The following is a 222,312-nucleotide window of genomic DNA, read 5'->3' as shown; positions in this document are numbered from 1 at the left end:
TCAAGTAGGAGTTGGTAGAAAATTCAGCTCCGAATCTTGCGGAAAAACTTTAGGTTCCTGGAATCCATGCTGTAGAATAAATGAATTATGTATTGTACCCCTCACATCCACTTTTGGGGGCTAATTTAGTCTTCAATTAATTTAACTGTAGCACCACAATTTAATGATAGTTAGAATCTTGTATACCTTAGTATGAAACTTATCAGTGTGCTAACTCACTAGACACAAAGTAATTTAAAAAAATTTCAGTGGAAAAATTCTTTGGTGCTGGTTCTGATCCTTTGCCATTACATATATTTTAATATTTGCTCTGAGGGCAGCTCAAATTTATGTTAATACTCTATTCACCATTACAATCACATTCATTTAAACCAGTAGATGAATAGAAACTAGTTGCAGCCAAATTTAGTTAATAAGTAAATATGAATATGACACTGTTTAAAAAACTTTGCTCAGTTTTTCCTTTGTGCATATACAAACATGATCATTATGGATGTGAAAATACCCTGGACTGTCTTTTAAATTAAAAAAAAATTCAATGTCATTAAACATTTTACTTTTTGGAAAATTATCTTTCTTGCTGCAGTGTTCCATTTGTGGTGGTTCAATAGTGGCACTTTAAGTGGACATTGAGATACAAGTTTAGTTGTCACAAACATAGCCAACAGCCAAAAGTGCAACACTGCTCTCTCAACATTCAGTTGTATATAAACCTTCCAGCTGCGATTGTTTTCTTTTCCAGTTGACTACCAGAATACCTTTTTGCGGTGTTATGAGACAAATTTAAATATAAAATTTATAGTAAATACAATTTGTACATATTTAAATTAACATGAATGATTTGCTGACCTGTGAACAGAAATCAAATTGGTTGCCCTCCCTACAAATTACAAACATTTCAGGCATATTTATATTGTGATAATTGAACTATAACTGTGCTAGCATTTAATAACTTCTTACACCATTCAGTAAGACCTCTTAGAGACAGACTCATTCCTTGAAGGATGTTGCTGGTAAAGAATGGTGGTGATGTGTTGAAACCTCACCAGCAGGGAGCAGCACATGACCATTTTTGACTCCAAGTTGGAGGCACTGTTGTGCACCCATCTCAAAGTTGTCTCCCACAGAAATGCCTTCTTGACATCATGTATACCATGGGATCTATCTGAAATGCAGTCTTTCTTAATGAAGGCTGATGTTCAATAAGGTTTTATCATTGCCTCAATAGATTTCCTAACCTTTCTTGCCACAATGTTCAAACTCCTCTGTGGACGTGGAGAAAGTTTTCAGAACTAATAAGCTGCTGAACCAACAGCAACTATATTCCAAAGCCAAGGCTGCTAAACTTTAGTGGTTGAACTGTAGTATGGGTATAATCTGGCATTTATGCATGCTCCAAGGCATTATTGATAAATTTCACTGAAGCATACAAGACCAGGGTTTTTCATTATCCTACCCTTCTGTATCCTGTTGTCCAGTGATAATGAGGTTCACAATAAGACTTTGAAAACAACGACATATCTTTGGGGCAACCCCTCAGGAAACTTAGACATCAATGACAAAATTTATCAATTTACCTCCAATTTGCCAACACAGCCTTTGGTCAATTGAGGGGAAAAAAAGGAATTGAAGAAAGATGTCAGACCTAGCACAAAACTTTATGTCCACCTGCCCCCTAATATATTTCTGGAGACCTCAAGGCATCAGAAAAAATACAACCAAAACCAATAATGCAAAATCCTCTAAATTTACTGGAAGGATAAGTGAACCAATGACTGTTCACTTAAGAACAATATTGAGACTGTGAACCTATTGCGTTAAAATTAGAAAGACATGTCATATTACATGGATCTAGTGTTATCTATTATATTCGCTTTGCAGGCTCAAAACAAATTATACAGGAATTTTTGTTATCAAATCATTGGGTCGACTCCACCAAAATAATAGAGGGGAGTTTGACACACATGAAAGCAGCAATCTACAATAACATTGCAATTTTAAACTATAATGCTCATTTTGGCTTTTAAAAACTCATTTTACCTCCTAGTGACTGTTCTCACAAGAATAAATGATGCCATCTCTCAGAAGTGCAATGTTTTTCAATTACACTGTCATTAATGCAAGGTTGGTTATGGCACATTATATCCACAGTTCAATAGATTGAAATGTAACAAATATAACTTTTGCCATTTTTCTCTTCTTGGTCTGGGGGGGGGGGGGTCTAGATCCACAGATACAGTTAACTCTAGTGCCTTACCCAAATGGTGTAGCTTTATGTATGAACCTACATTGAAAATTTGAGTGGGAAAAATAATAATTAGAAACTCAACCAAGTATTTTCTAATCCAGTTCTACATACTTTCTGTAATTAATGCACTTCAATGAATTTCGCATTTTCCCCATCGAGACAAAACATATTCTAGTTCAAAACAAAAACAGAAAGTACTGCAAGTCCTGAAGCAGGTCAGGGGTAAGTTGCAGTGCGAGAAACAGGGTCAATGAACTACTCACCTTGTCAAAGCTGAGATCAACTCTCCCACTATAAATCTCACATTATAACTATGGGCTAATGTGCAGCCATAATCAAAGCAAAGAATTCCTGCACCAAAGAAATAAACAATTAAAGACGAACAGTCAAACCTTCATGAGGCTGGCAGTTGAGTTCATGGATCATTGATCACCTGTAACATGAAATAAATACTAAAATAGAATTGTTGTCAAAAGTAGATATACGTGGTAAGCTTTTGCCAATTAAAAAGCTTTTTTTTCTCCTTTCTTCACCAATGTGCATCATATTCCATGAACTTCATTATCGACGTGAGACTTTTGTCAATCAGATGATCTGATAATTCTGCCCTGAAATTTTCCATTCTCCACCCTTTAGTGCACATTGGTCTCTGCTCAGTACTTTTTTGCATTTTAAGCTGGGTGCAGAATCTTGGGTAGAGTTATATACTTTGTGCCTGAGGTATCAGAGTTGGGCAAGTGGAAAGGATGCTGGATTTAAACTGAAGATAAAAACATGGACATAGACCTTTCATATCCTTGATTTATGAAATAATACAACTTAATAAAATAGCATCCAAGTTTGAAGAATCTCTTCAAAACTATATTTTTGTTTTCAGCTGAATTACACATTTTACTCACATGCTCAAATTGCGATTCAAATAAACTTTCTGCTCTCTGAAACAGACTCCACTAGGCCACAGTTTTCAAACATTTATTCTAAGTATATACAATATAGAAAATAGTAAATTCATATGGAAAATAATCTATGTCAGTCAAGCAACAATAAAAATGTTTTCTTACATAATAAGGGCCCTAGTACAGAAGAACTGAGGTATGTGTCACAACTGTAACCAAAGTGACTTGACATTGCATTTCATTAAAACATTTCAACATATACAAAATATAAAGTACAAATAAATAGGTTACATGTTCCCAGCATCTAGTGCCTCGGACAAGAGTAAAATACTGGCTGTAGCTAGTGCAGGCTTGGTGGAAGACTGCAGGACTGACAGTCTGAGGTATGTCTTTGTCTCTTGTACATTTTGTTAAAAAAAATTGTTTGATCAAAGATCAACAATTGTTGGAACATTTTAATTGGGTGTGATCATAGCTGCCTCCAGATTTTTTAAAAATAACATTTATAAAGGTTAGTTAAAAGAAATAAACGTGGCAATTGCTGCATAGATTTTCCATGGTTTCTGGAAGCAACTTGACAAGCCACAAACAAAAAGAGACAAATCTAGAAACAGGGTCCAAAGCACGTTAATTGTTCATAATTTCTATGCTGGTCTCCAGAAGGTGCCTATATTAGTGTCAACTTGGCTCAGTGGATGCTTTCTAACAAAGTTAGACGGTTGTGGGTTCAAGCCATGAGACCAGAGGAAATAACTTAAGATTGATGCCACTCCAAAGGAGTACTGCTCTATGAGAAGTTCTAGCTTTTCAATGTGATATTAAACATAGACACCAAATGCCTGGATTGGATGAATGTAAATGATCCTATGTCCTTGCATGAAGAGAAGCAAGTGCCCTGATCAACATTTCTCCCTCAACCATCTTCACTACCACAAGTCATTTACCTTGTGCTGGGTGTAGGCCTTGCTGTGTGCAAATTCACTGCCATGTTTGCCTACAGAACAACAGTGACATTAAAAACAAATCATTGGGCTGCAAAGCACTTTGGGACATCACCAAAAAAAAACTCAATGCTAAAACTAAATGCAAATTCCTTCATTTGTTCCGATCCACTGGCAGCGATTCTTGGTACCTCAAATTTTCAAGAAAGAACGCCAACGCCATGGGTGCTGAGGGCAGGCTCGTAACCTGCCCTTAAGGAATTCCATAGATTGGCTTTCCTGGTTCTCACCAAGAGATTCAAGTCCTCCCCCTCTGCACTGACATATATGATGCAACTCATAATGGTGGTTGCATAATCAACAAGACTATGCTTCAGTTCCTCTCTCCAGTTTGTTCAGGCCAAAATAGTTTTGCTTTTTTTTGTATGCAAATCACACCCCACTTTGTGAAACCCCGCTCACAATCAGTTGCCTTGCAGGTAACCTCAAAGGACTAAATGCAAATAACTTTTACCAAGGTTTAGTGGGTCACTAGTCGCACTGATTAAGGAGTACACAGGAGGGCAGTTGAGAGGCCAGTGGCAATAAATAATGTAACCAATCACTGTGATGACAAATCTGTCAGTTTGGAGATAAATGAATGGAATTTTGGGGAAAACACCCAAATCAATTGACTAATGCCAGTACCCATATCAAGGAGGTTTATTAAAAAATTATACACACAAAATTTGTGATAGTGTTTTCAATGGCCTTCGAGCTGCTTGATTGCATCCAACAGTATTAAATGACCTATCGTCTAAAACCCTATCTTTTATCTCAGTTGATTTATACATACAGGAACTAAAATGTTTTGCTGGTGAACCTGTATCAAATATTTTAAATAAAATAAACTTTATTTTTGTGTTGCCTCGGGTTTTCACTAAGATTTAGCACATCTGGTAATAGTCACTGCAAATAAACCTGAGACTGGTGATTAAATATTAACAACTTCAGCAGCAAAAAAAAGCAACAATTTTAAACAAAGAAATGCAGAACAAACATTCTGTGCATCAGTGCAGAATGGTTTTCATGACCACAATTTAGTGTATTAACTGTAACATTATAGAACAAAGCAGGGAAAATATATAAAACTGAAAGGAAAGCTTGCATCCTTACAACTAACCTACTGCATCACAAAATACTGTGGCTGAATGTACAATAACAGGATTAACTGCCACAGAAACCTCCAAAATGATTCTCCATTTGTTCAAAGGATGCTCGGGTATCTCAATGCAGTGCGACACCCATAAGATATTGCTGACTTGGCTACTACCTGTTTATGGATACATTCAACAGACTAGAGAAAAAGGCATCATTATTTATTCCTGTAAACCAGTTTTAACCAAATCGCTACACAGAAAATGCTACAATTTAAAGTACAATTTTTTTTACACCTGAGTTTCTCATAATACCTATAAAAATGAAAAATTGCATCTACCCATCGAACTAGAACACTGAAATGCTGTCACAACAATGTCCTTTTAGATCTTGGCTCCATTTGTGATCACGCGTCTTGCTCATTTCTGTGGGATTGGAAAGGACAACAGTGTTCATTCTAGCAATGAGAAAGTGCCAAGAATCTTCCACAAAGATCGCAATAAAAATAAATATAAGCACAAATGGATAACAACAATTGAGCGGCAAATGAAGAAAGTTTCTGCTATGTGATGATTTTGACAAATAATTGTACTAAGTACATAAAGGACATAAAACTATCTTGTTAATATTATTATAAAACCCAGGTACAACAGCAAACAAAGTTATTTATTACTAACTTTGAAATACCATCTTAATTTGAGACTTGAACATGTTTACAGACTCCTCCAATTGTGTCACTGTGTCAACTCTTATACCATGACAGCATGAAACCATAGTTGGTAAAATGGAATCCTGTATTTTCACTTTCTGAGTGAGGATTTCATCAGCTTTAGTTATTTAATACATGGCGTTACAATTGAGATAATAGATGAAGTTCAAAATTTAAAAATAAAAGATGCAATCCTCAAACAGTCTGAAGCAGATTAATTTAGTTTTTTTTTAAAACATTTATCGGTGAAGAAGCCAGGTAGGTAATCCAGATCAAGTGGCATAAAAACCTGTTTGTTTCTCTAATAATCATTTGCCTGTGAACAGAAAGGCCATATAACAGTCCTAACAGAACAGTCTCATTTCTTTAGCTAGAAAATCCTTCAACTTCTTGAGGATTCAGAAATCACGATAGGTGCAAGTTTTCTTATTTCCCAATATTACAAAAGGTAGTTCCATGATAAACTATTATTTTAAAAAATCAGGCACAGGGATCAACTGTGTCATTCTTCTCAATGGAGACATGCCATTACATCATAAAATTTGAAACTCCCTTCCTGAAACCCTTTATTTGAACCTGTCCCTTTTAATTCAAGACCTTTTGTAATAAAAGTTTTAACATAATGAGAGGCCCAAAATGGCCAGTTACCGTGCTGTATGTCTAAAAAAAAGGCTTTTAACTGAAATTTATCAAGGAATGTAAATTTATTTTTAAAAATTGAGACATTAACCCCTTTCAAAATGCAGCACCTGGGTAGCCTTCCTGGGAGCTGGGTGGATTACTGGGGCAAAAGTGCTGGAATCGCAGGGGGATCTATCCATTGAATCACCAACCTGGTGTTTTAAGGGGGATCCCACCCTCGCAATGATGCGTCATGCACTCACCAGAAGTACTTCCAGATGTTCAGATGATGGCTGCCCAGTGGTGCACACATGCAAGCATTGACGTCACCAGAATAAGTGAGTCGGCCATTTTGATTTTCAAATCGGCTGTGGACGAGACCTAGGTAAGCTTAACTGGGTTCCCTGACTACCTCTGAGGTAGGTCTGGGACCCGGTTGGGTTCCAATGGTTGGGTTCCCAGTTGGATCCTTTCAAACTGCTGCATAACTGGGGTGCTAACTGTGCAAATTGCCCAGTTAACTCCATTTTACACTGCAGTTTGAAAGGGCCTAATATTAAAACAGGAGCTGGGATTGTCACCAAACATCATTGTAATGGAAAGCAAGTGGAGATTTGGACTGCAACAAATGGATAAGCACAGGTAAGGCCACATTGAAGAAAGTTGAGAAAATCTACAGTATTTTAGCAGCAGGAATCTGGATAGGTGCACAACCAAACACCATTACTGAAATGGAAGGCATCAGTTTCGGAGTGCAATGGCAGACACAACATGATCTGTGTCAACTGCAACTCCTTGACTGCAGACTAACTGGCTCAACTTCAGACAATTTCCTGGACTGAAAGCAGTATTTGGGGAGCTGACTTTGTGGCATGGACTGAAGGAAATGGCTTCAGACTTCCAATGTTAATTTGAAGAGTTTTTGTGGTTATTCAATAATGGATTACAATGCGATCAATTTGAGAGTGGAAAATGCAAAGAGCTGGAATGAAAGGGATAATTGCCACCAACGTTCATGCGGAATTTGCTGATGTTTTTGAATGAGAAATAGAGTCTAAAGACAGTACTGCCATCGGAGGGCAGCAGCAATTATCAAAGACCCTCACCACTCTCTGTTCTTGCTGCTGCCATCAGAAAGAGGTAAAGGTGCCACAGGATTTGCACCACCAGGTTCAGAAACAGCTGCTACCCTCCAGCATCAGACTCCTCAACAACAAACTCAATCAGAGACTCATTTAAGGACTCTTACTTGAGCACTTTATTGATTTTCTTTTGATCTCTCTGTATTGCAGTTTGTTTAATTAGTTATCTGTTTACAGTTCTTTTATTTGTTTATATGTTTACGCTGTGTAGTTTATTTTTTGCACTACCAAAAAATGGTTCAGTACAACTCCAATTATCTGAAATCAGATTCTCCGAAATCTTCATTTTTAAAAATAATTTGGATAAATTAGAATATCTGAAACAAACCAGAAATCCTCATTTATCCAAAACTGTTTCGAGCCGAACTGACCAGGGACATTAGGCTCCTACTAGCAGCAGCAGAAGACTTCAGGCTGCTGGCAGCAACGGGGAGGGACCTCAAGCTCCAGGACAGGAGTGGGAGCCTCAGGTTCCCCGGTCAGAGGGAATTGTCGGTGTTCGGTAGTGGCCAGCATTTTTTTTGTGAGAATTAAACATTATTTTAATGCTTAAAAGGCTTTCACTTGTTGTTTGTTGCATTTTAAACACTGTTACAAGTGATTTGCTGTTGCTACTGGGCTGTTTTTAAAAAATGACCAGTTCTCCGAGAAACCGTTTATCCGAAATAGGCCTGATCCCAACCATTTCAGATAATCAGAATTGTACTGTAATTCTGCCATGTCCGCAGGAGAAAGGAACATCGGGGTTGCATGTGATGTCAGGTATGTACTCTGACAATAAATCTGAGCCTAAGTTGATTTGCTGTCCACCAAATGATCCATTAAAAAACAGAATTTTAGTCAAATGTAAGTGAGATGTAGGTTGAAGTCACCAAGGCTGAAGTTCTTCAGTGTGGAGGAAGGTAAAGAACCTTACTAAGTAAGAAAGCTTGGCATAATGTTCCAATGAATGGCAAAAATCAAAGATTTTTTTCAAATGAAAGGCAAGGTGCCAACACAAAATTTGTCAGAGGTGTAAGAAAACAAAAATCACAATTTAGAACACTGGCTGGATTAAATAATGTAAAGTGTAACAAGTAGGGGAATGCTGTTCAGGTTAAAGAGATCGCTATCCAGTATCCATTTTACCTCCAAGGCGTGGATGCAAACCTAATTATTTGCATTTCATTTGTGTACAGTAAAGACTCAGTTAACAAGAAAACAGACATTCAGGAGTTAAATTCTGCAGTGTACAATTACACAAGAGATAAAAATGCACAGATCTTTTTAAATTCTTTTTTAAAATGTTGACATTCAGCATGACCTTCTGGCCACTGAACCCGGGCTGCCCAAATACCCCAATTAACCTACAACACCTGTATGTTTTTGAAGGGTGGCCGGAGAAAAGCCATGCAGACACAGGAATGTACAAATTCCTTACAGACAGTGCCGGATTCGAACCAGCATTCCTGGCGCTGTAACTGCACTGCATTAACTGTTCCACCCTGTTGCGCTAACTGGGCATCCCTACTACACTAACCATTTCGCCCTTGAATTGCACAAGGAGCAGCAGGTTCAGCACCCACTGAAATTGAAGGTCAAAATTAAGACCGGTTGCTACTGTATTGGGAGTCACAGAGTTGAAACATGTCCATCTCTGGGAATCAAGGACTCAAATGTAGCTTTGAAGCACCTTTTTAAAAAAAAAACAAATTATTCATTGCTGATAAATATTATAAATTAAGCCTAGCAATTTAGGCAATAGAAGAAATTGATCAGTATCCAAAAAAAAAATCACAATTTAACTGCTGTTAAGAAATAGGCTTCACCACTGGTCAGAAAGAAGGTCTGTGATTGCAGATTAAGTTCAGCAGACATGAAAGACTGAACTAATGAGTGCTGCAAGGGATCCAAGATCCCCTGACCAGTGTAATGAAGGAAGAAACCACTAACAGCTGACAACCAGTGACTGAACAAAAAGGTAAAACAGTAGAAAGCCCATAGCCTTCTTTGTTCAAATGCTTTAATCACCTTTAATGAGACTTCCTCTTTTGACAAAATTGTCTTGTCATGTCAAAATGCTGCATAAATGCAATTTAATAAATAAGGGATGGAGAGCAAAATCAGTAACAATTACAAACATTGTACAAGAATGATTACTGACCTGATCAGCAAATGAAGTAGGCATTTTCTGTTCAATTTCCTTTCCCCTTTCTGTTCCTGAAACCGAGTTCTGAAATGCGTGATCCTGCCCAGGCATTCTTTTAAAAACAAGCAAAATAAACTCATTGACATTCAATACACCACTTTGTAAATGCACCTCTAAACAGCAATGCAGTTATTGAGCTTTGTGGGGTTTTTTTTTTACACAATGTAACAATTTAGAAGTTCACAATCACAAACCTCTCATATTAAAGATATTAACATTGTGGATGTATTACATGAGGGAAGTGCATGTGAATACTTATGTACTGAATTGGAGGGGACAACCTGCTCCCTCTAGCCTGCTGTTATTCCATATGATTGCATCACCTTTTCTGTGCCTGCTCTGCATCCTTTTTTTAAAAAGGTATCAACCTCTTTCAATACTCCAACAATCTGACCTCCACAACTCTGTAGAGAGAACAAATTTCCAGAGATTTATCACCCTCTGCATGATGCAATTTCTGTGTAACTCATTTTTAAACGATTGCTGGTCTCTTGAAACTAATTTCCACCAATGTTCCTAATGAGGGTACATATCAATCTTTCCATGGCCCCCTCAGGTCTTACTCACCAAGATCAACTGTAAATTGGAGGAACAACGCTTGATTTTTTTTTGTCGGTTTTTTCCAAATGGATGGCATTAATATCAATTTCTCTGGTTTCTGCTAACCTACTCTCCGTTCTCCCTCCCTTCCCCTTTTTCTTCTTTCCACTAGCTCTCCACTTACTTCCCTTTCATTAAGCTTTCCCTCCTCCCCTTCCTTGCTGGTGTGCCCTCCCTCATTCATTTATTACCTCCTGACTTTGGGACCATGCTTCTCCCCCTTCCCACCATTCTGTTCTGGTGCCTGCCTACATTTTTTCATACCTTGATGAAGGGCTCAAGCCTGAAACATTGGTTATGTATTTTTATCTTTGCTACATAAAGTACTGGTAGTCATGGTGGGGAGCTGGCTGATGCAGGACCTCAGTTTTCTTCAGGTTGACACTCAGGCCAAACATTTTGGCAGTTTCCGCAAAACAGGACATCAAGCGCTGAAGAGCTGGCTCTGAATGGGCAACTAAAGCGGCATCGTCTGCAAAGAGTAGTTCACAGACAAGTTGCTCTTGTGTCTTGGTGTGAGCTTGCAGGCGCCTCGGATTGAAGAGACTGCCATCCGTGCGGTACCGGATGTAAACAGCGTCTTCAATGTTGAGGTCTTTCATGGCTTGGTTCAGCATCATGCTGAAGAAGATTGAAAAGAGGGTTGGTGCGATAACACAGCCTTGCTTCACGCCATTGTTAATGGAGAAGGGTTCAGAGAGCTCATTGCTGTATCTGACCCGACCTTGTTGGTTTTCGTGCAGTTGGATAACCATGTTGAGGAACTTTGGGGGGCATCCGATGCGCTCTAGTATTTGCCAAAGCCCTTTCCTGATCACGGCGTCGAAGGCTTTGGTGAGGTCAACAAAGGTGATGTAGAGTCCTTTGTTTTGTTCTCTGCACTTTTCTTGAGCTGTCTGAGGGTAAAGACCATGTCAGTAGTTCCTCTGTTTGCGCGAAAGCCGCACTGTGATTCTGGGAGAATATTCTCGGCGACACTAGGTATTATTCTATTTAGGAGAATCCTAGCGAAGATTTTGCCTGCAATGGAGAGCATCGGGCACACAAAACTGTCAACCAGTTTACCTATCTCGGCTGTACCATTTCATCAGATGCAAGGATCGACAACGAGATAGACAACAGACTCGCCAAGGCAAATAGTGCCTTTGGAAGACTACACAAAAGAGTCTGGAAAAACAACCAACTGAAAAACCTCACAAAGATAAGCGTATACAGAGCCGTTGTCATACCCACACTCCTGTTCGGCTCCGAATCATGGGTCCTCTACCGGCATCACCTACGGCTCCTAGAACGCTTCCACCAGCGTTGTCTCCGCTCCATCCTCAACATTCATTGGAGCGCATTCATCCCTAACGTCGAAGTACTCGAGATGGCAGAGGTCGACAGCATCGAGTCCACGCTGCTGAAGATCCAGCTGCGCTGGGTGGGTCACGTCTCCAGAATGGAGGACCATCGCCTTCCCAAGATCGTGTTATATGGCGAGCTCTCCACTGGCCACCGTGACAGAGGTGCACCAAAGAAAAGGTACAAGGACTGCCTAAAAAAATCTCTTGGTGCCTGCCACATTGACCACCGCCAGTGGGCTGTTATCGCCTCAAACCGTGCATCTTGGCGCCTCACAGTTCGGCGGGCAGCAACCTCCTTTGAAGAAGACCGCAGAGCCCACCGCACTGACAAAAGGCAAAGGAGGAAAAACCCAACACCCAACCCCAACCAACCAATTTTCCCCTGCAACCGCTGCAACCGTGTCTGCCTGTCCCGCATCGGACTTGTCAGCCACAAACGAGCCTGCAGCTGACGTGGACATTTACCCCCTCCATAAATCTTTGTCCGCGAAGCCAAGCCAAAGAAGAAGACATAAAGTACACCATTTGACCTGCTGAGATTCTCCAGCATTGTATTCTACTTCTCACTCCATTTTCTCAACTCTAAAGTATATTAACTTTTTTTTAGGTGTTGAAGATAGGACAACACTCTCATCATTGGAATTAGTTAATGAATAGCTTGTGGACTGACCCAATGCTAACATATCCTTCCTTAAAAAAAATGAACAAAAAATGTACCTAGAGCTCCCGGCGAGTTCTCACCAACAATCTTTCTTATTCCAAGAATTCCTCTTTATTTTAAACCTTCAATTTCTTAACATGGCCAAATAAAAGCAGGAAATACTGGAAAAGCTCAACACTTCAGGAAAGAATTGTGAAAATAGAAACAGTTAATGTTATTCATTGAAGACCTGCATCAGAAGTGAGGAAGAACAAAGGAAATTTTTCTTGCATAGTGAAATAAAGGGGCAGGAAAGAATAAGCTCCTTTATCTGTGCAATGTGTTGGTATGTAGACTAATTACAAAAAAAGTGTGAAAAAGAATGACAGACAACAATGGTTAGTTCTCATACAAAAAGGGTGAATTATCTATGGATGGTGAATTTGATATTGAGTCCCATAGGCTGCAACATGGTCAGGTGGATGACAAGATGTTTTCCTCAAGATTGCATTGGTTCTCGTAACCACACAGGAGGGTTCAGACGGAGATCAGAATAGCATCTTAAAGTGGCATTGAATAATAGAGAGCCTACATTACATTTGTCTTAATTACTTGAAACACAAACTTAGCAGGATTGTGTACCATGCACAAAATTATCTACATCTCTCTACTCCATTTGATAAGTCTGCCTTCAAGTTTCTCTTTCCAAAGTGTATAACCTTTCACTTTCCTCTATTAAACTTCATTTGCTAAGTTTTAACCACTTAACTCAAATTTTCTATTTCCTATTGCAGAAACCAAATGTTCTCATCTGTCCCCTCCTCCTCTAAGACATTAACATAGATAGCGAATCATTGAATATCCTTGGGGCATTCCTCTGATAAGCTATTTTGTCTAAAAAAAGACCCATTTATCATGAATGCAGGTTGGTATAACACTGTTACTGAGTTACTAAAACATTCATAGTACTATTGGGGGTCAGTGTGACTCCCATTCAGGCCAACACAATCTTCCTTTCTTTTTCTATCTTTTCATTGAAGTTTCAGATTAATAAACATAAGAATGATACAGAGAGATCAGGATTGCAAATATACAAACAAAGGCATCAAGTAACATAGGTAAACTCAGTCCCTAATCTCTTAAAAGGCCAAACATGAAAAGGAATAAAATTTGCAAAAATATCCTCCTAACTAATAAACAAAACAAAAAAGGAAAGAAAAGACTGGGCTAACATGTTTCTTCAAATTTAACCGAAGGGACAACAGTACCACTTCTAATTTTTTCTAAATTTAAACATGTGGAAACCATGTTTAGGGTCTTTCCATTTGAGTAAAATGGATTTGCCAAAGTCCAAAACTGGACCAAAAAGATGAGGTTGTAGGTCAATGAACAAAACTGCTGAAACAACATCAAAAATATCTTTCCAATATTATTTTAGGGAAGGGCAGGACCAAAACATATGTGTCAGGGAAGCCACCTCAGAATTGCATCTGTCACAGAGAGAGTTCATATGGGAGTAAAATGAGCTGGCTTGTCCTTGGACATTAGGGGCCCTATGAACCGTATCAAAGAGTGTCAAACACACATTGAAGAAGTGTTAACTAATTTGAGAATTTTCTCCCATGTTTCTATGGGTAAAGGTATCCGAACTTCTCTTTCCCATTCACTCTTAATTTTGTCAGAAATCACTGGATATATTTTCAGGATCAAATTATAAATTGTTATTAAACTCTTCTGAAAAGTGTTTAAACATAAAATTTTAATTGGTAACCAGCCTTTTTTTAATTTTTTTTTCACACTATGAACCATATTAACCAAAATACACACAAACATTTCCCTCTTGAATATAGTGTCATTTTCTCCTTTTTCCCCCCTCCCTCCTTCCCAACCCCCTCCCTACCCACTAAACGTTCAACATATACAATACAATAAACCCATTAACGTCATCACACACTGAAAATAAACAAGAAAATTGTGTCATCTACTTTTACACACTGGGTCAGTTCATTTAGTCTTCTTCTCATTCTATCATTTTAGGGAGTGGAGGTCCGCGGTTGGCCCGCTCTGTTGTGTTCCATGTACGGTTCCCAAATTTGTTTGAATACTGTGACTTTATTTTTCAAATTATATGTTATTTTTTTCCAATGGAATACATTTATTCATTTCGATGTACCATTGCTGTACTCTCAGGCTCTCTTCTGATTTCCAGGTTGACATAATACATTTTTTTGCTACAGCTAAGGTTATCATAATAAATCTTTTTTATGCTTCATCCAATTTGAGGCCTAGTTCTTTACTTCTTATATTACTTAGAAGAAAGATCTCTGGATTTTTTGGTGTGTTGCTTTTTGTGATTTTATTTAATACCTGATTTAGAACTTCCCAAAACTTTTCCACTTTCTCACATGCCCAAATTGCATGTACTGTTGTTCCCATTTCCTTCTTACAGCGAAAACATCTATCTGATACTGTTGGGTCCCATTTATTTAACTTTTGGGGCGTGATATATAGCCTATGTAACCAATTATATTGTATCATGCGTAACCTCGTGTTTATTGTATTTCTCATAGTTCCGGAGCATAGCTTTTCCCATTTTTCATTTTTTATCTTTATGTTTAGATCTTGTTCCCACTTTTGTTTGGGTTTACAGCTTATTTCATCGTTCTCTTTCTCTTGAATTTTGATATACATGTTTGTTATAAATCTTTTAATTATCATTGTGTCTGTAATCACATACTCAAAGCTGCTTCCTTCTGGTAACCTCAGCCTGCTTCCCAATTTGTCCTTTAAGTATGTTTTCAGTTGGTGGTATGCAAACATTGTACCGTGAGTTATACCATATTTGTACTTCATTTGTTCAAAAGATAATAAATTATTTCCCAAAAAACAATTTTCTATTCTTTTGATCCCTTTTCTGTCCCATTCTCTAAAGGAAAGGTTATCTACTGTGAAAGGGATTAGTTGATTTTGCGTCAATAATAATTTTGGTAGTTGGTAATTTGTTTTTTTCCTTTCTACGTGAATCTTCTTCCAAATGTTGAGCAGATGGTGCAGTACTGGTGAACTTCGATGTTGCACCAGTTTTTCATCCCACTTATAAAGTATATGTTCTGGTACCTTCTCCCCTATTCTATCTAGCTCTAACCTGGTTTTTCCCTTGTTTGATAAAAATCTGATAGATATCTTAATTGTGCTGCTCTATAATAATTCTTAAAGTTTGGTAGCTGTAAGCCCCCTTGTTTGTACCATTCTGTTAATTTATCTAGTGCTATCCTCGGTTTCCCCCCTTTCCATAAAAATTTCCTTATTATTTTCTTCAGCTCATTGAAGAATTTCTCTCTTAAGGGAATTGGTAATGATTGAAATAGGTATTGTATCCTTGGGAAGATATTCATTTTAATGCAATTTACCCTTCCTATCAGTGTTGGTGGTAAATCTTTCCAATATTCTAAGTCATCTTGTAATTTCTTCATTAATAGCTGATAATTTAATTTGTATAGATGGCCTAGATTATTATCTCGTCTAATACCTAGGTATCGGATTGCTTGTGTTTGCCTTTTAAATGGTGATTCTTTCTTAAACTTTATGAAATCCGCATTATTCATCGACATCGTTTCACTTTTATTTGCATTGATCTTGTACCCCGATACTTCTCCATATTCCTTCAATTTCTTATGTAATTCTTTTATTGATATTTCTGGTTCTATTAAGTATACTATGACATCATCTGCAAATAGACTGATTTTATATTCCTTCTCTTTTATTTTTATCCCTTTTATTTTATTTTCTGTTCTTATCAGTTCTGCCAAGGGTTCTATAGCTAAAGAGAACAGTGAGGGAGATAATGGATAGCCCTGCTTAATTTAAATTGGTTCGATATATATCCATTTATTGTCACTTTCGCCAATGGTCCCTTATATAATGCTTTAATCCAATTAATATATTTCTCTGGTAGGTTGAACCTCTGTAAAACTTTGAATAAATAATTCCATTCTACCCTGTCAAAGGCTTTCTCTGCATCTAAAGCAACTGCCACTGTTGGCATCTTATTTCCTTGTACTGTATGGATTAAGTTAATGAACTTAGATATTGTCCATTGTTCGTCTTTTCTTAATAAATCGTTTGATCTAGTTTTAGTATTTTTGGTACACAGTCAGCCAATCTGTTTGCTAATAGTTTTGCTATTATCTTATAATCTGAGTTAAGTAGAGATATTGGTCTATATGTTGCTGGTGTTAGTGGATCTTTCCCCGTCTTTAGTATTACTTTAATTATTGCTGTTTTACATGAATCATGCATGTTTTGTGTTTCTTCAATCTGGTTCATTACTTCCAGGAAAGGAGGAATTAATAAGTCTTTAAATGTTTTATAGAATTCTATTTGGAGTCCGTCCTCTCCAGGCGTTTTATTGTTCGGTAACTTTTTTAATATGTCCTGTATTTCCTCTATTTCAAATGGTTTTATCAATTTGTTTTGCTCCTCTTCTTGTAATTTTGGTAGTCCAATTTTAGATAGAAATTCATCTATTTTCTCTTTTTTCCCTTCGTTCCCAGTTTGGTACAATTGCTCATAGAATTCCTTGAAGTTTTCATTGATCTCTGTTGGGTTATATGTAATATGTTTGTCCTTTTTCCTTTAGCTTGTTCTGTTTTAAGCTGCCAAGCTAGTATTTTGTGCGTTTTTCCTGCTTTGTCTTTATTATGTTCTTCTCCACGTTTATACGTTTGTAGTGTTACGTATTTTATTTTTTTGTCCACCAATTCTCTTTTTGTTGTATCTTCCCTTGTTGCTAGTTTTTTTCTGTACTTACTATTTCCCTTTCCAGTTGTTCTATTTCCTGATTGTAGTCCTTCTTCATCTTAGTTACATAACTTATTATCTGCCCTCTGATGAAGGCTTTCATTGCATCCCACAATATAAATTTATCTTTCACTGATTCCGTATTTATTTCAAAGTACATTTTAATTTGGCGCTCAATGAATTCTCTAAAATCCTGTCTTTTAAGTAGCATGGAGTTTAATCTCCATCTACACGTTCTTGGTGGGATGTCCTCCAGCTCTATTGCTAATAACAGGGGTGAGTGATCCGATAACAATCTAGCTTAATATTCCATTTTCCTAACTCTCCCTTGGATATGGGCTGACAACATGAACACATCAATCCTTGAGTATGTTTTATATCTACTCGAATAATACGAGTATTCCTTCTCCTTTGGGTGTTGTCTCCTCCATATATCCAAAAGTTGCATTTCCTGTATTGATTTAACCATAAATTTAGCTACTTTGTTCTTTCTGCTAGTCTTTTGTCCAGTTTAATCCATCTTTGAATCCAAATTAAGGTTAAAGTCCCCTCCTATCAATATATTCCCCTGTGTATCTACAATCTTCAAAAAGATATCTTGCATAAACTTTTGATCCTCTTCATTACGTGCATATATATTGAGCAAATTCCAAAATTCTGAATATATCTGACACTTTATAATTACATACCTCCCTGCTGGATCTATCATTTCCTCCTCTATTTTGATTGGTTACCAAACAATAAAAACATACAAGTCTGATGCGATATTGGAAAAGTAGATAAAGTAACATTTAAAAAGTTTCTTATTTGTAGTTATTTGAAAAAATGTGATCTCGGCAAATTATATTTATTAGACAACAGCTCAAAAGCCACGAGTAATCAACATTCTATCATAAAATTCCACACTCCTTAAAACCATTGCTAAGTAGTGTCATGAATTTCCAAAAACATTTTTTTTTGGTGTTTAACTAAGTACACAAGGCACTGAAAGGATTTAAAGGAGTAAATACAGGCAACAGACCAGAAGTGCAAATACAACATCTTTCCATCTCTTTTTTCTGCTTTGGATTCACATACCATTAGGAATTGATTTGAGTGAATAGAAAGTGTTTTGCTATCATATATGAAAATTAGAAATTGGTGCTTATTCTTTATTCAGTCATGACTTGAGATGTCATTGGCAAGGCCATCATTTATAACCATCTCTTACTGTCCTCGAACTGAAGTGTCTAGTTAGAGCATAGGAACAAGAAATGTGAACAGGCTATTTTTCCTATGAGCTACCTTTGGCATTCAATGAGATCTTACAGGCCTTTTGCTCTAACATTTCCTTAAACATCTAATTTTCCTCCTTTGGATGGATGCCAAATTGTTCTCATCATTTCAGAATTTTTGAGTTAGGTACAGGTATTATCAGTAACACAGATATTTTTTGTTCAAATTCCCATGGTCTTACAATTACAAACTTTCCCCACATTACAATAGCTTGAATTATGGAAATTTTCCCTTGAAGAATTCACAAATCTCTACCCAAAAATTTGACACTCGAGATTTGTTTCCACAGAAACTAGTTTCTCGATGCATGCAGAGAACTTGGCTTCACATCATGGAAAATAGTGACATGAACCATTGTCATGGAAAGCAATCCCCTGTAACATGCGTATGCCCTATAAGCACTTTTGTTTCTCCCCCTCTCCTCCTCCACCCCCACCCCGATCTAGGATAACCTTTACCCGTCACAAATCTACATACTGCATCCTGTTAACATTTATTAATTTTCCCTGTTGACTCTCGTACCTCTGATCTCCTCTACTATCATCTGATTTCTTTGACCTTTCCATACCTGACATTAGTAGGAAGTTAAACAGGATACTCTCCAGACGCTGTCATTTGGATGTAGGGAGAAATATATTTTCAGAGAAAACATGCTGTTCAATTCTCTCAAAGAATATCAGACTGTTTCCATCAGGTTCTGTAGTTATCACGAAACATTTAAAAAAGGCCTTAAAATCTTGCAAATTTAGCAAGTCCATAAATGGCTTTGAATTCAATTACCAACAGAAGTTTCTCACTTCAACAAGCTCCCAAATTGGCACGTTGCAGAGTAACTAGCAATGTGCTAAGAATTTTCAGCCTATGTGTACTGTGTAAAGAGTGAATGTAGACAAAACAGCTGGCTCTCTATTCAAAGGAAGAAAAACAGATATTTAGGGAAATATTTGAATATCTTCCATTGCAAGAAATGCAATGTCTGTGCTTTTGCCATTCATTTTTTCACCGTCAGGATCTCAGTCATGGAGATAAAATAACAATTTTATTATGGCAAGCAGAAGAAAATTTTGTGATATTAACTTTATGTATTATTACCCAACAATCAAATAAATCTTGAATTATCATATTTGATGGCATATAGGACCCCCCCCCCCCCACCCCTATTTTTAGCATGAGATTTCAAGAAAAATTTGCTTCAGTGTATTTATTTCATTTAGTTTGCTCGGGGGTCCTTTGCTCACTCCCACAGTGTTTTGAGGGGAGCACTGGGCTTCGACGATCAGGCTTTGTTTGATGAGTGATCATCGAGGCCCAGCACTCTGCTCAAAGAACTGTGGGAAAGCGAGCGATGGGACCCCACAACAAATTGAATGAGGCGTGGAGGGAGGTGGCAGCAAGCAGCCTGAAACGCTCGCTCCCTGCCACCCGCCCCTCATTCAATCTGTTCAGGGATCTGTGCTCATCAAACAAAACTTGATCATTGAGGCCCAGCACTCACCTCAAAGCACTGTGGGAGAGAGCGAACGACAGGAGGGAGTTAGAGAGAAAGTGTGAGTGCTCTGGCGGGTGGGAAGAAGGGAGAGAAGAGCAAGCCTTCTTACCTGGGGAAGTGAGCGACGGCAACTTTGCACAGGAGAGTGCTTTGAGCGCTTTCCTCCTGTAGCCATCTTGCAAAATGCTGGCACCAAAATGTCACTTTTGCATAGGACCCAGGATGGTTTTTGAGGTGATATTTTTGGGGGGGAAAAGGGGATCCTATATGCCATCAAATACTATACTTTTTTCAATTAGTAAGCTATATCCTAACTCACAGTATCATCCTCTCAATGTCGGACAGTGCAGATCAGTTGACAACTTGGTGCAACATGCATATGTGAAACAGGGTTTCATCTTTCATCTGGGTACAATAGTCTTCTGGACTCCATTATTGTACAAAGATTCCAGTGTTGACACCGATATCTCCTCAATATCCATCTCTTGTTTCTTTAACAGTCCCCTCACAGCACTATGATTCTATTCCTTAATTAGTCATTCAGTCTTGTCTGCCCTCCATCCTGTAATAGCATTTTTCTCCCATCCATAACACTTAAAATGTATGCATTTCCTTTTCCAGTTCTAAAAGTCACTGATTGAAAATAATAAATTTTCTCTCAACAGATACTGGCCACTAAACTTTCATCAATTAAAGATTTCAGTATACAAATTAGTTGAAACAATAATTTATTTAAATATGGCAATTTAAAAATGTTTTGATACTCCCTCAATAGCAAAATAAATTTGTAATAAAGTTTTCCCTAAGCCTAATGCATGAAATATACAGGGAATAGAGGGATATGTATCATGTGCAAACAGCAGAGATTCAGTTTAATTTGGTGTCATGGTCAGCGCAGACAGTGTGGGCCAAAGGGCTGGACTATTCTACTCGATGTTCTGTCAGCACATAGCAGCTGCTGCTCATCCCCAGCAATGACCCACAATCACCACAAAGGCCAAGGTACACCAATGAGCTTTACATTTGTGCACTTTCTTTTGAAAATCTTCTAGATTAATAAATCTCTGCAAAAGACATTTCAAATCCTGTGTGCTATGGACCCAGGACAATTCTATTATCAGACCAGGAATAGAACTGAACCTACAGCAGGAGAGAGGATCGTGCGCTGCTGTGAAGCACTGAAACAGCGCTGGGAAAACTGACAGCTGCGAGGGAAGTGCTGAAACAGCACTAGGAAATGACAGCTGTCAGAAGCACGAGAGCCTCACACTAGAAACCGGTGCACCACAGGCAGTGTGCCCTCTGTCTTCAACCTCTCTTCACCATTAGGAGAACTGAAGGCATGTGCTGGGCAGTTGAAGAGCCCAATGCGCTGAGTTTTGAATAGATTGGTCAGTTGGTAATCAGTCAGGAGGTCGGTCTGTGTAATATGTACTTACCCGGCACCTTCAGCAAACAAGAGGCGAAATCTGTACCTGTCAGTGTACTCACCCAGTAGCTTCAGTGGGAGAAAGGAGATTGAACTACTTTGTCTGTGGGTGTCAGCACTGTTCTCCTGACAGCAGTTTATGCCACTCTGATACCCAGAGAGTGTGTATGTGTGTCCATCCTGGGCTTCCCCAGACCTCTTCCAAGGGAGGATTTCATGTGACAGGAGTCACTTGACGACCCAAGAAAGGATGTTTAGAGAGGAAGATTTTGTGACAGAAGGTCACTTGTTAACCCTAAAGTGGGCTTCGGCAGTGTGAACCCCGGGCAGTGACTAAGAGGTCACTGAGTGGAAGTTCCTGTGTGTGAAGAAATCAAAGGTGGTTGTTGCCACATTTGAAACTCAGGAAAGTCACAAGTCTACAGTGATCACGGCCATCTGCATCCAGGTCCAACTAAAAGACCAGCGTGCAACCAAATTAAGAATCCTAAGCCTGGAGGCCAGACTCTGAGCTGTTCCTTTTTGACTCACAGATTTGACGTGACTGACTTGAAGTTTTGATTTGGGAGTTTTATTTTGAACTTCGAGTCTAATGGTCTGGGGGTCCCTCTCCCACATACACCTTATAAATATCTGTTAATGTAGAGTTGCTATAAAGGCTTATGTTTGGGTGTTTTTTATTGAGATAATTCTATTATTGTTAATTTGTTCATAAATTTTGTGTTAAACTTAACTCATCAGTTTACGCGTCTCTCAATTACTGTTGGTGAGACGTAACATATGCATCAAGCAGCATCGGTAAAGGCAGACACCAGGTTGAGACCCCAAATCAGGGTTCCAGATTACTGCATCTGTAGTACCTTGTATTTCTCAAAATCTACCTTTACAAAATTCAAACACTAGACAAAGGACCAACAGTAATGGAATTGCATTTTATGTTTGGTTAAAATAGTTCTCAGTAAATTTAAAAAGTAAATCATCATATCTGAATTGACTGATCTTATTCCTTTTAAATGAGTGCTATCAAAGGAATCCCATATTTAGAAAAAACAAAGAACATTCAAGTTGCTGGACTTACCCTCTTATATTAAAAGGATCTTCTTGTGGTTTAATTCCTTGTTGCTGAATCATAATATTGTGAAACTGACCCATTCTTTCATCAGGTCTACCATATAAAGGCATTCGGGTCTGTGGTTGGCCATTTATTTGATGAGGGGGGATCCGATGACGTGTAGGCCCCAACATGGAGTGAGGAGGTCGCTGAGTTGCATGAGGGTTTGTGTTAAAAAGACCTGAAGATTGAGCTGAAAAGACAGATGAATGTGAAAGAATATCATGGGGACCCTGGATCCCTGGATGCAGTCCAGGTCTTCTGTATATCAGTCCACTTACAGGATGGGTACTCTGGCTTTTAGCAGCAGCATTATGACTGTCTAAATCCAGGATTTCCTTTGGACTTTCAGGCCTTTCCTGGTCTTTATCTGTCATTTCATTTTTTATTGTTTGAGATAAATTGATGGTCCCTTGGATTGAATTTTTATTTTCCTTTGAGTTTCCATTCATTTCTTCCTGCATTGCATGAGTGTCAGATGAACCCTCAGAACCCTGCATATGGATGCCTGGTCCTGCTGTTTTCCCATTGTTGACTGACAAGTGGCTAGATTGCAGAAGATGACCTGTGGGTGACACGGTCTGGGGCCATTCCTCTGTTGGATAACCTTGGCCTTGAGGGCAAGGATAATAATGAGGATGTTGATACTGGTGGTATGGAGATTGGATTTGCTGCTGGGAAGCATGATATGGATAACACTGAACTTGGTGCTGATATGCAGGGTAAATTCCTGGTGGCAACTGCTGTGAAAAATTTGGATTAGGGAATGTTTGCCGGTTTGAGAATGGCTGGGGTGCACCCATGCCTCTTCCAAAAGGCCTACAGCCATGACCCATACCATATTGACCTGCAACTGTGTAGGGTGGGCTCTGTCCATACTGTGCATGTGTCATCATTCCCATCATCCCAGGATTAGTTCCATTATTTTTCCCTGGCTTGGCTTGTAAACTGTTTGAATTTTTCACAGAATCCTCATTTGACTTCACTCTTATGGCAGACACTCGATCCGAAGAATCATAGTGTCCGGAGCTGGAGACACTTTGACTGACGAGGTTATCATTCTGGCCCCGATCCTCAGTTCCACTTGGATTTTTAACCTTTTTCCCTCTGCCTGCTCTGCTGCCAATTTTCTTACTATTCCTTGCCCTGCTCTTTACAATCCCCTTTTTTGAATCTGGAATTGATTTCCTCTGCTCTTTCCCCAACTTTACAATGGAACTGCTCACATCTTTTAATTTAATGCTTTGTGTTTCTTCTTCTTCCACTTTCACAGATCCCAATCCATTTTGTGGGCTCTCACTTGTGCCTGGCTCAGTAAAATTGGCTGAATTTGGTCTGGCGATACCCTCGGTGAGTTGTGATGTGGTTTGATCGATGACTGGAGGCGAGATTCCTGCCTCTGAGTATTGCTGCTTCTGCTTTGCTGTAGTTGATGTGTTTTTGATTGGCCCAGTTTCTGTTAAAGATAAAAGAAATTCTATTGGTTACTGTGCATCACTACTCATGTACTGCAGGAATGAGCTTGAGAATGGAGAGTACGAGAAATGGAGACAAACAGCAATCATATTTACATCAAAGACATGTTTCTTTGGTGGAGGGAGGGAATATTGTCCAAAAAAATAAGCAACTATAACTTATTTTTGCAGGCAAGAGATAGAACGGAAGGAAATTATATTCAAACGTCGAGACAGTACAATTTGTTTTTAAGGATGGCACCATTGATCCAGGTTCGAATCTGGCACTGTCTGTGAGGAGTTTGGACGTTCTCCCAGTGTCTGAGTAGGTTTCCTCCAGGTGCTCCCATTTCCTCCCACCATTCGAAACCTACCAGGGTTGTAATTGGGTGGCACAGGTTCAGGGGCAGGAAGGGCCTGTTACCATGTTGCATGTCTGAATTAAAATCAAATCAAATATCTAAGATTGGTCAATTGAATCGACTTTGGATATACAAAAACAGTTACCTTGAGTTTCGGCAATGTTTTTGGGCGTCTCAGCACCTGGCAGTGTTCCTAATGATTCAGCACTGTTCTCCACCACTTGTTTGTGAGACTGCATGCTAGAAATGTGTTGCTGGGGTCCAACAGGCTGCTGCAGGGATGGAGTACAAGGGCTAGGAAGGTATGGTGAAGAATGTTCAGGTGGACAGACAGGTGCAGATAGTTGCTGCATTGCAATCATCTCTGGACTAGACAGCATTGAATCAACATGGAGCCCTTGGTGTGGAGATCTCAGGAAAGGAGGAGGCATTCTCTGTGCATTAGGTGTCTGAGGTGAATTAGAAAGTCTAGGATAGCCTGGAGGTCCATTATGAGGTAGACGACCTGGCTGATCGGGCCAGTGATTGAGTGGCACTGATGGTCTCATTAGATTGGGGTCCACCATTTGGGAAAATGGATGATGCGGAGTCTGAGAAGATTGGCTTGGACCGGCCAGTTGATTTTTGCATGTTGGTCCTGAAGGTCTTTCAACAGAACAACCATTATTGTTATTCCAGACTGGGCGAGGTCCACGATGTAATCCATTCAGATGGCCGTAAGGGTTGTAGACATGTCTTGATGCAAAATCAGAAGTTGGACAGTGAATGGGTCCATCAAGACGGTGTGCTGTATATCCTGGCTGAAATGGTTGACTTGGGTACATACTACCTTCCTGAGGTGGAGCACTCACTGTTCCAGATGGCACTGATGGGGGTCTGGAACCAAGAGAAGGTCCATGTACTGGCCCTACATAGCATGGTTTATTTTTGGGTCCCATCATCTGGGGTCCTTGGTGTTCATTCATATTCACTTGATGCTGCAATTAGAAAATATTATTTCTGTATAGACAAATTAGACTTTTGTTTTCCCTATTTTAAGCAAGCTAACCGGTTAATTAATTATGGATCATCATTGATTTTTTTTCCTCTTTCTAGCTTTTTCCCCCTTCATTCCCTTCTTAACGACTTCTTCATCTACCAGTCTCTACACCTCTTACATCGTCTATCCCATGTCCCATCACTACTGGGGCCCCTCCTTCAGATTTTTGCCACTTTTAAACAGTAAAATCCTCATTATCTGGCATTCAATCAACTGGAAACTCAAACACCCCCAAGCCCCCGCCAAAAAAAAAACTGAGGAAATAAATGTTTGCCCTGCTGAAGGGGCAATGCCAATGTGCGTGCATTTATTTTGCTGCCGCCACTTGTGTGGAAGTAAGTCGGATTGTCAACACGGAGGGAGCAAGTCTTAGTCAACTGGAAAATTTGCATATCTAATAATGGGGATTTTACTGTATATGAAATTTCAATTTTTAAAAAATTCTTAGCCTTGATAAAGGGTTCAAACCTGAAACGTTGACTGACCATTTCTATCCATGGATGTTGTTTGACCTGCCGTGTTCCTCCAGAAATTCTTAGTCTCTACATTTTCAACCTAACCGCAATGAGTGTTTCCAGCATTTTTTATATTTCAGAGTACCTGTACCCTTAGTAACTTACAATACTCCTCACACAAGATTATGCACTCCATTGAGCTAGTGTTTAAGTCTATAAACTATTCAATTTTGCATTTTTAATTTGCTTGGATTACTTTTCCACAATTATCACCTTTGGAAGTTACTCGATGGCTACTCTGGACGCAGAAATGCCTGTTTAATTTTGTGCCATGCTTTGCAACCGCCAACAAACACCCACAAACGCAGAATTAAGGACGAGACCGTAAATTTGTACAACTTCAATGCTCTTTACAAATTACCTGCATTATAAATTGATGATGTAATTGCTGTCGTACTTGACCCGTCAGCCTTGGTTCCCGTGGGGAACAATACCGATACTGAGGTTCTACAGTCGGGCGAGATCCGAACATACATGGCACTGGTGGTCTCTAGAAGAAAACATTTTAGTTGGTTACTTTCTGATATAGAAGAGAGCAACAAGACAGGAAGGAGGGAATGGAAGAAACTTGTGTTTGGAATCCATCATGAATTGAAGATTACTTCCAATATTTGAAACTAATGAAATATTTCAAACCATTGTCACTGCAACCATAAAGGAAACAGCAATAGCCTACATCCACAAAGTATGTACCAAATGCAAGAATGAGCTCAATTACAGGAGAACTTGATTTATTTTGGTTGACCTTAATTGTCAAGACAAGAGTGTTGCTTTTGATCAAAAATTGCCACAATGCTAACTTCCATTTACAAAGCTAATGTAAAATACACCATGATTCCAATGGGTGTCAAAAATGACATTGTGGACAGCTGATTACCAAAAAAAAAAATTAATCAAAGTAATGGAGAGTGCACAGAAACAAACTGCATGCTAAAGAAAAAGTATAACATCTTACTGGTTGGCCTTGAAAGTGATACATTTGGCTTGGTGATTCAACACACGACATTCCCTTATAAGAAGGTGTAACTGGGAAACTCTCTCCATTTCCCACTTCTAATGTCCGTAAAGGAGGAGCACGTTGCCTATGGTCGCTGCTTACTTCTGTGACAGCCCTGTGCACGTCACCATTTCTCTGTTGCTCCTGTCTTTTTGCAGATTCCTCACTAGTTTTACTTGAAGTTTCAGCAGCCTCTTTTCCGAAGCGGCTGGACTTGCTTCGCCTACGGTCTTTTTTCTCCCTATCGTCCCAACGCAGATTAAACTCTTCACCACTATCAGCATCTTCTGCAGGGAAGTGTTTCAGCATTGATTTGTTGAAACACCTGTCCAAAGCCTCAGCCATTTTGGTGTATTCTATTAGAATAAAGAAAATGGAGTCATGAGAGGCAATACTTCCAATCAATGCTGGAGAAACTCAGGTCATCAAACAGAACAAAGATAAAGATACACAATCGATGTTTCGTGCTTGATCAAGAGATGGAAAAATGTCACCAGGCATTCGAACAAAAAAAAAAGGGAAGGTGTGAGGGGAGAAGCATGGTCTCCAAAGCTGGAGGTAATAAGTTGAGAAGGGAGGGAGGGCACAGCAGCAAGCAGGGGGAGGAGGGATGGCTAGGCAAAATGAGAGGGAAGGGTTGGAGAGTTGAGGGAAAGAAGACAGTGAGAACGCAAGAAGGGAGAAAGGAGAGTAGGTTAGCAGAACCCAGAGAAGTCTATGTTAATGCCATCCGGCTGCAGAGTGCCCAGATGGAAAATCAGGTGGTATTCCTCTAATTCATGGGTGATCTTGGGGCCATGGACAGACAGGTGAGTAAGGGAGTAAGATGCAGAAATGAAATGATTGGCTGCTGGAAGGTACTTGTCACTAGTGAGGACAGAGTGAAGATGCTCAGTGAAGCAATCTCCCAGCCTTTCCCATGTTGAGAAGGCCACAAAGGGAGCACTGCATGCAGTAAATCAATCAGTTTTGCTTCACTTGAAGGGGCCGTTTGGGACCCTGGATCGTGGTGAGGGAGGAGGCGTGGGTGCAAGTGTGGCACCTCCTGCGGCCAGAGGGGAAGGTGCCGGAGGGCTGTGAGGGCAATTGTTAGGGAGGGAGAAGTGCATGAGGAAGTCATGGAGGGAGTGATTTGATTAAGAATATGGCAGTTTCTTCAGCCAATTATCAATAGCAAGTTGTGCTGTACCAAATTTTGGATTTTTACTGTGTTTAAAAGCATTGCAAAGTTATTCAGTTATGACAAATTCTATTTATACCATAGTATTTTTTTTAATGATGCAGTTTGATATTTTTCTTAAAAGATGCTGACAACATGATGAAAGAACGCACCCCCAGGTTATTCATTGTTTTTAACTTGCATGGAGTGACAACCAGCTCCTATTTCAGTTTACCTTTTGAATTTCATCAGATAAGACCTTTGGACTTTAATTCATGTCCAAATGGGCCAAATAACTCAAGAATATTTATGGGATGTCAATGTGCACAAATTGACAACAATAGTTTGCCTGTGTTAACAGCTATAGTTCAATGTACTGGCTTTGAGGCAATGTAGGTAGTACATTAAAGATGACGCATAAATGTGACGTTTTTTTCCTTTAACAGGTAATAAATTGTCTCATTACTTCAACTCTTTCCTTGATCTTGTGCTTGTCAGCAGTTCATTGCAATAATTTAATCTGAAATTCTTCCATCTTTTATTCCATTCTCATGCTACATTTTGAGCAAAATCTTTCTAAGGTTACCAATCTTTTCTACAAGTTACTTGCTCCAGCTATCCCTGACCAGTTCTTTTTATAGCTTAAATGACTCTGACTCTGGAATAGCCAGTCTTGCAGATTGTAGGAAGAAACTGATTGAAGCAAGAGCGGTTAGGTGCCCTGAGGAGTGGCAGCAGATAGAATTTAAAATGGGGCAAGGCAGCAGCTGGAGGATTGGAGGAAGGAACTGAGTATCACTAAAAAAGTGAGGGACTGTGGAGTGGAGTGATCATCGTTGCAGTGGACTGAGTCAGAGTGGTAAGGCTTTGGCTCAACAGGCTTCAGCGAGAACAGGTAAGAGGCAAAGAAAAGTAGGGAGTTGAAGTAAGAAAGGGCCACCCTTTTCAAGGAACAAAGAGGATTCAGCAGGTAGGCACAGGTAAGGGCAAATTTTACCCTAGCATATATTTTGTTCCTCCCATTATAAACAGTAGGAATGACAGTCAAAGCAGGGGAATGCTCCTCTTGCAGAATGTGGGTCGTCAAGAAAGCCACAGTATCCCTGACTACTTCATCTGTGAGAAATGCATCCAGCTGCAGTTCCTGTAAGGAATTGGAGCTGGCGTTGGATGATAGAGGCAGAGGGGCGTTAAACAGGAGTTACAGGGACACTCCCACACTCAGAAGGCAGGAGGAGGGTAGATGGGTGACAGTCACAGGAGGGAAAGGAAACAGGCAGGTACTGCAGGGCACCCCTGTGGCCGTGCCCCTCAAGAACAAGAATATTATTTTGGATACTGTTGGGGGATGACCGACTAGGCACAAGCCATGGCGATCAAGTCTCTGGCATGGAGTCTGGTCCTGTGGCTAAGAAGGGAAGGTGGGGGAAAGAAGAGATGAGCTGTAGTGAAAGGGGATTCCATAGAGTGGGGGACAGATTCCTGTGGAAGAAATAGAGTATCCCAGATGGTATATTGCCTTTTTGGTGCCAGGGTCCAGGATATCTTAGATCGAGTTCATGACACTCTCAGGAGGGAGGTTGAGCAGCCAGATATCACTGTCCATATAGGGACCCATGACATGGGTAGGAAAGGTGAGGAAGTCCTGCAAGGAGAGTTCAAGGAGATTGGTGCTAGGTCGAAGGTCAGGACTTCCAGGGTTGTGATCTCAGGATTGCTACTCATGCTACATGCTAGTGAGGTTAGAAATAGGAGGATGATGCAGCTTGACATGTGGCCAAAGACATGGTGCAGGAAGGAGAGCTTCAAGTTTCTGGATCATTAGGCTCTCTTACAGGGAAGGTAATGAATGCCCCACCATTCTTCACCTCCTCCAGTTGTGACCATCACAAGTTACTTAGAAATGGGTGGAATTGTTCTTCACTAATTGGATTTTATTGTTAATTTACACTAGCCCCAAAAAGGTTTGATAATTCAAATGAAAATATATTCCAGACTTACCATTTCCTTCACCATTATACTCCAGGCAATCTTCAAACATTACTTTCATATCAGCAACAAACTCTTCTTTTACATTATACTGCTTTTCATTCAGCTTTCTTTCAATGGTAGATAGGTCCATTGGTGTCTAAAACAGGTAGTGGAGACGTCATGTAAAAAAAATTGTGTAACACTGATCATGGCAAAGAGAAATTATTTAAAAAAATACTCCAAAGGTTAAGCACACAACATTAAATCACCTCGGTTTTATTCATGACAAAGTGATCCAGTGTACAAGTAGATTTTCTCTGAAGGCTTCAATAATTAAAAAAAAATGGGTGCGAGTGGGGAAAGAAACACCAGCGTTTAGATATCAAAAAGACTTCTCAAAGTCTAGGCTGTAAGATTAGTTGGGATCAGCCTGCCACAATGTTGGAGTCAAATACCTGCTCACTGCATCAGGCTGACTGCTCACCAAATGACAGGCAAGGTATTTGCTTCTCTATTGCTCTCAACTTGGGAAGAACATTTAAGAGTTTGGTGATGGGGATGTCAAATATGGAAGAGCAGAGTGGGGTGCAGAGTGCAATTTTTCTGTACCCTTTAAAGAGATATGCAAAATAATGAGAAGCTTATTACTTTTCTTTCACTAGGGTAACTCCTTACCATTTATACTTAGAAATAGGTGGCCCAAAGAGACCAAATTTTCCACATCATAAATCAATGTGTATATTTTATCATTCAATCCTAACATGGGTGAGCAGCATGAATTTGAATTGAGTGAATCTATTCTTTCCCCTGGAACTTCATTTGAAATTTTATTGTGCATCAATATCCTTACGAGTTAGAAAATGACCTCCTTTAATCTCCAAGTCAATGCAGAGAGAGCCTAGGAGCTTAAAATTGGAATAACTGAATACAGGCCTGGTCAATTCATTTTACCTAAATTTTACAAAGAACATAAGCTAACAGTTAATATTCTAGAGTAATAATCTAAATAGAATATGACAGCATAATTCTTACTTCAATTATGTCATAGTAGTTTGGGGCATATGATTCATCTACAGGTTCAAGGAAGGGCCAAGAATCCTTGTGTGCTTTAACAGCATCCAGGACTGAAAAACAATAATCAAATGCAACATATTAAACAATTTTAAGTCTTAGTTTTGGAACAACATTTATTTAATATCCAAAAAGAGTAAACACACCTTTGTACATGGCAATGTAATCTTCATCCAGTTCAAACCTACAATAAAAAAAAATCAATGTTGTACATTAGCACTTTCTTACCTCCAAAGTTACTCCAACACATCACATTAATTGCACTTGAAATGGTGGTACTGTTGCAATAATTCTGGTAAAAGTTCTGAAAATGCTTTGTTTCTTGGAGGGGAACGTACAAGTCATTTGGATTCCTGCTATTGGCTACCCCCTTTTTAACCAAGCAGCCATTAGTTAAAATTAAAATGTGGTTAGAACACAAAACTTGCTACTACAAAGAATAATTCAAACAAATGCCATTGATGCTTTTAAGGAGAACATTTTAAGGAAAAGCATCTGGAAAAGAAGTTCATATTGATAGAATGAGATGAAATAGGGCAAGAAGGAAAGTATAAAACATAAATGGTAGTGTGGATCAAAGGAACTTTATTCATGCTACAAAGCTGAAGTTGAAATCATGTGCTCTCCTCAGAATTTTCCACAGTATGTACCCAGTGCACAAATATACCCTGATTTTCTTTTGAAAAAATTGCAAGCTTCCATAATAATGCAAAATGGGGGAACACATTTTTCAATGTTAATAATATAAACATCTTGTTATTTTTTGAAGTACAACCATAAACGTAACTGCGGTGTCTGAGACTGAATCATCACTGTTATCATGTGGCTTCTACCCTCAGGTGCAAAACAAATATCTTTAATTCAATTTGAAATACAATGCAATTTTCTCTCTTATTTAATCACCAAACTCAAATATAATCCAGATGGGATTTTTCAGCTTTTTTTCTATTAAACCTCAGGCAACTTTCAATTTGATGCACAGTTTATATTTTCTTGCCTGTAGTTTTCAGGGGAATATATGACAGCGCAGAAGAATTAATGCAGGTCTTATTTTACTTGCAGGCCTCCCATTCCCAAAAAGAATACGTACAAGTCCTTTGCCTTCTTGTCTTTCTTTACAGGCAAGAATGGCTCTAGGTTCATAAGTTCAGGAGGCAGCTCTTTTCCCTGAGAAAGTAACCAGGCTCGCTCTTCCCTCATCTTCCTTCTTTTGGCACGACCTAGAAGTGAGACAGAAATATTTTTAAAGAAGATCTAAAAAAAAATCGATATGCCCATGATTTTCTGAAGTAATTGACATACCTACTGCTTCTGAGCAAAAGCAAATAGCATGTTAAAATGAATTTGGGAATTGACTTAAGTATCAATGAGAAATATCAAAATTCAAGTACAGAAAATGCCTCGAAATTTTCATGAGAGCTGTAACACATTTTTTACTAGAAGCTGCATAGCAAAGTGTTTCTCCCCATGCTGTGCCATAAAATGCATTACTCCTTGTTCTGCAAGTACTTTGTTCCAGGTCACTTATCTTTGCAAAAAAAAAAGGGCATGCATTTTTTCAACCGAGTTAAAATGTTCTTGTCCTCTACCCCACTTCATTTACCATTCTCTGAAATGAGGCTGTGGTATAGTGCTAGCATGTCTGCTTCTGGACAAGGTCCACATTTACAGACTAGAAACTTGGACCTTATTCAGAAACAGGTCTGCTTGCAACTAGAAACCATGCCCAGCTGCAAATTCATTGAGCAGATACAATCTCACAAACCATTCTGTAACATCTCAATCTTACCAATCAACGTAAATATTATTGTGGCTTTATTAAAGTCTAACTAACTTGTAAACTCCCAAGTTACTTCTAATTGGGTCTCAGGAGTAGAAGTATACGAGAACAACTCACACTTGTCAGCTTCGACATCAGTTTTGCAAATACAGGTACACAATCCTTTATCCGGAACCCTTGGGGGACTATGTGTTCCAAATTTCAGATTTTTCCAGATTTCAAAAAGCCAGATTTAAGCCCACCCAAATTGTGCTGCCATATCCACCCCACACCCTTCCGTCTCTCCCCCCCACCATCGCCCGACTTGCGCTGCTGGTCAACCCCCCTCGCTCGCTCTCCCGACTCGCGCTGCCAGTCTCCCCTCTTGTCCAACTCACACTACTGACCTCTCGCCGGATTTTGGAGCTTTCTGGATTTTAGATGTCCGGATAAAGGATTGTGAGCCTGTAAATGTGTCAACCCCTCTTTTGTAGATTGACAATTGGTTGCATGTCAAAATAGTGCATTCTCTGAATGGAATTAGACAACTGCAATTTGTACCTTCCACAGCTTTGACCCTTTCTTCAAACTCCCTCTTCCTTTCTTCTTCCACTAGTTGCTCTTGTTCTTTCTTCTGCACGGCCAACAGTAGCTGACGTTCTGCTTCCTCCTCTTTTCGCTTCTGTTCCTCTACCTTTGCAATAGCAGATATTTTTTCCTGCAACATATATCATCATCTTATTCCTATTTTTAATGATAGCAGCAGAGCATCCAATTAAAACTTTTTACAAGTATACTTTTTCCAAAATAAATTTTAAGCAGACCAAGATATTAGAGGTTTATTTTTGCTTTGGGCACAAACAGGTAACAATGTTCAAAATTTCATTTGTTCCATTATAGTCCCAAATTTCCAATATTCACCTTATCTAATTTCAAATCAATAACAACTGATTGCTCGATTTTAGTGAAATACGAGATTGACAAATTTTCTTTACGGTCATTTTAAAAATATGCAGCCCATTGTTTGATTAATGCACATATTTAAAATGAGTTATCATCAAAAATAAGGATTTTGTTAATGGTGCCCAGCCCATAACCTAGATGAAAGTGATTTTTATAAAAACTTGATTATTTAATAAGCTCAGAAACGTACACTGGGATTTAAGGACAATATGGTTGTAAATTAAGTTAAAAACTAAAACACAAATGAAAACTATTGCCATAATGCCACGGCAGCTGTAAAATTTAAATGCAATTAGTCATTTGGAATCTGGAACAAAAAATAGTTTTAGTAACAATTTGTTAAACACTCAGAGTTTCAAGCTGTGATCACATCCAGTGGTGATAAATAGAAACAAGAACAACCGAATTACCATATAAATCAATGCACAAGCAATTTGGGCAAACTGGGCTATTTTTGAAATTCCCTGATATTCTGGGTTATTTTGTCTAATTCCACTCTTCAATTTATGACTGAGAGGATGCTCTACTACAGACATTCAGAAGGTCGAAGCAGAATTCCTATATTCTTTTTCTGCACAGAAGACTATTCATACACTATCAAGGGAAATCTGTATTTCTCTGGAAGGCTATCGGGTGGAGATTGTTTCCTGGGCTCACAACAGTTAATTGCATCAGAAATTCCCTCAGGTCTTTGAACTAAGAGAAAGTGACACCCATTAGAAATGCAGTGCTTGTTGCTGAAACCAGTTGAGTAACCGTACAAGTGATGAGTCTAAGGTGAAAACCACCAAAAGAGACAGAAATATGCTGCTCACGTAACACAAAATTATGAAAGGAATAGATAAGGTAAGTTGTTTCCATTGGTAGGGGAGACCAGAACGAGGGGACATGACTTCAAGATTCAGGGTAGTAAACTTAGGACAGAGATGAGGAGGAACTGCTTTTCCCAAAGGGTGGTGAATCTGTAGAATTTGCTGCCCACTGAACCAGTGGAGGCGACCTCAGTACGACAAGGTTGGATAGATTGCTACCTAGTAAGAGAATTAAGGGATATGGGAAAAAGGCAGGTAAGTGGAGATGAGCCCATCATCGGATCAGCCATGATCACATTGAAAGGTGAAGCAGGCTTGACTAGCCGGATGGCCAACTCCTGCTCCTATTTCTTGTGTTCTTATTGGAAGACTGTGCCAATGATCAGAAACCCGGCCAGACTTTAGAGAGTTCGACAACGGAAGTATTACTCAATACAAAATGGATATTGTGGTGCAAAATGCTTTTTAGAATGGGCAGAAGGAAATATTTGATAACCAAGGTAATGCTCCAGTGCCCAATTGTATAGTGAAAGTTTTGGCACCAGACAAAATCTATAACGTTGTAGGTTTCAGCACCTGGACAATGCAAGTATGTTCATGAAAATATGGAATCTAGACGTTTTGAAGAAGGATGATCACTCTAAACATTGTATATAAAAAGCTTAAGAATATGCCTTTGCATCGCGACTTTACATGCTTTTTAGAGTAGCCCTGTTCTAGTTTGCACAGATCCATCTCATTGTACCAGATATAATGTGACAAATAAATGGGGGAAAAAATTAAAATTAAAAAAAAAATTCAACTCTATTCTTCAAGGCAACCCACCATTCAATGTGATCATGCTTGCTCTACCCCAGGTCTCAATTCCTTCTCTATGCCAGTTCTCAATAGTTCTTAACCTCCCCCGCCTTTCTTCAAATTTGTCAATTAATTTTCAGATGCAAGGTTTAAAACAAACACATTTTCTAGTCTATCTACAAAAATTTATTGATATTACTGGCTGATGGCTTTTCACTACAAATGAAATTTTTTTTTCCTGCCTTTCTTGAAATATTAACAGAGAATTTAAACTGAGGAAGAAGAAATGCCTTTGCATGCATCCTCCAGTGTAGTTGTCAATATTTGCTTGGATGTACCTTATGCTCCAGAGAGTTTAGTTATATGGGCTTTGGTAGACATGTGAAGCTTTTTTGATTGCAGAATGTGACATGGCTAAGGCGTGTCTCTCTTACTTCCATCCACATGGCCCATTAATATGGTTCACTATTCAGTTTCAGAGTAGAAGCCCTCAAATTTTTTTGACTATGAGTGCACAAACCAATATTTGAATTGATATTTTAAGGGAAAATTTCATGAGAAAGATCACTGCCAAGTAAAAATGATACCAGTCTAGCAATCCATTGAATTCCAAGAGAGTATAATTGCTGAATTCCCAATCGCAGAAAGTCCAGCTGCTATTCCCTATAGGGATAATCGGGTTCTGTGGGGGGGGGGGGGGGGGGTGGAAGAGCAATAAAGAATGCAAACGCTGAGATAGACCCCTATATAGAGCCTATTAGTTGGCAGCAACATTGCTGAATGTTTGTCAATTTGCTGCACAATTAATAAGACGAAGAAAAACAATTTTGATTCTGAGATCTGTCAACATACTGTAATTAGACAGTTATTTTACATTTGAAATATTATACCATTTGGCTCACTGAACCTAGTGTAATGTAGTAAAGATAACATTATTATTTCTGATTGCAAAGATATTTCCAAAATAATGCATTTCCTTTAAGAAGGAATCCAGTACTTCTCAAAAATCACTGCTCATAATCAACACCACCACCACCAAGCGTTATAGTTTTTGAATAAGGAAGCTGCTCTATTCAGTGACGGGCAATCCATCTGTGCCTGCAACCAACTACTGAAGAGGAATTTCAACCCAGACAGGTTTATGAGGGAATGACCAAGTTTAGCCCCAAACTGGTATTTTGAAACTTGATCCGATCTTACCTCCTCTTCGTGCTGCAACCGTTTTAGGGTCAGGCGGTCAGAAATTCTCCTGGGAGCCATTTCAGACAGCTTCTTGTGCAGCTGTTTCTCCTGCAAATGAAAGCACGAGAGGTCAGAGGTCTAACACACAGCTATTATAGGCGGCCTGTTAATGACTGTACTTGGCACTGCACTATAACCCCCTTCAGGATGCAGGCCAGGGAGATTCATCACAGACCATATTCCAATACTTGCCAGTCACTGTAAACTGACCATTACAACTTGTGATTTCCGTTTGTCCCGCTGTCTCACTGCTTCTTCACCGTTCTGTTTTTATATGGAACCACCTTCCCGATGTTGACCCCCCCCTCCCCCAACCTTCAAAGGGGAACAGTTACCCTCTCAGTTCTAAAGAAATAAATCAACATCCCGTGAAAGCTCAAAGCAGATTAGAAAGACAGGAGTGCGACAAGACAATGACTTAATCTATTTAAACAATAATGAATGGCACGGTGGTGATATATTAATGTTTTTACTGGGCCACGTGTTTGGCACGAAGTGAAACGGAGAACCAACGCTGTTGTTGATAAGATTAGCATTTCTTCTAATAAGATACCCTTTTATTTACCGTTGATAAGAACTTTAATTTAAATAATAAGAACTTTAATTTAAATAATAAGAACTTTAATTTAAATAATAAGAACTTTAATTTAAATAATAAGAACTTTAATTTAAATAAGAACTTTAATTTAAATAATAAGAATTTTAATTTAAATAATAAGAATTGGATCGTTTAATGCATTACTAAATTTATCCATTGAGTGGCAGAGCTATGCAAGTCAAAAATGTACCAGATTCAATCTTCAGACCCTACTACAGTGGGAAGTTGGATTCTAATGCAGAAAGCATTAGTATTGATCTAATCTCTACTGGGTTAGGAAAGTGAACTCTAACCTGCTGCTCATTGCAGTCTCATATCCCCTGATAGAATTCCTCAATGGATGTCAAGGCAGGGCAGAATTGGGTATGTCTGAGATGCCCTGTCAACCATCACAGTCAATAAATAGCCTTTGACAGAGTTGCATTTCAAATGTGAATACCAAAATGGGTCAGTCAATGTATAACCAAGTCCCAGAAAACAATTGTTACCTTCAGCAGAAGGAATTAAATTGAAATAAATAAAGAGCATTTTGATTTTCTTTTTAAAAAAACATGTATTTAAGCACCATTTCAGAGGTTCAGACTTTAGTCCATCTTCAAGCTGGCGTTCACAACTTGGATAATGTTTCTGGTGACAGAAACCACCTCAACCTTCCTATGTTAGGGAAGGGAATCACAAGCCAAAGTTCTTGCCTTTAACCATGGGATTCTGTTGGAAACTGCACATTCATAGAAGGTGAGCAAAAAGAGAAAATAAAACTCTTAAATGACGCTGTTTACAGCAGTCTGTCAACACGCATTGCCTAGGGACACAGAAAAAAAACCTGGCATTTTGACAGAGTATGTTCCATAAAATAAAGAATGCCTTAGATCAATTTAAAAGATGACTGTCCTAACATTAATACATTTTTCAGAATCTCTCTCCTGATCCTTATAGAATTCATAACTGCTTTAATGACTGTGTGGATGCTGTAGTAAAATGTCTCAATCTAATTGAGCAATAATGAGTGGCAAGATAACAATATGTTGAGTATTTTCTGATTTACTGGGCAATAGTTTAGGCAATGGAGTGACCAGTTGTTGATGTTTAGCAATTCTGCAATGTTATTCTCTTTCCCTTAATTGGATATTATACAAAACTGATTTTAATTCAATTCAATGGTCATTTCTTTCTTTTGATTAAAACCATTCAAGGACCGAGTGACATGGAGATTTTTTTTCCTGATAGACACAATATTTTTCATTGAATATTAAAAATAAATTACTAATTGCCTATAAAGATGATTCATGATGTGTAGTCATGCTATTTTCAGATTTGGAACTCCAGAATATTAATTCAGTTAACATGGTGATATATTTTTATGTTAGGGTGGTTTGTGATTTGGAAGGAAGCGAGTTGGTGATGACACTCCTTTGCACCAGCCCTTCTTGTCCTCAGTGAAAGGCTGCTGGTTCTCAAGATATCAAAACTTTCAATGGATCATCTAGATCAGGGGTGTCAAACTCAAATTCACAGAGGGCCAAAATTAAAAACTTGAACTAAGTTGTGGGCCAAACTAAATATTTATTGAAAATTTTCACAACATCTGCACGTTTTCTCTTCTTTCAACATATGTAATGTTAAACTTTTTCTTATTAAAATAAATGTTTAATAATAGTTTTGGTTAAACTCTTTCCAGAAGAAGCATTAACAAATGAGAAATAAAATATTCAATAAATAATATTTCTCTATAGCCTTTAAGCTCCTTTTAAATGTTTTTTTTTTACACAAGCCAACAAGTCAAAAAAATAACAACTTGCTTCAATGAAAATCCAATCTTTCAACTATGAAGAGTCCAAAGTTAACCAAAGAAAATATTAATCCAAGCTTCGCTTGCTACACTGTGCATCTAAACCAGATACTTGGCATCTCTTCTTAGATGCAAGTTCATCAAACTCTGGGGTCAGAGTTTGCCTCCCACCTGTCTTGAAAGGTCCTGTTTTCTGTCTTTCGTTTGGCCATTTTTCGTAAGGGGTTTATTACATGTGAGTTGGGCGACAGGTCGCAGATGCCGATGAAAGTAAAGAGAGGAGGTGGGGGCGATTAGCGGGCCGGGGCCAACGCATTTGCAAAGCATTATGGGATTTGTAGTATTAGCTGTGCATGCGCTATACTGGCGCGGCGGCCAGCTCTAATACATATTTGATATAATCTTGCGGACCAAATATAATTATATCACAGGCCAAATTTGGCCCGCGGGCCTAAGTTTGACGTGCGATCTAGATGGAATATGTTGACCGCCACTGTGGACAAGTGATGTGGTGAATAAATGAGAAGTGAACTGGAAGGTTTTCAGCTTCTGGTATTTGATTAAAATGGTGCTTGAGAATTCAGGTAAAAGTGACATGGCTTTGAGCCCTTCTCCAGAATATTTACCTTGTGCCAACAGTATTTGAATGACTGGTTCAATTCAACCTCTAATCAATATGGTAGTTGACAAGTATTTAGTAAAAGTGGGGTTGACAAATTGGGTTTGAGTCAAGTTTATAAATATTATACCTAAGCAACACTTACATGCTCTGAATGTCACTTGCCACTTAACGGTCCAATTCTCCCCAGAACTTGCTTCACGATTAGTTCTGGAGCCAAATGCTCCTGAAGTTAAAATTCAGCATTAGGTGCCTTAGCTCAAAGGGATTAGTGATTGATAAGAGTTCTCATATCACTGAATTGTTTTGGGTCAGGGACACCCTTTTTTTTTAATGTCATGTGAGGCAAATAAATTTAACTAGTCTTCCATAATTCATGGCCTTATTTAAATAAGGTGCATGGTTTATTGATAAATGCAAAGTTTTTTTTAAATCCATGTTAGATTTCTATTTTTCTATGATGAAACCATTTGGCCCATTGCCTGTTCTCCATGAGTCCCACCAATAACCTGTGATAGGGGAATAAACTGAAGCATCCAGGAGAATGCTTGAATGCATTATGAAACACTTGTACACATAGAACATTACAGCAAAGAAACAGGAACCTTCAACCTTTCTAGTCTGTGCCATCCTCAAAGATGGCAGTGGAAGTCAGGATGTAACCTAGGTTCTTGGATTTCAAGGCAGCAACACTAAATATGCTGCTCGGCAATGCTTCCCAAACGTTCTCTACAAGAACTGAACAAAATGTGACACAAATCTTACCATTGCTTTGTTCTGACTTTTAGGACCACAATTTAAAATTGCTTTGTAGTTATTTCCTGATATATTCTATTTTTTTTTAATTTTCAAAAATTGTAGTCCACTCTAACTTTACAATAAATGCATAACAAGTATGGAAGCAAAAGATTTTCAACCTCATCAATGCTCCTCTCATCCAAAAAAAATGAGACACAGTGCAAACAACAACTGGAAGCACAAGGGCAAGGTCAAGCAAAAGGTGAAAGTCAAATAATGGTAAAACCAACCAAAACAAATCTGTACCAACTATATAATTTGAGCTGATCTAGTTGGAAGCTAAGTTCAAATATGTTAATATGTGTATTTTCTACATCGAGCTCTCCACTGGCCACCGTGACAGAGGTGCATCAAAGAAGAGGTACAAGGACTGCCTAAAGAAATCTCTTGGTGCCTGCCACATTGACCACCGCCAGTGTGCTGATATCGCCTCAAACCGTGCATCTTGGCGCCTCACAGTTCAGCGGGCAGCAACCTCCTTTGAAGAAGACCGCAGAGCCCACCTCATTGACAAAAGACAAAGGAGGAAAAACCCAACACCCAACCCCAACCCACCAATTTTCCCCTGCAACCGTGTCTGCCTGTCCCGCATCGGACTTGTCAGCCACAATCGAGCCTGCAGCTGACGAGGACTTTTACCCCCTCCATAAATCTTCGTCCGTGAAGCCAAGCCAAAGAAAAGAAGATAAGTTTGGCTTCTATTAAAAATGTTTTACCTAAATAACTATTTTTTTCATGACAGTAAATGGTTACAGTCCAAGGTTGAAAATAAAAATGAAATGCAAAGACAAAGACAGGATCTGCAACTAGCTGGTATCCGTATCAGTATGAATCAGGCAAATCTGGAAAAAAAAATGTCTGAGACAAAGGTACTTCAACCTCTGGCCTTTAAATTTGTCCATCTTTAATTTCTAACTGCTTTGGATCTCATTGTACTGCAAAGTTCTCAGTATTATTTTTATCCTGGTTGGCAAAATGATTGTAAAGGCCATCTTTTTTGGTTGCTTGATGACCAATTTGATCATGGAAACACAATGTTGCCTCACAATCGATATTCATTTTGGTTAAGACACAGCCATTTTTATTAACCAAGAAACTGGCCTTAACAATCATAATACTATTTTTTTTCCCCCAACAACAAGGCATTATGTTGAACTTGATTTTCTTTCAAAATGACTGAATTGGAACATCAAGTTAGAAATTAATGTAGATAAGGCATTGTTAAATTTGGCAAGAAATAGTGTGCTTTGGGTATCATTTTACTTAATGGAAAAAAATGACAGCACAATTCATTCAGTTTTGCTGGAACATAATATAATTTTTACATAATTTTGTGCAGGCGGCACATTAGCGTAGTATAGCGGTGTTGTGCTAATCGCTATCAGCGATCAGGACTGAAATTCAAATCCTGCGCTGTCAGTGAGGAGTTTGTAGGTTTTCCTGGTGTTTGCATTGGGATTTCCCTGGGGGCCCCCAGTTTCCTCCCACCCTTCAAAACTTACCGGGAGCTGTAGGTTGGCACAGGCGTGTGGGCCAAAATGGCATGTTATTGTGCTGTATGTCTAAATTTAAAAAAAAAAAAATAAATAAATAAATAGATAGATAAATAAGTAGATATATATTTAAATACTGTGCTACCATCTAAAAATGAAACAATGCCTAAAACCTCAGAAATCTAAAGTAGGCCAAGTGAACTTTTGTTTATTAAGTTTCACTGCATAACTGTGCCTTACATTAGATTTAGATTCAGTGAAACATTAACCCACATCTGCTTATTTTCCTTAGATCTGCCCTTCACTTTCTGCCTCAAACCACTGACCTTCTATCCCAGCTGCTGACAAGACTGAAAATCTACCCACAGCAAACTTGGAAACAGAAGACTAGGACAGCAAACTACATTGAATGGGACTCCACAAACCAAAGATGCCAAGTGACCCAGACCGAATTGAATAAAACTCAAACAAGATCAACTAAATGAAGTTAGACCCAAATTGTAAGCAGAAGCGTTAATTTCTCAACTGACCTGTTGCTAGTCATCTCGAGTTTATGTAACGGGTGCAGTAATTGTTTACTTCTGGAAGTTTGCTTTATTTTACATTTGTTTAACTACCTTGTGTGTAATCTTGAGAGCTGACCTATTGTCACAAAGCAGGATATAGCTAATCATCAAAGAGTAATAGGTCACCCTTTAATAGTCTATTTAAGCACCAATGTTTCACCACAGGAAGCAGGCAATGAAGCCACGACAGAAAAAAGTGTTAGAAACATTCTAGGGATAAGTGTTTAAAAGTTGTGTTTCCACAACTGTATTTATAGACCTCTTACCACAAACACTGGTTACAATCTATCAAATGAGAACTTTTAATGCAAATTAATTGTCTAAATAATATGAGCTGCAAATTACCGGAAGTTATTTTAATTTTCCACTTTTAAGATTCAATTAGATAACTTTTATGAATAAGTAGACATGGTGTCATGTGGGTGTAATTTCTGAGGAAATGTACTACAGGTACTCCTCTACTTACGAATTTTCAAAGTTATTACAGTTCAAATCCATACTTTCAATTTTGAATTCCAGTCTGTTCCCGCACTTGCAATATGCAGATAAGAGAATGAAAATGATGACCCTATCACTTTAGTATCCCCACTATCCAGCAATTAATTTTAGTTCAATGCTTCAAACATTGTTCATTCCCAGTGTGCTTTCAGCTGTGCACATTAATGGTTTTTTCAGTGTGGAATAAAGGTATGTATTTAAAATTTAATTATAAAAATGGTAGATGCAGTATTCTTTCTTGACTTATGATGGGTTTGCCGGAACGCAACCCCAACGAAAATTGAGGAGCACCTGTATTGTATTATGTTAACTAACCTTATGAGAAATCATGTTGCAAATTTCAGGGAGGAAGTCTTCAGTGAGGGTTGCATGTAGCTGCCTTTCCTTAACAGAAGCATTTGTCTGGAGGTCATCAGTTAATTTCCTCCATTCTTCCTCAGTTTGACACACCAGTTCCCAGTTGCCACATCTACCAGGGGGTTTCAATGGTTCTGAAAGGTGAAGCTCAAAATGAAAACTTCTTCAAATGACATTGAATGAGTAAATGCAATGATTATTTTGAAAAGGTGAGCTGGCAACACAATCATCATATTGTAGTCATTAAAAGTCATGCCCAAGCTATAGCAAAATGCACAATTTCTAGATGATTAACCCACCGTTCCCCAAATTATCCAAAAAATGTCACGCCAGGTTCAAAAATACAACTCTGCTGGAGAATATTTTCTTTTAAATGACAAGCAGTTTAACTGTAATTTTTTTTAACATTGCCTCATCTAATATCTTATTAAACTCCATGAATCATTTACCAATCCCAGAAGCAAAATGACATATATAGTCTTGAATAACCCAACCAGCTTGTCACTTATTCATCAGCCATCTGATGCTCTTCTTTGCATTCCTTAATACACCAGAAACACTTACATCAACCACTCCTTACGGAAACAAATTTCACATAGTTGTTTTTAAAATCCTGATTTTTATTTTACATTGATGGCCTTTATTTTTGCCTTTCCCCAAAAGTGTAAGCCATTTTTCCATGTTGATTTTGTCAAAATATTTCATAATTTTCAACAGCCTTCTCTTTTTAATCTGTTCCTACTTGCATTCTAAACTCACAATTCTTCTTACCATCCTTGTGAATACTTCTGGCACCCACACCAGACCACCAGTGTCCTTTTTAATAATATGGTGACCTGAACTGCATCCAACACTTGTGCACTTTCAAAGTTCTAAACAAGCTTAACATAAATTCACTGTTTCAATTAAATCTTTCTAAAAATTAATCTTAGCACTAGTTTTGCTTTTATTTCATTTTGTAAAATGGCTTGATCTCCAACATTATTTACAATGAGTTTTGTATTTTTACTGAGATCACTTTATTCCTTTACCCAACCTATATTCTTATTCTCCAAATAATATGGCCTTCCTGTTTCTCTTAATAAACTGCAATATTTCACATACATCTACTAAAAAAAATAATTTTCCAATCTCTAAATTGTAATACCTTGCATTCACATGGGGAAATAATTTGCAACTGTAATCTCTCACGCATGTGGAAATTAATTTGTCAATTATAACCGCATTCTGTAACACATTTTTAATAATTTGTTACCATCTTTCAGCACTAATCAAGTTCTCTGTACATGCTTAATCTTTTATTAAACACTAGTATTTAAATACAAGCAGTCCCCATATTAAAATCGTCCAATTTATGAACAACCCATAGTTATAAACAGGCAAGCTGACCAGAAGAAGAATGGTGTCAACTTCCTGTTTGAGCGTGGTTGAGTCATAATTCCAATACAAATGACCAAAAATTGTTAAATTTTATTAGTATTGTGTCACCAACAGTCCCCGCACTGGTTCTGCTGCCCCGCACCTCCTCCCCTCGACAGCCCACCACCAGCCCCCACAACAGTCTCAAGGAGGGAGGGAGAAGCAGCAGTGGCATGCACCATCACAACAACACTATCAGGCTATGCCAGACATGGCCTGGACAAAGCAACAGGTGGGCAATGCACCTCTTTTTTTTGGGGGGGGGGGAGAGCGAGGAGCGTTCGAAGGAGCTGGGCATGGAACAGAAGGAGCGAAGATACAGGAGGGCCGTGGAGTACCTGCACTGTAGCCATCTCTCTATTGTCTCCTGTAAGTGTAAACTTTTATTTAGTTTCTTTTATTATTGCATAAAGCACTGTATTATTACCTGCTTTATTATATTTAAGATGTTTTAGAGTATTGACCTGTTCCAACTTGCATACAAATTCGAATTAAAGTCAGACCAAGGTAATGTAACTCATTTTTAACCCGGGGACTGCCTATAGTTATATTTTAGTCCCCTTTTTAACTCCAGTTTTTCCAACAAATTATTAAATCCACGCTGTAGCTCCTAACCATCTCGTCCCAACATTCCTTTAAAATGTGTGGATCTAATCTGTAGAGCAAGGGCTTTATCCTCAAAATACTTATTTAATATTTCTCCTATTTTATACAATTTCAAATGTCATCCTGTTGTCAAACCTCCCTGGTAAATGCAAAATGTATCTTTTCCTGCCATTTCATTGTTGTTGCCTGTGAATTTCTCTTCTCCTACCCTACCTAGTTTCATTTCAAAACATATACATCAATTGTCTTATTCAACTTACAATACAAGGCATTGGTGAGGCCAAATTTGGAGTACTGTGTACAGTTTAGGTCACCAAATTATAGGAAAGATATAAACAAAATAGAGAGAGTGCAGAGAAGGTTCACGAGAATGTTGACAGGATTTCAGGGTCTGAGTTACAGGGAAAGGTTGTGCAGACTGGGGCTTTTTTCTCTGGAGCGTAGAAGATTGAGAGGGGACTTGATAGAGGTGTTTAAGATTTTAAAAGGGACAGACAGAGTAAATGTGGATAGGCTTTTTCAATTAAGAAAGGGGGAGATTCAAACTAGAGGACATGGTTTAAGATTGAAGGGGGAAAATTATAAGGGGAACATGAGGGGAAATTTCTTTACGCAGAGGGTGGTGGGGATGTGGAATGAGCTTCCGGCAGACGTGGTCAAGGTAGGATCATTGGTTACATTTAAGGAAAGACTGGATCGTTACATGGATAGGAGGGGACTAGAGGGGTATGGACCGGGTGCTGGTCAGTGGGACTAGGAGGGTGGGGATTTGCTACGGCATGGACTAGTAGGGCCGAACTGGCCTGTTCTGTGCTGTAAATGGTTATATGGTTATAACTTAGTCCCTCAAATAGTTAATATGACCTTAAATCTGCTTTCTCAGAAAACTGAGGAAATCCCCGATGTCTCTTACCAACTTTTTCAGATGCACTATGGAATATATTCTTGTCCAGATGCCACACAGCTTGGTACACGAACTGCTCTGCCCAAGGGTGGCAAATGCAGCTCAGGCGATTATGCAAACCAATCTCCCACCATCTCTACCTTCTGCTGTCTGGGAGAACTGATAAAATTAAAGGTTGTATCCCAATCTGGTCATACCCTCTTTCCTCTCCTTCTTTTAGACAGAGGATACAGGCTCTTGAGAGCTCAAATATTCAGATCAAACTGGAAATTATGGAACTGCTCCTTTACACTAGAAAAATCTGTAAGGAAATCATTCTGCGTTCAAAACATGCCTTTAAACCAATAGAGCCGTCTCCTATCTATTTGATTATTATTTCAGATGGCTGCTGGCAAAGGAGAGAACAGTTCTGATTTACCCTATGGGTCAATAAGCCACATGGCAGTGAAGAACCTTTCTTTCTAATGAGAGCAGATCAGCTGATTTCATCCACCACCCCTCCCCCTTCTCTTTGTACAAAAGTATGGGCTTGCTTTATGTGAACAGCTCACTCTTGATCTTGCACTATCAGTTTAATTCATTAAAATAATTGAGTGAAGTTTAAATATAAAAGGATCAGCAGTTAACTGTAAGCTACTCATTTTCAGAATTTAGGCACCTTCGTCATGAGGCAGCTTGAATCTAAACCTCTACTACTCACTCTGTAGACATTTACAACAAGGAATAAGGGAGCTGGGAAACTACCTCCCATTCCCAACGCAAAGTAATAATAACTGCTCACAAACTACAAAGAATAGAATCTTTTATCCAAAACCTTTGGGACCAAACATTTTTCAGAATTCGGAATTTTTTGGATAATGTGATGACAGTGACAACAGTATGTTAAGTATTTGCACTGATTTCAGATTCGCGCAAAACAAAGACACACTCCAACTAGAAGGGTCTCTGGAATGGGAGGGAGAGAGAGGTGGTCATCTGAGCTCCTGACACCCCAACAAGCGGAGCCTTGCCCCAAGCAGTCTGCCAACCATAGTTCCTGATGCCCCAGCCGCCTGCCTACTGGAGCTCCCGGCGCCACTTCAGAGGGTCCTCGCAACAGCCATCTGCTCACTGGAGCTCCCGCACCCCATCAGCCCACCCATGTGAGCTCCCAGCTGTGGATTCTTGCCACGGACGCCCACCATTCTGAACCCCCATCATCTTGGCCGTCTGCGCATTTGATCTCCCAACCGTTGGTCCTCACCCCAATCCAACTTCCCATCTGAGCTCCCGATTCCAACGCGAGATGAGGTAGAGTTTGTGGCAACTCTGGTCGGGTCATTCCTCATTTAGTGGTTCTATGCTTAGGACCAGTAAAGAATCTAGTGTAAATTTCAAACCTAAAATTTCCTAGCATTATTAATAACAAACATTAAGGACATCATAATCTGCTGTGTGTATTTTGAATTCTAATAATAAAATGTACAACATTAATTTCAAAAGATAATTTCCCAACCGTGACTTTTGGTTTCTTGTTCAGAGTCTTCCACTTGAGGCACTTCTCTGGTTGCAAATGTGGATTCACTGCAAAACATCATTCAATAAATTAAAAATATACTTGGCAGGACCATCTTGAACATTTTAATGTTATATTCTAAACTCCATCCAAAATAATTCTGCCAAAGAAAATTTAATCCTTTCCATTTCTGTACAAAATTTCTAAGCTTAAGTATAGGCATAAAAACATCAACAAAAATCTTTATGCTCACATGGAAAACCCCTTGTCAGTTTCAGCAATCTGCAGGGAAGAGTGCAACGTATGACACTATATCGGCAGGTATGTACAATGCAGCCAAATACTTTTTATTTTTGAGCAAATTTAGTCATATTGTGGTAAATGCTGGGGAACATAATAAGCATTTCATGAGTTTAAAATGCTTCATGAACAATCCAGGTATTTTGTGCTCCCATTTTCACTTTAGTGGGACTGTCACTTAAGAGCTAACAAACGAAGCTGCAAACCCTGCAAGCTTTTGAGGACCGACTACAGATTGGTGCAGCGTGTTCCGCTTTTGCTACTTCGTAAGAAAAGCAAGTAAGTGTTCCAGGGACACAGGTGCAGAGTCGTATGACCAAAGTATTAAAGAAACAGCTCATTATTTGATCAGAGGCCATTCTAAAAGAAGTAGCACTTGGAGCAGTGGAGTGGCTGTTGGCAATGAACAATTTATTTATTTCTCCCTGTCAGGAGGATTTTGATCCACACTCTGACCAAAGGAACGGTCATTTTTGAAGGGAAATTGTTGAACCCCCACCAAAGACATGGTCATTTTGATTGACCTGTATTTGGGTTTCTGAAGCAGAAAAATCACTGTTTTTGGATTGTGACCATTGTGATGGTCCTTTTGCACTGACCCATGTCTGGATTCTGGAAGTATTGTGAAAGTCACTCATTGTCGGCTCCCCCACGAAAGAAAAAGGGGAATTGAGATGCCCACTCATCTGAAAGGACATTTGCTCTGAAAGTAATTTGTCGTGTTTTTGAGAGTTTTCTGCTGTCTGTCACCGAGTCTCTCCCACAGCATCAATTTAAGAGCTTTTTCGTGTCAACACTGGATTTCTAATTTTCCAGAACTGCACCCAAGCTGTAATGGTTTGGATATTTCCCCACACGCATACAAGTATATTTCCACATTGTTTAGATAAGGTGTTATATTATTGAAAATTAATAAATTAAAATATTAATTTAAAAATAACACTGTCTTGGTGAATTTCTATTGACGTAACACAAGTACACCAAAATCAAGAATGAAGAACCATAATAAACTATTAATATTTCAAATTAAATGATATTATTGTGCAAATGTGGAAATTTTGACTAATTCAATGAATGTGGGGACTGCACTTTGCATTATCTGAAATGGAATTTACTACACAGACAAATCAACATTATTTGAAGACATGATCATCTGGGACTTTTAAGGTGTTCAAGCACTGGCACTGAATTGAGATGTAGCCTTGGGAATAGAAAAGTGGCTGTCAGAAAACCATGTGTATGATAGAGAGTTACAGGAAGGAAATGAGTGAGAGAGAAAAAATAATAGAAGGGACACAGGGCAAAAAAGGTAATAAAAGGAGGGAAAGGGGGAATAAAAAAGATGTGGATGATAGCTGTGGAGCTGTATCTTTTTCTTGGCCAATAGGTATCCTTCTGTCAAAATTAATGATGAAGATTGTTTTGTTATTTTCACACTGCAACTTGGAGGAGCTTGATGCATACAGATAGATTCATGTTTTACCTCAAAAGTTTATCGTGGGACGCTGATGACGAAGCAGATTCAGACTGGCACCCATACGATTACAGTGTAAGCAGTGAGGCTCCGGATGTCCTTGCTGAATTCTTTGTCTCAGACGACAATAGTGATACTGATTTTGAAGGATTTTAGATTTTATTTTAACAATAAAAATTTATTTCCAATATAGCTTAAAAATTTGAGTGGGTTATGGAACCAATCAAATGGTATTTTGAGTAGAATTTTACGGTCACTTTTTTGTATCCAGCCTATGAGACGACTCCTGTTTTGGCGTGTTATTTGGGTGCTTCAAAGGTTGTCCTACATGCCGAAATATACAGTAAAGGGATATAATCTAGTAGTTATTGCAGAAACAAGATTGCGGACTTGGGAATTATTGGGGCAGTACATTTGGTGCAGCTAGCAGAGATGTTGCCTCACAGCTCCAGTGATTCAGGTTCAATCCTAACCTCTGGTGCTGTGTGAAGTTTGCATGTTATTCTTATAAACACATGGATTTCCTTCGGGTGCCCTGGTTTCCTCCTTCAAGCCCCAGGGACCGACCAGGAAATGCAAAAACTGATGGGAAATAAGGAAATGGCAGAAAATTAAACAAATATGTCTTCACTGAAGATACAAAAAAATCTCCTGGAAATAGTGATGAACACAAGATGAATGAGGAAATGAAAGAAATTATCATGAAAAATTGTACTGGAGAAATTAATAAATGGTGGTACTTAGTTGATGGATTGGACTGCCATTTTCCAACAATTCTACTGCTTCTAGAAAAATTCTCAAATATTGTTAAGAAGCCTCTCATTTAATTGTTTAAGAAAGGAGGGACAGAGTAAACATGGATCTGCAGCCCATTTAACGCTATATCAAAAGAGGGAATTTGCTCATGTCTAGATAGGGATCATCAGGGCATAGAGAAAATGATAGTATTTGGCCAAGTAAATTTGGATTTACAAAAGGAAAATAGAATTGGACTAATTAATCCTCTGCAAGCTTTTTTTTGAGGTTTAGATCTAGAACAAACAAAGGGGGAAACCTGTGGATCTGGTGTCTTTGTACTTTCAGAATGAAGTTGCACAAGAGAACATGTGGCTGGGTTAATATAAAAGGCATGATTTGAGGACTGGTTAACTGACAAAAATCAGAAATGATTTTTTTGGAATTATTTATTCAAAAGAACGGTGACAAATTCAGGCCCTCATGCAGAGATTAAAGGGTTTCTGGATATCTCTAAATCTCAAGACCACATGTTCAAGCAGCAAAATGTTGCTCTCTAAAAGATTAGCCAAAATCTAATGGAGTGTCGAAACATACAGAGATCAATGGCCTCTTCTTGATTCCAGTTACGGTGTTCTTATTAAAGAACCTGAAGAGAACCTTTAGAACGCATTGAGAGAACAGTAAATAGATCATATCTCCATTTTATAAAAAGGATAGAGGCACGAGAAAATGTACAAAAAAAAATTCAACAGAATGATATTACAAGAGCTCAACCTTTTATCCAGGATTCCAAAAATCAGCCACCTCCAAAAACCAGCACTTTTTTCAGTAGATGACATCTGCTCAAAGATGGAGTTTGGTGCTAAACATAACCCGACACGACCCTTGCTCAACTCTTGTGCATCATGTCATGTTCTGCATTGCTAATTAATGGAATCATTACTTAATAAGTACCCAACCCGTCAAGCATGACCTTCGCTCGACACGTTAGAATATCCCACGTCATTCTACTACTTTATAAGTGCATCCAAATCACCATATACCGACGCCTGTCCAGTGTCGTAGTACTTTCAGTTGGCCCGTTGGTGGCAGGTCAATGGCTGCTGTTGCTACCCATAATCCCCCATGCAGTACCAGTACCACTACCAGGCGAGGTATGGGGGGGGGGGGGGGAGGAAGGAGGAGAGGGAGAGAAACGGCAGCGCAACTCGGGCAGATGAGGGGGGCGGGAGAGACAGCAGCGCATCTCAGGTGGGCCGGAGGGGGGGGGGGGGGGTGGGGAGGGGGAGAGAGGCGGCAGTGCGACTTGGGCAGGTGGGGGCTTAAGGATCAAAATCAAAATAATTCAAAAATTCAGAAGATTCCAAACAATGGTAGGTGTCCAGTCCTGACAAAAACTGGATAAAAGGTTTGGCACCTATATTACATAGCGATCATATCCATAATAAAAATCAAGCAGGTTTAATTGTATTCACATGATATATCAGTATAAAATCTTACATATTCATAAGGCTTATCCAAAGCCTATTTTGCTAATTGGCTGGCTTTGTTCATTTAACGTACTTTTCCACATGGTATACTGTGGCAAACATTGATGATTAAGTTAATCCATGTCAACAGAGCTGATGATTGAAAGAAAGAGCATTTGAAAAATAAAAGCTGAATCCTGACACAAAACTCATGGCTAATCAGGCAGCTGTGGCCTCTACCCTCTTGTATGCTCACAGTCTTGGAAGGGTGTAAACTATTGTCAATATCTTTTCCTAGGCCCATAATCTTCAGCCCTATTCGTGGCCCCAATTAAATGAGTTAGCTTCATTGGGCAGGCTGCATGGTACCATACTCTTAAAACAGACATTTTATTCTCAGTGCTGTCACAAAAAGATTACCAAACAGACAAAAGATTAAAAATTGTGGTCAAACCCTCCCTTGAAAAAGTGCAACAACCTACCATCTTTTGAGAAACCCTGACCTAAAGCTGCTCCTGGTAGTCAGGAAGATCCCAAGAACTTATCAGATAGAAAACCTACGTATATTGTAGAAGGAGCCCACCACTTCACAAACTACTACCAATCCACCCCATCAGTTATCTCTTAGGTTTCCTATATTGGCACTGTTCACCTCAGTATAATAAGAATGGAACCATAACTGCTCTTCTACTTCCTCAGGAGTTTGCAGAGGTTTGGTATGACAAGCTAGGCTTGGTAATTTGGCCACAAATTTAATTTCTGATTTTTGTCAGTTAACCAGTCCTCAAATCATGCCTTTTATATTAACCCAGCCACATGTTCTCTTGTGCAACTTCATTCTGAAAGTACAAAGACACCAGATCCACAGGTTTCCCCCTTTGTTTGTTCTAGATCTAAACCTCAAAAAAAAGCTTGCAGAGGATTAATTAGTCCAATTCTATTTTCCTTTTGTAAATCCAAATTTACTTGGCCAAATACTATCATTTTCTCTATGCCCTGATGATCCCTATCTAGACATGAGCAAATTCCCTCTTTTGATATAGCGTTAAATGGGCTGCAGATCCATGTTTACTCTGTCCCTCCTTTCTTAAACAATTAAATGAGAGGCTTCTTAACAATATTTGAGAATTTTTCTAGAAGCAGTAGAATTGTTGGAAAATGGCAGTCCAATCCATCAACTAAGTACCACCATTTATTAATTTCTCCAGTACAATTTTTCATGATAATTTCTTTCATTTCCTCATTCATCTGTTTAATACAATTAAACAGCAGAAATGCCTTGAGAAATCCACCCCACTATCATCAATGCTTGGAAGTCCACAAGCAAATTTCTACAGATACGTGATAGAAAGTTTGCTGACCCGCTGCATTATGGTCTGGTATGGGGACACCAAGACCTGAGCATAAAGCCCTCCAAAAGGTAGTGGACACAGCCCAGGACATCACAAGCAAAACCCTCCATGCTACTGAGAACATCTACAGGAAATGCTGCCATCAGAGAGCAGCAGCAATCATCAAGGATCCATACCACCCAGAACAGGCTCTGTTCTCACTGCTGCCATCAGTAAAGTGGTATAGGTGCCACAAGCCTCACACCACCAGGTTCAGGAACACCTGCAACACCTTCACCATCAGACTTCTCAATGATAAACTCAATCAGGATCTCACTTAAGGTCTCTTATTTGTGCACTTCGAGCTTTTGATTTTCTCTGCATTGCAGTTTGTTTACATTTGTTATCGGTTTACATTTCTTTGCTTACATGTGTACAATTATATTTTGCACTACTAATAAGTGGTAATTCTGCAGAAAAAAAGCATCTCAGGGTTGTATGAGACGTCATTTATTTACTCCGATAATAAATTTGAAATTAATCTTGAGAAACTGCCCAATGTTTAAAAAGAATTACTTACCGCATAGTTGCTAAATAAATATCTTCCAACTTTTTCCGTTTTGAAGGCCGGCCTCTCTTTTTAGGCTTCAGATGTACGAGTTTGTAATCAGAATTATTTTGTTTTCTATTTTCCCTGCGATAGAAAAATTAACATAGGAGTCACTGCATGTAACCATTGCAAACACAGAACATCAAAATTCCAGTGAAGTCTTATTGAACAAAATTGCTGGTTTCCTTAAATCACAAGAGAAACTTGTCCATGAACTACTCTTTGCAGATGATGCCGCTTTAGTTGCCCATTCAGAGCCAGCTCTTCAGCGCTTGACGTCCTGCTTTGCGGAAACTGCCAAAATGTTTGGCCTGAAAGTCAGCCTGAAGAAAACTGAGGTCCTCCATCAGCCAGCTCCCCACCATGACTACCAGCCCCCCCACATCTCCATCGGGCACACAAAACTCAAAACGGTCAACCAGTTTACCTATCTCGGCTGCACCATTTCATCAGATGCAAGGATCGACAATGAGATAGACAACAGACTCGCCAAGGCAAATAGCGCCTTTGGAAGACTACACAAAAGAGTCTGGAAAAACAACCAACTGAAAAACCTCACAAAGATAAGCGTATACAGAGCCGTTGTCATACCCACACTCCTGTTCGGCTCCGAATCATGGGTCCTCTACCGGCACCACCTACGGCTCCTAGAACGCTTCCACCAGCGTTGTCTCCGCTCCATCCTCAACATCCATTGGAGCGCTCACACCCCTAACGTCGAGGTACTCGAGATGGCAGAGGTCGACAGCATCGAGTCCACGCTGCTGAAGATCCAGCTGCGCTGGATGGGTCACGTCTCCAGAATGGAGGACCATCGCCTTCCCAAGATCGTATTATATGGCGAGCTCTCCACTGGCCACCGTGACAGAGGTGCACCAAAGAAAAGGTACAAGGACTGCCTAAAGAAATCTCTTGGTGCCTGCCACATTGACCACCGCCAGTGGGCTGATAACGCCTCAAACCGTGCATCTTGGCGCCTCACAGTTTGGCGGGCAGCAGCCTCCTTTGAAGAAGACCGCAGAGCCTACCTCACTGACAAAAGGCAAAGGAGGAAAAACCCAACACCCAACCCCAACCAACCAATTTTCCCTTGCAACCGCTGCAATCGTGTCTGCCTGTCCCGCATCGGACTGGTCAGCCACAAACGAGCCTGCAGCTGACGTGGACTTTTTACCCCCTCCATAAATCTTCGTCCGCGAAGCCAAGCCAAAGAAAGAATTTACAATGATTCCCCTACACAAATCCTCCAGGTTGACATTAGCATCACATCCTTTTAATTTCTCATATGTCACATTTTGATGCTCATTGTAATATACTTCAACAGGCTTGTGTGCACGAACAAAAGAAAAAGGATTATTACATTTCTTCTGCCTGGTTTTTGTCCAGTAAGAATGATGGTCTCTCTTTGTATAAACGAGTACCATAAAAATACCAATAGGTTGATCCAATGGCATCTTCTCCTAAAGGTTCAACTCGCAAATTATCAGCATCCAGACCCTGAAACAGATTAAGAAAAAAGAAAATTAAACCTCAAACTTTGATTTCCAAATCCAAGATCTAACCTTTTATTTCTAATCATTAAGACTCCTGGAATGAATTGTAATTTCATCATTTAACTTCATGTATAAAACGTTAACTTCCTTGCAAGGAAGTTCAGGCAGAAGATTCTGGTTTTGATCAGAATTTCCAAACCGGACACTTATAATGTATGGAATGACAAACAGATTAGAGCTGAAATCTTGCAAATTGTACTTGTGGCCAAGGTAGAAATCAACACCAACAGGTTACTGGACATCTCCTACATTTCAAAGACATATGGAGTTAGTATGTTAGCTGGGTTAATTTGGACAGCACAGGGTCATGGGCAAGAAGGGCCTATTGCCATGCTATATCTCTAAGTGAAATTTAAAATTCTCAAGCATGAATATGGGTCATCCACCCTCCCCTTCAAAGCTAGGCTTGGGAATTTGGCCACAAGACCAACTAACAGCAGAAATGCCTTGAGAAATCCACCCCACCATCATCAATGCTTGCAAGTCTACAAGTGTTAACAGAAATAGTGAATGTTTAAAAGTAGATCAGAGATTTGAGAATAGAGTAAAGTAATTAACAAATGAAAAGACATTGATCAAATGGCTAAAACGGTCATATATGTTGTCTCGCAAGTTCAAAAGCCAAGATGCAAAGTCACACATAAGACAGCAAATACGAGAATCAGGATCAAAAATTAAATTATTGCAGGAACTCAGTGGTCAAGCAGTATCTGTTGAGAAAAAGAGAAAATGTTAGTCCACAACCATGCATCAGGACCAAGATGAAATATATATTAAAGAGTTAAGCTGGTTGTGCCTGGTTTTGCACCAAACTAAAGACAGATCTATGATGAAATACATCTTTTACTAAATAGAGCAGTTCTGAAATTGAGAAAGTAACAAAATAGAAATGTATAAAGAGAAGCAGCATTTGACTGCATCATCATGGGTTTTACAGAAAGAAAATAACAGATCTTAGATAAAAAAAAACTGAAAACTAAATTATGGGTTAAATCTGTGCTGTAAATTCAATGACTTTGTAAGACAATAAGAAACCAGAGATGGATGCTGGTAGGTTTGTGTTAAGCAATGCCATAAGGTTGAAAAGGAATTATGAGCATGTTCCAGGTTCAGTTTTAATAACAGACTGTTCCTGGGGATGCACTCTGAGTCTGACATCCAGAACTGCTGAAAGACCATCAACTGCTGCAGCTGTACAGGGCCTTGGTGAGACCTCACCTGGAGTACTGCGTGCAGTTTTGGTCGCCTTATCTGAGGAAGGATATCCTTGCCTTGGAGGGGGTGCAAAGAAGGTTCACTAGGCTGATACTGGGATTGTAGGGACTCACATATGAAGAAAGGTTGGATAGACTAGGCTTGTATTCTCTGGAAATTAGAAGATTGACAGGGGGGGGGGGTCCTTATAGAAACTTATAAAATTCTTTTTTTTTATGCATTTATATTTTTTTATTTTTCATATTTTGAACCATATAAACCACAATACATACAAATGTTTTTCATTAAATATACACAGTGGCATTTTCTCCCTTCTTTTCCCACTACCTTCCCTTCCCCCCACCTCCAAAACCAATAAATATTCAACATATACAATACAATTAAACCATTAAACAATGTCTTCACACAATGAAAAATAAACAAGAAAAATGTGTCATCTACTTTTACACACTGGATCAAATCCTTTTATCTTCTTATCATTTTAGGGGGTGGAGATCCGAGACAAGCCCTCTCTGTTATGTTCCCAAATTTGTTCAAAAAATGAGACTTTATTTTTTAAATTGTATGTTATTTTTTCCAATGGAATACATTTAATCATTTCCATGTACCATTGCTGTATTCTCATGCATTGTTCCATTTTCCAAGTTGACATTATACATTATGATAACTAAGGCTATCATAATAAATTTTTTTTGCGCTTTATCCAATTTGAAGCCCAATGCCTTACTTCTTATACTACTTAGAAGAAAGATCTCTGGATTTTTTGGCATGTTATTTTATTTAATATCTGATTTATATCTTCCCAAAACATTTTCACTTTCTCACATGCCCAAATTGCATGTATTGTTGTTCCCATTTCCTTCTTACAGCGAAAACATCTATCTGATAATGTTGGATCCCATTTTTTTAAACTTTTGGGGTGTGTAACCAATTATACTGTATCATGCTTAATCTTGTGTTTATTATATTCTTAGTTCCAGAACAACTTTACCCATGTTTCATTTTTTATCTTTATGTTTAAATCCTTTTCCCACTTTTGTTTGGGTTTACAGCTTATTTCATCCTTTTTCTTATCTTGCAGCTTGATGTACATGTTTGTTATAAATCTTTTAATTATCATTGCATCTGTAATCACTTATTCAAAGCTGCTTCCTTCTGGTAATCTCAGTCTATTTCCCAATTTATCCTTTAAATAAGCTTTCAGTTATTTCAGATATGCAAACATTGTACCATGAGTTATTCCATATTTGTACTTCAACTGTTCAAATGTTATTATTTCCCAAGAAACAATTTTCTATTCTTTTAATTCCTTTTCTCTCCCATTCTCTAAAGGAAAGGTTATCTATTGTGAAAGGGATTAGCGGATTTTGCATCAATGTTAATTTTGGTATTTGGTAATTCTTTTTTTTCCTTTCTAAGTGAATCTTCTTCCATATATTGAGTAAATGATGCAGTACTGGTGAGCTTTTATATTGTACCAACTTTTCATCCCACTTATAAAATATATGTTCTGGTACCTTCTCCCCTATTTTATATAGTTCTACCTTAGTCAAGTCTGGTTTTTCCCTTGTCTGGTAAAAATCTGATAAATATCTTAATTGTGCTGCTCTATAATAATTTCTAAAGTTTGGTAACTGCATACCACCTTGGTTGTACCTCTCTGTTAATTTATCTAACGCTATCCACCGTTTCCCCCCCATTCCACAAGAACTTCCTTATTATTCTCTTTAGTTCATTAAAGAATTTCTCTGTTAAAGGAATTGGTAACGGATGAAATAAGTATTGTATCCTTGGGAAGACATTCATTTTAATGCAATTTACCCTCTCTATCAACATTAGCAGTAATTCTTTCCAATGTTCTAAGTCCTCCTACAATTTCTTTATTAGCAGCTGATAACTTAAGCCACTTGTACAAATTAAATTATTATCTAACCTAATACCTAGGTATCGGATTGCTTGTGTTTGCCATTTAAATGGTGATTCTTTTTTTAAATTCTGTATAATCCGCATTACTCACCGGCATCACTTCACTTTTATTTGCATTGATCTTGTACCCCCGATATTTCTCCATATTCCTTCAATTTCTTATGTAATTCTTTTATTGATATTTCTGGTTCTGTTCAGTATACTGTGATGTCATCTGCAAATAAACTGATTTTATACTCCTTTATTTTTATCCTTTTTATTTTCTGTTCTTATCAGTTCTACCAATGGTTCTATTGATAAAGCGGACAGTGAGGGGGATAATGGACATCCCTGCCTCGTTGACCTACTTAATTTAAATTGATTCGATACATATCCATTTACTGTTACCTTCGCCAATGGTCCACTATATAATGCTTTAATCCAATTAATATATTTTTCTGGTAGATTGAATAAATAATTCCATTCTACTCTGTCAAAGGCTTTTTCTGCGTCTGAGCACTGTTGGCTGCTTATTTCCTTGAACTGCGTGAATTAGATTAATAAATTTACAGACATTATCCGCTGTTCGTCTTTTCTTAATAAATCCAGTTTGATCTTGTTTTACTATTTTTGGTACACAATTGGCCAATCTGTTTGCTAATAATTTCGCTATTATCTTATAATCTGAATTAAGTAGAGATATTGGTCTATTTGATGCTGGTGTTAGTGGATCCTTCCCCGTCTTTGGTATTACTGTAATTATTGCTGCCTTACATGAATCTGGCAAGTTTTGTGTTTCTTTTATCTGGTTCATTACTTCCAGGAAAGGAGGAATTAATAACTCTTTAAATGTTTTATAGAATTCTATTGGGAATCCATCCTCTCCAGGCATTTTATTGTTCGGCAGTTTTTTAAATATATCCTGTACTTCCTCTATTTCAAATGGCTTTATTAGTTTGTTTTGTTCCTTTTCTTGCAATTTCCGCAGTTCAATTTTAGTTAATATCTCTTCTACTTTATCATCTTTCCCATCATTCTCAGTTTGGTATAATTGTTCATAAAATTTCTCATTAATCTCTATTGGATTATATGAAATTTGTTTATCCTTTTTCCTTGATGCCAATACAGCTCTTTTAGCTTGTTCGGTTTTAAGTTGCCAGGCTAATATTTTATTTGTTTTTTTCTCCTAGTTCGTAATACCTTTGCTTTATTTTCATTATGTTCTTCTCCTTCTTATATGTCTGTAATGTTTCGTATTTTATTTTTTTGTCTGCCAATTCTCTCCTTTTTGTTATATCATCCTTTTTTACTAGTTCCTTTTCTGTACTTACTATCTCCCTTTCCAATTGCTCTAGTTTTACTTAACTTATTATCTGCCCACTTATGAAGGCTTTCATTGCGTCCCATAATATAAATTTGCCTTTCACTGATTCCGTATTTATTTCAAAATATGTTTTAATTTGGCGTTCAATAAACTCTCCAAATTCCTGCCTTTTAAGTAGCCTGGAGTTTAACCTCCATCTATATGTTCTTGGTGGGATGTCCTCCACTTCTATTAATAACAGGGGTGAATGATCATTTTTCAGTTTTCCTAACTCTACCCTGAATATGGGCCGACAACAAAAACATATCAATCCTTGAGTATGTTTTATGCCTACTTGAATAATATGAATATTCTTTCTCTCTTGGGTGTTGCCTCCTCCATATATCCATAAGTTTCATTTCCTGGATTGATTTAATCATAAATTTGGCCGCTTTATTCTTTTTAACTAGTCTTTTGTCCAGTTGTATCCAACATTGTATCCAAATTAAGGTTAAAATCCCCTCCTATCAAAATATTTCCTTGTGTATCTACAATCTTCAGAAAAATATCTTGCATAAACTTTTGATCCTCTTCATTAGGTGCATATATATTGAGCAAATTCCAAAATTCTGAGTATATCTGACACTTTATCATTACATAACTCCCTGCTGGATCTATTATTTCCTCCTCCATTCGATCAGTACATTTTTATTAATTAATATAGCTACACATCTAGCTTTTGAATTATATGATGCTGCCGCTACATGCCCTACCCAGTCTCTTTAATTCGTTATGTTCCACTTCAGTTAGATGTGTTTCCTGCACAAATGTTATATCTATTTTTTCTTTTTTTCAGTAAATTTAATAACCTCTTCCTTTTAATTTGGTTATGTATTCCATTAATGTTTATATTCATATAGTTCAACATGGACATCTCATATACTGTTTACACCTCATTTCCACTTCATCTCTCAGTTTTCCCTTTTTAAATTCAATGTATGACAACACATTTAAAACATAAAACTTTAAAACTTGACAACTCCCACATCCAATATACCCTTAACCCCAAATATTCCCCCCCCCCCCCCATCTCTGAGTTGCCCCTTATCCCTTGCCGGGCAACCACAACTCCCTTTTCCATTTGGATTGTGAACCTGGTCGCAAGTGTCAACTGATTTCGCAGTGACGGTTATTCTCTCTCTCCCTCCCCCCCCCCAGAAAATACTTTTTTTAAAAAAAACACACATATAACAAAGTTCTCCCTTTCCCACCCCCTTATTTCCTTTCTTCCCTTCTCTTCCCCTTCTTTAGTTCTTTACTTATACATTGTTTTTCCATCTTTTTATATGTTTTATCGCCGTTCTTCATTCTTGTTATACATCTCTTCATCTCTCCTTCTGTCCTGCAAGCGCTCTGGAAATTCTGTGCTTCCTCTGGATCTGAGAACAGTCTGTTTTGCTCCCCAGGGATAAATATTTTAAGCACAGCTGGATGTCTTAACATAAATTTATAACCTTTTTTCCATAGGATCAATTTTGCTGTATTAAACTCCTTCCTCTTCTTTAAGAGTTCAAAACTTATGTCTGGGTAAAAAAAATATTTTTCCTTGGCAATGGTTTATTGTCTTCTCTAATTTTATTCCTTGCCCACTCCAGTATATTTTCTCTTGTCGTATATCTCACATTTTACTAAAATGGATCTTGGTTTTTGATGTGTCTGTGGTTTTGGAGCTAGTGTTCTGTGTGCCCTTTCTATTTCCATTCTTTCCTATATTTCTGTCATTCCCAGGACCTTTGGGATCCATTCTTTTATAAATTCCTTCATATCTGTGCCTTCTTTATCCTCCTTTAGGCCCACTATTTTTATCTTGTTTCGCCTACTAAAATTTTCCAACATATCAATTTTCTGAGCTAACAACTCTTGTGTCTCTTTAATTTTTTTTAAATCGCTTTCTTCCAATTTTCCTCTTAAGTCATTTACTTCCATTCCTAGTCGTTTCTCGTTCTTCGACATTTCTACTCTTTTCACTATTTCTGTCACTTTATCTTCTGTTCTTTTCATTTTTCTTTTAATTGCACTAAATTCTAATGACAACCATTCTTTTAATGCTCTCATTTGCTCTTGAAAGCAAGCTTTATCTGTATTCTGTCCATCTGTTTTACCTTCTATTTCTGTGAAGATCGTGGTTTTCTTCTTCTTCCGTGTCTGTACCTGTGTTTTTGTCGTCCTCTTTGTATCTGTATCTCTTCTGACTTTCCTGATGAGTTGCTGGTCTCACTTTGTCGGGGCCTCTTCTTGCTTGACCTCTTGCTGTTGGTCCTTCTGAGCTGCTCATCTGAGCCTCCTGCTGCTGTTCTGCTTTCCTTTCACTCCCTCTTTTGTCGTTTTCCTCTTCTTCCAGTTGAGAGCCCCGGTGTCGGGCATCCCTCAGCTGGTTGCGCTGTGGTTGCCTGCTCCTTGGCTGAGCCCCCCTCCCGTTGGTCTTCTCCTTAGTTTAGCACTGAGCACTTTTGTTTGGCTCAGAGAGCCATTTTTGCAGTCCAGCGGTCAAGGGATCGCGACTCCGCGGGGCTGTCACCAACCTCGGAGATCGGGCGTTCTTCTCCACCACGGCTCCGTTTCTTCGTCCAGGTAAGGCCTTCTTTCTTTTCCGGCGTCTTTTCTTTTTTTTTCCCCCTGTTGTTTTTACTTTTTCCTTCTTGGGTGCCATTTTCTTTCTTTTCTCTACAACTTTATCTTTTATTTCTTATGTTTTGTATTTATAGAACTTTGTATTTTCTTCACTTTTTTTCTTCTTTTCTGGAGAGGGCTGGTATTACCCTACCGGCCACTACTCCATCACATGGCTCCTTCGAAACATAAAATTCTTAAGGGTTTAAACAAACTTGATGCAGAAAGGTTGTTTCTAATGCTGGGAAAAACCAGAACCAGGGGCTATAGTTTAAGGATAAGGGGGGATTTTTTAAGGACCGAGATGAGGAAAAATTTCTTCTCTCAGAGAGTGGTAAATGTGTGGAATTCTTTGCCACAGGAAGTAGTTGAGGCCGGTTCCCTGTCAATATTTAAGTGCAAGTTAGATTTGGCCCTTGTGGCCAAGGAGATTAGGGGGTATGGGGAGAAGGCAGAAACCGGGTACTGATCAGCTCTGAGGGGCCAAATGGCCTACTCCTACACCTATTTTCTCTCTTTCTAACTCAATGAAAGTCTCTCTTTATGTTGGTCTTTCAGCATACTGAGATGTCGGTCTGGGAATGCTGCCAACTGGCACATTCCAGGCTGCAGGAGCAAATGTTGAGGTTTGGTGCAGCCATGCAAAGGCACTGTGGGGAAAGATACTGGGCATGAGGGGCTGACACTAAGGGGAAGCCCCTCAACCAACAGAGGGGTGGGGGTGGAGTATTAAGATAAGAATGTAAAATACAATGATTATGTATCAATATGATTTTCACTATGAATATAAAAAGTCTTGAACAGTTTTTCTTATATTGGAAATAATTTATTGTGAATAAAGTATATTGGGGGGAGCAGCTTGATTGACTGAACGGTGTATGTCAAATCTAGAGGGAACAAAACAGGGAATACTTCAGTTTTGATGCTGTTGACTTGTCGGACAAATGGAAAATCTGTGTTCATGAATGAATAATGGGTTCTGAAGTGAAGAATTAGATGGAGCCTGTTGGGAACAGCACAAGTGGGTGAGTTCAGGGTTGGAGAAAATGAGGCAAGAGGGAAAAAATAGTTTCTGTAAGTAGTTACATTTCAGAGCAGTATGAAATAAGCTTTTCCCCTTCATTTAAAGTTGTACCTTTAAAAGATCAAACACATCATCTGCATCCAATCTATAATCGCAGAGCCTATGTAATAGTTCCACGCGTAAACGAATGGGCAATTCTTTGAACTTGGTGTTTTTCAGTGGGTTTGCTCTGCCTTCTTCAAGTTCCCATCGATGTTTAATAATGTCTTCCAAGTACATGTCACAGCTGTCGGGTCTGGGAAACAAATATACTGTTAATAACTATAATCAAACTGTTCAATATACACAGGAGACATTTGCCATCTTTGGCTGCTATATTCACAGTATGTACTTACTGGGAAATGACAGCTCTAAACATGGAAAATTTGAGTGTTCCTGGTGGTCACTGACACAAGGCCTTTGGGTTAGGAAACAATGGTAGAATATTTATATTGTTCATTGAAGGATTTTTTTTTAAAAAGATTCAATATTCTGTTATTATCATGTAATAAAACAAGAAAATGTAATATTACATAAGGCAGAGAATCACCATTAGTAACAAAGGGTTGCCATTTTGCAAGTAATGTGCAGTTTAAAAGGTTCATTTTTAAAATTATCGAGTATTAGCTACAAGATTTTTTTTTAAAAAGAACACGTACAAGATGTAATTACTCCTGAAGAATATCATAACGTTTTTATTTACCAGTTATATGCCTTGCCATGGAGCAACATGCTACTTAAACGATGGCAAGTGTAATCACATCAGCCAACCCAAGAAGGCAGAGTGGTGTCACTAACATTCAATCACTGATGGACAAAAGAAATAGAAGTTGGAGCAGGCCTTTTGCCACTGTGCCTGCACATTCATTAAATAATACTGTGACTGACCCCTTCCCTCACCAATTCCATTTCCCTCAATTCCTTGAGCAACTAAAAAGATCGATCCATTTCAATCTTGAATCGACTCCCTGGCTAAGTTCCCACAGCCTTCCCAAATAAACAATTCCACAGCCATCTGCATGAATAATTTTTTGCTTATCTTAGTCATAAAATGAGGAGAGGGTGAGAAATTGATAGGTATATGGGAAAGGACAGGTATGGGAAATAGCATTGATGGGTATATTCTTAGAACTACATAGGATTGTCTTCCTCTTTTAGTAAGAAAAGACAAAATAACCACAGACCAAATGCAGATATTTCAATGCATTTCATTGTCGATCATATTATTTCATACTGGCCAGGTTCAAACAAATATTGAACTAACATGCAGAAAAAAAAGAAACAAGAGATGTGCATTTCACGCAGGGTTAAGGCCAGACAGAGATATCAATTTGCACTATTGGAGGTTATTTACATTAGTTTGGTATTCAAAAGTGGGGGTGGAATGTCACTTCAGATGCATTGTACTGAGAAGTTCTTTGTGACACCTTGTTCTTGTCATTCTATTGAATTTGCTCAGCTTGACATTTGTATCACAGACATCCAGGCTACAAGTCTCCACAGTACAATGGAACATAAATACTTCCTATCAGATGCATCTTAAGAACAAAACTTGTATAAAGAAAGATTTTTTAAAAAGTCATGGGGCAGTGATGTTGCCTTGCTTGACACCAATTTGCAGAGATTGGGTTTGTGTGGATTTGTCGGCTAAATTCCCCACATGAAGCAAATGCAAGGTTAAAACAAATTCTTCCACAAACAAGTTTGAGAAGCATGTTCCATAGTCCATCGCAATCAAAAGGCTTTTGTGGGGACTTAAAAAAAAGGCCAGGTATAACTGACAGAGGGCCCCCAGACCTGAAATGTTGTTCAAGGTAGTATCTCATTGGCGAAGACGTTACTGCGACTGCCACAACTGATGGAGACGTCGCGGAGACCTGCTGGACTAGAAAAAGTCTCCAGAAAAATCGAACATGTTTGATTTTCCGGCGACCCAGCTAATCTCTGCAACCAGCAGAGAATCGAGTCGCCAGCAGGTCTCCACCTAGTCTCCAGGCCAGTGAAATAGGCCCTTTAACTATCTATGGAAGCTGCATGACCTGCTGAATTTTACCGGTAAAGTTGTATTTTGCACATGCACAGCTGTTGATGTACTCCAACTTTAGATGTACATATACAGACACTAAACTCCTATCCTTAACTGCAGCATGTGAAAGAATGGGCCTTACAGTTAACATCCACTGGTCTCCCACCCAAACAACCTCCCAACCATAACGGTCCAAAATGTGGGCAACTTCCTCCATATTTAAAGAGTTGTTTTTCTGTGAAGACAGTAGTGAAATTCAGCAGACAATAAATTGCTATAGGAACTCAACAGGTCAGACAGCATCTATGGATAGAAATGATCAGCCAATGTTTCGTTCTGGATCCCCATCAGGACTAGACTATAGGAAAGGAGGTGGTATTATGTATGAAAGAGGCAAGAGGCTGGGGAAGGGGCCCCAGAGGTGATAAGATAGAAGGTGTGGGAGATAGAGAGATTACTAGAAAGGAAGGTGGGGTGAAAAAAATTTAGAGGGGGTAAAAACAATGAACAGAATAGATATGAAGAAGAGATGGAAACAGTGGAACCAGAAGGGGGCTGGTGGTTACCTAAAGTTAGAAAAATCAATGCTTGTGCTGTTAAATTTAGGTTGCCCAAAAGGAATATTATGTGTTGAGTTAAACAAGAAAGTGTGCTGATTTTGGGGTAGGATGCAATGCACAAACATGCTGGAGTAATTCATGCAGCATCCATAGGAAGTAAATAAAGGGTAACCAATGCTTCAGGCCCGGGCCCTTTGTCAGTTATAAGCAAAAACAGGCAGGCACTTAAATAAAAAAGGGGGAAGGAGGTGATAAAAGTGGGAAGAAGCACAGGCTAACAGGTAAGAGGTCATAGGTGGATCTGTCTGACTGATCATATGGTTGTAGAGCTTGTGAGCAGCATTGTTTGGTCTCTCACCTGATAATTGACAAGGCCAAGAACAGGCACGTTTCATGGTGAGAATGGTTTAAGGAGTCAAAATGGCTGGCTAAAGACTATTCCTACCTGCTGAATTATCCCAACAAATTTTCATCCACTTAAGATTTTAGTATTTACAACTTTTGTGTTTCTCGATGATGAAATTCATCATTGCATACCACCAAAGACTTTGGCCAGAGGATTTCATTACACATAGCAGGCACAAAACCAATAGCAACAAGGCCTCTGCATAATCCTTCAAATCTTTATTTTTTTAGGCTCTAATTAAACTTCTTACAGGCAAGCAATGCTCCCCAGAATCCAGACACCAGACTCTGAAAACAGTCATTGCACTCCAAACTTCATCACAGCATGAAATTACCATCTGGACTTAGGAAAAGCTTCAAAGATATATTAATCAAAATGATATCCCATAATTTACTGAAATCATGGTTCTCATCTGTTAATACACAGAGTGTAGAGGATAGCACAGATAGCACCACGCCGTTACAGTAACAGTGACTGGGGTTCGAACCCAGTGCGATCTGGAAGGAGTATGTACATTCCCGTGTCTATGTGGAGTTTCCTCCTAACAGGAGGTGGTCAGTCAATTGGGTGTAATTGGGCAGCACAGGCTTGAGGGGTGAAAGGGCCTGTCCCCATGCTGTACACCTTTAAAAAAAAACCACCATGAATGGTACACACACACAGGAATGCAGATGCTACAGTCTGAAAAAAGCTATTGAAAAAACTCAGTTAGTTAGACAGTATCTGTGGAGGCAAAGTGATGGTTGATACTTTGGTCCAAAACTATTTCTGAACTGAAAGGTGCAAGTAGCACACCACCTGTAGCACACCCACTCATCCTGCTGCACTACAGCACCCTTCTTCCCAGTCTGCAGCATTGTCTGAAAGCCCTGCAAGCAGTTCCACGATTCTTTACTTTACCACTGTAGCACCTACAAACACCTACAGGAACACAAGAAAATGGGAGCAGGAGATGGCACTCTCAAGCCTGTCCCACCACCCGCAATGATCTTAGCTGATCTGCCCAGGCATCAATCCATTCTTGATAGCCCTCAATATTCTGATCATTCAGATATGTATCAAAACAAGACAATCTAGCCTTCTCTTGTGTATCACATTCTGAACTTGAAAAATTATAGATCCAATTTCTTTACCCACTTGTGATAGACAGCCTTTTCATTCCAGGAATTAGCTTTGTGAATCTCTTTTTAGATTGTCTGCGATGCCAGTGGATGCTTTCCTCAGAGAACAAACTGTGCGCAGTTATGGCTTCACCATTACCTAGGCACCAGTCTGACAAAGTGAAAGTGGAGGGAGGGGTGGCAAGTTGCAAGCATTCATGCAATGTATGAAACAACATGGAGGTTGTGAAGGAGCAGCAAGAACTGTGGCATGAGTATTTAAACATGTCCAAAATGATCAGCATCAAAATGATCGTTACACACAGACATTGTAAAGGTTTGTTAATCTGATTCACATTGCAAAAGAGGTTGTACTGACTTCATTAATTTTCAGTTAGTTTTAAGTCCACATTATAAATGTGCATGGAAAAAGCAGTGGATGATGCTAATTTTAAAGTCATATTTACATTAGAAAGTTCTCAAATTTGCCAAAAAAAAAAGATTTCTTGTTTTTAGTCACTTTTGTTCAAAATAATAAATCTAATCGATTATAAAAATCTGTTTAAATGAAGCATCACAATTACAAAGAAGTTGGTAACTTGTATTGCTACAGGATCTACGAAGATCATACAAAACCAACATAGAAACTATTCCCACAAAGAAAACTTCAAACTCAGGTTATCTGTGAGAAGGCACTGGTGATTTTTAGCAAGCTGCTCTTGGTAGCTCTTAGATTTTTGAAGAAAAAAGGGGGAATTAAGTTATAGGGAATATGCAGATAAATGGAGGAGAGTCCAGGTCAAGTGGAGCAGACTCAATGGGCTAGATGGCTGACTCCCGCTCCTGTCTCTATGTTCACAGAATGCAGCTGCTGAATTTCACTTCACTCTGCAGAATTGCACTGTTTTGTCCAGTCTCATTTACTCATTCTTCAACCATATTCAGTGAACTGTTAGGAAGCCCACGAAAATATCTTCAGCTTTTGGCTTATTGATTTTTTTTACTCATCTTGTGTATTGAACAAGAATCAATTACAGCAAAACTCACAATGTGCTGCTATTTTCAAAAAGGAAACAATCCTTTATACATACGTGATATCTCTACGTTGATAGCAGCCTTGTAGTAAACAAGTAATCAGGTCATCAAGAAATTCAATGTCATTTATCAGGAGAGCCTCTTCAAGTTCCTGGTCAAGTTGGAAAATAAAAACGTTAAGTGTAGTGAATTGTAGAAATCAATTAAACAATCAAACATTGACCTCCTGAAACAGTGTCCTCTTTGCCAAATAAATCACTTGACAGGTTTTGAAACTGACAATGTACCTGCCAATATAATGTTTGACTCTCATAGTTATAATTAGCACAGCAAAACCAATGAAGATATGAGTTGATTGTAAAAAATCCTGCAAAACAGGCAGGCTATCCCTGGAAAATAGAGAACCAAATACATTTCAAAATCACCAAACTGATTTAATTACACAAAACATTAGCTTGAGTTTTCTATGGGGAAAAAGGCTAGAATTCTGGAATGTCCTCAAAACATTGTACTTTCAGCATCTCGTTAAATTGTGATCCATTGTATTTAGACAATGTAAACCCATGCTTTTGAGTAGTCTGTTTCAATGCAATTTCATATCTAATTTTTTTTTAATCTTCCCCTAAAATGGTCATCATGTTGACTTGGGTCTCTCTCATTCGTAACCCTCAATTTATCTTTGTGGCTCTCCGATAGTCATTCTCCTTTGCGTGTGAACACTTTTTTTAAAAAAAACAAAATAGACTTTAGTCACAATAAATAATTTCTTTCCATTCTTCATTTCATATCCATCATTGTGCTTTGTTATATTCACTTCGATTTACACCATTATGACCACTGTGGCACCTTGTTCGTACTCCCATCTCTGATGTTTGAGCTTCCCACTGTCTTAGTCTGGAAATCGAAGGGCTCTACACTATGGTCCTTCCCCACAGCATCTTTGTGATGGCTGCACCAAGCTTCAGTGCATCCCTCAGCATGCACTCCTGCAGACTGGAACGTGCCAGCCCAACACCACTTGCACCAACATCTTCGCGTGCTGCAAGACCAATCGATTGCTGGCAGAGCAAAGTGCGTCTTTCAGAGTTGATGGTCTTCCAGCAATTCTGGATGTCTGACTGTGTGCATCCCCAGGAGCAGCCATGAAATCAGAGTCTTTTGTCCATGCTGCTGCTGGGGATAAACTGCGACAGTTCATAAAACAAAACAAAATCACTATCCTTTTCAGGCAAGCCTGTTGTTGACCCCATTTCTTTAGGTCTTTTGATAGTTGGCCTCTGCATGGAAGTTAGCTAAAAGCCAAATGAGAAGGTATTTCTTACCTTTTCATGAAGGTCCAGAAAAGCCTGCTTTGATGTCCCCTTTCAGCCTGGAGGCAGCTGGGGCATTGCTACAGCACTCAGGAGGTGTGGCTACTGATGCCATGACGCCATACATATGCACCAAGCAATGGCCAACTTCGTTACCTATAATCCCCCACGCACCTGGAACCAGAACAGTTCCAGCTACGAGGGGGATCATGGGCAAGGTAGATGATGGCCATTGATCTGCTGTGTATTGAACCACCCTTTCCACCTTTGTGTGTGTGTGTGTGTGTGTGTGTGTGTCCTTCATCTATATCAAGTGTTGTTAATATCTTTTATGGTACAAGAGAGTTCCCAATCTTTATCAAGTGTTCTTAATATCCTTCATGGTACAAGAGAGTTCCCAATCTTTTCTGCTCATTTCACTATCCTCTCCAGGGTCTTGCTGTTCAAGAAGGGTGGGGCATGGGTCTCACCTATGCCACATACAGCAGTCTCAAGAGCTGACCAGGTTCTTTCCTGTTATTAAGAGGGAGAGTCACAGGAAAAGATTCAATTTTTAGTGGATCTTTGTGATCTTCAACCTCTTGATGTTCCCCTTGGTAGCTTCTCACTAGGTCATTGGGCAGTCGAAGAAGGGTTTCACTGTTCTCCAACTAGCATACTCCTTTAGATCCTCTGCATTCTCTGGAGTCAGCAATTTCACAATCTCAAATTCTTGTTGCAAGCACCTCCAAACTAGATCCCCATCACCCTCAGATGATCAGATCTAAATGTGAAGTGGATGGTGGACCTGCCAGAGCAGTGCCTTGCTCTTATTCTAGTTTACCCTGGCACCCGATTCCAACTCAAATCGGCTACAGATGCTAATCAATCTGCGGATTGATCATGTCTGAACCAAAGACAGCGACAATGTACAGGGAAGTCTTGACCTGAGTGCCTTCACTGCCTGGCAATTCACTCTTTGCTGATGGATTCGGCAAAGGGCTCTATGCAGCACACAAATTGGACTGGGAAGAGATGGCAACCTTTCCCAACTCCAGACGATGGGGAAGCTATGCATTTTTCACCCATTGATTGTGATATGGATACCTGTGTAGAGCGGTTTAATCCAATTTTAATCCAATTTTGATTTCCCTCCCCAAAATCCATTTTAGAGAGCACATCCATCATGTATGTGTGTAAATCTGATTGAAGGTCTTCTTCTGATCTAAGCTGACCAAACAAGTGTTTATCCTCCTGTCCTGCATGTATACGACCACATCTCTGAGCAGCATGAGGCTATGAGAGATCTTCCTGCTTGGAACCCTGCAGGTTTAGTCTGGGTAATTACCTCCAGCAGGGCAGACTTGATTCAATTGATGATGGCCTTGAACAGGATTATGAAGTTGACGCTTCACGATTTTATGAGTTTCCAATTCCTGATATCCTCCTCCCCCTTCTGTTTGAAGATGAGGGTGAAGATGCCTTCTTCATGGAATCTGACATGCTGCCTACTAGGACCAAAGCTTTCAATACTTCCAGCCAGTCCAGGCTCACTCAGTCTCACAGAGCCACATACAACTCAGTCAGTAAGCCATCGCTTCGGTGAGACTCAACTCTACCCGAAGGAACAGATGGTGTCCTTCAGTTCTTCCAGGGTAATTGGCTGGTCCAGACTATCCCACTTGCTGTCATCTAAGACTTCCATAATAGAGGACAAGATGTTTTGGGAGGCCTTTCTGTCTGCAGTTTTTATGTTGTACAGTTCAGCATAAAGGTATCTGCAGATCCTCTGTATACCCATCTCTGAGGATGTGGCTGACCAGTCTTAAGACTGTGGATCACAGAGCTGCTTCTGTGAACATTTTGAAAGAAGCGTAAGCAAATCTCATTCTGTGCAGGTCAGCAGATTCTGGATAGGAAGATGACCTTGGAGATTTTGTCGGAGTTCCTCCCTCACATCCACCACTCTTGACTGCAGAAGGAGGAGTTATCGCAGGTGAGTCTGGAGTTGGCTCAGTTCCCTTGCCTCTGTCTTGCTCTCCAGACATCACTGAGATTAAAGAACCTCTTGATGTTCCCCTTGGTAGCTTCTCACTAGGTCACTGGGGAGTCGAAGAAGGGTTTCACTGTTCTCCAACTAGTATACTCCTTTAGATCATCTATATTCCCTGGAGTCAGCAATTTCACAATCTCAATTGCCTCAATTTATTTGATATGTGTTCATCTCTTGTTGATATCACTTTTGCAATTTTAACTTCATCCTGCTTTCTACTTACATTACAGTCATCCAATTTCTTTTTCTCTCATTCCCACTATTCATATTCCTTTCCAATTTCTAATTGCAATTTCTTCTAGTCTAATTTCCAAAACCCTAACTTGTTTTTCTTATCCCAAGAATTCAACCAATTCTTTTTTGTTTTGCATTTTTTGGATAGTGTTGTGAAATAACAGAGACATTCCTCCCAGTTCATGAAATAAATTTCGGAGTACCTAGCCGAGTACTGAAAACCTCTACTGACCACTGGCCAACGTATTCACTGATATCTTCAACATCTCTCTCCAACCCAGCTATTTCAAATAGTTTACCATAAAGTACAGTTGAGGGGTGTCTTTCAACCAGTGACACTCTCAGCCATAGTGTTCAAGTGTTTGGAGAGGCTGGTGCTGAAGCATATCAGCTCCTGGCTGAATGGCAACAAGGGTTATTCCAATTTGCCTACAGCAGCAATAGAACACAGCAGATGCCATCTCACTAGAACACCTGGATAGCAAAGATGCATTCATCAGGATGCTCTTTTATTGATTACAGTTCACCATTCAACACCATCAGCACTTCAAAATTGATCAGCAAACTCTAAGCCTGGGCCTCAATACTCCACTGTGTAATTGGATCCTGGATTTCTCACCTCCAAATCCCAATCAGTGCAGATTATTAAGAACACCTCCACAATCTCCATCAGCACCAAAGCACCACAGGGTTGTGTACATAGCCCCTTGCACTACTCATTCTGACTGTGGGGCATGGTACAATAATAAGACCAATTACAAATTTACTGACAGTGCCATAGTAGTGGGCTGTTAAAAGAAGAGGGGTGATGAGTCAGCATGAGGGAAATTGAAAACTTGGCTGAACGGTATACTAACAACAAGCTCACCCGTAATGTCACCCAAACCAAAAGAGGTGAATGTGGACTTTAGGAGGGGAAATCAGAAGTGTACAATCTAATGATCGTTGGGAGGACAGAGGTGGAGAGGGTGAGCAAATTTAAATTCCTGATAGTCACCATCTCGGAGGACCTTTTTAGACCCATCATACCAATGTCATGGCAAAAAAGGCATGTCAGCGTCTCTACTTATTCAGGAGTGTTATTAATATTCCCTCAGTTACCATTATTCCCTCCGTGCTGGTCAAGAAGCTTCAAACTCCAGGCCTCTGTAAACCACCCCTCCCTCCACAACTGGATCCTTGACTTTCTCATTTGAAACCAGTCAGTAAAAATTGGAAATAACGTTTTCTCCTCACTGGCGCACCCCAAGGTTGTGTGCTTAGCCCACTGCTCTACTCATTATACAACCACGACTGTGTGGCCAAGCACAATTCCAATGACATCTACGTTTGCCAATGACACCACAGTTGTCAGCAGAATCATAAATGGCAAAGAGGAAGCATGCAGGAAGGAGATAGATCAGGTCGTTGAATGGTGTAACAAAAAAAACCTTGCTTTCAACGTTAGCAAAACCAAGGAGATGATTGTGGACTTCAGGAGGAAGTCAGGGGAATGTGACCCAGTCCTCATCGAGGGTTCATAGTGGAGATGGAACTTCAAATTACTGGGTGTCAACAATCATAAGGGAGGCTCACCAGCAACTATACTTTGTGAGGTGTCTGAGGTTTCTTATGTCACCGAAGACAAACTTCTACAGGTATAGCATGGAGAGCATTCTGGCTGGTTGCATCACTGCCTAGTATGGAGACAACTCAGGATAAAAATAAACTCCAGAGGGTTGTTAACTCAGCCAGCGACATCACAGGCAGAGTCTTAAAAAGGCAGCCTCTATCCTCAAAGACCTCCCCACCACCAAAGGCCACGTCCTCTTCACTCTGCTACCATTGGGGAAAAGATGAAGGAGGCTATAGATGAGCACTCAGTGGCACAAGGACAGCTTCTTCCCCACTGCCATCAGATTCCTGAATGATCAATGAACCAAAGACACTGCCTTATTATTTTAATTTTATTTTTTATATAGTAAATATCTTAAGATGGTTATAATATGTATGTTTGCACTGTGACGCTGCCACAAAACACTGAATTTCATGACTTGTTCATGACAATAAATTCTGATTCTGTGTTTGTGGAAACCTTGGCAAACATCAACACATGTGAAGTGCTGACCGGCTGCATCACGGCCTCTGACCGACTGGAAAGCCCTGCAAAAGGTTGTGGATGCAGCCCAGTGCACGACAGGCAAAACTCTCCCCACCATCTAGAATATTTATATAGAACACTGCCGTCAGAGTGCAGCAACAACCATCAAGGATCCGCACCACCCAGGACATGCTCTGTTCCTGCTCTGCCATCAGGAAAGAGGAACAGGTGCCACAAGGCTTGTTTCTCTAGATTCAAGAATAGCTGCTACCCCTCAACCATCATATGCCTGAACAATGGACTCATTCAGAGACTCATTTAAGGACTCATACTTCGATCAATATTTATTATTGAATATATTTCACTGCATTTGCACATTTTTTTTTACATTTCTTTCCTCTTCAGTACATTTTACAGTCATCAGAATTGGAAATTCTGCCTGGACTACAGGAAAAATCTCAGGATTCTGTGATGTCATATATATATTCTGGCAAAGTTTTCTTAATGTCTCTGTGAAGTTACAGAGGATATTTTGCTTAACAGCATTATATAAACCGCATAGTTATGAAGTGTTTAATTTTCCCCCAAACCATATCCAACTATATCTGGCAAGACTGACAAACTTGAAGCAAAAAACCAATAATGACCAAAATCTGAAGCAAAGAGTTAGCAATGAAACCAGAAAATATCAAAAACAACTCAGGTCAGAATGTAAGTGCCTGAAATGTTGATTGTTTCCCTTTGTGTGAATGCAGTCTTATCTACTGAGATTTCCAGTATTTTTTTTAAAAACAGATTTAAAACATCTGCCATTTGTGTTTTATTATCAAAGTATTGGCAATAATCTGCTGATCAGATAGCACCTGTGTAGACAGATACCACTCACATTCCAGGTAACAACCTTCCATTTGGTATAATCTACTGATTATAGTAACGTTTATCATCATGAAGGCAACCCAACGAAACAGCATTCACCGGTCCTCAGTGCAAAACATGCAGACACAAGACAAAGACAATACATATTCAGGACAAGTATTTGTATATACAAATAATTAAATAGTTTTGGGAGTCTCAGATAGTTCGTGTGAGCAGTTCCTTTGGTCATTCAGCATTCTCACTGCCTGTGGTGTTGGCATTGATACCCATATATCTTTCTCAATAGAAGCAGCTGAAAGATATAGTGTGCAGGATGGAAAGAGTACTCAACAATTTTGCATGCCCTCTTCAGACAACGATCATGGTAGATCACGTCGATGTGGGAGGAAGGAGTCTCCAGTGATCTTCTCTTGCACTCTTATGGAACTGTGAATAGATATCCAATCTATTATAGAATTCCTTAGTTCTGACGTCTGCATGTCATGCCTTATGTGTTCTGGAGTCAACACTGAGGACATTTGAACTGCCCAGATGAAAACTCACAATGCAAGTCAACGAAATTTGTGATAGTGGTGAGTCATTTCAGAGCTGCACTCACATCAAACTGATGATGAGCAGTCTGTGGGAATATTCTTCCTAGTTTAGCATGAAATTGGTAGTAGCAAGACATCTGTCATATCTAAATCAAGTGCAAACTTCTTAATCACTCGGAGAATACCATTTCTGGGCTTTTCATTCCAAATTTAACCCAGAACCAAATGACTCAGCTGGTATAGGTGGTCTCATGGCCCCATTAGTCCAGGTTCAATCCTGACCCCTGGTGCCTTCTATGTAGAAATTTGCATATTCTCTGCAATGATGTGGGTTTCTTCCAAGTGCTCTGGTTTCTTCTAATAGTTCAAAGTCGTGCAGATTCATAAATATCTCTTAAAATTCATCCAAGTGTATAGATAAATGGCAGATAGTAGGAATTATAAAGAAAGTTGGGAGAATAGGATACAGGGAAATTTTGTGGGAAATGGATTGCTGTGAGCTAGTGTTGACTTAATGGCTCAAATGGCCTCATTCTATGAAATGGGGAGTGGATGGTCCTCAGCATTAGTTCCCATGAAATTAACTGGATTTAATATTTCCTTATGGATGATATTCGAAACATCTTTATCCAGATCTTTAATGGAAGCTTTTCAATTACTGATCACGTAATTCAAGTAAGGCTTCAAAGCTCCTGTGTGCAAGGCAAGAAATATACATACTATACATACATGAGTTTGGCACGCAACTGATTTTCTCAAACCCAGTACAAAGAAATGGCAGGTAGGATGCAGATTTTTTATCATGTTGAGTGTTTGAAATATAGTAAACCCCTCTTCCAGTCAATAGAATAAGAATTGTTTTGGAGAGTGAAAAAGGATTATGACCCACAATTTCTGAGCACCGCAGAATTGTTCACAATCACAAAACCTGAAATTTAGTGCAGGCCAGTTCTGCAGCACTGAACCATACTGAAAAGGGGGACCGAGTTTCCAATGGAGCCCACAACTTAGAACACTAACGTGCAGGATTGAAGCATCATTCGAGGCATTCCACAATGTCAGATCTTTGTTACTGCAGGATCTTGTGAACCAATACATGTCAACATTCCAAGAAAATTGTCTTGGAAATTTGTTTGACTCAGTTGACAATTTTCACTTTAATTTAAGCCCCATTCTGAGGATCTGATGATTAAGTACTGACCCTCTTGTGCTGTAACTTGTACTGAAATGCTTTACCAAAACAAAAAAAAAGGTCATGTTTTAGGCATTGGAAAGGCAGCGGAGGTCACATTGACTTTTTGAGTGAAGAGAAAAATTGCAAACTGGAGAAACATAGGGGGTACATGCCAGAAAGCACAGAGCCCAGAAAACCGAGAGGTAGGTTAAGGCTTGGAGGCAAAGGATGTGGAAGAAAGCAGAGGTGATGAAGCAGACAGGCACTCCTCACGTGTTAATCCTCTCATTCCTGGGATTATTCCCGTAAACTTCTTCTGGACTCTCTCTCCAATACCAGCACATCTTCCTTAAATATGAAGCTCCAAACTGCTTGCAACATTCCAATTTCATCTGGCCTATGCCCAGTAAAGCCTCAGAATTACGTCTTTGCTTTTAAATTCTTAAAAATGAAGACCAAGATTAGATAACACTAGTTGTTCCAGGAGTTACAACACTAACATCTTCGTGTGAAAAATTGTCTGGGTGTGTCCTGTTCGTAAAAAACATGAGAAATCCAATCTGGCTTATTGTACTAGTCTCTTCTCAATGAGAAGAGCTATGAAATTTCTCAGGGCAGTGTTTTAGGCCCATGTCTTCAGCTGCTTCATTAGTGAGTTTGTATAGCAAGGTGAAAAATGAGTGATAATTGCATAATGTTCAATCCATTTGCAACTCCTTTGCAAATGATGCAGTAGAGCTTAGACAATATTCATGCAATAGATGATTAGCTGAGCAATATTTGTACCACAAAAGACAAGATAAATGCAGGAGTGGAGGCAATCGCCAACTTTTTTGCTGAATGCAGGTTCAGAAACAGGAGAAGGATGCAAAGGTCCTCGTTACGGTTCGTCCCCAATGGCAGGATGACAGAGGACTCTGTGTGTGTTCCTGGCAATAGCCCATAGCTCAGAGTCAGACATCCAGAGCTGCTGGAAAATCAACTCTGTGAAAGATGCACTTGGTCTACCCAAAACCTTTCAGCATATGAAGATTCTGGACTAGGAATACTGCCAATTGGCACATTCCAGGCTGCAGGAACACGGAGGCTTAGTGCAGCCAACGTGAGGGCGCTGTAGGAAAGAGTAGAGTCCTCCCATCACTAGGCACTGTGGGGAAGTCCCTCAACCAACTGAGGCCAGGTTGAGGAGAGGGTAGATGGGGAGAAAGAATAAGGTGGTAATGGTGAATTTAGAGAACAAATGTAACAATGTACATTGATAGGAATGTATAGGTATGACTGATATGTGTGTGAAAAGATTGAAAGGTTTTCTTTTCTGTAATTTTATTTATTGTGAATAAAGTCTATTTTTGGTTTTAAAAAAGTAGAGAATCATTTCCAGGGAGAGAGAATCTAACTACTTATCCTTGACATCCGCATTAGCATTGTCAAGCCTTCAAAATAGTATTCTGTGGGTTATCATTGAACAGAATGTCAACTAGAGCAGTCTCAAAATACCCTGGTTACATCAGATCAGAGGCTGGGCAACCTGCAGAGACTGTCTCACCTCCTCACATGAACATGTCACAGAATTCACTGATTTGCACAGTACTGCAGATGCAAATATTGCTACAAATTACAGTTAAAAACTGCACATGTCAGCAGAGACTAGAGAGGCTAAATGGCCTGTTTTCTGTAGCGTTGTGTGGCTCTAAGAGTAAGTGAGGTCTTGTCTGTGGTTCATTGTCCATTCAGAAATCTGATGGCAGAAGGGAAGAAGCTGTTTTTGGACCACTGGCTTCTGCACCTCCTTCCTGAAGGAGGCAGAGTGAAAAGGGCATGGCTTGGGTGGTGGGAGTCCAAGGATAGAGGCTGCTTTCTTAAGACACAGCCTCTTGTAGATAGTGAAAACTGATACCCTCCACGTACAATGCACAAACCAGGAATATCATGGAATACTCTCCTTTTGGCTGGAAGTGCAGTGCCAATAACTCCACAGATGCTTGACAAAAAGTGGCAACGTATCAATGACCCCAAATATTTATTTCCCCCTCTACTCCTGGATGATAGTTTTAGTTTGTGCATTGAGGTTACTCATCCAGGCTATTGGGATAGTATCCACCAAAGTTGCAACTTCTACCACGAGAACTACGGGGCATCATTTGTATGGAAACACCACAATTTGCCTTTCCTCTGAGTCATGCACCATCCTGACTTGATGTTGTCACTGGGTCTAAACTCTGGAACAGTATTTAACAATGGAGAGTCCTCATGAGATAGACTGTAGCAATTCAAGGCACCAGCTCACCATCACGTTCTCACTTACAACTGGAACTAGACAAATCCTAAAAATTAACAAAGAAAACAATCCAATCCACCATTAACAGTAACTTAAATGCATTACAATTAATGTATTCTGTTGGTCAGGAACAATCCTCCCCTTAAATCAAGTGGAGTACACCAAAAAGACAACTGCCACCTATTCTTTCACCCAACCATCTAGTATACAATATTTTATACATGCTTTGCCTTATTCTCTCAAGGGAAGCAATTCAAAAAATAGTATAGTGCAACAGCAGCATCTTATCTTTTCTCTGACATTGCTGTAACATTCTGAAATCAGTACGGAATTCAACAACTTCAGGTTACATGGCTTCATCTTCATCAGAACAACTTCAGCTTCACTCACTCAGAAATTTCTTTTGCCCAATTCATTCCTCTCCCAACTTATCTCACGATATTTTCTTAATTTGCTAGTTGCAAGTTGGGGCAGGGATGAGGTTTCCAGCTATTCAGAGAATGCATCTCCAAAAGGGGACCGAATGGAACATTGTCAAGATTCTTAAATGACAAAACTGGGTTGTATTGCGAGTTGTGACGAAGATGCAATGCAGCTTTGAGACAGTTTAAAGTAGTCGAGGAAGTGCTCATATTTGACGTATACATGTGGATAATTGTGAAGTTATCCCATTTGGGAAGATAAACTGAAATCAGCAGTTATTTAACATCATAATGCATCAGGAAGAGTTCAAATAAAAAGGAACCTTAGAACCCTCATACACCAGTCCCCCTCCAAAAAAAATCAAATATGCAGGTGCACTAAGTAAGCAGTTCAGGTGGCAAATGATATATTGGCCATCCCTGCAGGATGATTGGAGAACAGGAGCAGAGATGCCTTGTTGGCATTATACAGTGGCTTATTTTAATTATTCCTGGATCAAAGTGTATAGTTTTAGTCTCCTTATCCAAGAAAGGAAATATGTACAAAGAAAGGATGATGAAAATTCACCAGACTGGTTCCTAGCTTTACAGAGGGCAGATTGGGTTGACGAAGCATAAATTCAAACAAGTTTAAAAGGATCTCATTCAAATATACAACATTCTGAAATGGATCAACAGGGTGGCTGCTGGGAAGTCTCAAGACATTTATAACTGAAAGGAGGGAAATGTTTTCACCCAGGGGACACAAACGGTGGAAGTGTCTACCACGGAAGGCTGTGGAGGTCAAATTTCTGAATATACTTAATGTGGTAATAGGTTTTGGAATGTGCACTGACATCAGAGGGAGGCCCAACCATGGCCATATTAATTGGAAAAGTAGGAATGGAAGATCAAATGGACTAGTCCTGCTCTAATTTTTCAGTTGCCATTTCAAAAACATTGCTGATTAGCATTAATCCAAGGTGCAAGGGTACATGCTGCATCACACACAAACAAGGTGTGAGCAATGTGAGGACACAAAAGGCTTCTTCAGAATCCGCCTGAAGAGAAAGTGGCCCTTTGATTTGTCGTTCAGGTGGCAACACTAAAAGCGCAGCGCTGGCCACCTGAAGGGAAACATCTGAGTGCACTCTGGCTCCTGTCCCATGAACCATCAAGTTAGGATGGCTGGCTATCAGCTCAGGGACAGTCCTCGTGGAATATCCCCACATTGATCGCTCTGCCTCCGGTAGAGGAGAAGGAGGCTGGGGCGGGCGAGAAGGCAGCTGGGGCAGGCGGCCGGCGGGGGAGAAGGCGGCTGGGGCGGCCGGCCGGCGGGGAAGGCGGCTGGGGCGGGCGGCCGGCAGGGAAGAAGGCGGCTGGGGCGGGCGGCCGGCAGGGAAGAAGGAGGCTGGGGCGGGCGGCCGGCAGGGAAGAAGGAGGCTGGGGCGGGCGGTGGGTGAGTATGGCGTTCAAGTCGGGTGCCGGCATTGTTTCAGCCATCCCCCTTCTCCCCTGCCGGCTGCTCCAGCCTCCTTCTCTCCTGAAGGCTGCTCCAGCCCCCTTCTCCTCCACCGGCCGCTCTAGCCCCGCAGTCCCTGTGCTGACAGCTCAGCCAGCTGCCCGTCCCGACGTCCTGCACCGGGTGGTGGGAAGGGGCAGTTGGGAGAAGAGCAGTCAGGTGCTCACCAGCTGACTGTTAACCAGAATGCAGCCGCTTTTAGGTGGCTGCATTCAGATGGCTGGGGAGGCCACTGTGCTGTGGCAATTATCCCTCTCGAGGGAGGGTTACAAAGTTCGCCTTGCAAGCGCCTCCTGCACATTCACATGGCCTCCCAACAGCCACATATTGCCAAAATATGTGGCTTTACAAGCGGGGCAATTGGCCACCTGAAAGTGCCTAAAGGAATAAGACTAGAAAACAACACTTCCTCCAGTTAATCTCCAATTGCAAATTATGTTCAAAAGGTCATAACCTATCTGGTGTAGTGAAGAATGACACACGCTCAATGCACTTATAGTCAAGCCTGGTTTATTGCACTCTTTGCCCCTGTTTATATAGGCCTAGTTTCCTGCCGTTGGGCCCGGTTTTCTTGCTGTTGTCAATGGAAGTGATGTCAGCAGCATTCTAGTTGCTGATTGGTTTATTTTCCCGTCACACGGGCAGTCAGCCAAGGAGAAAGGCCATTAGCCTGCGCGGGCCTTGTGTAATTGCTGCATTCGACCCCCATTTTGTGTGTTGGGCCGCCTCCTGGGTAGCAGGCCACTACACTGGTGTGTTTTTCATTCAACTGCAGTAAATGTAAAACTTTGTCTGCAGTTGTGAGAACTGTATGCAATGCACTGAGTTACTATGAAATATTTAACTCTATAAAAATTAAAGAATTTATCTGATAAGATTTTGAAATATTCAGTGGAAAACCAAAACAACTTCCACACCCATGCAGAACTGACCCATCCCGACTGTCAAGCTAGTTTAGTCAAACACAAAACTTTGAAGTTAATAAAAGTCAGCAGGATCCACTTTGACTTGTTAACCGCAATAACAAATTACAGTAGGCACCCAATTAGTGCACTGATCTAAAGTCATTTTATCAAACGTTTTTGCACCTTATTAAAACTATTGAAAAACAGTTTACACTAGGTCCCAAGTAGGATACACCTATAGAAATTTAAAATTACAATATTTAGTGAAGGTTTGTTAAGATCACACTCATGTTTTTGTTCAAGTTAAATTGTTTGCAAAATTTGGATAGCGTCTTCAGTCAACAATTTAATACACCGAACTCTTCCCATCAAACACAAAGGAATCAAACTTCTGTCACAATTAATATTTATTAACTTGCGAGGGTGACCCATTTTATTGGATACGTTCTGCTTGGGAGGTAAATTGTTCCTGAATGCTATTAATGTATTGAAGGTGTGACGTGTCCTTAGTTTGTAAATCCTCAGTCTTTTTTTTTTTAATTTTTTTTTCACACCATAAACCACACTGACCAAGATACATACATTTTCCTTTTCAAATATATACAATGTCATTTTCTCCCCCCTCCCTCCTCCCATCCCACCCTCGCTACCTCCCCCCCCATTCATTTTAAGTACAAAATCTAAGACACATTAAACCAGTCAAACAATGTTGTCATTCAATAAAAATAAACAAGAAATTCCACTGAGTCAATTCTTTTCATTTCCTTCTCCTTTCGTTAATTTAGGTGGTAGATGTCCCCGGTAGGTTTTCTCTATTGTGTTTCATGTATGGCTCCCATATTTGTTCAAATATTTCAATATTATTTCTTAAATTATATGTTTTTTTTCTAATGGAATACATTTATTCATTTCTACATACCATTGTTGTATTCTCAAATTATCTTCCAATTTCCAGGTTGACATAATACATTTTTTTGCTATGGCTAGAGCTATCTTAACGAATCTTTTTTGTGCACCATCCAAATCAAGTCCAAATTCTTTATTTTTTATGTTACTTAGGAGGAAGATCTCTGGGTTTTTTGGTATATTGTTTTCTGTAATTTTATTTAATATCTGGTTTAGATCTTCCCAAAATTTTTCTACTTTCTCACATGTCCAGATTGCATGAATTGTTGTTCCCATTTCTTTTTTACAACGAAAACATCTGTCAGATACTGTTGGGTCCCATTTATTTAACTTTTGAGGTGTAATGTATAGCCTGTGTATCCAGTTATATTGTATCATACGTAACCTCGTATTTATTGTATTTCTCATCGTTCCAGAGCATAACTTCTCCCATGTTTCCTTCTTTATCTTTATATTTAAATCTTGTTCCCATTTTTGATTAGTTTTACCATTTGTTTCCTCATTCTCCTTTCCTTGCAGTTTAATATACATATTTGTTATAAATCTTTTGATTGTCATTGTATCTGTAATCACATATTCAAAGTTACTTCCCTCTGTTAACCTCAGACTACTTCCTAATTTGTCCTTCAAGTAGGATCTCAATTGGTAATATGCCAACACTGTATCTTGAGTTATATTATATTTATCCTTCATTTGTTCAAAGCATAATAATCTATTTCCTGAAAAACAATTTTATATTCTTTTGATCCTTTTTTCTCCCATTCTCTAAAGGAAAGGTTATCTATTGTAAAAGGGAGTAACTGATTTTGCGTCATTATTAGTTTTGGTAATTGGTAATTTATTTTATTCCTTTCTACATGAATCTTCTTCCAAATATTGAGTAGATGATGTAATACTGGAGAACTCCTACGTTGCACCAATTTGTCATCCTATTTATATAATATGTGTTCAGGTATCTTTTCCCCTATTTTATCTAGTTCTAATCTAGCCCAATCTGGCTTTTCCCTTGTTTGATAAAAATCTGATATGTATCTTAATTGTGCAGCTCTATAATAATTTTTAAAGTTTGGCAATTGTAAGCCTCCTTGTTTATACCATTCTGTTAATTTATCTAGTGCTATCCTCGGTTTCCCCCCTTTCCATAAAAATTTCCTTATTATTTTCTTTAACTCCTTGAAGAATTTCTCTGTCAAGTGTATTGGCAATGCCTGAAATAGGTATAGTATCCTTGGGAAAATGTTCATTTTAATACAGTTTATCCTTCCTATTAGTGTTAGTGGTAAATCTTTCCAATGTTCTAAATCGCCCTGTAATTTTTTTCATTAGTGGATAATAATTGAGTTTATATAGATGGCCGAGATTTTTATTTATTTGTATACCTAGGTATCTTATTGCTTGCATTTGCCATTTGAATGGTGATTCCTTCTTAAATTTTGAGAAATCCACATTATTCATTGGCATTGCTTCACTTTTATTTACGTTAATCTTGTAACCCGACACTTCTCCATATTCCTTCAATTTCTTACATAATTCTTTTATTGATAGTTCTGGTTCTGTTAAGTATACTATAACATCGTCCGCAAATAGACTGATTTTATATTCCTTATCTTTTATTTTTATCCCTTTTATATTATTTTCTGTTCTTATCAATTCTGCTAGTGGTTCTATAGCTAACGCGAACAATAAGGGTGATAGTGGGCATCCCTGCCATGTTGATCTGCTTAATTAAATTGCTTTGATATATATCCATTTACTGTCACTTTCGCCAATGGCCCCTTGTATAATGCTTTAATCCAATTAATAGACTTCTCTGGTAAACTGAATTTTTGCAACACTTTGAATAAATAATTCCATTCTACTCTGTCAAAGGCCTTTCTCTGTGTCTAAAGCAACTGCTACTGTTGGCGCTTTACTCCCTTCTACTGCATGAATTAAGTTAATAAATTTACAAATATTGTCTGTTGTGCGTCTTTTTTTAATAAATCCAGTTCGGTCTAGATTTACCATTTTAGGTGCATAATCTGCTAATCTGTTTGCTAATAATTTAGCTATTATCTTATAATCTGTGTTAAGTAATGATATTGGTCTATATGACGCTGGTGCGAGTGGATCTTTCCCTTGCTTTGGTATTACTGTAATTATTGCTGTTTTACATGAATCTGGTAAGCTTTGTGTTTTGTCAATCTGGTTGATTACTTCCAGGAGGGGAGGAATTAATAAATCTTTAAATGTTTTATAGAATTCTATTGGGAATCCATCCTCTCCTGGTGTTTTATTATTTGGTGGTTTTTTTTATTATCTCTTGTATTTCTACTATTTCAAATAGTTCTGTTAATTTATTTTGTTCCTCTATTTGTAATTTTGGTAGTTCAATTTTAGTTAAAAATTCGTCTATTTTGCCTTCTTTCCCTTCATTTTCAGTCTGGTATAATTGTTTATAGAATTCTCTAAAGTGTTCATTAATCTCCGTTGGATTATATGTGATTTGTTTGTCTTTTTTCCTTGATGCCAATACCATTTTCTTAGCTTGTTCTGTCTTAAGCTGCCATGCTAGAATTTTATGCGTTTTTCCCCCCTAGTTCATAATATTTCTGTTTTGTCTTCATTATGTTCTTCTCCACCTTATATGTTTGTAGTGTTTCATATTTTATTTTTTTATCTGCCAATTCTCTTCTTTTAGTTGTATCTTCCTTCATTGCTAATTCTTTTTCTATATTTACTATTTCCCTTTCCAACTGCTCTGTTTCCTGATTGTAGTCCTTCTTCATCTTGGTTACATAACTTATTATTTGCCCTCTAATGAACGCTTTCATTGCATCCCATAGTATAAACTTATCTTTCACTGATTCTGTATTTATTTCAAAGTACATTTTAATTTGTCTTTCAATGAATTCTCTAAAATCCTGTCTTTTAAGTAGCATGGAGTTTAATCACCATCTATACATTCTTGGAGGGATGTCCTCTAACTCTATCGTCAATATCAAGGGTGAATGGTCCGATAATATTCTAGCTTTATATTCTGTTTTTCTTACTCTATCTTGCATACGAGCTGATAACAGAAATAGGTCTATTCTTGAGTATGTTTTATGTCTACCTGAATAATATGAATATTCCTTTTCCTTTGGGTGTTGTTTCCTCCATATATCCAAAAGTTGCATTTCTTGCATCAATTTAATTATAAATTTGGTTACTTTGTTCTTTCTGTTAATTTTTTTCCCCAGTTTTGTCCATATTTGAATCCAAATTAAGGTTGAAATCCCCTCCTATTAATATGTTCCCTTGCGTATCCGCTATCTTCAAAAAGAAAATATCTTGCATAAACTTTTGACCTTCTTCGTTAGGTGAATATACATTGAGTAGATTCCAAAACTCCGAATATATCTTACATTTTATCATTACATATCTCCCTGCTGGATCTATTATTTCCTCTTCTATTTTAATTGGTATATTTTTACTGATTAATATGGCTACTCCTCTTGCTTTTGAATTATACGACACTGCTGTTACATGTCCTACCCAATCTCTCTTTAATTTCTTGTGCTCCAATTCAGTTAAATGTGCTTCTTGCACAAATGCTATGTCAATTTTTTCTTTTTTCAGTAAATTTAGCAGTTTCTTCCTTTTGATTTAGTTATGTATTCCATTAATATTTAAAGTCATATAGTTCAACGTAGCCATTTCATACTTTGTTTATCTTCCCTTTCAGTTTCTCCATCATCACCTTTCCTTCTTATCCATTTCTGCTTTCTTGTTTTGAACACTTTATAAAACAACATTTCTAAAACATCAAACATTTTCCTTATTTTCCTACTTAAAACTTCTTTAACCCCATTCTCCCCTGCCCCTCCTGATTTGCCCTTTATCCCTTGCCGGGCAACCACATCTCCCCTCTCCATTTGGATTTGCGAATTCACTTGCAAGCGTCAACTGATTTTGCAGTGACCGTAACTCCTCCCCACCCAGCCCCCCCCGAAAAGATTTCAATTTTCATATACAACAAAGGTCACTCTTTTAATTCCCTCCTTATTCCCTCTATTCCCTTTCATTCCCTTATTAATTCTTATCTATACTCTATATATTTTCCTCTAAATACAGATACACTCATGTATACACATATATACATACACATCTCTATATATAGAGAGAGAGAGAAATGTAGGCGTCAAGAAATGTAGGCGTCAAGAAATGTAGGCGTCAAGAAATGTAGGCGTCAAGAAACGTAGGCGTCAAGAAACGTAGGCGTCAAGAAATGTAGGCGTCAAGAAATGTAGGCGTCAAGAAATGTAGGCGTCAAGAAATGTAGGCGTCAAGAAATGTAGGCGTCAAGAAATGTAGGCGTCAAGAAATGTAGGCGTCAAGAAATGTAGGCGTCAAGAAATGTAGGCGTCAAGAAATGTAGGCGTCAAGAAATGTAGGCGTCAAGAAATGTAGGCGTCAAGAAATGTAGGCGTCAAGAAATGTAGGCGTCAAGAAATGTAGGCGTCAAGAAATGTAGGCGTCAAGAAATGTAGGCGTCAAGAAATGTAGGCGTCAAGAAATGTAGGCGTCAAGAAATGTAGGCGTCAAGAAATGTAGGCGTCAAGAAATGTAGGCGTCAAGAAATGTAGGCATAGTTCTTATGCCCAGTGGAGCTGTTCTCACTGACAGGGGAACGAGCAACGGCAAGCCACTGGCACCTTGAAACCAGTTGCTCCAGGTAGATTGGGCTCATTAACCACAGGTGATCTTATCTAAGAGAGGGAAAATTCCAATTTCAAACCTCCACTGCCTTGTGGCTATACCCGCTCTCAGGAAAGACTTTGGGAGTAAACCCCGAGGAAAAATCCAGAGTCGGAGTCCCGAAGGTGGCTGATTACTGTACTCGTCCACTCCTGTGATGCTGCTGGTACAAATCTGTTTTGACCTTTGTCATTCCTTTGGACCGGTCATTAGCATAGAGGGGGGAGGGGTTCTACTCCATGGCCAACAGACATATCACATCAACTCTGCCCTGGTTTGCGCCCTGGGAGAGGCCACTTCACAGTGACTACCAGAGGCACAGTACCCATGATTGACCACGACTGACAGAGGCCAAAGATTAAAAAAAAAAGAAAATTGGCTTTGTCTACGTTTTTTTCCAGATGCCAAGAACCATTATAATAAGACATAAAATTGAGGAATGGAAGTGCAAACACTTGACTATTTTAATGAAGGAAAAAAGCTGTGAATGAGTGTCATGATATTTTAAATTATTAAAACATTCTGAATTAATGTCTTTTCTGTACACGTTGTTTAATCACAGGCTAAAGTACTTTGAGACAAATTACTTTGTTTCTTAATATACAAGCAATCAAGTTTCAAAGTATAGGCATACGCTGTATAATACTTAATATATTCCAAGCATGTTCAGTGCTATGAAAAACAGCACTGTTCAAACCATTATTACAATGCACTTTAATGTAATACATTCCAATCCTATAAAGGGGATATACAAAACTGATCTTTATCGGCAATGTGAACATTGTTTATTTATGAAAATATTTGTCTAATGTAGATTTTCATCAAATCATCCACATGAGACTTTCACCAAAGTTAGATAGGTACCACCACAGGATAGTGCAGGGAGCCTAATCGCAGCAATAACTTTCAACGCAGCCACTTAACTCTCTCTATTCCATAGCAAATTCCAGGGGCTACCCTCCATTCAAATTGGTGTTGTTCAGTGGTTGGAAACTTGTTGGTCTGCCACATCAGTGCAGAGATGAGAAAAACAGATTCCCATCAGTGTCAGGCAGTGTCCTGCGGGATAGCACAGGGAGCCCGATCACAGCGGGTCAGCAATAATTTTCAACACAGCCATTTAACTCCTTCTATTCCACAGCTCAGCACCTATATTTCAAATATTTTAAATGAGAGACTTGTAAAGTATTGAGATGGTTTAAATAGCAACAACAATAAAACTTTAATGTTGCAAATATAAAACTGCAGGTCAGAAATTTCAAACTGCATTATATCAAAACCCGGGTTTTCAAAACTGTTATAGAGTACTCCTGTAGTTACAAAATCCTCGTGCTTTACCATGTCCCCCCATTACCATTAGTCATCTATTTTTCTTCATAGTTAAAACAACAATTACATGAACTAGCATCCTCTTAAAAACATTTCATTTTTTGATTGCACTTTTAGTGCCATTTTCTTATTTATTACCAGAGTGCACTCCCCTCAAACATAACTCTGCTTTCATTGAACATTTATTTAAACTTCTCTTTTGAGTTCACACATCTTGTTCTTGAAATTCCTTCCAAGTATATTTTACTTGACATAACTGAAATTATATTAATATCTAATAAATTAGAATTATACAATTTTCCTCTTTCCTTCCACACCTTACAGACTTTAGTGACTCCTTGGTGACCATTGAATAATTTGGTGTTGCTGTGGTGAGCCATTTCTAAATTGGTTCCAGTCATTGTAATACTATGAACACACCAAGGCTCCAGTCCTGACTCAAACTGAGACCCTGACAGGCGCCATCTCCTCTCAGCATCTTACACTGTGAGAACCCAAACCATAGAAATAGAGCATGCAAATAAACTCAACAATAATCTATCTTCTTTGAACTTTTGATTCATTCCCTTTCAATTGCATGCAATCTCAGGAGATAACTCTGGATCAGTCAGCATTTCTACACAAAATTAAAAACATCTTTCAATTAAGTTTATAAAAAGGATTATTGCAAAGTTGTCTTCAAGAACATTCAGAAAAATTACAAGTAATTTACACAAGGACAACATGTAATGCTTCCAAAAGAGGATATATTATTTATGGTATTTTATTGCTTTATTCTGCATATTTCTCATTTATGTTCCACATTTTAGATAGCGCATAATGTTAAAAGGCAATAGGTTGCTCTATACATCACTTGAAAGTTAAATGTATAGCCAACTTAAAATGTTCCAGTTGTATATGTAAGCATTTACATTTTAATTACAAGATTTCTAATATTTTTCAAATGGGAAAGACAGTGAAAAGACAATGATGCCAATTAAATGGATGAAAGAGGCTCCAGGGAGACCTCATTACTGCCCAATTTTTAATTTACTGATAGACTGGACTTCATCTCCTCATTTTGCTTTTCATTTAAGATTAGTTACCATTTTAATTTTGGCACATGCGTGACATACTATTTTATGACCACTGAAATTTTAAACAAAAACTATTTCATAGCCATAATATTTAAAAGCTGGTAAAAAGCTATTTGGAACAGTTGACAAAAAAGATTTGAACACTAATTGATCTCTTATTTTACATGAGGATTCAAATCAAAATTTGCTCCCTCCCCCCCTCCCCCCCCCCCCAAATAAAGGGGACGCCAAAGTTAACGAGACCAGGAAAGTTCTTCATTTTACCAACACAGGGGAAAAGATTTAGATTTCCAGTGTGAACCACAAAAGTCTGCAGGCACTGCGATTTTAAAAAAACACAAATTCAGCAGATCTCACAGCGTCCATATAAAGTAAAGAAATATAATCGGACATTTTGGGCCAGAGGCCTTATTAAGGTACAACTTAAAAGCAGGCAGGTTTCTGGATTAAAAGGCTGGGGAGAGCGAAGAGTACAGGCCAAAAAATGAAAAGTGATAATTAGGAAAAATGGTGGAGCTGCCAGAGCTCCTGCAGACCCAGAGATTGCAGGCACAGATCGCACTGCTCCAAGGGGTTTAATCGTCTGATCCTAATGCTGGCATTAAGTGTATTGAAACTAAAATTATGCAACCATGTGCCCAAGATGGTGGTGACTGTGCTTGGCAGCAGCCACAAGAGGTAGAAGGCTCTGGGGAGCAGACGACCAGAACAGGGCAACAAAAATGGGGAGAACACTCTCTATTGAGAGGGAAAAGCAAAGAAGACAACCCTACAAGAGTGGAACCACAGCAGACCAGTGAGGGATTTAGCAGATGAGAAACCCACAAAGGCTTGTGCACTGTGGGCTGCCGGAGACTGGCTCATGGGAACCAGGTATCGGAGCCGTGATTCAAAAGGGTGCTGAGGCAAAGAAGGGCTTCTAAAGGACTAATCATGTTGGAGGTTTGGATTTGGAGCTCGAATTGCCAATGGATTCAACAGAAGTCTGTGGCTGAAGAGGCTGTGGGAATGCTGAAGGCAAATCCATGGACACAACAATTCTAATGGGACTCACCTTTGCTTCTCTTTCTCTAATATTGTAAGGGCACTGGGCAACACTAATGGTGACTTTTTGTCTGCCTTATGGCACACGAAAGGCAATTTTGCTTAATATTACCTGTTCTGTACTATTACATGACAATAAAGGATCATGGATATGGATGGGACATCAGGGAGAGGAAAGCTGAGAATTGATTGGGGGAGGGCCAGGGGAAATTTTGTCTCTGTAAAGCTGGGGTGACGGGGGTGGGGGGAGGAAAGGTGACAGGGGGTGGGGGGAGGAAAGGTGACAGGGGGTGGGGGGAGGAAAGGTGACAGGGGGTGGGGGGAGGAAAGGTGACAGGGGGTGGGGGGAGGAAAGGTGACAGGGGGTGGGGGGAGGAAAGGTGACAGGGGGTGGGGGGAGGAAAGGTGACAGGGGGTGGGGGGAGGAAAGGTGACAGGGGGTGGGGGGGAAGCTAAGAGCAAGAGATAAAGCTAAAAGAGACATGGAGAAAGATGGGGGGGGTGGGGGGGGGGGAAGGACAAACAGAAACCAGAGAAGTTGATGTTAATGCCATCCGGTTGGTGTCCATACAGAATAATTGGTGTTATTCCTCCAGTTTGTGGGTGGTCTTGTCTGGGAGTGCATTAGATCATGGACAGACAAGTTGGCAAGGGAAATAGAGTGGGGAATCGAAATGGATGGCCACTGCGAAATCCCCATTTTTTGCAGCAGACAGAGCTGAGGTGCTGATCGAAGCAATCTCCCAGTCTACCTCCAGTCTGACTGGATGCAGTAAATGACCCTTACAGATTCACAAGTGAAGTGTTGTTTCACTTGGAAGGACTGTTTAGGTCCCAAATGGTGGTGAGTGGGAAGGTGTGGGCGCAATAGGAACATCTCCTGCGGGTACAGGGATGGTTGCCAAGAAGGTAATTTCCACCACAATATCTGTCCATAGTTGCAATAGAATATTTTCAACTGAATTTAAACCTACTGCCAACCTCAACAATCTAAAACTAGGGAGGCACATACCCAGTTCGACCAACATATCAATTTTTGACGGAGAACAGAATCATTCAAGTTTTAAAGCATGAAAACAAGTCATTCAGCCCAATTTATCCATACTGACCAGTCACCTTCCTGTATTAACTCCATTGCTCATCACCTGGTCCCAAGGCCCTCAATGCCCAAGTGATTCAAGCATGCATCTAAGTTAAATGGATCAACTTCAACCATTCTCTGGAGTGATGCATTCACTGGGTAAAGACATTCCACCCACCCACCCTCCCGTATTCACTTTACCTTGACCCCAAATCCATAGCATCTAGTTTTATTTAACTCTAATTCAAGAAAGATTTATGCATGGCAAGCCATTTTATACCCCTCAATTTTTAAAAAGACACCAGAAGGCCCTTCCAGCCCATGAAATTCATGCCACCCAATTAATGGGCCAATCAAGAGAAAACTAATTGCAGGTTCAATCTCAGCTTTATTTTGCTCAGTTTTACTGATGTTATTGGCAGATACTGGTTTTGCATAGAAAAATTAATGGGAAGCTAGAGTGCAATTGAAACAGAATATCCAAGACCACCAAAGTGTAACGAAATAGAAATATCTGCCCCCTAATTTCACCCCAACATGGCAACTACTCAAGCAGTGCCTGTTCCTCCTCTAATTCACATAGGAGGGGTGGTCAAATTATGGCCCCATGCCCATTTTTAAGTGGCCTACTAGAAGCAAAATAAAATGTGGTGCTGCCAGAGCTGCTGTAGGAGCAGCACTGCCACTGGTGCGGACCCATGGAGAACAAAGTCTCAGCACTTCCCCGCAGGGTCCAACCGCCCAGTTCGACAGCCGATGATGGTTGAAACCTCCGGGTTTATTACTGCTTGGACCGTGACTCCTATTTTTCTGTATATGTCCCACAATAAAAAAGGGTTTGGCCATCTCTCACTTTCAAGCAGCTTCTCCAGACTTTCAATTCTCAAAATAATATCTCATTCACAACTCTCAACATATTTCATTATATTCCATGACCTGCGGAAGACCATCTCCAAAGCAAAGTGGCAATTCCAGAGGGAGCTAGAGGCGTGCCAGGTATGGCAGGAAGTGCAGGCCATTACAGCCTTCAAAGTGAAGCAGAACAATATAGATGGCTGTGATGCTTCATTACCTGATGAGCTGAACACCTTCTATGCCTGCTTTGAGGAGAACGACCAAACAGTGACTACTAGAATCCCCAAAAAGGCTGAGGACCCTGTGATAACCGACTGAAGGTGACATCAGAACATCATTCAAGAGGGTGAACCCTTGCAAGGGGTCAGGCCCCAACTGAGTACCTGGTAGGGTACTGAAAATCTGCACCAACCAACTAGCCAGAGTGTTCAGACATTTTCAACTTCTCATTGTGGCAATCAGAAGTTTCCACCAAAGGGCATCAATCATTCCAGTCCCAGAGCCATGTGATGGAGTAGTGGCCGGTAGGGTAATACTAACCCTCTCCAGAAAAGAAGAAAAAAAGTGAAGAAAAGACAAAGTTCAATAAATACAAAACAAAAAATAAAAGATAAAGTTGTAGAGAAAAGAAAGAAAATGGCAGCCAAGAAGGAAAAAGTAAAAACTGGGGGGAAAAAAAAGATGCCAGAAAAGAAAGGAGAAGGCCCTACCTGCACGAAGAAACAGGGAACCGTGGTGGAGAAGAATGCCCGATCTCAGAGGCTGGTGACAGCCCCGCAGAGTCGTGATCGCCCGACCACTTATCTGCAAAAATGGTTCTCTGAGCCAAACAAAAGAGCACAAAGGAGGAGAACACCGACGGGAGGGGGACTCAGCCGAGGAGGGGGTAACCACAGCGCGACCAGCTGAGAGATGCCCGACACCAGGGCTCTCAGCTGGAAGAAGAGGAAAGCGGCAGGAGAGGGAATGAAAGGAAAGAGCAGCAGCATCAGGAGGCTCAGATGAGCAGCTCAGAAGGACCAACAGCAAGAGGTCAAGCAAGAAGAGGCCTGACAAAGTGAGACCAGCAACTCATCAGAAAAGTCAGAAGAGATACAGATATAAAGAGGACGACAAAAACACAGGTACAGACATGGAAGAAGAAAACCACGATCTTCACAGAGAAATAGAAGGTAAAACAGATGGACAGAATACAGATAAAGCTTGTTTTCAAGAACAAATGAGAGCATTAAAAGAATGGTTGTCATTAGAATTTAGTGCAATTAAAAGAAAAATGAAAAGAACAGAAGATAAAGTGACAGAAATAGTGAAAAGAGTAGAAATGTGGAAGAACGAGAAACGACTAGGAATGGAAGTAAATGACTTAAGAGGAAAATTGGAAGAAAGCGATTTAAAAAAAAATTAAAGAGACACAAGAGTTGTTAGCTCAGAAAATTGAAATGTTGGAAAATTATAGAAGGCGAAACAACATAAAAATAGTGGGCCTAAAGGAAGATGAAGGCGGCACAGATATGAAGGAATTTATAAAAGAATGGATCCCAAAGGTCCTGGGAATGACAGAAATACATGAAGGGATGGAAATAGAAAGGGCAAACAGAACACTAGCTCCAAAACCACAGACATATCAAAAATCAAGATCCATTTTAGTAAAATTTGAGATATACGACAAGAGAAAATATACTGGAGCGGGCAAGAAATAAAATTAGAGAAGACAAGAAACATTGGAATACAAGGATCGAAAAATATTTTTTTTACCCAGAAACGTTTTGAACTCTTAAAGAAGAGGAAGGAGTTTAATACAGCAAAATCAATCCTATGGAAAAAAGGTTATAAATTTATGTTAAGACATCCAGCAGTGCTTAAAATATTTATCCCTGGGGAGCAAAACAAATTGTTCTCAGATCCGGAGGAAGCACAAGAATTTGCAGAACGTTTGCAGGACAGGAGAGATGAAGAGATGTAACAAGAATGAAGAATGGAGATAAAACATATAAAGATGTAAAAACAATGTACAAGTAAAGAACTAAAAAGGAGAAGAGAAGAAAGGAAATAAGGGGGGAAAAAAGGGAGAACTTTGTTATATGTGTTTAAAAAAAGTGTTTTCTGGAGGTGGGGGGGGGTGGGGAAGAGAATAACCGTCACTGCGAAACCAGTTGGCGCTTGCCAGCAGGTTCGCAATCCAAATGGAAAGTGGAGTTGTGGTTGCCTGGCAAGGGATAAGGGGCAACTCGGTGGGGGGGGGGGGGCGTGGATATATGGCGTTAAGGGTATATTGGATGTGGGAGTTGTCAAGTATTTTATGTTTTAAATGTGTTGTCATACATTGAGTTTAAAAAGGGAAAACAGATGAAAATGGGGAAATGGTGGTGGTGAGGAAGTGGAAGTGAGGTGTAAACAGGATATGAGATGTCCATGTTGAACTATATAAACATTAATGGAACACATAACCAAATTAAAAGGAAGAACATATTAAATTTACTGAAAAAAAAATAGATACAACATTTGTGCAGGAAACACATCTAACTGAAGTGGAACATAACAAATTAAAGAGAGACTGGGTAGGGCACGAAGTGGTAGCATCATATAATTCAAAAGCTAGAGGTGTAGCTATATTAATTAATAAAAATGTACCAATCAAAATAGAGGAGGAAATAATAGATCCAGCAAGGAAGTATATAATGATAAAGTGTCAGATATACTCAGAATTTTGGAATTTGCTCAATATATATGTACCTAATGAAGAGGATCAAAAGTTTATGCAAGATATTTTTTTTGAAGATTGTAGATACACAAGGAAATATATTTATAGGAGGGGATTTTAACCTTAATTTGGATACAATGTTGGATAAAACTGGACAAAAGACTAGTAAAAAGAATAAAGTGGCCAATTTATGGTTAAATCAATGCAGGAAATTAAACTTATGGATATATGGAGGAGGCAGCACCCAAGAGAGAAAGAATATTCATATTATTCAAGTAGGCATAAAACATACTCAAAGATTGACCTGTTCCTGTTGTCAGCCCATAACCAAGGGAGAGTTAGGAAAACTGAATATAAAGCTAGATTACTATCTGATCATTCACCCCTGTTATTAACGATATAGAAGTGGAGAACATCCCACCAAGAACATATAGATGGAGGTTAAACACCATGCTACTTAAAAAGCAGGAATTTGGAGAGTTTATTTAACGCCAAATTAAAACATATTTTGAAATAAATACGGAATCAGTGAAAGACAAATTTATATTATGGGACGCAATGAAAGCCTTCATAAGAGGGCAGATAATAAGTTATGTAACTAAGACGAAAAAGGACTACAATCAGGAAATAGTGCAATTGGAAAGGGAGATAGTAAGTACAGAAAAAGAACTAGCAAAAAAGGATGATATAACAAAAAGGAGAGAATTGGCAGACAAAAAAATAAAATACAAACCATTACAAACATATAAGGTGGAGGAGAATAACAATGAAAATAAAGCAAAAGTATTATGAACGAGGAGAAAAAAAAACATTAAATATTAGCCTGGCAACTTAAAACGATCAAGCTAAAACTGTATTGGCATCAAGGAAAAAGGATAAACAAATTACAAATATATAATCCAATAGAGATTAATGAGAAATTTTATGAACAATTATACCAAAAAGAGAATGAGGGGAAAGATGATAAAGTAGAAGAGTTTTTAGCTAAAATTGAACTGTGGAAATTGCAAGAAGAGGAACAAAACAAACTGATAAAACCATTTGAAATAGAGAAAGTACAGGATATATTAAAAAAAACTGCCGAACAATAAAATGCCTGGAGAGGATGGATTCCCAATAGAATTCTATAAAAACATTTAAAGAGTTATTAATTCCTCCTCTCCTGGAAGTAATGAACCAGATAGAAGAAACACAAAACTTGCCAGATTCATGTAAGACAGCAATAATTACAGTAATACCAAAGACAGGGAAGGATCCACTAACACCAGCATCATATAGACCAATATCTCTACTTAATTCAGATTATAAAATAACAAAATTATTAGCAAACAGATTGGCCAATTGTGTACCAAAAATAGTAAAACAAGATCAAACTGGATTTATTAAGAAAAGATGAACAGCGGATAATGTCTGTAAATTTATTAATCTAATTCACGCAGTTCAAGGAAATAAGCAGCCAACAGTGCTCAGACGCAGAAAAAGCCTTTGACAGAGTAGAATGGAATTATTTATTCAATCTACCAGAAAAATATATTAATTGGATTAGAGCATTATATAATGGACCATTGACGAAGGTAACAATAAATGGATATGTAGCGAACCAATTTAAATTAAGTAGGTCAACGAGGCAGGGATGTCCATTATCCCCCTCACTGTCCGCTTTATCAATGGAACTATTGGCAGAACTGATAAGAACAGAAAATAAAATAAAAGGGATAAAAATAAAGGAGCATAAAATCAGTTTATTTGCAGATGACATCATAGTATACTTAACAGAACCAGAAATATCAATAAAAGAATTACATAAGAAATTGAAGGAATATGGAAAAATATCGGGGGTACAAGATCAATGCAAATAAAAATGGTGATGCCAATGAGTAATGTGGATTATACAGAATTTAAAAAAGAATCACCATTTAAATGGCAAACATAAGCAATCCGATACCAAGGTATTAGATTAGATAATAATTTAAGACACCTAAACAAATTAAATTATCAGCCACTAATAAAGAAATTGCAGGAAGACTTAGAACATTGGAAAGAATTACCGCTAATGTTGATAGAGAGGGTAAATTGCATTAAAATGAATGTCTTCCCAAGGATACAATACTCATTTCATTCGTTACCAATTTCCTTAACAGAGAAATTCTTTAATGAACTAAAGAGAATAAGAAGGAAGTTCTTTTGGAATGGGGGGGAAAAACAGAGGATAGCATTAGATAAATTAACAGAGAGGAACAACCAAGCTGGTATGCAGTTACCAAACTTTAGACATTATTATAGAGCAGCACAATTAAGAAATTTATCAGATTTTTACCAGACAAGGGAAAAACCAGACTGGACTAAGGTAGAACTATATAAAATAGGGGAGAAGGTACCAGAACATATACTTTATAAGTGGGATGAAAAGCTGGTACAATATAAAAGCTCACCAGTACTGCATCATTACTCAATATATGGAAGAAGATTCACTTAGAAAGGAAAAAAAAGAATTACCAAATACCAAAATTACTACTGACGCAAAATCCGCTAATCCCTTTTACAATAGATAACCTTTCCTTTAGAGAATGGGAGAGAAAATGAATTAAAATAGAAAATTGTTTTTTGGGAAATAATTTATTAACATTTGAACAGTTGAAGTACAAATATGGAATAACATGGTACAATGTTTGCATATCATCAATTGAAAGCTTATTTAAAGGATAAATTGAGAAATAGACAGATTACCAGAAGGAAGCAGCTTTGAATATGTGATTACAGACACAATGATATTAAAAGATTTATAACAAACATGTACATACATCAAGCTGCAAGGAAAAGGATGAAATAAGCTATAAACCCAAACAAAAGTGGGAAAAGGATTTAAACATAAAGATAAAAAATGAAACATGGGAAATGTTCTGGAACTATGAAGAATATAATAAACACAAGGTTAGCATGATACAGTATAATTGGTTACACAGGTTATATATCACGCTCCAAAGTTTAAAAAAATGGGATCCAACATCATCAGATAGATGTTTTCGCTGTAAGAAGGAAATGGGAACAACAGTACATGCAATTTGGGCATGTGAGAAAGTGAAAATGTTTTGGGAAGATCTAAATCAGATATTAAATAAAATCACAAAAAATAACTTACCAAAAAATTCAGAGATCTTTCTTCTAAGTAATCCAAGTAGTAAGGAATTAGACCTCAAATTGGATAAAGTGCAAAAAAATTATTTTATTATGATAGCCTTAGCAGTAGCAAAATAATGTATAATGTCAACTTGGAAAATGGAAGAGAGCATGAGAATACAGCAATGGTACATGAAAATGAATAAATGTATTCCATTGGAAAAAATAACATAATTTAAAAAATAAATCACATTATTTGAACAAATTTGGGAACCATACATGGAACATAACAGAGAGGGCTTGCCTCGGACCTCAACCCCCTAAAATGATAAGAAGAGAAAACGACTTGATCCAGTGTGTAAAAGTAGATGACACATTTTGCTTGTTTATTTTTCATTGTGTGATGACATTGTTTAATGGTTTTATTGTATTGTATATGTTGAATATTTATTGGTTTTGGAGGGGTGTGGGAAGGGGAGTAGAAAAAAAGGGAGAAAATGCCACTGTGTATATTTAATGAGAAATGTTTTCTATATATTTTGGTTGATATGGTTTCACAGTATGAAAAATAAAAAATTACTTTAAAAAATAGGCTGGTCATGGCCAGAATTAACACACATCTAAGTAAAGATCTGGACATACTGCAATTCGCTTATCATCACAATTGCTCCACTGCAAATGCAATATCACTGGCTCTTGATTCAGCTCTGGATCACTTCAAAAACTGCAACTCATATATATATGGCTGCTCTTCACAGACGACAGCTCGGCCTTCAATACCATTATTCCCGCAGTACTGATCAAGAAGCTACAAACGCTAGGCTTCTGTACCCTCTGCAACTGGATCCTTGACTGTACTAATTGGAAACGTCTCCTCCTCACTGATCATCAACACAGGCACACCCCATCATATATGTTGAACGTTGAGTGGGTGGGAAGGAGGGAGGGAAGGGAGGGGGGAAAAGGGGAGAAAATGACACTGTGTATATTCAAGAGGGAAAAGTTTATGTGTACTTTGGTCTATGGTTCATAGTGTGAAAAATAAAAATTTTTTTTTAAAATACAGGCACATCCCAAGGTTGCATGCTTAGCCCACTGCTCCACTCATCATACACCCAAAACAGTGCGGCCAGGCACAATTCCAATGACATCTACAAGTTTGCTGATGACACCACAGTTGTTGGCAGAATCACAAATGGCACTGAGGAAGCAATACAGGAGGAAGATAGATCAGCTCGTTGAATGGTGTAACAACAACCTTGCGCTCAACATTAGCAAAACCAAGGAGATGATTGTGGACGTTGAGGGCTCAGTAGTGGAGAGGGTCAAGAACTTCAAATTCCTGGGCGTCAACATCTCCAAGGATCTGTCCTGAAGCCTGAAGTTTGGCAGCGACTATACTTTGAGTGCCTGAGGACATTCGGTATGTCACTGAAGACTCTCGTCAACTTCTACAGGTGTCCCGTGGAGGGTATTCTGGCTGGTTGCATCTCTGCCTGGTATGGAGGCACCAACTCTCAGGACAAAAACTCCAGAGGGTTGTTAACTCGGCCTGTGACATCACAGGCACCAAACCACTCCATCAAGGACATCTACGTGTGGGATCTTAAGAAAGCAGCCCCTATCCTCAAAGACCCCCACCACCAAGGCCATGCTTTCTTTACTCTGCTACCACCGGAAAAGGGTACAGGAGCCTAAAGACGAGCACTCAGCAGCACAAGGACAGCTTCTTCCCCGCTGCCATCAGATTCCTGCATAATCAATAAACCAAAGACACGGTCTCACTTTTCGTGCCCTATTATTGTTATTAATTTATTTTTATAGTAATGTCATGAGAAGGTTATAATATGAATGTTCGCACCTGGATGATAAAACACCAAATTTATGACTTTTTCCATGACAATAAATCCAGATTCATTACTGATGTATTCTTCACAAAACACTCTGAAGGAGTGCAAGGCAATGTTATATTTCAACTAAAGTTCCATTCTTCATGATGAAATGCAACAATCATCAGTTTTAGCACAGCACAATTACAAAATGGTAAAGTCTTTTTCACAAAGGATCTTATCAATCTTTTGGTTGTTACATCCATTAACCAAAAGTGTTCAGAGAAATAGTTGAGAAGGGAATTATTTGATGAATCATCTTTAAATAAATGAAGTCATGTGAACGAATGAATGAACTTGCATAGACCATTTGGCTCCTCAAGCACACTGCAACATTTAATGAGATCATGGCAGATTTATTTTCTTTCCCAAGCCTAATAATTTTCAACCCTTACTCAAGAATGAGGATGGGGGTGGGGGTTCAGACCTGATATGTGGACTGACCATTTCTACCCTCAGATGCTGTCTGATCTGCTAAGTTGCTTCAGAAACTCTTTGGTCGTTCTGCTTCTCATCTTACTTTTACAGGTGAACTCTGGAAAATGTACTGACTGGTGCATCATGGTCTTGCTTGTTAAAAGGACTCCGTAAGAATGAAAGAAGCTACAGAAAGTAGCACATGCAGTAAAGTTAATCACAGCTTCCAACCTACATTTACATGAGGCAATAAGGCATCCATCATAAAGGACCCCCATCATCCTTGACACAACCTCTTCTTGATGCTACTCTCCAAAGGCAGCACAGAAGCCTGAAAACTAGCATCCCTAGATTCAAGAGCTGTTCCCCACCCCAAACAGCCTGCAGGTTCTTGAACTTCCCCTTACTACTTACTCTAGCTCCAAAAATAAACCTGTCTGTACTAATGAAATGCCATTTTTTCCCTCTTCCACTAACAGTAACTGTGAATTGTTTTTAAAAAATACTATCTTTTATATTTATCAAATCTTCCCATTCATGGATAATGAATACTAGAGGTTTCTTTTTAAAAAGTACCTCTTTAGCTGCAATAAGAATTTTAGTGCAGATTATATTCTACTTGTGTATGACAAACTCTGAACTTAATTTGTTCACATTGTTCATGCAGATCCTTCCTTTGTTATTTGTCATTTAAATCTGAATATTCTGGTGCCGACACAAAAAAAAAATCAGATCTCATTACATGGCTCCAGTCTCAAATATGTTCCATGAAATTATCTCAATACACACAACTTTTCATTCAGAACCCAAATACTGAAGCGTTGTTAGCACAAATTGAAAATGCACATAGAAAATCAAGGTGTTGGAACAAATGGGTCCTCTTCAGCCTTGGGGAACTAGAACTAGTGGCGTACCCCAGAGATTACTTCCGACTCTTCAATTATTTATTGTTTATATTAATTACCTTGAAAAGGGAACAAAATGCAAACTTTCCGAGTTTGGAATGGAACAGGATTCTGCAATGGGATGCTATTAAAGTAAGTGATTGCTGAAAACATGGCAAATGGAACTTAAGGTGAGGAAATGAAAGGTTATGAAGTTCAGGAATAAAAAGGAATATTATCTAAATAGACTGACTACAAATAAATGAAGTTCACAACAATCTAGATGTTCTAGTGTACACATAGTTATGGAGGCAAACAGCTTTTTTTGCACAAGGTTTGGAGTTTTAGAATAAGGAACTTTTGTTGCAGTTGTACAATGTGTTAGTGAGCCCACACCCAAAATACTGTGCACTTTTGGTTCACTGATCTAAAAAATATACCAGCATTAAAGGTAGTCTAATAACAGTTTATCAAGCTATTTCCCAGGATGAGAGAGTTGTCTCATTAAGAGAGGCTAGACAATTTGGGTCCGTATGCCCTTAAGTGTGATTTTACTCAAGCCGACAAGACTTGAAGGAGGCTCGACAGGGCAGATGTGGAGATTGCTTCCCTTGTGGGAGAATTACGAACCGGGGAGATAGCAACAAAATTAAGGAGCTGGTCAGTTAAAAACTGAAGTATTTAAAGATATGTTCTCCCAAAGGCTAGTAAATCTCTGGAATTCTCTGCCCCAGAGGGTGGTGGAAGCCATATCATTAGGATATACTTAGATGGTAAATATTTAAAAAGGTAAAGGAATTGAAGGTTATGGAGAATTGGCACAGGACAGAAGTCAATTGTATTAAATGACAGGGTAGGCTTAACAGGCAATTTTCTTTTATTCTTGTCCTTAACATCCAAAGCTAGCAATTCTCCAAAATGAACACTTTTCATTTCTATGCTTTTAAACTTGAACATATAGATAATCTAATATTGCTTGTGTATACTCTGGTGCTCCTTTCACAGTGAACAGTTGCACCACATTACCCATGTGGCACACTGTTTACTTTGCTAAATGAAATTCTGAACAACTGCAGCTAACCAAGCATTCGTTCTCAGGAATAACATTTGGCAGAACAGAATAAAACATCAGCCTGCAGAATTCAATACCAGGTGTTAGCAATCATCAATGACAGTGTTCTGTGCCAGAAGCAAGAAAACCATCAAGCACTTCCAATTACAAGGTTTGGTCCCTGTTAATAGCAATGTAAAAAAATCAAAACCATTACAATCTCTTTGTGATCTTCAGAAAAGTTAGCAAAAAAGGCACAAACTACTGTTGTTAAACAAGTATATACAAAGAACAGTCCAGTTGGCAGTCTTCTTTGTTGAGCCCAGCAACATATCAAAGCTGATGAGTGCCACAAAGTAGACGGCATCGGCCTTCTGATGCGACTTCCACAAGGGATAGCAACAACATGAATGGTTCATATTATCATATTATCTCTGATTATCTGAAATCTGATTCTCCAAAATCCTCATTTATCCAAAAAATTTTTTGGGAGCCAAATTGACCTCACAGGTTAGAATGTTGATTATCCTTGTTTTTCCCCCGCCCCTCTCTTTCCATTTCTTCTTTACCTTCCCCATTGACTTTTCTCTCTAATTCCCTCTCAAACTGCATGCTACTGTCCAAAGAATCCCTTGTCCCGGCATCATCAAAGAGAACAGCCTTCCAGGCAGGAGCAGAACTCAGGCTCAGTGGTGTTCCCTCTCCTCCCTTTCCCTCCTATCCCCTTCCCTCCCTCCTCTGCACACCAGATGCTGACGCCGATTCCGAACTCTCCCCTACCCTCTCCTAGGCCTACATCCCCGGTGTGCATGTGCAGTAGGCCAAGGGGAGGATTCAGAGACAGGACTCTGCCGTTGGGAGCTCTGGTGTCTGGGAAGCCAGGAGCCCACCGGCTTGCTAGTGAGTGTTCCACCGGCTTGCTAGTGAGTGTTCCACCGGCTTGCTAGTGAGTGTTCCACCGGCTTGCTAGTGAGTGTTCCACCGGCTTGCTAGTGAGTGTTCCACCGGCTTGCTAGTGAGTGTTCCACCGGCTTGCTAGTGAGTGTTCCACCGGCTTGCTAGTGAGTGTTCCACCGGCTTGCTAGTGAGTGTTCCACCGGCTTGCTAGTGAGTGTTCCACCGGCTTGCTAGTGAGTGTTCCACCGGCTTGCTAGTGAGTGTTCCACCGGCTTGCTAGTGAGTGTTCCACCGGCTTGCTAGTGAGTGTTCCACCGGCTTGCTAGTGAGTGTTCCACCGGCTTGCTAGTGAGTGTTCCACCGGCTTGCTAGTGAGTGTTCCACCGGCTTGCTAGTGAGTGTTCCACCGGCTTGCTAGTGAGTGTTCCACCGGCTTGCTAGTGAGTGTTCCACCGGCTTGCTAGTGAGTGTTCCACCGGCTTGCTAGTGAGTGTTCCACCGGCTTGCTAGTGAGTGTTCCACCGGCTTGCTAGTGAGTGTTCCACCGGCTTGCTAGTGAGTGTTCCACCGGCTTGCTAGTGAGTGTTCCACCGGCTTGCTAGTGAGTGTTCCACCGGCTTGCTAGTGGGTGTTCCACCGGCTTGCTAGTGGGTGTTCCACCGGCTTGCTAGTGGGTGTTCCACCGGCTTGCTAGTGGGTGTTCCACCGGCTTGCTAGTGGGTGTTCCACCGGCTTGCTAGTGGGTGTTCCACCGGCTTGCTAGTGGGTGTTCCACCGGCTTGCTAGTGGGTGTTCCACCGGCTTGCTAGTGGGTGTTCCACCGGCTTGCTAGTGGGTGTTCCACCGGCTTGCTAGTGAGTGTTCCACCGGCTTGCTAGTGAGTGTTCCACTGGCTTGCTAGTGAGTGTTCCACTGGCTTGCTAGTGAGTGTTCCACTGGCTTGCTAGTGAGTGTTCCACTGGCTTGCTAGTGAGTGTTCCACTGGCCTGGCCTTAGCATCAGTGGGAGTTGGGAGATCTGGGTGATTGGTGGCGGTGAGCATTGTTTTGGTGAGAATTAAACATTATTTTTAAAGCTTAAAAAGCCTTCCCTTGTTGTTTGTTGTTTAAACATTGATACAAGTGATTTGCTGTTGCTTCTGGGCTGTTTTTTTTTAAATGACCAATTCTCCAAAAATGTTCATCTTATATAGGTCCGGTCCAAATCATTTCGGACAATCAGACTTCTATTGTACTTGCACAATGCAGAAACATCCCAACTGAAGATAATGCATTTACTAGTGCAGCAAATCCCTTTTTACAGCAGTTTAAAAGCTGGTCTTCTGATTTAATTTCTTCCATTCTCTTGTTATTCTAAATTTTTAAAATTTCATCTCTTTAAAATTGCTGATTTAAAAAAATCTTTTATTACTCTATTTCACAAGCACTTTCATCTAAATTTTCAGGCACATATGACCCCTGCTCTCTAATATTTCACCAGTAACTGCATGCATGTATTATTTAATTTTACTCCTTGAAAAATATTCTCAAAGCTCGTCCATCCTAAAATTTCATTACAGACATCCATCAGTGAAATGACCTGTAATACTTTTTGCTAACACTGTTATAAAAATTAAGGTAGTCTTGCTCATTGAACTACCATTAACACAGATCATTCTACCCAGAGTTTATATCAATTCTTTATAAAATAGCATTATCAGTCACATTCCTTTTGAAGGCTCTGATAGACTCCACTTCCCCAAGAGGCAGTGAATTTAAGTGAATCATGTGTGGGGGGGGAGGGGGAGTGGAGAAACCTCTGCAATATTTTGCTCCTCAGGGTGATATACATTCCCATTTGCCCTTAAACCATCTTCTAATGAATAGCATTTTTCCCTATCAACTGATCAACATGTCTAACAATAATCCTTTCAATTTCTTAAAAAATCTTCTCTGCAACTTTCCTGTAAACATTTGTTTTTAGTTAACCATTTCAGCATGTTGTACACTTAATTTCAAAACAAAAATAACTTTCTAATCACTTGTATTTTTCAATTTATTGATGACTTTTATTTTCTACTTCTTAACCTTTGATTTCTCAGAGCAGTAGGCACGAAAACCTTCAGGAAAAAAAGTAACAATTTCATTACCCACCTAGTGGCAAAAGTTTGGGAATTTTACATCGACAATCGGCTTTTCTTCCCCCACATCTCCCCAAATTAGCTTGCGTATATTCCAAAAAATACAACAAAAACATATCCATTTCTGTGAATGTCCATACCAGGTGCATTGTTCATTCTTGTGTGTTAGCAGTCTTAAAAAGGATGTGCTATTTAGAATTTTTTAATTATTGACTTTGCAAAAGGTTAAGAATCACATTTTATTACATTTGCTTGCTCGTGATTTTTTTTAAAGCAAATTTAAAATAGATTTGTTCAGTTTCAGAATTTCTTGCAGAAAGTTGGAGGATATTGCACTTGAAATTAACTTTACTGTTTCTCTTGAAATCAACTCAAAGTTCAAACTTCAGATTAATTGTCAGATGTCATACATGACATTTCATAAACCCAGAGATTTTTTTTTAACCTGCGGGCCAGGCAGAATTTCTACTTATCAGTAGTGCAAAACACTGTACTCAAAAGTTACGACCAAGAGAAAGATGTAAATAAACTGGCTGTACAATACAGAAAACGAATATTTAATAATGTGCAAATTAAAAATCCGTAAATGAGTCTCTGACTGAGTTTGTTGTTGAGGGGTCCAATGGTGGGTGGGGAGCAATTGTTCTTGAGTCTTGTGGCACCTATACCTTTTTCCTGATGGCAGCTGTGGTGTAGATCTTTGAAGATTGCTGCTGCTCTCCAGGGGCATCTTTCCATGTAGTTTTTCTCTGTGATGTACTTGGCTGTACTTGGCAGAATTTTCCACTCAGAGCTATTGGTGCCTCCATACCAGGCCATGGTGCAGCCGGTCAGCACATTTTCCACTACACATCTGTAGAGGTTAGCCTAGGTTTTCGATGTCATACCAAACCTCTGCAAACTCCTGAGGAGGTAGAGGTACGGAAGTGATTTCTTAACGATGACATTCGTGTATTAGAGAATCTTTCCTGAACCAGAGATAGTGACTCCCAAGAACCTAAATTTGCTCACCCTCTCCACCTCTGATCCATCAATGATCACTGGATCGTTCACTTCCAGTTTTCCCTTCATGAAGTCAACAATCAGCTCCTTAGTTTTGGTGACATTGAGTGCAAGGTTGTTGTTGGTACATCATTCGGCCAAATTTTCAATCTCCCTCCTGTATGATGACTCCACCCCTTTTTATACAACCCACTAGCCTTGTATCATGAGCAAATTCAAGGGTGGCCAACCTTTTAATTTAGACATACAGTATAGCAATAGGCCATTTCAGCCCACAAGTCCATACTGCCTAATTAACCTCCACCCCCGGTACGTACTCATGGGTTGAAATGGCCTGTTGCCATGCTGTATGTCTAAATTAAAAATTAAAAGCTGTCCACCTCTGCTGTAGATGGTGTTATTATGACCAAGCCACACAGAGCTGTGATGCGAGTAGAGCCGGGGGAGGGGGGAGGGGGGATGACGACAAAGAACGTAGACTTGTAGTGCTCCGGTACAATGGAGCCAATCCTCACTGAATGGGGTATGGAGGAGAGGAAATCTACGATCCAATGTTGAGTCCCAGGTCTTGGAGTCTACTGATTATTTTTATGGGGATGATCCTTAACTATAGTCGATAAAGAGCATCCTGATGCACGAGCTTTGCTGTCCAGGTGTCCCATGACATTGTATAGAGCCAGTGGAATGACACTTGTCATAGAGCTGTTGCTGCGATGAGCAAATGTGAACGGATCCATATCGCTGCTCAGACAGGAGCAGATGCACTTCAACACCAGGCTCTCAAAACAATCACTGTGGATGTACCACTAGTCATTAATCACTTAGGCAGGTTACCACACTCTTCTGCACAAGTGTAATCAATGTGAATCAAAACATTATTTTAAACTCTCCTCTTGGCTCAAGACACTTTCTTATATTAAATAACTGATTTGTGTAGTGAATGATAGAATCCTCAATCATTGTTGATCAGCTAATTTCATTTTACTTTTTGATACATCAAACAGCACCCCATCCCTGGCATTGCACAAGTACTATAATTCTGTATTGATAGCTTTTCCCCCTCACAATAATATCAATTGCTAGTTTTCCATCTTTTATTTCTTAAGTGAGCAGCCTTTGATTTGACTAGATATGAAACATTGCCAAGATTTATCCACTAATCTTCCCAGTCATACATAAATTTACATATTTATTCCCTGTCATATATTTTAAAAATAACAGGCAGTATCCATTCTGTCACAATAAATAAATTCATACTTTATTTAAGCTATGCTCCTCTGATTGTCCCTTCTGGTTACAGTGCAAGCTTCTAATCTTCCATTTTAATATTATTCCATCTTATCTAAATAAACCTAGAAGTGTGGTTGAAGCATTTTTCATGTTTGATTCAAACAGTTGCTAGTTTGTTTCCCAGAAATGGGATGAAATTTCCTAGATGGCTGTTATTGAGAACTGTACTCAAAAGTATGCCAATTGGCTAATACCCATGTCCAAATTTGAGGCCAATTTTATTAACATACAGGATAAAGTAACCAAGCAGAGCACAATAAGCATTTGAAATACAGTCAAATCAAGATATATCAAAGTGGCAAGGAAGTCTAAGCACACAGTGCATAGCTCACCTAACCGAGTTTCCCCTTGCCAGTTAGCTGGGATTAAGACCCACAATAATTGAAATACATCAGGCTAGATAAAAAGAGAAAAGAAATAAATACTGATAGGCTGAGAATGTATACAAAGGTAAAAATTATCTGGTATTATTTTTCTTCAGTGGATTTTCATTTATTTATAATAACCAATTTAAAAAATAACAAAAGTTTCTGAACCTTTAACAAAGATTTGGGTCGGATTTTAGGCAGGTTAACAACCTACATTAAAAGAATAGGAATGGCTAAAGTTTCCAAGCAGTGATCTGTGCTCAACTGCAGATCCACAATATGGTGCCAAACATCAAGGAAAAACAGAGCTTTATGACTTCCTGTGTTGATTACAATTCACCTTTTTTTTTAAAAAAAAAGGTTGCTTCAAAGACTCCCATGAAAATATAAGCAGTTTCAATGTCAGACAGGTGCCAAAAGCTAACTTAGTATTCAGCCCACTAACAGGTTCATTCACATTTCCATTGAACAAGGCTGCTACTGCTAACTCAAAGACTATTAACTTGACCAGACACCTTTTGGCTATACAATTGAACTGGAGGAACTTTAGGGAAGTGGCTCATCTCATTGTTACATCCTGAGCTTTCATCCTTTGTTTGAAATGTTAAAAAAGAGGCACAAACAAAAAAACAAAGTCAAAAGTGCTCAGCTCATTTCCTGCCAACAACGGCTGAAACAAGCAAGTCTGGAATCCTGCCAAATATCATACTGTTAAAACCAGCAATCAATCAGCTACTTTAACATTCCCTTGCTCTCAAAAGAATTCCACATTTTGGTCTCCTTTATTTCCATCCAACGTGCAAAGAAATATTTCCACATGGCAAATTGAAAAGCAAAGTGGGTCTACACAGTCCATGTCCAGTTGTCACACTGTCAAAGTTATAGATAAAGGAACAAAATAAAAAACTTTATTTTTTTTTCTTGTGGTGCTTTAATTTCGGGCCAGTTCAGAAGCGATTTTTCACCTATTACCACGTTTGGAAATTGTTTTCTTAGAATGTTTGCCATATTTGTCTGCAGAACATCATGCATATTCCGCATGTCACCCAAGTGACCTGGCCACTATTTCTTGTAATGTAAGAAATAAAGCTAATGATCTTCTTCAAATAAACATCAATCAATTGCTGTCGAGTGTTTTTTTTTCATTCTCCTCCTACATCAGCTCACAAAAACAATAGGTTTTATTTTAAAAACATCTTCCAGAACAGCTTGATGTAATGAAAAGTTTTTAAAAATAGTAAGATTGTTCCCTATATCTTTCCAAATACATTGGTTTCCCATATCCCTTCATTGCACCTTACTTTCCAAAAAAGAAAACCTCATCTTTTTATTTAATATTTTTGCACAATCCCATTGACAAAATGATTTGTATATTCATCTCTTCAATATATTTAGATTTTAAATGCATGCCTTATTATTATATTGATAAATTCAAAACAGTTAATACAAAATGCATTGTTCAATAAACAAGTAATAAAATGAGTTTACAGGCAATTGACTTGTAGAATTCAAGTATTTACACAATGTAAATTTGTTTACATAATACTCTTCTACAGAAGATACGTAAATGAAGACAAATTTGAAAATTATTCGTTCCATTTTAAGGACATTGCTGTTTTGAGACAATCTCTTGACTGCCAGAAAAGTGGCCAAAGTGCTTTTTAAAACTGGGATACACTTTTACGCTTGGTGCCTTTCTCTTATCAGTTTGTATTGTGGCTGGGAAGGCAGAAGCAAGTCATAGTTAATATCCAGGGACTGCCTGAGAAACTTACAAGATTAGAGAGGCGTTTCCTGTCATCAATGATCAGAAATATTAGCAAAACTGGTCTCTGCTGTTGGACTTTTCTAACTGCAGAGCATAACAAGAAGTTTGGCATTCTTAATGTGAAGGCTCAGGACTATGATTTGATTCTGCATTTGATATGCAGAAGTTAACATAACTAAAGAAGGTTCAACTCATGATTAAATAGCAGCCAAACAGGCACAATCATATCCTGACCATTTAGCAGTGCATGTACAATGAATGTAATCTGCATTATCAGCCGATTCTTATCAAGAACATTCATTTCTGTATTTTCATACAAGTCTTAAAAAAGGGTTCAGACTCAAAATATTGACTATTTCTACCCATGGATGCTGTCTGACCTGTTCACTTCCTCCAGCAATTATTCACCTGCATGAAATTTAAACTGCCAATTTTTGGTTATTTTTGTACAAAGGACACAAAATTCACTATAATAAAGTTAGGCTCATGAAATAATATCACAGCATGAGCAGATTTAACTGTAAAAATGTAATATAGAAACATGAAAGTCTGCAGACGCCATGGTTGAAGTAAAAATAATGCTCGAGAAATTCAGCAAGTCAAATAATGTACTTTATCTTCTTCTTCTTTGGCTTGGCTTCGCGGTCGAGGATTCATGGAGGGGGTAAATGTCCACGTCAGCTGCAGGCTCGATTGTGGCTGACAAGTCCGATGCGGGACAGGCAGACACAGTTGCAGCGGTTGCAGGGGAAAATTGGTTGGTTGGGGTTGGATGTTGGGTTTTTGCTCCTTTGTCTTTTGTCAGTGAGGTGGGCTCTGCGGTCTTCTTCAAAGGAGGTTGCTGCCCGCCGAACTGTGAGGCGCCAAGATGCACGGTTTGAGGCGATATCAGCCCACTGGCGGTGGTCAATGTGGCAGGCACATTATAGAGCAGAGATAAAGATACATAACCAATGTTTTGGGTTGTTATTGAGCTTGAGAGCAGCAAGGATTACAGATGGGGACCAGAGAGCAAAGGGGAACAACTTCAGGATAGGCATTCAGGTGCCTGCCTACATTTTGTCATTCCTTGAAGGGCTTAAGCCCGAAACTATGGTTATGTATCAAGAGGCCCTTTCATGCAATGAAAAGGCCCGACTGTAAAGGCTGAGATTCTCCACCTTTATGTCAGGAGACTTCTTGAATGCACTGTGGCTGGCTCCAAGGCACCAACTGCGATCCCTCAGGGAGAATGATAATCAGCAGAGCGCAGTGCTCCACCACCTCGTAAGAATGTAATGTCACTGTTGCAGCTGGTTATAGGCAGGTTGATATCGTTGCAGCAATGTCTTCAGCCTGAGATGCAGGAGTGTGGCATTAATGGCCTTACTGAGGGTGTGCTGGATCTCTGCCTGGATACCAAGACTGGCTGAAAACATCACAAGTGTCTGTCTTGCCTGCTCCGGGGCCACCGCGATCCACTATAGGGCTCTTTCCGCGTCGTCGTGTATGAATGACGTCAACTCGGCACCCATCGCTCCACCTCCATCAGCTCCGGAGGGTGCTACAAGGTGCTGTTTGACATGAATGCAACACAGCAGCAGCCTTTTAGGGCTGCTCCATTAAAGGCAAGTTCATGTTTTCCCTCCATGCTTATAATCGGATTCCAGGTGGAGGCCTGGCACGAAAGTACCTTTTATCTTTGCTCGATAAAGTACACTGTCTGACCTGCTCAGTTTCTCCAGCATGGTGTTTTTAAAAAAGCTTCAGATGCTGGAATTTTGAGCAGACACTTCTTTTGTCTGAAAAATTAATAAGTGCATCACCGATGTCTGCATGTAACAACAGCTCTCAATTTCCTATTACCAAGGCGAGCATTACACAAGTATTGATTATTACTATTATTTAAACTGATAGCTTATTATTGTCCACAAACAACTAACCAGCAAGTTTTTCTGTAAACTTTCTTAAATTGGTAGTAGTTTAATATTCAATTCACTTACATAAAAACTGCACAATGGTAAAGTTATTTTAGCCAGTGAAATTGTAAACAAACATCATGTTGACTTTGTTTATTCCATCATCATTACTAAGTTAATAAATTGATGACCATACCTTCCAGGCTCGAATACAAGTTTTAAGCTAAGGAGATGCATTCACCATGCCAGAGCAGCCATCCATGTTAACTTAAAAGGCTCCTGAGTTGCTTATGAGACTGCACTATATATAACACTTGCAGGATGAAACTCCACCTTTGAACAGATTTCAACTCAGTTAATTTGTGTTGTACTCAATAAAAGGAACACAAGGGGTATCATTTCACACAGTGTCAACACAACACCTCAGTGACTAACACAGTCATGACTAATCAACTACAAATCTGGCAAACCAAGCCATTAGAATATAGTCAATCACAATGTCCTGGCTGCAAAACTGAACTTCTCATTGTGTACAGATCGAACTAGAATAAGATGCATGTATTATTTCTGAAATAAAATTGCTCTGTTAAGAATAAAATACCCCATAAACAAATGTGCTAATATATTTGACAAAATGTTCTCCCATAATATGTTCTTTGCCACATTATGTCCTGCACTCTTGAGCATAGTCCTTTCTGAGCCCATCTGGATGTTCTGTTCACATTGGCACCTTTTCTTAAATGCAGCTGAATTCCAAAGAGAGGAATGGGAAAAGCAAAACAAACCTATTAAGTTTACTTACAAAGGCTTAATAGTTCTATTAGAATGTACAATGACTCAGTTAAATGATTCAAATCAGACCAAGAAGACTGATCCATGAAACTATGTTCTCTTTCAAATCTACAGAAAAACACCAAACCCACCACCCTTGCCCCCGCCCCCCCAAAAAGCTATTGCACTAACAGGTTCAAAGGATATTTTGCAGAAGTTGAATAATTATAAAGTTTTCTGCATCTTTTTACATTACTGCTTTGCAAATACAAGTTAACATCTCATAGCATTTCTCTTGTAAACAGAATCCTCTCAAATGTACAGTAATGTAAAAGTACAGACCTGCAATCCGTACATCTGTTCAATTGTGAGCACATTGTTTGCCATCTTCAGGTTTTCAGTAGAAATTGCTGCATGAATGCGGTCGCAGCAGTAGCCACTCTGGATCCAAGGACTGCTGTAACTAACAAGTAGATGAGCCATGCACAAACCTGGATTCGACAAGAATTTTCAGTGAAATGCAGTGAGACTGGAACTGCAATTTTTGTCGCCAAACAACAAGCAAGTTGCTGAGGCGAAGTCGCAAAGTTTGCAGCTTGACGGTCGTTTGGTGAGGCCTACTGAAGAGACCACATGTTGATGTGGCCTTGGCCTTCCAGTGGTGCCTGCTTTGATTGTCGTGTTAATGGTGGAATGTGGTGCAGACAGAGGTGGTGTATCGATACAACCAGTTCAGCAGAGCAGTCTTAGCCCCAAGAAATCCCGAAGGATGTGCTGGTCGTGGTGATGTTGACCTGAGGGGCAAGGCCTCATGGCATTCATATCGTCTGAGGTCAGGGAGGCTTTGAGGTGAACTGCTGCTTTGAGAAACTGACTTGGTTGGTAGCTAACCCTTTGAAGCTGGCACACGGTAACAACCAAGTCCTGCCGACGCAGTAAACCAGGCCCAAGATGGTTTTGTATCATCCAAATGGAATTGCAAGTGGACTTATTTGTGTTCACTGCTTGTTCTTTGAAGTCTAGTGTTTGTAGCACTGTTGTTCATTGCTGCAATCGGGAGGAACGGGTTAGGGTTTAAATAATTAAGTGTTCTAAGTTGGATAGTTTATGTAAAAAGTTGGCAGCACTGGTGTATTTTTGCTGCCTCTTGTCATTTAGTTACTAGTTTATTCCTAATTGTATGTTCAGTGCTTTAGATCAATGTGCATTGATTTAAATGTGCTATATAAATAAACTATTACTTGTGTATTACACTTACATTTGCATAAATAGATATAGCAGCATATAGTGTAGTAAAAATCCCCTTATTCCTGAATTCAAGCAACCAGCAAAAAAAATAAAATTGAAATGAATAAGAATAAAAAATTTAAATAGAAGTTTAAAATAGTAAAAATAAACATTTTCCAAAGCAACGCATGAATTCTTGGTGTAGATGGGAGCAAACATTCGGCCAGCAGAACACACCAGTCGTGCCGGAGCAACTCATTCAATAAAAGGTGGAATAAAGTTGTATTTGAATAAATAGCATCACCCAGAATGAAGAGCTGGCCAATGATGCTTGCTGTTGGGGCGACTCTCCCCAAGTGTCTCCCAATACCTGCCTAGGAAGAGTCTTCATCTTTATTAGTATATTAAGTATATTGGTAAGGCTTTATCTGTAAATTTGGGGGAGGGAGGATTAATTATGATGGTGGCAGTTAGTGCAGCAGCTAGTGCTAGCAACTAGGCTTCGAATTTTGTAAATTCTGGAATTACCCGATTAAAGTGAACTTTACAAAATTAAGGACTACAATATTGTTTCCCCCCCCCCCCCCCCCAAACAAAGTACTTTACATTTTGCACTCTCTTTTGTCTTTTAAACTATTTATTCTTAATGTTGGTTTATCAATTAGGCATTGTAAGAGTCAATCTCAGGCAACCAGAGGATTCTTACACCAGGCATCCACAATCTCGACATGTGCCAGATGCCAAGAGTTTAAACTGTATTTGGAAAACAAGTCTACCAAACAATGTTTCCTTAGTCCTGCGCAACACCCATGTCCCATGACCAAATGTTTTGCTTTTTTGGGGGGGGGTTCAAATGTTCTTCATAGCTCAGCTCTTCCAGCATTACAAACATGTTTTCTCATCCACTCCTTTCACACTCTGTTCCCAACACTTTCTCATTCCCACACAGATCTTCTATCTTGGCCTCATCCAATGCCAAGATGACACCAAATACAAACTTGAGGGCATAAACATATCCTTTTCCAGAGAAACACAGGAACTGCAAGGGGTGAATCTTGAGTGAACAAATAAAAGCTGGAGGGACTCAGCAGGTCAGGCTCCAAGAATGGTGACTGAGTATTTCTCTCTGGCCTGCAGTTTATCTTTAGTTATTCAACACACAGTCCCTTCCACCCCCCCCCCCCCCCAGTAACTTAAACCCAACAGCATGAACAGTGAACTTTTTTCAATTCACATAACCACCCCTATCCAACTCACTCAGTGCAATACCTGCTCCTGTACTCCCTTTTCTTTCAACACCTGTTCTCCTGGATTTCTTCACCTACTGTCACGCAGTCTCCAGAAGTACTGCCGGATGTTCAAATGCTAACTGCCTGGTGACACTCACAAGCGCTGAAGTCACTTGAATAAGCAGGTCAACCATTTTCCAATTCAAAGCAGCTGTGGATGCGACATAGGTATGTTTAAATGGGTTCCCTGACTACCTCCGAGGTAGGTCAGGGATCCAGTTGGTTTCCTATGGGATTGACTGGGTCGGACCCCTTCTAACTGCGGCATAACTGGGGCACTAACAGGGCAAATTGCCTGGTTAACCTCATTTTACACGGCAGTTTGAAAGGGCCTGCAGGGGCAGGATCCCCCTAAAATCACTGGGTTGTCGATTTAATGGTTCAATCACCCTGCAATTTAAAAGGTTCTTCCAGCACCTTTGCCCCAGTAATCGCACCCAGGTCCCAGGAGGGCTACCCAGGTGCAGCAATTTAAAAGAGGCTATTATACAAGTCCTTTTCACACTGGCCCTGAACCCAGTAATTAACCAGCAATTTACTGGGTTATTTGTTAGTGTGTACACTCCCAACCCAGTATGAGGGGGCCAAATAGATCTGGGAATTAACCGCCAAAGGAGGCAGTATCATTGCCAATCCAGTTAAACTCTACTCCAATGTGAACAGGCAACCCGGTATGCCTGGTCCCATTCTTCTTTGGCTTGGCTTCGCGGACGAAGATTTATGGAGGGGGTAAAAGTCCACGTCAGCTGCAGGCTCGATTGTGGCTGACAAGTCCGATGCGGGACAGGCAGACACGGTTGCAGCGGTTGCAGGAGAAAATTGGTTGGTTGGGGTTGGGTGTTGGGTTTTTCCTCCTTTGTCTTTTGTCAGTGAGGTGGGCTCTGCTGTCTTCTTCAAAGGAGGTTGCTGCCCGCCGAACTGTGAGGCGCCAAGATGCACGATTTGAGGCGATATCAGCCCACTGGCAGTGGTCAATGTGGCAGGCACCAAGAGATTTCTTTAGGCAGTCCTTGTACCGCTTCTTTGGTGCACCTCTGTCACAGTGGCCAGTGGAGAGCTCGCCATATAACACGATCTTGGGAAGGCGATGGTCCTCCATTCTGGAGACGTGACCCACCCAGCGCAGCTGGATCTTCAGCAGCGTGGACTCGATGCTGTCAGCCTCTGCCATCTCGAGTACTTCGATATTAGGGATGAAGTCGCTCCAATGAATTTTGAGGATGGAGCGGAGACAACGCTGGTGGAAGCGTTCTAGGAGCCGTAGGTGATGCCGGTAGAGGACCCATGATTCGGAGCCAAACAGGAGTGTGGGTATGACAACAGCTCTGTATACGCTAATCTTTGTGAGGTTTTTCAGTTGGTTATTTTTCCAGACTCTTGTGTAGTCTTCCAAAGGCGCTATTTGCCTTGGAGAGTCTGTTGTCTATCTCGTTGTCGATCCTTGCATCTGATGAAATGGTGCAGCCGAGATAGGTAAACTGGTTGACCGTTTTGAGTTTTGTGTGCCCGATGGAGATGTGGGGGGGCTGGTAGTCATGGTGGGGAGCTGGCTGATGGAGGACCTCCGTTTTCTTCAGGCTGACTTCCAGGCCAAACATTTTGGCAGTTTCCGCAAAACAGGACGTCAAGCACTGAAGAGCTGGCTCTGAATGGGCAACTAAAGCGGCATCGTCTGCAAAGAGTAGTTCACGGACAAGTTTCTCTTGTGTCTTGGTGTGAGCTTGCAGGCGCCTCAGATTGAAGAGACTGCCATCCGTGCAGTGCCGGATGTAAACAGCGTCTTCATTGTTGAGGTCTTTCATGGCTTGGTTCAGCATCATGCTGAAGAAGATTGAAAAGAGGGTTGGTGCGAGAACACAGCCTTGCTTCACGCCATTGTTAATGGAGAAGGGTTCAGAGAGCTCATTGCTGTATCTGACCCGACCTTGTTGGTTTTCGTGCAGTTGGATAATCATGTTGAGGAACTTTGGGGGGCATCCGATACGCTCTAGTATTTGCCAAAGCCCTTTCCTGGTCCCATTAGTGACACGCTAATGACGTTCTTGCATGCATGGAAGGTTCTTTAAGAGGCAGGGAATGGAAAGATCAAAAAAGTGAGATCACAGCAGAGAACTGTTACTAGCAGCATATGGAAAGAGTACAGAATAAGAACAACAAAGAACTTGTCGGAATGACTACAAACAGTCCACATGCTGTTCATCAAATTGAACTTTTGTGGTATGGCATAAAAAAAATCCTCAATTACTTCTAGCAGTTCTGATGGGGGTGGGTGGGAGAAAGGGTGCCAAGATACCATTTTTATGCTTGTTTGTTTCATTGCCAGTGCAAATTTCCCACACTCGTATGCGTTTTATTCCCGCTACTACTTTCCCATGTCCTCTATAAACTATGTGCATGTTATCCCCGTTACCATTTTCCCATGCCCATCTTTTGTAAATGACATCAACTATAAAACTTGCTTTTGAGACCCATCGAATCGGTTTTCTTACTTATAACACCCATACACTAACCCCCCCCCCCTTCATCTGCACCCAGAGAGTGAGGGCCTGGAGTGAAGTGTGGGTAATCTCCTAATAGAACAAAGCATTTTCAACCTGTGAGTATGTAATACATCAATCACTCAGGACATCACTGCTGAAGGTTGGGCTCCCTTTAGGTCCGTGATACTGGAATAGTAATGTGAAAGGGTGCATGGAACCAGTTTTCTTTGGTCCAGTGTGAATGGCCCTACGGTACTTCAAAACAGGTCATTCACATGCCAATTTTAGTGGGTTGCCAATGTGAAAAGGCCTAGTTCTATCCATGGATACTGCCTGACCCACTGAGCTTTTTTAGCGGCTCATTACTTGTTCTAGGTTCTAGCACTGAGTTTTCATGTTTCCCTTCATCATTATACATTTTGTTTTACAAACTGCAATTCACTTTACTATTCCGTAAACCACATCCTATTTTTAAAGCCAGCTTTCTTTGAGTGCTAACATTACAAAGTGCTTTCGGCCTTTGCTGATGACTTGGTTTCCATTTTCTCTCCCTCCTTGTGGTGAAGGAGTTCGTTGCCAGTTAAACTGTGCAGAAAGACAAGCTTAGACTGGCTACCCATCATGCAATGTACACTTGAATTCAAAGTAGCATGAAAAAAACAACATGCTACCATAAACAGCATGCCTGAAAGAATGTTTATTGAATAGAAGCCACATTTTAAAAATTACATCGATTTGTAAAAACTAAAAGCTTTCACTCTAATAAATGGAACCGATTCCTCTCTGCCTCAATACAATTGCTGTACACATTTTCTGATATCTTATGAAAGATCATACATTTCCAAATTAAAATCGGAATCTATAGATTAAGATTATGAATCAATTATTTACAATTAGATATTCAGACCGACTTCATGCTCTTTCCACATTATGTCAATGTACATTGAGCAAACGTTGGGCATTATCAAAAATAATTTTATTAAAGCAACATGGAAAAAAGGAGATTTGCATCAAGCATGATTTTAATTTTAGATATTTAGTGGCAGATATAAAAAAGGTAAATTTATTACAGAAATTAATTCATGAACAACGAAGATCTCCATTTTATATAGTTTCATATTCACTAATAATCTTGTCTGCCTAAAAATAAAGAAGGCAATGGTTTATCCTTGAAATAATATTTTTCCTTCTTTATGTTTTGAAGGATCATTTCTAATTGGATTAAAGTGAGCAAAGAAAAATTACTCTGCAAGTACTACGATTAAAAAGAAAAAAAGCTGGACCAAAAACTAAATAGTTCTCAATTTTCAGTTGGTAAAGATAGCACTAGAATAGAACAGTCCTTCACACTGCATTTCTCATCAAATTAATAGTTGCAAAATTGATAAAATGAGAATGCTTTAAACTCTCCTCCTACACTAACAGCCTTAAAACTTGTGTCATAGAAAACAATTCCTACAGTGATATTTTTAAACATCTTTTTGTATAGTTTAAAGCTTTGATACTTCTGCTGGAGTTAAACAATTATCCTTACTTTTCGAGTTGCTAAATAAATCACACTAGTTCCAGCTCAAGTACGATTCATAGCTTTTCCACCTATTTTTTTCTAAATGATACAATTTTCCAAACACCTCAAAAGATTTTGGTAAAGAGTCTTCACAGATCACACCAGAATCAGATATTATTTCTTCTTGACATTCAATCTCCATCTAAAACTAGAGAGATTGATTAGAATGCAATTATTGTATTGCAACTGAAATGAACACCCTCATCACAAACCAGAAACTCAATTTGGAGTCTCTGATCTTTATTTGTTGTGCTTATATTTGATAAAGTTTGCCAACGCCACCATTTGAAAAGAAATCCAACTATACTTCATATAGTCTGTAAAAACCTTATCAACAATTCGTCTTCTCTAAAGTACCATAAGTGCAAAATGAAGACAATATAAAGATTCCATTGTAAAGTGTGGTCATTAGCTGAATATGAAATAATTTACCCATGTGGCAACTGTACAGTACCATTATTTACACGTGACAAAATACTGAACGTGTGATGGAAAAAGCAATCAGGTTGGTTTCCAAATAACATCAGCGTTTAAAAAAAATACCCGTTAAGCTAATACTCGTGGATACGGGTAAACACGGTGGGGAGGGGGAAGAAACAACATGCGCATTAACGTCCACAAAAGATAATGCAAACTGACTACAATACAAAGTCGCTAACATATTCAAAATACATTTGCTACCAAGGACAGCAACATGGTTGAAAACTAAGCTGCGAGAAATCAGGAGGAGAATGCTTTAAAGCAATTTTACTTCCCTCCTCAACCTCAGCTATGCAAAACAATCGAAGTTTCACGAAAGACGGAGGTGCACAAGCGCCTTATTTGGGGAAAGCAAGGCAGATGAGAAAACAAACAAACCCGTGAATGGATTTCGATGGGAGGGGGAGGGGAAGGGCGGGAGGTTAAAAGGTAAGATGTCTTTAGAGATTAAAAATGAAAACTCGCCTCTCCATTTTCCGGATAGGCTGCATCTTCAACCATCAATTCATTTATTTTATTTTACATTGAAAGCACAGAACACAACAGGAATCGTATTGTCGTTGAAAAATCTTTAAAGTTGAGGGAAACAAGAACAACTTGTTGCATTTCAAACAAAAAAAACCAAACTTTAACATGATCAGCTGATGGCTGCCTGACACATCGTTAAAAAGCAAGGTAGCACAAGACAGCAGTTTGCTCCCGACTGCATTCAGCCAGAAGTGCGAGCTTTGTTTTGGAAAGCTGCAGAACACGCCTTACAGTAAACCTGCATTCGACGGCAAAAATCACTCCGACTCCGGACGCACTCCCTCGTCAATCCCTTGCGCTTCCCCCCTCCCAAATACAGAACAAAAAAAAACCCCACTCTGACTTCAAAATAAAATGATGGAAAACTTCTAAAATTCACAAACATTCGTTCCAAATTAAGCCTTTCAATTCCCTTCCCTCCAATGAAAAAAATAGTCACGGGGGGGGGGGGAGGAGGAGGGAAAAAAACACCGGGGTAAAAGATGAGAAATCGGAAAGAACAGCAGGAATGCATTGGTTTGATTTTACTTCATCCAAGGGATTTTCGGAATTGTTTTCCGATAGAGTTATTTAAAACCCCAAATGAAGAATCTTGAGGAAGACGCAACTTTCTTTAAAATCCTGAATACGAGACGCAGAACAAAATGCTGCCTGCAAGTTTTAAAGAGGTTACACTTGTATTCTTAAGCACAGGTAATGAGATGGAACGAATCGCTTCACCATTTAAAAAAAAAATCAAGTTATTAGTGAAAAAGCAGATTTTCCGAATTCAGGTGATATTTTGTTTGAAATGCCATTTTAAAAGTCGTGAGATGAATACATTTCCGGGGCTTTTCTACCCTATTTTAGCTTAAAAGGGCAAACTACTAACTTTGTCAGCAGCATGTGGTTCTCCTTTCGCCTAACAATGCCACTGCTGTGATGGATGTGTTCACTTCACCAAGCGCAGCACCACCTTATCGGGAAAGGCACGTTTCTTCTTCGGAAAGAAACACGTTATGTCCTCTCCCCTCCCAACAGAGAAACTTTAATAAACTTTCCACACCAAAAAAAAACCCCAGACACCTGGATTTTAAAAAGATTAGATTCAAGTCGGCACCATCCCATCGGTGGCCACAACCGGGCTCTTGTGGAACCACAATAGAATTCAGCTTGCGAAGCCAGATTGACATTTTGCGCCTGCAGTTACAAACTTTTATCTTCCTCTATATTGACAGGAGCTAAAGCCAACCATGTGCTTGGGGAGGGGGGGGGGGGGGGGGAGAGAGAGAGAGAGAGAGAAAGCGCCTCGGAGCTTAAAAGGGAAAAAGATTACCTCAATTTCGAAGTCGGGGAGCCCGAATGCGGTCCTGAATAATGAGCAAAAGTGTGCGATGGCGGGTACTTCCCACCAAGAACGGATTTCTTCCACCGAAACGGTCGAAGATGGACATTCCTCGGACATTTTAAATGGCATCAAATCCCTTTTCTTCACATGAGATAGTTTTCCTCGAACTTCTTTTCCTTGTGTGTCCCCCCCTTCCCGCTTTCCCCACCCCACCCCCCTCCTCCTCCCTCCTCCAGTTCTTTAATTACAAATGTGCTGGGTGTGAAGTGGCTGCCATGGCCGAGACTCCTTCCCTCGCTCCAGTCAGTGCAAGCGTGCGTGTGTAATAATGCAACAATCTCCTCGCCCCATCCTCACCAAGGAACAGATGGCCAAGCAACAACAAGAGAGCCCTCCAACCCCCCCTCAGCACGCTGGAGGGAGGCCACACCAAACTCCAGCACTGTTCACCCAGGCCATTCCTCCTTCAGAACCACTCTAACCCGTCGATCACAATCACAGCCCGGCTTCCACCGCCAACACCAGGCCCTCTGGGCGGACACGGAGCCGAGCCCACTCTCTCTGTATAATTGATATTTCCCGACAGCTGCTCTACTCTTGACCACCCGCCCCCCGTCCTCCTCCCCACCACATAATGCGCGAGCTTCTCGCCTTCCACAGGATGTGACGACACAGTCTCTCAGGTGCGGGCCAATCGGCTGGGTCGCGAGGCGTCATTGTCGGGGTCGGCTGCCCTGCGGTGCTTTGAATGACGAGTTCTTTAATGGGACCGACGCGCGTTTTGTGGCCTTGGACTTGTTCTGATGAGTTCGCCCTCCCCTCTTATTTCGGGATAACTGGCGCCGAAAGTGTTTAACGTGGCCCGGGGGGGGTTTGCTTGAAGCGGGCGAACCTTCCTTTGGATCACCCCAAAGTTCCAGCCCCCACCACCCCCACTCCAAACAATTGTCCAAGTGGCTGCTGCTGGTCCCAGGGCAAATGGCCGCATTCGACTTTACTGGGCTCAACAGGGAAGTTGTCCACTCCTTCGTTGCAAGCTCCTCTTAACTTCAACGGGGTTTTTTTGGGGGTTAAAAACTTTGTGATGACCTCCAAAAGTGGCATCTCCACCCCCACCCCCCACCCCATGGTCAGCAGAGCTGTAAATTAAAAGCACGGATGCAGAAGCGGGTTTTCTCTCACTTCTCCTCCTCCCTCCAGTTCTTTAATTACAATTACGTGAGTTTCTAAAGCCGAGGAAAAGGACCGAGATTCACTTCAGCTGTCACGGAGGAAAAAAAAGGGGGAAATTACTTGCAGAAGCGGAAGTCTTTGTATTTCGGAGCGTTTCTAATTAGTGGTTTGGAGAGGAGGTTGTGTCTCTCGCTCGACGTGCCCCAACTGAGCCATGTGTCGTTTATTTGGGAGCATGACTCGATCAAACCTGAGGAGAACCGTGCTTTCCGTTCTTGGTGTATTTGCTGTGTGCCAAACTTTTCCGACCCCAAACGATCGAGATAGGATGATGAAAGCGGAGCAGTTTGAATTTATGGGAGGTAATCTGCTGCTAACAAATAAAGAAACCAAAGTGAATGATATACTAATGAAAATAAAAACAAAGGAAATTGCTGAAGGAATGGAGACGGGCAAATTCCCACCGGCCATGCACTTTTTCAGCGCTAAAGAACTGATCAAACAAAGTACCGTTTTTAACATTTTACGGAAGCTGCCCAAAGGTAAGAAAATGACCTGGTTTCTAAATGGTATTGATGATATCACTTCAAAATCTCTGATGACGCACTTGGTGGCAAAGCGGATTTAATGAAAGTTAATTTGGTGCGCGCAACCTGGAAGGGAACGTTTATTGCAACGATCACGGATTGCGGAGGAACGCTTCGTTTAAATCTATTTCTGCGTATGTGCAGTAACAAAGCGTAATGTTCGAGTAGGTTACAATCTAACCTCGATCCAGTTTAAAAGTTGAACTGCTTCCTTACGTCGATCGAAATAGATTGCAGGTGTGAATCATTTTTAAGACTCTTCAAAGATGGGAACTGGTTCGGTTTGCATTTGATCCGGTGTATGTATCCTTGTCAATTAAGAACTTGCAAGGTGAAATGGATATGTTGGAGGGAATAAACTGGTTATCTTTGGTTATCTGGTTATCAAATTATCAATGTAATTTGAATTACATTTTTTTTATTTTTCACACTATAAACCATATTGACCAAGATACATACAGACATTTTTTCTCTTGAATACAGTGTCCTTTTCTTCCCTCCCTCCCTCACCCCCTTTCCCATTTATTTGAATTACATTTTTAAAGCATGTAGATCGCCCAACATTTAATATTCAGCTCATTTACACTTTTTTTGAGATGATGGGGTTGAGAATAACCTGTCCACGTGAGCCACTGTCACCTTGTCTTGAAATGGATGTATTAAACAAATCTCATGAAAATGACATTTACACAGTAATTGCCCTAAACGCCACCAAACTGTTAACAACCTCCGAGGCATTTTGGGTTTGTATCTGTGCTGCCTATTACCAGCTGCATAGTACGACCGAACTCTATCCCTGCACCAGCTCCGATTTAAATGCACAGTCCTGCTTTTGTGCTCGGAAGAACTCAAGAAAATTTAGAGCAGAAGGAGGCCACCAGTCTCCTCAAGTCTGATCAATGTGATCAGTGGCTGATCTGACAGACCCAAGCATTAGTTGATTTTCTGCACCTGTTTCACATAATCCTTGCTTGAGCTAATATTTCATAAAATGATCAAACTCCTCTTTAAACGTTTCTGGTGATTTGGCCTCCAGAACCCTCCAAAGTAAAGAATTCCTCTTACACAGGTTGCCATTGACCTTTAACTATTTATTAACTTTGTTAACTTTTTGTGATTCACACACAAGAGCATCAAGATTTCTCTGAAGTTCATTAATTTGCATTGTCTGTCCATTGAGGTAATGGTCTCTCTTTTGATTCCTTCTTCTAAAGGACATGACATTGCGTTTTTCGAAAGATTTTCCTAACTCTGATAGCCTTATTACTGCATGCCCTGCCGTTTATTTTGTGTCATTAGTAACTTTGTAAAAGTTTTACTTTTCCTTCTCTGTATTATTAATGGACATGCTGTAGTTAATATTGACAGCTAAGAATGGAGTCTTGTACTCTTTTTTTCAGTCTGAAAATTATCCTTTTATTTTGATCCTCTGTCCTTCATGTGGATTGAAGCAAGTTCAAAGTTCAGATTTATTATTGGAATAAATGCTTTATAATATATACAACCATGAGATTCTTTTTCTTGCGGGCCATGCAGAATTTCAAGTTGTTGGTAATGCAAGAAAAGTTAAGTATACAAAAGAGAAAAATGTAAACAGAAAGAAAATTAAACAAATTGCATTGATAGATTTTGCCCATTGTCATGAAGTCATATTTTTGTGGAACAGCCTTTTATTTGATGGCTTATCAAATCATTTTGGAAATCCAGATATAGGAGACCTACACATTCTCCTTTACCCAACTCTGCTTGTTGTTTCTGGTTACCTAAATCAGCTCCTAAATGAATAAATTTGTCTACAGTTTGCATCTTGAATTCTTCACCAAGAACACTCAGATAATTTTTCTTAAATTGTAAATTCACTATATATTTTTGCACTTGGAAATCATGATGTTATTTAGTAACAACATAGTCAGGTAAATTACTTCTTCTTTAAATTTCTTATTGGAAAAACTATCATGAATACCGAATACACTATTATTTTTGGAACAGGAAAATAAAGAGATTCACTTTGAGATTTTCTCATTGAAGAAGTGCTTGTCCCTGTTTTGAGGTTGATCGGTTGAACTGGTGCCCATTTATCATTTTCAAGGGACCTCGGTGAATCAAATTTTCACCCAACTAAATCTAAGAGAACCAAGTCAGCCCTGTAATTAGTGAGTGAATTAGGAAACAGAAATCAACCAGGCTTCATGGAAAAAATATGTAACTTAATTGTTATTTTGGCTATGAATGTATTTTTTAAAATTACTGGGTTTGTTTTTCAGGTGCTGCTTTACATTTGCATGATTATGCTCTGCTGAACGTGGATTGGCTGGTGAAGAATGCTACTTATCTACCTAATTGCTATATTTGCTTCACGGCTGCAGGAGGCATCAGATTTCACTTCTTCCTTAGAAGCCCACAGAAAAGATTGAGCAAATGTTCAGAATGGGTTTTGCTTGAGGAGTACAGACATCAACTTGAAAATGTCACAGAATTTGATAACAGGTACAAATTGAAGAGTTTAACCTAATGAATAATTGTATCAATGCTCCCGAGGATTTTATTAGCACTGGAATGATGTTTGACAAATGTGGGATTCTGTCAGATTCTCATCCAACTGTTTAACGCGAACATTGACAGCAAATGTTTTCAGGCAATTCATCATGGGCAAATTTGTCTTTTACTGAACCTTGTATGCATTTTGATAACCTGGTCTCTGGATACTAATCACAAAGATGTTGGCTGTCTATCTTTGTCTAGAAAGCTGGAGTCCATTGTATTCTAGGTGCATGCTCTGGATGAATTTAGCCACATCATTATAGATTAAAATTACATCTGGGACCTACCTGTGTGGCTCAGGACCAAGCAGCAAGCAGTGAGTGCATCTGTCTCTGAAAGGTGGTTAATTCCTTGTTCTGATTTTGCTCTACTATGGGAAGATTGTGTTTCTCAAGCCTGTCTCTTGATGAATTCTGGCTGTTAATCCACCCTTGTGGAAGCCAAATGGTATAGATGAGGATTGGTCATTAGTAATGTTATCCTACCTAGAATGTGTTAATAAAGAAGCAGTGCCATCTGCATGCCAGAGCTGCTAGAGAAGATGGGGGAAGCGGTAACAAATGCAACATTTAAAGAGGCATCTAGACGAGTCATTGAATGAGAAAAGCAGGTGGGATCATATGTTGAGTTTTAAATCTTTTGTGTAAACTTTTTAGGAAGGATTCCTAATTTCTTGAAGTTTCCACAGATCATGAACAAATTCCATCTTGAAGATGAGGAACAAAAATCAGCTTGATAATTTTGAATTTGATTTTCTTGCAGACGTTTAGAGAGCATGATAAATATCTCTCCCATAGAGACTTGTCAGTTATTCCTAGGAGAGTTCCTGATTTTTAGAAAAGGCATTGAAATTGGTCGCACCACCCCCAACATGTGCCATTGCTGTGAATGGGGGAGGGGGGAGAGGTTGCTGCAGCGACATAGCGACGGCTCAATGTTGAGTGAGGAGCAATGTCCATCTTACCCATAATCCCCATGCCAGAGCGGTTCCAGAGGCATGGGGGATTAAGGTTAAGGAAGACTGACATTGTTTCCACATTGCGCCATTGCCGTGAACCGGCGTGGCATTTGCAACAGCACATCGTGTCCCCAAATGTTTTTTAATATTTTATTTATGATTTTCCTAACTTAAGCTCAACAACTAACAACCTTATCAGTGTTAACGTTAACAGTATCAGCACTGACTACAATTTACAATTATTAATTCTATACAAAATTTTCTGTAGAGTTCGAGCACTTTCTGTTCCCCTCCTTCCTCTTCCACACCCCTTCCCCCCCCCCACCCCCACCACATCCTCAACATTTAACACTTAACTAACAGTTACTCAAGACATGAAGACACACAACAAAGGTGTGAAACATGTATCCGGGTTCTATGGGTTTGTCATGGCAGACCAGAGCTCAGGCTGCTTTCCTTTCTTGACTTTACCCTGATTGGATTGGGAAAACCCCCCCCGCAACCAATTGAGGGATAGACGGGGAAGGTAGGATGGCAAGGCATGATAGACCACACTATAATCGTGCTCTTATGTATTTTAAGTATGGTTGCCATATTATTTTAAAAGGACCATACCTTTTTTCTCAAGCTGTAAGTAATTTTTTTCCGGGGGAATCACTGCTTTGCTTTTCTGTGTTCCAGCAAGTAATGCTCTGGAAGAGTCGGATTTCCAAGTAACCGCTATGCACTTCCTGGCCACTGCCAATGTGAACAATATGAATTGGATTTGGAATTTGGACAGATTCATTGTAAGGCTTATGTCCATTATGTTTCCCAACAGGAACAATTCGGGGTCCTGCGGGAATTCTTTACCTATAATTTTTCCTAGGACTTGTTTTAGTTGTTTTAGTACCACCCAAAAGGGCCTCACCTTGTTACATAGCAGCCCCTCTCGCCCTTTGATCACAGCAGCGTTCTCTCTCCCCCCCCCCCATCGCAATGGCAGCACTTCAGCCAGGGATTTCCCTGTGAGGCACGCAAGCACTGACCTTGCCAGGGTAACCAGGTCGGCTTCTTTCCCTTTCAAACCGCAGGAGCAGGATGCCCGGGTAAGTTTTACTGTGTTTCCTGACCACCTCTGAGGTAGGTCAGGGACCTGGTTTGGTTCTGACCGGGTTGACCTTGTTGGACCCTTTCAAATCACTGTGCAAATTGCCTGGTTAACCCCATTTTACTTGGCCATTTGAAAGGGCTTAGTGACTCTTGTCTTCATCTGATTCAAGCTAATTGTTCTCCAAAGATCACTCTGAAAATTTGGGTGGGATGAGACTTAGATTTGCTTTTGATCTGTTATGATTAGGCTTGCTTCAAACATACTGCCCAATGCTAAAAATTCTCTTGCATTTGTCACTTTATACAAATTTGATAAATAATAGATCTATCATTACAAACCACACACTCTTCCTGAATTTATCAAATGCTAATTACATTCTTTTGTCTAATCTTATCCTGCATACTCATCAAAATTCAGGAAGAGTGTGTGGTTTGTAATTCTCTCCTTTTTAAGTTTGTGGGCATGCATTTATTTGATCTCCAGCTACTTATTCCGAGAATGGGGCAGCACAGTTGGCATAGCAGTTAGCGCAATACCTTCACACCACCAGCGATCGGGACTGGTATTCCGATCCCATGCTATCTGTTTGGAGTCTGTACGTTCTCCCCATGTCAGCATGGGTTTTCCCTGGGGGCTCCAGTTTCCTCTCACCATTTGAAACTTACTGGGTGTATAGCTTAATTGGGTGTAATTAAGAGGCACGGACTCATGGGCTGAAATAGCCTGTTACCATGCTATATGTCTAAATTTTAAAAATGCCACCCATTGCCACAGAAAAGTGAAATTACTATTTTATGTCAAAAATTCAGTGTGGTGTAATGAGCCCAGAGGACCCCAAAACCCAGCAGCAATAGATATTCACCAAGACAAGTGGTTACTTAAACAAAAGTTGCTTTTCATTATCTTTAAACATGAAAACAGAATCACACTTTAACTTATCACTATTGACTTAAATAACCTAACTTGACCCCCTTCTAATTCTAAGCGCACGTGTATGTAATGTGTGTGTAAGTTCAGAAAAGTTCTTTGGTTCACAGTCCAATCTCACTTCTCATTCCTTCAAATTCACTGGTTGCAGGCAATTCTTAAATTGTGCAAGGAATTGAACATTGATAAAGTTCACAAGGCTTTGGTGCTTGAAAGGTAAACAGTTACTTCTCGGTAAGGTTCTTGTCGGTTTTCAGAGAGAGATTTGTTGTACACTAGACACCCAGCCACTTCAGTATCTTGACGAAGAAACTTTCCCCCTCAGGGTTCTCCAGATGATAACCTCTTTCTTTCAAGTCACCACAGAGTGCTTTTTTATTTCTCTTATTCCAAGTGAAACATTAGACAGCCAGTCCTCTCTTCTTGTATGAACCACAAGGGCTTTGACCAGGCTGAACTAAACACTTAAAACCTGTATTCCAAATTGGGTTTTCCGCATGCTTGCCAGCTTGTCCTGTTCCAGCCCCAACTGCTGTTACTGTCTGTAACACTGTAGAACTGATCTGTGTGTGTGTGTTTCTCTCTCACACAGAGAGAAAGTCCGTTTGACTCTGCTTGCAAAACCACATAACCCTCTTAGAACAGCAAGTTCCCTTCCAGACAATATGTGGCTTTGACGAACTCTTTCATCTGATGCATTTTTGTAAACAACAATCCATTAGTGAAGTCTCTTGGGTACTCTCCAAAGCTTTTGCAAAGGCTCTGAGGTATGACGTAGGCATTTTAGTTAAGGAGGAAAATGACAAAATAATAATAATAAGATAAAGGAAGGGAAATATTAGCAATAGTAATAGCAATAATACAACTTTTTAAAATCTTGAAAATTGCTCTGTTTCGTTAAATGTATTTGATAAAATACTCTCTTTCTCTACAGTTTATTCAGAAATCTTACATTAGTAACAGAAAATCCAGAAGAAGCCTACCAATCGCAAAACATTATTTGGAGAAGATTTGAAGACCTGTTTAAAGCTGCTTCCAGTCTAATCTCCTATGCTCCAGTATTTAAAACCTACTTCTATGAGGCTTTGAGGGAATTCTATCATGATAATGTGCTGTACATAGAGATACGAGCCTTGCTGCTGCCGGTATGTATAAAATGCTTCATGATGAAACAATGATTCTTCGACAGTGTTTTGGATTAAATCAAGGACGACAGGGGGCGTGGCAAGATGGCGTAGGGAGCGGACGTGCATTCCCGGTCTCCCCCAGGCAGTTATATAAATACCCGTTTTAAGAATATTTCTTTTCTGTTAAAAGTCTTTGTTTTGTTTATCGATTGTTTTTAGTTTAAAATGGCAACAAAGATTAAGGAAAATAGAGTTCAAATACAGAACAAAACTACACTCTCCGACTTTGGAAGAAACTCGGCCTACTTGCCCAGACAGAACCACGGAGTCAAGGCTGGAATTTTCTTAAGAACGGAGCTCATTAATTGGACCGTCGGATAAGCTGGCCTTGGACACCCCTTTGAAAGATGTTTAAAATGGCAACAAAGATTAAGGAAAATAGAGTTCAAATACAGAACAAAACTACACTCTCCGACTTTGGAAGAAACTCGGCCTACTTGCCCAGACAGAACCACGGAGTCAAGGCTGGAATTTTCTTAAGAACGGAACTCATTAATTGGACTGTCGGATAAGCTGGCCTTGGACACCCCTCTGAAAGATGGTGATGAATATTGATTTGAAATGTTTTATGAAGATAAATTGCAGTAATTGGCATTGGTTGCCCGTGAGTTTTAAAAATCCAGATAACATTAAAGTTTATTAGTGATTTTTTTTTTGGATGGAATATCGGAAGGATGAATTTATTATCTATAAATACAGAACAAAATTACATTCTTTGACTTTGGAAGAAATTTGACCTATTTGCCCAGACAGAGCCGGAGTTGGTGCTGGAATTTTCTCAAGAACAGAACTTATTAAAGTTGATTTCGGACTCCTTTTTGAAAGATGGCGACGAATGTTGATTTGAAATATTTTCTGAAGATAAACATATATATGGAACTCCTTGACCTGCAATAAGGTTTATCAGTGATTTTTTTTTTGGATGGAATATTGGAAGAGTGAATTTATTATCTGTGAGTATGCATACATTGCAAACAGATTTTAATAGTTTTGAAAAGGTTTTTTTTTTAAACTAAACAACAAGATCAGTTTAATATTGAGAAAATTGGAAAAAACGGAAACTTCATTATTAAATTTGGAAATTCAATAGAAAGAAACTATGAATAAGATTGATGATTTATAAAATTAAAGTCGAAGGAGCAATGTCCAAGAAGAGTTAAAAATTTTGAATAAGTTTTTCTTGAAAATAAATAATAATTTCAACTTAATATTGAGAAGATTGACAAAGTGGAAAATCTGGTTTTAAATTGGGAAACACAGAAGAAAGAACTTATGAATAACATTGATGCTTTAGAAGATCAAGACCGAAGGAATTCTGTTCAAGAAAATTTTAAAAGATTTGAAAAAAAACTTTTTTTGAAAGTAAGTTACAAATTCAACTTGAGACTGAGAAGAATGGAAGATTCGGTGTTGAACTGGGATGTTCAGAGGTGCTTTAATTCAGTGGATGAAATTCAGGAAGACTTGAAAAAAAAAATTTTTTTTTTAACTTTTATTGATTGTAAACCATGTTTAACTCAGTGTTGGGAGGGTGGAAAGGGTGCAAAATTTAATATCAAGTTTGGATTTTCAAAAAAGAGTTTATGAATAAGATTGGTTAAATTGATGGACCGGGGTTTTATGGATATAAGAAATTATGATTTTTCGGTTTATACGTGTATTTTGTCTGCCTGGGGGGAGGGAGGGAGTGGTACTTCTCTCCCGAAAGTCATATGCCACTTGTGGTTTATACCACACCCATTTGGGTTTTTGGGAATTAACCACCACAAGGTGGTTTCCTAAGGGGTTAGGGGAGGTGGGGGGGGTGAAAATTTGAAAATTATTTAGTATCTATTATGTAATATTATACTAAGTCAATTTGAAATGAATGTATGGAGATACTATAAATAAATTTCATAAGAAATCAGGGACGACATTGGGAACAGCTCTCAGCATTCATAACAAGTCCTGGGTTTTCAACTCAGCACAGTCGCTCCGAAGGGAACTTGATTAAATTAGAAATGTGGTTATAAAAATAAGCAATGATTATCTGTTACAAATAGAATGGGTTGGATAGATATTTGGAAAAAAATGAAATAGAGTATGGCAAAAAAAGAATTGAACGAATGATTAAGCCCCATTTCCATGTTTAGTTTCATAGCACACAAATTCTGTGCAAGAAAACATCAGGAAAAGAGTAGATAGGCACAGTTGTTCATGTCCAACTAAGTTTGAACGATACAATGGGAAGAATAACGCATTTTATTTTCTCATCTGCATTATTTTAAAAAAGATCAAGGTAAATCAACAGTGGAAAGGAAACTGCTGAACAGCTGAAGGAGTGAACGTGATGATGCAAAGTTTGCCCCCTTTCACTCAACTTGTTTTCCCTGTTTAACCCAGATCCCTACTCATTTAAAAGCCTAACCACTGGAATCACAGCATAGACATATGTACATGCAAACATACAATTTAGACAAGAAGTGGGCCATATGGCCCTCAGCCTGCTCTACTAGGGAGCAACTAATCTGATTTTTAACCTGAACTCTACCTTCCTGTGACAATCTTTTACCCTTTTGCTTAGCAAATATCTATGTACACTGCAGTGAAAATCTCCAAAAACTCCCACCACCCTTTGAACATAAGAATTACAAAGTCTCACAACCCTCTGTGAAAGAGGATTTTTCAACAATTAGTTCAATTCTCCTGAATTTAGGAGAATATGGTAAGATCTCAGTTTTAAAATAAATTGAGATAAAAGTGAGATTATGCCTCTGACATTTGATATTTTGCTTCTCTTTTGCTAGGATTCTCTAAGCTCTTCATTCTTCTTTGTCCTTTATCTTTGGTGTTGTCCACTTCCTTTATTGGTTCAATGGAACTCCCTTATAATTCCACTCCTGCCTGTTCTAATGTAGGCACTCTGTCTTCAACAATGATGTCGCTATCATGGAATCTTTCTTGTCTAATATGTACTCTTCCACCTTCCCCCCCCCCCCCCCGCCCACCAATTTGCATGTATACCTTGTATATGGATGATTTGAGTCTTCACCATTCTGTTCCCACTCATTCAGTTGCTATATTTGTGCCGTAGGAGAATCCTTTTTTAGTTGAAGTTGTAGATTTATTTTGAATATATCTTGTTTCAAATTAGATTCAGTTTTGTCACTACCCAATTAAATTTGCTCTTGTTTCCTCCCATCTTTCAAAATGTATGAGGGTCGTTGATTAATTGGGATATTTGGATGGTGTGGGCCAGAAGGGCCTGTTACTGTGCTGTATGTTTAAATTTAAATCCATTAATTTATCCTTGATTTCATCCATATTTTCAGCCATTTGCTCTGGTGGGTGAAACTTTGGTTTTCTGTTTTACTTAGTTGTGCTTCAGATGCCACTACCTAGTCCAATTACTTGTATATCTGCAATCATGCCCCTTTTAACCTTTATCATAGTTTGCCACAGTCAAACTTTTATTCCATCTCTAATCATTTGTAGAATTTAAGACTCCTGTACAGGTAGGTACCAGTTAATCACTCTTCCCATAAACACCATGTTTAAAGTTCAGCTTGTGTTTATAATATTGCATTGAACTTTTACAAGGCAATCACCCATTATTTCTGCAGTAAATCTTAATTCATAACTTTGGAATCCTTGTCCATTAGTCTTGATGCACTTCTCTGACCTTGCAGTAACTCTACACCTTTTGGTATGACTTCTGGCCTTCTCTAGCTCACGCCATCTATTCGTTCCAGCATTTCTGTCAACAACATTTACCCACCTCACAGCCACTGCAAGATATTGTACAATTTCACACCTAGTGTTTATTCCCTCCCTTGTATGTCTCATCACAGCTCAAATTTCATTTGTTTACATATTCTCCTGTTTACTGTATTTAATATAAAAATAACATTCTTAATTCCATACAGACCTGACTTGGAACTAATTCATGCTATAGCTGTTCAAATTACATAGTTTACTTGGGAGGAAAAAAGAAAGTTATTGTGTATTCATTTTGCATTTAAAAGCTAGGCAAAGAACCACTTGGCCAGCAAATACAGCATAACTACAGCCCATTGAAACATGCTCGTTATATAGCTTTTGTATTGGATCATTGATCTGTCACAGACTGACAGGAGCTCAAAAGAAATGATACAAATTAGTTTCAGTTCTAATAGCTCCTCTTGGGTGTAGAGGCTAATTAAGATGTTGTAAAGGTATCAAGTGAGTTAACCAGATTTCATGAATGATGCAAGTGTGAGATTCATTACCTGATACATTTATGTTTCAGTTTTGGTTGTCAAGGGAATAAAAATTGTTGAGTTTCTGCTGCTGGCACACATTGGCTTCATTTAAGAACTTAAATATTAGTGTCCTGGGTAGAATTGTATAAACTTTGGCAAAAATGTTTGCTGACAGCATATTGTGCCTTCGAATTGAGAACTGAACCAACCTTCACAGTGGAAAATAATTTGATATGTTTTTTTTTAAATTGGTTTTGTTTGTTTCACATTGATTTTGCTTGCCAGTTTTTTTTAAACACCAGAATGAAGACATTTTTTTGTTAATCCTTTCCTTTTTTGTTTAAATTGCACAAATTTTGACAATGAGAATTCGCTGGGGAAGTTCTAAGTCACATGCTTTTTTTGAGGAGCTGTTTGTGGTTTTTATTATCCATGTCCATTATGTTACTCATTTTTACTCGGACAAGTTCAAGGTAACTTGTCTTTACCATCTGCTCTTCAGTGGCACCTTTTGCTGCAGGATGTCCTGGGGACGATATTTGGAACTGGCAACTCCTCCTGTGGAAGTGAAAGTTTGTGTAGCTACCAGTTGATATTCTTCCAAACAACTTTGAGATCTGCCTCACTGAACTGATTACAATGACCTCCACAGGTAGAATATTTGGGTTGAGGACGATTGACCTCTACCCCTGCCTTAGAAAATTCAACTGTGGACATGCACCAACCAGCATAGGTTAAGGCATGGTTCTGACCTAGCATTCTCAACCTTTTTTCCAGCCATTGCTCCCCTAAGACTCAGCTCAAAGTTTATAGGCTCCCTTCCCTGTGAAGTCATCAAGTTTTGGTTTCTTCTGTACTTCTCTCCTACCAACTATACAAAAAATACGTTACGTGAGGGGAAAAGCCTTTTACTTAAATGTTACGTGTTCCCCTGGGAGGCTGTAGGCTGCCCATTGCCATAGACATTTCCTAAAGCAGGCAAATGTTCAGTGTTAAAATGATTCCATTGGATTTGTGAAGTTTAAGCAGATGAGAGTAGAAACCTCAAATTTTCTGACTCAACCCTAGATGTCCTGTAGGTGAGATGCTCCTCTACTCACAAGAGTCATCCAAATCCATGCTGGAATGAGAGGCAACACATCCACTCAAAGAGAACATCAAGGATGAGAGAAACCCAAAATGTTAAATGTCCTTATTTGGTCTTGGTCAATGAAGATACAATTAAATTCTACCCTTCTATAACAACACCACGAGGCTTGCACACTGCTCCAATCAATGTATCTACATAGCTCATCTAAAAAATCTCCATCCCACCACACTGACTACCAGTGTTCAAGTAATGAAAGATTACTCAGTTACTATTTTTGCATGTTCCAATGCAAAAAAGTCAAAACTTTATGATTCATGACAAGAATCCAACATCTTTGCTCAATAGTTGCCTGAAGTAAAACACCTTTGGATCAGAACAGGATTAATATAAAATTTCGCAGATGGCAAAAAAATACAAGAGTGTTTTATAATCACATTCCCCAAATGCAAACATAATCTAAAAATACTTTAAGAATCCTGACTGGTGAACAGTTTCAAAAGATAAATTTTCTTATCCATCTAAGAAAAAACAGTAATAGGTTTAAATAATTATTCTTATTTGCTTTCTAAACAAACTCAAATATTAAAAAGTGGCAGAGTGGAAAAGCTCAGACCTGCTGTCTCACTGTGCCAGAGACCAAAGATTCAGTCCTGAACACTGTAGAGTTTGCACATTCTCCCTGTGATTGCATTGGATTTCTCCAGGGGCTCTGGTTTCCTCACTTATCTGAGTTGCTAGGTCAAATTATCCCATTGTGTTGGTGGTACATCTCAAAAATCTGACAGCCTGCTGGAAGACAACTGAACCAATATCAGCATCTGCTCCTAGGCTAAAATTTGCAGCTTGAAGGCTCTAATTACAATCAGCTGGCACCAATGGGTTGGGCACATCACTGGACTCCCAAAAGAGACCTTCTGAGATCTGTCATGACAAAATAATCAGATTGGAGAAAGGAAAAGATTCATGGAGGAATTCAGTTATCTTTAAAAATTTAACATTCCCTCCAATCATGACAAATGGGTATTCAGGATGGCATTAGGAACCTCAAATTTCTTTGATGAGAGAACATGGAAGTCCAGTGTAAAATTTTGGTGGAACACATCACCTCATCAAGCATCACATGTCCCACTTGTGGCTTCATCCAAGAAAACCAAATTTTATTTAACGCTAGCTCTAGCGTAACACGTAACATTTAAGTAAAAGGCTTTTCCCCTCACGTAACGTATTTTTTGTATAGTTGGTAGGAGAGAAGTACAGAAGAAACCAAAACTTGATGACTTCACAGGGAAGGGAGCCTATAAACTTTGAGCTGAGTCTTAGGGGAGCAATGGCTGGAAAAAAGGTTGAGAATGCTAGGTCAGAACCATGCCTTAACCTATGCTGGTTGGTGCATGTCCACAGTTGAATTTTCTAAGGCAGGGGTAGCCAAACCTTTTTGATTGTGGGCACACTCAAAAATATAAGGAGTCACGGGGCAAACGATATTAAGGCCAGCTGTTTTCAACCAGTTACACTGCAAGAAAAAAATGATGTTTTTAGACCAGAAAACCCCTGTGCCATTGAAAATTCATTTTCTATCAAAATAACTCTATAACACTACTGAACAATTTAACTGTTGACTTTACAGTAGTTTATTGATGTGCTCACATACTATTACAGTAGACATTTCTGTATCTGCTGCTCTTAAATTTAAATAAATACAATAAAACTCTTTAAAATTCAGTGCAAAATAAGAACAGGAGAAAAGATTAAGAAAGGGACCAGGCAGTCTCCAATATCCCTCCACAACTCTCAGTTCTTGGCCCAAGTATCCACCTTAATGATTATGATGCAATGAGTGAATCTTTAGATAGATTATTAAAGTTAACAGATTCTTTGCAAGTCTAACAAGCATGTGACTTTCTGTGAGAAAGTATTAATTTTCCCACCGTGTCTGAAATTTTGGCTCTTGCTTGCTATTTTGCCATGTTTAATCAACAAAAGGTAAATGTTTTTAAACTGAGGTAAATGTTTTTATTGATGAGTAACATTTTACCAGTCAGTCTAGTAGTTGTTCAAAATGGCATCAACTAAGAAGGACGCATTGTATATACAGTGCAATTCATTATTCGAGACTGTTGGAATAGCCCATATTCCATTTTATTTTTAAAATTCACCCTGGGCCACTTAAAAATGGGCTACTGGCTACAGTTGGCCCAGGGCCTGTAATTTGGCTATTCTTACTGTAAGGAAATCAGTTGCAGGATTGATATTGACTGGCCAGCACAAGCATGAGAACGAGATGAAAACTTGAATACTGCATTATGCATTTGGACAAACAGTTGCATTTCAAGGTCACAATTGTAAACGTAACCATGAACTGACATATGTTTTAGGTGTATGAACTTGATGGGACCTTGCATGACAAGGAGTGGTCCATTATTGCTTACCAGGAGGTTGCCAAACGTTTTCAACATGATAATCCTGATTTTATGGGAGCCAAAGTCATCATTTCAACGCCGAGGTAAGATATGATGACAAAGTATTTTTTATTTGATATTACAAAATGTTGCTGTTTTCAACGGCAATTCTGATGTACACACTGATTATTTTTCCAAATCATTGTGAATGAGGTATTAGTTACAATCCAGAATCGCAGCTTTGGAATTATTTCCAGTTAGGGTCAGGAGAAAGAGGTGTGGTATGAAAAGAGGTGCCCTGTCACCCTGACTGGTCTTAATTAAGTCAGACCAGTCAGTTGGCTAAACAAACCTGATGTACAGTAGTTGTGCATATGTTGTCTCACACAGCAATGTGTTAGAAACTTTTCTTTGGCTGAATTGTATAAGTCTGCTTCTCTTCTCCCTGCCTTGCAGTTATCAACAAACAGCAAGGAAACAATATTATCACAACACATTCCTGTTGATCTGTTTCTATGCTTGAGGTGAAAGATGCGATAAATCAAGGAACCTGTAACGTTCACAGCTTAAAAAGAGAATTCCTATCTGATTCATATTTTTTCTGGATTTGAGTGTCCAGTACAAATGTTGGTTAAGCATGGTTAAACATTGTTACAATTTGGGGATTGGACTGAAAATTGTCCTATTTAGTATGAAGGTAATTTTGGTTTCAGTTTTTGCAGATGAAGTAATTTTGACACTTTTGTCTTACCATTAAGTTTTCAGAAGACACTGGAAGGCATGGTATAAAAATCCTAACAATTGAATATTCTAACAATATCAACAGATTGACAAATTGAGACAGCCAAATGTTTTAAATGTGTTAAGCACATTGATAAGTACAGGTGTACTTTCAACAGCCAGGTTTTTAACAGTCCGGCCTTTTATGATATTGCAAGGAAGTAGAAAAGAATTTACAATGCCAATGAAACCACAATGTCTACTTTGTCACTGTTTTGAACATTCTGTCATCTAAACTCAAAAAGCTAGATCCATGCTTTCTCTAAATACAGCCCATCAGTTTAGCTTTTTTTTTAACGGCCCTTTCAGCCACGAATCCATGCTGCCCAATTACACTCAATTGGCCTACAGCCCCCCGGTATATGAAATCAGATAGCTAGTACATGATGAAATAAAAATAGAAGCACTCAGCAGGTAAGATGGTGGCTGTGGGAAGAGAAAAAAAATTAATGCTCAGATCTGAGGCTCTTCTGATGGAGGGTCCAGAAACTGAAATGCTCCTTTTAAAATCCTGCCTGATCTGTTGAATTTTTCCAGTATTTTCTATTTTTATTTCACATTATAGCATCTGTAGTTTTTGATTTTTCAGCATATGTGATGACACATGATTAAAGGCCATTGATCTGAAAAATTAACTAAGAAGCATAGTTAAGGCATGGACTGATGCTGTTTGATGCATTCAACATCTCTTGTGTTTCTGTTTGTATTTGGATTTCCAGCAATAATTTGCTTTCAAGTCATAATCCTGCATTTGCATCAGACACTTTCAGTGTGGCTGAAATGCTATGTTTGACAATTTGTTTTGTAAAACTTTCTGTGCTTTCTTTTGGGATCAGGTGAAACCAGAGGATGTTTTCTGAGGCTCGTAAAATTTCCTGAGCCCTCAACATGCCATCATTTCTCAAACATAAAAGATGAAGGGGCCCCTTTGGTCCACAATGTTTACGCTCTCCTTTTGGGAGAGCAAATCAAAATTAACTCTATTTTTTTTTCTCTTTCTGAGCCTTCAATCATCATTTGCTTCAAATATTCTTTTTCATGTTTGGCCTTTAAATATTCCATTCCATCAAATATTGATGTCTCACATATTTCAACAGAACAGTGTAAAGTTTATTTAAACTTCTGTATTGATGATATTGACCTTCGAAAAAGTGAAAAATGTATTTCCCTCATTACAGTATTTTTAGAATCAAAGAAATATTCTTTTCCTGTAATGTTGGATGATTCTGACAGAGCTACAGAAACTGCCCCTCAGCAAAGTGATCTCCCAATCTGCACCCAGCCTCTCTGAACTAGAGCAGGCCACAAAGGGAGCACTGGATGCGGTAAATCAGTCCTGCAGATACACAAGTGAAGTGTTGCTTCACTTGAAAGGCCTGTTTGGAGCCCCGGACCATGGTGAGGCGGAAGTTGTGGGCGCAAGTATTGCACCTCCTGTGGCCACAGAGAAGATATTGGGGGGAAATTGTTGGGAAGCGATGAGTGCATGATGGAGTCATGGAGGGAGGGGGTGGTCCCTACAGAAGTCAGAAACAGAAAGATGTATCTGGTAGTGGGATCTTGTTGTTGGTGTCGGAAATTCTGGAGGATAATGTGTTGGATGTGGAGGCTGGTGGAGTGGTAGGTAAGGATAAGGTGGACTCCGTTGCATCTGGCGCAGATGAACAGGAAATGGAGGAGATGCAGGTGGAGTATTGAGTTGATGGTGGTGGAAGGGAAGCCATTTTTGTGGAAGAAGGCAGATATTTTGGAAGATCTGGACTAGAAGATCTCATCTTGGGAACAGATGTGATGGAGATGGAGAAATTGAGAGAAGGGGATGGAATTCTTGCAGGGGACAGGGTGTGAGGAAGTTTAGTCAAGGTCATTGTGTGGAGTTGAAATAGATGTCAATGGAAGACATCTCCTGAGATGGAGAAAGAGAGATTCAGGAAGGGGAGAGTGTTGTCGGAGATGGACCAGGTGAGTTTGAGATTAGGGTGGAAGTTGGCCACAAAGTGAATGAAGTTGACAAGCTCATCGCAGGTGCATGAGGCAGCCCCAATATAGTGATCAATATACCGGAGGAAGAGTTGAGGGGTCTTGCCTGTGTAGGCTTGCAGCATGGATTGTTCCACAAAGCCCATAAACAGGCAGGTGTAGCTTGGACCCATGCATGTATCCATGGCTACTCCTTTGATTTGGAGGAAGTGAGATGAGTTAAAAGAGATGTTGTTTAAAATGAGGGCAAGTTCTGCCAGGTGGAATAGCGTAGTGGTGGAGGGTGACTGGTTGGGTCTCTGGTCCAGAAAGAAGCAAAGTGCTTTAAGACTTTCTGAATGGGGGATGGAGGTATAAAGGGATTGGACATTCATTGTGAAGATGAGGCAGTGTGGTTCGGGAGATGGAGGGGATGTGAGCTATTGTGGATGTAGGTGAGGAGGGATTGGACCAAGGGAGAAAAGTAGGATGAAACTAGTTTGATGGGACTAGAGCAAGTAGAAACAATGGGTTTATCCAGATTGTTAGATTTGTGTGTCTTGGTTAAAAGGTAGAAATGAGCATTGCAGGGATAGGAGGCAATAAGATTGATGGCTATGGGAGGGAGATGATGGGGTTGGAGACGATGGCTTAATGTGATATGGTGGGGTCCTGTTGGAGGGGTAGATAGGAGGAGGTGTCTGAGAGCTGTCCCCTGGCCTCAGCAAGGTAAGGGTCAGTGCGCCAAACCACAACAGCATCAACCATATCTGCAGGTTTGATGGTGAGGGTGGGATTTTTACGGAGAGAGTGGATGGCAGAATGATCGGAGGGAGAAAGGTTAGAATATAAAAGGGGAGTGGTGAATTTGAGCAGCAGTTGGAAATAAAAGGTCCAGAGTGGGCAGCTGGTCAGGATGAGATAGCCAGGAGGGGAAAGAAAGCTTAAAAGTGGGAGAAGGAGACTTGGTGCAGAATCATGGCCATGGAAGTAGGCCCGGAGACAGAGGCGATGGAAGAAGAGTTCGGCATCATGGCATGCATGGAACTCAATAAGGTGTGGGCAGAGAGGGATGAAGGTGAGGCCTCTGCTGAGGGGTCAGAGTGGGAACTGGTGTTTGGGGGATTTGGAGGGTTGGATAAGTAAGAGGGTGGAGATGGAAAATGGGGGAGGTTGGTGGGGGGATGGGAGTTGGGAGATAAGAAAGGGCAGAGGGATTTTGAGGATGGGGAGGGCAGCATCGGGACCTCCTGCAGGTAGACGGACTGGGTTGATGCTGGTGTTGGTGGTCGAAGGTGATTGGGGATAACTTGAGCAGCTTTCAGGTGGCCAGAATACCCGAATGTAAAGCCGCCTAAAATACCCGAATGCGGCTGTCGGCAGGCCATCTGGAAGCGGAAAACCTGTCCCCAATGAGCACTTACTCAACCCACCTCGGGGAGGTGTAATCTCCGCTTCCGAGCGCTCCCCCAAGCATCTGAAAGCAACAAGGGGGGCTAGCAGTTTTCAGGTGCCTAGCAGGGGGCGAGGTGATGACAGTCAGCCTGTGACCCAACTCCCGGTTCCCGCGCCGGCCACCCCAGCCCTGACGTCCCGCGCCGGGGACGACTGCCCCAACTCGAGAGCTGGCATTTGCTCCACGGCACCTCTCCCCGCTGCGGACCTTTCAGGTGGCAGAACACTGCCTTCATTGCTGCCAACTGAACGTCCCTTCGCAGACACCTGCAGTCTCTCCGGAGCTGCATTCTCCAGGTGATTCCACCTGAAAGTGGCTTTATTGAGCAAGCCACTGAAAGACTGGGCAGAAAGGATAAGTAATGAAATGGAAATCTGAAGACTCAGTGATTCAACTGGAGAGGGTTAGAGAAGGCAGAGATTTATATACCATTGAGATGACGACAAGGGATTTGTTGACACTTTGCCTTAATTAATTCAGATAATTAGTTTTTCCGTATTTTTTTTCTTTGATCTGCTGTTTGAGTTGTCTTTGCATCTGTCAGTGACTTTTATTGTGCATTTTGTTTTAGGAAGATTAACAATTCAGAAATGAAAACCACAATATTTGAAGCCATGAAATTTTACAAAACATTTCCGGAGACCATAGCAGGGTTTGATATGGTACATTTACTATTCTGATCTAAATTTCTTTCATTCACATAGTAATTTTGTATTTTCCATTAATTTATAGGAAATTAATATATTGTTTCAGTATTAAAAAGTGTAAATTTTAAAGTAAATATTGTGGCGCCAGAGTAATTTCAGATGCCAATCCAGAGGTAGTGTTTAGAAACCAGTTAACTATTGGATATGGCTCAGTTTTGTACATTCTTACAGAACACGGATGAGGAGTGGTTTTAAACTATCCGTTAAAATATTTTTGGTTAAAATTTCCAATTGGAAGGAGAAGAGACTAGGCTAGGAAAAAAGGTAAAAGGTGAGGGATATTGGGGTAAAGCCATGAAGGCAGCAGTGTTTTGTCAGAGATATGGCCATTGATTACTTTTTTAAAATATTTTATTTTTTTCATACATGTAATTAATATACATTTACATAGATAAAAATTAAATTTAACATTAGAATGATTACATGATAATTTTACCTCACCATTACCCTCCCCTCCTCTCCCTCCTTGCACCCTCTCCCATTGGGGGAAAAAAATCATATAATAAGATTTAAATGTAATATATAGTTACAAAAGATAGAAAAAGAGAAAGATAATTACATGGATTGCACAAGGATCAGTCTGCACACTGGGGCCCTTTAGTATTAACCATATAACCATTTACGGCGCGGAAACAGGCTATGTCGGCCCTTCGAGTCCTCTCTTTTGGAAGATCATTCCATTCTGCCACCACTCGCTGAGTGAAAAAGAATCCTCTAATATTTCTCCTAAAGTTTTTCCCCCTTACCCTTAACTCATGTCCTGTACAACAATTTTTGGGGACGACGATTAACGTAGGTCTAAAGAGGCGAGAAGTACATTTTTACATATTCACCCCTAAACTTTGCATATTCAGGCTCCAAATTTGTAAAAAGGTAGAATATTTATTTCTTAAATTGTATGTAATTTTCTCCAAAGAAATACAACTTTGAATTTCTGCATTCTACCTTTCCATACCTAAATGTGCATCTGATTTCCAAGTCACTGCAATACACTTCCTTGCCACCGCTATTGCTATTTTAATAAATTTCTTTTGATAAAATGACAGTTTTAACTTGAGTCTTGTTCCTTCGATTTTACCCAATAAAAATAAGTCTGGAATTGTGGAAATAAAATACCAGTAATTTGTTCTAAAAAAAATTTCACCCAAAAAATCCACCCAAAAACACCTTACTTTAGAACATGACCAAGTAGAGTGTATTTCACCACATCTAAAACATTTATTTGATAAATCCAATTTCATTTTATACAATTTTTGTAGTGTTAGATATAATTGAAGTAAATAATTATATTGAATTACAAGTAGTCCTCAACTTCCGAACGACGCAAGTTACGTCCACCCGCACTTACGATCAAAATTTTTAAAAAACATTTGTAGTAATAATTGTAAGGTTTGAAAAAAGATAGTGTCCACGGAAAAAATATTCATCTTAACGTTATTAGCAAGGTCATCCATTCTAAAATCCCCTTCCAAGTTTTTTTTAAAGCAATGGTAAATTCAGCTTGTATAAATTATTTAAATTATCTATCCAGATCCCTAAATATTTAATCACCTCTTTTATCCATTTAAAATGAGTTTTCTTTGGCAAAGACTATAATCTTGTGGGGGTGCGGGGGGTGGTGGTTGTGTGGTGACGCACATACTTGTAGCAGCAAACTGGCCCCACTTGTCACGCACGGTCAGCGGGGCAGCCGCGGCAAGGATGGTGTCGCAAGACCATCTCTTCCGGTTCCAGACCAAAAGATTGTGTACAAGCTTGCATCATTGGGACGCAAACACTGGGACATTAGGGGCGGGACCGAGATGGGGCTTAAAGGCCGCAGTGTGGAATTCAAAATAAAACAATTTGTGGTACCGGATCGCGCAGCCTGTTGTCTCAGTCTCTTTGCTGCGCTCGTTCACAACATGCTACACCAGGATCTTGTCAAATTGTTTAAATCAGACATTTTTAACTTTTTTTTGGCTCAGGGCTACATGCAACTACTCAAAGTTTATGGTTCCCCCTTCCTGGTGCAGCAGTCATTTAGTTGTTTCTTCTGTACTTCTCTCCTACCAACTACAAAAAAAAATTAAAATATTCATGATTTCAATCTGTGGCTTCCCTTAAATGTGCTGCCTCCCCAGGGGAGGGGCACATGTCCCACACCCCTTGATATTAGCTGTTCTAAATGATGTTTCACTAGCTCCTGATAAGCTAATAGATTCAATTTAGAGTTAGTGTAGGGCAGGGAGAGAGATTGTCAAGTAAAATTTGATTGCATCTATTATTGGTGAATGTATACAGTTTAGTTAGGATTATGAATTTGTTATCTATGCCATCAATGTAAATATTCTTAACATACATTTAATCTAGAGAAGGTAAAAAAAAAATCTAAATGGTCTATTCAGTACAGTTTTAAAGACTGGTAACAATTTATAGTCAATGAATTAATAAAGGTGTGCAGGTTTAGATTTATTTTGAATTGTGACTACATAACAATTCTAAATGATTAAGGAATCTTTTTGTACTTTTTTTTAATCATTATAAAGCTCCACCCATCCCCTGCCCCCGGCCAAATGCCCGTGATGTTGATGATTCTTGTCTTCTCTTCCAGATGTCAAGATATGCTAATTAATGTTGCAAATCTAACTTAATGATGCGTAATAAAATCTCTAGCATTCTCCTGCATCATATTCCTCCACACATACATTATAATGAATTTTAAATCAAATTTGACATAAAGTAAAGCAGAAATTAAATCTTGTTCATTCCCAAATTTTGAATACTTTAGATTCTCTATTTACTACTTCTGTAAAAGTTGGCAGAACATCTTTATGAACAATTTCATTAACTTGGGTAATCAAATTGCTTGTTTTGTTGCACAATGTGTTACATGGAAATGAAAATTAAAAAGAAAATGCAGTTATTTTTTTTTAAAAGGGCTACTAACATTTCATGGATCAGGCATTATCTGCTGGAAGAGTAATGAAATGTTTAGGTCGAAGTCCCTTCATTCCACATGAAGGTGATTTCCAGAAAAGGTTACGGGTGCAGTGGTTGTCAGACTAGCAGTGGTGGAGATGGGACCTAGTGATCCAGAATCATTGCTAGCAAAGACGATCTGAGTTGGTGACTAAATGCTCTCTGAATTGTACCTAACAATGTGCCAAACTCCATTTTTCACTGTCACAATCCTTGACATCACTACTGGATGTCATGGTATGCAGGGAGGAGGGAGTAGTCTTGGGAGTTTTCAGCATTGACTTCGGGCCCCATGAAGTCTCTCGTGACATCAAATCAAACATGGGCATAGGATGTCTCCATGTAAGAAGTACGGAAAGTAGCACCAACACAGATTATACTCTTGAGTCCATGAACCAGATTAATCTGGTAGCTGCATTCGTGACCAAGATGGCTGAATCCTGACGATGTAGCTTGTGGACAAGATCTCTGATGGGTAAAGAGTGATCAGGTATGTCATCCTCCTGAGACTAGTAGTAGATCTCCACTCTGAAGACACTTCCCCTATTGCTGCAACGTGGCCTGTTTCCGCACCGTAAATGGTTATATGGCAAGACAACTAAGTGTTCAGACTGAAATCTTATTTTGTTAGGAATGAAGAATGTTTCAACACAAGGACTGCACAATGGGGCAGCAATTAGTGCCACCGCCTCACAGCTTTGGCAAACCAAGATCAATCCTGACCTAGGGTACTGTATGTTGAGTTTGCATGTTTTCTCCACTTGCTCTAGTTTCCTTCTGTATCCCTAATATGTAAGAGTAGATGGAAGAACAGACTGGGGGTTAACTATGTACATCTTTCAACTGAATGGATTATTTCTCCACTGACCCGATTTGTTTGGAAGTTGTGCCAAAATGATGGCTTGGATTGCTCTTGCATTATTGCACTGATACTTGAATGATATTAGATCTGATAGGACTGCAATCAATAGTTAGGTTTTTTTGACATTTTCTCCGTTGGTGCATTAAAGGTCATCAGTTCTTTGGTGCTGCTTGATTTGTCTGTTTGGTACTTTTAAAACTGTTAAGAATGTGTGTGGATGAAAAATAAATCATTAATCTATTATAGGTTGGTCAAGAAGATGTTGGGCACCCGTTGTGGTACTTCAAGAATGAGCTATTGATTCCAAGAGAAGTGGGAGTTAATCTGCCTTTCTTCTTTCATGCTGGGGAAACTGGTAAGGTGTGCAAGAAGAATACTTTTCTAAAAAGGTTATGCACTCATATTCACAACATAGCCAACAGTGGACAGTGATAAGCTAATATTTCACCACTTTTTGGCTCAATGTCCCTTTTACATTGAATTTTAGTTTGTAGTTGGTTTATTCTCCTGAGGGCTTAGGAAGCTGGAGGAAAAGAGGCAGAGGATTAGGGAAGGAGGGATACATCTCCAACCCCTTCCTGCTCCCCATCACCTCAGCTTTTTTATTTCTACCCTCCTTCCTGTATCCACTATGATTGGCCTGTGTTCCTCCCCGTGTCTTCCTCTCTCCTCTCCTTTCCATACCCCCTCTCCCCCACCTTTTTATTCAAGTGCCTGTCTCTTTTTTTTGTGTTCTCGCATTGACAAAGGTCTCAGGCCTGAAACATTGATTTCTTTCCTATGGGTGCGACATGACCTTCTGAGTTTCTCATTTGTGTATTGTACTTGACCACAATAATTGCAGACTTTCTTCTTTAATATATTTGAATGATGTTCAACACTAGAACCTGTGATTTTTTCCCCCCCCCCAGAAGAATAATATTTGCATTGTCTCATCATGTGACATGTATGTATCCAAATGAAGAAGCACATTTTTTTCTGTATAAAGTCTTGAATTCTTGTTGGTTTCCACTGCAGACTTGGAAGGCACAAGTGTAGATGAAAACATCCTGGATGCCTTACTGCTGAATACAAGTCGAATAGGCCATGGTTACAGCATAAACAAACATCCAATGGCAAAGCGGATTTCCAGAGAGTTTAAGGTCCCCTTAGAAGTATGCCCAATTTCAAACCAGGTATTCAAATTGTGTGGATCAAACTGAGCATATTGTTATGAAACTGTGCACAACGAGCAGCCATAGACAATGAACCAGACAGTGTTTAATTTTTAAAACACAAATTTTATTTCTAACTCTTAAACTATAATTGTAACTTTTAAACTATCTTTAACACTAAATCTATCCCCAACCTTGTTTGTGCGTGTGCACCCAGACCATTAAAGACCAGGCCAAAATTTAGAAAGTTACTTCAAAGTTCAGTATTTTAAATTCAGTGTTGAAGTGTAGGCCTTTGAAATTTGATGCCCAGAATTCATGATGAACTGATGGAAAGACTGGAGTTGCGGCTGGTACAGACTCACAAATTCTCCTTGTGTTGCCTTTAAAGAAATGTCCATCCACACGAGCTGTAGTCATAGCTGTAGTCCTTTTGTAGGCGAGACTTGAATTGGGCGGCCTCCTCAAAGCTTTCAAAACTTTGGCATCAGTCTCTCCAAGAGACCTTCGCTGTTAGTCACAATCAAAATGAAGCACTTTCCCAAAAGACCCTCCTGGCACAGGTCAATCCACCGAAAAGGCCCAGTCATTCACAGAGCATGCTTTGCTCTGAATTCCACAGAAATGGCTGGCCACAAGAGCTGCTTAAAAAAGCTGTTTTCTTTTCAGCATTCAGAATGGTTCTCCCTTGCAAAATCATAGTGTCCTTTTGTAAATGTATCGAATCTGCAACAGACTGTGACAAGCTTTCCCTCAGTTCTTCCAATGTATCAAATTGTTGCTGGGCTGTGATTTGTGAAAATGCTTGTATGAAATGTTAACTGTTCCTCCTGTCTATACTATCCCTTACAGTGATAATCCCATTTTACTAAAACAGGAGCTCGTAATAATATGAAACACTTTTTGCCTTGGAGGAAAACTTCTAATGCCTGTGCTCATTCTAAAACAGATCTCCAGTGATATAAATTTGTCTCGAGTTGCTGTTCCTCTACTTTGCAGTGTGGTATTAGTTCCCAATTATGTATTTTTCTGGTTATTTGATTATATTGAAGTAAAACACATTGCCACAAAACAAAATTAAATATTTACTTCATAGTCTTAGTTAACATTTCAAGTACAAATTTGTTAATGTATTATTTTAATTCGTCTCTGATGCAGAGATACTAATACCCGGTATTATTTTCTATGTTTGTTTTGAAAACTTTGCATTTTGATTTCCTGTTTTTTAAATTCTAGACTAAGTAAAGGTTAAGTAATTAGGTGCTGGTGGGTTGTGGTAATTAGCAAAGGAATGGCATAGAGTTTAAGGGTGTCTTCTATTTGTCAGGCAGTCCCTCAGAACTGAGGATGATTTCCTTCAGCTCTGTGGATTTTGGTGAACGATGAGTCCTGGTTGAATTTGCTGGCTCTGTGATAGGTGAGGAATGAGAGCTGTGACAGGTGGCACATTCCTTCCAATGCGTTTGTTGAGCTTCCAGATGCTCCATATAACATTCCATGTAAAATTCCTCTGTTTTGAGTAAGGATTTTGGGAATTGCTGGGAATGTTGTACTTTTTCCAATGAAATTTAAGAACATTCTTGAAGCATTTTCTGTCCTGATAATCTCTTGCCATGATGGAGCTCAAAGTAGTGTGTATTTTGGGAGTCTATGGTTGGGCATACAAATGATGTGCCCTGCCCATTGGAGTTAGCTCAGTGTTCTGGGTGGTAAATTGTATCAGCAAGTTTGCTGAGACACAAAGATTGGAGGCATTGTGGGGACAGTGAAGAAGGCAGGCAAAGCTTGCAGAGGGATCTAAAATGGGCTGCAAAATGGCTGATAGAATTTAAAGCAGACGAGTGTGAGGTGTTGCATTTTGGAAGGACAAACCAAACCAAGAAAGGACATGCACGGTAAATGGTAGGGCACTGAGGAGTGTAGTAGAACAGAGGGATCTGAGAATACAATTTCCTGAAATTGGCATCTCTGGTAGATAGGGTTGAAAAGAGAGTTTTTGGCATATTGGCATTCATAAATCAAACAAACTATTGAGTATAGGAGTTGGGATGTTAATGGTAACGTTGTACAAGACATTGGGGAGGTCAAATTTGGAATATAGTGTGCAGTTTTGGTCACCTAACTAAAGGAAAGATGTCAATAAAGAGTGCAGAGAAGATTTACTAGGATGTTGCCTGGACTTCAAGAACTGAATTACAGGGAAAGGTTAAACAGGTGAGGACTTTATTCCCTGGAGCATAGAGATTTAATAGGTGTATTCAAATTTATGGGGGTGATAGAGTAAATGTAGATAGGCTTTTTCCACTGACGGTAGGTTAGGTACAAACTAGAGGGCATGGGTTTAGGATGAAAGGGGAAATGTTTTGGGAAAACTTCACACAGAGAGTGGTGGGAGTGTGGAATGAGTTGCCATCTGAACTGGTGAATGCAGGCTCAGTTTTAACATTTTAGAAATTTTTGTATAATTTTTTATTTTTCACACTGAACCATATCAACCAAAGTATATACAAACGTTTCTCATTAAATATACACAGTGGCATTTCTCCCTTTTTTTTCTCCCCTACCCTCCCTCCCCCCTTCCCAGCCCCCTCCAAAACCAATAAATATTCAACATATACAATAAAACCATTAAACAATGTCATCACACAATGAAAAATAAACAAGCAAAATGTGTCATCTACTTTTACACACTGGATCAAGTCGTTTTAGGGGGTGGAGATCCGAGGCAAGCCCTCTCTGTTATGTTCCCAAATTTGTTCAAATAATGAGTCTTTATTTTGTAAATTATATGTTATTTTTCCCAATGGAATACATTTATTCATTTCCACGTACCATTGCTGTATTCTCAGGCTCTCTTCCATTTTCAAAGTTGACATTATACATTTTTTTGCTACTGCTAAGGTTATCATAATTTTTTTGTGCTTTATCCAATTTGAGGCCTAATTCCTTGCTACTTATGTTACTTAGAAGAAAGATCTCTGGAATTTTTGATTTATTATTTTTTGTGATTTTATTTAATATTTGATTTAGATCTTCCCAAAACATTTTCACTTTCTCACATGCCCAAATTGCATGTTCTGTTGTTCCCATTTCTTTTCTTACAGCGAAAACATCTATCTGATAATGTTGGATCCCATCTTTTAACTTTTGAGGCATGATATATAACCTATGTAACCAATTATACTGTATCATGCGTAACCTTGTGTTTATTATTTTCTTCATAGTTCCAGAACATAACTTTTCCCATGTTTCATTTTTTATCTTTGTTTAAATCCTTTTCCCACTTTGTTTGGGTTTATAGCTTATTTCATCCTTTTCCTTATCTTGTAGCTTGATGTACATGTTCATTATAAATCTTTTAATTATCATTGTGTCTGTAATCACCTATTCAAAGCTGCTTCCTTCTGGTAATCTCAGTCTATTTCCCAATTTATCCTTTAAATAAGCTTTCAGTTGATGATATGCAAACATTGTACCATGAGTTATTCCATATTTGTACTTCAACTGTTCAAATGCTAATAAATTATTTCCCAAAAAACAATTTTCTATTCTTTTAATTCCTTTTCTCTCCCATTCTCTAAAGGAAAGGTTATCTATTGTAAAAGGGATTATTGGGTTTTGTGTCGATAACAATTTTGGTATTTGGTAATTTGTTTTTTTTCTTTCTAAGTGGATCTTCTTCCATATATTAAGTAAATGATGCAATACTGGTGAGCTTTTATATTGCACCAGCTTGTCATCCCACTTATAAAGTATATGTTCCGGTACCTTCTCCCCTATTTTATCTAGTTCTATCTTAGTCCAGTCTGGTTTTTCCCTTGTCTGGTAAAAATCTGATAAATACCTTCATTGTGCTGCTCTATAATAATTTTTAAAGTTTGGTAACTGCAAACCACCTTGGTTATACCTCTCTGTTAATTTATCTAACGCTATCCTTGGTTTTCCCCCCCTTTCCACAAGAATTTCCTTATTATTCTTTTTAGTTCATTAAAGAATTTCTCTGTTAAGGAAATTGGTAACGATTGAAATAAGTATTATATCCTTGGGAAGGCATTCATTTTAATGCAATTTACCCTCCCTATCAACATTAGTGTTAATTCTTTCCAATGTTCTAAGTCTTCCTGCAATTTCTTTATTAGTGGCTGATAATTTAATTTAATATACCTATATTAGATAATATAGGTATATTATCTAACCTAATACCTAGGTATCGAATTGCTTGTGCTTGCCATTTAAATGGTGATTCTTTTTTAAATTCTGTATAATCCGCGTTATTCATTGGCATCACTTCACTTTTATTTGCGTTGATCTTGTACCCCGATATTTCTTATGTAATTCTTTTATTGATATTTCTGGTTCTGTTAAGTATACTATGATGTCATCTGCAAATAAGCTGATTTTCTACTCCTTTTTTTTAAATCCCTTTTATTTTATTTTCTGTTCTTATCAGTTCTGCCAATGGTTCTATTGCTAAGGCGAACAATGAAGGGGATAATGGACATCCCTTAATTTAAATTGGCTCGATACATATCCGTTTACTGTTACTTTTGACAACGGTCCATTATATAATGCTTTAATCCAATTAATATATTTTTCTGGTAGATTGAACTGCTGTAATTCTTTAAATAGTTCCATTCTACTCTGTCAAAGGCTTTTTCTGCATCTAAAGCACAGCCCCTGTTAACTTCTTATTTCCTTGATCTGCATGAATTAGATTATTAAGTTTACAGACATTATCTGCTGTTCATCTTTTCTTAATAAATCCAGTTTGATCTTCCTTTACTATTTTTGGTACACAATCGGCCAATCTGTTTGCTAATAATTTCGCTATTATCTTATAATCTGAGTTAAGTAGAGATATTGGTCTATATGATGCTGGTGTAAATGGATCCTTCCCCGTCTTTGGTATTACTGTAATTATTGCTGTCTTACATGAATCTGGCAAGTTTTGTGTTTTTTCTATCTGGTTCATTACTTCCAGGAGAGGGGGGATTAATAACTCTTTAAATGTTTTATAGAATTCTATTGGGAATCCATCCTCTCCAGGCGTTTTATTGTTCGGATGTTTTTTTAATATATTCTGTTCTTCCTCTATTTCAAATGGTTTTATCAGTTTGCTTTGTTCCTCCTTACAATTTCAGCAGTTCAATTTTAGCTAAAAGCTCTTCTATTTTATCAACAGGTACATGGTTGAGAGCGGTATGGAGTTTACGTATTGGGTGAAGGTCGATGGGCCTAGGCTGAAAAATAGTTTGGCACAGCCTAGATAAGGACGAAGGGGTCTGTTTCTGTGCTGTAATGTTCTATGTCTCTGTCAGATGATTTGAAGTGTTTTATGGAGACTGCTGATGGTATTTCTCTGTTGTCTGCCATTAGTAGTCATGTCTTCTGAGGTACAGAGGAGAGCAGGGATCATTGCTGCTGGGTAAACAGAGAAATGAAATGTGGTCTCTGTTTTTCCAGAATCTTGTCATGGACTTTTATTTATTGGGCTGCAGAGTTGTGCAGAAGGATCTAGGTCAGTGGAAGACTTTTAGTTTGGTGTGAGACCGTTCCTCATGTCCTTCAGTGAGGGAATTTATGGAGAGATTGGAGCTCTCTACCGAGTTCTTGAACCTTCACAGGAAAGCATCTTGCTCCACACACCTTGTCATGCTTTGGTGGATTGGCCACTTGGGATGGAGTTGAGGACCAAGTCTTGTTTGCTACATCCATGGGATGCACCCAACTACATTTCTGCCCTTGATTAACTCTCTTGAATTCTGCACTTTCAGTAGGATGGGGCCAGTGGTTTATTGGGGCCAAAGATGGTTTTGTCAGCACTGACATTTTTTTGTTCACTATATAGTCCTCATAGAGTTGCTGGATCCTCTCAAGTTTTGCCCATCGTCTGTTTCTGGCATCATTGGTTGGATTTCAGGTGCCTGTGTAGCCAGTATCACCTAGAGAGAAGCCTAGAGTTCTTCACATGTGTTGATGACGGTGGATCTCAGTGCAAAATAAGCTTGTTTCTTGGGGGCTCTTGGATTGTCTGAGTTGTTGTTTGAGAAATTTTTTATAGATTTTTGAGAACTTCAATGTTGATTTGTCTTCACTATTGACCTTCAACGTTTTAATTTTCCTTGCCCTTCTACGTTCAAGACGACGATCCATCACTTCTTGCCATTCATGGCCTTCTCCAGGCATAGTTATCGATGGTGAATCATTGAAGTACTGAGGCTATGATAGTGGAGCAATGCTCAGGCGAGCTTCAATAGTTGCCTACCGGGAGAGTTCTTTAACGTGGGGTGACCATTGCACAGGCGTTCTGGGCATGCTTGACGGAGGAAAACTCAGATCCAGTGGCAAAGGGGTCAAAAACTATTGGAGACCAGGCTCTACTGAGTGGATGTTAGCAAATCAGAATCTATTGTTGTGAACATGTCACAAAATTTCTTGTTTTGCGGCAGCTTCACAGTGCAAACATTTATATAAATCACCTTACAAAATAAATAAAAGTAGTTCAAGGAAAGGCAGTGTCTGTGGTTCATTGTTCATTCAGAAATTTGATGGCAGAGGGAAAGAAGCTGTCCTTGTTCCGCTGAGTGCTTGTCTTCAGGCTCTTGCACCTTTTTACTGATGGTAGCAGAGTGAAGAGGACATAGCCTGGGTGGTGGGGTCCCTTGAGGATAGACACTACTTTCATAATACAACATCTTGTAGATGTCCTCAAGCGATGAAGACTGGCGTCCATGATGTTGAAGACAGAGTTAACCCTCTGGAGTTTTTTCTAGTCCTGAGCATTGGTACCTCATTACCAGACAGTGATGCAATCAACCAGAATGTTCTACACTGTACATATATAGAAGTTTTCAAGAGTCTTGAGATTATACCTAAAGTCCTTACAAAGTATAGCCACTGGCGAGCATTCTTTGTGATTGCGTCAACATGGAGGCTCCTGGACAGATCCTCTTGAGATGTTGACACCCAGGAATTTGAAGTTCTTGACCCCCTCCTCTATTGATCCCTTGATGAGGACTAGTTCATGTTCTCCTGACTTCCTCCAGAAGTCCATACTCATCTCCTTGGTTTTGCTAATGTTGAGTGCAAGGTTGTTAGTGTGTCACCAATCATCTCGCTGATCTATCTCTCTCCTGTACGCTTCCACATTGCAGTTTATGATTCTCTTGACAACTGTGGTTTCATTGGCAAATTTGTAGGTACCAATGGAATTGTGCCTAGACACACAGTCATGGTGTAGAGTGAGTAGAGCAGGGGTCGAAACACACATCCAAGAGGGGTACTTGTGTTAATCATCAGTGAGGAGATTTTTTTTTTCAAATTCTTACTAACTTCCAATAAGGAAGTAAGTCAAGGATCCAGTTGCAGAGGATGATACTTGTTAACCAGCAGTGAGGGAATAAGGGTGCTGAAGGCTGAGCTGTAATCAATGAGCTGTTGCTATTTTCTAAGTAATCCAGAGCTGAGTGGAGAGCCAGTTATATTGCATCTGCTGTGGAGCAATGGTGATGATAGGCAAATTGCAGTGGGTCCAGTCCTTTGCTTAGGTATGTTAATTCTTGCCATGACTAAGTTCTCAAAGCATTTAATCAGAAGTAGATGTTAGTGCTACTGGGTGATGGTCGTTGACACCTCACCCTACTCTTCTTGGGCGCCAGGATGATTGATGCCTTTTTGAAGCAGGTGGGAACCTCCAACTGCAGCAGTGAGAGATTGAAAATGTCTGTGAACATTCCAGCTAGTTGGTTGGCACAGACTTTCAGTCCCTTGCGAGGTATGCTGTCAGGGTCCATTGCCTCCAGATAAGTGGCCTTGCATGTAAACATTGCATATGTGGACTCCATGATGATGAAGTCAGAATGAATTGGGACCACCAGGGTTGTCTGTCAGGAGACTATCCTCTGACAGTATTGGGCAGACATCTTCAGATGCCGTAAAACTTTTCGAGGTGACTTAATTCAGGATGGCTCCCACTTCTCAAGGTTGATGACTGGGTATGTGAGTGTGGAGAAAGTACAAATCACTAGGATTTGCACAAGTTAGCATCACTGGCCAGTGGAACCTTTTCAGAAAAGATGTACAAGAGAAAAATAGACTTTGCTGAATTGTGCCTGAAGTCAAATTGGTTGTTTATATTGATTCACAACTATAAATTGCTGGCTCATTTCTCTATCACAATCTTATTCAGTCAAGATCATATGGTTGCTAATTGGGCAATGGCTACCTACATTTCAAGATTTCAAGCACAGACATGTTCCACCTCTCAGACCTGGAATGATCCTCGGCCCATATATACATGGAACTGTATACTATATATATAGACATTTAAAAAAAATTGTTATCATGATGTGAAACTGCATAATAAGACGGATGAGCAGGAATTGTTCATTTAGAAAAATCTCAAGCCTAAAATAAAAAGGCATATCTGACCATTTAATTAGCTTTTCCTCGACAAATCATTATTTCCCCCAAATAAATAAAATCTGATTGGCAGAGCTATCGTGTAAATGAACACTAAAACTTGTACCTCTTTCTGGACAAGTTTCTTGATTATGGGCATTGATATTTGATATTGTATGGTACTTAACAGTGCAAAATGGCAACACAGTGTCTTGAAACTTGCATGTATATTTTAAAAAAAAACATGCTGGTGACTGGAATTAAAAACAAATTCTGAAATTGAACTAACAAAATTAAGCAAAGAAAAATCAAATGTGGAGCATTTGATCTTGTGTGAGTAATAGAGGTTGGAGAATAAAGGAAGGGTTGGGGAAACCAAAAATAATGTGCATTCAAGAGCAAGGAAAGGGGAAAAAATCAAAGTTGTGGATTGACGGTAGAGAAGATGGTGGTAATTTGGCCTGATGAAGCTTGTTGATTTTGTACATATATTCAAATTTGTTAACCTGCTTACTTCACCATCATTCCCTTGGGGAAATTGCATGCAATAATTGGGGCCAGAAATTTCAGTTCATAACAAAATACACAGGCAAAAAATGACCAAATAGAATGAGACAGGAATAATGCTTTGAGAAGTGTGAATGGGAGACTGTTAATGCGGTTTTTAAAAAAAACTAAAACTGCTCTCCTTTTAATTACATTTTGTTGAAGTGAAAGAAGTGTGTCAATGAAACTAAGCAAATTAAATCAGTTGTTAAAGGCAGCACCCATAATGGTATCGTGGATAATCAGACTGGCTGACATGACTCTGATGCAGAACCAGCAGGAAGTCCAGTTTCACTTCTCTTTTGGTGGTGATTAGATGGCCACAGCAATGGCAGGGCAGATTGCAGAAAATGCTAGCAGAGAACAAAGAAATCTCTACTTGCTCTTTGCTAGCCACAGTGAAAATATCACCCATACATAAATCAAAAATGAAACTTTAGTCATTTGTATATCTATAATTATTGTATTTGCTGGCATACAAGAATAACCCCCAGGTCTTGTATGTGAATTTAAAATTGAGCAGGTCGCTGGCTACTCTCCCAGCTTCAAGAAATCCATAGAGGTGCTGCAGCTGTCCAGGAAGCGGGCCCAGAGCTTCGACGGTCACCTCCCCTTGTGTGGCCTGTGCTTTCCAGAGCCACCATTCACTTCCCCCAGTGAGGAGGCAGACCATGGCAGCCCCCGCCAGCAGTGCAACGCTGTTTGTAGTACACACAGATGGTATGATCGACTCAGCTCGATAGGCCATTTGCTCACTGTCACCTGCCCCTGTGCTTTATTCAATTTGCTCGGGGATCTGCGCTCGTTGAACAAAGGCTCAGCGTAGAGCCTGATCACCGAGGCCCACTGTTCCCCTCAAGTGATCAATCGTCTACTCCCTGCAATGGTGGGCCCTGCCTTTTGCCCTGGTGACTGGTTTCTCCCCCTCCTGCCCTTGCACACCCAGGGATCCCAGTGCGCCTGTCAATCAATTGGAGTTTGCACAGTAGTGGTGAAGTGGCCTGAGCCTCGATATGTGGTGGCTGAAGGATGTGTTGCTCCTGTAGCTTGCCAGCAGTGGGCCACAAGCAAGCACAAGAACATAAGAAATAGGTGGTGGGGGGGGGGGCGTGGCAAGATGGCGTAGAGACTTGTAATCCCTGCCCTCTATGCTCAGACTTTTAAGTACCTATTTTTTTTAACCCTTTATTTTTAGTTTGATATTTTGGTGAGCCATTATGGCTCCTAATGTAAAAAAAATGTCTCCGTTACAAAAGAAAATAAAGATTTGAAGTGAAGAAGAATTGGGGCCTAAACAACTTGAAACAGCCTCGGTTCCGTTTTCAGCGATTTCCCCCAAGCTTCAACGATCACCAGTGGGGACAAAAGTTAAGGTAACAGCTACTCACCAGTCTCAAGATGGCGCTGGTTCGACCCATTTTGCGGAGGAAGGAGCGTGCTCCCAAGAAGTTGGGCACGAGCCTGGGTGCTTGTTACAAGGAATATCCCCATTGGAAGAGACGGGAGCGCGGAGGAAGAGGACTGTGACAGTAGATATGCAGCCTATAAAGACTGTGGGCTTGGGTAGTGCTGTTAATTACGGAGGACTCCATAATTTTATGAAAAGATGGTCTGCGTGGGGGGAGGGCAGCGACGACCCCCTAAGGAAGTCGGGGGGTCGTCGTTGGGTGTCCAAACTCGCAGCAAAATGACTAGAATGCTGCCTTTTGAAGTACAACTGGAAGAGGACTTACTCTACCACTGTACAGCAAATGGAAGAAGAGCTGGAAGAAAGTGAGTTACAAATTACAGAACTGGATTCTGCATTTCAAACTGCACCTCAGCCTGTTTATATGATGTTTGAAGGTATTGCTTCTTATTTGGATGTCATTACTGTTCAATTGAACCAGTTGGTTCAAATGAATACTGATATAAGTTCAGACCTAACTGTGGTTAAGGCAGAAGCTAAAGAAAATTGGGAAAACTTTTTTTAAAATTTGAACCTTCCTTTTCTGAATGTAAAACAACAGGTACAATCCAATACAGAAACGATAGTAAAGGTGGAAAAATCAGTTAAAGATTTAGGAGACCGGGAAAGAGAGTTAACAAAAAAAATAGACTATTTGGAAAATCAAAGCAGAAGAAACAATGTGAAAACTGTGGGTTTGCCAGAAGGTCAAGATCCTGTCAAATTTTTTAAAAATTGGATTCCCCAGATGTTAGGGGAAGAGTCTTTTCCTGATGGATTGGTATTGGAAAGAGCACATAGAGCTTTAAGAAGAACACCCTTACCTGGTCAACCTCCAAGAGCTGTGATAGTTGTTTGAACTATTTGGATAGCGAGACAATTCTTCGACTTGCAGTTCAAAATGGAAGACAAAGGCAAGCTCCAATGATGGTTCAGAATAATAGAGTTTTCTTCTACCCTGATTTGAGTCAAGATGTCATCAGATGCATACGTGAATTTAATCCAGTTGAAGATGTTTTATGGCGTAAAGGTTACAAATTTGTTGAAAGTGTTTTATGGAAACTATCAGTCTCAATTCTTTGAGAGTGAATATGAAGCAATGGTTTTTGCTAATTCGTTACCAGATGTCAGAGGACAAAGAAGAAGTCCACCATTATCTCCTAAAATAAAATCTGACGGTCTTGGAAATGGGAAAAATGGCAGAAGTGAAAAGAATGGGAATGGAAAGAGTTTACCTACTCTTGAAATGAGTTCACCATCTGGACTGGAATTTCAAGGCTGATTTTTTTTTTTGTAATATGTTAGTATTTTTGATTGGCTGGCTGGGGAGGAGGGGATTGCACTAACTTCTTTGTTAGTCATCAGCCACTAGTGGGTAATCCACACCCAGTTTTTTTTTTAGGGAGTTAATACCTTTTGGTAGTTCTTTTTTGTTGTTTTTCTTTTTTCTTATTAATGAATATTATTTTATTTGGAGGGCCTACATATTTTAATTTGGGTGTCCTATATATAATTTTTTTTCTCTCTTTCTTTGTTATTATTTTGTGATTATTTTTGGTATTTAGTAATTGTATTAAATATGTCAAATTTGAAATTTTTTACTTTTAATGTTCAGGGATTACCCGATCAAGTGTAAGTGATGTTTTGGCATATATCAAAAAGATGAAGATTGATATTGCTTTTTTACAGGAGACGCATTTGAATGAAAAAGAAAGTATGAAATTGAAGAGGGACTGGGTTGGACATGTTTTTTTTTTCTCCATTTAACTCCAAAGCTAAGGGAGTAGCACTTTTGATACATAAAAATTTATCTTTTGAATTACAATCAATGGAAATGAATGCAGGACGTATTCTTAAATTGAATTGTAAGATTGTTGATGGATTTTGGACTTTACTCAACATTTATGCACCGAATGTGGATGATGAAGCATTTATTTTGGATGCATTTTTGCTTCTGGGACAAGCTAATGAAAATGTTTTGGTTGGAGAAGATTTTAACTGTGTTTTGGAACCTTTATTAGATAAATCTCCAAAAAATGTTAAAAAATCCAAAATGGCAATTCAAATTCGAGCTTTGATGAAAGATTTTAATTTAGTGGACATTTGGCGACATCTTAACCCAACAGAGAAGGATTTCTCTTTTTATTCATTTAGATATGAATCTTTTTCCAGAATTGATTTTTTTTTTAGTATTGGCACATTTACAAGGGAAAATATTGCAAGCAGAATATAAAAGTAGGGTAATTTCAGATCATTCTTTGTTGTAGTTTACTTATGAGAGTTCGGAAAAAATTCATGCAGCTTATCGTTGGAGATTCAATACGATGTTGTTTAAAAAAAAAAAGCGGAATTTATTGATTTTAAAAAACAAATCAATTTCTTTTTGGAAGAAAATGTTAAATCCGTTCAGAGTAAATTTATATTGTGGAATGCTATGAAAGCTTACTTGAGAGGTCAAATAATTAGTTATACCTCTTAGGTTAAAAATAATTATTTGACCGAGAGCCTTGAATTAGAGAAACAGATTGATGAATTAGAAAAGGAATTTCAGAGAGATGTGACAGAAAATCAGAAGATAGAGTTGTCTAGATTGAAATTGAAATCCAATACGTTGCAATCTTATCAATTTGAATGCTTGATTAATAGATCTAAACAACGGTATTATGAATGGGGTGAGAAAGCACATAGGTACTTGCATGGCAGTTAAAGAAAGAACAGGTATCAAGAGTTATTAATGCAGTTAGACGAAATTCGACTGTTACTTACAAACCTTGTGAGATTAATGATGAGTTTCATTCATTTTATAAGAATTTATATACCTGAGGAAAAACAGGAGAGCGGATCGATTGACTCTTTTTTATCGATGTTGAAATTACTGGTATTAGGAGAAGAAGACATATTGGAGCTGGAAGCTCCTTTTACTGATTTAGAAATTAAATTGGCTATGTTGGAAATGCCGAATGGAAAATCACCTGGTGATGATGGGTTTTCGGTTGAATTTTATAAGGTATTTTATGATGATTTATCTACAGTGTTTGGAGATGTGTTATGACAGATTAATGATCATTATGATCTACCTGAATCATGCTCTAGTGCCTTAATTACTGTAATTCCTAAGAAGGATAGAGATCCGTTGAAGGTGTCTTCATTTAGACCAATTTCTTTGTTAAATGTAGACTATAAAATAATAGCTAAAGTATTAGTGAATCAATTGGCTAAATTTTTACTTAAGTTGATACATGTTGATCAAACAGGTTTCATAAAGAATAGATATGCTTCAGATAATATTCTTCGAGTGATTAGTTTGATTAATAAATATCAACAGTGCCCTGACCATCCGATGGTGATATCTCTCGATGAAGAAAAGGCTTTTAATAGAGCTAGTGGAATTTTTTATTTAAAATTTTAGAGAAATTTAAGTTTGGTCCTTCTTTTATTGGTTGTATTAAAGCTTTATATAATAAACCAATAGCCAGGGTATTGACAAATGGTCAGATCTCGGAACCTTTTAAATTAACTCGTTCAACTCGACATGGTTGTCCTTTGTCTCCAGCTTTGTTTGTGTTAGTAACTGAACCTTTAGCACAGCTGATATGACAAAATACACAGATACAAGGTATGAGAATTTTAGATGAGGAGTATAAAATTAATCTATTTGCTGACGATGTACTGGTGTATTTAACAAACCCAGCTCAGTCACTTTTACACTTGAAGGAATGTTTAACACAATATGGATCTTTGTCTGGATATAAAGTTAACTGGGAAAAAAGTGAAATTTTACTGATAGGTGAAGGAGATTATTCAGTTTATAAGAATATTATTAATTTGAAGTGGACTGATCGAATTAAATATTTGGATATAAATGTGGATGTTGATCTTTATATAAATTAAATTATGTACTGTTAATGAAAAAGATCAAAGCTGATTTGATTAAGTGGAAGGATCTTCCTATAAATTTAATTGGAAGAATAAATACAATTAAAATGAATATCTTTCCACGTATACAATATTTGTTTCAGTCAATTTCATGTTTACTTAATAAGAATTTTTTTCGAGATTTAAATAAAATGGTTAGGGAATTTTTATGGAAGGGTAAATTTCCGAGAGTAGCTTTGAATATGTTAACTTGGAAATATGCATTTTCAAAATTATTATGAGGCAGCTCAATTAAAATTTCCGAGGGTAAATTTCCGAGAGTAGCTTTGAATATGTTAACTTGGAAATATGCATTTTCAAAATTATTATGAGGCAGCTCAATTTAAATTTATTAGTTCTTTAATGGATTTGGAACGGCCCCCTAGTTGGGCTAAAATTGAAATGGTGAATATTTTTGAATTTGAAATACATCAATTTTTGTTTTGGTGGAATTTAAATTTATTACAACAATATAATGTGCATATACTAAAGCATTTAATGAAGTTATGGATGAGGAAAAATAGAATGATAATTTCTAAGGGTAAATTATTGACTTTAACACCGTTATATAATAATCAACTTATTCCTTTTTCAATGTATAATCAATGTTTATTACATTGAAAATCTAAAGGTATAAAAAACTTGGGGATTGTTTTAAAGAAGGTAAATTTTTATCCTTTAATCAAATGAGGGAAGATTTTGGTATTAATGAGAATTGTTTATTTGTTTATTATCAACTTCGATCTTTAGTAAAACAAATATTTGGTAGAGTTATGATTTTACCTAAATTGACTAAATTTGAATCTTTTCTTGTGATTGTACCAAAGAAGGGATATATTTCATTGATGTACCAAATATTACAGGAAAGTATGGAAAAAAAGGAATGGGATAGATCTAAGATTAAATGGGAAAAGGATATTAACCTTATTTTTTCTGAGGATGACTGGCTAGATATCTGTCATGATAGTGTTGCTAGATTGATAGATGTTCGCTATACAATGGTTAATAACAATTTTTTACATCAATTATATTTAACACCTGAAAAGTTTTTTTTAAAAATGTGGTTTTAGTGAATCAGACTCTTGTTTTAGATGTGGTAATTTGGTTGGAACATTTTTTCATGCTGTTTGGTTATGTGTACATATACAATCTTTTTGGAAAGCAATTCAATTGGTTTTTGGAACATTTGTATCAGATTAAAATACTTCTAGACCCGACAATATTTTTGTTGGGTAAGTTGAAGCCTTTGAAAGATTTGAGATTAGACAAATTTCAGATTGCTTTTGTATTTTTAGCTTTATCTGTAGCAAAAAAATGTATAGCAAGTACACGGAAAAATGCTAATGTGATTGATATTAATAGATGGCAAAATGAGATGAAAACTTGTTTGGTAATGGAAAAAAAACTATGTTTTTCATGATAATTATTTTTTTCTTAAGTGGTCTTTATATTCAGAATATTTACATTTAAATTTACCTTGATTAGATTTTAGTAAATATATTTCAGTTTTTTTTTGGCTCTCCAAAAGAGAGCTGGCTGAGAGGGGGAGGGGTTCTTTCTTTTTTTTCTCCTTTTTTATGTATAAATTTTTTTTATTGTTCACAATATGTACTTTTTTTAACTCTATGTAATAACCTTGTTGAATGAATAAATAAAGTTGTGAAAAAAAAAGAAATAGGAGCAGGAGTCAGCCATCCAGCCTGTCGAGCCTGCTCTACCATTCAATATGATCATGGCTGATCTGATCATTGATAACTCCACCTACTTGCCTTTTCCCCATATCTCTTAATTCCTTTTTAATGTAACTGAACCTTAAAAATGTTTAATGAAATAGCCTTATCTGCTTCCATGGGCAGACAATTCCACAGATTCACTACTCTCTGGGGGAAAAAGATTTTCCTCATCTCAGTCTTAAATCTACTCCCCTGAATCTGAGGCTGTGTCCCCTAAATCTGGGCTCACCTACCAATGAAAACAATGTTCCTGCCTCTCTTATCTATCCCTTTCATAATTTTATGTTTCTATAAGATCTCCTCTCATTCTTCTGAATTTGAGTGAGTTCAATCCCAGGCAATTTAGAGTCTCCTCATGGGTGAACTCCCTCATCTCCGGGATCAATCTGGTGAACCTCCTCTGGACTGCCTCCAAGGCCAGTATACCCTTCCTCAAGTATGGAGACCAGAACTGCGGCCTGAACAGTACCTTGTACAGTTGCAGCATGACCTCCCTGCTCTTGAATTCAATTCCTCTAGCAATGAAGGCCAACATTCCATTTGCCTTCTTAATAACCTGTTGAACCTGCAATCCAACTTTTTGCGATTCATACACAAGCACTCCCAGGTCCTTCTGCACTACAGCATTCTGAATTTTTTCACCATTTAAATAATAATCTGCTCTTTTATATTTCCTACTAAAGTGGATGACCTTGCTTTTACTAATGTTGTACTCATCTGCCAGACCTTTGCCCACTCACCTAACCTAAGTATATCCTTCTGCAGCCTCTCCACATCCTCTGTACAATTTGCTTTTCCACTCAATTTAGTATCATTTGGAATCTTGGCGACACGACACTCTGTCCCCTCTTCCAAATCACCAATGTAAATGGTGAACAGCTGCGGGCCCAGCCCAGACCCTTGAGGCCCCCCACTTCCCACTGTCTGCCAATCAGAAAAACACCCATTTATCTCGACTCTCTGCCTTCTGTCAGTTAACTAATCCTCAATCCATGCCAATATATTTTCCCCAGCTCCATTCATCTGTATTTTATTCCTAAGTCTCTTCTGCAGCACCTTATCAAATGCCTTCTAGAAATCCAAATGTACAACATCAATCTGTTCCCCTCTATCTACCGCACCCATTATATCCTCAGAGAACTCCAGCAAGTTCGTCAAACAAGACTTGCCCTTTCTGAATCCATGCTGCATCTGCCTGATGGAATCCCTTTGTTCTAAGTGTCTCGCTATTACATCCTGAATGACAGCTTCAAGCAATTTTCCTGACTACAGATGTTAAGCTAACTGGCCGATAGTTACCCATCTTCTGCGTGACATTTGCTGTCTTCCAATCTGCTGGGACCTGCCTAGAATCCAAAGAATTTTGGTAAATGACTACCAACGCATCGACTATAATCCCTGCCATATCCTTCAGTTCCCTCAGGACCAGGGGATTTGTCCACTTTCAATCCCATTAGTTTGCTCATCACTATCTCTTTTGTAACAATTATTTTATCGAGGCCCTCACGTCCCTTCACATCCCTATCACCACTCTTTGGCATGCTGGATATGTATTCCACCGTGAAGACTGACACAAAATATTTGTTCATTGACTCGGCCATTTCCTCATTACTCAATATCAATTTCCCTTTCTCATTTTCCAAGGGACCTATGTGCTTCCATTTTATATACTTAGACATTTTTTTGCTATCTGTTTTTATATTTTGTGCTAATTTACCTTCATAATCCTTCCCTTATTTTTCATTTAGTTCTCCTTTGTTGCCTTTTAAAGTTTTCCCAATCTTTCATTTTCACACTACTCTTGGCTACTTTGAACATGAGCTTTTAATTTTATACTTTATTTCCTTAGTTAACTAAGGCTGGTTCTTCCCTCTCTTACTACTCTTATTTTTAATGGGAATAGATTTTTGTTGAGCACTGTGAAAAATCTCTTTGAAAGTCTTCCACTGTTCCTCAACTGTTCTGCCAACTAGCTTGTGCTCCCAGTCCATGCTGACCAATTCCTCCTTCATCCTGTTGTAGTCTCCTCTGTTCAAGCATAATACACTAGTTTTAGATCTAACTCTTGCACCCTCCATCTGTATTAGAAATTCAATCATACTATGATTGTCTTTTTCCAAGAGAGTACCTAACTACTAGATCATTAAGCATGGGTGCCTACCTGTCTTCGCCCTTTTGCCAACTTACTTGTAAATAAATTTAAAAATCTTAAGTATTCCCTGCTGAAAAGGGGCGGGGGTGTGGCAGAGCAGGGTCCTTGTATGCCATCAAATATGGTACTTTCATCAGGCTAGAGTATCATTCAGTATTGGGCTTCAAATTCTTTGTAGAGTCCCATGTTGGATCTTTTTTAATTTCATCACTTGAACTGAACCAAAGTAAGTGTTGATCCATCATAAGAAAATTTGCTTCTGGACACTATAATAATCCAAAAATAAATATTACCATTTATAGTCAACATTAGTGTTTGATAGTGACCCCTGGGGGTCAATGGGACTATCTAAGGGGTTGATATATGCCTGAGGGTTGAAAGGGGATCAATTGAACTTTTGATGTTGAAAGCAGGGGCGTTTCTATGTAAAATCGCACCCATGGTAGGGATGACCAACCTGATGATTGTGGTAAAACTCTGGTGGGAGATGGCCTTGGTGGTTGCCACGTTGTATTTGATTTTGGCCATCTAATAAGTTGAGAGTGAACGACAGGATGAGGAATGGTGGATGGTCAGCGCCATCAATCCCCCACACCTTGGACAGCACAGCTACCATTCCCCACCGCCCCTCCTGGCATACAAAGAACACTTCAGTACCTGGGGGTCGATAGGGATCAAGGACTCCATGAAGGATCAATGGTCTAAACGGTTTGGGGGGGCCCTGATTTAATGTAATTCTTGTATGATTTTCTCGTGGTTTTTCTTTATTATAGGTGCTTATGCTGGTCACTGATCTGCGAAATCATCCGGCGGCAAACCTAATGGCAGAAGGACATCCTATGGTTATTAGTGCTGACGATCCAGCTGCTTTTGGGGCCTGTGGTTTATCGTATGACTTCTATGAAGCTTTTATGGGGATAGGAGGTGTGAAAGCTGAGCTAACTACACTGAAGCAGTTGGCTCTCAGCTCCATCAAGTAAATACATTTTTTTTTTAAGGAAAAATCTTTGTTCAGGTATCAGAAGTAGATTGTATAATTGATTCCAGTATTTCCTTTCTAATGCTTAGGCACTCACCTAGTCCAGCCAAACCCCCATTAACATCATGATCCCACTCTGTTGCAAATATGTGTGTATCATACCAAAGATCCCAATGCCTTGGTGTTGATCTGTCTGCAATCACTTCATAGAATGTATACAGTATCTCATCTGATGGGCTTGTTGATTAAAATGTATTGCAAAGCACATGGAAAGTGTCTCCACCTGGTCATTGCCTTTTTATAAAAGCACTTTACAATTAGTACAAAACTATAAAACAGCTGTCGTGCAGTGACAGATAATGTAGTGACACCTTCATGATGTGTTGAATTATTGGGTGAGATTATGTGGTGAAGTCTTAGATGATTCTCTCAACATTATGACTTAAAGACTAAGAAATTACCAAATCACATATTAATGTCTTCAGCTCAGCAGTTGGTTAAAAAAAAAAGCCAACAATTACACACATTGATGCCATAATGTGTTGTTATTTTGTTGGGCAATCTTTATGCAATTCTACCTATAAACCAGAGTCTGCCATTTTATAAAGTAATTATTACCTGACGACTTTGGTCTACAGGAATCCTTTCCCCATTTCTGTCACTTAAAATGTGTTTTTCTCACTTTTCTAGTTTTGATGAATGGTTTATACCTGGAAACATTGATTCTATTTCTCCCATAAATACTGCTTGATCTATTGATACTTCCAGCATTTTGGTTTTGTTTGAGATTTATAGCATCAGCTTAATTTTGATTCATCTATTTCTATGTTGGGGAAAGAAATGCCATTAGCAACATTTGAGATCCCAACAAATCAGCAGTGGTATCATGTTATTATGCCCCTTTTTTCTGGGGGGGGTGGTTCCTGGAGGAGTCACCATTGCACTCTACATGAATAATTTCCCTTGAATTCTGCACCACAAAGAATTGCATTGTTAAAAAGGCTAAATAATAGTAGTTGCATGTTCTACTTAATTTCCAAAACTGGTTCCCTTCAAGTTGGCCTTACTGACGAGGAATGGATTTCTAAGATGATACTTTTGGTTTATTCCAACATCTATTTCCCAGTCCAATAAAGCTTGGTAAGGCAGGAACAGCTTTATTGTGGTAACCTTCATTGCCATATTGAAGACCATTCGCACTTGGATTCAAATTAATCAAAGTTAATGGATTTTTAGGGTACAGCCCCACAAGAACATAATTTAGTTCCTCTGTCTCAGCAATTAAATTCTATAAGCAAGAAGATCTTTTCATGCTCTATCAGTGCTTTTTGGAACATTTGAATGTGGAATTATAAGGGAAGAATTTAAAAGGTTACTGGCAAAGGAACCTACTTCCAGCAGGCAGCTTTAGTCAAGCATTAGGATTAACAGACGTTGATGATCTCACCCCTATGACCTTCCCCTTCTCTCTGATGTTACCTTTATTTGTGCATTGTTGTATATGAATGTCTGCTTTTTATTTGGATGACCTGCCAGGATATTTACTGACTTTTGTGTTTCCAGGTACAGTGCAATGTCTGTTAAGACGAAAGCTGAATGCATCAAACTCTGGCTGAGAAAATGGGATGAGTTTTTGGATGAAGTTCTTGACATGTCCAACCGGGATGAGCTGTGAGAAAATCACAGTTGAGTGAATGAACTTGATCTCAGGAAAATTGATTATTTTTAATCATTTTGAAAATGGATAATTTCAGCAATCTCTTAGATTCCTTCACTCCATTTCATTCCTTGCATCATGGCCTTCCATGCAACTTCTGACACCGATCTGCTACTGTCACACTGCCTCCATTATTGGTGGCTGTTCTTTTAGCCAATAAGTCATTACCTTTAGGAACATTATAAAGTCTACCTTGGGGGGGGGGGGGGGGGAAATGTTCAAGTGCTGTTTGCTGCACCCTGATCACTTTTAAATTTAAAATTAGAAATACAGCATGGTAACAGGCCCTTCCAGCCCACAGGCCTGTGCCACCCAATTAAACCCAAATGACCGACAACCACCGGTGCATTTTGAATGGTGGGAGGAAACCTGAGCACCCGGAGGAAACCCACTCAGACACGGGGAAAGCATATGAATTCCTTGCAGTGCTGGAATCAAACCCTGTTCGATGGCACTGTAAACGCATTGTGCTAACTGCTACGCTAACTGTGGTGCCCTCCTGTTATTTATTTTTTCTCCTCTTCTTGCAATCTATACACTTTGTCCTCCCATTCTCTTTTTTTTTAAATTTTTTATTTTTCACACCATAAATCACAATAGCCATGATATACACTTTTTCTTTTTCACACATTTACAGTGACTTTTTCTCCTCCCTCCTCCCAAGCCACCCCCCCACCCCCCCCCCCTCATCCATTTTAGGTATACAATCTAGGTTGCATTAATTCAGTCAGACAATGTTGTCATTCAACAAAAATACACCAGAAATTCTACAGAGTCCATTCTTTTCTTTCCTTCTCCTTCCATCAACTTAGGTAATGTTTGTCCCCGGTAGGTTTTCGCTATTGTATTTAATGTAAGGCTCCCATACTTGTTCGAATATTTCAATATTATTTCTTAAACTATATGTTATTTTTTCTAATGGAATACATTTATTAATTTCTATATACCATTGTTGTATTTTCAAATTATCTTCCAATTTCCAGGTTGACATAATACATTTTTTTGCTACGGCTAGGGCTATCTTAACAAATCTTTTTTGTGCATCTTCCAAGTCAATTCCAAATTCTTTATTTTTTTATGTTACTTAGGAGAAAGATCTCTGGATTCTTTGGTATATTGTTTTCTGTTATTTTATTTAATATCTGATTGAGATCATCCCAAAATTTTTCTACTCTCTCACATGTCCAGATTGCATGAATTGTTGTTCCCCTTTCTTTTTTACATCGAAAACATCTATCAGATACTGTTGGGTCCCATTTATTTAACTTTTGCGGTGTAATGTATAGTCTGTGTAACCAATTATATTGTATCATATGCAGCCTCGTATTTATTGTATTTCTCATCGTTCCAGAACATAATTTCTCCCATGTTTCCTTTTTTATCTTTATATTTAAATCTTGTTCCCATTTTTGTTTAGTTTTACCATTTGTTTCCTCATTCTCCTTTTCTTGCAGTTTAATATACATATTTGTTATAAATCTTTTGATTAACATTGTATCTGTAATCACATATTCAAGGTTACTTCCCTCTGGTAAACTTAAATTGCTTCCTAATTTATCTTTCAAGTAGGATCTCAGTTGGTAATATGCCAGCGCTGTATCTCCAGTTATATTGTACTTATCTCTCATTTGTTCAAAGGATAAGAATCTACTTCCTGAAAAACAATTTTCTATTCTTTTAATCCCTTTTTTTTCCCATTTTCTAAAGGAAAGGTTGTCTATTGTAAAAGGGAGTAGCTTATTTTGCGTCAATATTAGTTTTGGTAATTGATAGTTTGTTTTATTTCTTTCTACATGAATCTTCTTCCATATATTGAGGAGATGGTGTAATACTGGAGAAGTTCTATGTTGTACCAATTTTTCGTCCCATTTATATAATATGTGTTCAGGTATCTTTTCCCCTATTTTATCTAATTCTAGTCTCGTCCAGTCTGGTTTTTCCCTTGTTTGATAAAAATCTGATAGGTACCTTAATTGTGCGGCTCTATAATAATTTTTGAAGTTTGGCAATTGTAAGCCTCCTTGTTTATACCATTCTGTTAATTTATCTAGTGCTATCCTCGGTTTCCCCCCTCTCCATAAAAATTTCCTTATTATTTTCTTTAACTCTTTGAAGAATTTTTCTGTCAGTTGTATGGGCAATGCCTGAAATAAGTATAGTATCCTTGGAAAAATGTTCATTTTAATACAGTTTATCCTTCCTATCAGTGTTAGTGGTAGCTCTTTCCAATGCTCTAAATCGTCCTGTAATTTTTTCATTAGTGGATTGTAATTGAGTTTATATAATTGGCCTAGATTTTTGTTTATTTGTACACCTAGGTATCTTATTGCCTGCATTTGCCATCTGAATGGGGATTCCTTCTTAAATTTTGAGAAATCCGCGTTATTCATAGGCATTGCTTCACTTTTATTTACGTTTATCTTGTATCCCGACACTTCTCCATATTCCTTCAATTTCTTATATAGTTCTTTTATTGATAGTTCTGGTTCTGTTAAGTACACTATCACATCATCCGCAAATAGACTGATTTTATATTCCCTGTCTTTTATTTTTATTCCTTTTATATTATTATCTATTCTTATCGATTCTGCTAGTGGTTCTATAGCTAGCGCAAACAATAATGGTGATAGTGGGCATCCCTGCCGCGTTGACCTGCTTAAGTTAAATTGCTTTGATACATGTCCATTTACTGTCACGTTCGCTAACGGTCCCTGATATAATGCTTTAATCCAATTAATATACTTCTCCGGTAAACTGAATTTTTGCAATACTTTGAACAAGTAATTCCTTTCTACTCTGTCGAAGGCCTTCTCTGCGTCTAAAGCAACTGCTACTGCAGGTGCTTTATTTCCTTCTACTGCATGAATTAAGTTAATAAATTTACAAATATTGTCTGTTGTGCATCTTTTTTTGATAAATCCAGTTTGGTCTAAATTTACCATTTTCGGTACCTGTTCTGCTAATCTGTTTGCTAATAGTTTAGCTATTATCTTATAATCTGTGTTTAGCAGAGATATTGGTCTATATGACGCTGGTGAGAGTGGATCTTTCCCTTGTTTTAGTATCACTGTAATTATTGCTGTTTTACATGAATCTGGTAAGTTTTGTGTCTCATCAATCTGGTTGATTACATCCACGAGGGGCGGTATTATTAGATCTTTAAATGTTTTGTAGAATTCTATTGGGAGTCCATCCTCTCCTGGTGTCTTATTATTTGGTAATTTTTTTTATTATCTCTTGTATTTCTACTGTTCCAAATGGTTCTGTTCATTTATTTTGTTCCTCTATTTGTAGTTTTGGTAGTTCAATTTTAGTCAAAAATTCATCTATTTTCCCTTCTTTCCCTTCGTTTTCAGTTCGGTATAATTGTTCATAGAATTCTCTGAAGTTTTCCTTAATTTCTTTTGGATTATATGTAATTTGTTTGTCTTTTTTCCTTGTTGCCAATACCATTTTCTTAGTTTGCTCTGTCTTAAGCTGCCATGCTAAGATTTTGTGTGTTTTTTCACCTAGTTCATAATATTTCTGTTTTGTCTTCATTATATTCTTCTCCACCTTATATGTTTGTAATGTTTCATATTTTATTTTTTTATCCGCCAATTCTCTTCTTTTGGTTGTATCTTCCTTTATTGCTAATTTTTTTTCTATGTTTACTATTTCCCTTTCCAACTGCTCTGTTTCCTGATTATAGTCCTTCTTCATCTTGGTTGCATAACTTATTATTTGTCCTCTAATGAATGCTTTCATTGCGTCCCATAGTATAAACTTATCTTCCACTGATTCCGTATTTACTTCAAAGTACATTTTTAATTGTTTTTCAATAAATTCTCTAAAATCCTGTCTTTTAAGTAGCATAGGGTTTAATCTCCATCTATACATTCTTGGAGGGATGTCCTCTAGCTTTACTGTCAGTATTAAGGGTGAATGGTCCGATAGCATTCTCGCTTTATATTCTGTTTTTCTTACTCTATCCTGCATACTAGCTGATAACAAAAATAGGTCTATTCTTGAGTATGTTTTATGTCTAGTCGAGTAGTGTGAGTATTCCTTTTCTTTTGGGTTTTGTTTCCTCCATATGTCCACAAGTTTCATTTCTTGCATTGATTTAATTATAAATTTGGTTACTTTGTTCTTCCTGTTAATTTTTTTCCCCGTTTTATCCATATTTGGATCCAAATTCAGATTGAAATCCCCTCCTATTAGTATGTTCCCTTGCGTATTAGCTACCTTCAAAAAGATATCTTGCATAAACTTTTGATCTTCTTCGTTAGGTGAATATATATTAAGTAGATTCCAAAGCTCCGAATATATCTGACATTTTATCATAACATATCTCCCTGCTGGATCTATTATTTCCTCTTCTATTTTAAATGGCACATTTTTGCTAATTAATATAGCAACTCCTCTTGCTTTTGAATTATACGATGCTGCTGTTACATGTCCTACCCAATCTCTCTTTAATTTCTTGTGCTCCAATTCAGTTAAGTGTGTTTCTTGGACAAATGCTATATCTATTTTTTCCTTTTTCAGTAAATTTAGTAGTTTCTTCCTTTTAATTTGGTTATGTATTCCATTAATATTTAAAGTCATATAGTTCAGCGTAGCCATTTTATATTTTGTTTATCTTCTCTTTCCGTTTTTCCATCATTACCTTTCCTCCTTTTCCATTTCTGTTTTCTTATTTTCAACTCTTTACCAGACAACATTCCTACAACATCCAACATTTTCCTTATTCTCCTATTTCTATCTTCTTTATCCCCAATCTCCCCTTCCCCTCCTGAGTTGTCCTTTATCCCTTGTCGGACAACCACATCTCCCCTCTCCATTTGGATTTGCGAATCCACTTGCAAGCGTCAACTGATTTTGCAGTGACCGCTCTTTTCCCCCACCCAGCCCCCCCCAGAAAAGATTTCACTTTTCATATGTCACAAAGGTCACTCTTTTAATTCCCTCCTTATTCTCTCTATTCCATTACCTTCCCTTATTAATTCTTGTCTATACTATCTATGTTTTCCTCTAATTACTTTCACGTATGCCCATTGTCTCTATTCACTCTTATATCTCTTTACCCGCATACATATCAATCGTGGTCATTTTTACCCTCATTACCCGTCTTCATCCCTCAGTCTATTTTTGTCTTTACCCACATACATATCAATCGTGATCATTTTTACTCTCATTACCCGTCTTCATCCCTCAGTCTATTTTTGTAATTGTTCTGCAAATTTTCGTGCTTCTTCTGGATCCGAGAACAGTCTGTTTTGTTGTCCTGGAATAAATATTTTCAATACCGCAGGATGCTTCAGTGTAAATTTATATCCTTTCTTCCATAAAATCGCCTTTGCTGTATTGAACTCTTTTCTCTTCTTTAGGAGTTCAAAACTTATATCTGGATAAATGAAGATTTTTTGCCCTTTATACTCCAGTGGTTTGTTGCCCTCTCTTACTTTTTCCATTGTCTTCTCCAGTACCTTTTCTCTTGTAGTATATCTTAGGAATTTTACTACAATAGATCTTGGTTTTTGTTGTGGTTGTGGTTTAGAGGCCAATGCTCTATGTGCCCTTTCTATTTCCATTTCTTGCTGTAGTTCTGGACATCCTAGGGTCTTAGGGATCCACTCTTTTATAAACTCCCTCATATTCTTGCCTTCTTCATCTTCCTTAAGGCCCACTATCTTTATGTTATTTCTTCTGTTATAATTTTCCATTATATCTATTTTTTGAGCTAGTAGTTCTTGTGTCTCTTTAGTTTTTTTATTAGATTCCTCCAATTTCTTTTTTAAGTCTTCTACCTCCATTTCTGCTGCTACTGCCCGCTCTTCCATCTTGTCCATTTTTTTCCCCATTTCTGTTAAGGTCATATCCATTTTATTTATTTTCTTTTCTGTGTTGTTTATTCTTCTTCTTAAATCATTGAATTCCTGTGTTTGCCATTCTTTAAATGACTCCATGTATCCTCTAACAAGAGCAAGTATATCCTTTACCTTGCCTTTCCCTTTATCTATTTCACTGTATTCTTCCTCCTCTTCTTCCTCTGGGTTGGCCATCTGTTGTTTCTTTGTTGCCCTTTCCTTCTCTTCTTTCTTGTTTCTATTGTCTTCTGTGGTCTCTTCTTGCTGCAGGTGTTCTGCAGCTGTCATTGCCGGCTGTGGAGATCGACTCCCCAGCTGGTCCCCCCTCCCGTCGGTGTGTTTTTTTCATGCGCGACTCCTCGCGCATGCGCGGTTGCGCACTTTTACTCGGCTCTGTGAGCCATTGTTGTAGTTCTTTTTCTACCGACCTGAGGTAGTGGGCTCCTCTCTCCACAGCGGGCCTCTTCGGACAGGTAAGGCCCCTTTTTCCTCCGTTGTCTTCTCTTCCTCTCTTCTTACCGTTGATTTTGATTTTTCTTCTTTTGTCTCCATCTTCTTTCCACCTTTATACTCACTTTTCTTTAACTTGTATTTCTGTGCCTTTGTATTTTCTCTTGTTTTTCCCGACTTTTCTGGAGAGGGCTGGAGTTCACCGTCCGGCCACTACTCCATCACGTGACTCCTCGTCCTCCCATTCTCTAAAGCACTTTTTGGCACATAAAATTGTATAAAATGAAAGTTTTGTATTCTTGTAAATCAAAGCCAAACTGTTGACAGCTCCCACTCTCAGCAATAAAATGCCAATATCCAACAAACATCATAGATTAAACGATAACAGAAACAAACCAAAAATTTTTGATTCTAAATTATTCCAGGGATGGGCAGTGTTGGAACATGAAAACACAGAAGGTGAAGCGCAAGGGTTGCATTGACACCAGGAACATTTCTAGCCATGTCAAAAAAAAAGTCATGGGTTGCTGTGGTGGAACCACAGCAGTTGAGGAGCCATCATATTTGTATTGGGAAATGGAGATTGATCCTCTCTGCGTGCCTTGGACTGTTTTGAAATTTTATAATGTTCTGTTCATTTTTCTTGTATAGCTTGTGAAAAAGGAAGCATTGTTTTGATTTTTTTTTTAGTAGTTAATTGAATCTGTTCAATGACAAATTAATCACGTTTACCAGTACACAGACTTGTCCAGACACCATGTTTAACAATGTTCACAGAAATCTTCCTGTGGGTTGACTATCTGCTTGTGATTTAGGAAAGGCTTATTAATGTGCAAATAATTGCATGCAAAGTTTATCATTTTAATTAACCTGTTATTGTGCTCTGTGAATGTATCTAATATTAAATATGGGCTAAACATTAACTGGCTATGACATGCTAAATGTAATATAGTTGTCAAAAAGTTCATATCCTTTCATTTAGTTCATAAATATTTGCAGAAGGGCATGTACATGACACATAGGTTCAACTTCCTCATCATTTGTATTCAAGCAGGATCTCTGCCATCTGCATGGGTATCTATTCATCCCAGCAGGATAGGGAGTTATTCATTCAGCTGAATGTAAGGAGCCTGATTAAATGACTGCTAAAAAAGAAGCTCTGTAATCGAAGTAATGAAACATTGCTCAAATGGACAGATTTTTTTGAGTATTCATCGATATGGTAATAGGATGGTTGACAAGGTGAAATGTTATTGCTTGACTATTAATGTGAGCACATGGTGAAATTATTATTCAAGTCTGGCACATGAACATTGTGTCCAACTGCAGTATGGATCAACATATGGTACATCAGTTTAAAACTGAGAGTCATTTAATTGTGCTTTGATGAATTGATTTTGTGCTGATGGTACAATAGATGCACAAAACAGAAATGCATGAGCTGACTTTCTGAACCTTGTTTTTCTATACTTTATCTAAAATAAAGCTTTGAGCCATTTAACTGTACTTAGGACTTTTTTCTATTTTTGCATGATGCACCTCTCTTGTGATGTCAAATTATGTGATTTTTTTTTTTCTCCTTTGTTGTGCACGCCTGAAAGCCTTGAAATTCAGTACCCATTTATCAGGTGCTAAAAATCTGCCTGGATCTCCAGAAAGCTCATGATCTTTGAGTTGGCAGTGCATCTGTCTGAATCTGATCCTATGATCTGATCTACTCTGAATTGCCCCTAGTGCAGGTGAGTGATGTAATCTTAGAGTTGATGAGAATATGCAGTGAATAAAAACAAGATTGCTGGAAATAGGTGGTTAATGATTGGTATGGACTCTTTAACAATGTTAATGGAAGATTATCTGTTTCATTCAATAAGGGAGTATACCTGAAATCTTCAATGATAGTTCTTGGTCATGCATTCCCAATCAAGAATAAGTTCAAATCTGTAGAAAGAGTTTTTAAAATGTAGACCTACTGCACGGTAACAGGCCCTTCCAGCCCATGAGCCTGTGCCACCCACATACCCCAATTAACCTACAACTCCCTCACGTTTTGAAGGGTGGGAGGAAACTGGGGCACCTGGAGGAAACCCACACAGACATGGAGAGAACAAACTAGCATCTTATAGACAGTGCTGCATTTGTACTGGGGTCACTGGCATTGTAATAACCACTATGCTTAAATGCGGTGCCCTTCATATTTTAATTGTAATGTGCTGTGTAAATCAATTTATATAACTTCGGCATTAAAGTTGCTTCCTTCTAGTTGAGGGCTTATATTTTTGAAAAAAATATTCTTGGTTCAAAACCCACTTCACTTTACCTCAGTAAGCTTCAGATCAACTTGAATTTATTGAAGTTATTCAATATTTTGAAGGCTTATTTAGTCATGTACAGAGGTATTTTACAGCTTTAAGTTTTGTAAAATATAACCAAATGTCCTGTGTACCAAGTGCACCTGACACACTGGGCACAATCACATTCTCTTCAGCTCTTCGAAAAACAATTGGAAAATTGACATGCACAAATTTTTGTAGCTATTTTCTTTCCAAATTGAAGAATCACATTGTTGGACGTGTATTTCTCAATGGCATCCATTATTTGTGTTCTGGAAACGAGGACATTGATGAGAAAAATGTTTCTTGTAACCATTGGAATAGGTTTCTGCTAGGAAAAACACAAATTTCAGATGCTTGAAAGTTGAACAAACATCAAGATGCTGGAGAAACTCGGCAGGTCAGGCAGAACCATGGGCAGAAATGCACAGTCAATGTTTCTGGTCAGGACCCTTTATTGAAATTAAAATAAGAAGGTGTGATATAAACGATATGAGGGGTACAAAGCAGCGCTCGAAGGGTTGAGGTGATTCGGGTGTTAGTCAGAAGGTGGGAGAGACCATTAGGAAGAAGAGTACTTTGAGGGGAAAAGTAAGAACAGGAGTCTGTGTTAAAGAGATGGAAACAGAATCAGGCAGAGGCGAGTATTACCTAAAATTAGAAAAAGTAATGTTCATGCCATTTGACTGAAGGATGGATGGGGAGAGAACAGCAGACCAGGGGGTCTCAGAAAGACTGATCCCTGCGAGAAGTGGATAGAGATGGAGAAATGAGTGTGTGGTTGTGGTGGGATTGAGTTCAAATTGGTGGAAGTATTGGTGGATAGTGTGCCAAATGCATCATCCCCCTGCCCATTCCATCTTCTTTTCACAGGAATGGGCTTCTCTGAGAATCACAGGTCCACTTTTCCCATGCATATTTCCACACATTTGATACTTACGGCTGTAATTGCAGTCCAGTTCTTGACCTGACGTCTCTTCCCTCACCACCATCCAGGTCCGACTGCTTTACATGCACATTGTCCAAACTAACCTTCTGCATTTGGTGGACTGTGGCTTCCCCTACATTAATGGGACTAAACAAAGATAAGGTAACTTTTTTTCTGCCAGTAGTTCTAAACGAGTTTTCAGAAGCAAGCCATTTCATCTCGTCACAGTGTTCCCATACAGACATGTCTGTTCTCTGCCTCATCCATTGCCAGGGTGAGACCAAATGTAACCTTGAGGAACAAACACTTCATATTCCTTCTGGACAGCCTTAAATCCAATGGTTTGAATATCAATTTTTCTAATTTTGGGTGACCCTCATCTCTGTCTAGATCACACATGTCAAACTCAGGCCCATGGGCCAAATTTGGCCCGTGATATAATTATATTTGGCCTGCAAGATCATATCAAATATGTATTAGAGCTGGCCCGCTGGCCGCCGTGCCAGTATAGCGCATGCACAGCCAATACTACAAATCCCAGAATGCTTTGCAAATGCATTGGCGCTGGCCCGTCAGCCCGTTAATCGCCCCCACCTCCTCTCTTTACTTTCATTGGCATCTGCGACCTGTCACCCAACTCACGGAATAAACCCCTTACGGAAAATGGCCAAACGAAAGACAGAAAACAAGACCTTTCAAGACAGGTGGGAGGCAGACTATATGTTCATCATTTTAAAAGGCAAACCTGTTTGTCATTGAGGCAAGTTGTTATTTTTTTGACTTGTTGGCTTGTGGAAAAAAAATACATTTAAAAGGAGCTTAAAGGCTATAGAGAAATATTATTTATTGAATATTTAATTTCTCATTTGTTAATGCTTCTTCTGGAAAGAGTTTAACCAAAACTATGCCACCTTAATGATGCCATTGGTGCTTTGGGTCCAGGAAAGATCCTCTGAGATGTATGTGCATATAACAATGAAAAAGAGTACAAATATCTACAAGATGACAAGGTCAGCATTTATTGCCCCTCTTCAATTTCTAAGTTGTTGGTGGTAAAGGTACTCCCATGATGCTCTAAAGCACAGAGTTCCCAAACTTCGATGCAATGATAATGGATTTATTTCCAAGTCAGGGTTGTGTGCCATTTGGAGGCGGCCTACAAATAGTTTTGTTTCTTATGCCTGCAGCTCTAGCACTTGGTGGTTGGGGAAAATGCTGTTAGAGTAGCCCAGGCAAGTAACTGCAGTTCACTTTGTTGATGTAAATTGTGAAGCTGCTTTGCATCAATAATGGAGGAAATTAATTTTTAGGGTCTACCGATCCATAAACTTTTTTTTTGATTGGTGTTGAACTTCTTGCATGTTGGAGCTTTGACCATCCATGCACAATAAGAGTACTCCATCGCTCACCTGATTTCTGTCACAAATGGTGGGAAAGCTCTTGGTGTCCTGTGTGGAGTCACCTGCCTCAGCATACCCAGGAGCTAAGGGGAGATGGGATGGGGGGGGGTGGGGGGAAGGGGCTGAGAAAGTTGGAGGAAGGGGGATAGAGAGAGAAGGGAAAGATAGACTGGGAAGGGTGTTAACGGAAATTGGAGGTCAATATTAACGTTTACTAGTTGAAGACTGCTGATAGAATATAAGGTGTTTTTCCTCCAATTATGAGTGTCTTCAACTCGTCAACTCATGAGGCCATGTAATGGACATGTCAGTGTGGCAATGGGGTGTGGAATTTGGTGCTTGGGCAATTGCAGACCCTTGCTGTTGCAGCGGACAGAGCAAAGGTGCCCAATCTTCACCTTCCTGATGTCAGAGGCCTCATCAGGAACAGTAAATGACCTCTACCACCAAATGTTCTGCTTAGCATTAACTAACATGGAAATTCACTTCCACCTCCAATATCTATGTACAATCACGTACTTTTAAGTGATGTTCGCAATGATCCTAATGAAAATTTTAAGACTTTCAGGGGCTTGAAATCTGAAATGAAAACAGAAAATTCCAGAAGTATTCAGCAGGTCAGATCGCATCTGGAAAGAGAGTCAGAATGAACATTTCAGGTCAGAAACCTTTGGTTGGAGCTCAAGTTAACCTCTCTTTCTGGAGATGATACCTGACCTGCTGAGTGTTTCCAGCATCTTCTGCTTTTATTGCGCAATATTCCTCACTGTCAGTTTTGTTTGTTAGCATTTATTTCCTCCAAGTACATAGTTCCCTGTAAATGACCACGTTGGCTAGTTGCATCACTGACTGATACAGAAGTGCCAACACTCTGGACAAATAAAAACTCCAGAGGGCTGTTAACTCGGTCTGTGACTTCATGGGCACCAGGACATTTACAAGATGTGGTGTCTTAAGAAAGCAACTTCTGTCCTGACAGATTCACACCACTCAGGGCATGCCCTCTTCTCTCTGCTTCCATCAGGAAAAAGGCACAGGAGCCTGAAGATGCGCACTCAGCGGCACAAGGACAGCTTTTTCATTCTGCCATCAGCTTCCTGAATGAACAATGAACCATTGACACTAATTCAGTCTTTTTTTCTTACTCTTACAGTAATTTTACTTATTTTGTAAGGTCGTTTATATAAATATCTACATTGTGACGCTGCCGCAAAACAACAAATTTTGTGACTTCATGACAATAAATTTTGATTCTGGTAGGAGTTGGTGAAGGTGTACGGCAAACTCAGAGTACAAAAGTTTGGACATTTTGTTACAGCTGTTGGTGAAATTATCACTTGAAGTATTGTGTATATTTTTGGTTGCTGTTACAAAAGGAAGAATCTGACTAAGATGGAGAAGGAGCAGAAAGGATTCACAAGGATGCTGAAGGGTTTGAGATGGATGGAGGGACTAGAGAGACTGGGACTGTTTCTTTTCCCAACCACACCCCCCCCCCCCCCACCCCCAAGTCGAGGCTGAGAGGTGACTTTCCAGAGGTTTATAAAATCAGAAAGTGCACAGGAAAAAAAATGTATTGTGGCAGTTTTCACCCAGGATAGGGGAGTCTAAAACAAGAGGGCTTAAGTTTAAGATGAGAGATGAAAGATTTCAATGGATCTTGAAGGGGGCAACTTTTTCACATATTGGTGGATCTGTGGAATGAGCCATCAGAACAAATGGTAGGGGTGGGGACAATTAGAATATTTAAAAGTCATGGATAGGAAAGGATTGGAGGAAGATGGGCCAGATGCAGGCAGATGGGCTGAGCTCATGAAAAAACCCCACTTTGGTTAGTATAGATGAGAGCTGGGGAGAAGGGCCAGTTTAAATGCTATGACCTTCTGAATCATTTTTCCAAATGTACAATGAGCAAATTACAGAAGCGAAAAAAAAATTGGTGGGACACATGATACAATTGAAATTGTTGATGTGGTGAGAATAGTCCTGTCAAATTCCCCTGGAGGAAATGGGTCATTCAGGGTTCCTGATTGTTATCTGTGTTTTTGCAGATTTTCTGTGCATTCCACTCAGTTTGTAGTCTGTGTTGCTCATTGGTAGTACACAATGCAGGCTGCAAAGATAGCTGAAACTAGTCTGAAAAATCAGATTTTTTTTCCCTGCTTTGTGTGTGATGTAAGTGATGTGCACAGTTCTGGTGCAATGTCAGCAACTCATCTCAGTTCTCTGCTCCCTCTCATTATTTACTACTGCCCCCTGCTTGTATTTAGCTAGCAAATGTGACAGCCAATTCTTCCAAATTATTGTACGCAGTGAAATAATGATTAAATCCATTGGTTCAATGATTACTGTTTATAAACACAGCAAGATGCAGACTGCAGCACAAGTAAAGCATGTTGGCTTAGAGGAATTATCACCAAACATTTCCATCACAGGATTGCCACTTTGTATGCAGGCAGTCCCAGCAAAGAATTAACAGTGGACTCCAGGGAAAGAGGTACCACCTTCTCCCCAGCAAGTGGGGTGCCTTTAGGGGTATCAAGCCATGCTCCACCATCTGGGCCTACAGTTTGCAGATGCATCTTGTCGAATCTAGGGAGGAGAGACATGACCCAGAAAGGGGGAGCTGAGATGGAGATCAGCTTTTAAAGAAAAATAAGGTCATTCTTAACTTCAAAGCAGACATTAATTATACATGCTGTAAACCTCAAATCAACTTAGTGGAACTAAAAACCTTAAAAAAAAGAGCAATTATGGATATAAAGCATCTGTTTCTGGCCCCGAGGACTATAAAGTGGTGAGGCTACATATGTTAAAACAGAACCATGTTATTGTTCCATTTTATGAAAACTATTTCTGTCTCAAACTGCTCAGACTTCAGTGATGGTAAATCTAAATTGACAACAAAATCCTCTTTTTGCTTGCCTCCCACATTTTTACAGTTGTATGCTGTGTAATCCCCACATGACAGCATATTTATTTCTTTACATTAAGACAGTGAATGTATTTTGTTTCAATTAAGTAGCCCAATATTGAGGTCCAAAATATATCATGTTAATAAAAACAGATTTCAGTATTTAATTTTAAAAATTGTGTTTATTTTTAAAATGTAACTTCATTATTAAGTTGTGTGCTTGTTTAACCACCCTAGGCCTGCACTATTAGTTTTTCATTAAGATCAGCATCTTGAGTTGCTCTTTGGGAGTACTCCTGTCTGCTTGTAATTACATGGCATTAACAGTCCCTGCTTTCCAGATGAGTCTGCATTGTATTTTATTCTTTTATGCATTTGGATGAATGCAATGGAAGAACTGTGAGCAATGATAAAAACAGACATCTCACATGTGCATTTGCATTGCAAATATATGGATACTCTTGTTGTGTTCTCTGAAGCTAGTATTTGCATATTCCTCAGATTCAATGTTCTCTTGTTAAAAGAGGGAGAGAGAGGGGCCCAGGGCATCTTCCATTAACACAAATCTGTCACCCGTTAAAAAGGGTCACGTGATTCAGACAGCCGTGACCTAGCTGCTCCAGTGGAACTGTGCTGAGGTGGAGGTTACTAAAGAGCGCACACGATCCTAGTACAAACAGAGTAATGTCAACAACAAAAAAAAAATAATGAATGGCACTGTCCATGCACCTCACAGACTTTAAAAACACTTTGTTAAAAAGGGTGAACCTTTTAGTTTCAGCTTGGTTAAGCTGCAGTTCAAAATGATCAAAGATCAGTTAACAGCAACATACTGTTTTAACAAGATTCAGGTTAGTTTTTTCATTAGACAATGTCATGGGGTTGTCAATATCAGTTTGATCAAGGAAAGGAAGAATTGCAACTCTTTCAGAAATGCCTGAAACTGACACTTCGACAATGAGGCTCATAATGCTATCCAATGCCTGGTTGATGAAGACATCTTATTCAAAGCATTTATCAATGCTATCTGCAGAGTACGGGATCATCTCAGAATGTCACTTTCAGGCATTTCTGAAAGTGTTGCAGTCCTTTTGAACAATTATTGATGGGTTTAATTGGAATCTATTGTGTTCAACTCGTCATAGACCATGGAGTGCATTTGTCACCAAGCTTCACCGAGTTGGAGTTCATTTCAAATGTAATGATGAAAGGTTATAGATGGTTTCTGCCTCAAATGTGGATTCCTTTCAGAACCGAACATTCTACATAGCTGCAGCATTATTAAGGAAGTGTAAAGCACTATTTAAATCTAACATTGTTTCTCATGCTTCCAGCGATGTAATTGAAAGGTTTACAGCAGGCAACTTCTACGAGATTCAAGGGCAAATATAAGGAAGGACTCATGTCATCTGACATTTTTGAAAACAAAATAAGTGCATTTATATAGAATCTAACATTGGACAATTCAATGTCCTTTACAATCAATTATGTTATCTTTGAAGTGTTGCCTGTGGATATATCTGTTAATGTATTAAGCAAAAAAACCTTACTAAAGCTGCTGCTTTTTAAAAAATAGTTTGCACTTGGGACTGGAATATTGGCTGAAGCTGAATAAGATGTTCCCAGTCTTTTTGTTAAATATGATCCCAGGTGAACATCAGACCCACATTTGTGTCATCACAAATAATATTTTCTTTCATGTCTATAAACTCTTCTGATACCTGCCTCAGCACGAGCATTATTAAATTTCATATGTGTATGCAGTCCTTTTCTGATCAGACTCTTGTTCTTCCAGAAACTTCACTTCATCCAATACCCATTGCCTACTTTGTGCTTCACACCCATACACCCAGCAGCCCTGTGCTCACTGGCCAACATTGGTTGCCAGTTGAACGATATCTCAATATTAATATTGCTATCCCTGGATCCTCTCTGCAGTCTCTCCAGTTCTTCACCCTCTAAAATTTCCCCACTCATTCATACTCATTTTTTTTTACACATTTCTGAATATAATGTCTCCTCTATTAGTAGTTGAACCAATGGTTACATGGCTCTCAACTGTGTAGTTCTATCTCTAAGTGTATCCACCCTGTCACCTCTGTTAAGAATTTTTTTCAAAACCTAGTTCTTTAACCAATGTCATGTTCTATTTTCTGATGTATAAAACATCTTTAGATACTTTTCTACATTAAAAGTGTTAAATTAGGACAGGTCATTTCTATTGCTGGGAGACAGTTTGAAAAATTGCTCTCATATATCCATGCCAGCTTTGAGCTGATTACAGATAAACAGGGGTTTGTAGCAGGAATTTTCATCTCTAACAAGCTCAATTATTTACTTGTGGACTTTATTAATTTTCTGAAGTCAATGGTGGCAATGCATCCTTAAATTCTGTGGTAAATGCAATCCTGTGACTTTCAATAACCTGATAACTGATTGGTTGCTGTAGACCAGAGGTGGCCAAACTTGCTTAACGTAAGAGCCACATATGATAGACTTCAGATGTTTGAGAGCCTCAACAATCACAAGCCACGCCCATGATAAATGGCATTGTGAGAAAACCCTCGTGTAATTCCTGTCTCGACCAACATACCATATATGCCGTTGTGTAGGACGATTCTGTATAGGTTGACCCCGGAATGCTGGTTTTGAGCGATACCCTTTGTATAAGACGATCTTCAAATCTGGCACTTACTGCTGACCAGTGGATGCTGTTGAAAGCAAATCACAATATTAAAAAGAATAAATGATCATTTAAAGGTTTAAATTTTATTTGCATATTTAGACCACTGTTGGCTTTTGTAACAGGTTGTTTAAAGCCTGTACAGAGCCGACTGACCGCAGTTGGACCAGGTTGATGGACCCTGCAGAGAAGCACTAAGACTTCACAAATACCTAACGGGGCATGCGTAAGATTGCCTTGGAGCTGGCAGGAAGATAGTGGCAGAGTTGTGACTTTGCCGTCAAGGTAAGAATTTTATATTCTTTGTTTAGGATAACCTTGATTTTAAAGTGAAAATTTTTCAGATTGTCCTATACACTGGTATATACATTATAACTGAGAGCTGTACATTATATGTCAAAGAGCCAGATGTGGCTTGCGAGCCGTGGTTTGGCCACCCCTGCTGAAGAGCACTGGATCAGATGTCAATCCACAGGACCATAAGAGCGGAAGAGAGGATCACTTGGGTCTTGCTTCCCCCCATCAATGTGATCTATTGGGATCACTGTCAGAAGAGGTCTTTCAAAATCATTAAGGACCCCTACCACAGTGCTCTTAGCATCTTTCAGCTACTCCCGTCGAGAAAGAAAAACCAAAGAATCAGAGCCAGAACAACCAGGTTGAGAAACAACTTCTTCCTATGGGCAGTGAGACTGATAAACTGCTCATACTACTCAGTCAATCCCTAGGAGAATCTACTATTATTTAACAATTTTTATTTATTTTTAGATATGTACTGCATTGGCTCTAAAGGTTGTCATAGCCGAAGGGTGGTAGTGGGGACAAGCTCCCACTGTTGCGCAAATGCTCTTTATGGTGTGCGCCTCAAACAGCCTCTGACAACCAAGTCTAACTCCTGGTCTTCACGTGTACCATAGTTTTTATGCCCAGTGGAGCTGTTCTCACTGACAGGAGAAGGGGCAAAGGCAGGCCACAGGTACCTTGAAACCAGTTACTCCAGCAGATGGGGCTCGTTAACCACAGATGTTTACTCATCTAGGAGAGGGAAAACTCCGATTTCAAACCTCCACTGCCTTGTGGCTACACCTGCTCACAGGAAAGGCTTTGGGAGTAAACCCCAAGGAAAATCCTGAACACGACTGACTGCTGTACTCAGCACCAGCTTGTCAACTCCTGCGATGCTGCTGGCACCAAACTATATCGACTTTTGTTGTTCCTTTGGATCTGTCATTAGCATGGAGAGGGAGGGTCAGATGGATCTCCATATCAACTCTGCCCTGACTTGTACTCTGGAGAGGCTACTCCATCTTTGTTTTAGGTGCAGTGCCATGGTTGACCACGAATGACAGAGGCCACACACACACACTTTGCATATAAATCACTTGCAAACATGTGTGCGATGTCTTTATAGGTGTCCACGATTTTACTCAGAGGACTGAGAGCTGCTTTGTTCAGTTGTACTTTACAATTGTATGATAATAATGAACTTGAATCACATTCCAGCCACGGAGAATGTATGTAGGTTTTTGAGCAATTCACTCGGTGATGGAATCCCACACAAGTCAGACACCTGACTGGTCAAAGGAAAATAGTGATGTTATATTAGCTTATGACCAACTAATGCACGATTATATTCTAAGGCAAAAGTTAATGATAAACTTTCATGATTATACATATAAATTAAATGAAAAAGTGGAAAAAAAACATACAATATTCTTATTGTTCACCAAAGGATGTGAGAGAAATAAAGGTTCAATCCATGTATGGGGAATTTTGTAGTGAACTTTGTAGTGAATACTGCTATCAACTCTGAAAGAAAACAAGTGAATGTGGAGGAAACAACTAAATAAAAGTTTGGGGAGATTGTGTGATGAATGGAAAGGTAGAAGAGCTTTGGAAGTGTTGATGCAAAGAAGGGAGAGTTCCAGAACCACACACTGGCATAAGGTTGATTGGACAGCCGCTTGAAAGAGAGTGTAAAAATAAAAACATATGCAAACAAAAGGAGAATTAGACTGGTGTAAAAATATATGGGAAAATCACTGGTTATGGGCAAATAAAAAAAAATTAGCATATGCATTGGGAAAAAGATTCAGAACCACCAGGTTGAGGAACAGTTTCTCCTCATGGGGATACTGCTGAATAATCCTCATGACTCTACTATTTATAAAAAATATTTATGTACATATTTAGTGTGTTTATGTATTGATTTTCTGTATGTGTGTTATATCTGTACATGTGTTTTGCACTGTAGACCAGAGAACGCTCTTTTGTCAGGTTGTACTGGTACAATCCGATGACAAATAAACTTGAACTTGATATCATTCGATGCAGCACAGTCATTACATCCAACAATATTGCTGGAGATGAAGCTTTTTTAATTGGTCTTATCAGTAATTGGTCAATATCAGTAACATTTGAGTTAGTGTAAGTAAATATCCAAAAATGGTTTGGGATAGGGAAGATTATTCCTGATAACTACTTTGATTTCTTTGAGGTAGAGATAACCTCAATCTATTGTATATTTATTTGATTTAAATATTCAAAGATACATGGGGAAAAAAATCCATGCATAAAGGATATTTGAAGTAAAACAATACAGCTATGATTTTGTCAACATTTTGAAACAATGGAAATGAGCTGGAGAGTAGGACTGAAAGGGTTACCTTCAGCTAGGTTTTACATTGTGTTTGGATTCAAAAACATAGCCCAATTCTGAAAGAGGTGGCGGTGCCACAAGACTCGCACCACCAGGATCAGAAATAGCTGCTACCCCTTCACCATCAGACTCCTCAACAACAAACTCAATCAGAGACTCACTTAAGGACTCTTTTTGTTCTCTCTGTATTACACAGTCAGTACATTCATTATCTTTTTATTGTTCTTTGTTTCTACCTAGTCCCTTATCACATCCAATTAACACCTTTTGTTGGTCTGGATGCCTCCCCCATTGTTTGAATTCTGAGATTTACTGATATATCCTGATTCTACCTTTTCTGCTTTTTTTTCTTGAAGAAGAGCTCAGGCCCAAAACTTTGGCAATATATTTTTGTCTCCTATAGATGCTGAATAGAGCAGGTGAGTCCTTCCAGCATTTTGGTGCATTCTATCCCATGCCAGTTCCACATTTCCACCCCATTTGCACCTGCTCTACAATTTCTGGCTGCCCTGTGCCTCATATTTCTGTATATTTGATCCCATGAATTTTTGTCCACCTAAATCTCTCTCTGTGCCGTTTCTCCTGTTTGTATTTCTCGCCTATGTTTTTCTGGACTTTCAATCTTTATTTCTTTAACTCTTTGCTTGTTTTTTTTTATCTTACTAGTTAGCACCAGTGGAAACAAACAGCCTCTGGATCGAATGTGTACCAGCAGCATTGCCCTATATGTCACTGGCCCTGAGGAATTTATATGAAACCCTGTCAATGAAGATGAACAGCTTGAGAACCATCTGAGCATTTGAAAAACATCTCAGTAGGAGCTTCAAATTCTGTTTTATAGACATTCAAGGAGAGATTGAAAATTTTTGTGATGCTTTAAATATAATAGCAAATCAGTCGCCCATTTTACATTTCTCCTCATTTTTGCCTTCATTCACTTCACAGGTCATTGCCCTCTCTCCTCTATTATACAAAGTCAAAATGCACTCTTGGGGGTTCACAGAGAACACCAGGACAAAATTCTTTGCATAGTATATCCAGGTCGTGGCGTAGATTACACAGTGGGAGCAAAATCCCAATGCCATTAAAAAAAAATTGCATGTTACAATGAGGGAACATCACAATCTCTCTTGAATGGTTTAAATTAAAATGTATGTCCCTAATAACAACAACTGACATTAAGATTGCATATTTAACCTAGAAATATATAACCTTCATCTGTAATTACCTTGCAGATTACAACAGGAAATAAGAGGTCAGCCAGCAATAAATGAACAAAAACTAATATAATTTTCAATAACGGAGTTAAATATAAAATTTAGATTGTACTTTTTGAGGGAAAGAAAATAACGTTGACAAGACTTTTAAAACCATGCTCGGTTGTACCTACATGTAACAAAACAATAATTGTAAAAGTTCAAAAATCCAGATGGCAGAAATTCAGATACCTGAGAATCCAGACTTATCAAAAACTCTCAAACTTTAAAAAATTTAGCAGGCTTTTGTGTGCATGCACGTGTGTGTAAGCGCCACAGATGCACAGAAGTTGTGGAAATTACCAAATAATTTTTAATTTTTTAAATTTTTGTACTTAGTTTATTAATGAAACTATTTTCATGTAAAATATAATCAACATTTACCAGTTCATCTCTTCTTTATTCTCCTTAAATTTGAATTTTAAAAGTACTGCCTGAGAATCTGGAAAATCCAAAAATCTGGACCAACTCAATCCCTGAGCAGTCCTGATTTTGGAACATTTATTTTAGTTTGTTCTATGACAGGAAAGCTGATACATAATTAATTATGGAAGCACTTTTTTTATAGTGTCTCCTGCATGTATATAAAAAAAATTAGAAATTTATAATAGGCTCTTTCATCCATCGAATCAGACATAGGGTTTTCAGTGGAGCATGTGCAAGTATGTTTTCATTAACATTCGTAGTTTCATAGAAATTTACACAGCAAGTGCACACCTCTGGCAATAGTAATGCAATTGCTGGTCAAAATTCAGTGTGTAAGCAAATTACTGTCATTGTTCACCATCATTCAAGCAACACTAATGTCTAAGAAGGATCAACATGAGAAAAAATTCTTGGTTTTCTTGGTGTAAAACTAGGAATCTATTGATTAATTTTAAAGTTGGGGTGAAATTTTCTCTTGTGTCTTTGCACTCAATGAAAAAAAAAACTGCTTTGATCAACAAATGGCCAAATTTTACTGAAAGATTGTTGATTTCCATCCTCATGTCCAAGGTGACCCATATTGCTGAGGACAGTGGGCAGCATTTTACTATTTTGGAAACTTGTAGTTCATCCTCTGTACAACACCTACATCGTACTTTTAACGTGCCAGGGCATTCTCAGTAACATTTGATTCTGAGGTCATTAATTGCGATAGTAAGACAAATAGTTTGGTTAGGGAATAAGTTTCAAGAATGGTTGTAAAATAGTAGAGAGATGATAGAGAGGTTTGGCACAAGTAACTAAAGACGGCTACTTTGGGTGAACTAGCAACACCTGGTGATCTTCAAGGTCAGATTTGGTGGGTTTTCCTTCTGAAGGAAACTATGAAAGGGTAGTATTTTCCTCCTTTAATGTTGGATTGTTGAGATGTGAAGGCTGCTTTATGGTACAGTCCTGTGTAAAGACAATCATTTTAACAAAGATACCAATCTGATAAATTGACATCCTAATTAAGATAACAGTTTTGAATTGTCACAATAATGTAATCTTTTTAGTTTCTGACAGTATGTTGAAATGGGCAATGAATCATTTCTGACATTTTTTTTTGCCATGTGTTTAATGAACAGTGGTTCACATTCACCTGGGAGATCCAGATCAGGATCTGTGGAGATGCATTACTCCATCGATTTTATAGCAATGGTACAAACAATTCTCTTTTTGTTACAAGCTATAATGTTGCTGAAGTATAAATAAGATACTAATTTATACAGACTCGCTTTGGCCACACTTATTTAAATGGTTTTCAATAGAAATTAAATCTTTTGGTTTTTGTTCCTGTCTAATTATGTTCCTAAGTGCTTTGAGTTTTTAAAAAATATATAAGCAGAAGGATCCATTATTGTTTTAGTGAATAAATTCCCCATGTAGTGAAATACTGAGCTACGGAGACCACGAGGATCCAAGCTCTGACCCTAGGTTAATTGCAAGGTAACAGGACCAGAAGGGGCAGCTGTAAAAGCTCTGTCATTGGGATCAGCATTCCTGCATCAGGAAGGGCCAAACCAAGCAGAATTACTGCTCCGCATTGTCAGCTGATGACAGAAAGAAAGATCGAACATTTAGATATGGTCCTTCATAATCTTCAGGCCAACCAAGCAAATAATTTTAAAGTGTAGTTACTGTTGTAAAAGTGGGCATCTGCTAGATTGTGTGAATATCTGGAAATAATTGCATTGGTTTCCATTGCAATGCAGCCAGGACAATTAGTGTCTGATACAGTAATGAAACACAACTAATTGAATGAGTCACTTCCAAGTGGTGAAGCATTGTGAGAAAAGGAGGAAGGAGAATGTATTGTCTGGTGTCGCAGGAGGGGAGAAAAAAGTAGAAACAAACAAAAATCAGCTTGGAATTGAATACCACAATTGAACAGGAAGACAAAGAACTGAATGAATGTTGTTTATATAATAATGATGATGACACAGCAATTGAGAAATACGTAGAAGCAGCGTGGGAAGCAACTGTGATATGAAAAGGCAGCAACAAATGATCAGGAAAACCTGAATACCACTTCAAGCAGACCTTGAAATTAAAATATTCCCTGTTTCTCTGAGTATGCTCAGAGAAGTTGATTGGGTTAACAGGATAGTGGAAGACAGCATCTTATCTCCCTTAAATTGTCAATGTTACTGTCCTTACAATCACATACTAAATGTGACTCTGGGTAAATGAAATAGTTAAATATTTTAATAATGTGTTCATAATTTTACTTGCAGTGATTTTGCTCAAAATGATTATTTTGATACCTATCTACTGTAATTTCATTATATAAACAAGTAACTTGGTTTTGGCACCACTTGGCTGAAGCCTTTTATGTCAGATCCCAGCCTGCTGAACTCCTTTGCATTACATGACCCTTTCCTAATCATTCTGCTGAAATCAGACAGATACTCTTGACAATAAATAGCTGACAATCAGGCCTGTGACATAGCAGGTCCAAGTTTCCTGCTTTTACACTTTCCAAAGCCTTTTTGGAAAGTGAAGCTGAGAACGATGGGCTGCAGATGTTTTCAACATCAGCTGAGATAGGCAGGAGTTTTAGAGGTGATTCCTACAGTCTGGAAATTCTACACCTTTGGGAATATCTCGGCTTATCGAACAAAGGAGAGTCGGGGAATGTTTACGAAAGATGCATCTCAGCAGATATAATACTTGCCTTGAACCATTCAGATTGATGTGAGGGTGTCAATGTTATGTAATATTTTCACTTTACCAAAAGAAACAAAAAGTATCTCTACTGAATGATAACCAGTAACCATGCATCTCAGCCTGTCCTATATAAGGATGCTGATACAACCAAAGTTTTATAACACTGGGCCACTTCATGTGGGCATCATTGTAATTTTAGCCAGGGTGCTGCCGTGGTACTTGAGTTGTTTGACAGATGGAGAAATCATTGATTTTGGATTTGCATCAAGGCAGCAATGAAATGGATTTTCATTGCTTTCCCCAGGCTCCAGGTGAAGCTGGCAATACCCAAAGTACTTTGAAAAGGAGGAGAAGGGATTGTATTCCCTGAATATCCACTCTGTAGGCAGAATTTCCAACTTCAAAAGTGCGTAAAATAAATAAAATTAATTAACTAACCATATACACCATCATATACAGACAATTCATTTTATCTTACATCCTGCCTTTCAAGACACATTCCTCTTGGAGATGCACTTTGATATTTTTGTCACACAAGGACATGAACATAGTGGATCAGGCAGCATCTGTGAAACCAAAGGGATGATTGCGTTTTGGGTCAAGAACGCGCATCAGGATTGGATCCCTGCATTAATCTCTGCCTCCACAGATCCTGCCCGACCCATTGTTCCTTCAGCAATTTATTTTTGCTCATGGTACCATAATAATGCAACTTATTCTCACTGTGTTTCACAAGAAGACCAATGTCTGCATACTAGAGTCTTTTATTTTCAGGCATGTCTACATTTATCACTCTGGGATGAGAGAGCAGGAAATCCAGAGAACTGCTAAAGGGTTGTTGGTTGCAAAAAGATCTATGGATAAAGAGTGCAAAATAGACATTTGTTTGGAAGGTACATTATATTCTAAGATTGGTCAGTTTGCCAGTACACTGGAGGAAAGTGGATTACAATTTTATGGCTTTGATTTGTGATCTTACAACATCATTTTTAGTTTTGCACCCACTTTAGGAATCTGTTCATCAAGGAACAATGAATTCATCAAACAGGTTCAGCAGCCAAGCAGATTGCAGTTTTAGAAGAGATCTTGGAAGGAAAAGACTGCTAATTGAGTTCTTAGTCATTTTACAGAGAACTATGTAGGGAATAATTTAGTGAAACATGAAAGTCCACTGACACAGTGATTGTAGCAAAAACACAAATGCTAGAGGAACTCAGCAGGTCTTGCAGCGTCTATAGGAGGTGAAGATATATCACGGACATTTCGGGCCTGAGCCCTTCAAGATCTCATGCCTCGAAGAAGGGCTCAGACCCGAAATGTCAGTTTTTAATATTTACCTTCAATAGATGCTGGGAGACCTGCTGAGCTCCTCCAGAGAATAATTTGAGCTGATTTGTAAGTGCGTAATGCCAGCTTTCAAATAATTTCAATAAAATATCTTAAAATATTGAAAAAAAAGCCAAACCATGCAAACCAATAATGATCTTGAACAAATAATATTTGGAACAAAGCCTATTTCTGATATTGATTGTTTAATGCAGCCATTCTCAATAGGAGCCACAGCACATTTAAGCAGGGGGACGGACTGAAATCATAAAATATTTTTCATGTAGTCGGTAGGAGAGAAGTACAGAAAAAAACCAATGACTGCTTCACAAGGAAAGGAGCCCATAAATTTTGAGCAGAGTCTAAAGGGGAAATATTTTTTTAAAAAAAAGGTTGAGAATTGTCTGTTTAAATGTTTTAACATGGTGATGTATTAATTCGACATCATATTGTGAAAACTGTGATCAACCACATCTACAACAGACATTGTAGAGTAACTTGCTGACATTTTTTCCTTCTATTATTCAGGGCCAATGACCAAACAAACATAATACTCCTAAAACTGCTGAATGAAATCAGTAAAGATCACAGACACAATTAATGCTGGAATCTTCCTTCCTTGACTATGGAAATACTACTTTAAAATTGGTGTTGAGTTACATAGTGCGGCAACATTCTGCTACCCAGTGGTCAATAAATGAAACACAACAGAAAATCAGAATTGTCCCAAGGTCTAGGTTTGTGTTGCAGTTGATGCATTTGTTAACTGGACTGGATGATAGATGCAGGATTCTTCTGATTCTTTAAGTGATTTGCTTCCAAGTGAGTGATCTATGTACTCAAAAGAAACTGCTACTCACTAAAATAGTGGAAGAAGATATGATAATGGCATTTAAATGATTTATAGTTAGGCATGTGAATATGCAGAGAATAAATGGATAGTTTAATTTGACATCATGGGCCAAAAGGCCTGTTCTGGTCTGTACTGTTCTATGTATGCAGCTTAATGTTGATGGCCTCATCGATCAGATGCTTGCTATATAATGGAAATTATCTAGCTCTCAAGATGACTACTGACAGCACAATCAATATTATAGGTGTGGCTAAAGGCAGAACGGACCAATATACTGGATCCCAAACTTTCCATCGCAGCCTGCCTTGTTTGACTAAAATAAGACAGAACATCAATTAGTAAACCTTAAATGGCTGCACAGCCATATTTGCAGGATTATGATTGATTATTGATGATTGACATTTACCATGTAGGATGCCCAGCTAGAGTACAGTTCCAGCTGCCACAAGGTTAAATGCCAACTGGGTATCCCAGGGAATTTGAATACTTTACACATTTTGCAATTCTGACAGGATTCATCATTCTTAATAATCTAGATATAAATTATAGGCTCAAATTGCAGTCTAGGAATTTTTGCAAATTCTTTATCGGGACGTTGTTATTTTAAATACAAAGCCTTTTAGGAACATCACGGGAAGAAATAGACGTCAACATTTTTTTTTACTGAATTCACTGCTGCCTCAAGTTAGTTATGATTAATGTAGTGAAAAATTAAATTGGTTGCTCAGTTTGCATGAATATCCACAGGATAATTAGAGCATCATTGAACTAAAGGTCATATTTGTTGGGCAAACAGTGCACGTGAAAGATGTGGCAGAATGTCACTTTCATTGATAGAAACATGATTTATTGCAACAAACGACATATTGCATCTGCCATATTTCTCTTAGCATTTTACCAGAACAGCAAACAATACAGTTATTAGTCTTGACCTGACAGATCGCAGGAAGCAGTGGAGAACTGAACTTCAGAGTCCTTGCATTAGGAAGACACAATTCAGTCTTTACAGATTGGGAACCTTGCTGAAAGGTGTGCTTATGTGCACATTTTTTTTTAAAATTTTTTATTTTTCACACCATAAATCACATTAGCCATGATATACACTATTTCTTTTTCACACATATACAGTGACTTTTTCTCCCCCCCCCCTTTCCTCCCAAACCACCCCCCCACCCCCCCTCTCATCCATTTTAGGGATACAATCTAGGTTGCATTAAGCCAGTCAGACAATGTTGTCATTCAACAAAATTACACCAGAAATTCTACTGAGTCCATTCTTTTCTTTCCTTCTCCTTCCATCAACTTAGGTAATCTTATGTGCACATTGAATGATAATATAACTTGGTGTTTCTGAGATACTCTTTATGGGTGAATCATAGTGTTTGATCATTGATCGTCTGATGGTTGAGTTGCCTGCTAATTAAAAATATTGTGCACCTGGGTTAAAAATAAAAAGTATAAAAACCACACAAAGAATAAAAGGCAGGGATATATACAATGAATTACCTTGACTATTGAAGGGAATGCACCAGAATTCATGTTTTGAACCCCTTATTGTTCACAACTAATATTAATGAATTGTGTTCAAAAGCTAAAGCAAATATTTGAATTGTGCTGGGCAAGAGCTGCTTTCATGTTACACAAATAGCAAACAAGTTAACACGCCAGTGCAGCAAGTGATTAGGAAGGCAAGTAGCATATTGGCTTTTATGCAGGAGACATGGGGAACTGTCGTTAGAATTGGACTAGGTATTGGTAAGGCCACATGTGCATGATTTTGGTCCTTTTATTTATGAAAGCATTCACTGTCATTAGGAGGCAGCCTAGAAAAATATTCTCTAGGCTCTTGAAATTATATCTAAATTATTTAGAGTTTAGGAGAATGAGGGATGATCTTATTGAAACATAATTGGATCTTTTCTTAGAGGGCAGGGCAGAATAGATGTCAAGATGTTCTCTTCAAAAGAAAATATATTTAAATATATATTCCCATTTGAGGCAAATGGATAAGTCCTGGAAGCTTAATCATTCAGACCTCATCCCACCATGACTTGGCATTCAGCATTCCTGACCCTCCAGTTGACCACTCAATTCTTGCTAGGTAAGAAATCTGGGTTAAGCACCTGTTTTCTCCCTTTGCTTATACACAAGCCCTGCAGCACATAAGGTTTATGTAAGTGGTTATAAACATGGTATCTTTAATTTCAAGGTGACAATTTTTAGTTAACCAAGCATCGAAAGTGAAATCCTAAAAAATGCTGAACAATATAACCATTTCTTTTCACTGACTGAACCTGTGCAGAAGTTTGCAGACAAAGTGTGCTTCTTATCCAATGGTTATCCTAGAATGGTCTAACAATTCACAATTACTTTATTTGTTCCTAGATTAGTGCAGTATTTTTAAAGCTTAGTTTTAGCAAATCTTACTGTACGTGGCTTCACTGCGCTTGTTAAAATGTATTAAAATTGTTAAAAATTATTATATAAAGTTCTACCTCTCTGACAATCCGTCCCAATAAAGCACACTGATTTGAATTTGTTGTGGTTTCAGAGCTCACGTTATGCAAGTCAGGTGAAGTATACGAGGGTGCAGTTCATATTGTGGGATGTGGGAGTTTGATCCGATGGGGGAGTGGGAACAGGTGGGAGGGGGGGAAATGGGGGAATGGGGACAGGGAGGGAGGGGGGAGAAGAGAGTGGGGACCAGGGAGGGAGGGAGACCAGGGAGGGAGGGAGACCAGGGAGGGAGGGAGACCAGGGAGGGAGGGGGAGGGGGAGCAGGAACTGGGACGAGCGGGATGAAGGAGGGGAGAGCTGGGAGCGGGGATGGGGGGGAAGAGAAGGGGGGGAGATTGGGGACTGGGGAGGGAATGGAGAGCAGGTGAAGGGAGGGAGAGCTGTGACTGGGGAGGGGAGAAACAGGGACCGGGAAGAGCGGAGACCGGGGAGTGGGGTGCCGGAGACTGGGGAGGGGGGAAGCAGACCAGGGAGGGAGCAGCAGAGACTTGGGGGGGGGGGCGACAGGGAGAAGAAACTGGTGAGGGGTGGAGTGGGGAGAGAGAGAGAGGGAGGTACGAGCTGGGCTCCAGCAACCCAGCACCGAGCCAATATGGCCAGAGCTGAGTGTGATAGTACAGATTCTATCACCAATGTGTATATGCACAGATGGAAGTGTAGGATGACTGTGATTGGCTGAGAGTGTAGCCACACCTACTGGCTGATCTTAAAGGATTGCTCCTAGCCAGATCAGGTCATTCTGGACTGGTCGACCTACTTGTGATATGCTCCAGTCTTTTAGTTAATAAAAGCCTTGGTTTGGATCAACGAGTATTTGGTTCTTTCGACGTGCATTACACTGAGTAAGGGCATTTGTATCCCCCTCCCCTCCCCTCCCTCAAGGAGCCGCTATCCCTTTGCCCTTCCTGAGCCCCACAATCACCAGACAGCGCCTTCCACCACCCCCCCCCCCCCCCCCCCCAGAATTAAAGCCTGATTGCCGCGTGTTGGTTGGGACACTTTGCATTTGAGCTGAACTTGCCCGACAGCTTGCTATAAGTAAAGAGTGCCAAGGTTTTGAAATCATTCCAAGTTTTCAAATGAGTGTGCTCGAAAGCCTGCCATGTCAGACCTAAAACAGCTGCCTGGGCCAAGGAATGGAGCAAGCATCTGTCCCAATCCAAGAGGCAATTTCAAACCAAAGTTGCTCTCCCTCAGTGAAACTGTAGCAAGAGTATCAGGCACAGAGAGGGAGGGAGTCACCTGGCACCAACAACACTGAACTGTTACACTTGTGCCCAATGCAGAAACATATGGACCCTGAGATGCCTCCAAGTCAAAAGCCAGACTGTCCGGCCTAAAACTGGACTGTGAAGGTTAAAACCTTGTGTTTTTGATTTTTATTGATTTTATAACTATCCCTTTAAGAATAAATTGTTCTTGTAGAGTTACCATAGTAACTGATGTCATATGTTGTAATATCTGGGTGAACTGGGAGCTTGCGTTCAGTCTTCGAAGAACCATGGAGGAGGTGTAAGCATGGAAATACTTTTCTTTGAATTCATCTTATTATCGTCTCTTATCATATGAATCATCTTAATTTTGGTCTAACTGTTTAAAGAAGAATATCGTTAACATTATACAGAATGGTTTATTTACTCAAGTTATGAACATCTTGATGCGAAGTTATGCAAAATGGTTATATCGACTAATTAAAGGCTACATAAAGCTGAAAATACTAAATTTGGTTTATTAGAGTGATAAAATTGTAATTCAGAATATCAAAGCTTATGTTTCTTAAAAGATGACATATTTTGAAATGAGGAAATATGAGAGATTGGAAAGTGTCTGGCCACCTTGAATGCACCCCTCTGAGGTCTGCGCTCTAGGCAGCTGCCTGGTTCGCCTAATGGTAGTGCCAGCTCTGCCAACCTCCTATTTTGCTGCCTTCTGCAAATTCAGGCAAAAATCCATCTATTCCATAATCCAAATAATTTAAATACAATGTAAAAAGAAGCGGTCCCAACACCGACAACTTGGGAACACCACTGGTAACTGGTAGCCAATCAGAAAAGGATCCCTTTATTCCGACTCTCTGTTTCCTGCCGATTAGTCAGTGCTTGACTCCTGTAATTCCATGGGCTCTCATCTTGTTTAGCAGCCTTTGTTTGGCAACTTGTTAAAGGTCTTTTGAAAGTCCAAAAGCACAACATTCACTGCATCTCCCCAGTCTATCCTACTTGTGGTTTCTTCAAAAAAATTGCAATATGCTTGTTAGGTATGATTTTTCTTTAAAAGAACTATGCTGACTTGGCCTTATCTTTTCATGTCACCTCCAGGTATTCCGTTACCTCATTCTTGAGGTCTATAATTTCCTTTCTGCTGCCTTGCTTTCTTCTTAAATAACTTAGTGATATTTGCGATCCTCCAGGCTACTGGAACCATGCCAGATTCCATTGATTCCTAGAATATCATTACCAATGCCTCCATCATCTCTACAGCTCCCTCATTCAGAACTTGAGGGAGCATTCCATCCAGACTGGGAGACTTATCTACCCTTAAACCATTTAGCTTCCCAAGTATCTTCTCTCTCATAATCTTGACTGCACTCACTTCTCTTCCCAGAGAGCCGTGAAAGTCCAGTATCCTATTAACGTCTTCCACCGCAAAGATTGTTCCAAAGTATTCATTCAGTTCTTCTGCCATCTCTTTGTCTCCCATAACAATTTCCCCAGTGTTGTTTTCTATTGATCCTATGTCTAGTTTAGCCTCTCTTTTACTCTTTCTATATAAAATGCATTGATATTATTTGTTAACCTCCTTTCATAATCATATTTTCCTTCCTAATCACCTTCTTAATTGTTTTCTCTAAGTTTTAAAAAGTTTCCCAGCCTCTATCCACAATTGTCTCATTTTGCCATTCATAAATTTTTCTTTTTAGTATATACTGTATATTTTGGCGTTCAAGTTGAGTCGTGAAACCCTAAAAGATTTCTCAAAAAGGGAGGGGAGGGTTCAACTTATACGCCGAATATACTTTTGAGACCTTAAATTCACTGAAAAAAACAGATTTGACGTCGATTCAGTGTATAAGTCGATTTTGGAAGCACCTCCCCACTACTGGTGCTGCCACCATAACTGCTCCTACCTGGGACCCTGATATCACCGTTGTCGCTGCTGCCTTGTAGGCCAAGGTTTTTTTAAAAAAACTTACTTAATTTACAGCTTTGTTACTTGTGATTGGAGTGTTTTAAAAAAAATTTGGGTTGTTCCTGGGAGGCCCAGATAGCCCAAAAATATGGGGGTTGACACGTAAGTCGGATATAGTATAAAACCATTAAAATGAGGCTAAAAAATCTGCTGGTTGACTTATACGCTGAAATATATGGAACTTGTCCTGTACTTTCCTCATTTCTCACAGAAATTCCAGCCACGGCTTATCTTCCCTTTTGGTGTGTTTTTCCTATCGACTGCAATTCCTCTCTCAGGCGATTGTAATTTGCTTGACTCCATTGAAATACCGACACATCCACCGTTAGCCTCTCCTTTTCAAATTTCAAAGTGAACTCAATCATATTGTAATCACTGCCTCCTAAGGGTTCCTTTACCTTAAGCTGTCCAATTGCCTCTGGTTCATTACACAGCATCCAATCCAGAACAGCCAATCCCCTGGTGGGCCCATCAACAAGCTGCTCCAAAAAGCTATGCCATAGGCATTCCACAAACTCTCTCTTCTGAGATCCTGTACCAACCTGACTTTCCCAATGTACTTTCATGTTAAAATCCCCCATGATTATCAAAATGCTGTCTTTTCTACAGGACTTATCTATTTCCAGTTGTATTTTGTAGTGCACATCCCAGATGCTGTTTAGAGGCCTTTTTATAACTGCCATTAGGGTCCTTTTACCTTTACCATTCTTTAACTCAATCCATAAGGATTCTACCTCTTCTGATCCTATGTTCCTTCTTACCACTGATTTAATATTGTTGCTTACCAGCAGAGCCATGCCAACCCCTCTATCTACCTGCCTATCCTTTCAATACAGTGTATCCTTGTACGTTCAGCTCCCAATGACATCCATCCTTTAATCAGGCTCAGTAGTAGCCACAACATTGTACCCTCCAACCTGCAGCTATACAGCAAGATCCACCTTGTTTCTAATGCTGCGTATATTTAAGTATAATTCCTTCTCACCAGTTGTTGAATACATCATGCCTTTATCATCGCTCCAGCTACTATTTTGTCTCATCACCTTGCGGTACACTATCCTCGCTTTACTGCTGTTTCCCCCTTCTTTAGCCTTAACAATCTATATTAAACAGCTATATTAAACCTGCCCGCCAGGATATTGGTCCCCTTTCGAATCAGGTGTAACCCATCCTTTTTGTATAGGACGAACCTTCCCCAAAAGAGATCCCAATGATCCAAGAATCTGAAGCCTTGCTGCTGCATTAGTTTCTCAACCACTCATTTATTTGCCTGATCTTGCTATTCTTGCCATCACTAGCATGTAGATTCTCCATGGGATGTCACTTTGTCATGGCAGAGAAGCTTGTGTGGTCCTGAGATCCCAAGAGTGATGCTGTATGGAGCTATGTTCCTGGTAGGGCCACCCGTGGCGGTAAGGCCAAAGGTGTGAGGTCCCTGACAAAGGAACAATTCAACCAAGACCTCAACGGTGGAACAGGTAGATGAAGTTACTCTGAACTCAACAGCTGTGAAGGCGGATGAAGGCTGCAACAAATCCATCAGCTCCAATCATTGTGGTTTCCATGCCATTGGAATTTGTGAAGCATCGTGTGCTTCTGGAGGGCAACATCAAGTACACGTTAAACAAATACACGCACAGGCCGTTTTCGCCCTGTGGATCAATGGAACGAAATCCATCATTCTTGACCTCGAGAGTTAGCCACGACTGATGAGCATGTGGCATAGGCAGTAATCCTGAGATTATCACCCTGGAGGTCCTGCTTCTCAGCTTCCTCTCTAATTCCCTGTAATCCTTCTTCGGGACCTCCTCATTTATCTTACCAATGACTTTTCACTGTTTGCCCTCTCACCTCAGTATGTTCTGGACCCGGTTGGAGACATCCATATCCCGACACCAGGGAGGCAACAGATCACCTGGGTGTTTTTATTGGGCTCACAGAATCTCCTGCCTGATTTTCTCACAATGGAATCTTCAATCACTATTGCATCCTTCTTATCCCTCTCTGCTACAGAGCCAGGCTCAGTGCCAGAGTCCTGGTCACTATGGTCATCCTCTGACAGGTCATCCTCCCCAATACTATCTAGAACAGTGGTTCTCAACCTTTTGTTCCCATTCACATGCCATCTTAAGTAACCTCTTACTAATCACAGAGCACCTATGGCATCCTATAGGTTGGCACAGTTAGTGTAGCAGTTAGCACAACGCTGTTATAGTGCCAACGCTCAGGAGTGGGATTCAAACCCCGTGCTGTTTGTTAACCGTTTGTACATTCTCGCTGTGTCTGTGTATGTTTTCCCTAGGGGCTCTGATTTCCTCACCCTTAAACATACTGGCCTCATGGGCTGAAAGGGCCTGTTACTTTGCTGTATGTCTAAATTTAAAAAACTAAAATGTAAAACATCCTGGAAAATCTCTTATGCACTCTTTTTAATTGTACCAGATGCTTCCTGTAGTGTGGTAATTAGAACTGTATAGAACGCCCCAAGTACAGCTACAACTTGAAATACTAATTTCTCTACCTTTGCCCTCCTCTCTCCCAATGTGGCTCATCTGCCTTCTTTAACCTTGGTTGCTTCCACCTATCACTGTTTCCCAAGTCTACCCCTCCCACTTCCCTCCCTGGCCCCATCTGACTATCGTCCTTCACCCCTCTTTGGTCTATCTATCACCTGCTGGCTCCCATCTCACCCCTTCCCTCCTCCTGTTTATGTTGACTATCATCGCTCTCCACTTTAAATTATGATGCAGGGTCTCAACAATTTCACAGATGTTGCTTGACCCCGCTGAATTCTTCCAGCAATTTGCCACTTGCTCCGGATTCCACGATCTTCAACATTTTCCTGTGTCTTCTTTGAGATTTTATTGTGTGGCTGATTTGTAGTTTTCCACCAGGTGGCACTGTGACTACTTTAAACTTTGTATGAAACAAGAAAATCAGCAGATGCTGTAATTGAAGTAAAAACACAGCAGGTCAATCAGCGAATTTGGCTTCTAACTTTCACCCCAACCTCAAATTCACTTGGCCTACCTCTGGCGACACTCTCCCTTTTCATGATCTCTCTGTCTCCATCTTGGGAGACAAACATCTGCAGACTATTTTTTTTACAAACCTCCCAAATGCCACAATGACCTTAACTACACTTCACACCCTGTTGCCTGTAAGGATTCTATTCCTTTCTTTCAATTCTTCTGTCTTCATCACATCTGCTCCCAAGATGAGGTCATCTACCCCAGATCATCTGAGAAGTCTTCCTTCTTCAAAAACGTGACTTCCCTTACCTGCATCTCCTCAGTAACCATATAACCATATAACCACTTACAGCACAGAACAGGCCAGTTCGGCCCTACTAGTCCATGCCATAGCAAATCCCCACCCTCCTAGTCACCCTCACTGACCAGCACTCGGTCCATACCCCTCTAGTCCCCTCCTATCCATGTAACGATCCAGTCTTTCCTTAAATGTAACCAATGATCCCGCCTCGACCCCGTCTGCTGGAAGCTCATTCCACATCCCCACCACCCTCTGCGTAAAGAAATTTCCCCTCATGTTCCCCTTATAATTTTCCCCCTTCAATCTTAAACCATGTCCTCTAGTTTGAATCTCCCCCTTTCTTAATTGAAAAAGCCTATCCACATTTACTCTGTCTGTCCCTTTTAAAATCTTAAACACCTCTATCAAGTCCTACCCACATCTCCTCCATTTCCCACAAATCTCCCCTGGCCACTGTGCCCCCCCACACAATAAGAAGAGGATTTCCCCTTGTTCTCACCTATCATCCCACCAACTTACACGTCCAACATATTACCGTCTGCAGTTTCCGTCACCCACAACGTGGTCCTACCACATGCCATCTTAAGTAACCAAGTAATCTTATCTCATCCCCTCGCCACTTTCGTAGGGACCGCTCCCTCCAGACTCCCTTGTCCACTTACCCTTTCCCACTAAAACCCCCCTTTACACTTTCTGCAGCGGCTGCAGGAAGTGCCACCCTTGCATCCACACTCCCTCCCTCAGGGTTGAAAACAATCCTTCAAAGTGAAGTAACACTTCATTAGTTAATCTGTGGGAGTCATCTACTGCATCTAGTGCTCCTGTTTGTGGCCTTCTCTCCATCAGAGAGACTGGGTTCAAACTGGGAGATCTCTTCACTGAGCATCTTTGCTTTGTCTGCATCAATGATAGGGATCTCCCACTAGCCACCCATTTCAACTCTGCGGCCCAATCCCATGCCGAGATGTCTGCCCATGGCCTCATGCACTGCCAAACCAGGGTCACCTGAAAGTTTGAGGAAGCAACACCTAATATTCCATCTGGGCAGTGTCCATTTCGGTTAGTCGCTCCCCATTCTCCCTCTCTTCCCTATTCCTGTCCCCTTTCTGGCTGCTCTCCACCCCATCCCTCTCAATTCAGAGAAATACCCCCTCTCTATGTTTTCTCTTGCGCCCTGTTACCTTATCCAACTATTGGCTCTTGCCTGTGGGCCTCTACCCCTCTCCACACCATTATATTCAGGTGCTTGCCTACATTTTACTCATAACTTGATAAAAGGCTCAAACCTGAAACGATGGTTATGTATCTTTATCTTTGCTATAGAAAGTATGGTGTTTGACCTGCCAAGTTTCTCCAAGATTGTTTTACTTTAAATTTTGTATATTAGTAAATAGTCATAAAAATACATACCCAGACATAAGACCTCTTTGAACTTCCTATTACAATTCAAATGGCTTAAGCTGTGAAAATCATTTTTTTCTCTGCTCAGATCCTCTTGAATTGGTTTGCATTTCCAAATATGTATTCAAAAAATATTTTTCACTTCTATTGACCAACTCAATTGTTGTCCCTTCAACGATTAAGAGAAATGTGGACCCCGATGGATACAATATTGTCAGTGGGTCAAATATAACTAAATGCAACAATATTCTAATGTGTTAAGTGGTGCTTTGTTATATGGTAGGGTGTGCATTATGAACATACAGTAAAACCCAGGTATCTGGCACCTATTGGGTTTGGTAGATGCCAGATAAGTGAACTTTCTGGTTGCTTGACTTTGCATGTTGCATGGATTGGTGAATTGACCGAGAGAGGGTGGCAATTTAAAATTTTTGTAATTTTTGCATGTTTATTTTGTTGTTTTTTTTTAAACCAGTTGCTTGAGGCTGCCGGTTACTTGAATTCAGGATAATGGAGATTTTACTATATCTATCTATGTTTGTGTGTATGAATACACACACACACACACACACACATATATATATATATATATATATATATATATGCTGTATTCTATATATAATGATAGATAAATAGAGATAGTTAGACAGAGACACACACATATGCGTGCGTGTGTGTGTGTGTCCTGGTGGTGGAATCCCATGGAGGTGATAGAAATAGTGGAAAATGTTGGATGCAGAGATGAATAGGGTGGTAGGTGAGGATGAGGGAAACCCTATCCATGTTATGTTAGGGGAGGCATGGAATGAGGGCAGATATGTGGTAAATGGAGGAGATGCAGATGAGGGCTGATAACTACATTGTTCAACTCCCACACATCTCTGTGGTATCATGATTTCTGTCACTAGAGGACAGTAACGCCTCATATTTAGTCATTAACCAGAGGAAGCTTTCTGTAGTTTTGATAAATGGCATTATTAAGACCCCTAAGGAATATTCATATTGCTTATGGCTTTTAGTACCTTGGCATATTTCCCATTTATGCTGTCAGGCAATTTGTAAACAGCTGAAGCAGGAGAAAAGCTGTTGGATGTGGTCTGTTACTCAGGTTGTGATTCAGAGCTTTATAAGAACACATGCTGGGACCAAGAAGGCTGGGAAATGCCCTATGCACACATGGGGATGCTGGTTGAACCTCTTTGGCTGCTTGGAACTAGCTTTGGCCATCCCTTATTGACAGGTCTTTAATTCCAACAACCACCAGAACCTCTTGAAAAAACACTGCACTATATCTGAGGAACAAATTAAATCCCCAGGCTCCGTCATGTAGGAATTGACATATCCAACTTCCTCAGTGTGTCCTGAGTTATGGAGTTTGGATAATACTAGGAAAGATCTTAACTAGCAGACTGTTTAAAGGATTGTTTTTGTTGATTAACATCAACTTGCTTTATTTTAGATTTGGGTATGCCACAAAAGGAGTTGTTCGACAAGATGATTATAGATTGGTCAAAGAGGTGGGTTTTAATGGAGCATCTTAAAGAAATAAAGAGAGATACAAAGGTTGGAAATCTGGAGCATAGAGCCTTGGCAACTAAGGATTGGAAATGCTGGAGTGGTTGATATCAGGAATGCTTAGAACAAGAAGAATGAGGAAGCGAAGGTATCACAGGAGGAAACAAGACTGTAGAATACTGTACAAAAATAGGGAGGCATGGCATTGGAGGGATTTGAAAACAATGCTGAGAATTTAAATTCATCGTAGAGCTTAATTAGATGACAATGTAGGGCAGTGGTTCTCAACCTTTTTCTTTCCACTCACATACCATTTTAAGTATTCCTTATGCCATAGGTGCTCTGTGATTAGTAAGGGATTGCTTAAGGTGGTATGTGAGTGGTTTGAAAACCACTGTTTTAATCATCCCTAATTAACTCATTATGTGCACCGTTTTATAACTCCAAAAGATAATGGGCCAATGACAATTTTTCTCAAGCAAAATATTTCAGTAACAATTGGGTCTAGAGCAGTGATTCTCAACCTTCCCTTCCCACCCACACCCCACCTTAAACCTTATTAATCACAGAGCACCGATGGCATAGGGATTACATAAAATGGTACGTGAGTGGGAAGGGAAAAGTTGAGAACCATTAATGTAAGGGTGTTGTATGATGGATGGAAGCAGATTGGTTTGAATCAGAGAAGGACAGCAGCATTTTACATGAAGTCAGTTTACAAGTCAGGGTTAGGTGAAAGTCGAGGTGAGATGGATTTAGAACTTTCCAAGATCTGGACCTTCACTTATCCAGCAGTGATGGTATCTGTTTCTGCCTACTGATTGACTGAAATCTCTAAGGTTACACATTCAAATGAAAATATCAGGACTTTAATGCAAAATGAAGAAGAATATGCTATATTCGACTGGTTTAGTTAAAATGTCATTTGCTGAAGACATCAATCTTTAAATTTAACACATTTTAATGTTAAAATCATTTCAGAATTATGATGTTTTAATTTAGAAAATCATTACAAGTGACAGTACCAATATGTTTTGGAAGTTATTAAATGTTTAATTCATAGTGTTTTGAACCATGCTGTTCAATGAAAAATAATTTCATAATTTAAACATAAAACTATTTCTTGAAAGTATTTAGACTTGTGAATATGAAATAAATGAGAATTACATTATTTCATTATAAAGATGAATTTATATTCAACCATGTGAAAACCTGGAGGTGAACTATCAATGTCTGGCACTGATAACAACACTGGCTGCAGTGATTTAATGTAATTTTGTTCAGAAAATGTTCTGCTCTTGTCATAGTCTTTGCAGCTGACAGTGATTCATTTTTTGTTTTGGTTCTCAGCAAATTGAGATGTAATTGTTCTAACCATGAAGGAAATATCTTTTCACCATTTGTATCAATAATCAGAATAACTTAATACAAGGAATGCAGAATAGGTTAATTACCACTCTTAATCACCACTTATATTGTGACTTCAACTACTCTCTTTTCAAAAATGATGCAATTTGACAGTTCCTTGAACTTTTTAAAAATGAACACCTGTCTTGAAAAAAGTTTTACTGTAATTACATTTGTGGGAACCTGGCATCGCAAGCAAGGCCATCATTTATTTCTCATTCCTAATTGCCTTCAAGAAGGTGGTGGTGAGCCACCTTCACAAACTGCCTTCTTTATTGGTGGCAATCTCAGGAGAAAGCCAAGATGGAAGATTTATTCAAAATCTTTGGCTGACTTAGTTGTGAATGCTTCAGCTTGTGGTTAGCGCTCATCTTGTGAAGGTTGCTTTTGTCGTCTTCTCCTTCCATTGGAAGTTCAATTGCCCGACACCATCCTCTGATTTGATCTAGTGGATAGCATCTAATCATGTTAAGAATGCTAGCTGCTGATCCTGGTCCATCCTGCATCCCTCATTGGACCAGGGTTGATCTGCTGGTATTGGTAGTAATGATACACCAGGCCATTTTTATAAATTGGGGTAATGTAGATTTCTGCTGCTGGTGGTTGCATCACTTCATGGATTTCCAGTACTGAGCTGCCAAATGGCTCTGAGTCTACTTCATGCTGCACACCATGACATAGGATTCCCTCAGTGTGTAAAAAAAAAAAAAAAATGGCAGTGCTGCCGTTGGTGCTGACCCAAGAGAGCAGGGAGCAGAGATGCAGCGCTGCTCCACAGGGTTCTATCGCCCAGTTCTAATGCTGATGGCTCTGAATGGCTTTAAACAGCCTGCTGAAAGAGCCAACAATTTTTTTTACATCCTGCAGTCACAAGGATTGTGCCCAAGATGGCAGTAAAGTGAAGCAACATTTCACCCGTGAATCATTTACTGCGTCCAGTGCTCTCGATGCAGCCTCCTCTACATTGCGGAAACTGGCCACAGATTAGAAATTGTTGTACCCCTAATATGATGCATTCCAATGTTTTAAATCACTCTTGTGAAGTACTTTGTTGAATACAAAAGGAAAGTACGAACACAAGAAAAGAGGAAAAGGAGTAAGCCAAATGGCCCTTCAAGTTTGCTCTGCCGTTCAAGATGATCTTGGCTGATTTGCACCAACAAGATAAAGATATATCATCAATATTTCAGGCTTGATCCCTTCAAGTCACCTGAACAAAATGGTGGTGAAGATACTTCTCTGTGCCAGATTCCCACATCCCTCAATCCCCAAATTTTGAAAAATGCATCTATTTCCACTTTAAGTTCTTTTAAAGAGCTTGCACATAAAACTCACTGCGGCAGAAAATTCTAGAGATTCACCAGTCGAGAGTCTTATACCTTATTTATATTCCTAGTTGCAATCTCAAAAAAATTCAACATGTTTGTTAATTATGATTTCCCTTTCAAACTCATGGAAGTCTCTGCACCTCATGAGTCCTATGAGGACTCTATCCAAACCAATGATTATTACCACATGTAAAACGCAGAAGTCTGCGGACACCATGACTTAAGAAAAAAAAACAAAGTGGGAAGAACTCAACAGGCCAAACCATGTACTTCAACAAGTTTTGAGCAAAATTTAGGCAGGCGCCTGTTGGTTATGTATCTTTACATTTGCTGTATAAAATACATGGTTTGACCTGCTGAGTTTCTCCAGCGTTGTGTTTTTACTATTATTACCACTTCCTTATTATTAGATTCCAGCATTTCCCTGGTAGTAAGCAAATCAGAAAATCTCAAGACAGCAATTTGTCTGAAACAAGCAAATGAGTTTATGGAGAATAGCATGGCAACATGAACATCATATCTGCAGAAATGGTTTGCAATGAGAATGGATAACAGTAATAATGGGTGTACTTTCAGAAATATCAGCACATACTGAGAGTATTTTTCAAGAGTCATGGATTTGAAGAGCTGACTGTTCTTGGATCAGACAGTGAGGCTGAAGCATATGTCTCTTCCACCATGGGTGAAGGTGGGATGAAAGGGCAGAAGGAGTGGATTACAGGAGTGACTGCAGTGACCAATGTGAGATACAGGCCTGCAAAGCAAAGTAAGAAGTTGATCAAAGAATTGCACAAGCGTGAGGGGTCCCAGAAAAAGAAAAGTTTTGAGTCTGGAGTCAGAAGCCAATCAATTTTGAGTAGCATAAGAAAAGGGCATCCATTTCACAGTGACTTGGCCATCTCAGGACAACAGAACTTTCACAGTGGCAGAGTTCCAAGGAAGAATGTGTAATATGAATGAGGTGATATGTAATTACACCAGTAGGTCACCAGGGGTCATCCCGGAGACCTTGTATATAAAGCAGTCCAGAGGTACAGTCCAGAGAGAGTATAAAGTCTCTGGCAGACTCCCCTGCTTGTTGTGACCTGGTCATGAGTTCGCTATGCCCCTTACTGTAATACCTCTGTAAAGTGCTCATTGCCTCTTGGACCTGGCATCCTGTATAAGGGATAAAGGTGGTCTCCCAGGTGTGCTAACAGCAGCATTAATAGCTCTTTATCCGATGCCTCAGCACCCTCCACGTAATTCAGAAAGCATCTCTGCAGCCGAAGTGCGTACTGGCTCCGGGATTTCTGGGGTCGAGCTCCAGCCTGTCGCAGCACATAGCTAAGCCACAGTCTCTGGACCCTTAGGTAATGTGGGGGCACCCCAGGGGTCGTTTCCGGTCTCCATGTGGTCTCTGGGTCTAGGTTTAGCAAGGGCGGACCCTGGGGTACTGGGAGCTGCTGGTAGAGCCTCTGTGGGGCTTGTGTCTGCTGGAGGAGTAACCTGGATGCTTGAGGCTGTTGGCTTCTTAAGGACAGAGGTCTGCAGGCTACTACAGGAGGGCATCATAGAGCAGAGCACCAGCCCCTGGAGAGCCCAGGTGATTGTAGTAAAGTCAGGAGAAAAACTGTGCATGGTAGTGGATTACAGCCAGACAATCAATAAATTTACACAACTAGATGCCTACCCCCTGCCACGCATAGCAGACATGGTCAACAACATTGCGCAGTATGAGGTGTTCTCCACCATAGAACTGAAGGCAGCATACCACCAACTACCCATTAGAAACAAGGATCACATTTACATGGCAGTTGAGGCAGACGGCAGGCTGTATCAATTTCTGCGACTCCCCTTCGGTGTCACCAATGGAGTGTCCCTGTTTCAGAGAGAAATGGACCGAATAGTAGATGTTCCAACTGAAAGCGGTGTTCCCCTACTTAGACAACGTGACAATCTGTGGCCACACTCAGGAGGATCATGACACAAATTTAAAACGCTTCTTCCAGGCAGCCGAAGAAAGAAACCTAACATACAACAGCGACAAATGCGTCTTTAGCGCCAGGAAGTTGCCAATCCTGGGCTACATAGTGCAGAATGGGGAGATCAGCCCAGACCCAGCCCATATGCGCCCTCAACTAGACCTCCCAGTGCCACACACGCTGAAAGCACTAAAAAGGTATTTGGGACTGTTCGCTTACTACGCCCAATGGGTCCCCAACTATGCCAACAGGGCCCGCCCACTTATAAAGGCCTCAGTTTTCCCACTCTGCCCAGCAGCCACCAGAGCATTCAGGGACATTAGGGTCCATATCGCTAAAGCTACCATGCGGTCCATAGATGAATCAATCCTGTTTCAGGTAGAAACGGATGCATCCGATGTGGCTCTGGCAGCTACCCTAAACCAAGATGGATGACCGGTGGCCTTTTTTTCGAGGATCAGAGGTAAGACACTCAGCAGTAGAGAAGGAGACCCTAGCCATTGTGGAAGCAGTAAGGGACTGGTGACATTATCTGGCGTCCAAACACTTCACCCTCGTCACGGACCAACGGTCTGGCTTTTATGTTCGATAACCAGAACAGGGGGAGAATTAAGAAAGACAAAATCCTGCGCTGGCAGATAGAATTGTCTATATTTAACTACGACATTCTATACCACCCCGGGAGACTCAATGAGCCCCCAGACGCGCTGTCCAGAGGCTCTTGTGCCATCCTTAACCCCACGTCCCAGTTGCAGAGGTTGCACAATGAGCTGGGCCATCTGGGGGTCACTAGACTGTTTCACTTCATTAAAACCCAAAACCTCCCATTTTCGGTAGAGAAAGTGAGGTCAGTGAACAAGAGCTGCCCTATCTGTGCGGAATGCAAACCGCAATTTTACCGGCCAGACAGAGCCACCCTGATAAATGCTACCAAACCTTTTGAGCGCCTCAGCCTCGATTTTAAAGGCCCGCTCCCGTCCAATAATAGAAATGTCTATTTCCTAAACGTAATAGATGAATATTCCCGTTTCCCCTTCGCAATCCCGTGTTCTGATGTATCAGCAGCCACTGTTATAAAATGCCTCCAACCCATCTTCAGCATATTTGGGTACCCGAACTACGTACACACAGACAGGGGTGCTGCATTCATGAGCGCAGAAGTACAGCAGTACCTGCACGAGAGAGGGATTGGTACCAGCTGCACTACAAGTTACAATCCCAGGGGGAATGGACAAGTCGAAAGGGAAAATGCCACTATCTGGAAAACGGTCCTCTTGACCTTAAAAGCAAAAGACCAGCCTGCTACTAGATGGCAATAAGTGTTCCCAGAAGCCCTACACTCTATACATTCTTTGTTGTGTACTGCCACTAACATGACCCACATGAACGTATCTTTTCTTTCACAAGGAAAGCCACGACGGGCTCAGTGCTGCCTAAATGGATGATGACACCGGGACCTGTCCTCATCCAGAAGCACTGTAGACCCCACAAAGCTCTCACTTAAATATCCAAATAGATCATTCATTCGGCAATTTCAGTAAATATCGGTCACTGGTCTTCCCCAGAACTGAGACAATTTCATTACTTCAATTAGCTAATCTGTGCCGAGATAAATGATTATCAACACCACAACATTCTATGCTGAGCCTTCTGTTTCTTATCTTGTTTGTCATATCTCACAAAGACAGATATCAACCAGCTCTCTCTGGCTTTTCAGTATACTGACAATAACCACACCAGCAGTGTGAGTATAAGACAGCTTTAATAAACTAATATGTACACTAAGAGGTCTTGTCTCTCTGCAAGACGAACCTGGAAGGCTAGACTGTAGCTCTGGACTGCTTTATAGACAAGGGCACCGGGATGACCCCTGGTGACCTAGTGGTGTAATTACATAAAAATTGTTATCCCTCCCCACCCCCTCCACCCCCCACCCCCTGCCCCGGTCCTCCTTCCCTTGTTTGTAAGTTCATGTCAAAAATTTTTCATGGCTTCCATTGCCTTCTGGACCTCCTCAGTAGTGGTATAGGGCTGGGGAGTGCGGTCTGCCTTTCGGCCTTTCTCGGTGGAGGTGTGGGAGTGGGAAGTACTAGATGGGCATGTGGTTGTGTGGGCTGGTGATCCTCTTGTATGGGATTAGGTCGTGCCATCAAGTCTAGGATGGGGATATTTTGTGGGGCGGGCGTATCTAGGGTCCTGATTTCTGGGATGGGTGGTATAGTCCTCTGGGGTGACTCGATGGATGACTGTTCTAGTGACTGCTGCTGTGCTTCTTGTTGATCTGTAGACATCTGTGTTTCCTCCGCGTTGTTCACACATCCGGCCGGCGCGAGATCCCTGGTGGCCACCGAGTCTTCTCTTCCATCTGGAATGTGACGAAGGCGTTCTGAAGGTTCGCGTGCTTCAATTCCACTTGATCCACCAGCGGGTCCGCTTTGTGGGGTCTACAGTGCTTCTGGATGAGAACAGGTCCCGGTGTCATCATCCATTTAGGCAGCACTGAGCCCGTCGTGGCTTTCCTTGTGAAAGAAAAGATACGTTCATGTGGGTCATGTTAGTGGCAGTACACAACAAAGAATGTATAGAGTGTAGGGCTTCTGGGAACACTTCTTGCCATCTAGAATATTCATCTATTACGTTTAGGAAATAGACATTTCTATGTCTATGTGGAGGCAGTTCCAAAGCTCCAAAAATATGTCATAGTGGGCATAGTTTATGCCTGAAACAATGTAACAATGTGGACAGCTTTGGAGGTAAGCCAAAGAGCGAAGGCCAGAAGAGACAATTAAAAACTTCAGGAGTGTCACAACAAGAAGGAACTGTTTGGATCTACAGAGAGTCAGAATGCAATGTAAAAGCAGAGGCACAGATGGAAAACCTTAATTTGTCACCAAAATACAGATTACTACAACCAGGATCATAGTGATGTACGAAATACAATGTCCAACTATAGTTACAGTGGTCATTGATAAAAGTTATCAGACAACTTAGTGCACACCAGCGACATCAAGATGAAAGCAATCATGAGTATGTAATATCATGTATGAAATTATGAACATAATTATGTTGAAGCCACTACCACAGGTGAGATCTATCAGGGGGAGGAATTCAATAAATTACCGATGCCTGGTGTGGATGCTACATATATGTCAATGGAATATTAGGCAAACATTAAAAAAAAGACAATTTCAAATTATTTCATCTCACAACTCTCTATTGATATTTACTGTTTATTTAATTTTATATAAGTTATGGGTCTATTTCTTTTCTTTGATGTGGAAGCTGTGTAGTGCAGGTAAATGTACCTCATAGTGAACCATGTGGTTTGAAACATTTATACTAAATGCTAGAACCTAAACAATAACCACTTCAGCTCTGTTTTTAGCTCTGCTTTTGCTTACCTGCAAATTAATTCAGCAACACAGACCATATAGGTATATTCTTCAAAGAAGTAATGAGAAGCACATCCTGGTGTTTTAAAACAGAACATAGATGCTAGTGCTCAGTAGGGGAACATGTATGGCACGGCATACATTGACATATATGTAGCATCCACACCAGGCATCGGTAATTTATTGAATTCCTCCCCCTGATAGATCTCATGGCTAGCATAATGGTTAGTGCAACGCTGTTATAGGGTTCAAATCCTGCATTGTCTGTAAGGAATTTATACATTCTCCTCATACCTGCATGGGTTTTCCCTGGAGGCTCCAGTTTCCTCCCACCCTTCAAAACATAGGTGTAGGTTAATTGGGTGCAATTTGGCAGCATGGGCTCTTGGCCCAAAAAGACCTGTTACTGTGCTGTATGTCTTCATATAAAATTTAAAAAAAATTAAATCTCTTTCAGCTTCTTCATCAATATTTCAAGACAGAGATTGTGATTGCTTGCTGACCAAATGGAATCTTCAATACATACTTGAAAAATTGCAAATGTAAGTACCAACAAGAAGTTTAACACCAGCAGAATAGGTTACTTGATGTATGTCACTGCCTTCTGAACTTTATACCTGCATCTTCCACCGCCAGTTTAAAGAATAGGTCACCAGCACTTTTTTTAAAATATGATTTTCTGCAGAGCCTTGTCAGTGTTGTTATATCTGAAAGCAAAAGGAAAAATAATTTCATACAGAGAGGGAGAAGTATGCTTTACCCTATTAGATTTTGCTGAATTCAAATTCGGGTTCAGAGCTTCCTGACTACGAGCAGTTTTGGGCTCCAAACTACAGGAAAGATATTGAGGCATGAGTAAAATGCCAATGGTTTGTTTCGTCACTCCCTTGACGACTACCTCCCAATAGCACTCACTTCGACTATAATGAAATGCATCGAGAGACTGGTCATGGCCAGAATTAACACATACCTAAGTAAAGATTTGAACCTACTGCAATTCGCCTATCGTCACAATCGCTCCACAGATAAATCAGCCTAATAAAGTGAAATTAATTCAGGAAAATTCCTCGCTAACCTTTCTAAGTAATCAAGACTAGACCAGAAAATCACTTTGTCTTGTTCCTGTTAATTCCATGAAATACTAGCCATTTGCAAGCAATAAGTAGATTGGTTACACTCTCTCCCCTTCTCACTCTTTTTTTTTTCTCTCTCGAACTTTCTCTTGTTCCTTTTCTCTATCTCTTATTTTCTTCATTTTACTTTCTGTCACTTTCTTTGAGGGTTTTATGTTTTTCTCTCTCCTTGCTTAATTTTTACTTTAGCCAGCATAGCATGATAAAATAGTTATTGTAGTACTGTAATAGACAGTGAGAATATTTCAGAAATGCCAAGAGGTCATGTACATAAAAGTTATGAATTCTGCTATCAATATTTCATAACAGCCATCACAGTAAAAAAAGCATGGGGTTAGTGCAATGCTGTTACACAGCCAGTGACCTGGGTTCTAATACGGCACTGCCTGTAAAGAGTTTGTACATTGTCCCCGTGTTTATGTGGGTTTCCTCCCACCCTTTAAAACATACGAGGGTTGTAGGCCAATTGGGTGTAATTGAGTGGAATGGGCTTGGGGGCCAGAAGGGCCTGTTAGCGTGCATTATGTCTAAATTAATTAAAAAAATAAGAATCTTATTTTCCCTCATCTGATAGAAATCAGATGTTCTGTTTAAGGCATCTCTACAACAATATGCCTTGCCATTTTCTATGACCCTTCTCTTCAAAATCACTGTTGAAAATTGTCACTCTTTTCCATGAAAAATATTGAACTCTTTAACAAAATAAATCCACTCAGTTAAAAACAAAAAAACTGCAACCTTTTTCCTAGACTGAGTAGAGAGATGCAGACTTCAACCCCTGACTAAAATGACCTGAACCATAGTACATGATGGTTGGACAACTTCCCTACTCCAAGGCTTTGTTCACCACCAAGTCATAAAAATTGATTACAATTGAGGCAAGTTCATGCCAGGAATTCACTGTTGGAACTGCAACATATTTAATTTGGACCCTCTGCATAGGATTACAGTTGAGCTCTAAGATCGCTTCCATCTCCTAGCAAGGTGTCTTATATATGTATCACATGATGAATCAATCATTAGATCATGGAAAACATCAATATTACCCATTGCTTTATTCTTTCTTAGTAACTGATCATTTAGACAAGCCATTTTCAACCTTTTTTGGCTAAGGCCTCCTTAGGACTCTGATCAAAGTTTATGGGCCCCCTTCCTGGAAAAGCAGTCATTTGGTTGTTTTTTTTTGTACTTCTCTCCTACTGACTACAAAATAAAATTTAAAAATTATGATTTCAGTCCCGTATATGTGCTATATGGCCACCATTGAGAATGCCTGATTTCGACCATTATAAAGAATTTTTCAGAGATCTCTAACATAAACTGTCCCTGAGTAAGATCTTCTGGATATCTATTGGAACTGTGATGGTGTGATAGTACAGATCTATCACCAATATATATAGTGTATATAGTTACAGTATCTAGACTGTGCTTACAGCGATTGGCTGAGAGCTAAGCCACGCCTACTGTCTGGGCCTTAAAGGGTTGTGTCCCTAGCCAGGTCGGATCATTCCGGACTGGTCGGCCACCTGTGAAGAGCTCCTGTCTTTTGCCAATAAAAGCCTTGGTTTGGATCGACAAGTCTTTGATTCTTTCGACGAGCTCTACAAATGGATTACGTTATATTTTATATTGTATATAGATATGTTTTAAAGGAGATAAATTTTGGGTTTTTTAGTTAGTCACACACAGATACAAGCACTTCACGACAAATTTCATTTAAAATGCTGGAGCTCTGCTCAATCCAGACAGTCCAGGCTCCAAGTGCCTTTGCAAAAACTCTGAAGAATGCAAATAGAGACTTCACAAGTAAGTACATGTTAATTGGACATGCTGTGGTGTAAATGGATTATTGTTTTGGAAAGCAACAGATGAACGAACTCGGAAGGTTAGGTCTGGTGCCGCAGTCTGTCTGAAGGCAGTTGGCTATTCTAAGAGGGACATGTGGCTTTTCTCTGAGACTGAGAGAGAGAGAGAGAGAGAGAGAGAGAGAGAGAGAGAGAATTTCTACAGTTTTACAGTTCAGCAGCAGTAGCTGGGACTGGAACAGGACAAGCTGGCAAGCTTGTAGAAAAACCCCATTTTGAAGACAGGTTGTGAGTTCTTAGTTCAGTCAGTTCAAAGCCCTTGTGGTCTTTACAAGAGGAGATGGCTGGCTGTATAATGTTTCACTTGAAATAAGGAAAGCAAAATTGAACTCTGTGGTGACCTGAAAGAAAGAGGTTATCATCTGGAAAACCCTGATGGGGCAAGTTTCTTCAGCAAGACACTGAAGTGGCTGATGGGAAGGAATCAGTTTGTGTCAACAAATCTCCCTCTGAAAAATGACAAGAACATTCCTGAGTGGTAGCCATTTACCTTTCAAGCACCAAAGCCTGGTGAAATTCATAAATGTTAAATTAAGTGAGATTGGACTGTGAATCAAAGAACTTTTCTGAACTTATACACATATTACATACATGTGCGCTTAGAAGGGGGTTAGTTAAGTTGCTAGTAATAAGTTAAAGTTTGATCCTGTTTTCATGTTTAAAGATAATTAAAAGTAACTTTTGTTTAAGTAACCATTTGTCTTGGTGAATTTCTGTTGCTGCTGGGTTTTGGGGTCCTCTGGGCCCATAACAGTAGACTGGCGGCAACAAGTTTCCAAGTTTAAAATTGTTGCTATACCCTTCTAGATTTGTAAATAAGATGGAACCTCAAAGCAGTTATCATAAAGTATGAGATACAATTCTATGTCACGACTCTGGATTCATGCAGTGCTAAGCCACAAGCATTTATGAATATAGTACATGTATATTTGACACTGATTCACTGTATCCTAATATATGTATCAATAAACTGAATCTTAAACTGGTTTGCTACTTTAGCCTGTACATTTATACCCTGGGATTATATGGAGAGGTAGAGAAAATAATGGGATGAGTAGACAATTTTGTGCAACTAATTTACGTTTACAAGGTGAAATGTTTCCTCATGGGTTCAAAAGTGTTGAGTTCAGGGGTTATCTTGAAAGAAGAAAATCCAGAGTGTCTATCAAGATATGCAAAATTCCTTGATTGTCATTTAATAGTACGGACATGTAATATTACACGAAATTGTCTTTGCCTACCATTTGTGTTGCTTGGCACCCCCTTACAGAACGGGAGAAATATAAAAAGTTCTTTCAAATTATTGAATGTCTGTGGATTTACCCGCATTATCTGCATTCTCACAGATTCCTGTTCGATAAATCGACAACCTGAGCTTCAGACCCAAACTCTGACACAATCAGGAAGTCTCCCGAGGCCCTTCAAGAGCCCTTCTCGCTCTCAGCACCCTCATGGAATCCTGGCTCCGATACCTAGTTTCCATGAGCCAGTTTCCAGCAGCCTAGACCCGTGTGTGTCCCCCTGACTGCAAGTCACCCAAAGCCTATGTGCGTCCCTTAGCCGTTGAGCCCCTTGCTAGTCCAATACCACTGTCGCCCTTCTGTAGGGTCGTCTTCCATGCTTCTTCTTCTCAATGGGGGGGGGGAGGGGATGTTTACCTCATTTCAGACGTCCTGTGCTGGTTGGCTTCTCCCCCAGAGTCTACAACCCTTCATGGCTGCTGCCAAGCAAAGGCTCAGACATCTTTGGTTCAGACCTCTGTAGTTGTAGGCTCCTTTAACAGGCCATTTGGAGCCTGAATGGAGCCGGACACAATTTAGACCAGGCAGTTGCACCCATTGGTGCAGCGCTGTGTCTCCACTCTTCTTGGTCCGCACCAGCAGCAGTGTTGCTGTTATAGCAGCTTTGGCAGAGCCGCCATTTTTTTTTCCAGGTAGACCTTAAACAATTTTAGAGATTCACAAAGCATCAGATACTGGAATCTCGAGCCAAAAAAACAAACTGCTGGAGGAATTCAGCAGGTAAAGCTTTGTCTTGATGAAGGGTTTTGTATTGAAACATCGACAATTCCCTTTCCTTGACATAGATACTGCTCAATTCGTTGAACTTCTTCAGGCTGTGGGCTGTTGGAGACTGGCTCATGGGAATCAGGTTTTTGAGCCAGAATTCAAGAGGGTGTTGAGGGCAAGAAGGGCTCCTAAAGGGCCCTGTGTGCTGAAGACTTCCTGACTGTTGTCAGAGATTTGGATCTGGAGCTCGGGTTGCTAATGGATCGAACAGGAGTCTGCGCGGCTGCAGAGACTGCAAGACGCTGGAGGTGAATCCACAGATACTCAGTGACTCCGAAGGGACTCTTTCTCTCTTAACTGTATGGGGCATCAGGTGACACTAATGCTGACTCCTTGTCTGCCTTAAAAGAGGCAGAAGGCAATTTTGTGTAATATTATATGTCCTGACATATAATATGTCCTGACATATAATGACATATAATGTCCTGACATATAATATGACCGCGGCCTCGGCCCCGGTCCGGGCAGTATGGACCGACCTAGTAGGGGAGGCAGGCCCCTCCAGCCCGGGTAAGAAACCTGCATAGGAGAAGGCCACTCCGATATAAAACCTACGACCCAAGGACCTCGCTGCCACATCCCAGCTTGCTTGGCCACGGCACACGAACCATGGGTGTAAAGGGTGGGGCCAGTACTGCGCGCACTGCACTCCACCTAAAAGCTCCTTTGCGCAGGCCCGAGGACAGGTCCACGTCCTCCCCCTCCACGTCCTCCCCCTCAAAAGATGCTCACAAACTCAAGCTAGCATGCTGGAACATCAGAACCATGCTAGACAAGGCTGACAGCCACCGACCTGAACGTCGGTCTGCCCTCATTGCACATGAACTCCTCAGACTTGACATCGACATAGCCGCTCTCAGTGAAGTCCGCTGGCAGATGTAGGCAGCCTCGAAGAACGCGGCGCGGGCTACACACTCTACTGGTCTGGCAAGCCTTCGGATGAACGACGCCTATCTGGTGTAGGCTTCATGGTCAAGAGCTTCATTGCCTCCAAACTCGAAAACCTTCCGACAGGCCTCTCGGACCGAATCATGTCCATGCGACTCCCACTTCAAAACAAGCGTCACATCACCCTCATCAGTGTCTATGCTCCAACCCTCCAGGCGGAACCAGCAGAAAAGAACAAGTTCTACACCGACCTGCGCAACCTCATCCAACGTACCCCTACAGCCGACAAGGTTGTCATCCTGGGCGACTTCAACGCTCGTGTCGGCAAAGACTCAGAAACCTGGCCAGGAATCCTGGGCAAGCATGGCGTCGGCAAGTGCAACGACAATGGGCGCCTCCTGTTGGAGCTCTGCGCAGAACAGCGACTTGTCATTACAAACACCCTTTTTCAGCAGAGGGACAGCCTTAAGACCACCTGGATGCATCCCCGATCCAAACACTGGCACCTCCTGGACTACATCCTGGTGCGAGAAAGTGACAAACAAGATGTGCTCCACACCAGGGTCATGCCTAGCGCGGAATGCCACACTGACCACCGGCTGGTTCGCTGCAAGCTCAACCTTCACTTCAAGCCAAAGCCCAGGAACAATAAAGCCCCCAGAAAGAGGTTCAATGTTGGAAACCTGCAGTCAGACGAAGCGAGAGGAAACTTCCAGGCAAACCTCAAAGCAAAGCTCGACGTTGCAACCCGCCTCACGGACCCGTCCCCTGAAACCCTCTGGGATCAGTTGAAGACTACCATACTGCAATCCACTGAAGAGGTACTGGGCTTCTCCTCCAGGAAAAACAAGGACTGGTTTGACGAAAACAGCCAGGAAATCCAGGAGGTGCTGGCAAAGAAGCAAGCTGCCCACCAGGCTCACCTTACAAAGCCGTCCTGTCCAGAGAAGAAACAAGCCTTCCGTCGCGCATGCAGCCATCTTCAGCGCAAACTCCGGGAGATCCAAAATGAGTGGTGGACTAGCCTCGCCAAACGAACACAGCTCAGCGCGGACATTGGCGACTTCAGGGGTTTCTACGAGGCTCTAAAGGCTGTGTACGGCCCCTCACCCCAAGTCCAAAGCCCGCTGCGCAGCTCAGACGGCAAAGTCCTCCTCAGCGACAAGATCTCCATCCTCAACCGATGGTCAGAACACTTCCAATCTCTTTTCAGTGCCAACCGCTCAGTCCAAGATTCCGCCCTGCTCCAGCTCCCTCAACAGCCCCTAAGGCTAGAGCTGGATGAGGTTCCCACCCTGGATGAGACATATAAGGCAATCGAACAACTGAAAAGTGGCAAAGCAGCAGGTATGGATGGAATCCCCCCAGAAGTCTGGAAGGCTGGCGGCAAAACTCTGCATGCCAAACTGCATGAGTTTTTCAAGCTTTGTTGGGACCAAGGTAAACTGCCTCAGGATCTTCGTGATGCCACCATCATCACCCTGTACAAAAACAAAGGCGAGAAATCAGACTGCTCAAACTACAGGGGAATCACGTTGCTCTCCATTGCAGGCAAAATCTTCGCTAGGATTCTACTAAATAGAATAATACCTAGTGTCGCCGA

At 39.5% G+C, this 222,312-nt stretch overlaps 2 protein-coding genes across 5 annotated transcripts; one reads left to right on the top strand and one right to left on the bottom strand.

Moving 5' to 3' along the window:
• Window positions 1-3,084: 3,084 nt before the first annotated feature.
• cecr2 (CECR2 histone acetyl-lysine reader) lies at window positions 3,085-122,215 on the bottom strand. Of its 4 annotated transcripts, XM_069903709.1 has the most exons (20): window positions 122,028-122,215; window positions 68,671-68,765; window positions 63,560-63,743; window positions 55,139-55,275; window positions 53,749-53,862; window positions 47,857-47,924; window positions 43,391-43,566; window positions 42,021-42,080; window positions 36,673-36,762; window positions 33,461-33,617; window positions 32,231-32,360; window positions 31,287-31,324; window positions 31,102-31,193; window positions 30,100-30,226; window positions 26,898-27,295; window positions 26,304-26,432; window positions 24,534-25,365; window positions 22,540-24,028; window positions 9,838-9,934; window positions 3,085-5,647 (listed from the first exon to the last, which is right to left on the bottom strand). In XM_069903709.1, the coding sequence occupies exons 1-20, from the start codon at window positions 122,166-122,168 to the stop codon at window positions 5,642-5,644; spliced, it is 4,560 nt and encodes a 1,519-aa protein (XP_069759810.1). In that variant the 5' UTR covers window positions 122,169-122,215; the 3' UTR covers window positions 3,085-5,641. The 4 variants fall into 4 exon arrangements, with proteins under 4 accessions (XP_069759810.1, XP_069759811.1, XP_069759812.1 ...); XM_069903710.1 differs by lacking the exon at window positions 42,021-42,080; XM_069903711.1 differs by lacking the exons at window positions 68,671-68,765; window positions 122,028-122,215 and adding an exon at window positions 58,564-58,686 and having other exon boundaries at window positions 63,560-63,647.
• Window positions 122,216-122,740: 525 nt separating this feature from the next.
• Window positions 122,741-169,873, top strand: ada2a (adenosine deaminase 2a). The gene is made up of 9 exons (XM_069903708.1): window positions 122,741-123,754; window positions 126,064-126,286; window positions 130,253-130,463; window positions 138,191-138,318; window positions 142,981-143,071; window positions 147,186-147,294; window positions 147,957-148,114; window positions 167,060-167,262; window positions 168,829-169,873. The coding sequence occupies exons 1-9, from the start codon at window positions 123,427-123,429 to the stop codon at window positions 168,938-168,940; spliced, it is 1,563 nt and encodes a 520-aa protein (XP_069759809.1). The 5' UTR covers window positions 122,741-123,426; the 3' UTR covers window positions 168,941-169,873.
• Window positions 169,874-222,312: the final 52,439 nt, after the last annotated feature.

The sequence above is a fragment of the Narcine bancroftii genome, chromosome 11 (assembly GCF_036971445.1).
Source record: "Narcine bancroftii isolate sNarBan1 chromosome 11, sNarBan1.hap1, whole genome shotgun sequence".
In the NCBI taxonomy this organism is placed as follows: Eukaryota; Metazoa; Chordata; class Chondrichthyes; order Torpediniformes; family Narcinidae; genus Narcine; species Narcine bancroftii.
Note: the sequence above shows the minus strand (reverse complement) of the source record. Positions and strands in the feature narration are given on the sequence as shown.

Excerpts from the sequence above, each read along its gene's own strand:
- cecr2 (XM_069903709.1), bottom strand. The coding sequence starts at position 122,168 with ATGCCATTTAAAATGTCCGAGGAATGTCCATCTTCGACCGTTTCGGTG. Across the intron at positions 36,763-42,020 it reads GTGCCAACCTACAGCTCCCG|GAGAAACAGCTGCACAAGAA; the intron begins GTAAGTTTTGAA and ends TTTCATTTGCAG. Across the intron at positions 9,935-22,539 it reads GATCCTTTTAATATAAGAGG|AATGCCTGGGCAGGATCACG; the intron begins GTAAGTCCAGCA and ends TGTTTTTAAAAG.
- ada2a (XM_069903708.1), top strand. The coding sequence starts at position 123,427 with ATGTGTCGTTTATTTGGGAGCATGACTCGATCAAACCTGAGGAGAACC. Across the intron at positions 138,319-142,980 it reads GTCATCATTTCAACGCCGAG|GAAGATTAACAATTCAGAAA; the intron begins GTAAGATATGAT and ends ATTTTGTTTTAG. Across the intron at positions 148,115-167,059 it reads TATGCCCAATTTCAAACCAG|GTGCTTATGCTGGTCACTGA; the intron begins GTATTCAAATTG and ends TCTTTATTATAG.